This window comes from Corvus cornix, chromosome 3, assembly GCF_000738735.6.
Source record: "Corvus cornix cornix isolate S_Up_H32 chromosome 3, ASM73873v5, whole genome shotgun sequence".
NCBI lineage: Eukaryota > Metazoa > Chordata > Aves > Passeriformes > Corvidae > Corvus > Corvus cornix.
Window position 1 is genome coordinate 18,200,808 of NC_047056.1, and position 288,358 is coordinate 18,489,165.

At 44.1% G+C, this 288,358-nt stretch overlaps 1 protein-coding gene and 1 long non-coding RNA gene across 2 annotated transcripts; both read left to right on the plus strand.

Moving 5' to 3' along the window:
* Nucleotides 1-35,507: 35,507 nt before the first annotated feature.
* Nucleotides 35,508-168,009, plus strand: LOC109143816. Its single transcript, XR_002044192.3, has 8 exons — nucleotides 35,508-35,642; nucleotides 36,041-36,110; nucleotides 39,061-39,165; nucleotides 70,706-70,725; nucleotides 71,892-71,954; nucleotides 143,766-143,884; nucleotides 166,219-166,441; nucleotides 167,929-168,009. It is a non-coding gene; the product is annotated as an uncharacterized LOC109143816 (long non-coding RNA).
* Nucleotides 168,010-236,813: 68,804 nt separating this feature from the next.
* DUSP10 (dual specificity phosphatase 10) lies at nucleotides 236,814-262,326 on the plus strand. The gene is made up of 4 exons (XM_039569588.1): nucleotides 236,814-236,950; nucleotides 238,530-239,375; nucleotides 256,628-257,005; nucleotides 260,091-262,326. The coding sequence occupies exons 2-4, from the start codon at nucleotides 238,574-238,576 to the stop codon at nucleotides 260,354-260,356; spliced, it is 1,446 nt and encodes a 481-aa protein (XP_039425522.1). The 5' UTR covers nucleotides 236,814-236,950; nucleotides 238,530-238,573; the 3' UTR covers nucleotides 260,357-262,326.
* The last annotated feature ends 26,032 nt before the right edge of the window (nucleotides 262,327-288,358 follow it).

A 288,358-nucleotide genomic window follows, 5' to 3' on the forward strand; every position in this document is an offset into this window, starting at 1 on the left:
TTTAACATTTAAAATATTTAACTCAGAATTAATTAATTAAAGCACTTAATATGCAAAGACCAAGCACAATTAGGGATTTCATGTATGACACCTCTGCAGACACTGTGTGTCTCCTAACAGGTTGTCAGGCTTGCCCACATTTGTCCTCCACACATCTGGCTCTCTGTGTCCTGAGGGAAGCTTGGTGCACCTGGGATTATCTCAGTGGAGGTGCAGATCAGCGAGACTGGCACTTGTTAACCTCTGAGAGAAAGGAATTGCAGCACAGCTTCAGTCTTCTTGTGAAATGGGACGTTCTGTGGGTTTTAAATTTTTTGACAGGTTCAGCACGGTTTCTTTTCTTTCTTAAAGAAACTGTAGGAACCTGAAGGTGTCTGAGTTTAATGTAATTCATTTTAGTTGGCAAGGGCTGATGGATTACTTTGTTTTGTGCAAATGCAAGGGTTTTTTTGAGTAAAATATTATCAAAATCAGGGGAACGTTTCTTGGTGATTTTGGGTGGCTTTTGGAGGCAGTCCTTGGGGTATTTTAGGCATGTCATGATCTCAACATTGGGTTGAGGCCTGCCTTATCTTCTGAATGTGAAGCTTTAAGTCCTGCTTGATTGAGATGTGCCTCAGGAAATGTCCAGTGGTTTTGCAGTTTCAACCCAATCAATCCTTGTGAAAATCATCGTTTTTCACGTTAGCTAAGAATGATCCACTTTTCTTTGAAACACTGGATACAAAACATGAGCTAGAATGAGATAAAAAAAATCAGAAGAAATAACTTGCTGTGATATTTCCACTAACAATTACCATGTATAGCAGAGGCTGGGTAAGTAGCTGTGAAGGCTCTTTCCAGGTTTTAGCTTGTGCACTGCTTGCACTCCTACTCCAAAGCAGCACGAGAGATCCTGGTGTGCACCCTTCCTCTTCCCTGAAACTCTGCTTTCCATGGGAAGGAAGTTCAAACATGCAACAGATACAGAGCCATTTCAAAATTAGTTTGGTAGTCTTGATACTCTTCTTTTAGACAAACATCCATTATCACATGCAAAAAAAATCTTGCCTTTTTAAAAGCATTTTTGTGCAGCTTTGAAGAGTGCAAGGGATTGATGTTTCTGTGGAAATTCAGTTCTTTTTGTTCCACAGAAAGGGGACAGAGCACACAAGAGAAATGTAAAGACCAGAATCCACACATCTCTGTTTGCTCTGTTCATGTAATGGGTGTCCATTCGTGGGGTTCATGTTGTGGTGTCCACTGCTCATATTTGAGCATCAGTAGTTTTCTGTGGAGAAGCATCACTATTCCCAAGTCTTATTCCAGAGTAACAGTTCTGTCTCTGCCTCATTGTGCTCCCCTGTTGTGTTTTTTCTTAATGCCAGGAGTCCAAGCAGAAGAGATGTTGTCTTCAAATGCTTTATCATTTGATCTGCCTGAAAAAAGGATTAATTGAATTTTCTTTGCTTCAGGGTTATTTCTCTGATCCAGACCAGATTTGGAGCTATTTATTACAACAACTTCACACACCATATCTAGTGGGACTTAGCTGCCACACTGCACCCAGTGGTGGAGGTGACAAAGCCATCTATTACAGGCAAAAGGGTCTGGAAAGTTTGATAGGAAGCAGATTTTCATCAAATAAAATAAAAAAAATCAGCAAAGTAGTGAAAAAGCAAAGTATATTTTATTGTAGTTTTAGAAAAAGAAAACTCCTGTGTTTAAAATAGAAAGATGCATAGTTTTTGGATCTAAAGGGGAAGAAAAAAGTCAGCAGGAAATAGCTGACCCAGAGCTGTGCATGTGCTGGTCAGTCTGTCACTAAACATGTGTGTTTATGTCTGAGTGTTACATGTATATACCCATGTAAACATGTTTGTGCTGTTGGGCAGAGTATAGAACAGTGTTCTCCCTCTCTGGAGATGACAACCTGAAGGTCTCTGCTCAACTGTTGGTTTCCAAAAAGTGCAGGAATGGAAGGACCATCTCTGAGGTTGTAAATCCTCTCAGATTTGTCTAAAGACGCTTAGCAAATTTGAAGGTTACTTGGGAGAGGGGTTGGCAACAAGTGTGGTTAAATGAACCCCCTTTCCAAAGAAAACCAGGCTAAAAATGTACTGATCACATTTCCCAAGGAAGATTTTAAAATTTTTTGGAAAATAGATGATTCAGGAATGTGTGAGGTAGCGGAACCAGGAGATCCAGTATCCCCATCCTTAGTCCAGTGTGGATTCTGCTACTTAACTCTGTGCCCTCCCTCACAGCCTCCCAAAGGGATGGTAACATGTTTGTTGGTAGCATAAATGCAAAGTCTTATTATCATCAGTGTAAAAACAGACTCAGGATATTTCAAGTGGGCTGCAGTAGAATAAAAACGTAGCAACAGGATGGCTCAAAAGAATCATCAGGAGCCTTGTTTTAAATAAAACTTTTTGGGATGGTTTCTCCCAGGGAGCTGTAAATCTGTAGGTACTGAGTTCCTTCTGCAGCTCAGTGGGCGGAAGGGAAATGGAAATGTGTCCCAGCATGGTCAGCACTGCTGTGGATGGGAAGCTGTTGTCTCAGCCATGGCCTGTTTGCCAGGGTTTGGATGTTTGGCTCCGCTGGCGATGCAGCCACCCAAGCGAGACACAAGTGTGTGGGTCTGCTCTGGGTTTCAATTACTGGGAAAGGCAAAAGAAAAGACCTGTCACAACTATTAGTCACAACTTCCTCAAGTGCTTACATTCTCTTTCCTGTGAAGCACATCCGAGTCCCAGAGGTAGATAGCCCCTGTGCTAATCAAGGAACAAACTGGGTTTTATTCTGAAGCTCTCTTAAGGTAGATGGAGGAAAGATGAGTGTATGATAAATATTACATAAACTCTGAGAAGCCAACTGTTGCTTAAGTGCTGGACATGATAACTGGAGCTGGGTCATTTGTGACTCCTGGAAAAAGCAAATGAGCTGAAAACGTGGTTTTGTTCCCAGCTCTGTTCCTGACTTTGCCATATATTTGCTGCTAGAGACAACAGTTTGTGGATTAGCATTGCACAAGTGTCTGTGTGTTAGTCTCCTGTGCAGTTAGTTCAGAATATCCTGCCCCATTTCCTCAAGTGCCTGGGAAGAGAGCTGCCCTCACCACCCTGGGATGGGCAGCTGGAGAAATGATTGAGACCAGGTGTTTAATCCCCCAGGTAGGGTTGGTGGCCCCTGGACACCAAATGGGAATGGGAATTTACAGCTCCCCTTCTCTGTTTCTAGGGTTAAGCTGGATGGACTTGCAGGCCCTGTCTCCATACAGGCCTGTCAGTGATTCTGCAGATGAGATTTGTTGCTCAGCAGCTCTGCTCTGCTTTCCCAGGAGAACACATTCATCTTCCTGCTTACTGGGCTGGACCAACATGTGCTACAGAACAAACTGAATAGAAAAATGTGATTCTGCTCCCAAGCCTTATCCTAGTAATTGGTAGAAGCCCCTCCTCCCAAAGTTGCTGCTGTGAAGCTTTTTTGAACCACATTTTGGAAAGGTTTTGGAGGCCAGCTTTTGTGTGATGTGCTCCTCTTTGACACTATTTCCAGTAGCCTCCCCTTGAGCATGGAAAATCTCACTGCCTTGAGCTTTAGGCAGTGTTACTGTTTCAGAGTAAGCTTTGACTGACAAAGTATTGTCAGATTTTCGAAGTGGTAACTGAATGTTTCCAAGTCCCTTCTTTGCTTCTGAAGGACCAAACTGTCTGCAGACTCTTGAACATTCTTTCTTCTGAGTAACCTTGGACCCACAGTTCAGCTTTGTGATTGGGTTTGTGTCTCTTTTGCCATTTTTCCTGGTTTTGATTGGTTTGGAAATCCTGAGGGCACAGCCTTCCTGAGAGTACTGTCTGGTTTTTTTGGCTTTCCCAAATGTAACACATCACAGAGTGCTAAAAATGAATGGGGAGGGAATGAATAAAAATGTTTTGAATCTTGAGGATTTAGATTAAGCTTTGTGTAAAGCTGTTGGTTTGAGGTTTGCCTCTGTTAAATTAGCTCACTATATAGTAGGGCACTTCTATCTATCACTGAGGTCCCAGCTAGTCCGTGCAGACTCAGGCAGGTGATACCACATCCTTCAGACACTGGTATCCAGTCTGCTCTCTAATGGCTTTGACAAATCCCCTCAAGCAGATTTGTCAAGCTGACTCCATGATCTGATGTGTCCAAAAGCGTTAAAAGCACCACTGGGAATCTCAGAGTGATTAGATCACATCTGCATGGAGGGATAAATTGTTCTTGAGCGTAATTCACAAATTGGAACATTGGACTGCTGTAATCAAACTTTGAGGGAGCCTCTCCATGGGGCATCAATAGCAGCAGCTGCTCTTCATACATGACAGGTCTCTTTCAAAGCTTATACGTGCCTGATAATCCTTCTCCTAACTAAAATTTAATTGAAGGATGCCTCAACCTGCCATAGGGTAAAGAAGGGAACTTAAGCATCTTAATTCACTTAGGTGACGGATCCATTCAGGCTTCTAGTGTTAGGCTTGTCCTGATCTACTTTGCTATTATGTGAGTGTCCTACCTACAGAGGACCCAGCTCTGGTGACCTTTCTACTGGTGCAACCCTACGCAAAAACTTACTGAAAATTGCACTTACCTTTTGCTTAATTGTGCCTGTTCTTTTGGTGGAAGCAATTCCAGCAGTGGGATAAATCAGGCCAGTGGTGGATTGTTGCTTTTGTGTAAAAAAAAAAAAAAGTAATTAACTTTGCATTTAGTTTTACAGTTAAAGCAGAGTTGCTTCAAGGTTGAAGCCACTAGTGGCCATTAATATGCTCCAGGAGATTATGAATGGGAATTTTCTCTTTCAGACAGTTCTGGAAAATAGAAATGTTCACATCTTCAAGTAAACAAAAAGTGATCCATTCCTATTTATGGTAAATGAATAAGTGCATATGAAGGATAAAGACTAAAAAAAGATGTGCTTTTAAAGACTGTCTCAACTATTGTAGTTTTATAGAACAAGCGAATGAAATTTGTTTGGATTCTTCCCAGAATAAATACACACACTTTTAAAGTCCTCTGGAGAACAGACAAAGAAGCAGCAGTAATGCAGAAGCACTGGTTTAATCTCCAGTCCACCAGGTACTTTTGCACTAGTGTGCAGTGCATGTGGCCACTCTTAAACCATTCTTATGCCTCACATACATGTTTAACATTTGGAGTCCTTGGACATGTCTATGAAACAAGAGCTGAGAGACCCACATTATATTTAGTGCACAAAGTGAGAAGGAAACTCAGAGAAGTATGGGTTTGCTAGTACCCAGCCCCTTAGACATATCCTTGGGCTGAGAGTTCTCTGTAAAAAAAACTTCTTGGTATATATTGTGGGATGTCTGGAAAATAGATAGTAATAAATACATCATTTTATGTGGAAGATGGATCATTCAGTGCCTAAGAACGTGAACTGGAGAATAAATCAACGCAAAGAGACTTTCTGTTCTTTGGTGTTCATTTCTCCTTTCTCTTTCCCCAGTGAATGTTCCTCAGCAGTCCCAGCAAAGGGATGTTTTTACAAATGTCTTGCTGAAATACTCAGATCTTGCTGTGTTTGCTCATGAGAATTGAGACTTGCAGACTAGAACGTGCATCATCGCAGCTCACGTTTAAAGCATCAAGTAGCAAGTCAAGGTAGTATCAAGACTAAGTTGTTGTTTGTAGCAGAACCAGTGGTCACTTCTAAATCACTCTGACATGCTTAGTGAGAAGTAAAGCACAGTGCTGTCTCCTCTGAACTCCAGAATTTACTGTGATAATTGTACAACATGAATCTCAGTTTAAGCTAATCTCCAGTTGCCTCTTCCATTTTCATTTTACGCTTCCTTGCCCTGCAGTGACCCCCTAGTTTATAGACTGCTAGTTCTATAAATCTTTGTCACAAAGGGTCACTGGGCTGAGGAGAAAAGAGAAAAAACTGTGAACAAAAAGAAGTCTAATATGCTTTCTCCACTAGATACTGTGCCAGAGGTAGGTTTGCTTGTTCCAGCCTGATTTTAGGTAGTGCAGATGTCACTGCTAAATGCATAAACTAAATACAGTCTAGTAGGGGTTTGTAATTAATTTGTTTACAAAGGCACTTACAGGAACAATTTGGTTCAGCTAGAGCTGATCAATCAAACTTCAGCTGAAGAAACCCCAGAGAGATCCTTTCTTTCCACCTGACCTGCTGGGAGACAGATTAGAAAATATTGATAATACCAGCAGCTATTGGTTTAATGTCCTTCGTGCATGTTTGGGTGAAACAGGGAGAGACTGCTTTTTCCAGCTAAGTTGTAATGCTGCTTCTTTTACAAATGCACCTTTGCCAAGAGAAAAAATGACTGAAAGCCTAATAAAATCAAAGATTATGTAGATGGAAATGTCAAAGCCCTTGGGCCCTGACCACAGCATTGTTTAGATGAATTGGCAGAGCCTGAAAACCTTTATCTCATACTTCTGACCTAGGGTTATTCCCTTAAATGCCTTCTCCAAGCTCATTTTCCCAGTTCCCACCTTCTAGTGGTGCAACTCACAAAGCTTGTGTTCTCTTGAAGTGTTGCTTGGTAAAGGAGCAGGAATGAGACTGATACTCGCCCTGTGGATCAGTGTGTTGTGGCCCAGCCAGGCTGGAATGATGTGGAGATGTTGTTTCTGGTGCGTGGTACCCAAATACAGCCTCAGAGGTGGGAGCAGTGATTTCAGGAGTGTATGTTCCATATCCACCTCTTCAGTTTTACTTGTGCTGATGGCCACTGCCAGGTGCAAGGAGTCCTGGATTCATGGTATCGGTCCTCACAAGTGGAAGGCAACAACATGTCCTTGAGGAAGCTTCTTCCTTAAGTGCTCCTTGAACTTGGATGTAGCTGTCAGACTTTGGATGATCACCTGGTGTGACAGTGGCTGCCCTGCAGGTCCCCATGGATGTATTCTACATTCTGGGTGCCCGTGACAGGCACGGGCGAAGGCACTTTGTCTTCTTGGCAACATGACAGCTTGAGCTTCACACAGCTCTTCTGGCTGTCCATGAGTTCAGCTGGTCCCTGTGTTAGAGCTGTGGTACATCCAGTTGATGTACTTAGTGGACGATGAGCAATTTACCCAAGTTGCATAGCAGGTCAGAGGACATGGGTGAAGGACATGGGGTTTCTTACTTCTAGGAGCAAACTGTATACCCACGTACACATGGTACACACTGTAAAGCCCAGATCCTGCCTTATACCCTGCTGTTCTGATCTATGCTAGATGCCAGCCTGAGCCTATAACAATCTAAACCAATGATTTTAAATGGCTATTTGAGCTGTATAATTCAGAACTGGACATTCTTTTGAGGTGCTTGCATTTCAAACTACACTGCTTATGCTTAACATCCTTTTGTCTGTCATAGCTGCTGCTGGATGGAAAAATAATTTCGTTTGTGGGATGCTATTTAATGAAAATAATTCTTTATGTCTGAATTTATAAGCTGTGATCAGTGCCAATAGAGAAAGCTGTAGGTGATCCCATCAGCAAAATCTTCATCGAGTGCTCCCCTCTGGTTTTCATTTTCGCCTCAGAAGCAAGGAGAAGAAAGTGAGACCTTTTCAGGTCTCAATCTGCAATTGTCCAATGAAATTATGAGATTTGAATCACACACTGAGGTTGAAATTGTCCTTGTGCAGGAAAAGGCCATCATCTGAAACTGTCATATTTGGCGTCTATAAAACTGCACATTTGATAATTTGTCCAAAAACAAATAAGGGAGATATGTCTCTGTCAGCCAGAATGTCACACCTTGCAGATTTAGAGCAGGATGAAGTGATTTGCCAAGCCCCACACTACTCCATCCATCCAGAGGCCAAGTCAGTCTTTCCCCTGTGCAATCCCACTTGCCTTTCTGTGCCAGGGCCAGGTAGCTGATGATGTTCAGCATCTGGGTCACATACAGTTTGAAGCCCAGTATTTTGCAGGTTGCCATCTGTCTCTGGAAGAAAGACCATGGCACAATGTATGACGACTTTATTTGCCTTTTAATATTTATCTTAGTCAGAACTACTTTCATCAGTAGTTCTGCTGGATAATAGCAGTAGGAAAACATTATGGAAGTGTACCAGGAGACCTGATCTCAGAATTACCAGTTATGCTGCCTTAGAGATAACATCCTTCTGGTAATACAGCCTGTTTATCAAAGCATCTGTAGACAAGAATTTATTTGAAGAAACTGCCTAGGGAAGGTGTTTTTCATTAGCTTGGAGAGAGAGGGAGTGTATCAGGTTGAGAGTGAACCTGGAGCTGTGCATAGGGTTTTTGACAGACACCATATGCAGGGTGAGATATTGACATGTGGAGCACAGGGAGCTCATGAGCAATGTGTGAGGTCACATGAGATTACAAATACATATTGGGGAAATGAGAGAATGTGTCTCAAGCACTGCCAAGCTTTGTGCAACTGCTCAACACTAAAGAAAGTTCCAGCATCTTTTTAACTCATTTACAAACAATCTGCCTGAAAGCTGTGAATTTAACACTGCATGACAGCTCTAAAGAATGGAATCACTTGCTCATGTATAAGTTCATAGCACGTCACTTCTCACCCCCTTAAACCTGTCAGCTGAGTGCATCAATGATTCAAGGAGAAGCACAGAAAAGTCTTCTGGGAACAGCGATCCTTCAAATTGGTATGGCTCCTGCAGTTCTTGTGTCTGGTGCTGCATCTGCCAGCTCCAGTGACGTGGTGAATTTGAGCTGTAGGAAGTGGCAGGGAGCTCAGACTCTCCCCAGTCTTTGGATGAGGCAGCTTGTAACTTGTTTTGAGCAGGAGGGGTTTCCAACTAGTACCTGATTGACTGGGCTCATGTACAGTAAGGAGAGTAATTAATTGCTCCTGCTACATCCCTACGTGCTTGTCTTGCATTCAGCAGCAAGCCTAACATCCCAAACACTCAAAGTTGTGGTGTTGTCCTCCCAGCTTTCTGAGAGAGATATAAACCAAGATATTTAAGGCAGGAATGCATGTGATCTTTTTAGTTTTGATATGCCACAAACCCCTGGTTTTAAAGGTTGTAGGGTATCTTTGACTAGCATTTGTAGGCATTGGAGATCCTATTTTGTTAAAGCTACACTTACTGGCTGAGTTCTGATCTTCTGGCATGTTAGGTAGATGGGGTCTTCCAGCCTGAAATACCTTCTTGCAGACTGTTTGCTCTTTGATTGTACTCTAGCATCAGATTCCCCTCTCTGTTTTCACAGGCACAGTTTCCATTTACTATACATACTCAAATATGTAGTAGCAGGTTTTCACTAGCTTTTTTAGATGTGCTGTCATGTGTAGTGTGTGGCCATTTAACCAGGAATAGCTATGTAAGGAATCTTGCACAGTGGAAAAGGATATTCTCTGTATGCATCGATATATCAGAATCGAATACCTGAAACAGAAGAGAAATGTGTGAAAACAAATACCCAGGAGCTGGTGGAACAGGACCTGAAGATAACGTGTAAGGCCGTTATTTGTTCATCTGACCATGTGCAACAAATACAGTTCTCAATACAATTCTCAGCTGTGTTTTCCCAGGTTTTCTCATCTGGCTGTTGAGCAGTAGCAAGTATGGGACTTGTGTGGCCTCACGGTGTTGGGGTTCCTTCCCCCCTGGCATGGGGTCCGGGGGGAAGGGGACCCTGGGGGGGAGGCACAGTAGGTTTCCCTACTCCCTGGTCAGCCTCGTTCCCCATTGGTTGTTTTGTGTTCCCCTGCCTGGGGAGGACCCTGCTGGTCCCGTGATTGAGCAGCTCCTCGGCAGTCCCCGGCCATGCGGCTGGAAAATGAACATCTCTGAGAAACATCTATCAAGAATCGGTCCTTATATTTTTCCATGGGCCTTGCTGTCTTATGCGTGTTGCAAAAATCCCCACTGCAACAATGGTGGAGAATGCAGGCATAATGATCCCTTGGAGACAGCACCTGTGAAATAACAAATTCTGAAGATCCCCGAAAATTCGTGAGTAAAATACACTCTAGATCTCTCTCTTCTCGCCTCGGTTTGGCTGTTCTCTCTGGATTATGGAGGAATTGTGGGAAATGTGGCTGTCTAAGCCACAGAAAGAAATGTATCTAGAAGTTAAAGGAATCCTGGCACAGCAAAACATGAAACTTGCTCCAGGAGATCTAGAACATTTTTTTTGACTGGCTTTTCAAAAATTTCTTTTATATTTCTCGAGACTTACTTTTTGATATTAATCCTCCTGGAATTGGTAACTTGAATTTTTGGTCCGAGATCTTGGGTGAGATAATAGCTCAATCACAAAAACACTCACTAGTGATAGAACTTCTCCGTGCATCCCCTCTAATCACTGATGCTCTTCAGGAGCATGTGCGTGGTCCCATTACCTCTATGGCAGAAGATGACCGTCATCACATGGCTGAGACTGTGCGGCGGCCATCCCAGGGGCGGGTGACTGCAGCCACAGGGTCTCCTCTACCCGTGCTGGTGGAGGTGCCTGCGCTGGATGCGCCCGGCCCCCTCGGGAGCCTGCGCCTTATCGCGGACCCCATTCCTGTCTTGAGGTCCTCGGCTGCGCGACCGCGAGTGAGGGAGCGATGCCGCAGGCACCGCAGGTGCCGTGGGCCACGTGCAGCAGAGAGGCGGCCCCCACGAGCAGCCAGGAACCGGGGGCCAGCATGGAAACCCACGGCTCAGAGAGCCTTGTAGAGCGAGAAGCGGCGGTTTCCACAGCGACACGAGAAGCCGCGCAACGCTGAGCCAAAATGGTGCTGCTCGGATGGCACGGAGCAGCAGCAACGCAGGGGTCCGACCGAAACGTTGGAGTCAGCGAGGAAGCGGCTGCGCAGCACCAGCAGCCACGACACAGACGCAAGCACGTGATAGGAGAAGTTCTAGCTACGAAAATCACAGCAATTGTGAAATGGTACAATGTCAAAAACAACTATGGATTTATAACGAGATGTGACAGCCAGGAAGATGTATTCATCCATAGAACTGCCATTAAAAGGAGTAACCCTGAAAAATACCTCCAAAGTGTAGGAGATGGAGAAGTTGTAAAATTTGATACTGTCCAAGGAAGAAAAGGCCCACAGGCGGCCCACGTGACAGGGCCTGGGGGTATTCCAGTCAAAGGCAGCTGTTATGCACAAAATTATAAACAATATCCATACCAGCAACCTCCCTACCTGCAGCCTACTTTCCCCTTTTACCCTATACCCAATATGAACTCCTTCCTAAGTTTACCCCATCCCCAGTTTATTCCTAATCCGTTTTTCACCCCATGGCTTCCCTATACAATTCCCTTTCCCTACAACTCCTCTCCGATGCCGAGGGGGGGATGAAAAAGGGGAGGGAAGAAATTAACTATTTTTGTTTAGAGTTCCAGCAGGTATAAATGGAAGAAACCCTCTCCTGCCTCAGTTTCCCCACAAAGCATGCTCAGAGAGTCCTGTCTCCCTTCTGCCAACCTTAAGATGTTCCAGAGGAAAAAAAAATCCGTTTGGACATTTAGAGACTCAGGAGGGTGGCTTGTTTTCTTTTGAAATTGTTCTTGTTATCTTATGTTTATCCAGTTGCTTTCAATGTTAAGTTTTAAATCTCCTTTTGTTAAAATAAAAGGGTGAAGTGTTGGGGTTCCTCCTCCCTGGCATGGGGTCCTGGGAGAGGGGCCCTGGGGGGGAGACACAGGGTTTCCCTGCCCCTGGTCAGCCTCGTTCCCCATTGGTTGTTTTGTGTTCCCCTGCACGGGCAAGGACCCTCGGGTCCCATGATTGCTTCAGTTCCTCAGCAGTCCCCGGCCATGAAAAGAAACATCTCTGAAAAACATCTATCAAGAATCGGTCCTTATATTTTTCCACGGGCCTTGCTGTCTTATGCATGTTGCAAAAATCCCCACTGCAACAGCACAGCTGCCTCTCCTATGAGCTGCGGGATCCAAAGGAAATGTTACGGGCTGTGAAGCTCAGCCTAGAGAGGAGGCATGCACCATTTTGGCAGGAAGAGTTGGACATGGGCTGCAAGGTTAGTGTGAGGGGTAGGAAAAACAGGCACATGCATCTTTTAAAGGCAGATGAATTTAATTTGGGTTGACAATGCCACAACTACTTCCAGAATTTTACTCCCACCTCTGCTTCTTCAGTCCTGCTGACATTCATAAACCTATAAAGCTTGATGCAGATCCCAGTTGCTGGTGTGAATGGGAAGGAGTGACAGGAGTTTGAAGTGGGAAAGTTGTTTTTTGGCAGCAGCTGGTGGTTATGTTGGCTTAAAGTAGTCATGGAACAAGAGCTCATGACTGGGCACTCACATGTTTTAGTTCTAGCCATCCAATTATATGCAGTTTTTTTTCCAGATCTAACACGGATTTTATTAAATTTAATGTCTTGGGTTTTCACTGCTTGTTTTGGAAATACAGGTAATATGCCTTATGTACAGTGTACCTTAAGTTATTTTAAGCACTCTCAAGCTCTTCATGTGTTTTTGTTTGGAGATCAAAGAGGATGAATTCCTGCCTAGAGTGGATTTGATGTGAGGTGACCCTGCCTTGGCAGGGGGGTTGGACTAGATGATCTCCAGAGGGGCCTTCCAACACTAACAATTCTGTGATTCTGTGAGTTACACCACCCACTATGGTGTTGTGATCATCTCCCTGTTGCCCTTAAACAGATCACCAAGCACACCTGGAAGCAGGAGATCTTGAACTCTCCTATGGGTATTTGTTTTCAGCTTTCTGCTACAGCAGCTCAGCCTCTCCTCCATCCTTTTCCTTTCTTCCTCCATCTGTGAGCGTATGTTTTAGGCCATAGTTCTCTCCCTTTACTCCGCAGTAGACAAAACATTTACGTGAGAAATGTCACATGTGGGATATTTGCTACTGTGTGCTCCTGTTCCTGGTACCAGGATACATGTGTTGGTGAAATGACTGACAGAGGGTAGCTGGGGCCATGTGTTGGTGTGATTCTGCTCACATTCACTCTCCACTCAGCTCTCCTGCTCTGAAGTGGGAGGTGTGGGCTTTTCCCATTCCATGGGTGTCCTCTGTCTCGCCTGGTGTCAAAAGCAAGCTGTTTTCCTGAGCTTGTGAGAGCATTAGGGGTTTGGGAGTTGCTTCCCTAGGCTGATGCTGGTGCAGGTGGAAAGCAAAGAAAGGGAGAAGAGGGTGAATAAAGAGGAAAAGGCAGGCCCAGTATGCGCTGTTTTCCCACTGATTTGGATGGGGATGAGCTGTGGAGCAATGTGCCTCAGTTTCCCTGTCTGTGTAGGTGGTGTAATTGCAAGTCTTTGAGGAGTGTAGAGAGAATTAATATTTCCTTTGCTTGGATGAAAAGCACTATGAGCACAAAATGTTTGTTATTGAGAAACTGATTCTATTGATGTTTGTCAACTGTTGATCACAGAATTATTTAGGTTGGAAAAGGCCTCTAAGATCAAGTCCAACCTTTGACCAGTCACCACCTTTTCAAGTAGATCACAGCACTAAGTGCCAGGTCCAGTTGTTTCTTGAGCACCTCCAGGGATGGCAACTCCACCACCACCCTGGGCAACGCATTCAAATGCTTTAAAACTCTTTCAGTGAAGTTCTTCCTGAGATGATGTTCTGCTCCTTTGCTGTCTTGCCCGTTACGGGGGTGAGAAGGCATCAGCCAAAGGGTTCTGTTTGCTTCCTGTGATCCCTGATTCCCTTGCTGTTGGCTAAAAAACATCATTAAGCTTGTTCAGAAGGAGACTCTGTGGATTTGTTTCTGAAAGCTTTACAGAAATCTGTGGACAAATTGTCTGAGCCCAGGGCGTTTCCAGATTGCATATCCTTAATTGTATTAAACACTTCAGAGCCATCTGACAGTTTGTCTCACAGTTCAGCCATCTGGTCTGGAAATTTAGGCAAGCTTTACTTTATGGAAAAAACTCAGAGACACTCACATTGGAGTGTCATTAGATTGCCCCTGGGCTGCTCTTTGATGGAGAAAAGGCTACTATAGTGTCACTGCTGATAGTGTGCTGATTGAGAGAAACAAAGTTTTAGGGGCTCATTAGTTCTGATTAATTAGGCCAAAATACAGCTTTCTTGTCCTTCTTGTCTTTGCAAAATGGCTAGTTACCCTCCAATCCAAACCATAAAAATTGGCATCGTTATTTTAGTTTCTTTGTATTTGTTCTTAAAAATACACAAATTAGTCTGCTTTCAAAACAAATTCTTGTTGTGTTTTACTGGTTTACTTGATTACACAGCACTTGGAAGACTTTGATGCACTTGTAACACTCATGGGAGGTAGGGTGTATGGCTCACCCTCACAGCAGCAACAGGAGGACCCACAGAGAAATAAGGTCATATAGGAGAAGCTGCCTTTTCCTGAGGACTACACCACTTTTGTAGCTGGCAGGGAGAGGCCACTACTGAAAGACAGGAGAGATGTTTAGAGAAATGCTTTCATTTACATGCTGTAGCCACTGCAGACCCAGTTTGTGAGATGATTTTGGCCATTAAACAAAGATTTTCTGTTTAAAATTTTTGGGATCTATTTGTGTGCTTGAATCTGTCAGTAATTAGGCCCAAGAATACACATTATTTCCCAGAAATGCTGTGGATCACAGAAGGCTCTGCAAACCTGTATCTCCAGAGAACCACTTTTAAATTTGCAGGAGAAGCCTAACTCTGATTTGGTTTGAAATAAAATCCTGAACATTCCATGGACTCGAACCTGAATTGTATCTGGAGACATATCTGGAGGCCATCCCATTCCTTCCAGTTCCAGATACAAAGTGAGTGAGTCCAGATGAGAAATTAACTCTACTCAGCTAGAACTTGTGCCCAGCCATCAGATATAAGCAGTCAGCAGTGGCAGATAAGAATGCTTTTCTCCTCTCTGGGTTTGCCAAAGTCTTTCACCTGCATGGGTGAACATCCAGGAGATTGTCTTACAGCTTATGTGGATCATGAGAGACTTCCCAGCTTCCTGCTTCAGCTTTTGTGTGTTCACCGTGCTGTGGGATAAATGTTGAATTGCTTTTTAAATTCCCTTTTGCTCCCCTCTCTGTCCCTCTTCCCCCATTCCCAGCTCTCCCCATTGAGAGCATATAGCATTAGGGAAGAGCAGTTTCTTTGACAGCCAATGTAATCCATCAGACACAGTCTGCTATCAGTGCTCCATGCTTGAGTAAGATTCATTACTTGTATGACACAGCAGAGTTCTTTGCTTATTACCTCTTTAACCCTCTCCTTCTGATTAGGAAAAGCCTCAAAGTGATTGCTCCGTCTGGGATGATCGCAAGGTCAAAACTCAAATTTTGATCAGTTTTGTGTGCCAAGAGAGGCTGACTGCTCCTGGTTTCCAGTGGGTAATTCCAAAGCAATGCTGTGGAAGTGAAATGATGTTAGTCAGTACTAGAGCCGGGATAAACATGACCAGAAGCTGAGACATTTCCCTCTTCATCTTGGGTGACACAGCAAGCAATGCTGACTTGCAGCAGGGTGCAATTTTAAGGTTTTTGGTGGCTGGGTAAAAGACACTGTTGGGTGAGGAGACTGTTCTGCCCAGCTTCATTCCTGGCCCTCTTACAATCTGCTGTTATTTTCTGCTGTGCTTCCGAAGGTGCAGCTTCAGGAAGAGAGTACAACAGTGGCTTGAGGCATCTCTGCTTCTGTTCCTCAGCTCCTGAGCTGCTCAGGGGCCAGTTTAAATTAGAGCAGCCCCCGTGGGTGCTCCTGCAGACGCTGTACCCAGCTGCTCCTGTTTCTGGAGCACAGAATGCCTCAGTCACACCCCTATCCCTGACTTTGCCCCTGTGCCAAGGACAGAGATGGTGGCACTGTACAAATACAGGCTTTGTGACGTGCCGTAGCAGCTGCTATATTGCAGGAACAGTGAAGGCCAAAGTGTGTCTCTGTTCTCTGAAATATTTTTATTATTTCTTTAGGGTGTTGCAAGGGTTGGAGGCTATGAGCTTTGGTGTTACAGAACCCAAATTTTAATATGTTGGGGGCAAGTTTAGCTTGTGTCCCGTAGAGGCAAAAATCAGGGTGGAGGCATTCCAGCTACACTTGAATTCTTGTGAGTTTGTCTAGCCCAGCATGTAACTAAGACCTTGCTGTGTGTCCCAGTGTAGCAATACCAGTGGTGGGAAGCTGGAGGTAGAAGCAATGGATTCATTGCTCAGCTTCCCACCCATTCCTTAAGCAGATGAGCTGGAGAGCAAAGTGGGTTCTTCAAAGGTTTTCAGGAAAGTCAGCCAAAGATTGTGTTTATATGGACCAATTCATTAAAAAAAAATAGCATTTTGATTGGCTAAGAGAACTTGGCATTCACTAGTTTTATGGGGTATTTTGACAGAAAATAGACAAAAAAAAGAAAGAAATCTGAATTGCAGAGAAAGACAAAAAGAGACCATTTTTCATGAAAGAATGGCACATGAAGCATTCCTTCCGAGTCTTAAGATTGCTTCATTATTTGGGTAAATTATTTATAACTAACTGGGATTTCCTTTACTCAAGCCCCTATAGTTGTGTACAATAAAAGGAATTTTCCATTACAGAGGCATATAATGGGGTTTTGAATTTAATATTCATGTGGCGTGATGTGGGTGTCTGAGTAAAACATCCTGCCTGAACATGAAGTATCAGCACTAACCTCATTCAGCAGAACACTGAACCCCTTGCATTTCATAGGCCTGGTCATCTGCTGTGTGTCACAGACATAAGGGGGTGAAAACTGATCTCTTGCAGTCCCACAGCTGAGGGGTGTCATAAAAAGGCTCCTCAAGGTTTTTCTAGATTTCCTGGTGGATTGCAAGAGCAGCCAGCAAGATGAGCTGGTGCTCCAAACAACTTTTGTTTTAGTAGCCTCACTGCTTCAGTGAGGTGTGTATTGTTCATACCCAACAAGATTTCCTCTTCCCAATGAAGATGAAGATATCTGTGCCTCCCTTTGCCCCAGGTAATTAGCACAGACCGTCCCCAGGAGGCTAAAGGTCTCTCCTGCTGCATATTGTTTGTGCCTTCTCCACAGTGAAGCTGCTTTTCCCAGGTGTAAACACTATAACAAAGGTTATGTGCTGCTTGGAACAGTTTTTCCAGCAGGGACTGTGCTACTCTGATTGCCTTTCCATTTTTAAAATTTATTTTATACTTGTGTTGTATAAATACAGAAAGCAGATAGATATATTGCTGGACTAGAAGGCTGGAAACTTCTCATTTTCCAGTTAGACTCACAAACAAATTTATTTCTTATATTATTCTATATATTTTGTCCTGACTATTGAATTTTCTAGTTTTTCCTTAATCTCATGGGGAGATTTTTTTTTAATGTTTATAGTGCATTTTCTCAACTGAAAGTGAAGGGGAGAGAAAACTGATTGCTGATCTAAACATCAAGGATCTAATTGTTTTCTCCCACACAAATGAGTGCGCAAGGGACTAAGAAGGAACTCATTTAGAAATAATTTTCCCCCATCTTTTCTCCAGGATAGCAGTACTATGTCCCTTGTAGCTGAAATGGGGAATTTCCTTCCAAAACTCTCATGCAGATCCCACAGGACTCTAAGCTGGCCTGTGCCCATCCAAAGGGGCACCAAAGAGTGAGATTTGGAGTAGCTGCTGAATTCTTTGCTGTTCTGTTCAGGCCCTGCTGAAGCCAGTGGCAATGCCTTACAAAGGCACAAGGTGAGGTCAGGTAATGATGAGGGGGAAACCAGCCCAGTCTTTCCTTTCACTGTCTGCAGATGAAGTTCTCTGTGAACTCAGGTGAGTTCAGGGAAGGCCATTCCAGTTTCTGACGCACAACTGGAGTCAGTCACACGATTTACTTTGTGCAAGAATGCATGGTCAAGCCTTTCAAGACAAGGTGTGCTATGGGCTTCAGGAATCCCATGGCATCCTTTATAAAGCCAGTAAGTAAACCCAGTTAGAGGAAACCAGCTCCCTCTTTCTTGCAGCAGTACCAACGAGCAGAAATCCCTGTCCTGGGGGCAGCCTGGGTTGTGACCATGCCGTCATAGCACTTCAGAGCTTAGGGCCCCATCTCTACATGTTCCAGCTGCACAGTGGGTTTAAACAGGCACCTTGTGAGCTGTGTCTGTCTGAAAAAAGACTGAGGAGTCTGATAGAGCCCAGTGCTGACAGTTCTTTAACCATGGGGTTGTTTGTAACCTGCTTAGAGCACCAAATGCCTTATTTTGCTTAGCAGGCCTGGAAAATTCATCAGAAAATAGGTTTGTACGCCTCCTTAATGAGATTAATTATATCTGTGCTAACCGTGACAGGTATAATTCAGCTTACTATGGAAGGGCCCAAATAATTTATAAACCAAAAAAAAATGGAAAATGTTGTTCAAGAACAGACTTTGTAAACAGTTCAATCTTGCCAATTCCTATGGTACTAGAAGAATTAGTTTCCTTCTGGTTGTCTAAATAACAAAATCTTTAGGGCCGATTTTCAAGCAGTATAAATCAGCAGAGCTTTTATGCTGACTTGCATCAGTTTATATCCTCCTGCAGCTTGTGCAGCACCATGAGCACTGCCAGCTCCTTACAAACACAGCATGTTTCAGTATCCACCAGGTGTGGCACAAGGCAGGTGCTGTGTATAAAGTCTTGTGTTCTGCACCAGTTCTAGTTGTCACATCCTTCCTGCCTCTTGACAGTTCTTGTCAGCTGGGCACCATTCTGGTGGATATAAAGAATCTCAGTGAACAGAGATGGGTGTCTGCTCCATGCCATGAGATGTGTGGTTGCCTTGGCTTCCTAACTCACTGTTCAGGCCCCTTTCACCCTTAGTCTAGTGTAGGCAGGGGTCAAGGGAGGGACATACCTTTGAGAAGCAAGAGCTTTTTGTGTTGCAGAGTCTGTTCTCCCAGTGTCTTACTATGGATGGTAATGGGCTTACTGATGTGATTTGGTTTAGAAACTATTCATCTATTATGCAAATGAGATGTGAAAATAATGTGCTTGGGGTTTTTGATTTGGTTTGGTTTTTTCTCTTAAAACACAGAGCATCCATTTACCCTAATGCCAAGAGGGAGAGGGAAGTGGTATGAGATGTTCTTGCTGGATGTGTTTTTATCATCCTTGCTGTAGTTGGTTTGCTCTCTGAGGTACTTACTCTTTAATGGAAGCTGTTAAGTGACAGCAGAAGAGATGTTAAGATGCTCTGTTCTAGGCAGCAGTGGAGGGACTTTCAGTCCTAGATCTCAGTGCTGTGGTCATTTAGATGACTACAGGATTTGACAGCCTTGTCTGGAACATCTGCATTCTTCCTGCTTGCTCATTATATGGAGAGAAAGTGAATCCCTGGGAAAATAGTAATGGATGGAAAGAAGACTCCTGAGCCACCTCACTGTTATGGCAAGACCCTGCTAGGCCTTGCACGCTGTGTGGGATGAGCTGGGATCAGAGTTCAGGTGGAAAGCCCTGGGGCTGCCCTGGCAGCCCATGAGCAGTGCCAGGGAGCAGCAGGGGCAGGGAAGGAGCAGCACAAGGCTGGGATGTGCAAGGATCCTGCCCAGCAAGGCCAGGCATCCCTTACTTAGCTACCCACAAAACAAATACAGACAGGCAGTAATAGCAAGGCTACAGGAGAGCTTTTGCTTCCTTACCCAGCTCCTGAAAATAGTGCTGTGTTGGAGTACAAATGCAAAATCTCATGCCAGCTTAGTGTGAAGACTGCACATTCAAAATAGCTAAAGGTCCGGAAGTATGGAATTGGGATTCCAGTTGCAGTTCTGACTCACAGTCCTGTTGCACATTGCAGAGTTCAGTATTTTCCCTTCCTGTGCAAGTGTATAAATGGATGGTACAGTATATGCCTACTTTGGGATTTCTTTGTTCAGTTCCCAGCAGAAGCCAGAAAGTGAATTAGAAGTTAGAAATAATTTTATTAAAATTAGAATGAGTGGTGGTGTTTTTTCTGTGTCTAAACTTTGGCATATTTGGAGTCCAAGTCTGCAGCTGAATTTGGCTGTGATTCAAAATGAGTGAATATGAAACTCTTTTACATTACATTTTTTTACCATTTACTCCTTATCATTAAAAAGAACTCAGATGAAAACAGAATTTGAGTTGCTATTTGGACTCATTTCTGATAAGCTTTCAAAAAAAAAAAAAAAAGACAATTATGACATTGTTCCAGTGAAAAAATTTGGTTTAGTTTTTTTTCTGATTTTTTGCATGTCTTTTTCAATACCAGCAACTGAATTGTTGTTTATCCTTGTCACTGATGTTTTCAGGAGGCTTCAACCTATATTGCCTATTTTGTCCTATCATAATAAGAAGCTTATGTGAAAGTAAAACACAAAAAACATTTATTCTGTGAATTGTATGTATTTGTGCATGTCCATTTTTTGTTGCAGAGACAAGCCTGCTTTTAAACCTCCAAATCAGAATTTCATTTGAGGTCACTTCTCTTATTCTGTGATGGTGAAAGTCCACTATAGCTGCAGCTGTAGAGGCTGGGTTTTATTCTTGGTGGAAGGAGTGAATTTCCTTAAAGGATGCCTTTGCTTCTGTCAAAAACTAATTTTGTTACACACTTGGCAAAGTAATGGAATGTCAGAGCAGATGTCAGAAAACAAAAGGAGAGCAGACATCATCAGATGCTTTAAAGCAATGTAATTTTCCTCTGGCAAAAAAAAGTACTCAACATGTTAGACGGCATGATTTTTTTTTAAACTGTTTACCTGACAGGAGGTGTTACCTTTTTAGATGTCACAATTGCTACTACTCTTTCTGAAGTATTTTTCACTACAGAGAAGTAACACTTAGAAAAACACTTTTGGTCAGAGGGATGTTCTTTGTGAGGTTCTTTAGAGTTTGAACTCTGCTTCCATTTATAGTGAGATAACAATGGAAATTTTGCAAATCTACAGCAGAAGATGACTGACCATTTCTGCAACCTGAGCTGTTCAGAGAAGAGATGTTTGACAGTCTGAGCAATAGTTTAAACTGTTCTGTAGTTTGATAGGGGACTCTGAAGGTACAAGTCTAAATCTCAGCTTTTTGCACCTTTAAATGATCAGGTACTCCTTTGTACACTTCTAGAATAGCCTCCCATAAAATGGGACTACTCTAGCTTCAAAAAACCCACCAAGTTATTTTTCTTACAGAATGATTTAAACCTGAAAACAAGAAAATGGAAGAAACAAACTAGTTACAGAGATTTGCATATGGAGAATAGATTAAAAAAATTTAAATGTTTGTCTATATTAAAAAAAAAGGAAAACATCTTATTCTGTGGAATGCTGTATTGTATAAAAGCATGCGTAATTTGCTCAATCAGTTCTTCATGATGACATTAGATTTGATTGGACATACTTGTAAGGAAAATCCACAAACACCAGAGGTTTATGTCCAAAAAGGAGACAGAGCTCTGAGTCCTGCACCTTTATTCGAATAAAGGCAGAGAGCCCACTGGGGCACAGGCCCGCAGGGTTTTCTCTCTCGAGGTTTTGGAGGGCAGAGCCTCCTTTTATCCTAAGCTCCCGGCCGCATGTTGCCCTCTTCCCTTCCCCATTGGCTGAGGTACAGGGAAGGTACAGCCTTCCTGAACCGCCTACCAGGTATTCCTCCCTTTTACCCCAAAGTTCAGTAGTTCGGGCTTGTGCAGACCCTTGTCTGTTTCAGGAGCCAAGCTGTCTGGGCTCTGCAACAAACCTGCTGCCCAGAGTTAGTAGACATTGAGAACCTTTTCGAAGATGTAACACGCATACCTTCACCCCTCAAATTGTTTGTAAAGATGTTAGCTTTCCTCATACTGTGTCCTCAGCGAAGGAAAAAGTGTCTCTGTGGAAGAGGTGTTAGCTAGTGCAGACAGTCATCCGTGTGGGCTAGACATTCAAAACTTCTCTGTTCCTCAGGATCTGTTTTGAGAGCCAGTGAGGGAAGAAGCTACACAACATGGTAATTTGGAAGGAGTGCAGCATAGGGCAAATAGTTACCAGCAGGTTCACCTAATTCTGATGCCATTGTGTGTACTGTAGAAGTATCTGGCCTTTCAACCTGAATTGGGACTCCTTTGAAAGATCTGTATGAAGGAGGAAAACAGGTTTGGCTTCAAAGAGCAGCAAGAACTTTTATTTTGTTTCAAACACATACATATTTTGCCCATCTCCTACAGAAGAAAAGGGTTGCAATGCCAGGAAGAGTTTATCATGTTAAGTTAGCTTGTTTGGTTTGTCTCAAGGTAAAGATGGGATTTAGGATGTGCCTTTCTGGCTTGGGGCCCATCACAGGAGACGAACAAGGCGTTGGTGGGTGAGAGGAGAGCAGGACCTTGCCCTTTCAGACCCTTGTGCCCACCTGCACATTTGCTTATTGGAGCTCCCTGGGAGCTGCCTGCTGTGTGGATGTGCTGATGGGCTGTATGTGCCTGCTGGGCTCCTGGGATTTCTGCCTGCCTTTGCTGCTCTGGGGCAGCTCACTGACTGTTTGCTAGGAGCACACCACGAAACATTCCTGTCCCTGGTGAATGGCAGCTTTGACTGTAATGGGATTTCTCAGAAGGATAACTGTGACCTTTAGATTGAGTTTGACCAGCTCTACAAGTTCAGAGGCGGCCCGGTGTAGCACTGAGATGTGCTCCAGACAAGTGCTGTTCCCTGTCCTTTTTCAGCCTAGCACTATGTCAGAGCATTGGGGCTTTTGCTGCAATTATGGACCCAATTTATTAAAATTTTAATAAGAGCTGCCGACTGTGGAAGAGCCAGGCAGTGTCTGGAAAACGTCTCACCAAGAGCCATTACAGCTCCCAGTGCATGCATAGGGTATGAGCAAGCACTTAACTGCACTCAGCCAGGCACACTGAGCCTCCAGAGCTGTCCTGCCCTCACTGGAGGAGGTGGATGTTTTGTAACTCACTCCCTGTGCCTGGCCTTGCGCTGGATTTCACAGATCTGACCTAACTGTCCATCTGATGCTGACCCTGAGCTTTTGCATGATTCTTATAGACCAGCTTGCTCTCTACTCCAACATGCATTTCCTTGACTCATCCTTATCCATGGCAAGAAACACCACCACGAGCCCTACCAACACATTGCTGCCTTCTGTATTGTGGTTCTTTCTGGAACAGGGGTGGAAGGATGCCCCACAGGAGTGAGAAGTCACTAGAATTTTTCTAGTGCTTGGAACAATGTACTCTCATTAAAATGTTCTCAGAAGGCAGAACAATTCATGTTGTCAGTACAGCAGCAACCTGGAGACTCTCTCTGCCTTTTCTTAACAAAGTTTTCTCCCCCCTACTACCACCTAGCTGGAATGGGAAATAACATCATTGGTAAGAGCAGTGAAAGGTTGAAATGGCCAAAGTACAACGTTATTATAGGGAAAAGACCCTGTGATTCATTAGAAATGCAAAGGTAATGTTCAGAAGGGGAATGAACAACTCGTGCTAGAAGTGTTGCTGGAAACCTTGTGATAAATCAAACTCTCCAACACTATTTTTTAGCATTAGAAAGTAGGCATTAGTTTATTCACAGCACCATGGTGCATGGGGATAGCTCCACCTAGATGCACACCCACTTAAAAACTTTTTCACTATTTATATACCTTTAGCAAACGAAGAAATCAATGTACATTGGTTACAAAGTACATCATTCTCTTAATTAGTGTTCTATCTTCTCTTGGTTATTGATTTGTCACTTCTCATGCTAATTAATCCACATTTTCCGCCTTTTTGTGATCTTGTTCGCTGATAGAGCTTTTAATACAAGTGCTAAACTGTCTTCTTTAGTCTCTTCTTTATCTCTGTTTTCTGCACCACATCCTTGTGGTCTGTAAATTCTGCATTCCTGGTGTCCAGTTTTCAGCAATACATCTCTCCCCCAGCTTTGTTCATTAAAACATATCAAGGTTGGTTTAGCAAAACTTAAAGTCTCAGTGCTTTTCCCAAACTATTCTAACCACAGCAGTCTGTGAAAAAACCTGCTACGTGCTGGCTAAAGTGGAAGATTACACAGCTTATTATTATGATTAATTAAAACAATTAATTAGAAGAGTTGATTAAAACAATTAATTAGAAAAGTTAATGAGGAAAGTTATATCATTTCCAACAGGAGGATGTTGAGAATGGTGTTTAGGAGTAATGGAATGAGACAAAGGAAACACAAATTTCGGCTGAGCAAGTAGAAAATTTGCATAGCTGTGAGATTCATTACACCAACAGATACTCTCCCAGGATAGGAGGTAGAAGAATGCATCTCTTGAGTAATTGGAAACTGATGGGTGGATAAACCCAGGGAAATGATCCTTCATGTTAGGCTGGGAGATGTTTTGGGCTTTCCCATCTCTCATTTCAAGGGCTGTACGTTTGAATGAAGTGAGTCCCAGGACTCCCTTTCTGAGTGCCAAAAAGTCTTGGCTGCCTTCTGTGGTTCTCACACCCACAGAATACCAGGCTCTTGCTTGTGGTGAAGGTACCTTGGTGGTTGCTTTAACTTTTCTCCAAGTATTTTAAAAACTTTTAGGATAGTTATAAATCATCTGGGTATAGGTGCCTACATGGAATATTTAAAGTAAGTTTAGAAGTTGCTGCAAGCATCCCAGATACTGAAGATGACAAGATTTTCCATGCATACTGAGAAATCTTATCTCATGTGGCTATTTGGGGCATGATTTAGGATTTTGAGCAGTTTTTCTTGTGTGAACTATGACATATCTTACAGGGCAAGAGAGATGGAACATTTTTATTTGCAAATCTGTTGAATAGGAGATGGGTAACAAGGTAGTCTGGTCTCAGTTGCTGTCTCAGATGGTGCCTTATGGTTGTAACCAGGCAGAATATGGTGGATTCTGATGATTTTCAGTGCAGCTGTGTGTGTATGTATCTGCAGAGGAAAAGGTTTTTAGCATGAGTCAGTCTGGGACTAGTGTTTTCAGATCAGAAGCTTTGAGATGTCCCAGGCAGCATACAATGTCTTTAACGTAGATGCTCAGGAAACATAGGAAAAAATTTCAGAAGAAATATGAAAATAGTTTAGGGAGATGGTGACCAAAGTATCTAATAATGTGTACTTGCCTCTGTGAAAAGTCCCCTATATGTTTGTTATTTCTGACTTCTCCTTTTCATGCTGAAGGCTAGAATGGCAAATTTGGGGTCTAGAGCAAATCTTGTTTTTCTGATGATTTCTGATCCAGGATAACAGTTCAGACAATTTGAGAAGCAAGCAAGAATAGAGGGATTTCCAGCAAGCTTGACTTTTATATTTAGCACCCAGACAGAAAATGAGTATGCCCTAAAGTACTGTGTAATGGGTGCAGGGGACATGGCCTGGGTTCCAGAAGTGAAGTGTTATTCCAGTCTGTGAATGCTGTTTGACATTCCCATCTGATGGGCTGGAATGGCACTGAAGACAAATTGGCAGAACAAACAAAAATCCAACAAGTTCATCTTTGTGTTTTGAAACAAAGTGTTCACATACACACTTTGTCTGATGTACTTTGTGCACTTTTTCCTACCTAAATTTGTCATGCATGACTGTAACCTTTCCTGACAAGAGGCAATATTTCCTGCTTGCACTTAGGTACCATTAGCTTGAGCTGTCCATGTCTGGGCAGCTGAGTACAAGTGGAGCTGTTTTAACAGCGTGGCTGCAGAATGGGGAGAGCTGCTATAAACTTGAGCTGTCTGGCTTTGCTGCAGATCCAGCCTGGAGCCGGAACTGCTCAGACATGGCAGTTATATTTCAGTGGAGATATATTATTTATGAATTCCCGGCTGTCACCGTATTTAAAAACATGTGAAATCTGTTGGTGTGCAGAAAATACGTCTGGGAGAGGTCAGCCAAGATAGCAAAGTGTGCGAAAATCATGGCAGACATCCACACAGGGCTGTAAATCAAGCACTTTCCCTGGGTTTCAGACAGATACTTGATTTTTCTGGATTTGTCATATGATGGTCTCTTAATCAAATAGGAATTTGAGGCTCAGTCTTATCAGAACCACATGTGCTGTATTATAGTTGTTGTTGTTGTTTATGTGACTTATCATTATTAGGGGAAGCAGATACTTATGGGGTGGTGAGGCACTGGCACAGGTTGCCCAGAGAAGCTGTGGAGGCCTCATCCCTGGAAGTGTTCAAGGCCAGGTTGGATGGGGCTTTGAGCAACCTGGTCTAGTGGAAGATGTCCCTGCCCATGGCAGTGGATTGGAACTAGATGGTCTATAAGGTCCCTTGTAACTCAAACCATTTTATAATTCTGTGAATTGCTGAGGCAATTTGGATTGCTGTGCACTGCAGGAATCTTGGATCTCTTTAAATGAGTGGAGGTTGAGAGTTCACTCCACTAAACAAACAGGCAAATTTGTCTGAGGCTATTAAATTTAAATCACAGTTTATTACATTTCTTCATGTAATAAACTGATCATGCTGTGAACTTTTTGTATGTGGTCATGTACTCACTGGAGGGTAACAATCACTTGGCCAAATACAGGCTCAGATAAAACCAGTCCCAGAGTTCAGAGGTGTTTAGATGAAGGGGATTGATTTGGCTCACTGTATTAGCAGAGAAACAGTTGTGTAATTGTCTGTAGTTTTGGTGAAGGAATCTGGCTCCCAGCTAAATGTAATATTTTGTATGTGCTTATTTTTAACACACTCTGAGGAGCTCTGATGCAACTTTGAAAGTATTTCAGTAAATATTAGTTTTTAATATGGAACATCTGTGCATGATTATGACAAGGAATGTGACAGACTTTATCTCACTCAGTTCTCTTTCACCCCATGCAAAAATGTTGTCCAAGCTGAACAGTGCAGTTCCCCTTCAGTCTATGTATGCACAGGAGAGAGGAAATGAGGGAGAGCTGGATTCATCCTGTCTGATTTTAGGCAGTACGTGGACATTAGGTGTGTCAGCACAAGGGAAGGGACAGCATGGGACTGAGGATGGTCAAGGGGGCACAGGGCTGTAAATATTCCAGCTTAAAGCTGGAGGATTACTTTAGAACTTCCACAGTAAGTCATCAGACTATCTTATTCCTGCTATCTTCCATATTACCTTTTAATTAGGATTGGTCCTCACAACTTGAGAAACCAGAGGGGCTAACTAGGTACTAGCTCAGCTGAATCCCATTTCATGTGGATAAGACCGTGGGGAAAAGTTCAAGATAAATGTGCTCAAACCCAGCACTATTGATCCAGCACCTTTCAACAGTACTGAACTTCACTGAAAGTTAAATGTGAACACAAACCACCCTTAAATCATTAATGCCTTTAGCTAGTATTTTATCCTCCAAAGTGTTAGCAGCCTGAACTTCAAATTGCCAAGAAATTTAAAGTGGGCCCAATGTGAGCCCACCCCTAAAGTAGGTCTCAGTGTGAAGGCCATATATTACTTTAACAGATCAGGCATTTATTCATGCTTCTTTTTGTTACATTAGGGTTTGTGAGATGGAATTGATTAATTAACTGTCACATTAATGTTTCCACTTAGCCCTTTGCTGGCAACACCTGCCTTTCAACATTTTAAATGTTAACTCTGTAATGACATTGAACAGACAGACAGAAAGGACTGTGTATAAATTAGGCTTTTTGTAAGTTTCTGTTTATGTGGGATGGACTGGAGGTGAGCGTGTTATAACAAGGCAGATTTTTTAAACCTCTTTCTTTCTCTGAACCAAGTCACATAAAATTAAAGCTCTTTAAAAGATGGTATATTGAACATCCCGAGGGAAAATTTCTATCAGTATGACACATGCTAGGCATAAAGTCTGGAACAAATGGTCTCTTAGATGAAGGATATACTGAAGTGAGGGAATAAATAAAAGGAACTGGAAGTTTTGATATGTGATGAACAGTAAGACTTACCTGAATATCTGAAACCTCTTTGGAGTGCTATATGTGAATTGGGATAACAGGGAACATCACTTGCTCAGAGAAAGGTGTAAATAAAGAAGTGGGGTTTCCCCTTTTATCAGCAGTATGTATACTTGCTTTGAAATCCAAAATATGAGTTAGAGTCATGGGTATGGAAAGGGAGGAGAACATGGACAGCTTCATGATGAGGACCTTCTCCAGCTTAGTACACCAGCAAGATGAGATAGCTGAAGATTTGTGGGGCTTTTTGAAAAATGAGGAGAATTGGCTGAAGCACAAGGTTGGTGGTAAAGGAATTTGAGGGGATTGGAACTATCCAGATATCTGTTGAGAAAGGGATGAAGGGAGAGTATGAGCCATCCATATAATGAGGAAGCAATGACACTCTTAAAAGAAGAAGGGAATAATCTCTTCTCTAAATGAGTGGGTTTAATTGGCAACAAGAAGGATTTGGGACAGGTACTGGATAATCAAGAAAATGGAGCAAACTGAGATAGTGCATGAGGAGGCAGTGGGGCCATTGGAATACAATAAAGACCTACTAGCCTTTGTCAGAAAGGACAAAGGTACAGCTGATTCCTCCACGGGGCAGAATATGGATTATATAATTTTTGAGGATGTTTTCCACTGCTTTTTTTTTTTGTAATTCTGTTACTAGTGTAGGAATATGCTATAAAATAAATTCATATTAGCCTGCATCAGCTGTTTTGCAAACAATGCTCTTTCCTTCCTGTACTTTGAGGTCTCTGCATGGTCCTTTCCCCTAGGAAGTGAAGGAAGAAAAAACCAGCGTGTGATAATAATCATAATGCCTGACTATATTCATGACTATATATTCAAGAAGTGAATCCATATCTGAACCTGCATACAGGTATTTTCAACCCATCTGCCATGGAGAAATAAAATGTTGATGCATAAATGTAGATAGCTTCAAGGCTCTCATGCCTCCATGAGATCATTTCATGAGATGTATCTTGAAATCTCTTCGCTATTGCCATGCTCTGAAGAAAACAGAAAGCTTAGTCTCTCTGCAGGATATTAGATAAGAAGATATAAACAGATCTGTAGAAAACCTACTATTCACTGCTTGAGTGGTGAGTAGAGTTAGATGAGAAAATTATTTTGAGTAACATCCTGTTTGTCCACTTTGAGCTAGTTCTTGTACATAACCCTGAGAGCAGTCAGTCTACCCATTTAGAATAAGTTTATTTCATAGGCAGTTTGCCTGGGCAGTGTAGGCTTTTTATGTTTCTTTAATATGTTTATCTTTGACATTTTGGAAGCATTACCCAGCAAGAGACTCCAAATTCAGAAATACTGAGTACGAAACCAAGTAAGCAATTAATTCTTATTGAGTTTAAAAACATGAAAACATTTAGTTAAACTTCACTATTAAAATGTTATGAGTATATGTGGCCAAGGAACATGTCTGAGTGAAAAGTTTATAGCTATCACTTAGTTCAGTGCAAGCTGAGGGAATGTAAAGCCTTGGAGGAACAGCTTTGTAGGTACTTGGTGTTGCAAAATGTTGAAAATATGTATGTGACAAAACTCTCAGTTGATTTAAGCTGGTGATTACCATATGCCCTTTTGGATAACTGAGTGCTGCTCTTTCTCACAACTGTCTAATTTTTTTTTTAAACTCTTGGTTATTTTAATAATATCTCTGTGTGTTTTTAGTAGTGTCACGAGTTGATAGGCCGTAAAACTGCATTTTTATAAAACAAAGGGAGTGGGGAAAACCTCATAAATCTCACCAGAAAGTAATTTCTATCTCTGTGTTGTGGGGAATAGCCTGTTACAGTGCAATAGCATACCCTGCAATCAGTCAGTCATATATACTGATAGAAACCATTTATAAAACAATGATCAAATAGAACAGTCCACATCAATACCAAAGACCAACAAAAATCTCCCTCTGAAAGCATCACACTGGTTATAGGATCAATTCAAACTTCATTTTTCATTTCTCCGCTTCACTTAGTGCTTTTCACTTTCTCTGCTGGTGTGGTTGGGTCTGTGTCTGGATGCTCAGGCATTTTGGAGGTGTTCAGGATGAGACTGGGGTGCAGAGGCTGGTCTGGACTCTCAGTGGCCTTTGTGAAGGCAGCTGTGTGACCAGGGAAAAGGTGACTGGGTTCAGATTCCTAATCTACTGAGCTTTTTTTCTCAGGAATGATGCTGTGGTCAAAGCTGGTAAGTTTTAAGAGTAATTTCAGACTGTTACACATAACATCAGTACACAGTCTGGAGTTCACTGGTGAGTCATAAAAGAAAGAAAAATGTTTCAAACCCTGTTTCTTTCTGGGATAGTGTTTTTTCTTTGAGCAGAACTGCTGTTTCTTGGACACATCTCCATCTTTTCTACAGATTTCTGTTAAGCTTTATTTACAGGATGATGTGAATGGGTTTTTCTGCCACACGCTCTGCCTTTCTGGGCAAGTCCCATAGTTGTCTGCTCTCTTTTTCTTTTATACCCATATGTAGGCAAAAAGTAACATATTTCCATGAATAGTGAGATTTCTGCTTTCACAAACCTTCCTCTGCACTCATCTTCTGTGTAAACTGAAGTTTTGGTCACCCTGTCAGGAATGCAAGGCATCAAGCTGATCCTTATTTATGTGGAGCTTTTAATCTTCCCCTGCAAGCCCTTCAGCGTGTGTCCCACTTTGGGTTTGATCCCTCTGCAGGGCACTGCCCTTTTATCTATCAGCAAGTTTTGTGAGCAGAATTGCTTTTGCTCAGCCTGGGCGTGACCAGACCCTTTGGGAGTAGCAGTGTTAAGAGAATCGTTTGGTTGTTACACTGCAAATTCTGTGACTTTTCAGGAGCAAATCCTTTTATGCCTTTGTTCAGCCTTTCAGTGATGAAAATGCAATAGATACCAGTAAGACTGGGTAAGGACTGCATTACATCTCCAATTTCTTCCCTTGTGTCTATTTGTTTTACTGTCATTTGCCTGCACTCTGTGGAGTGCTAAGCAACCTCAGTTCCTGTAAATTTAACATTTTACAAGATTCTTTTCCCTCCTTCCAGCCTGACCTCGTGATCATTCAGAAGAAGGGAAAATGGCACCAGAATAAAATAGGAAATGCAAAGTACTTGTATTATAATAGGATAGCAAATAGTACTGTTTATTTTAGCAAGGCTAAGAATTGATAGAATTCTTATTATAATCATTTATGTCATTTCTCCTGTTAGATGTTTAGAGTGCTGGAATGCTGTGTTAGTGCTGGGCACTAATGATAACTCTGCTCTGGTTCCTTGGGACTTGGGAAATCATTTGGAGGCCAATTGGTAAGTGGGTATGGTGATGCTACAGTCTGCTAATCCGAAAAGTCACTGCAGGCTCTGCATTTGCAGATCCAAGATGGGAATGTGCATTTTCATTTTTTCCAGAGAGGATGACTAGCAATGCAATTTTCCTCTTTTAACACTCATTACTAATCCAGAATGATTGTCTCATAGGAAAGAGCGTTTCTTTCCACTTCCCCTGCTTCCCTTTCCTTCCTTTACTCCAGCAAATGTTTGTCTTTCAAGCAACTGGACCATATGGACTCCTTAACTGAAGTGGCTCGCAAATGCCTTTAAGGTCATGGGACTTTGCTTGATAGGAGCAAAATGTTGGATGGCAACAGCAAGGTGAGTCAATTATTGAAGGGCAAGTACATGTTTTCATGCCATTCCCTGGCATCTTCAGGCTGTAATAAAGGTAGGAGGAGATGTGCTGCCTTGGACAGTCTTTGAGTCTGGCAGTCTGCACTGTGCTACCATTGTCAGGGCCTGATCCCACAAGTTGTGTTTCCCATTCCTTTTACTTGCTGTTCTCAGGTGACTGAAGTTTGCAGAGATGCTCAGCACCTTGCTGCCTAGGACTCTTAATGAACAGCTGGTTGCTTCTTGTTGGTGAGGAATCCACACTTATAATATAGACCCATGAAGCTGAAAGGGAAAGAAACTTTAAGAACCAATATAATTGAACTGTGGCATCCATTACAGAAAGTCTGGGTATTGGACATAATTTGCTGTGATACTTATAAAACCTGTAAAACTCTAGGGGATTTGAGTTTTGGCAATTACCATGACTTAACTTCTTCCACCATTTCCACACTAAACATCAATGCTTGTTTTGCTCCAGCAGGCAAAATGCTGCTGTATCCCAAATGCTTGTCTGTATCTTTCCAGTGTTCAGATCCATCCAGTCAGAGCTGAAGTACTATGGCATCCTGAAAGTAAGCAAGGAAAAAGGCATATGTGCTTACTTCTATTTCTGTTTCCCTTCATCAGCAAGTGGATTATGAAAGCCTCATCTTTACCAAAGAGACGGTTGTTTGTATGGATAAGAGAGAGGCTGTAGAGGGAGAGGGCAGAGTGAAATATTTGGCAGGAAAAGACACAGATGTGACAAGAGATGAAGGCTTGCAAGATCCATTTGGTTTTTCTAGAACTGTGCCTACTTATTGCTGGAGAGGCTGTCAAGAGGCACTTGCATGTTGTAGCACAGGATTTTGGAGGATCTGCCTTCTGGAAGGTGTGAAACTGGGGATGTTTTCACAGCAGTAACCAGCAGATGTGTTGTGTGACATCAGCTCTGGAGTAAAGGCTGATAAAGTGCCTGTAGAAGCTAGAAATGGACATGACAGCTGGAACTGCTAGGGACTTAGGTTTGATTATTACAGAAATTAAATTCACATGCTGCTTGTATATCACTGAGGATCTGTGTGGATTTTGTTTCCTTGGGAGGTAGTTCAAGAGCCAGGCCTTGTAACTGAGACGTCTGTAAGCAGCACATAAATCCATAGGATTTATCTGGAGAACTGCAGGCTGACTGTCCCTGTAGCCTATATCTTGATCTCTGGTTTTCTTTTTTATTATTTGAGTAACTTCAACCTGTGATTCATTTCATGGAAGAATTCCTCACTTCCTACTGATTTGGGGTATTTTGTCCCAACTCCAGACAAGATGTCAGCAAATGCTGACATTTTTGTTTTCAACCCAAAACGATGATGAAACTGAGAACAGGGCTGTCAGCTGAGGACATTTGTATCCCCAACAGCTGTGGTCAATGAGCCAAGCTTGTGCAAGCACAGTGGTTAATCAGTTGGGGGGAATCTGCACATCTTATTTACCTGAGTCAGCTACCTAAAGGATTTGCTAAGAGCTAAAAGTTTGCCTGAATCATTGGACTGATGGGTGCAGTAAGCATCTGTTCACATCCTGCCGGCTGTAATTAAAGAGACAGGGATGTGCTAGTTAAAAAAAAGAGGAGATGGCAGTGCATGGCTGGACTGAGGGTGATTTTTTTTCCAATGTTGTTAGTGTTGTCTCTTGTTAGTCCTAGTGTCAAGGCCATTAGCTGTGACTGTCCATGATGGATAGAGCCATGTTTGAGGGATTTTTAGCTCTCAGCACTTCTTCGGTTCTTAGTGAACAGAGGACTAATAAAGTGATAGATAATAGTTCTGTCAGCAGTGCAGGAACAGGGCTATCCAATGTGAACCGTGGAGGGTAACAACCATCCCCCAGGAGGGACTGCTCTGAACTGAGAACCATCAGCTTGGGGCACAGGTGAATGAAGTTCAAATTACAGCACTTTGTAGACCTCAGGTGTCTTTAGGTTGATCAGTCTTGTCATGCTGCCTAAGTGCCTTACTTGCAAACTAAGAATGATGGAATATCCCCAGTCTCAAGGAGAGGAGTTCTGTTGTGAGATTTCTGAGCTGCCTGGGTATTGCAGGCCTCTTCTCTGAATGTAGGTTTAATATGCAGTTATCTGGGTGTTAATGAAAGTTTCTGCCACTGATAAACTCAGCAGATGGACTCTTCATCTCTTGGGGGAAAAGCAGTAAATCAGACACATTGTATGTTGTCTTATTTGAAAACTTTAAAAAGACATTTAACTCATAAACTTAAAACTGATGGATAGTTCTGAGTTCCCATGGAAAGCAAATTTCTTTCCTGAAGTATAAATAGCTTGGTGAGTCTTCCAGAGTGTGGTTCCATCTGTTTTTGTCTCCTAACAGGAAACATATTCGTGAAGTCAGATTCTCAGTGTTGGTAAAACACTAAGTTAATAAGAAGATAGTGTTTTTGTAGCTTTGATAGCCTAAGGATATGAGGCAGATAAAGTTTTATTAGGTCCACTGATCCAGCTAGAACAAAATAGATCATGTAGAAGGTCTAAAGCCTTTCTGCGTTTTCCTGACTGTCTTTTGGCCTTATGTAAGCCTTTAAATCTCCCTACTCTGAGCTATTCAGAATTACCATTGTGAGTGTTGAATAAAAGCTTTAACCAGCTTCAAAACTTTTTAAAATCCACTTGGGAATATTCTTATGATACTTTTAATTGCTTCTTTCCTACTGAGATATGAAAAATCATAATGAATCAGGGCTTGTGGTTTTGTGCTGCCTTGCCAATGCTTTGCTGTGGCTGCATGTGGAGCAGGCCTGACAAACACCCAGACACTGTGACAGCCCCAGACTGGGGCCTGATCCAGTTGTTCTCAGTAGAGAAATCCGTCCATGGGCTGCAGTGCCTTTTGGATGAAGGCAATTTGCTTTCTTTTGAACTGACTCCACAGCACGTGTGGGGAGTTAACTGAGACTAGGGGATGACACATGACCTAATCTGGTTACCATGTGGGTCTCTTGAGAGAGGTGGCTCTTATACGGAAATGATCTGCAGATTTCACTTTGTCTCGGCATGGCTATAACCTGTCTGTCTGTGTCTTAGGTGAAGAAATAGCATGAACTGTGAGCACACACAGCTGGCAGATAACCGGGCCTGTGTGTATGTGAGTGTCTGAAACTGAACTTTTGAACTCTGAAGCAGCAGCCTGCTGCTGGCTGGCTGCAGTTGGTATTGCTCAGCTGTAAATTCTGATAGTATGTGGGCTAAAATGTAGCGGCACGTCCCAAACCTCCAATTAACAAGCCAAACCGTACAATTAATAGGCAGGCCCGAGAAAGAACCAAGAATTAGGAGGCTGATCAGATGTTGTGCTTCTGCCTTAGACCATGTCCTGGTTTAGACTGGGAGGAAGACAGGCTTTGGTGCTGGAAAGAAGGGGAAGCCAGAAAGATGGCTTCCCAAAAAGAAGAAGTGGTCCTCAAAAGAAGATTACATGAAAAGACAGTGGTGCAGATTCTGGCTGGAACTCAGATCCTGGACATGAGGGTAGATCCTGGAAATCAGTGAGCTGCATGGAGACAAATGCTTGGGGATGTGCAGGGACCCTGGCCAGTCGAGCCTGAGGCTGGCGGCTGCAAACAGCTGCAGAGCAAGAACTGAAAGAACTTTCTTGCTCAGGCTAGCATTGATCTTCCTTTGAGGAGGGGCAGTCAGGTCTTAGTGAACCTGTAAAGCCTGGAGGAGAGCAAGTGACTGCATGTGAGATAATCGGGCTGGGTAAAAGCTCTTAAGTAAACCCCAGCATCCACTCCTTGTTCTTGTTTACTCTGTTCTGCCAAGGACAGTCTGCTACACTCCATGTGTAGTGGGGAAGAAGTGGTCCCCTCATGGAATGAGGACAGGCACCATTCAGGTTTGGCATTTATTCTTGTCACTGTTATGTTTTTAAGAAATACATGTATGCAGTTAATTTTAATGTCTGGGCAACGTGATTGACAGTGCAAAGGGAACAACCTCTCTTTTTCAAATAGTTACCATTGCAGTTGGGAAAACCTAGCAAATTTGTTGAATTAACTTTCTGGTAGGATGGTTATCAAGGTGTTAATTGGCATAAATGGTGTTCTTTGCAATGAAAAACTCTTTTCTCAGAGTAAGAGGGACAGAACCTTCAAAGTTTTTGGACAGACATTCAGTATGACTCATCTGGGAGGAATTTAAAGTGGGAAGCTGGAGGAGAGAGAAAGCAAGAGACTGTGTTGAGGTAGGTTCTTCAAACTCTTTCAGTTTTTAGGGTAGGACTCAGATTTGCAAAATGCTGAGGATCTTAGAAATGCTAAGATGTACCCTAATGTATGGGGAGGAAAAACCCAACTCTTCCTGTACACAAGCTGTTTTCTTAGCAACCTGGAATTCTTTTACATCATTCCACAACACTTAAATACCATTTATCTGTATCTAAGCATGCCACTAGGGCTGAAGCCAGAGCCCAGCTCAGCTGTATTGGGTCTGATCAGAAGACCAGGATTCATTAAGCTACTTAGGTCAGTGAGAGCACTGAGAGCTAGGGAATAACACTGGCAGTTTACTGCTCCCTTGGCTCAGCTTCAGCCTGGTTTGACCTGTCCTTGCCTCTGTGATACAATGGCATATTTCTTGCAGGTGGCAGCTTTTGCTGGACTCACCTTTTTCAAGCAATTCTTCATCCGTGGCTGTGTATTTTGGACAGTAGGTAAGTATTAAGGGCTGATACTGAATGTTGGAATAAAGCTATCAAACACAGCTTTGAGAGCTGCTAATTAGAGTTCAGATGCAGATGAAAATCCCTCTTGGATCCTGTGCAGGGTTGGATACCGAAGTGTAACTTGCTGCTGGCAACCATCCCTGAGGCTTTGGCCTTTGTTGAAGGTCACAGTGAAATTGGTTTGCTGTTGCAGAAGATTAATATTGCTTAAAAATGGCTTGCAGAACATTCATCGGAAGATTTCAAAATCTTCACAGAAGTGGGCTTGCCACATGTTTTCCCCTCTCCCTTCTCCACTAAAAAGGAGGGTAGAGATGAAGTTCACTGGATTGCCCACATTTCTGCAGTCAGCCAGCAGGAAAACCAGCAAGGTAATCAAAGAGTCTTAGAGTTTAATGGGGTATTTGCTTCACATATAATTTAAGAAATACAAGACATTTTTATAGGTTGTTTTTCAACATCAGCCTTTTGATGGGACTTTCTTCAAATTTCTGCCTTAGACCTCAGTGGTAAAAACTTCACTCCTTGTGCACAAGAAGACATGGTAGAGACACCCTTTTTTGTTTCTTTCTTGTTATCCTGATCTTTGACTTTCTAGATAAAAGGATTAAAGAAGCATTAATCCATCTGGTTTTCAAAGGAATATTTAATTTGATGCCTCTCTCCAAACCAACAGTGAACAATGAAAATGAAAAGAAAAATAGAAAAATCTCTGAAATGGGCAAGCAGTTGGATGAAGAAAGTGCACAAAATGTGGCACTTGAAAGAGAAACATCCAGCTGGAGTTTGTAGGGGGAGTACATCAATGATTAGTTTATTTCTGATCTTGTTTATCGCTTTCATTAGCAACCTTGGCATAAAAAATAGACTGTGCTAATGAAATTTCCTGGTGACATTCCACTGGGAGACAATCAGAGCTCCAGCCCATCTTAGTGGTGTAATCTAAAGCTCACCTGCCCTTTCAGAATACATATTTGTATCTGTGCTTTTAAAAATTTCAGTGGGAAAGAGCCGCTCCTTTGGTACCTCTGTTTTTTCTTTCACTGGACATATTAAAGGTTTAGTTTGGCCCAACTACTTGAAAAATTTATAATTTTTTTAAGGTGTCTGTCAAGTTGGAATTCATTAATTTCTCCTGCCCAAACCCAAATGAATAATGTAACTTGAAGCAAGAGCTTCGAGTGAGGGTTACAGATAATTATTCATTCTCAAGGCTTTGGCTATGAATCATTTCTACTGTGCAGTCTATCTGCTTATGTAGCACCACCAGCTTCATATTTCTTTGTTTCTGATGTAAATGATTTTCAATGATATAAAATGTGAAAGGGAACATGTTTGTCTTGAACACAGGTAGCTATGACCAAAAGACATGAAAGCCTTTAAAACAAGAGTTATAGGGGCATCTAAGTGGCAATTAGAATCCTTTAAAAATTAATTCCGATTTAGTGAAACGTTGCTGGCAGTCATTCATAACAGTAATTGCCCTGTGCACATGAAAAATTTAAATGTGGTAATTTAGTAATGAATCTGAGCTGTCAGAAGGCATTTTATGGGTAATCAGACATTCCTGAAGGCATAGCAGTGACTGAAGAAAATTGAAAAATAACTTTGTGGAGGCAAGATTATCTGAAATAAGTGTTTTTTCTGGAAGCAAACAAAGAACTCTATGATTTTTAGAAGAGTAGTACACTGTAAGTCGATAAGGGCAACCACTGGAAGCAAATAAAGAATCAATTGTGTAGTTACATTGGTTCAGATTAGTCATTTTAAGTAGCAGTCTTTGAGAAGTGGATACTTCTAGATTCCCAGATACTCCCCGTGCAGATGCATTATCCAGCCTCCAGGAAGGGGAAGCAGGAACTCTCCATTACGGCTTGCAAATCACTTTGTCAGTTTTGAAAGAGAAAGCTCAGTTCTCCTTTCATTTTACTTGGATGAAACTGCTGACTGTACTGCGTTTAAATTTTGTTTCCTCTAGAATAACGGAGGGTATAGCTGGCTGTGTGTTGTTGCAGGGCACGTTGGGGACATTTTGGAAGTTTAGTTGGAGCTACTGATGCATAAGGAATGCAAACCTGTGCCTTTGGATGCGGCAGCAGTTCACTCCCACTCCGTGCAGGTGTTAATGGCCTGAAAATCGACAACAGCACCTTTAAATCTCTTACACTTCGTTTCTAAATCGCTCTGGGTAGAAGATCTCGTGGTGTTTGTCTCAGTTGTGTTACTGCCGTTGCTTTTGATCTTGTCCAGATATATCTGGGGGATTTTGAGGTTGTAAGACTGGGAAGAAAACTTTTCCAAAGATCAGACCCATTTAGGATTGCTTCACTGTTTAAATACCCCTCTGCCAGAACTGATTTGCTGACTGATCAAAAAGAGCCACTCTTGTATTCTAATTCACAGAGTGATTGTTTAAAAATGCTGGTCTCGGATGCTATTCCAAGTATTGAAATAAATACCATTAGATGTCAATTTTACTTTATGTTGTTTATGCATCTGGTGTTCCTTTTCCTGATTTCTGCTGTTTACTGAGTTTACTGAATGCTAAAAAGGGTCAGCTCAACTCATATTTCTGGTCAGCTTTAGTTTATGATTTAATGAAAGGAAGTTTTCAGAGAAAACAAGGATTTTGTTTTTTTGCAGAATGGAAAATAAAACATGTTTCTGTTGATGTATGGATTTTTTTAATCACCACCTGTTTGTGCCCTCTTTATTTGGTACATAGGCTAAATATGGGCTTAGATCAACATGACAGTTTCTTTTTAGTGCTGTGAGAATGAACGTAAGATCTTTTGGAGAATATCTACCATAAAAAATCATTAGACATAGTTAGCAAAATAATACCTCTCATGAGAAATGATAAGATGAAGTATATAATTTGGCATAAGTAGCTCACTCCGGTGTTAAAGTTTTTCAATATTGTCTCCTTTTCCCATAGATCATTTAGAAGACTGATCACCGCTTGGAAGGAGCTGTGATATCGAATTTGTGTTCTTACTCTGCACTCTGGAATGGGGCCGTGCTCTCTCATCCTGGCTCTCTGGTAAGTGTCCCCACCCCAGGCAAGAAAATGAGGATGCTGCTGAGACAAAGCACCTTGAAGATAATTCCCTTTCATCTACAGCTGCAGTGTTTGGCCATTCTAAGGTTTGCAGAGCTATAAAACATTTGATAATCCCAAGGGTGGGGGAGAAACTGAAGGACATCTCTTGAGTTTGATGAAGCACTGACGTTAAAGAACAGTGAAACAAAGATTATTTATAGAGGATGCTTGCCAAATCAAAGCCCAAGCTTTAATTACATCTGTATACACTGTAGCCATGTTTAATAAAGACTTAAATGCAGTATTATTTAGCTATTTGACTTGTTAGCATTTTGCCTTTTTTGTGCAAAACCTGGCACATGTTGATGTGATCAGCTATGAGTAAGACGATGGGTTGAGGCTGAAAATTACTCAAGGACATGTTCTCATTTAACACAGCCTTTTAAAATCTTTTGTGGTTCTGTCTGCTTGTGAGACATTCACTGATGGTCACAGACTGTTTTGTGTCCTATGACTGCCATGGTCAGCCAGAAGACTCAGTATCTAAAGGGAGTAGGGAGTGGGCAGAAACTTTTTGGGGTGTATGCAAATTGAGGGGTTGCTCTTGGTGTATTTGTTGCGCTTGGAGTTTGATTTCTGTCCATTTAGGCAGAATGACCAACACCAGCACTTTACTAATCCAGTTGACCCTCATAAGTAGTCTTGTCACTTCAACAGAGACTCCAAAGAAGTCCCTCTGGGCTTGAATTCCTGTTTCTTTTAGATAATCTTTATCTAGGTCAGGTTGAAGTTCTTGCTCAGAGCACTGCACTTCGCTGTCATTGCTGTTGGATTGACACAAACAGATTTTTCAGTTTCTAGCCCTCAAATGCTGCAAAACAGTGGTGCCCCTTAGGATTTCTCTAAGGTCTCGCAGGAGCTTCTGGTCCTGCTTTCAGTCCATGTACAGGAAGTTTAATAGGCAACTTCTTGCTACAGACTTAGGCCTTTAATCTTTTCACTCTGTTCTGCAATGCTATTGAAGCATTGCAGTGCTTCAATAGGTTTCTCTTTGACCTCACGCCTCATCTCCACCCTGTTATTCATTTTGGTCATTCGAAATCCAGTGCCAGTTGGTGCATTGTTGTGCTGAGAATGACTTGTGGCTCCCTGGATGGCAGCACTCACATCTGTGCTTATGGAGCAAACAGCTGGCGCGGGTGTTCAAGTAAGGAGGATGGGATGAGAGCCATCCGTTGTCGCCCTCCCTTGGACACTGGTGGCTAAATAGGGACCAAAGGGAGTCATAGAACCCTCCCCACCAGTGAGTCCAGTCAATGTCTGAAGTTGAATGGTTTGCAAATTCCCTTTCTTTTCTATGTTGGCTAATTGCAGCATGTTCTTTTAGAGCAGAAGGATGCATTTTCTGTCCCATGGCTGTTTGCTCTTCAGTCACTGTCAACAGGAAAATTGGCAGGGTGTTGACAAGGGTGCTGCTTTCCTAAAGCTCACCAAGGTCTGTGCCCTGATTTTTGGCAGCAAATAGTCAATGCACTTTTCAAACTCAGTTAGGAATTACAACTTTGTTCTACAATGTGGACCAAAAAAAATGCTGTTCAAAATTGTAGCTAGTTTGTGTTGTTTTCCTCAGAGAAATGGGTCTGCTCTGGGTTGGGTTTTTTTCCCGCCATTGGCACCTTTGTTTGTGTTGCACAGGGAACTGGGTATGTTGTGAAGCTAAGTCTTCCCTACCAAGCAGCAGCTCTGGCTCAGCTTGAGTGGTTTTTTAAAATCTCAGAAGAGAATCATTAGCTGCTCCACTTGTACATTCAAACACACAAGGTGATATGCTAATTGGGCTTTCATTAGTGCCTGGCTGACGTCACCAACAGAGTAGAAAGGGGCTAAGCAGATGAAGTACTTTTCCACTCTTGAGCTGGTACTGATGCAGCTATGTACTATAGCTTCTTTTTTTTTTTTTTTTTTTAATTTGGAGAGTTCTAATTTTCTGTGTGACTGCATCTGTGCACTGTAGCATTCAAATATTGCCCTGGTGTATTACACTCAGAGCTGAGCTTTTTATGAAAAAGGGACCAGAGGCTGTGAAATTCCTTTTTTGTTCTTTAGTGTTATTACTGTTTTGGGTAGATTCAATTAGGTTAGACAAGTAAAATTTCATGATTTGACTCATCACTGCTGTTCACATATGAGTTCATATCTGCATAGTTAGGCAGTTTGTCTCCTCTGAGAAACACAGATACCGTGGATAATAAACAGCTGCCTGTCATTTATTGAGCAAGTGAGAGGCACAGCCCTGCTTTTCCAGGAGGGTGTCCACCGTGTGAGCTCAACCAGAAAGTGTAGCTGAATTTAAACAGGATCTGTTCTTTTTTTCAGCGCTGCCAATAGAAACCTTTGCAAACTGAGAAGCTTTTACATAGCAAACAGCTTTAGCAATAGAGTGTGTGATGGATCTATATTCGCATTGTGGGGTATGGTGATGCATCAGAAGTCCATCAGAAGGGCTGTGTTATTATTTTCACCTCCAGGGGTGAAATACTTCATCTCTTTGTGCCTCAGCTACCCCATCACCTGTACAATAAGGACAGTATCTCCCTTGATAAAATATTTTGCTATGACAAATCTAAGATGAGCTAAGTCTACATCTTCAGGAATTAAAAAATTGCATTTTGGTCAGGATAACTACTAAATGTAGATTCTGAAGGAGTAGATTTGCTTGATAGGAAACAATTTTTACTCAGCTCTAAATGAAATAAGTTGATGTTATTAAATGTAATTAAATACAGTTGCTATTTGTTAGGGTCCCTCCCCCTGCCATGTGGTCCTGGGAGAGGGGCCCTGGGGGGGGGGGAGACACGGGATTTCCCTGCCCCTGGTCAGCCTCGTTCCCTGTTGGTTGTTTTGTGTTCCCCTGCACGGGCAGAAGGACCCTCGGGTCCTGTGATTGCCTCAGTTCCTCGGCAGAGCCCTGGCCATGCAGCTGGAGAAATAAACATCTCTCTGAAACATCTATCAAGAATCAGTCCATATATATTTCTTTTCCATGGGCCTCATTGTCTGATACACGTGTTGTAGTATCCCCACTGTAACAAATGGTGGATAATGTGAGCAGAACGATCCCCAATCCCTAAGGACAGCGACTGATTTGTGAGTAAACTCTGGATTTCTCTTCTTGTTTTTGTTTTGCTGTTCCATCTCTAAACTATGGAGGAACCATGGAAAGACTCTTGGCTCTCAGAACCGCATATGGACATTTATCTTAAACTTGAAAAGATTCTTGAACAATGATTTGTAAATTTTAGCTTGATTCAAGTTCAAAAGGAACTGAAACACTTCCTGGCATGGTTGTTTAAGAACTTTTTCTATGTTTCTTGGGACTTGATTCTTACCAAAGACTTTTGGAAGACTGTTTGGACACAGTTAATTTCTGAGTCAAAATATATGCCGATGGAAGAATATTTTCGTGAATATTATTTAATTACTGAGACTGTTGAGCAATGTCAGCTGTGTCCTTGCAAAGTTAAAACTGCTTCAGGGACCGTGTGACCCAGACCACGTGGACCAAGTGCTCTCTGAGCAGCAGCGAGGCAGTTCCCGCGGGCGGAGCGGCGCGAGCTGCAGTGTTGGCAGTGGAGCAAGGCGCGGCAGGAGCGGGGCAACCTGGTGGTGGCCGCCCGGCCCCGTGCAGCGCATGGTGGAGCGAGCCCCGTGAGAGGGGCGGCACATGGCTGGCAGCGGTGGCGGTGGAGCGGAGCCGCACCTAGCCAAAACGCATGCTGGAGCGGGGTGTGGGGGGTCGTCGCTCAGGGGCCTGGCCGAGACGTGGGCACGGCCCCAGGCAGCGGCAGTGCAGCTGAGAGCAGAGGCAGCGGTGCAGCCCAGCCCAGCCCGCGTGGCCCGGAATGCAACCCTGGAAAGAGCGCACAGGCACGAACAGCCCCAATGGCCCCAGCAGCCCCAATGGCCCCAGCAGCCCTGGCATTTCCAACATGGGAGCAAGTGAAAGAGAAAGCAAAAACACAGTGAGACAGAAAACAGCAGCCACTGTTTTCCTTCCTGAAAAAGGAAAAGATCACCGTAGCTAAGGTTTTAGGAATAGTAAAATGGTATAATGTTAAACAAAATTATGGTTTTATAACGAGATGTGACAACCAGCAAGACGTATTCGTTCATAGAAGTGCTATTAAAAAGAATAACCCTGAAAAATACATCCCAAGCTTGGGAGATGGAGAGGTCATAGAGTTCAAAATTGTGCAAGGTAGAAAAGGGTTATAAGCAGCAGAGGTCACTGGTTCTGATGGTGTTCCTGTAAAAGGCAGTATATATGCTAAAAATCGTAGTCATGTTAGACAATATCTCCATTATAAGCCCCCCTACAGTCTCCCTTTCCTAATCCCACCTTTCCCTTTTACCCTATATCCTATTACCCCCTCTGTATTCCCAATCCATTTATCCACCCATGGTTTCCCTCACAAAACCATGCTTTTGCCAATTGTTTCCCCAAAAATCCCTTTCCAATGCCGAGTGGGGGATGAAGAGGGGGAAGGAAGAAATTAACTATTGTTGTTCAGAGTTCCAACAGGTAAAAATGGAAGAAACCCTCTCCTGCCTCAGTTTCCCCACAAAGCATGCTCAGAGAGTCCAGTCTCCCTTCTGTCAGCCTTAAGATGTTCCAGAGAATCTGTTTGAACATTTAGAGACTCAGGAGGGTGGCTTGTTTTGTTTTGAAACTGTCCTTGTTATCTTATGTTTATCCAGTTGTTTTCAATGTTAAGTTTTCAATCTCTTTTGTTAAAAATTAACGGGTGAAATTTTGGGGTCTTCCCCCCTGCCATGTGGCCCTGGGAGAGGGGCCCTGAGGGCACAGACACGGGGTTTCCCTGCCCCTGCTCAGCCTCGTTCCCCATTGGTTGGTTTGTGTTCCCCTGCGCGGGCAGAAGGACCCTCGGGTCCCGTGATTGAGCAGTTCCTTGGCAGAGCCCGGCCATGCGGCTGGAAAAGAAACATCTCTGAAACATCTAGCAAGAATCAGTCCATATCTATTTCTTTTCCACAGGCCTCATTGTCTGATACACGTGTTGCAGTATCCCCACTGTAACAGCTATTGAAAGTGGATGGTTGTGAGTTGGAGGAATATTTTTGTCTTGTAATAAATTAACTTGAATGTAATAAAAAGGATAAGGACAGAAGGGAACTCTGATGTTGGAAAATCCATTAGGATTGTTTCTTTTTTAAACCAGAAATCAAGAGTGCAGAACTATTTATTGCTTTAACTTCAGCAAAAAAATGGTGACAGCAGGGATCTTGTTAAACTGGGACACATATTTCAGTGACTAGAAACCTATTGTAATCACAATTACAGAGATATGATCTTAGGCTTTGGTCCATATGTCTGTCTTTAAGAGGGTTATTAATGCTGTTGGTTTGCATCCAGCTTGCAGACAAAGATACTTAACTAAATATTTTCTTTTTGCTCCTGTCGTTATCTGGGGTGCATAGACAAAGTGGCTGGGGCTGTCTTGCTCCTTAGTTCAATTATTAGACCTTTATTGTTTCTCAAGTATAAAAAAATCTGACAACAGAGGATAAAGAATTATTCCAAAGCCTGTCAGTGGGATGAATGAATGAAATCCATCATGAATTTAAACCCAGCCATCTATTATAACCTCCTGTCTTTCACTGGGCCTTTTTCCTATGTAAATTTTATATATTTTTAAAACATGTGGGCAAGGACAAATTCAAGGAGTTGCTGAATTCTTTGTCATGAGCTTCTACTGTAGTTCATTTTCTTCTCATCCATCTCGCTGGGGAAGAGCTAGGTAAGGTCTTTATTGAGGAAACATGCACAGTGGGAGGGCAATTTATAACTCCTTCCACTCTTCCAAGCAGAACCACATCCCTGGGTAATGAGTGCAGGAAGCGAGCCCAGTGATTCCGCCATGGTTGTGCTCAGTACTTACAGCAGACAGTTCTCTTGCAGGTGTTGTCTTTGCTCCATTTCTGCCTAGGAGATGTTCATGAATTGTTTCATGATTGCTGTCACCAGGGTACTAGGGGTCTCAGGAGAGCTGACTGTTCCTCAGGACTGTAGTTTCAATTCTCTGGGACTTGTGAAGGTAAACACAGGTCTGCAGCTGAAATATTACTAGAAGGAGATACACAGGAAGTAACTCCAGCCAGCAGTGATGTGTTTTAATCTTTATAAATGGAGTTTTTCCCAGGAGAAGCAAAAATTGCTGTTAATGAAGATGGTCTTCCTTAATAATCTCTTCTCATAAAAACAGAGAAAAAAACAGCCATTCCCCTGTTAAAGGGGAATGGCTGTTTGTGAGCTAGAAGCAGTTCGTTTCCCCACCAGATGGAGCCAAGAAATTCTCTCCAGGCTGGCCGGGAGGCAGTGAGTACTCCAAGATTTCCTACCCTTGGGTGCTGCAGTGTGGTTAATGCCACACTGGGTGTGTGATGCTCCCTGCGGCTCCCTGCTCAGGGGCGAGGGCGGCCAGGCTGGGCTCTCCCAGGAGCTGCTGCAGGGACACACAGGTTCTGCTGTGCTTTAGACCATCCGTGTTTCCATGTCAGTTTATGCTGGTTTTTTCCTTGTAATGCTGGTATTAGCTGTACAACTTGCTGAGGGGATAGGCATGGGAGGTTCATTTAATACAGCAGAGTAGAGGTGCTGTGTCAAGGATGTTGGTGACACTGAGCTTTGCAGGAAGGCCCTTTGAAACTTTCAAAGGTACCTATGTATCAAAGGAAGTTTATGAGACCTTGGTGGTCCTTTGAGGTGTGCCATGTCTCCTCTGAGGTGACAGCAAACCTCACTGCTTGTCTTGTTGATGGGAGCTAAAGGCCATCCCCCTCCCCCACCAAAGATGAGCATCACCTTTTTCCTTCTCAAATGAATGTGCTACCAATGGTTTATACCCAAGGATTAGTAACTGTGGCAGTCCTTGTGTCCTCTTCTGGCTGAGCGCTCCTGAAAGCTGACAACCAGGTGTGAAGGCACGTAAGGAGGAATTCATTTAAAATAAGATTAAGTAATTGTGGGGAAGGAGGACAAAGGTAATTACACCAAGAAGCCAGGTATTTAACTTCTTTAGCTCATTTCTCCTTTAAAATTTCCTGGCCATTTACCTCGTTTGTCTCAAGAATTTTATTTTTACTTTTGGTCACTGGTTTCATGATTATTGGTTACATCAGATGCTGATTACAGTGAAGCTTTTGAAGCTTTTGGTTCTCACATTTTAAGGGTTAAAATGGATTGGAAAGAAAGGTTGAATTGAAAAAAAAAGTTCTTCTAATTAAAATTACTTGTCAACATATTTTTGACAAATCTGCTTATTAGTGAGAAAATAATGTAAATGGCTTAAACTACAGATAGGAAATATAACAAGGAAGAAAGCAGCTTATGTACTGTTTTATGGGAAATTTCATTGAGTGTATCTGGAATGGAATAACAGGAGGACTTAATTCTCCTATGCTTGAGGTAAATTAAAGCAGTTGAATTAGGTTCTGTCTCCTAAAAATCCTACTTTGGGCTCATGGAGTAGATGGCTTGTTTAGAGATTTTGTTCTAGAAGTAATTTTTTTTTCTTCTCTCAATAAAGATATTTGCCTCTAGCAGGATGACCTGAGCATTTTTATGTGCAATCAGAAAGATGGCTTAATTAGCCATGGCAGAGAGAGTGGGATAAATCACATGGCTGAATGACACCGTGCAGGTGGAGGAGGTGGAGGGTTAGGGAGCCAGTGGGGTTGTTTGCACAGCCACAGTGTGGTGGGAGCTGGGCCAGCAGGAAGTTTCAGGGTAATCAAGAAAGGTCGTGTTGTGTTCTCTAGAGCTGGCTGGCAAATCAGCACAAAGCTTCTGTCTGAACAACAAGCTGATATCAGGGACAACCAGTCAATGTTTTTGAGGTTTTTTTTTCCTCCTTGGATTTCATTTTAAAAAAATTCCTTAGCAATGATCAGGCAGGTGCTACAGCCAGCCTTGGTGAGAATGGGTAACAGCTCAGGTTAAAATAGGGGAATAAGTTGGAGAATTTAGAGCTGAAAGGAGAATAGCTGATTCAGTTAAAATCCATCAAGGGTTACTTGTTAGTGCTGGTGAAGGATGGATGAGGTTCCAGAGAGGGTCAGCATTTGAAACAGCTCTGAAAATGGAAGCAGTGGGGTGGGGGGCAAGCAGACATCTTCAGTTTTTAAAAGAACAGTGGGATGAAAAATTTAAAACAAACCACCTTGAATATGATGAGATGTAAATACAGCCAAATGTGTCAAACCACGACAACAATCTCAATTGCCTTCCACATTAGAATCGCAGGCAGTGTCAATAAGGAAATGGCAACTTGTATCTTCTCTCCAGGAGAGCTTCTTCATACTATTTGGAATGGCCTTCACCTAAGCAAAGTAAAGACACACAAAATGAGAATAGTCTCGTGGGAAAAGGGTCAAAGAGCAGCTATCTGTGAGTTTCTGTGAAATGGGGAGGATGCAGCATGTGGGATTCCTTGGGAGGGTGTGGTGGGTCTGGTGCCTGTCAGTTCATATAGCAGTAATTTGTGCGAGGAACTAGAAAATGTGTACTGCATTTCTAGGCCACGCACAGCTGGAAAGGCTGCAAGCACTTGGATGAAAGGATTATCATTCAAAAGAATCCTGACAATTAGAAGAATTCATTTGAATTAAGTGGGATTCAGTTCAAGGAGAGGCACAGAGTCCTGTGACAAGGTATAAATTATGTGTGAGATGAGCAGATGAATGGAGAGCTAGCTGGGAGTCTCTCAAGGAAGGACATGGGGTTATGGTGAATGACAAACTGAACAGCAGCTGAGGACATCACAGTGGTGCAAGGTAACATAAACAAGACCATAGCCTAAAACCCCCAGAAACAACCTTGCTGCTGTGATTGGCACAGGTACGGCTGCAGCTGGAGCATTTTGTCTCTATCCAGACCCCACATGGAGGTGTGGAGTGAGTGGAGATCTGGAGAACACAGGCTGTGAGGAAATGCTGGAAGAATTAATATGTTTAATCTAGAGATAAGATAGCTGCAGAGCTGTGAGAGTTCATAAAATAAAATGGCTGCCTCAGAGGAGTGTGTGGCACACAGCACAAGAAGTGGTGGGCTTAAACTCTGCTAGAGGAATATTATATTAGCCAGTGGGAAAAGCTGTCTATGGAAAAAGCTTTCTATCAGCAGGGCTGCATAAACTACTGGCAGAAAGGTTTTTAAGGACAAGGTAAATAAATTTCTGAGAAAAAAATTATGGGTACTATTGCTATTGGAATGGGACAGAGAATGAATAAGACTGCCCTTGATGCTTTTCCTGCACTTGTTTTCTTAAGGTGTCTCATGAAAGAGCCACAGGTTGGACACAATAGGCACAAGAAAACATCCAGTTCTTGTGTTTTGTTTTGGTCAAAAAAGCAGTAGCAACCAGAAAAGGGGAAGCTCCTGCTGTCCCTAAGCTGGTGGGAGGCGTTCAGCCCTCCTGTGAAACTTACTATAGTAAAGAGGTGGCAAGAAAAACAAGAGAATGAGATTTTTCTCCTGCTGATAGTTGGCCTATGCAAGCACCAAGCGATTCTGCTAGTCTTTCAGTGCTCTAGTCATGGTTGTTTGGTTTGTTAAAAGAGGATCTTAAATCCAGATGCTGCTTTGCAGGGTCAGCTCCAAAGTTCTGCAGGGCACTGTGCATGGCATGTGACGAAGCCAAAAACAGGTGTCCAACATGTAAGTTGTGATACTTCAAGTCAAAACACACTCCTGTGCTGGATTTCTAGATCTTGGAAAGGTAGGATCTTCTGCTTGAAATCACAGAAAATCCCAAAGAGACCTAAATTTGGTATTATTTTTGAAAATACAAAGTATTCAGTAGTTATGCAGTAGAGATCACCTTGATTGTAATTACATGAATCAAAATTAGACTAATCAAATATTTCCCTATGATCCTTGTAGGTAAGATGCTAACAATCACAAAGCTCTAACAAATGTAAATAGTAATTTAACTGATTATAATGACATATTCCAGTGTGACTATACCTTTTTACAGATGATACATTGTACTTTGTTTCTTTGTTGAGAGAGTTTAATCAGCTCTGAGAGAGCAGTTGAGAGTGCCAGCCCTGTGTGTTGCTGGACTCTACCAGTATCTTGGTATCCTGTGTGCTTTGGAAAGTAATCTGTCTTCCTTTTTTTTTTTTTTTTTTGGACAATGAGGTACAATGGTATATTTAATAATATGGTATATTTAATAATTGGAGTAGTCTGAGAATCTCGGATTAAAAATGCTGTGGAAGCTATGAAAGCCAGTTTTCTTCCTCCCAGTTTGTGGGTAGCATCATGCTGCCTTGCTTTTTCTGTATCCTCTGCCTGAAGGTGGAGAAAAATGATAAGTGGGTGTCTCAGGTAGATGGTCTGGTAAATGGAGAATGATTTCCACCTAAAAGAACTGACTCAAGATGTTTCTTAAACTGGGGCCATCATCTCAGATTAGTCTTTTGTATTTTATAGTGGCTTGCTAGAGAAAAGAACCCTTGTACAGTGCAAGGTAAAGAAAATCATGGTGGACATTTTGTTTTAATCTATTGTATGAGTTTATGAAAAAGCATTACTCCAGTGCTAAAAATACTGTCAAGTAGCCCTTTTATATGTAATCAAATCACTCTTCTTCTTATACTAGTCCCTCTTCCTCTGACACTAGTCCATCCGTCTAAAGAACTACATTGTTTTTGATGATGGTGAGAAAAAGAGTATGGAAGCAGAGGACTGTTTTGCCTTGAAGGATGACTGTAATTACAGAGTGAAGCTGTAAGTTATGAAAATCAGGGAGACAAGGGGAGATTTCATCTTTGGTTCCCACTAGAACAGTTTGTATATTGTTAGTATTTCTCTGGTTATGGAGGATGTACTGTAAGAGAAGATTTTCTTGCAGTATTTCAGGAAATTGGCTTCTGGCATGGTAAGTCAATGGGAATTGTACTACAGACTTTATCAGAGTGCTACTTATGGCCAGGATATGAAAGGCATGGAAGTGATGGGGAAAAGGGCAGGATGGAAATATGAAAAACTCCACCATGTTTTATGGATCCCCAAACTGTCATTTTTAGTTTGCTCTCAGTTAAGCCTGTATGCACCCACAGTTTTCTGTGCTATTTTGAATGTCCATATGACACAAATGGCAGTGTCAGGAAACACAGAGCTGTCTTTATAATACACTATTTGCAAGAACTACTATGTCTCCCTCACAAGGGAGCAGCAGAACTATCTTTCTATAGATTTCTATGGGTCTTTCTTTTTATTTAAACTGTGCTATCAGAGTGAGATAAAAGAGTTGCTAATTGCATGTGTGTTCAAGTGCGGCTTGGAAATGTTAACTAAACTGGACTATTTCAAATGAAATGCAGCAAAGGATTTGAAATTTAAATTGCAGCATGGAAAGACTGTGGTGGGGTCCATTCCAAAAGGAATGGCTTAAATGAGGAAGTGGTTAGAAGCTGGGACTGGAGCTCTGGAGAGCTGGGTTTGGGTCCTGGCTCTGCTGTACTCTGGCTGTATGGCAAATCACTTCCTAACTTGCTCATGGATTTCACCCTTCATTCTCACTTTGTGCTCCTTGGTGTAGGCACCAAGTCCCAGTGCAAGGGTTTTGGTGTGGGGCGCAGTGGGGCCTCTTCTCATCTGAGGCCTCTGAATGCACAGATATTTTGGAGGATAAATAATGACAATAATCAGCGTGTGTGAAATTTATTCAAGAACTCATCCAACTGAGTATTTTGGATTGTCTGGAAGGATGGCATGCAAAATAATTTGAGTTTTGTAAATGAGACTTTTGTTTATCCTGTACTATCCAACTGAGCAGCCAGTAGTTAGTGCTGTCTGAAAGAAAAGGGGCAAAAGTGAACTTGGACTGATTGACAGTAATGGCTGGAGTGTAAATGGTACTGCTCATCCCTGTCTGCCCTCAGCAGCTTCATGCAGTGCAGCTGAAAATGATTCTCTCAGGCTGCTATCCTGAAGTTATCACAAAAACCTGGTTGAAGAAACACTACAGATAGGCACAGTGTTTTCTGCCTTTGCATCTGGTTAGGGAAGGAAGTAGCACAAGCTACTTCGATAGGCTACAGCCAAAAAGTGAGCAGTTGAGAGGGAAAGTTACTGAGGACATCTTCAGCCAAAACCTTGCTGTGTGCTCAGGTACTACAAGCAGGGTCTAGAAAGACAACAAAGTATTTTACATAAAATCTGAAATCACTTAAATGTCATTGCTTCAAAGAGGCCTAAATGGAGACACACGATTACTCCCACTTCAGAACACTGAGAAACTTCGGAGGATAGTGGTAAATATGAGTCCAATTTCAATGCTTTGATATTTCTGTCCCCCAGCCCTATCCAAGATCTTGAATGTGAATGTCCATCAGATGTAGTTATTTTAATGTAAATATTCTGGTTTGACTGCATGGATAATCTCAATCTGCCTTCACACTCTCACTACTCATACTGGATTAAATAATCAGGCCAAGACCAAGCTGTTTCAGCACCAGCAGTTAAAGGTGATGAGGAAGAGACTGCTGTAGTTTTAACTACAGGAGGTAGGAACATGATTATGTTCTCTGCCCAACAAGACACTTTCTCAATTACAAATATCAGGTAGTCTAAGAAAGAAGAGGATTTCTCATTACAAAGCTGATAGTAGCTTAATCTCCATCCATGAATCATCTGTACTGTCACTCAAATAATTGTTGTCTTTTTCAAATATTAGCTAATATTGGTCTTGAAACAGTGCATCTTTATGAATTATTGAATTATTTCTGTGTTAATTTGTAACTCTAGCTAGGTTAGCTTGAACTTGTCATGCAAGATTTTTCAAGGAGAGGCATTGGATAAATCCAATATTATCTAGATATGTGCTTGACCCAATCCAACATGGCTGGGTAATAACTGATAACTTTTTTTTTTTTTTTTTCAGTGTCTTGTGTTTGTTTGGATTCAGTTTTATGACTTGGTATTAACCAGTCAATTTTATGGATAAAGTTAATGAATTTATTTAAATGAGAGTCTGGAGGATTAGCTACTGTAGGGCTTCTCTCTGCTCACTATTCTCATTAAAAAAAAGAAAAAAAATTAAAGAAAAAAGCCCTTGATAAAGTGTGTGCGTGTATTTTTGACAGGCTCAGCCTCTGACACTTTGAAATGTTGATGACCCTGTTGATCCTACATTAGTGAGGAATTATAGTAGCCTACTCTTGGATGGATAATTGAAATTAAAAAAGGGGCTACAGTGATGCTTTTGCATCCTTGGGACATAATGGTTTGCTATTTCACAGAGAGATTAGTGAAGGCACTAATCCAAGCTGCAGCTAAAATGCCCAGAACAGACTGGGGCTTTGTAGGCAATCTGTGGCTTGTGAGGTTTCCTGTCTCCCCAGTTTCTGTTATTGTGGGACCAAACACAATCTGTGTTCACAATCTCTTTCTTTTGGTGCCACTTGGGCCAAAATGTTGTAGTCTTCTAAACATGGATGAATTTACAGCATGCCCATACTTTCATCTTTCAGGTTGATGGGCGAGGTTTGTATGGATTTATAGATTTATCCAAAGCCTAGTGGTATGTTATGAGCTCCTATGTGAAATCTGTCCACAGTTTAAGATTTAAAAAGTTGTGTTGACAGCAGTTGGGTTCTTCTAGGAATTGTACTGCTGAACGGTTTGCTGTTTAAAAATCTGTCCTTGTTTAGGCATCTAGGTAGGAATTTGAGAGTCTGCAGTTGGGCACACAATATGAAAATAAACAGTCAAAATGTAAGAAAATTAAGAAAGGTTAATTATAAAGGAAAAAGAATCAAGCTTGAGGATAAAGAATGCTCAAGACAATAGGTAAAAAAAGGACAGAAATTGCCAAGTAAGCCAGGAGTGACCAGTGCTTTTAAGAAGACTAGATTTTAAATCTACATCTCTTAAAATGGAAGTAGAAATGAAGAGCAATGCTTGCAAGTTTTAACTACATTTTCTGATTTTTTTTTTTTTTTGTGATAAAAGGTGTGTACTATTGATTAAATGGTTTTAATCCCAGTGTTGCTTTGATCTGTTGATAAGATCAGTTTCATTGGTTAATAAGGTTGGGGAAAATCATGATGTAGAGAAATGCAGCAATAGAAAACAGATCTGCAGTAAGATTAAGGGCTTGGCAAGCACTGCTGTTTACTGTACTGATAACCAAAAAGCTTTTTATTCCCAGATTTAAACAAGATCCGTGTTACAGCCACACCTGCCTCAGAAGATTATTTTTGCCACCATGCGAACTAGAAAAACAGTTTTGTAGGAGTGAAAGCTAATGTATTCTTATTATGAACAACTTATGTTTCGTTATTGCATATTTATAGTTTGACCCAATTTGCTATCTTATCAGAACAGCTGAAGGGCTAGTGCAAGGCAAGAGCATGGTTTAATCTGAAACTATGTCTTAAGATATTTTTAACTTTATGAATTGATTGCCAGAAAATCACTGCTGTTCTCTGGAGTGTCAGAAAAGCTCTGTTTGGACATGGCTGTGGCTGACAGAGGTGCTGCTACCGACGGTGCTTTCAGTTGTTCACACAATTTGTACACCCCAGGTGTGCCCTTGACTGCTGCTGAGTGGACAGGTAGCTTAAATGGGAATTGCAAATACCTGGCACATTTGAGATTTTGTTCATGGTGAACTCTGGGAAAATATTTCTTCATTGTCTTCATTTTTCATCATCAGCTTGAGGCACCTCAGTTCTGTGAGCCTCTGAGAGTATGGACCAAGATTTAATGCATGTCCTTCTCTTGTGGTTCTCCAACCTGTGCTCTTCTGTTTTAATTAAATACTTAATCTATAACGTTGAAAAATAATTATATCAAAAGAAAATAGCTGCCCTGGGGGTTCTTTCTGCTGCTGCCAAATGCTTTATAAGCCATCACTAGGAGAGCAGTGCCAGCATGATGTATGGAGCTAATAGATCTGCATGATGAGGTGGAGCTGGAAAAGAGAGGGTTGGGTTTTTAACATTATCTATCTTCCTGCATTCTGGTTTCTAGGTTAATTTCTTTGTGAAGACCTGGCCAGTGTGGTCAGATTTATATGGGACAATTAGGAGAATAAAATATTTCAGTTGGTTGAGTTAATTAGCATGATAGGTTCCTGTGTAATTTTTTCCACAGCTATTGAGATGCCTTAGGATCCTTTAGCTCCATTTTCAGCAGAGATAAAGGAACTTAGTTTTATGGACTTACATCAATGCACATCATTTTAAGCTCATAATAGTTTGACTTCTGAAAATGGTACATACACTCCTAAGCGCTTAAGAAAATGTGACGACAATTCACACTGAAAGTCAACAGGATTTAGAATTTCAAAAGACAAAGTACCTTCTGAAAATTACACATTACTACTTCCTGTATTCAGGAAGCTGTGGCTTACTTGTCAACCTGGTTTTGCTCTAAGAAGATCAGAAGTCACATTAGCCCTCATCCGTTGCCAGGGTTCACACGAGGATGAAATGTGAACATCCAGTCAAAATTTGGTTTTCATTTTCAGTGAAGTCTTATTTTAGTCAAAGTGAGAAGGGCCAGTTTGACCATGCATTTTCTCAGATCCAATTTTTGCAGATCAGTGGGCCTTTGTCCTTCATCAGATATTTCCCAAGAACCACAGCAACTCCTTTATTGTTGTAATCCCATGTAAATCATAATTACTGCTGATCTGCATGAGGGGATCGAGGGTACCCTCAGTAAGTTCACAGATGGCCCCAAGTTGGGTGGTTGTGTTGATCTGCTTGGAGGGCAGGAAGGCTCTGCAGAGGGAGTTGGATTGGTGGGCTGAGGGTAGGGGTATGAGGTTCAACAAGGCCAAGTGCCAGGTCCTGCACTTCGGCCACAACAACCCCGTGCAGAGCTACGGGCTGGGGGCAGAGTGGCCTGGGGGTCCTGGGGACAGTGGCTGAATGTGAGCCAACGTGTGCCCAGGTGGCCAGTGGCATCCTGGCCTGGATCAGCGAGAGTGTGGCCAGCAGGACCAGGGCAGGGATTGTCCCCCTGTGCTCAGCACTGGGGAGGGCACACCTTGAGTGCTGTGTCCAGTTCTGGGTCCCTCACTTCAGAAGGGACACTGAGGTACGGGAGAGAGTCCAGAGAAGGACAATGGAGCTGGGGAAGGGTCTGAAGCACAAGTCCTGTGAGGAGTGGCTGAGGGAGCTGGGGGTGTTTAGCCTGGAGAAGACAAGGCTCAGAGGTGACCTTATCTCTCTCTACAGCTGCCTGAAAGGAGATTGAAGCCAGGTGAGGGTTGTTCTCTTTTCCCAGGCAGCCAGCTACAGGACAAGAGAACACAGCCTCAAGCTGCACCATGGGAGGTTCAGGTTGGACATCAGGAAGAATTTTTTCACAGAAATGGTTGTTGAGCACTGGAACTGGCTGCCCAGGGACGTGATGGAGTCACCATCCTTGGAAGAGTTCAAGAAATGACTGACTGGACATGGCACTTAGTGCCATGGTCTAGTTGTCGTGGTGGTGGTCAGTCAGAGGCTGGACCCCTATGATCTCAGAGGGCTTTTCCAATGCTAAATGATTCTGTAATCATGGCTTTAGGGATGAGCTGCAGACCACTACTCATTACATCATGCAATCCAGTCTCGATTGCTTTGGCTGAGATGTTGTGACTGTTTGCTAAAGACAAACTTGATTTGTGTCTTCATACATCAGAGAGTGCCAAATGGAAGACACAGATTACAGGAGGAGAGTCTTGAGGTGCACAGACATGGAGAAGATCTGAGCAAATGTTACTGATGCTGACTCTATGGTGTGATGAAAACTCATGGACAGAGGGCTTCCAATAAGCAAATAATGTAAAATACTTCTTGTCATTTATAGTGGGATTAATCAGATAAGAGGCTTTTCAAATTGAGGATGCCCTTTTCATGAGCTTTGAACCCAAATCCTGGAGCCTTAACAAATCTTGCTGCAGGCAGGAACAGCTTTGGAGCACAAACACATCTCCACAGTAGGTAAGATTACCTGATTAATTTAAGCTCATAAAACAAAGGTTCCATTACTGTAAAAGCTTGTCATAGTTGGTTTTTGAAGGTCACTTTCTGCTATGGCAACAGAGAAGCCGTGCTTGTGAAATGGGGAGACTACACAGAGGCATAAAAAACTGCTCTGGCATTTGCTGAAGGTACCAGCAGTCCCTTTAGAGAACATGCAGGATGGACCCTTCTTCCCCATCTGATCTGACTGGTTTCTCTCTGGTTATGTTTAGACTTGTTTTTTTTTCTGATGAAGTTGTGCTGTTGCTCAAGTTAAACATGAAATAGCTGGTTAACCTGAAGTAGTTTAAGTATTTCTAAAGCATTTACTATTCCTGGTGAAATACATGGACAATCAAAATCCACAGTGCTTTGTCATGTCATGTTGGGATGGTTTGCATGGAAGGGAGAGAGCTGTCCACCGATGCACCTGGACTACTGCTGGCAGTAGGTGTGGATGGGACTTTCATACAGGGGTTTTCTTCAGGTATTTTGCTCAGATTTTGCCTAAGAGGAATGCAATCCTATCTTGAAAGATATGAAAAAAAGAAGACACCGAATGATCTGATGGTTTCATTGGATCAGATCCCAGACACAACCCATCAAGAGCTGGGACACAGATGCAGAGGAAACAATACTGGGATTCTCTGTTGTTGAATAATTTCTCTTTATGGTGATCATATGGTGATTCATGTCCAGAATAGGTTAAAAACTGAAGGTTATAGCAAAATGATTGGTATACATAATTTTAAAACAGAGTAAATAACACATTTTCCTTTATATTTGCCATCTGATCTGACTGCTCAGTTAAGGCCAGGTCACACTCTTGCATTTGTTAGGAACAATTTCATATGTGAAAGCCCAGAGCTGATCCATAATCTAAAGCCTGTGTTAAAGTTCCCTGCTACAAGCATTATCCCTCTGACAATTTACATCACCTGATGGCTTCACAGTGTAGTGGCTCTATTTACAGTGTGTTACTCTCTATTACATGCTGCCAGCCATCTGTAAAGTGCACTGCAGCTTGTTATCACCTGCTTATGGGCATTAAAAAGACTGATGGACCAGATTCTCCTTTACAGAAAAGCCCCTTTATGTCACTCTGTCCGGTTTAAAGGCACTCTGAGCTGCAATTAATATGATCTATACCTGCTTTATGGTCCATCTGTACTTCTGCATTGTGTAAGGGACCCCAGCATAAATGAAAATGAGGTGACTGGGAATCGGTCATGTTCAGCTGTGAGGTGGACAAAAGATCTCTGTAGAATATTAATAGTAATGCACTGGTCTACTGTGAACACCAGCCCTTAAATTTGTAATCTGTCTTGCCTGCCTTACAGATGAGGAGCCCAGCACACAGAAGGAATAGGTGATGTGCCTGCAGTGTGGAGCAGAACCTGAGTCCTGTCACCAGAACGAAGCAGAAAGATTTAATATCATTGAGGGCCAAGGGGCATGTGCAGAATGAAGGATTTTTTGAGCAGAAAGCAGATTTTTTTTTCCACTGAATTCCCTTCAGAGTGAAGAAGATCTTATCAGAGTGCACTAGGGGACCAGCAGAGGACAGAGCTGTGGAAGGCTGTAGGAGAACCCTCTTGCTGATTCCCTGGCACTGCAGCCCTTGGTGTCCTGGGAATGGGGGACATTCTGCATGGCTGTTTGCTCTGGAAATGTTAGGGTCCTGGAGCCTGACCACCCAAACAGCCAGGAATGTCAGGGATGCCAGAAATTTGCTAACAACCCAGGTTTTTGAATGGAAATTGCCTGTTAGCTATGGCTGCTTTGGCAAAACAGGTCAATTTCTGCAAAATATTCGTTAATTTGCTGAAATCTGATAAAATCAGAAGTTTCTCAAATCATCCTATTGGAGCTGCTCTCAGTACTCACTTCCTGGACTTAATCACCCAAGAGTGCTTCTTCTCTCTGTCTTTCTTGCTTTTGGCTCCTACATGCACTAAGGGGAAATGTTTCAGCAGATAACTGATTTCTTTTTTTTCCTGTCAGATGCTTCTTTATCTCCTTTATTAGGTTGTCTCAGCAAAATTGCCAAATTTTAGCACTCACTGATCATTACTCCATCATATCCCTCAGCTGCAGGGAACCAGGTCCACACTGTACTGAGGCAGGATGGTTGTAAACGAAATGCTTTGACATAGCATTGGCTTGTCTGGAAATTGTCACACACCTTGGTGACTGTGACTCTTGGGGGATGACAGCAGTATAAGTTGTGTAGAATTCCCTGTGATGCTGCTGATGGATCACAGTGTGTCATGTCTGCGGTGCTTCACACAGGAGAGCACAGTCAGGGGACTTGGGAAGAGCAATGTGAACATTTTTGTTGTTTGTTTTCAAGAAGCTGGATGCCAGATCTGAAGCATCCCAGGTCAGAGCCAGCTCACCCTGGCTGGGGAGTGCCTCCATGCCCACGCTGCCTGTGTGCCACAGTGCTGCTCTGCCCTGCCTGGGGTGCCCCTGTAAGGCACTGGGGGTGTGGGCACAGAGAAGGGGAAAGGACAGGGTAAATAAGAGGAACATACAGAATGAAGCCCCACTGCACCTCTTTTTTTTGCTTTCACTTTTGCTAGTGGTTGCAAGTTAAAGCTGCCTATTCACATCACCCCTCTGTCCTCACAATTTTTAACTTAGGCCAGGGCTGGAGAGCAGAGTGTGATCTGGTATTTTTTCTTGTTGCACTTGGAATGTTCTAATTAGTATGTTTATTGTCACTTTATACTCAATACCAAAGAGAGGTAGGAGATTATCTGGAAATGCCTGTTTTGAAGTAATAACATTCTTCTTCTGCAGTCGCCCATGGTGAACTCTATTAAGGGTGGCATAGAATAAAACTTTTCAGGACACTCATTTGGGGATACTTGTATCTCAGCAGCACTGAAAGAGGCAAATCAAATGTTTGCAGTGACTGGGGAAGGCACAAAGAGCAAAATTGAAAATGTCACTATGCCAGTGTATAGATCTGTGATTCACACATGCTTTGATTACCGTGTGCTGTACCCCTCATTTCTAAAGGGTATATTAAAGCTGGAAAAGGTTCAGAGAAGGGCAGCAAGTATGAAAGTGTTACCATAGATATGGAATAGCTTCTGTGCAAGGAGTGACTCAGAAGACTGTGTCTTTTCAGTGTGGAAGAGAGAAGAGATAGGTACATAATGGCTGGGTAACTGGCTGGGTTGCCTGGGTCCTGCTGGTGGTACATGAAGCTTGAATCTGCCAGCCCTGGCTGAAGTATGGACTTGATTTCCTTCCCTCCTTCCCTCCTTCCCTCCTTCCCTCCTTCCCTCCTTCCCTCCTTCCCTCCTTCCCTCCTTCCCTCCTTCCCTCCTTCCCCCTCTGTGCTGAGGTGTCACAGGACACTCTGAAGTACTGCCTAGGTGCTGGAGCAGCTTGAGTCCAGTTCCTGTGTTTGCAGAACTCCTGTAAAAGTGCAAGGCCTCCTGCTGTTACAGCGTGTCCTATGGCTGCTCGGACAGGGAGGTTATGGATATGAATTGCTGGCACGTCTGGAGGCAACACAACCATTTGCTTTTTTCCCCTGCCAGTTCTTTTCCTTTTCTTGTATTAAATTGTGCTGATAAGTCCCTGCAGGCAATTACACCTGTATGTGGCCAGTGTAAACAAAGTGGAAGGTCAGTGAGGTGGAACATAAGGTCAGCTGAGACAGAGGTATTTTTTCTGCATCTTACAGGTATTATTGCCTCTGGTTCACAAGGGAGATTGATTCATGCTGTAATCAGCAGTGAGCTCCTCCTTGCATTCCATTACCAGTCCTTCACAGCAATGATTTTCTTGCTTATTTCTCTTTTTGTTACTACTATCTGCATTTTTTAGCTTATGACTGGGAATGCTGGAATCTTCAGAGGTCCATGACTGCTTTTGCTGCATGACCTGACCCTTAGAAGTGCTGAGACTTAGAAGCTGCTCTTGAGCCCAGTGGGAGGTTTTGTTGCCCATCATTTCTGAAATGATGTTACTTCCCAGAAGCTGTGATGCCTTCTGCCACAGCAGCATGCTCTGTGTATTAAACAGCATTTTTCCTGCAGGGAATGTAGGTAGCAGTTACCCACAAACCTGCATCTCATGGTGTAGCAGACATCATTTATTGCTTCAGTGGTCTGGTTGAAGGGTGCTGCTCTTACATCTACCCAGGCCCATGTTACAAACTTAGGAAATGTCTTGATTTTCCCTCAGTTTGAAGGATACATCTGTATTTTGGAGAAAGTATGGGCAAATGGCTCTGTAAAAATAAACAGCATGGGAAAGGATGCATAATGTGCAGGTAGGGTAAATCCATCTTTTTTACCCCACAGCCTTTGGGATGGTTGTAATTGTCACTGTCAGGATCCATTGCAGGGTTAATGCTCTGCTTAGGTCCTGCTCCATCCTGCTATGGCCAAATAACAAGAGAAGCATCTTAGACAGCAGAGTGTCCAACAAGACTGAAAGGCAGCTGGTCCCAGTGCTGCCCATTTGATCCCTGAGTAACTGCACAGCTTAGGAACACCATACGCCTGCCATCAGGCACAAACAGCAGCCTGCAGTGTCCTGAGTGTCTCTTACTTTGCTTTTGACAGAGCAGCTGTCTTTTCTGCTGTCTGAAGAAAATAGCTTTTGCCCTGATTAATAAACATGCAGTGAAGCCACCTGAACATTTAAGGGGAATATCTTTTTTGCACTTCCCCACCTGCGTCCCTGCTGCTTAACAGCACTGAGCTGCATCCTGTCCTTCTGCTTCGCTGTGCATCTGAAACAGCTCTCCCTGGGTAGCTGCAAACTTCTCTCTTCTCAGCAGATGAATAAAACATCACGGCCTTACGTAAAAAGGCCTGCTGTGCTTTCTTAATCCTCTGCTTATTTATTTACTTATCTGCGACATGCGTCACTAATAGAATTTAAATGTTATATTCAAGACTCATGGTAGGAAGGTTTGGTTTTTTCCCCCTTGGTGACTGGCTCCTGAATACCACAGGGAAATATTACAGCATGTATTTTATTATTCAAGAAGATGCTGACGTAGAAGTTCCCTGATTCATCTTCCACCATTTCTCTGATGCTCAAGAAGTTTCTTGCCTGCAGCCAGTGTGATAAACCTTAGAGAGTTACTGTTACAATGCATGAGATTATACAAATACATTATTATAAACCAGTGATGTTTTTTGGGTAGATAACTTACCTCATGGTCTCTGTCAGAGTGAGTGAGTCTGTGCTCTTAGTCTTTGAAATGCTGAACACTGTTATTCAAAAGGAGAGTGCTTTTATTACCATTTTATTACCATTTTACCTCAGATGTGACGAATGAATCACAGTGGGTTTCTTAGGATGTGCTGGTTCTTGTCAACAAAAGCAAAACATGGTTCATCATGGCAAAGCTAGACTGACCCAAAAGCCTTAGTCTGTATTTAAGAGCAGGATGATTAATCCAGTAGGTAATTGATACATGTTTTAATGAGGGAGTATGGCTAATGTCAGGTGAAATCTCCTCTGGTTCCTGAATGCAGGAAGTATATATGCTATTAATGGTTTGGGCTAGAGTATTTTGATGTTTGGCTGAAGGTTTGTAATTTTTTGGTGGAAATTTTCTCTCTTTTGCTGTCCAAATTTTATCACCAGCTCCACTTGACTCCTCTTTGATTGTGTCTATCATGACAAAATTCAGAGAATGAGCTTCTGATCTTATGGAAATCAATGAAAACATCCTGTTGCCTGCAAGGATACAGATGTTTCACTTGTATGCATCTCTGCATCTTACACCAAGTAATCACATATTTTGTTCAGCTATTTCCTGTAGTTTTCTTGTCCCTGGAGTTTTCCTGTTTCTTTGTCATTCTGCCCATTTGCTCTGTAGGTTTATATATTTTATGGCATATCCTGTGTCTTTTCAGGGACATTCTAGTCCAGTTTTGTCCCAGATAGCATAAAATTTAGGTAGGAGATCCAGTTTCAAAAGCAACCTCAATTAGTAAAGGTCCAGGCTACACATGCTCCAACATGCAGGGAGGAGAAATCTTACTGAGACACATAGAGCTGAAAAAAAGTGATGACACTGTCCAGGTTTGGGTCTGACTCCTCAAGGCCTTCAAAACATAGTTTTTGTTGCTTTTGGTACTGTAAAAAATGTGTGTTTGTGTATGTGAGTGTGTATATATCTATATGGCAAAAGGCAGGTTTTGGCCCTAAATATGTAAAGGTCATTTACCAAAAGGATGGTGTTAACTTCTTTTGGAAATGCAGGCATGAGCCAACACAGGAGGGCCAAAGCAGAGCAGCTGGTGGCTAGGCTGAGGGATCTTGCCTTGCTTCTGAAGTCATTTGGACACAGAGGAAGATTCCCAGATCCCTGTACCAGCATTAGGGCAGAGGCAATTGGAGCACAGCCCTTTTTGCTGGGTGCACGCCTTGCTCTTTGTGTACTTATCAAGTTGTGGGGTTTAATGATGTTAGACTTTGAAAACACTTGGCTTGGCAATGTGTGTTTGTAAGCTGTGGAGATGTTTAAACTGAGGCCAAGCAAAGTGCAACGAGAGGTTTTGTTGGACCAGCTCTGATTTGATAAGGAGAATGAGATGACTAAGCATGTGCTAAGCTTTAATGCTACTCAGTGCATCATCATTTCGGTTGTGTCAATGTTTCCATTATAAATACCTCTTCTCAGGGAACTCAGCTGCACATCTCATTTGGGGCTGGAAAATTCCATTTAGAGAATGCTATTAATTATTTAAAAATACACATTTGCTTTCTAGGTCAAGATTTTCAAAGTAGAAATGTGCAGTACTCGGCAGGAGACAATTCAGAGGCCTGGTTTTCAGGTGGTCACTAATGAGAAAAATAATCCTCCCTTTCTGCCCATCCCATTTTCAGATGCAGCTGCTCTAATTAAGTTTTTGGAGTATTCAAAACTGTGTTCTATTTTTTATCCCTCTCTTACTTCTTGGTGATGACAACCAGAAGCTTGAGAGGGGTGGGTTGATTTACTTGTCATTAAGAAATAAAAGGCCTAAGATCAGAATGTGGCTTGGAGTAATATTTGAACTTCCTGTATAAAATAAATGGAGATCACTCTCTTGTGCCTTGTGCTGCTGTTTGCCACTTCTGCCTGACTGTCCCAAGGCAGTGCTATCTGTTTTATTAGCTTCGTCCACTTGACATGAGTTCTGCCAAAGACCAGGGCCTCCCAAGTCTCATGCAGGGTGGTCAAGGCTTGTGTTGTTCTTCCAGAACTGTGTGCATGTCCATGTGCTCCCTCACAAAGAGGTGACTGCCCACAGACAGCACTGCCAGCGCCGAGGTTTTGTACCTTCTCACCTCTTTGTGTTCCAGACCGAAAGGACAAGCCCAAGAAAGGAGGGGAATTGCATAAGCACTTGCTTCTGGCAGCACAGCAGGTAGCTGGGCACATGGCAGGCATTGCTAAATACCAGTGTCTGGTCAAACCATTACAGCTGGTTAGTTTACCACGCTGTATGTAACTGGAGAATCATTTCACTGGCTGTGGGTGAGCAGGAAACCCCCTGGCAGACAGTGGCACTGTGGGATAAGCTACAAAGAACTCAGTGGAACTGATTTTATGACATGCATCGCATATTTTTCCCAAGCAGCAGAGAGGGGCTGTAATCCCAAACCACCAGAAACAGCCCAGGCAGTGTTTCTTTGTGTGCAGCAGAAGCAGATTAGCAGATGGCATTTTCTGTACTTAATCTACAAAACACATTGAAAATTCAGAAACAGATCTATGTGCCTTTAAAAAGACAATATTGTGCCTGGTAAAGTGTCTGTCTCTTTGCCCAGTGGTGTTTGTTTAAAAGAAGGTGCTAGAAGAAGTCATTAGTCAATATTTTTAGGAACAGCCCTCCACAGCCCCATCCAAAAGTTCAATATACTACAAAAAGTTCTTCTTCAGGGTAGCTGTAAAAGAAATATTTGCAGCTTGACAGATAAGTCTGTAGGATGCTATTTTGCAGTGGGCTTTGAGACCAGAGTAGCAGTGTGCTTGTTTGTATATCCCATACTGTGAACTCGATGCCCAAGCACTGACACACAGCTGTCTCCCTGTTTTTTTATGGTTTTAACAGGCTACTGTAAAACTAGCAGTGAGATTTTATCAATTCTGATAAAAATAACACATGGGGTTTTGCAGTGTGCTTTTCTTGTCTCCAGTGTGCATTCTGGAAATCTGTAGCAGTATCCTTTGAGAATTGTGGTCAGTAGCCTCAGGTGAGGCTGCTAAAAGTAAAAGATGGGTACTGTATGATTTGTTTCTTGGGCAGTAGCTGAATTAGATTGATACCTTTTCCAAATCTAGAGATTTCCTGTAGTTCAAGATAACACCTAACAGAAAATGCAACGTATTGCTCATCATGGGCGATGTGTTGTGTTAAGCGCTGTGCCAGGGAAGTGCAGGATGTCACTCCTTGGAATGGCAAGGGGCTGATAGGCAAGACTTGCCTCAGCTTAAGAGCCAGGAGGAAGCTTGAGTCAAGACAGCTGAGGGAAACCCCATGCACAAGGGAAGAGGAGTAAAGTCAGCTCCAAGGAGGTGGGAAATGCTGCTGTCAATGGGAACAGGTCAGTGTGCTGAGAAGTCCTGGGATCAAAACCACTTTCTTCTGCTCTTGGTGCCTTTGACTCTCAGTCACACAAAATGGTGAAGAACACAATGTAAAATACTGTTGGGGTTTATAATGTTGTTAGTGTGTAGACTAGAATTGTTGCTAGAGTTTATTGTCTCAAATAGCAAAAAAACCCATTTGAAGCAGAATCATGAAGCTAACACTATCTAAACCCTTATGAGCTTGTCTCTCCTAAATTTGAAATAGCATTTCTCATTTTGACTTGCAGTCTATGCAGGGCACTTCTTCAGTTATTCCTGAGAATAATTATCTATATTTAGGAGGCAAGTCTGATTTTCCTCTGAAATAGGAACTGGTTTTGGAATTGGCATGGCGAGTCTCTGACATTTTGCTTCAAGGGCATTCCAGTCTCAGTTTTTCCAGATGTAACCCAATGCACTTAGAGCTGGAGAAAATTTATTTTTATCTTTAGTACCAGAGGTTTAGCTAGTCAATGCAGGTTTCAAATTGCTTTACTCTCACAAATGTTCAGCAGGACTTGATGGCTTGAATTCCCTCATTTTGATTTTGGTGGGTTGTTCTTTAACTCAGCAACATAATGAAAATGGTCAGCTGCTTGATGATTTTTCTTCAGATGACCAGTTTGGGATTAGTCCTATAAGATTAAGAAAGAGTATTCTTATGCTATAAATCATATAAAGAAAAGAAGTCTTTGTGGTGCTAGGCCCATGTGTGCATTGAAAATTGTCAACATACATTATATGTTTTATTGCTTAGATAAATGCTTTATTTAGGACTGAAACATGGTTCTTGTGTTTTGAGAGTGCATTTATTTAAGTGATGCATGTAGAGCTGTAACTCCTGACAGAGACTTTTGCCTAAGCAAGGCATCAGGGGAAGCAATTGCTGGACTGGGCAGTGAGCTGACCATACAAACCAAGATGAAGAACTAAATATGAAGTCTCTTTTATTCTCTTTCTCAGAAAGTGGATGAGAGGTAATACTATGTGACATTGGTGTCTGAAGCAGTGGAGCTGGAACTGAAATTCAACAGAGGCAAATGCAGGGTCCTGTACCTGTGGAGGAACAACCCCATGTGCAGGCTGGGGGCCAACCTGCCGAGAAGCAGCTCTGTGGAGAGGGACCTGGGGGTCCTGGTGGACAACAAAGGCCAGCAGTGCCCATGTGGCCAAGAAAGCCAAAGGTATCCTGATGTGCATTAGGAAGAGCATTGCCAGCAGGTCAAGGGAGGTGATCTTGCCCCTCTGCTCAGCGTGGTGAGACACATCTGGAGTTCTGTGTCCAGTTCTGGGCTCCTCAGGGCAAGAGAGTTGCTGGAACAGGTCTAGTGGGGGGCTATGAAGCTGATTAAGGGAATGGAGCTTCTCCCTTCTGAGGAAAGGCTGAGGGAGCTGGGCCTGTTCAGCCTCAAGAAGAGATGATGCAGAGGGGGCCTTACCAATGTCTGTCAGTATCCGAAGGGAGGGTGCCAAGAGGAAGGATCCAGGCTGTTCTCTTACCAAGCAATAGGACAGGAGGCCACAGGCAGAAATTGATGCACAGGAAGTTTCACTTGAATATAAGGAAGAACATCTTTACTGTGCAGGTGACTGACCATGCCCTGGGACAGGTTGTTCAGAGAGGCTGTGGAGTCTCCCTCACTGAAGATATTCAAAAACCTGAACACAGTCCTGTGCCCTGTGCTCTGGGATGACCCTGCTTGAGCAGGGAGGTTCAGCCAGATGACCCACTGTGGTCCGTTCCACCCTGAGCCCTTCTGTGATTCTGTGTGATTTTTGTGACTGAGCAAACCAAGACCGTGGGCATATAAGGTGGTGTTCCTATGGTTTTGACTTGGCTGCTGAAGCAGATAACTAACTTCTCCAGAGAGCTGGGAGCTCTGGGATTGCCTCTGATGGGCTTGCAATGCTGGAGAGGTTTTAGGAAGAGAAAAAGGCGACCCTAAGGAATTGTCTCCAGAGAGCAAGGTGGTCACTGTACCCCAAGAAAGGCTAAAACAACCCCAAATGCTCAGGTCTTAGCAAACTTCATCTAGGAGACAAGTGGGAATGGTGGAGTCCTGATCTTGTCATTCAAGAATAAAGACAGCACAAAGGGTAGGCAGAAAAATACCCAAACTGTGGGCAGCAGAGTGAGAGGTGTTGGAAACAATCCAGTTTTATTTTAAATGCAAGGAGAATGCCCCAGGGAAAGTAGCACAGAGCACCAGGGTCTCTTCCAGTGCTGTGTGGCCCCAGCAGCACTAATAAACAGTGACCATGGGCTGGCAAGGTGTGACCAAGGACAGTAGCCACCCTACAGGATGGAGAAGTGGCAGTGCTCTACAGACCACTTCGTGCACAGACCCCCATAGGGATCATCCACAGGATTCCAAGGGGGAAAGGCTTTTGGGAAGAGCTAAGAAAATCTCCAGTTTGCAAAGTTTTGCAAATTACTGGATCTATTCAGTGTCTTATTTCCCTTCTGTTTAATGAAGGGAAAGATGCACATTATTTTGGCATGTTCTTGTCACATGTTTTTGATAGATATAATATGAATCTTAAAAGATGACTGTAAAGGGAAGGGAGATTAGAAAAATGAGCTGGGAATTAATTCTGGGTTCTGTTTCTGCTTCTGCCACTGGCTTTCTACATGACCCCAAATGATAATTACATATGTAATTTCCATAAAAATAAGAAGGAGAATCCAGACCCTCATTGCTCAGACTAATGTGGGAGTAATGCTGTCCTTCCACACTATTTAGCTTAGTTATGCCTCAGGGCAGGCAGGGGCCATCTCACAGAATATGTTTGTCAACGCTGCTCTTGTGTGTTTTTACTGTGCTGGATGTGGTCTGGAGGCTGCAGAGCACGCTGCAATAAAAATAAACCTTTATTAATAATAAAAAGGAGTTCTGCTGCAACCAAAGAATTCATTAAAGATTAAGCTGGTATTAGTGGAGAGGGTGTGTCTGTGCTTTATGTGCATTATTCATGGAGACCCTCTCCCCAGAAATACACCATAATTATTCCTAACTTTTCTCAGAGGTTTGTTTTGCTGTCTTATGATAAAATCTCAAGGTCATGAAGGAGACACTTTTAGTGATTCTCGTACAGTTGACATTGTAAAATTTTATTTCTGAGTGAGGTGGTGCTAGTGGAAAGGGTGATAAATTTTAATTTCTATTAAATGCTGGTGCACTGGCTATAACTGTCGAGTAGCACCTGCACAGCACTGTTGACAGGCTTGCTAATGGATTAAAGGGAGCTGATGTCATGGTAGCTACAGAGTGGAGATGCAAGCAGAACGTGTAGTTTTCTTGTCCAGTACGGGAGTGCAGACCAATTGCCAAAAATTCTGAAGAAATGTGAACAGTTCATCAGTCTGATCATGTTTCACACACATTTTTCAACTTCAGGAGTTTAGGGCCAGATCCAGTGAAGAACAAAAGGAGTGTGACAGCTGATGGCTGCATCAGAGGTGCCCAGGCAGTTGTGTAAAGGTAAACCCAGAGGAAACAGTCATGGAAAACAAGAGCAAATAAGATTTCAAGGAAAAGAGTGCAGCTGGAGGTGTGTTGGGAGGTGGGCAGCTCGAGGAAGGTAAAAATGAGCTGCAAGTTGTGAGCTTTGAGACAGGGAGTGAGTGACTTCCATGACCTGTTTCAACACAGCCCAAGTAGTGGGAGCTGCCATGATGCACTTCCAGGACAGAAACTCCAGGGAACTGCAAGTGTAGATGCTGTGTCTTTTTAACAACAAAAAACTGTTTAGGTTTTTTTTGGTGGGTTTGCTTTGGTTTATGCTGTGTGGCTCTCTCACCTTGTACTTTTTTTTTTTCCTCCTTAATTCAGTAATGCATAGAAAGTAATTAAACTCCCTTGCAAAGAAGCACAGGACTTGGAGATGCAGGACTTTGGTTTCACTGGCTGTGATAAATTCTTTTCTGGGTGACCTGGGCCAAGTGATTTTTTGGGGTGTGTGCCCTATCTTGCTTTTGGGGATAACAACATGACTTAGGTTTCTGGAGCAGGTTAAACATTGGTATTTGGGACATATTGTACTAATGATACGTGAGTTCTTTCCCAACAAACTTTAATTCTCTTAGATTTCAACTATCCATTCTTTAATGGCCAAAAGGCTGTCTGAGAAGCATTATGATGCTCATTTGTACCACTTGACAAATCACAGTGTTTGGGTTTTCTGTTAATAAGAGAGAAAAAAATGTATGTCTGTCAGATGATTGTGGTGCTTAGATAATCTCTTCCTTTGCTGTTTTTCAGCGCAGTGTTATAATTAGTCCTTCGCATTTTTCTCATTTAATTCATCCCTCACTGCATGCATCTTATCATGCACCAGAAGCAAGTTGAACCATTAATTAATTTGAGCCATTTCAGAGAGCTGAAGGAACTCATTTAACTGTCTTTTCCCTATGAATTCAGAGACCAAGCAGATAGTACCTGCTTGCTGCCTTCAAGTGAGAGCAGTCTCTGGCAAAATTCTTCACCTCAAGTGAACTTTTAGACATGTAATTTCTTGACTGGCATCTGCCATTTAATACCTAAATTCCCCATCTAGAAATGCAGAAGACTTCACTATGTTATTACCACCGGCCTGGGCCCTAGGGTATATCACCATGTCCCGCAGCCGTAGGGAGGAGGAGAGAAGATCCAGCAGGCAGGAATCGTGCAGCAAGATTGATTTATTTAATTATTTTACAAACTCTTTTATAGACTTTTTTCTTCATAGTCTAATTCGACAAAGGACCAGCAACCCCTTGGGGGTGATTGGCCAAAATCCTAAAACATCCATTGTCAAAATATTTTTCTACTATACCATAAACAAGACTTTCCAAGGTTGCAGGTGGCTTGGTTGTTTACATTCCCTGCTACCTCTTCTGTGTGAGAGAAAAGTCTCTCACGGACTTAGAAAATAGCAAGAAAATCCTTGCTAGCAGCATTTTTGTATCTACACTATGTATCCTGGATTGTGTATGGATTAGCATCTGTGTCTCTGGATTCTACTTATACTCCCTTAACATGTTTTATAATTCACATATGGACATACAGTGTTTTTAAAAAACAACCATCAACCTCCTAAATAGTGTATTTTATTGTAATTTCTTTATTTGGTGCTGAGTACGTCTTACAAGCATTTCTGTGGACATGCAAAGAATACCTGCTGTTCCTTGCAAGATGGGTTTTTAATCCTGCCTGCATTATGGATAAAATCCTTGTTTCAGTCAGGAAAACATCCTGCTGCAGATATTGGCCTCAGCACCAAATACTGGGTTACAAACAATCAATGCAGTATGGGAAACAGAGGTGTAATATGATTTTTCAAAGGTGTGATATGAATCTTCAAACCAAGGCAAAATTGACATTCTGTAATCTGACATGTTAAAGCTGGATCATCAGGAATTAATGAAAACCTAGAAATGAGGAGGGGAAACTTTGAAAGACATTCAGATACATCGCAGAAAATCCAGATACCAATTCTTCTGTCTTCCTTCTCAGATCTGAAGGCACACTCAGCTCACTTGGCCTTCACTCTGGTCTAAAACAAGTGTACTCCTAGCTGGCTATCAGAGCCATGCCAGTGCCAGTGTAACCTCTCCCCTTGTTTTTATACCATCATAAAGAGCTGCAAGGTAAAAGGCACTGGACACTTTCCCCATGTTAGTACTCATTTGGTTTTCCACTTCTATTTTTATCTGTGGCCAGTTTCTCATGGCTGTTATATCCAACTTGACAAGTGCTGACATTCTTCTCCCATTCTTCAGACAATGCTGTGAATGTATTTATGTAACTGTCTCTCCTGCTCTGTGTCTTATTTTATGGTTTGATGGATGGGACAATTTCAAAATTATGGGATCCACAGTAATGCTGCTTTTGTTGCCATTTTTTTCAGGTCTCCCCGACAAATTGCAGGTGAGTGTTTTGTAATCAAAATGCTTTGGAAATTCTGTTGACTGATCACTTTTAAACAATTTGATTATTGCTAAATTCTGTGAGACTCCAGTGAAGTTAAAAGCAATGGAGAGTGTATTGCTATTGGAGTGGCTTTGTGTTCAGCATGACTTGCATCACACTTGACTACTTTTCAAATATGTCATCTAAAAAATACTCTTGCAAATTTCTGATTCCTCCTTCCGTGCTCTGGGAAGTAAATAAAGATGAATCTCATGTGCCTTGTGCTGGTGCTCAGTGCTACCCATGAGCTCGTTGTCTAGAAGAATTTTGGGCCCAAGTGTCAAAATCATCGTATCTGGAGAAATTTACAGGGCCACTGGGAATTTTTACCTGTTCTGATAATTCTCATGGCTTGTAGCAGAACTGTTCACTGAGCCCTGCACTGCAAGGATAAGGTGTCCTGTGTGTTTGGGAGTACAAAAGTGTTTGTCCAGGGAGCTCGCAGCGTGGCAGGCAACATAAAAGCCATAATAAAACCACCCTTCCACCATATTTTGTTCCTCCTCAGTTATTTTTTACTGTCAGAATGAAATGTGGTGTCATAAAGTGGTTCTAACACTGTAAATGAGGTTCAAACACCACACAATGACTTCTCTTGATTCATACATTACACTCTCATTAAAACAATCTGATGCAGCACTTGCATATGCTGGGCAGGTTTGCTAAAGGTGGATATTTACAGTCCCTGCATTACTCCTCCTTTGCTGCTGCAATAAAATAAAATGCAATTACTTTAGCAGTCCTTGTATCCTGAAGAAGCCATTAAATGTTAACTAAAATAGTTTCTTTGCTGTCTTTAATACAGATTTGGAATAGTTTTGCTAAGGGACGAATGTTTTTTTTTCCTCAGAGCTGTGGTTATGTCTAAATAAAAACACTAAATATGATCATCCTTTAATTTGTGTACCAGACTCAGTTTGAAATTGAAAGGATGGAACTTCTTTTGATGGGAAGAAACAGCAAGTGCCTGGTCCTGAAACTGGGTGTTGCTGAACTCTAGGAAAGGGTTGTACATGGACATAGAGTTGAATTTTGCAGCTCAAACCTTCTTTATTCTGTACAGAGCTTCCTAACTAATCTGATGGTCAGCTTCTCAAAAATGTTCATCATTTGCTTTTGTACAGGCCTTCATTTGGAACTGTGAATGTGCAGTAAAGAGCTTGACTGAGTCATTTGGGAAACCAAATGTAAGTCCTTTAATCTTATATTCCAAACTTTGCCTCCCCCTTCTCCTCTGAACTCTTTGTCAGCTGCTCAAATGAAGTTTAAAGTCAGGGAGGGCTTTGTGGATGTGAGTGAAAGGTCTGGATTCTAAAACACCTATGCAGGCTTAGAGCAGAGTTTAATCTCTTCATCAAGAACTCTGAATTTGACTTGCCTTATTTTTCTGGACTTTTTATTAAAAGAGCTGGTGTAATTTTTCCTTCTGTAGCACCCCATATGAGGAGAAACTCAACTCATAAATAAGAAGGGAGAAATGCCAATGTATCAGTGCAAAACAAAACCTGAAGAGCTGTGTCTGTGCTTTGCAAAAGTAGCAGATGCCTTGTGAGTGTGGAGCCCAGTCTTGCACTTCTTTGGCATTCAACACCTGCCACTGTACTCTGGGAATGATTATGCTGCACTTTCAGATGCAGGAAACCTTTCAGGCTGCCTCTGTGATAGTGCCAATCAAGTGATAAATATTCCATGCTGAAAATACTGTAGGTGCTTCTCATTCACCTTGCTTGCAGGAAGCAGATGGGGTAGTTAGCGTGGGTCTGGCACCTCTCTCTCCTTCTCATCAGCACCTTGTAGTTTCCAACAGCTGCCAAAATAGTAAAAAGGTGAAAAGCTTCATCAGAAAGAGTGAAATCGATAGGGTTGAGAGGCTGATACAGGAGTCCTCTCTATGACCATTAAATTAATTGATCAAAGTGGCCATAAAACAACAGTAGGAACAAGCCCTGCTTCTAACTTACTTGTGGCCTGACCCATTGGTGTAAATTCTCTGCTTGCAGCTGCAGCACATGGCTGGGCAGTTGTATTGTTTCCACAGGTGCCGTCAGGCTGTTCTATTACTGCACCAAGCTGCCTGGCAGGGCCTCCAGCTTGATCATGGCAAGGCAAGCTGCAGTGCCTGGAGTCTGCTATTCTGTTACCAGGCAGCTGGAGAAGGGCTTATAAGCTAAAAGCTTACAGTCAGTGAAGGAAACAGCAATTCTGGGCTAAGATCGTTTGCTTCATTCCTATTAACATTGTCATCTTCAATCCTGATGGTTTTTTAAATTCTGCATTGCTTTTTCTCCTATCACTTATTCTGGTATCTTCCTTTAATTAATGATAAAGGACAAACAAACTTCCCACTGGTTGCCTGCTTTCATTGATTGCACTGTACTTGCCAGAACTTGCAGCTGTGCTGCCTTTAGCCTGGGCTGAGAGGGAAACTCCCTGTGCAGAAGGGGACTGTGGGCTCAGGTGAATCCCACCTGTGCCACTACTGCAGAAGGATAGAGCTGGAAATATGTTCAGCATGTGTAGAACCTAATTTAAGGAAGTGTGTTGAAATAGTTTTTGAATATGGTCTGGTTTCTTTTCCTAGAGCATTGCTGAGGAGGTATTATCTGAGACACTTCACTCCTACAGTCACAGTGTGGTTTCAGGAATGGGATTAAATGACCCACTGGGGCCTTCCTTCCCCTTTCTCTTTCTCTTCTTCTCCCCCTTCCCATTTGCTCTCCCCTTCGCCTTTCCCCTCCCCTTCCTCTTCTCCTTCTCGTTCACTTCCCCTCCCTGTACAATTAATCATCAGTTTATTACTATGATGCATAATAACTGTGCTCTGAAAAATGGAAAAAAAAAATCATGTGGAAAATACTAAAATTACTGGGAAGTGCTAAAAAAAAATTTAACAATTGAAACTACAAATCTAACATTGAATTTCTAAGGTTTATTCCTAAGATAAAAATTGTCTTTATAAACTATTTCCAAATGATGAGTTCTTCATCTATCACACTGAGCTGTGAAACCATTTGGGAGGCTTGGAATGTGAAAGGTAGAAAACAGCTCCTTTGGGGCAAAGTAATCCTGTTGTACTGCTGCAGTCCCCCATCATGGATGGAGGAGGAAAGTCATCCCATCACCCACTTTTTCAAATGGTCTAGAATAGATGTGTGAGTAGGTTCAAATTCTTCACAAACATCTGCAAAACTTGAGAAATAATTTGTGTTAAGGTGCTGATAAGTTTTGTCTCTCATCCACCTGACTGACAGCTGATCACAGAAAAATTACAACAACTTTTCACAGTCCAAGACATGGATAGCCATGACAGTGAAAAGATCCATAAAGGAGTTTTGCAATATATTAGTCATGTATTGGAATTACTCTGCAGTCTCATGAGAGGTTTTGCCTGAAGCACAGAGTTCAGTGGGTGATAAACTCCCAGCAATTTAATTGGAGCTGGTTAAAACACACTTGGAGCAAGGCTCAGGATGCTGCTTCTGCTGAGATGTAGTTCTTGCACAAAGCTAAAGTTTGCATCTATTCTCTCTAGTGTATAACTGGAAAGAATTCTAGAAGTTTTTTCCCTTCCTCCCACTCTTTCTGTATCTAAGTTTCTGTGTGCCAGCTAGTGTGGCAGGGACAAGAACATGATGAGAGAAGATCTCAGCATGGTAAGCTTTGCATGTTGAGGTTTGTTTAACAGCTGGGATTGCCTTATATTGTGAGTCATGGACATGAAAAGTGAAAGGAGACTGCCCTTCCAGAACCCTATGGAGTATAAGACTTGGAATATAATATCCTTTCTCTAGTAGTGTCAAAGTGATCCACTGGTCAAAGGAGGGATTTGCTCGGGTACAGTCAGACCCCAGAGTACATAGGCCAGTTCAGAGAATGGATTTTCTCTCTGTTTCCCTCCTGTATTTGCAGCACTGAGTGTTCCCCTTGCTGCCTGCTCAGAACATTTCTAAGCCAGATATTTCTTTTGAACTTCAGTATTTTCTCTCTGGAAGCCACCTGGGGTCAGGATGTTGAAATCGGCTGAACTAAAAAGTGTATACTTTTATAATGTTACATGCCTGAAAAAAAGCCAGTGAAATCCACTGGGCAGATCACACATCCAAGACTGAAACCTGCAGCTTCTTGTTTCTTGTCAGCTTTTCCCAAAGTGTGGTGGTGCAAGAAGTATTTGGAGCATGAACCTAAAACCATGCAACCTAAAACAGCGTGGCTACCGCTTGGACGATGATGGCCATGAACAGTAGAGCTGATCTGATGCACTGCAGGTAGAGGAGCAGGTAAAACACACAGGCAACACTCCTGAGAGTCCTGAATTTCCCTGAATTTGATTTTGAAGTCAGGCTATGGGCACATCTATGAAAAGACTGATAAAAAATGCAAGATATAAAGGACATACTGAAACTTTCTGCAGTGCATCCTACAAATGAGCTTAAAAAGAGACATCCAAGTTGTCTTAAGCAAGAATTCCCAGGGGCCCTGCTCAGTGTAACTCCTGCATGGCCACAGTAATGTGGTGGAGTGCTCTGGATCCCTGTGGCATTCTCACACCTGCATGCTTGTTACTGTCTTCCATAAAAAGGGACAAAAGAGGAGTATTTTGAGGATGCCTTTTAAATGTCTCAGAGGATTTGGTGATAAAGACTTGCTAAACCTCAGAAGGGTGTTATTTCAGCACTGGTCTAAGCTGATCTGAGACCAGAGTGCTCCTAAAAAGGAAGACTTGGTCTTGGTTTTTGTAAAATAACGTTGGGGGTTCCTTGATCTTCCCTGTGTTGGAAGACTCTGCTGGATTCATGTTGTGGGTAGATGTGCTACTGTATTTTGACAGTTGTGCCTTTCCTGGGACCCTTTATTTGGAGATATATTCCACTTGTTTCCCTGACAATCAGGTTTTTAGTGATGTCTAACTGTACAAATGAAAAGAGTGGTGTTGTGGAAACAGAAACAGAGACCTGAAAAGAAGGCCATCCTAATCTTTGCTTAAAATCTAAATACTCTAGTCCCTCTTTTCTGCAGTAGTCTTTGCCTAGTGAAGATTATCCAGCATCAAGAGGATCTCTGCTAGGGCAGGAGAGATCAAAAAAATCCCACAAAATAGCAGAGAACAAATCTATCAATACTCTTCTTAGAGGAGGAGAACAAAATTAGAATGTCCTTTCAAATATAACTAGACTTTCACTTAAACAGAAAAACTTTTCCCACATAAAGAATCTTCAGAGAGTTAGTTAAAATCTGCTGAGATAAAATATATACCACATCTTACTCTCCTCGAAAAGCCTTATTATGTTCATTCCCATTAACTCTCTCCTCAGGGTGTTTCGTATGTCTGCAGAACATATTATGGCCACTTGGTTCTGAATGGTTTTGCAGAACTGTCACTGAATTTAAGTCAGAAAATGTCCAATACTGTGAACAACATTTCAAAAACTATAACAAGACTGTTTCAGTAATATATAAGTCGCAGATAGAAATATCTCACCAACTCCCTGTCAGGCCAGGCAGAGTCAGAGCTTGAAGGAGAAGGTAAGACGTATTTTATTTGATGTATTCTGATAGAGCCCTATCCAAGTGAAGCTCTGCCAACATTTTTGCTTTAATTTTGCATTGCAGAACCCTTCTGAAAGTTGCCTCACTGCTGTTCAGTCATTAATTTCTTTCCAATAGCAGCCCTTTCACCCTCAAACACAGAGTTGGAAAACTGGCACTGACTCTGCTCTGTGCATCGTTTTCATGTTACTTAGCCTTGAAAATCTGTGTGGCAGCTTCCTCACAAGTAAAGACTATTCATATCCCTGAGGAAGGAGAATGGGTGATTCTTCTACCTAGAAAGTTCTAGAGGGTGAGGTAAAGCTTCTTCATGGATACCTGCAGTGGAAGAGTTAAAAGGCTTCATGCTTATTGACGCAGATGGCTTTTATATCTAAGTAGAAATCCTTTCATTTTGAAGTCCGGTTCTCTTGCAAAGCTGAACATTTTATCCATGAATTTCCTTCTGGACAAAGGAATGGTGAGCTCCTGTTTCTCAGGAAAATGAGCTGCTGGATTCATTATCGTCAGCTCTGTACAAAATGGTTTGCCAGACATTTCAAGCATGAGGTAAAGTCCCTCCTGGCCCTGTTCTGCAGCCCTCACAGTGGGGGAAGATGAGCTTTTGAAAACAATTCAATTTTTATTCATTAATGTGTATAAAAATAGGAAATGTGATCCATCCCAAAGCAAACAGCCTGAGTGTACTGTGTTACCCAGCAAGAGTACAGGACAAAAGGGTAGAGATGCAAGACAGCAGAGCCATACAGCTTCAGAGCAAGGGTCACCTGCTCCAGCATCCTCTGCCAACAGCACCCACTGGCAGATGGTTGAAGGACAGGCATATGTAAGATTTTCTGCTGACTTTTTTATTTTTTCACATCCTTTTCCTCTTCAGTACATGTCTCAATTAAGTGTCTGGTCTTTTCTTGGACTCCTCTAAACTATTTGCAACAAAAGCCTTCCTTAGCAAGTCTTTCCACACGCTGACCACCTGGTGCATGAAGAGCCATCTCCTTTACCTTACCTTGAGCCTGGCCCCCTTCTCCTTTCATTTTATGGCCTTAAATTTTTTATTAGCACAGATGGTGGGTAATTGATGCCTGTCTGTCTGATCCTTGCCACTTTTGATTAGTGGATCAGTGTCCTACTTCCACTAAAATGACCCCTTTCCAAACAAAGGGAACACAGGAAAATCCTTCCATGTGTGGAAACCGTTCTGTAGCTGTGGTCATTGTAGTTGCCTTTCTCTGAACTTTTTGGTTGTAAAACAGCCTTTCTCAGATGAGGGGACAAGAACCACAGGCTATATTGAAGATGCAGAAGGGACATAGATTCATACAATCACATAATTAGGTTTTCTGTGTTGTTCATTTGTCCTTGGTAATATGTATTTTATTTTCTTCGATTTTATTTTTGCTATTTCAACTCCTGTTGAGTTGATGTTTTAATGGAACTAGCATTAGGATATGCTAAAATATTGTTCCTGGATGATAATTGTCAGGTTTGAGTCCATCATTTTCCATGTGAAGTTAAGATTGTTTTTCTTCTATGTGCAGTATTACCTAAATAGTCATTCTTTCTCATATTGTCCTATCACCAAATCTTGCATGGCTCCTTAGCAATTCTGCCTAGGCTGCCCTCATTCTTACTGTCTTGAATAATTTTTTTATCAGCAGAAAACTTTTTCACCTTTTGCCATTTATTTATGAATGAATTGAATCTCAGCACAGTTCCCTGAGGAAATCAGCTGATGATCTCTCTCCGCTGTGAATGCTTACCCTTCATTTTTTGTCTTTTAACCAGCTATTTTTCTTTGAAAGGACTTTTCTCTTACTCCATAACCATGCAGCATTTGCATAGCTATGATTAAAAAGAGAAAAATCAGAGTAAATCATCACCAGAAGCAAAATTTCTGCAGATCAAAAAACCTCCAAGCAGAGCCAAGCTGAGCCCAAACAATAAACGCAGTCACACAGCAGTTGTAATCACTGTCCTCCCAACAGAATAATTTAAATTCACACAGCCTGATCTCAAGATGTGATTTGTCATCCAGCACTCCACACAGGGCATCCACTGGGCCATGCAATAAACTGCCAGGCATCTGCAAAGGGGCACAAATGCCTAGTTGCAAAGAAGAGAAGTGTGTGGGGTTTGCTGAGCTGTTTTGGTGGGAGAAGTTTGTATAGTATGGTTTTTTGTTGTATTTTTTTTTGTTGTTTATTTGGTGTTCTTTTATTGTTTGTGTTTGGATTTTTATCTTTAATTTATTTTAATTTATTTTTATTTTTATTGGTTTTGTTTGTTTGTTATGGTTTTTTTGTTTAGGTTTTTTTTTTTTTGTGTGTGTGTTGTTGTTTTTTCATTTCCCAAAACCATTGCTCTGCTTCAGATCTCTCGGTACCATCCTAAAGGAAAACGCTGAAGTCTGATCCTAATTCTGAAACACAAAAATTCTGCTGCCTCCTTTTTATAGCTCAAGGGATATTTCTTAATTGCCTTCCGTCTCTTCCAGCAGCCTGTCCCCTCCCTACATCCTGTCTTCTCTACCTGTTCTAGCAACCATTTTTTCCATACTGATCAGGGAGACTTATTAATCCAGAAGTTTCAGTCATCCACACAGTGTCACCCACAGAGTTTTAATTAATTTAATAAGTTTAGTATTTTAATTTGGCATTGGGTCTGGCTCTAAGCCTCAAAAACTAGTAGGCAGCTAAGATCTAGTGGGGTTTCTATAATGAAGGAGATAAAAACTGGACAGACTTCCAGTTTTCTCGACCATAAAAGCTGTGTTCTACCGTCTAGGAAAAAATGGTTTGTGTTGAACTCCTGCAAAAGTGTTTGAATAGCTGCAAATCCTATAGAAATCATCAAGTAGAAAGATGCTGAAGACAATGTAAAATAAGGATCTATGATAAATATGCTGATGTTGTAATAAAAGAACAAAGCAGAGTGGTGGGGTGAACTGGAGCAGTGGCCACAGTCTGCAGTGGAGGGCTGGGGAGGGTCTGGGGGAGCTTTTTACCCCCATGATGTGGAAGAAGAATGTGATTCCTGTGTATAGACCTTTAGAGTAACTATGCCTAGACCATACATTGCTTGGAGTTTGTTGGTTGCCCAAGTAAGTGTGGAGATCTGAGCCTGACAAGGTGTGTTTTCCAAGCTTAGCAGATAGTAAGCCAAGGCTATTCCCTCCCTGTTTAACTGCTTCCCAGCAAAACTCAGCCTGTCTTGTATTTAGCAGAGCAGGGCTGTGTTCTTGCAGGTCTGTTGCTCAGGAGTTCAGGTGGGTAGAGCAGAAGGTGGACGTGTGCCCTGGTTTTGGTTGGATTAGTAAGATGTGGATGTGGCAGAGCTGGAAGTGGCAACCAGGCTGCCTCACTCATGCCTCACCTACAGTCAGGTGGACACCAAGCTCTCTCCATTCGGGTAAAGCCCTGCAAATCTGCAACCAACTGGAGTTTGCTGGTAGGACAGACTTCTGCCCTGCTCAGTGAGCACCAGGCAGTATTTCTTGTCCAGATGGAGCTACAAATAATAGTTGTGTCAGTCCACTGGCTCTTTCTGGTGTTTATTTTGCTGGGGGAAGCACTGGAGTCTCAAAAGTGTTGACTCTTACAAGAGGAAGTACTGGGCATGCCCGTATGAATAAGTGAGCTGTAATTGTGTGCAAGTGCTTCTACTGGCTTCAAGCATATTTTTGCAGGTGCCCCATCTGGGGAAAAAAATGGCCACGAATGAGACCCTAAATCATGCTAAATATTGCAGACAGCATATCTGTATGAAGTATTTAAAGATTTAAAAAAAATTCCCGGATTCTGAATTTACAAAACACCATTTCCTCCATCTGCACTCTGTGCTCATCATTTTGTTACACAACCACTTCATTCCTTCACTGCTAATAGCTCCCTTTGAATACTGAAATGCCTCATTAGGATCTCTTATCCCAGGAATGAAATTCTTCCTCTGAGTCAGATAGGCAGTCCTTTATTTTTCCCATTGATTTTTCGTTAAATATATCAGTCTGGTTCTAAGTAATCAATAAAGCAGTGTGGAATGACTTCTGATCTTTGAAATTGTGTGGAGTAGATAGACCCTTTTGTTATAATGCCTTTATTTCATGAAATCTTGTGTTTAGTGGAAGCTCTTTGCGCTGGTTTAAGCATATGGCTACGCTGTTTGCTTTCGTCCAAAGACTTCTTCCTTTCTCTACAAGAGGGAATGGCAGTTCCAAACTCCTGGTTCTGACTGCAATATATCTTGGCAGACTCACCTCTAATGAGGGGGGTCACAATTGTGTCAAACAGCTGGATGGGTTGGCAAAGAGCTGGATTTATTTGCTGAATGAGTGTCAGTCAGTGGAGAAGTTAGAAAGAAAGCTCTGCCTCATACTTTGGCATGCTAGAGCTTCTGAGCTGTTAATAGGAGGTAAATAATCCCTGTTATGATGATATTGTCAGCTGTAAATTCATCTCCCTAATTGATCTGTTGAGCAGACTTCATGTTTCTAAATATGGATGTAAGTCACTTCCTTCTGCCTCACTGTTCAACAGTTTAAGTAATTGAATACAGCTGTTTTATTGCTCCCTTAATGAGTGAGTGGAAACCATGGATGGATTTCTCAGTGTATCAGCTCCCGGTTAAGTGCAATGTCTTTTGGGATCTGAAAGTCTGGATTTGGTAATGAAATAGTTATACCTTGTTGGTGAAGCTGCTGACAAAGGTGGGCCAGAAGACTCATTTACTGCTCACGGCTTTAAGGAGAGGTGAAGGGGCTCAGGTTATGGGTACGTCAGAAAACTGTTGCAAGGAAAGCTAAGGCCATCTTCAGTCCAGTGTGTTATAGCAGAGATGAGCAGTTTGCTTCAGTTTTAATTTCTGGATGTGTTTCTGATGTTTTATGATGCTACGTAAGTTACTTAACCATCTATGCTGAAGCTGACAGAGAAGTATTAAGATGGCAAATCATTAACTAGAGTTTCAAGCAGATCTTGTACTATCACTGAAGAAATATGTCAGGGTATCGTAGACCAGTCTTTGCTGTGATGTAACTCAGGGACTACAGCTGCCTGACCTAAGTACCTGTTACCATGCAGTATCTAAGCTTGGGGGAACAATTAGCAGCCTTAGATCTGATGATGGGCAACCTAACAGGGCCATAAGGCTGTGGTCAGGGAACTGGTGCAGCTCCTTGGGGTGGCATTCTCTGTCCTTAATAAAAAGCCCTTCCACGAGAGCATTTTGCTTTTCCAGACCCAGGATTGATATTTCATGTATGAGTCAACAGCTGTTGAGCTGAACTTGAAGCACTCCAGCCTGTGCCAGCAAGCTGGCAGTAACATCATATTCCACAGGCAATGGAAGCAAAACAGCAGCGAGTTGGAGGCCTGGCAAAAGGGGAGAGTTGCTGCTGTGCAGCCCAAAATCAGAGGCCCAAAGTTACCATGTGCAGAAGTGTTTCTGCTGAGAACTCTGTAAGCCCTTACAAGTACATATGGCCTCAGCGTGCTGGACACGTGAAACACCCCATAATTAAAGTCAAGTGGATTCTTATGGCTGTTATCCAGTGCAAAAGAAAACCTTGGAGCCGGCTTCCCAGCTGACATAAAACAAATCTGGATGGGGTTATTGAAAGAAATGTGCATTGGACTCAGGGAATCAAATGCTGTCACTCAAATCCTGTCTTTGTGGGTGGCCATGTGGAAGCCAACCTGCTTGCCGCTTGGAGCTTTGATTAATGACCTCCACTTGCTGGGAATGGGGCAGCAACACTGGAGTCAATTGAGCTACACCAGTTTACACCTGATGGGGGTCAGGAGGGTGGTGATTGGTATATTTACTGCCTGCCTGGCAGGCATGAGAAGGGATATTTGTTGCATTTGCAGACGTGTGGAATATCATTTCTATGAGTGTTCAAGCATGATAACTTCTTCCTGTGTGCCAAAGCATGGAGGGCAGTGCCAAGGAGTGCTGCAGAAGCAGAGCTGGGAAGCTGATGTAATGCTGGTTGGTGAATGGACGGCATGGAGGGAAGAGAGAGAGGAATAGGAGCTACTTTCAAGGCAAGGAGTGAAGACTAACCTAAAGGAGAGGAAATACAGAGCAACAAGTGAAAAGAATGAGGGTAAGGAAACAGATGAGACTGAGATTAGGTCAAGTTGGTTGGGGTTTTGAGCAACCTGTGTTGCTTGTATGGAAGGTGCCCCTGCCCTTGGCAGAAGATTTGTAACTAGAGGATTTTTAAGGTCCCTTCCAACCCAAACCATTCTATGATTCTGTGAGATGAGACTGGTTTGATGCTCTTGACTTTGCTATGTCACTAATCCTGTTACTGCACCTTCCTGCCATAAACATGCCTTGTCTCAACATGTCTGGGGTGGACAGAAAGGGATGGAGTGGCTTCCTGAAACTGTGCATGAATTCTTCTGTGTTAACCTGTTTTTACAGTGAAGTAACTATTGGAGCAAGTCAAGAAAAGGCCTTCAAATCCAGCTGACCTCAGCATGGTTGTTTGGACGTCCTCTGAGGGGACTGCAGAGGAGTGCTGGCATCCACCCATCTCATGCAGAGGGGTTATTTCTAAACTTGTCTGTCAGTCTTATACATGAGAGGTTTTTTTCTTGCAGCCATGTCTAGGGTGCTTCAGAGAGGCCAGAAATGTAAGATGGTCCAGTGAACGAAGTACTTAAAAGTCTTAAGACTCACTAGTCTTAAAAGTTAGTGAGCTGTTTGGCATGGATAGGTAGTGAGCAAACATCTATTTTGCCTTTTTATAACCTTTACAATCTCTAGGCTGTGTTTATGTGACTGTCTTGCATTAGCCTGATGGGTGTTCTACTGTGCAGTGCCTCTTGTATTCCCCAAAACTCAGTATTTTTGGGAAACCTTCCCTGTAACTCTGGCTCTAGCTTGATGTGGCCAAGCAAAATCAGGGAAGCTTATAAAAGGAACCTGACTTCAGCAGAGAATCCCTCTGGAGCCTATGAGCAAGTTTAAGTGTGAAGGTATTTCAGTGTGGTTGCAAATATGCAGAATGGACCTGGTTCATTTTAATTATACTGATAAAAACAGTTGTGCCTTAAAATGCTCTAACACTGAGATTTGATTTGTAGAAACAGGGCTTGCTAAAGCCACCTCCTCCCCTCATGGTGGCCGGCTGAGTTGTGAGGCAATTGCTGTTACCTACACAATGTGTAAATAAACTTGCTGCCCTGACTGTAAACCATGGCTCTTGGAGACTGAGCATTTCTGCAAGCTGTGAAAATGGCTTGGTCAGTTAGGAAATTTTTTGTGGTTTGTTTTCATGAACAGTAGCTGATATAAGGAAATAGTATTGACTTGTAGTTTAGAAAATCTGGATTTGGTAGGAAAGTTTGGAAAGACTGTTCTATCTGCCTGCTTAAGTCTGGGATCACTAAACAAAACAGACTTCCCTCCTTCCAGATAGCATAATGCTGCCCCTTTTAAGCACTGTTGTAGCAGGATGATCCAGCTCCTTCTGAAGGTCTGCAGAACTGGATTTATCGTCCCCTCTCTGCTGCAGCAGCACTTAAAGTCTTTAGGGCTTATGTCAGCTTTGTGTTCATGTTGTGCCCCTTGGATCCCGAGTGAATATTTAGATGGTTAATACTAAAAAAAAGGTTCCTCCAATGAGAAAACGATGAAGTCACCATTGCATAAATAAATAGGTCTCTTCTCTTGTGTTTCATGTTGGCCTTTGGCTTTCACTCATCGCTATGGTGTCTGAGTGCCTGGCAGTAGGACATTAAATTGTGTGGGAGTAACATATCAGGTGATCAGTGGCTTGGCTTCCTCTTCTTCCTCAAACATATGAAAAGGAGCACTTAGAATTCATTATGTAAACACAGCATTGTATGTTTATCTTCAAGAAGCATTTTGGTTTTGCATTTGGCAGAGAAAGTGGTGATGTTTGCAGTTGTGTGGGTCATTCCTTATGAACTCTGGTGTGAAACTTGTCCCTGGTAGAATAAAGCTGACAAAAAACCCCATAGCTACTGACCTAGCTGGCTTTAGCCTTCTGTATATCCCATTAGCTCCCCTAGTTTGGAGGACCTGAGCAGGGAGGCAAAGCCTCCCCCACTCCCCCCCCATCCCCCTTCTTATTATCCCCTGTGGACATATTGAAGGGAAATGCTATTACAAAGCATCTCTAGAAAACTTTCCACACCTTTACTTCTTCCTGCAAGCTTAGCCACGAGAGGGATGGAGCCAACTCATCTTTCACCATGCCCTTGCTCAGAGCTGTGCTTGCCAAGGAAGGACCCCACAGGATTTGACTGTTGTGGAGTAGATGCATTACTAGGAAAAAAGAGACAGGTTTTACGGGAGTGAGGCTGTATCTTAACTACTGCTCAGTCACTTGGGAAGTCTGTAAAAGCTTTCTGAAACTACCAGGCTCCTCCCAAAGCACCACTTGATCTAGTGTATTTTCAGATTCAAAGCTGAGTCTATAAAACTTATCCCTGTACAAAGACCACCCAACACTAACAGGGTGTGCAGAGAAATTTCTGTTTATAGTTTAGTGCAAGGGTCAGATAGCTTTGCTATGGTTCAGGTTATCCACCCAGAGCAAGCATGCTTTTTTCCTAAGCATGGGATACATGAGTCATTTCTATTACCCAGACCTCTAGACATAACATAAAATAGATGGCATGAAATAGCATTAAAGATATTAAAGATGGGAGGAAATAAAGTGTTTTCTCCCTTGCATTCTTCAGCTATAGGGTAATGGATTTCTAATGCAAGCTCAGCTACTAATGCACACATAAGAAGTGAGGGCAAACAGTAGAAACCTCAGACTTTGTGCTGTAAGATACAGAAAACCCAGTCAAGCAAAAAGCAACACAGAAGTGCTTTCTCAATATAAATTTGGTGATTAATTTCCTAGCAGGGAATTAGCTTTTATCTACTTCTAAAAAATGTCAGTAAACTGGATTTATCTTAAGCTGCTTAGAATTTGTGACCCTGCCAGTATCTGGCATATTTCAGGATTTTCTGTCTTTGTTTGAGAATGACCCAAGACCCTAAATCTGTATTCTCCCTTTTTCATATTTAAAAAAATAAATTCCTGCTCATCTTCTGCATTCCCAGCTCAGCTCTGTGCTATCATCCATCTCTGTTCAGATTCTGTGGAATGGCTAGGGGATTATGAACAACAGACCTCACACCCACCTAAACCAGAAAGAAATTAATTTTATCTCCCTTTTTTAAAAGGTGTGAATTCTAAACATTGGATTCCCTCAGAACCAGGATTAAATTATTTGAAGGAGTGCCTCTCCTCATTAGAGACTGCTTGTAAATATACTGTCTCCCTTGAATGCTTGGTAACACTTGCATTTGGATTCCTTTTTTAGGACTTTTTCCACTCAGTAATTAATACTCATCCTTATATAACACTTGTGACTGAAAGCACAATTCAAGGGGATAAAAATGGGCAGTCTGCCCTGTTTAAAGGAGATAAATCTACTGTACTGATGGGCCTGCTCCCTGAAGTTCTTTAGTGCAGAGGAGGTTAAAAGTTATGTGTCAAATATAATACTCTTGGTCTGTTGCACCCAGTGAGCATAGCCAGTCTTTTAACTAGTACAGAATTTAAGGCTAAGTATTTTTAGCAGTTTTTATTGATGCCTTTCTTAAACTTCTCTTTCAGAGGTTTTGTGATCATAAAGAAAGATGGAATGAGTGTCCGTCTCACTAGTGTATCAAAATTCTCATACGATCATGCACGTGCATGCATTTAGGGCCAGTGCATCATTTCCAGTAACTAGAGGTGGCCTGACTTTCATGATTAGTCTGGAAGTCAGAACAACTTCCCATTTGTTGGCTGGGGAAAATGAATATATTCCATTTGAGCTGGATTGAGTCTTGGCACGTGATTTATCATCGCCCAAATATTTTCTTACAGTTTTTGAATCTGGGAGGTCATATCAATAGCATAAATTAAAAGCTTCAAGTAACGTCTCAAATACATGGTTATTATTTTACGTCTACAGGAAATGCAAAAGAAAGAAATGAAAAATAATAGAGATGGAAAACCCAGTTACTTGACTTACTCTCAGCAACACAGAAAGTTTTCTTTTTCTGATTAGATGGATGTAAACCCAGTCCATAATCCAGCTTCTTGAAATACTCAGTAATTTTGTTTCCTTTAGTTTGCTCTCTGAAAATACACACCATTTATGTAGCTCATTATGTATGTAAAAGATACTGGGAAAGAGTTGGGACTGAGTAATCCATGCCAGCCCTCATTTCCCCATCAGGAAATTAGTTGGGGCAGAGCTGGCATTGCAACATGTGGGATGTCTGTATTATCTGAAGTGGAGCACTCTTGGTTGTTCCTGTCTTGAAAAAAACCAGGCTTCTAAAGGGCAACTGCATTTTTTCAGTATTTTCTTCTGGGCATCCCACTATCTTTGTGTGTGTTGGCAGCAAAGACTCTGAATGTCTCTTTTGGAAACCTCTGGCAGAATTCCCTGTTTACCTTGCAGGTGACTGAGCCCAGAACCAGCATGAGCTCTTGGTCTCCTTGGCTGTGTGTGATTGAAGCGTTGTGAGCTGTAAGCCTCTAGAAGGTTAAGGAGGCAACTCTGCTCTTCCCTATAAACTTCTCTGGCCAAGGAGCACAGATGCCAGCACTGCTGCAGCTGGGTGTGATTCCTGAGGGAGGTGCAGTTAGTGGGGGAACACAATATCAGGGCAGCACAAAAGGGAGGACAGGTAGAAAGATGACTGTGACGTACACCTTTTTCTGATGGTACAGGGAATGCTGTTCTGAGTGAGGGAGAAATGAACTGAGCCTGCAGTCTGTGATGGCAAGTGACCGGTCTGTAGCAGCTGCTTTCCAGCCTTGTAGTACCACAAACCATCTCTCAGGAGATCCATACCACGGTGCAGAGTCGAACCTTCCCCTGATATATTTAAAACTGTCGAGGCAATGTGGATTCAGGACTGAATATGGGACAGAGATCAGGGAATCCCAGGTCAGTCCAACTTGTGCCCCTACTTCCCTGTATGTGTTTAGGGTCCCTCCTGTTCTCATTTATCCTCAGGTGACCAGAAGGCTCTGGCCATCAATGCTTTTTCTGACAAACCCATATACTGCTAGGAACAAGAAAGAAACCATTTATTGCACTTATAGTAAAGAGAAACTTGGCCCTGTATATACAAAATATTTCACTATGCCTCAAAATATAATCAGACTTGTGTTTTAAAGGGGCAGACTGGTGGAAGGGGTTTCTCTGCACAGGCTGTCAGCAGTCCCTACCAGGCCAGCACTATCTGCAGTCTCTTCCACTTCCATCCCTTTCCACTGCTTTCCATAACGGATGGTATTGTCAGGAATAGTTTCCTGATGCTGTATAGTACTAAGGAAGAGACTCTAAGGTCTTCTCTATACTTAACCTTGGTGATTTTTAACCCAGCCATTAGTCCTCACAAATGATATTGTTTTCCCCCTTGGCATGAAGAAGGAAGGCCTGTTGAAAACCACAGCATCCGTTGTAAGGGTGGACATATTCATCGCTTAAGCCTGGGGCTCAGCTGTGAACACAAGAAGGACTTCAGAAGCCAAAATATATTTGGTCAAACTTTTTTGTGTAATGGTTTCCTCCAAGAACTCCAAGCTGTCAAACATTTCATTAAAATGCTCTGGGAATGCACAAGAAAGCTCTTGAGTGTAATGTTTGCCTAGGGAGTTTTGTTTGAGTCTTCAGCCTAGATTGTCCTTAAAGCCTATTGTACTGCATGAAAGGTAGCAGAGTACCTCAAGGGAGAGTCACAGGCAATTCAGATTCATGCCAGTGAGTTCCTGTACCTCCTGCCTGGAGCCTTCTAGCAGCCACAAACTGAGCTGGATAATACCCTCATTACTCCATCTCCTCTTCAGCATGCCCACTGCAGCCAGCAGGAACTAGTTGCCCTTGTGTTGGTTATAGTGGCATTTCTGGTACGTGTCCTCAGAAGTGGAGGATGTGTTTTGATGATTTTGTTAAGAAAAGGGATGCACTGATGTAATTCTTACTCTTATTTCAGCTTAGCCAGAGCCTCTCTTACCCATCTTTCCAAGTGCCCGTTATACCAGTAACTCCAGTCTATCTAACAGTCCATCCATCAATATTCCCTCCTCTGTGGCACCCATCTTCTGTGACACTCCAGAAAGATACAGGGACTTGTTCTAGCCTGTGCTCTCACCAGGACAGCAACATTTTATCCTCAGCTTCCCCGTACCTTTTTCAGTGCAGATACCTGCTGCTTTTAGCACTGACAGGAGGGAACAGTCACAAAGCCAGAGCTCAGATGCAAGAGTAGCTCTTGCATCCTCCAGCTTTTAGTCTGGCAGCACAGAGCAATTCACAAAGATGTGGTGGCTCAGCTTTCTGTGACTTTATTAATTTGTTTATTAGTAGCCAGCTGTGGGTAAAGCATTTAGTGTAAATTGATTAAACAACAGGACGCTGTTCCCTGGTTATCTCAGTCACATGACAGGCTGGCTATTTCAAGTGACTTGTTCTTTCCCCTTAACAAGCAGAATAATTCAAATGAATTGCTTCCAGAAACAAGAGGAACTGTAGTGTCCCCAATTATTCATGCCCTTCCACCTGAGCCTTGCTGCAGTGGGCATGCAGTTGTTCTAAACATAGGATATGTTTTCTTTTGGGACCATTTTATCCTTGGCAACTCGTCAATCACCTGGAACTAAAACTCTGTTCCACTTCCCATTATTTCTCTAATCATAATGTCTTTTCTAGAGCCATAATTGTTCTTCATGGGTTATAAAGCCAGCGTAATTTGCTATATTGAAAAACACTGATACTGATTTATGTGCTTTCAGTTATGCAGTGTGCATTTCATTTTAGGTCCACTCTGGGGGTAGAAACCTCTTCAACCTGAGCATGTGCTGTGCACAGGACCTCTGCTTCTTTTCTCTTCTACTGCTATGGAGATAAGTATGTTTGCTTTCAGAAATGTTTCTGAAGCTTTGTTTTTTCTTGACACTCTGCCCTCCACAGTCACTTCATTGCCTTGTGGCATGCTGGGGCTAATTTCATGGCTTGTTCTGTGGTTGTAGAATATCCACTGTTTCCCAGGATATCTGTAAAACAAGCTGACAAACCAGCCTGGTGCTTACCACACCCCACAGTGTCCTTCCCTGCTTTGGCTGGTTTTAGTAGCCTTTGAAACCTGTTAATGTGCACCTCCCTCTCATCAGCCCTATTTGTGCTGTGCCTGCATACCCCGTAACCAACATTAAATGCAATTTTAATTCCACATTTTTATGAAATTACTGCTCTTACTCTTCTTTGCCATTTCATCTAACCCAGTTCCTACCTACCACCTGATCATCCCAGGCACTGTGGCACTGCGGGGTTAAAGGAATCTTGTAATGCATGTCAAGATTTAAAATCCCTGTAAAACAATGGAGAAATGTTGTTTCCTGTCCTTACATGTTACTTACTGCCTAATACAATTTTTTATGGGCATGAGCATTTGCTAAGTTTTAGTCTCTGTGAAATATAACAGGTCTGTTCAGTGTGGCTTTGGAAAACGCGCTCCTGTCCTGCTTCTTTCCTGGCAACTTTCCTCCTTCTCCACAATGTAGTACTTATCTCCCACGGGAAGCAGATAGCAGAAAAACCTTTTTCTTTTTGAAAGCACCATTTCCTTCTCCTTCCAGGTTCTTGAAACATGGCAGTCCGTAAGCCTGGTCCACTTAAGAGCATGTTACTGTTTTTGGGCCAAAATCTGTTGTGTTAAACACAGTAAAGTTCTCTGAGGCAGACTTTTCCCTGTAGTTGTGCTCCTCTAGGTCACAGAAGCTGGATCCAGCCTTTTGAGGAAGCTGGTGACTCCTGCTATAGTGATCTCTGCCTTGTAGGTCTGAGTGCATCCTGAACAGCCCAGAAGTGAATTGGAGGCCATGGACATGAGACCCCTGGAAATCCTCTTTCTGCTTTTTTTCTCTTTTAAAGTATGTCTGGGCTAGGAGATAAACATGTTTCTCAGCTGTCAAGGGCTGCTGCCTCATATTTCTATCTATGAAGACTGTGCTGGTGTCTCATTGAATCTTTGCTAGTGAACGAGGTGCTGTTTGTGTTACCATCTGGGCCTTGGTTTAAGGCACGTGCTAAGCTCTGTGTCTTACCTGTGTGCTTGGGCAGGGGGAAGGTTCATGTGCACACTTTGAAGTTGACGTCTTTCTGTTATTACCAGCTGTCTCCCATTTCTTGCATCAGAATAGGAAGAGGCATGAATTATTTAACTGAAAATGTTTCTGGATCCCTTACTTGTCTGAGATTATTGATGTTACGACCCCTCGGGGAGGGAAAGCTGAATAGTAGCGGCTGATAAATGCAAAGTGTTTCTCTTTCATTCTCCCCTGTTACTTTCTCCCTTTTCCATTCTCTAATAATGCATAGAGACAGTTTTCTGAAGCATTCACTGTTACCTGTGTTGACATCTGGAGGCACTGCCTAAGTTCCTGTACTTCTTGTGCCAGGTACACATTGGGAGTCTAAAGGACTGAACAGGACACACATAGACAGAGACATGGTGGTCCCAGAAAAAAGGGAGCACTGTTACGGTTTTATAAATAAAGCACTGCAATAGTGGGGGCATTTTATAACGGGTTATCCTAGTTAATGCTGCTGTGATCAATCATTTACCTACTTGTCTGATGGCAATTAGGAAAATGTGGGATGTACAGTAAGCTAAGAATTGTGCTTCAGAAGCCATGGAGGTATCAGAGAAGAGAGAGGTTATAAATGAGCTTTTCTCATACAATTTTCCAAAGTCTGTAATACAATTCCTAGTTCTAGCTCCAAACTCCAGAAACATGATGCTCCTGGCAAAAGGTCAGTTTTCTGCTTACAATTAAATGTTCATCTCTAGTAAAGGGGCTGATCTGAGGTTGTGAACTGCAGGATCTCTCATCTGAAATTCTAAGGAGGGAGGGATCAGGCATTCTGCTTGTGGTGCTCTCTTAGCCAGACAAAAGAATCAAAATAATACCAGCTTTTGAACTACTTTTGTTCCTATTCTCCTTGGTTTTGGTTATGTTTCTTTTTAGACTTGAAAGGTTTTTAATTTGGGATGCTGGCAGATATCCTTGGGAAATTTTAGTGGTATCTAAAGTATGCTTGAATCTCTTTCTTATTCCTTTTATTTGTGAGGGCTAGGGATGCTGTCCAGGCTGGAAATATTTTGAAATATTCCAAGTCTGAGATGAAGCAGTTCTGGTGCTTTTATTGAGATTTTTTCTGGGCCAAACCCCTTTAAGATGAAAAAAGGATCCGATAGGAGGGGTTCTGTATTTTTCCTAACATTTCAGTGCTTCTCCTCCAGTACCACACAGCACATAGAAATTAAAATTCTCCTTAAAAATGGAAAATGGAACAAAAATAATGACCTCATGTAGGAATTTCATTACAGCATGGATGAAATATACAGCAAGGGTGAGCAGCATGTTGTGGTGCTGATTCCAAAGGGCTCCTGATTTTTCAAATGTTTTCTCCTGGGTGTTTGTCCTGATTACACAGCTCAGGATTTCAGCTGCAGGTCCAAATTCTGTGCTTCTAACCACCGAACTGCCTGTGTGTAAGGGCTGGAGAACGACTTACAGGCAAGCAAAGGAATCTCTGTGTGGATTTCTTCATTTTATTGCCTGTGCTGAGGAGAAACCAGTGCTCCCCGCACATCCTGTTGGCTGCAAATGCCAATGGGAACCCAGACATCAGCGGCTCCTCATGCTTTGCAACACATTCCCTAAAAGCCTTCCAAAAAATCGTGCAAGAGCAGTGCTGATGGTTTCCTTTCCCCCAAAAAGCCCAGGATTCACCTCCAGAGGGTGCTGCAAACTTGCTGTGGTCACCAGCCTGCGGTGTGCAGGAGGGAGCTGTTCAATGGGCATTTCACTGCGGTTAGGGGACATCAAAATATGTAAGTAATATTTTGACTGTCACTTTGATTGCACAGCACATAGTTTTAGATATAGCTTTTATGCACTTTGAAGTAAAAAAATCCAGGTGGCAGCTGTCTTTTGTTAGCATGAGATTATTGTGCTTATAGCGTGAATGTGAAGCACATCTATAAGCAGTGAAGGAACAGATCCAAGTCAGTCAAGAAAAGAAAAAAACCTTTAATACAACTCTTGGGGCATCTTGCTTCTCTGCTAATTTGCAGCCGAACAGATGCTGTACAAGCAAATATTCATACAATGAAAATATACAGAACCAGAATTCTAAGGAGTGCTTACAACACTGCGATAACCCTTTTTCTAACATTACTGAGAGATACTCCTTCCCTTCCCTAAGTAGTGTCCAGAGAAGGCAGAAGCATACAGAGGGGGAATCGAGGCATGAAGAAGAAGAGAAGAATTTTGAGTGTTGGAGAAGGTGGATGTGTTTATAGCATTAGAAAAGTGCTGTTTCTTAGTGTTGCTTGTAAGGCCATGTTGGAAGCCTGTGGCAGAGATACTAATCTTGCAGAAGGACGAGTTCTGGGATGACACTGATGTCATGAGTTTTCCTGGGTTCTTCTGGCCTGCCCAGGTTAAAGTGGCTGTAGGAGAGCACAGCAGCAGTGAGGCATGAAGTTGACTGCTGCCCTGCTGCTGGCCATGTTCCTCAGCACTTTCTTGTCAAAAATCCTTCTGCCTTCGTGCCCCTTGGTGTTGCTCTCATCCTGTTCAGGATGAACTAGGAGGCTTTGTCAGTACAGCACTGAATTCCTGGCTCTGCACTGGAATTGCCCCACTCTGCATACTCAAGTATGCCCTCCTGGCTGCCAGCTGCCTGTGGCTGTTGGTGACAGAATTGGCAGGAAGGCTTGGCCCTTTCTTGGGGTGTTCCTCCCCCTCCAAGTGAGCAGCTCGCTGGGGTCCCAGGGCCAGAGCTGGCCTGGCATTCTGCATGCTGGCTGTGCTCTGCTGAGGCTGTGTTAGCTGGAGATGGAGCACTGCACTCCTGCAGGCCTATCCCTTCCAGTGTGCAGGTGGTGCTGGGTGCAGCCCCTGCACCTTCTGGACAGACATGGTGAGGCTGAGCTTGTGCAATAGCTCTGAGGAAGTCAATGCCAGGACCTAAAAGCTGCTTTAGCTACAAACAGCTCAACTCTACTAGAGTGGGAATGGGCATTTTGCTCCAGGTTATTTTGGTGTGGGAACAACAAGCAGGGTGCAGAGAGGCTTCCAGCTTGGTCACAGTGCTGTTCTTCCACTGGTTCCAAATCCAAGGCAGGCTTAAGCAGAGCAGCTAAAGCACTAGGAGAGTGCACTGCAGCCAGCCAGGGCAAGTGGTGGAGAAGCAGCCAAGAGGTCATGGATGGCAGGTCACTGGGATGGTCCTGCACAGCTTTTTCATTAGCTGGAATTCAAGTCCTGTGGAAAATGGATGCTTTAGTAGTTGCTTTTGGTCTAATGGCTCGACAAAAAGCAGATACTGAAATTTATCATTAATTTATCACATGTTCCAAATGGTTCATTCTGAAAGTCAAAGCATTTTGTTTCAGCTTGATTTGACCACATCTGCTGGATCAATTGTAGTGCCTTAGGCTTCCCTTCTAATTTGTGGCTGGATTCATCTCCATGGTACACAGGAATGGTTTAGTGGGGATGATATCCCACAGCATCTTCTCAGATTGAATCCAAGCAGAGAATGTAGGGGAAGGAAGAGGTAAGGGAAAAAAGAAAGAAAGAACATGAGACATCACTTTTCTGAGACAATGTGGTGTCTGAGGCAGACAGAGATTAATAAAAAATTGACCTAAAAAGAAGTGTTTTCAAATAGGTCAGCTGAAGTGTTTCAATTGGGTCAACAAGACCTGGAACAAAAGCTTTCATTTTGGTTTTCTGGTTAAAATAATAATAATTAAAAAACCCAACAGCATTTTCATTCAGAAGGCATTTGAAGAAAATACCCAACCTGCCTTATCAGTAGCACAGAAGGAAAGTTTCTTTCTCTGAGCTGGTGGCAAATTTTCATACACAATTCCAGTCTTGTAGATAAGATTCCTCTTTTGCCTTCCTAGTCAATTTGGCCTTCCTCAGTGAAACCAGTGATACGGATTTTGAGGGACACAAATACAGTGAGATCTTGAGATGTTTTTAGCAATCCAGAGTACCCTCCCCTGCCATCTGCACTCCATAGTTGGTTTTTTTTTTCTCCCAGCTGAAAATACACATTTCCCCCCACATCTGCAACAACCTTGCTTTATACATTCTGGTCCAGTTTTGTTGTCTCTAGCCTCGAGATTGTCCTTTGAATTAGGGGTCCCATCTGTTGTTATCCTGAGCAGCACAGAAATAGAAAATCCTGCAGGCAAATGGAGCATTGCTTTGCAGGACCAGACTGAGCTCTACATCCAATTTAATGCTCAGTTTAAATTCTGTTGAATATGCACCTTAGATCTTTGTTTTTCAGGGGCAATGCGCCAAGTAAATGGAAATTTATATTTGACAATTTTCTATTTTCCTTAAGAATGAAGCACCTTAGTAATAAGTAAGCTGGGGAATGGGTGGGGGAGCAGGTTTACTGAGAGGCAGGGATGGCTCTGAGCACATTTGTCAGTGCATCTTTTTCTTCTGGTGTGTGGCATTTTGTACTCTTAGATGCAGAACTGGAATCCCAAGGAGGCTGTGTTTGTGGGCAGAACTGTGTCCAGCCAGGCACTGAGCTATCCTGTCTTATAAAACCCATCTGCAAATGTTTGGCCTCTGGCCAATTTCAAAGCTCCTTTGAATAAATGTTTGTGTATGAAGTATTGTGTAAACAGTTCCTGAGCACAGTAAATAGGAATGGCATAGCTTGGTGCCCATTTGATGGCAAATTCCATGAGGACAAGTCACTTGTAAAGCAATAATACATCCATTAGATGAGACATGTGACTTGGGGGTTAGGCAGAAGTTCCTTAATATTCACAACCTAAATCTAGATCTGAATTTTATAGCCTCCCCATCCTTGGTAACAGCAGAAGAGTGGCTTGCTGTGGCTGCTGACCACATCTTTGGATTTTTTACTGCACTCTAATGGGATGTTCACACCATCACTGTGCAGTGGAGTCCACTGCTAAATGCATGTGTGCTGGGAAAGACAGCTGGCCAGACTGGGATTCTGAAGGACAATGCTTTAGAAGAAATGTTTTTATCTTCCCTTTTGTCTGGCCAAGCTTGTCTCCAGTTAAGAACGCCTACTTCTTCCACATATCCAGGTACCAAAACCTTCAGGAAATCCTTTATCCCATAGAACAGCAGTACCACCACTGAGTAGGACAACATCCTGATTTTCAAACTGAGTAATACTGACAAAAGGTGGGTCTGGACAGTAAAGTCTGAGTATAATTCTTGATCCAAGTCCTCCACAGCAGCAGCTGTTCAAACCCTGGGCTTAGGTGTATGCTGTTGTAAGAGACATGAGCTGCGAAGTTCAGGTCAGGAATTTCAATGAGTTACAGGGATTGTCCACACAAATAGTGGTTATTGTATCTACTGCTGAATTCAAATCGAGTCATTCTTGAGGAAAAGGGAAAGCAACAGACAGCTTATCACTCGCTGCTTCTTTTGAATTGGAATGAAACGTACCAAACTTCAAAAATAAAGCTGTGAAAACCAGCTACATTTTATGTAGGCTTTGCACCCTTTAAAAATTCACAGGAAAGCAAAGGGCAGAGATTTTATCACTGGAATCTGAATCAGACTGATTTTCTGGATTTGGCCTTGGCTCAGATCTGAGTGTAATTTTAGATGCAAAGTCCCCAAAGTCTGCAAATCTGAATCTCTGTCACCCTTGGATGCTATCAGTGTGGGGTAAACAGTATTATTCCAATAGTATGAAAAAGGTGAAATAAACTTACTTTGCTATTTTCTTTACTATTCATTCTGAGCTCGGGTTTCATAAAATGCTGGTAACTCTGTGAGGAACGTGGTGTACAAATAGTAACAGTGACCATTTGTTGTGTTTTCCTCCTGGGTTCCCAGTCTCCCTCATTAGGCTGTAAACAATGGGGAATGTGAGGAAAACCTGGTCACTTAGATCCTGTTCCATCTTGTGGCATGGAATGCCGACCTCAGTATTTCCAAGTGTGTGTGCAGGTTGCAGCAGGAGGAAGGATGATAGAGAAAAATGTGCATTTTTGGCATACTTGATGTACAAGTGCATCCGTGCAAGCCTGATCTCCTCTGGTTGCTAAATTTTGATTCTTTTTCACTGCAGCTCAGACATAGACACTGTAGCTGAAAAGCTTTCATGATTTTATGACTGAGAAAAGAGGTTTGTAGGTATGTGGACCAAGGAAGAAAGAACCAGTTCTCATTTTTTGGGGAGTGTAAAAAGTCCCTCTGCAACGGAGAGAGAGAACTTTCATTCATTTTTGGGTACAGCATAATCTAGTGTGGCTCTTGTCCTCCTCCACTGCACAAGGCATGAGTGGAGCCCGCAGGAAGGATGGCAGAGCAGTTGGGTGGCACCGCCACTTCTTTGCAATTCTGCATCCCAAAGCACGGACCCAGCTCTCTTGGCGTGGCAGTGCTGTGAAGGTCAGAGCACGCTGCATTGGGAAGAGGCATCCTCCCTCCTGCACTGGCTGATAGAAATCCCAGGGAGGATTCTAAGAGTTTATTTGAAAAGAGATGAAAGCAAGCAAATTAATCAGACAGCAAGAAGAAAATGATGTTCTATAAGACTTCAGCGGTCTGAATCATGAGCCAGACCGGCAGCCAGAGGCAGTGGCAGGCTTGCCAGCGTGAAGACCCGAGCTGAATGTGGAGCAGGACACTCGTGTCACTGAACAAGTCACTGCAGCAGTGACTCCTGTTCAGTTCTCGTGTTTGCAGTCAGGAGTGGGAGGGAGGCAACACAGACATGCTGCACTTGATGTTCTGCAAATGCATCCTCAGCAGTTACCATCCATCTAAAAAAGAAGAAGAAACACACAAAAAAGCGCCCTTTTCTTATTAACAGGGTTTCTCCTCACTAAACCAATAAATTTATGATTGGTTTATTATTATTATTGATATAATTATGATAGAAAGAAGCTGAAAATCTGCCAGTTTGGTGCTGCTCGGTGCCTCAGGTTTTAGTGCTGTGCTTAGAGAGTGTGCTCACCCTAAAGGAGCTGCTCTGCTCTGTGTCAGGGCCACCAGCATGTCCCTGGCAGTGTCAGTACTATCTGGCTGGCAAAACCTTTACTCTTGAAATGTAATGTTCAGGCTGGCTTTCCCCTCTGCTTAATTTTTCTGCTGGTAATTTATGAGGGACAGTAGGTGCAGCCAAGAGTGGGTAAATCGATCTGTTCACGTGGGAGGGAATATCATAATATTCTGCCTTTTCTGAGAGAAACAAACAAATCTCTCATCTTGAAGTACTGCTGCTGAGAGGAGACTGTGCTGGAGCCTCCATGGCTTAGAAGTGGGTAAATGGGAATAATATGTAGGAGTTATGTGAAAGAAGGCTTAGAAATATGAGTAGGTATTAATATGTCTGTTTTGGCTAAATCAAACATGTTTGACAGCTCCTTCTATCAGCCTGGGAGAAACAAAAAAAAAAAGTAAGAATGTGCATTTATATTTTGTAGTGAATTTGCTTGGACTCCATTTATTCCAAGTTTACTTTCTGTTAGTAGCCTCTTTGACAGAAAGTCTCCTGGAAAGATGCATTTGTGCTTAATGTAGCAGTTGACCCAGGAGAAATGAATTTTAAACTTGCAGTCCTGTGATCTTGCTGTAGAAGCATAATGCCAAGAGTCACACACAAGTCTTTAAACATCACAAAAACCCCCATCCCATATGACCTGGAGTTATCATTCCTAAGTGCAGTAAATAATTCTTTCCCAAGGGTCTGTGTTTTTTTCTAACACAAACAGTTTCCAATAACAAATGCCTTTGATAACATTTCTAACTGTTTGTTACCAGGAAAAATGCAAGCAGAGGGGGGAGATTTACTGATTGAATGAGATGTTTCACATTTTTTACCCACTCCAGCTGCAGGCCTCAGTCCAGAGGCTGAGATCAGTTGGCAGTGAGGGCTGGATGGGGAGATTCTTGCTGATCCCTTACCTGGTGTCACTGATGGCTGTGGGATCTGAGGTGGGAGCCATGGCTCTGTAGGGCCACAGGGTCTCAGCTTGTCCCTGAAGTACCTTGTTATTCTCCTTTGCAGAGACAAAGGACTTTGCTCCACACAGGACCCTGCCTGCTGCCAGTTGTCCCCACCACTGTTTTTTCTAGTGGGGGGTTGGCCATGCCCTTGAAGGACCAGCAAGTTGCAGTTCAAGGGTTCAGAAGCAGCCACTGGGCAGACAGCTGCTTCCCTTAAAAGGTTACCAGCTTGTATTGCTCATGAACACACCACCCTTCTGAGCACACCCTGAGAGAACATCCTCCCCCAAGCCTTTATAGGAGATCATTCTTCTCTACCCATCTATTAATAAGCAGGTGATGTCAGCCTGTCACTCCTTTCTTCCTCTAGGCAAAATCTAACCACAATGAGCAAATAATAGATGAGATTTGGAGAGGGGATGCTGATGGTGTTGGAATGCTGGGTGACCCCAGGAACAGGCACTGTCACTGAGTCAGAAGATGACATCAATGCTCCTGCTCCGCTGACAGGTTTGCTATCTGCAAAAAAAATGGGCTTAGGCCTGTGCTCCTATTGTGTTCCAGTTAATGCTGGCATTCAGTGGGGAGCAGGGCCGCTGCTCGTTAATCTGATCGAACGGTGTTCGACGGGAGGGATCACAGCAGTGGAAATTCTAAAGGGGTGATGCCATGCACTGGCCTGCAAATGAAAGTGGGCTCAGGCCACAGCGGGGAGTCACCCCCTCACTTCTCTGCTGGTCTGCCTGCATGTCCCACTTGGGGCAGGGCAGGAGCGCCCATGCTGTGGGTGTCCCCTCTGGAGCAGAAGCAGCTTCTTGGCTGGCTGGGAGTGAAAGGTCACACTGGGGTTTGCCTTCCCTGTCTTCCTGCCGCTGTTTCTCTCCAGCTTTCCCTTTCCCTCAGCCTTCAAGAGAACTGTTCAAAGCATCAGGAGCAGGTGGAACAAAGTGGTCCAAGGAGAACAAGGGGATACTTGTGTGTCTTCCATGCAGTGGCTCATCTGTGAATTTGCAGGGTAGAGAGCGCAGTCCTGTTGGGAATACTTTTCAGTGTATATGTGAGATCGGAAGGATGGCTGACACATGAGGACCTCTCTTCTGCGTTCCTCTGTGGCAGGCTGTGCCACCTCCAGCATAGCCCTCTCCTCCAGTCCCCCCATACCCAGGGGTAGTAGACAAGCTGAGCTTGTCTCCAGAGGGTGTGTGGAATTCAGTGGTGGCCCTGTCCATGCTGCTGTGCACCTTGGGACGGAGCATAACCTCACCAGGGACAGGATGACAAACTGCAAAGTACTCTGGCTGCAAGAGTTTGCTACAAAAAGGTTTCTAGTGAGTGTTCTGGTGAAAACAGGCTCTGGGTTAGATAGTCCCTATCTGTCCAAGCCTCCGTCCTCAGGTGAGTATGAAACAGAGATAAGTATGAGGCTAATTGCTTTTGCTATGCAAGGTAGGAGAAGGGTAGAAAGTTAAGAACTGGGGATTACTGGACTATTAAGATTTCCCTGGGTTATTCATTCTTCCACTACTAATCAATATGTTGCTTTATAATTGCATGAGCCAAAGACAAAGTTTTACTCTGCCTCATAAAACAATCTCCCATAAATCCCAGGCTGGGATAGCTGGAATCTGCTATATTAAGCTTAATAGCTAGCATAAGTCAGAATGCCCCTGAGGAGGATGCCAATTTTTTAGAAGGCTAAGCAGGTATTACAATGCCCTTCTCCTTTGCCCCCTCTTTCTTTGGCTGTTGCAGAAGTTGTTTCAGTGTCACCCTTTATTCCACATCATGCATTGCAGTAGTGCAACACTGCTCTGTTTAGATTCACAGCAGGTCCATGGGGGACCACTTGAATCCCAAAGAAGTCTGAAGGCCATCCCTTGAAAACACATGCACCACTACTCAGTTTTATATAACCCTCTTTTACACATAGGCTAAAGCTAGTCCTACCACTCTTTTAAAAGGAGTGCTCTCTCCCTAGGAAAAAAAAATTAATGCAGCCTCTTCCAGACAATTAGTTCCAGGCCACATAGCAGGAGTGAATGATGTGAAATAATATTTCAGTAGCAGCCCTGAGTAGAAGGGTTGCATAACCAGACACTGTCCTGTGTCAAATCTCAATGGATGTTACTAGGAAGACAGGGCAATTTTACTCCCAGCCAATGTAGGTAGTGTGGGTTTGGGGTTGGTTACTCATGCAGTCCATTTCATTTTGGCATCACTGCTTATTGTAGGTGGCTGCACGTGCACCTGTACACCAATACTTACCTTGTTTGTCATGATAAGGTGATGACTAGAACAGCTTACTTCAGGTGAGGACACATGAATTTAGCTGACTCTGTCACTGCATTTGAACACAGATAAACCATTAATTGTGATGCATCTTGTTCTTCTGCATTTAATTTAGCATTTGTGACACCAATCTTTATAAATCTCTTGGTCTGCTCTGCTAACTTTTGTGGTGGGAGGTCAAGCCAAACACTGTTGTTACAGACAGGAGGGTTTCTATTACAGGGTCTTGGGAGTTCAAGGGAAAAGAGTAAGTTTCAGTTACATGACTGAGTCTGATAATTGTGATCAAGCTGTGGCAGCCTCCAGTTTAGGAGCATAATCTGCAGAAAGATTCTCCTTGCCAGGTTTCCAACAGGCTTTGTTTGGTATCGTGACTGTGAACACCAAAATGAGCAAACCAGCAACTTTATGTTCTGATTTCTCTGTTTCTAGGAGGTTTTAGAAGAATCTGGGGGAGGGTCAAAATTCATATCTTCACCCACATGTTAGTTTCTTCTCCCTTTGCTGCTCAGTGGTAGCTGAAGTGATGCTGTTCAGCCAACTGCAGCGAGTCGATCCAGATCTGTATCCAAAATCCGTATTTGGAGCTCTGAAAGCCAACGGTGTGTGACTTGTACTTAGGTTTAGTGGGCCCACCAGTAATTAACATAAGATGCTAAATGGCTAAGCCAAGTGGGACCGAGACACTGAGCATAAACAGCATTGCCTCATTCTTCATCTTTTATTGAAGTGCCCAGAATGTCTTGCCAGGTGCCTGGCTTATTATAAACAAAATGGCCCTGCTCTGTGGAGCTTTGAGAACGCCTGGGAAAGGATAGGAAGAAATATATATGTGTTTTTAAATACAGCTCAGCTAGGTTCCCTGAGGAAGTCTGGCAAAGTGAGGTTTCCCGGGAGGTTTGAAAATGGGAAGTGTCCCTGCACTGAGGTTGAGTTCAGAGGTGAGATTCGAGCAAGGCTTGGCCTCATGAAACAATTCATAGGATCTCTTGGTGAAGAGACCAACAAATACTGCTGTGAAAACTTTTGGGGTTTGAGAACAAAGATTTACAAAGAATCCAGTATTCTTTTTGAGCTGTAGCCTCAAAATCAGTGTCTGTGATGCTGAGGGGTTCTAACCATCCATTTTTCTAGGCAAATCCTTTCCTGCTTGCTTGTGTGATGCCTTTTCTGTTGTAGAGGTTAATGCATGTCTTATAGATGAAGATACTGCTTCCATAGGTGGGCTGAAAAAATTACCACTTCGGACAATTTGTGAAAGGAACAGATATGGGAAAGTGAGTCCTGCTTTTTATCTTGTGCGTATGGAGTTGAACAAAAATGACTTCTTCAATCAGCAGTACATTAGCTTTCACCCCCTCCTCTAGCTGACATCCTCCATCACTGAGCTGCTTTCCTCTTTGATCTGCTTTTTTTGTTTCCAAACAGCTTATTCTTTCATCAAGAAAGATTGGCTTCTCCTGTGGGCAGAACATCAGTAAACACACGAGAGAAAAATGGAAGAGATAATAATATGAATTTATCTTCTGAATAAGTTCCTGTTCCAGAAAACTGAGCAACATCTCTTTCTCCCTAATGACATTTCTCTAATAACCATTTCATAGTAACAAGGCTAGGAACAAAGGAATTTTAATAGCTTTCGGGTGTTGCACTATTCAGTCACTCTTCAAGGTGGAAGGATTTAGATGATGAGGATCCCAGCTAGTCCTAGCATTTCTAGCAGGAGCAGTAATAGTTAAATGACATATTTTAATATCTTTTTGCCCTGCATTTTGCTATGGTATGATCAGTTTTTCTGTTAGGAACTGGTACAAAGCAGAATGAAGTCTGTGGCACTTTTTCAAATAACCATAAAAAGCTTTCTTCCAGGCCTTTAAGTCAAGGTCAGTATTGGAGTTATTCCCTTCATCTATTCTCAAGAGAGGCAGAGTAATAAAAGGACGTTGCATCCTTTTCCCAGACAGGAGAGCTAAGAAAGCTGCAGCCCTGTTTGACAGTGGTCAGTTAGATCAGCTCTGCTCTGGGAGTACAACTCCTTCCATGGGTCTGCACCGTCTCTCCTGACCGATAGTGCAGTGGCTGAATCCTGAGAAGTCTTTATGAAGCTGCAGACTCCTCCGAGTCATAAATGAGATCCAATTTTAATTAAAACATTGACATTATAAAATATACATGGCACAATAACTCATAATATTTAGAAACTCTAGTAGGAATTACATAACAATTTGTTATGCAATATTTAAAAGCTGTGATGTTTCAGCTGATTTGCTGCCATTGTTGCTGAAGAGTTCTTTCTCCAGAGCTTTCCTGGACCACATCCTACTTATGGCTATTTTCATATCAAAGCTGTGCAGATATCTCACTGTGGATCTTATCTTTTTTGTCATCAATGGGTGTATTGTGAACACCTCTCTTATATTGTGGGCTCCCTTGCTTCATCACACAGGTGCTTGTGAAGTTGGTTATCCTGTGGATGTGAGCCAAGATTTAATATCTGGCTCAAAATTCATTACTCCTGCTTACAGACAGTATCCTTCCTTCCTTATAGCTTTTACTTATTACTTTTCTTAATAAATGTATTATAGTGGAAGGGATTATCATGACAGCTGGGGATAAAAATGTCCTTGATGTATAACCATTATAATTTCTCCTTATCATGTGGCAAAAATATGACTGGTTAATATATGTTTCATGCTGTGCAAGGGACATGCCAATATTCCACAGAAATGTTCTGACTGGAGATGGCTGAGGTTGATTGCCTCTTAATCCCCTGCTGTATTCCTTCCTTCACCATCATGTGTGATGGGAGTTGTGAAAACCTGGGAAGCAGCCCACCTTTCTTGCCTGTTGTCTCATTTGGTAACTGCAGAGACTGGGATGGGGAGTTTTACTTGTAATATGCCCTGGCAGGGGGTAAGGCTTAACAGGCTTTTTTCAGTCTCCAAAAATTATGATCATCTGATTATTCCCATGTTTCCTCTGTCTATTAAAGGATGACACTTCTGTGTACAACTCCAGCGAATCCAAGTATTACTTTGCAGGGAACACTATGTTAATGTCTTTCTGCCTGAGCCCCAAATACTGTGTTTTCATTATTTAGGCTCCTACTGACTACGGGGAAGATCAGTAGCTGGTGGCTGGTGGCTGTTGGTGTTATCACTTGGTGCCAGGTGATACAGTAGTAGTTGATAGAGTAGGCACATAGTTTATGCATGAAAGTAACAGTTCCTCCATGTTCAATTTTTCATCCTTGTCCCTGAAATTAGAAGCCGATTTTTGACTACACCACAGGGTACAATACACTCCCTGTTCACTGCAGCAAAAGCTGATGAGTAACTGTGGAGTTGGAAGAGAAGAAAGCAGTGGCTTACAGTAATGAACCACTGGAGGGAGAAGCAGAGGTGGGTACATGGGCAGGAAAGAGTGCCAGATACAGGAATTATGTGTGTTATCACTGAGTTTTCCTCTTTGCCACTGCTGATTAAATCCCCCAGCTGGACATCAAGAGGGTGAGAAGCTGTGCTCCTTTCATTTCATACTAAGGTCTTGAGACTGTAGTACTCTTCCTAGGAAATCTATGTTTTATTTCTCTTGCTGCACAGCTGTGGAGGTCTAATGTCAGAGGCAATCATTGACCAGCCAGGTTTCAAAAGTCCCACTATCATTCATTGCAGTATGTTGAATAACTTCCTTTGGGAAATAAGACTTATTTAAGGTGTCTAACACTTATCCCTCAGAACTGCTGGTTCCTTTGGAAATTTTGGCTTTAGTGATGCTTTCTCTGGGGAAATGGGACTCTGTGGTCTCGCTCAGAGCAGTTTGTCTGCATCTGACACTACAGCCATCTACAGCCGAATAAAGAAGGCACAAACAGGAAAAAGCAGAGAAAGCTGTTTTTCTGAAACTGTAACAGACTTTTGTTATCAGTCTGTGATCAGTGCTGTGGTAATTGGTGACAGTGGCTGAGGAAATGCAGGTTATTACAGGAGGTGAATGTCCCTATCTGTCATCTTGAGTCCAACTTTCTTATCTTCAAATCAGACCGTGGGGTCATTTAAAACAACACAATATTATTGCATTGATGGAACAGGCAGTCTGCTAAGTTCTTGTGTACCAGATGGTAAATGCAGCTTGAGTTGGCAAATTGTTGCTCTTCTTCCTGCCGTGCAAAGGCTTTTTATCTAAAAGCATAATAAAAACAGAGGAGAAAACTGAGGAGAAATTTCTTTAATCAAGCGTGAGAGGTTTCAAAGAAAATAATAACAAGAAAAAAAAGCAGACAATGGTACAAGAACAGATTCTGCTCCACTGCTTTCTGATTTATTCTTCTTGCATGAGAGCTCTGAAGGACAAAGCCTGCTGATTTTACTCTACAGAGATCCCTAATGACCTCAATAGGAATTTATTTAGAAAATAAGGTACCACTGAGCAAAAGGCTGTCCAGCTTTACCATAAAAGTGACTTATTTTACAAACTTTTCTGAAGTTAAGCAGTTTTCCTAGAATAATGGGGAGGGATGAGAGTTTTAAAAAAAGGAGGATTAATAAACAAAAGCTGATGATAGGACCAGTCATGTTGATGACTGGTCAATAAATGTGAGACCCTTAAAATTTTGGAGTTGCCTCCAGATACAAATTTTGTCATTCAGACTAGGCAAGTCCTTGGCAATACACTTTAGAAGTGAGTCCTGTCCTGGTGGGGGTTTCATAAGAGGGGAAGATAAATCTTTCCATCTCTAATTTCAAAAATCTAGGAATCCTCCTGAGGCCTTACAAAGAAAATAAAGAAATTACAGTGCCTCTCCAGAGCATATAATGTGCCTTGAAATGCAATCATAAAACCCTCTGCAAATCGAAATCCCAAAGGCAATCAACATACTTTGGTGGAAATCTTAGGAGACACAAGTTGCCTGGTCTTCACTATGCAAACAAATAAATGCCACTTGTCCTGTAATTTTCGTCATGGGATATAGATGTGTTTGGGTTTACAGGCTCTCAGAGTTGAGGGCTCCAATTTCTATGAGTCCAGCATTTCTTTTCAGTGGTATCACTCATGGCTGCCTTCTGTAATGCATTTAGACATTGTGGGGAGTGCTTTATTCTGTGAACAATACCAGGGTAGACTCTGACTTGGTCATGTTCAGATCTAAATGCAGAATCTAATTTATTTGATTTGCTTCTTTTTTTTCCAGTCAGAAGTCTTCCCAACATATTTCTTCCTGCATGAGTAGGAATGTAAGTAAATGAAGTAGTTCACAGTAATTTGGACACAAAAGATTCTGTGAGGGAAGGTGAGGACATCCATGGAACTGCCCTCTGCCTCTTGTTTTCCATAGCACATCCCATACCCTGCTCCCAGCCCCGTGGATTTGTGCCCGAGACCACAGCAGTTGTCATGCACAGTGGGTCAGGTCAGAAGCCCTCCTACCTCCACATCTGTTCTCTGGCAGTGGTGCAAAAGCAGATGCCTCAGGAAGAGTAAAAGAAAAGGGCAAGCATCTGATGATGCTTCTTCTACTCTCTAATGATTTGCAGGTCAGGAATTTCCTGAGCCAGAAAACGTATCAGTGACTTTGGAAAATGGGCCATGTGCCCCAGACAAGTGGTTTGTGATGTGATTGTCCCATTCATTGAGCTGGCACCAATTGGAGCATTTTGAGCAATGTAGATTCTTGCCTCAAACTAGAGTGCTTATTTGAGTCCTGATTATTTATCGTTGTTGTGAGTTTTCCTGTTTGTGGCCGTCTCATTTAATGGTGAGTGCTGCAGATGGCGTATAAATTGAGACATATTTTAAACTAAGTATGAAGCTGGTTGTGTAACCTCAGCTGCCTTGGGATTTGTATTGGGGAGAAAAAAAGGGAAAGACTTTCCCTGCAAGTACTCAGCAGACAATCACTGCTCAGTGAATGAAGGCATGGATGTCATTTTACATCAGCTATACTTGCTTACATTCCTTGTGGCTGGAGGCAGAATTTAAGAAGCCATTGGATACAGCTGATAGAAGGAGGTAATAAAACAGCATAGAAGGAACAAAGAAATGCAAACTTAAACAGACAACAGCCTCATGCTAAAATGAGCTCTTCCTAAGTCTGTGTTTTCAGGGAAAAGTAATTACCCTCCTGTATTGTATTTTCTGCTGCAAAGACAGGAAGACAAAAAAAAAAAAAGAAAAAAGATAGCTGTGTAGTGATAGTTTAAAACACAAAAATCAAAAGGAAGTTTACGCTCTGAGATTCTCAGGATGTGATTTACCACAGTGTTTTCCCTGCTGTCTAGCATCTTTGACAGCAGAGGGGACTTTGCTTGGTAGAGAAAACATTTTTTAAGAGCTGCTATGCAGCTCCTGACCTCCTTTGTACAGACTCCCAGTTTGCTGCTCTGAGTACGGGTTTCTTGCTGGTGCTTAGTGGCAGGATTTGTGTTAAAGTCTTTTTACCATCCACAAAATGAGTGGAGGATTTCCATCATTCTTATAATGACAACTTGATTTCATGTCATGCCCTCATCCCATTGTGGCTGCATTGCTTGGTGTGGGGCAGTGAAAACAAAACCACTGGTCTGGTGGAGAGTGGTGCTGCCCTCAGTGACCCAGCAGCTCTTGCAATTGCATTTCAGTTGCCTGGTTTTCCATCAGCTCTTGAACAGGATCATGTTTTAACCCTGGAGCTGGCTTCGGCCTAAGCTACACACCAGAGGGCTGGGAGGAAGGCAGTCCTTGGAGCTGCTGCACTGTTGTTAGAGTTCAGATGTGTTCTCAGCTGGGAGTGCTCTTCTAAATTTTGTCAAGAAGGTGGGCTGTGGTTCTGGGCAAACTCCCCATGAACTGTCATGCGTTTTCTCCTGTCTGTGCATGATGAATTCTTTTGACCCTTGATTTCTATAACAAAACCCCAGAATAACGTGTACTTTCAAAAAATCCTCACAGGCTTTCAATAAAAATATTTGCCACTTGCAGCAAGACAGTGAGGGTTGTTTAGCACTGTGTGTTTAGTGTCATCTGAGGATCTGCAGGGTAGCACCTGGCCTCTAGCTGTCTCTCCAGAGGGGTGAACCCCTCTCATGGATCTTGGGCTGTATTTGCTAGATCTGTGAGGAAGTCTCAGATGCTCTGGAACAGGCCAATGACACTGAGTTGAGTCAGGCAAGTGAAAATAGCCCTGGGTATGTCCACTTGTGTGAGATGGGACATGAATGTGGTGGAAAGTGGGCAGATCTGGGAGCAGTGAGTGTGGCATGGGCACCAACACCCAGCAGGGAGGGCACAAAATCCCCTCTGCCCAGTTCTGTGGCCCAGTCACACTAAGCCTGCCAGACCCCTGGCAGAGGGCAGCCAGCAGGCCACACCTAAATATGACACCAGGGAAAGTTTTATTCCTTTAAATATGAACTGAACTGAAGAAGAAGTGTAAAGTCATTATAGCTTAGATCACACTCATTCTTGAATATCCTCTGGCAGCCTTTTGCTGTTTTGGCAGCACAAAGCTGCTGCAGCTAAGCACAAGCAGCTGTATGGGTTACAAATCCTTTTATGTTTCGGGAAGAAGCAGAGTGCTGGTGAAGCAGCTTCAGTCAGTGCTGTCTATTGATTTTCACCAACACAAAGTGGGTGTAAAACACCTCCTGATCGATCCTGTTCTTTCTTGCTGTGCAGAGGGGTAACACCCCAGGGAGGTTGGGGGTTTAATGGAGCTGCTTTTATGAAGCTCCCAACAAATGGAGTAAGTTGGCTCTCACCAGGCCTTTAGGCTGACCCCACTTTCTCTCTCACAAGACATGTGCTGTGGAGGATGGTGGCCCCCATACCTAAGGTGGTCTCTGACTGAGAAGACACTTTGTGAAAGCATTTCTGACTGCATGATAAAACCCAGCTCCCTAAAACCCAACCACCAAATGCTGCCTGAGCAGAAAGAGGCATTACAGCATGGGCTGGTTTGTTTGTATGTAGAGAGCACAATGTTGGAGGCAGCTGATTTCTCATCCCAGGAACCAATTTAGCATCCCCTTCCCCACATCGTTGAAGACAATAAATTACACTTTAATGAAAAACTTGTACGTTATTTCTACTACAGTAGCCAGAAAATTTCATCAGTTCTGTTTTTCAGCATCTCCCTTGGATCCTCTTTATCAGCTATATTGTTTCGTATTAAATGAGTTATTTGGTTTACTGGGTGAGGCATTTATGCTTAGCACGAAAATGAGCAATACACAGCTACCCTCCTGAATATTATTTCCCTGTCAACAGAGCAGACAACCTAAGCTGCAGATTTAACTAAAGGAAAGAAACAAAGATGATGTGAGGAAGTATCCTGTCTGGAAGGTGTAATTTCCTGAATATTCTGCTCATTCTTCACTCATCAGCTTTCAGTCAGCCAAACATGCATTTGAAGTCCCTATGGAAAGGCATGCCAGACAGAGGGATGGGGAAAGGGGGAGAGAATTTTTATCACCCTCAGCTGAGCTGAGACCACAGCCTAACTGTGACACAAGTCTCTGCTGCAATAAGATTATTTATGGACAGGACCGTATCTTCCTCAGGAGATCTTACAATACCTTGAATATCCTGTAGCATGCTGATCAAAGGATGCTTCAGATCATGGAACTGAGGGCCTACCTGGAAGTCACTAGAGGAAGTTGGACAAAAGAAGCACTTGAATGCCATATTTCTGCTGATACCTTGTTGGGGCTACCTAAACACAGAGGCTGGAGGAAATTGAGAGGATAAAAGTGGGTGTATATTGAAGGGCCTTCAAGAAGGTACACTTTGGGCAGACAGAGCCCTAGGGCTACACCCAAAATGGACGACTGGTCACCAGTTTTCTGTACTTTTATAAGTTTGGTCCATTTGCATGTCAGGGTTAATCTTCCAATTACAGTTTCAGGTAACGATGTCATTACCCCAAGTTTGTTCCCCCCCTTTAGAGGGATGTTTACATATTTCAGGGCCTGGGACAACAAGGTGTCCTTGAGTCTCAGGCCTAGAGAGGATTTGTTATGTCTAACCAGAATGGGAGAACAGTAGCTAGCAGGCTATGGAATTTTAGAGTTACACACTAAAGCAGTACAGGATCTGAAAAATATAAAAGCCAAAATCCTAAGGTATCACTTGCAACTCAAGTGAATTGTCTAGACTTTGTGCTATTCTTTGCTCAAGTGAGTATGGAGAAAATTACACTTTGGACCAGAAGCCATTGTCATCAAAGCTGGTCTGTACACTCATGTAGAAAGTTTATATAACAATAAACACTGCAGTGAAAAACAGCGAAGGCAGAATGTCCTCGGCAGTCTTTTGTGGAAGTGATGGCTTCTGCAAACTCTTGACAATCTGAGGAGAAACAGATGTTTTGATTCTCCACCAGGAGGCTGTGAAATGAAATTTTGATTTAGGTCTGGCTGTCATTTGTCTGTGTTCACCTTAGCTGTTGTTGTATATCATATGATAGTGACGCTCTTGGGGCTTCCAGAACACCAGAGCCCATTTCATAGGAGGCTCTGAAATGATTCAATTACAGTTGATGGGAAACTTAAACTATTAGGAATGTTGAAATGTTTAGTTTGGATCCAAAACTGTAGAAATCTTTGTCCATCATGCTGGATTCATGCACATTCCAGGTCCTGATATTATTTTCTGTATTTCCTATTATTGACATTCATGTTTAATACAATCATAAAGTTTCAAAGCTTTAATAAATTGAGATGAAAACAAATAGAAATAAGAGCTGTTCACTGCCTGTCTTGGATTGCTGGCTGGTAGAAAGTGCCACAGGACACAGTAAATCACCTGTATTATGACTGTACCAAGTGGTCACAAAGGTAAGGCATGGCCCTGCTGTTCACAGCTGGACAATGTAATCTTGTCAGTGTGAACAATTCAGGTTATTCCTGGAGAGTGTATTGGCTTTGCAGCATTAATTGGAACCAAGTTAGGCAAAAATGCACATTTTTGTCATACTGCTTTTCTTACTGCTGGTCTGATTTTTGCTTTCAACTTGAGTCACCCACGTTGATTTACATGATGCTCTATCACTGAGATTTTTTTCATAGCGGAGTCCAGGAAACTTTCATATTTATGTTGCAAGAGAAAGAGCAGAGAGATCTGACTGAGGCCTGTAAGGTGAAAAGCAGAAATATGAAGTCATAGGGCTTTGGGTGTTTGCCTTTCCTTTGACATGAATTTCTATTATATGTTATTGTATAGGTTTTAGCAGAGACAGTCTTAGTAAGCAGTGCCTCCCAGGATGTGTGTGGACAGCCCTGAGCTGTGCTGTGAGCCCTGGGATGGATGGATGGACGGATGGATGGATGGGAGAGCCCATGGTAGCAGTGCCTTGCACTCACAGCCTGTTAGTGCCCCACTGGGCAATGTGTGAGTGAGAGGGACTTCAGAGATGCATTGACTTATGTCCTGTGCTTTAAAAATCAGTTTGAATCCACTTAGAGATTCTGGGCCACAATTACCCTCTTCTTCCTGACTGCTTATATGGCACACCTGCTTTTTATATTAAATTGCAAACTCTTGAGGGAGGCAAGTTCTTTTTTTAGCTTGGTGTATGGTGCCTAGTACTGCTGGGGTTGTTTCATGGGGATTTTGTCTGCTACTGCAATCTAATGATTAAATAACAATGAAAGGAATCTCTGGGGCTAATTCTCTGCTGAAGAAATCTGGATTTTCACTTGGAGTTTTACTACTTCATGCCTAAACCCGGGCTTGGCCCAGCTCGGGTAATACCACTTCATGTTGAGAAAACTGCAGTGCAGCAAGCTAAGGGGTATTGATCACTCCAGGAAATTTGAAGAAAAGCATCAAAATTAGAAAAAACATAACTAATTTCCCCTCCCCTCTCCCCTCCCCCCCCAGCAATGAATGCAAGATGCTGAGTAAACAGTATAGAAGAGCTCTGGAAACATAATTTCAAAAGCGTGGTGTCAAGGTCTGTCCATATTATTATCTGATGCAAACAGCTCTGGGTCTCAGGACAGCATCTAGAGAAGATACCTGATTTTTTTCCTGCCTGACATGCTAAGCAGACAGTGGTTGGGTTTGTCTGTCTTTTACAGCTGTGAGGCAGAAAGGTGGGTGTCACCCGGTTTCACAGCTGCAGTGCTGAACACTGCTCCCTGATGTGAGCACATGACTTGTCCTGTTCCTCCGGAGCTGGAACATCTTGTGAAGTGCAGGGTTCTTGGCCTTCTTTGCCTGTGAGACAATGCTTTGCAGCCTTTATTGCTACAACCACATTTTTGTCTCCTTGTTCAGAAGCAAGTCATACTTCATTTCAATTAGTTCCTTGTGTAAATCCATTGTTTGGTTATTTTTAAATGGGAGATAATACCCACTATTTGGCTAAATGTTGTCTTTTTCCCCTGCTGCTTTTTTTTTCTCCCTCTCTTGTGGGTTCAGAAAAGTGGGAAGACGTGAACGCAGCTCAACTCCAATTTCTTGTTCTAAATGGGCACAGTCCTAAGCATGTGTTTGTGTGCTGCTCTCCCAGTTGTCTCAGTAAGAACACACCACCTACCAGATGTCTGCAGGACTGCACTGCACTGCTGAAGTCCCCAGCGTTAGCCATGGAGAAAGGTGGCAGCTTCCTACTAGTTTGATATCTGTTTTTAATGATAGCTGAACAACAGCCCGATAAGAGGAGAGGGATAGTGAGGAAACCCTCCTAAGGATGTTATTTAGGAAATGCCAGACCTGCACCACTCACATTTTAGATATGTATGCTATTTCTGAAGCAGGTACCACACAACCTGGAGAACAGAAGGGCCACTTCGTTATAAAGGCTGCATTTTTTAATATATGCCACAGGAAAACTGACCTGAAATGGAGACAAAAGTTCATTCATTATTGTAACCACCCTCAGGAAGAGTGGCTTTGCTTTTCTCCGAGAAGATGATATTCCCCCAGTGAGCAAGAGTTGGGGCTCAGTTACGTGTAACTCCTCAAACCCCATGGCAGGCTTTGGACTGGATCTAATTTATGGGTCACTCTCTCTTTAGCAACCACATGGAGGAAGATGTCAGACATTGCCCAGTTTCACAGTTAATGTGTTGAACTTGTTTCCAAAGTAAATATTGGACAGCTTCTAGCTCCTGGTATTTTTCCATCTCTCTCCCTAGTTCTCCCTCGATCTCTACAATAGTAAATCAGCTGTGGGGGGAGCTGTGAACTCCTTCACTTCAACATGCTGTGCTCTGGACCGTTCACCTGGAGTCCTGGGGCTTGCATGAGATCAGGTGCCTTGTGTGGATGAAGTCACCTCTAGTCCTAAATGCTTGCAGCACATATCCACATAGACCGTGTTGTGTAAAACCCTCGTCAAGTTGCTTGGGATACATGATGCTAGGAAGTGACTAATGGAATCTGGGGATTGTTTTCCAAGCTCTGCTGCATTGTGAGTTTGAAGAGTCAGTTTTTTCCTTCCACCTATTTCTTCTCTGAGTATTTCAGTGGCATCAGTAACACATCTGTGGTGCCTGCAATAGTTGTAATAATTCTAGGTGTGGTGTTTGCAGAGTGGTTCTATTGATTTCCTCACTTCCCTATCTCAACACTTTTGAGGGAGGATTGATGAAACATTTTTCCAGAATTTTGACATAAAAGGTCCAGCTGAGATGGGGTCTGCAGATAGCCACGACTTTTGGTGTCCTGAAGTAGTGGTCCACATTTCCTGTGTTGGTCTCTGAAGGCTTGGCTCTCTTTTAAAACATTGTCAGCTTCAGTGGAGGTAAAACAGAACAATGTAATGGAGGATTTCACACTGGGTATTTTATGTCTTTCTTTCTCTGTGATACAAATTGTACTAGAGGTGAAGTGTGGAGCAGACACCTCAGATAATGTGTAGTGTTGGGGTTAAGAAAGAAATTTATGTGAGCAGCAGCACACACCCCTTGCCTTCACTTGTCCTGCTGGGAAAAGGAAAGCAAGGCACTCCATTAAATGAAATAAGATGACAATGCCAACAAAGCCTTACTTCTCAGCACTCAAGAAAAAACACATCAGAAACAGTTGGTTTGAATGAATAATGTGATCCAAATTCTGTGATTTTATTAAATGGTTAAGTGACTTTGTGCTTTGTTCTGCTTCACTGAAATGAAACAATACATTTTCATTCCAGTCTTTTGTCTTCTGATGGTATATTTTTTAATACTCTGAGTTGAGATAAATTTCCTTTGATTCCACAGAACAGATGATAAGAGAGAGAGCAAAAAAATTCCTAAGTCTTGTAGTAAAAATACCAGGTGAATTAAACAAGAAATCAGGGTTAAATCAGCCTAAATCAAATTACCTCTTGTTCTGAATTTACCTCTTAGTAATGAATCAGAGGACTTGGCTCCTGTTTCTCATGAACACTTATTTGTGTTTTCCAGCCCTAATAAGTTACTTTGTACTTGGTAGTGCTGCAGTTTCATCAGAGGTTTGCAGGTGAGCTCATCTCCTTGTGAGGCAGGTACACAATGTCTTCAGTTTAGTGATGATTAAGCCAAGGCACAGCACTGCTGAAGGACACACAGAGGGTGAGCCAGGGCAAAGCCACGAAGCAAACACAGGACTCTGTGCCTTGTCCAACGTGTGACAGCCTGACAAGCAAGCGAGGTAATTTCCGTGGGGTCCCGAGTATGGCTTGTACAGCAGGTCGGTAGGGTGGTGTCATTTTAAAAAGATTTAGCGGTAGATTTGGGTATAGTATGAGCACATTGTTGGATTTTAACCCATTTCTTGATTCCAGCTAGGTTTGAGCTTCAAAAGCAGCATCCAGAGGGACAGGATGTCTTTTTATTTGCCTTAAAAAGAGCAGCCAGCATGACATCATCCCCTTCAATTAGGCAGGCAATGATCTCTGCAGTGGAGGGGGAGGGAACACACTGCCCCCAAATCTGTTGCTCTAGAGCTGGCTGAGTGGATGTGAATAATAGAAGTGATCAAAAGGGAAAGATCTTCAGTAGGGAACAGATAGTGGGGTTGCAGAGGGGAAGAGTCTTGCTTTGGCTTCACAGGAAAGAAAGAAGGGAAAGCTGCAGGAGCCATGAGAAACCAAAGTGTGAAATACTCGCAGGGAACAAATGGTGGGTAGCTTTAACAACCATTTTAGCAGGGTCAGAGAAGAATAAAAGGACTTATTGAGTCCACTTGCTGAGACAGAATTCACAGAGTGCTCATTTGGCTGGCAGAATGGAAAATGGCAGCAATCCTGGGAGTTAAAGAACAACCCTTGGGCTGCAGACACATGGGTATGTGCCAATGAAGAATACAGTGAATTAGGGACAGCAGAACAGAAGCAGCTCTACTTTGCTGTCATGTTTTGCCTTCTCCTTTATTCTGTCTGTTCTAGTTGCTTTTGGAAACATCTAAAACTCACAATAAGAATGTGGTAGTTCCCTCCTCATTTCCAAGGCACACTTTTGAGGGACCTGCCATTCGTCTGTTGCATGAAATCATCTTGAAGGGTGGTAATAAGATACAGAGGGAGATTGAGGCCCATCCATACAGGACTAGTTATTTCCAAAGCTACTGAAATCCCTTCCAAGCAAGAAGCTGTTTCAGTTCAAAGCAAGTTATCCAACATTTGCTCATTCTTGCTGCTGTTTATTCATGAAGCAACTGCCATCATGATTTTTATTTAGGGTAGGAAATACCCTGGTAGCATAGGGCCTGTACAAGAATAGTGCCCTGTCTTAGTGTCTGCTGTGTGTTTTCACTCCTGGCTGTAAATTTTGCAGGAGACATAGATTTGAGACCCTTAAGTGAGCACCAGATTATCATGGCCTTCTTTCAGGGGCTCAGAGAACATCGCCAGAAATCAATACAGCTTTCCACAAAGTTCCTCATTGTAGATGGTTGTAGCACAGTCAGGAACTGACCCTGCTTCCAGCAATGTGGAAGGTACCTCAACAAGGGCAGATGTTTTAATCTTGCTGAACTTCAGCTCCCATGTCTTTAAAAAGTGAAGCTACCCCAGATCTAAATTACTTGAAGCCTCTGTTTTGGGCTCATTGGAACTCCATTCAGAAGGAGCTCCTGGCATATTGGGGAAACTGCCCAAAGTCTTCCAGGCAGGAAGAGAAGAGGGCTGAAGAATAATGGGGTTAATATGCATTTAAAGGCCCATATGGATCCATGTTACAGCACAGGCTAAAGATCCCCAGTTACTTTAGCCAGGTACCTGAAATATCTCAAGTTATCAAGGCTGTGTTTTGCTGTAGTACCTGAGACAGGTAATGGAGGCACTGAGAAAGTTGCTGTAGACAAATAATCATCTTCCAGAATTCAGAGAAGGCATAGCTTGACAGTCATTAGTCTCACCTGCTGGCACATCTGTGTGATACTGAATTACTGCATGTGGTGAGTGTGAGCTGTGTTCAGGCCAGTTCTCAACACCCTCCCAAATGCAGGTGCAACAGATAAGTGTATCCAGCATTTCCAGCCAGGCCCTAGGACTTTATTGCTAGGCTCCTCTCACTTCACTTGCCCTCTAAAAGAGGACCTGTTTCACTGAGTCAGGTGGTTTGGCTTTTTTTTGTTATAGGCAACTGTAACAAAAGGGCTACATCATTCTCAACTCAGAATATAGACTCCTTGTAGTGCTGTAGGACATTATAGCAAAGTCAGTGAGGGTTTCTGTTACTAACAATGATAACAACCAAAGTTTATGTCTGGCTTTAATTAAAGAGCATGCTAAGGTCAGTATGGGGGGCATAATCAAAGGCTCCATGGGATCTGGCATATCGTACTGAAATTTTTTAGCATCTGCTAACCTTAATTGATTTGCACACAGGACAACAGATTGGCTGGGATGTTCTGAGGTGCCATGTTGTCAAGCCCTGCCAGTTTTCTGGACATTGCACTAGGAATGTTTCTTCTTGTTTGCACATCTTTTGTCATGAAAGACCAAGCTGTGTAGAAACAAACCAGCCAAGTTCAAGCTGTGATCTCTTCTGCCAGGCTAGTGACCAGCAGTACTATTAATTATGTCGATTCTGGATAGGGATAAAAGGGCTAAACAAATGAACTTAAAAAAAAGGCGTGAGGAGGGTGTAATTGTACAGGAGGGAGTAATTGTACAACCATGTCTTTCGTGCAGAGTCATTCAGCTCCCTGTCATTAGTTCTGTGTTAGTAGACGTGGTTTTGTTTCCATGTAAAACATCTGGTAACTGAACTGAGGCAAGATATTTTAAATTAAGTGTTTTAACAGCTTTTCCCCCCAAGAAGCAGAGTTTCATGGCAAACACAATTTACCCAGGCCTGGCAAATTTTGTTCTCCATATCGCCTTGGAACGATTGCCTCAATTCCCTTCTCTTTTTAGCAATAATCTTGCCCTCTAAGTGTCCTTAGCTGCCTGTTACATGAGAGCATGTAACACCCAAATGTGCTGCTGAGGAACTCAGTGGTGTTTTATGGCCACCATATTTCCTATAAGAAGTCCTGCTGGTGACAGGAGAGGCTTTAACAGCACTTTTGCTGAATGGATTTTTTTTCAAAGTGATGAAGGGGTCTTTCAAAGATTACAAACTTCACTTACAATGTTGGGAGCTGTCAAGGAAAGCCAAAGAGCTCTCTTTGCTCTAGGAATATCATCAGAAGTCTTGCAGGTTTTTGGTTAGATGAAGACATTCTGTAGCATTTCAACACTATCAGCCCCTGCCAAGTTCAGAAGAAAATCACCAGAGCCAAACGCATCGGTGGATGTAGCACCATGTAAGATTCAGATGTTTCAGGTTAGATTCTATGTTAGGCTTACAGCAAAGGGTTCCAAAACTCAGGCTGAGTTACAGTTCTCCATTACTTTATCCATCCATCAAATTGAAAGGATTTTATAAAAGCTAATTACTGCCACCCAAATTACAAATGAAGAAGTAGAGGCATTAAGAAACCTGCTGAGGGTAACAAAACTGGGAAGAGCTGGAAACAGGGTCTGCAACCCAGGAGCTGGGTGTTACTCAATATCCTGGGGCCACATCACCTCCCAGCAGCTCAGAGGTGAAATCATAGCTTCTCTGATGCTGTGAAAATTTGACAGCTGACTTCAGTGAAGCAGAAGTACAACCCCATAGGATTATTCTGCCTTTATTAAAATTTCCAAACTTTTTGCGACAGTCAGTCTGTGTGGACTCTTTAAATGTCCCAGAGGCTTTGGTCTTTCCTCTGTCCCAGGGCATATTTTCTTCAGAAGAAAGCCCAGGCTGAGTGGAGTGGTGCAGTCCACCTCTGCTGTGGTGTGGCCTGCAGGCTGTACCTGCTCCACAAACTAGACAGGAGCTCATTAACTCCACTATGTACATTGCATAAAAGCCCTTTACTAAATAATCTTACATAAATGTGTATATTTTTAAATACATTAATTGCTTCATTTGTCCTCTTGTATTTTTTCTAAAGATGAAACAAAAAGAAGTGGGACTGATATTAAGGAAGGTTTTCATTGCTTTATTGTGTTGATCAATGAGTATTAACAGTAGATATGAATGCCAAGAAAACAAATACACAACCATAACTGGGGATGCAAAAAAGCTTCTATTAACCAGAGCTCTAAAGATCAGAGCAGCCTGTATTTCTTGGACCATGTTCTGCTCACTTTATTCCTTGAGGATTATAAAGAATTGAAGATCTGGAAGTAACTATCTGCTCATTTGTTTATTCAGTGCAGGAATATGTTTACGTTAGGCACCCAAAAGCAACTTGTTCTATTAAAAGGGAATGGGTCACAGCAGGACACTTAGAAATGGATTTCTTCAGTAGCAGATTGCAAACACCCATTATTTCCAGTTCTTCTGTAAATTAATGAGGTTTTTACTCTCTGTGTTTATCACTTAAAAGAAATAAAACACAAGCGAAAGGAGTCTTAAGTATGTGAAAACATCACAGAGGCGAACGAATAAATTTTCATTAAATTTAAGTGTTAAGTTCCTTAAGTATCTCAGCAGGAAGTACTGTTAGATAAAGTGATAGTGCCAAGTGAGCACAGAAACTAAACAAGCTGTCTCCTGTACTTAAAGAGCATCGAGAGAGCAAGTTGGTCAAACAAGACAAAAGTAATGCTTTGTACTTCCATGGCACAAAGGGAGGAATGATCTTTCCATGATTGTATGGAGCTGGAAGCCACCACCCTCATTCATCCTGAATCACAATTTAGTCTTAAATCAATGCTTTTCAGCTCAGGGAACTGTTTGTGGAGTTACATGTCCAGAACTTCATGGGGGAGTGGGAGAAGGTTCTCAGCAGGCCCATCCCTGAAGGACATTGGAAATCAGGCTTTTGTGACTGGTTCAGCTGAACACAGCCACGAGCCTGTGGAAAGGAAACAGGGACTGGGATTAAGCTTAAATTCTTCGATGTGCAAACTTGCCAGGGTTTTACTCATGCTGCTTTTTATTTCTTCCAAGTTAAAGCCAGCACATGGATGGTTTGCATGAGATGACTGGTGGGCAGTACTGAGTAAAGTCATGATAAATTGATTGCAGGTCAGAGTTTGAAAGTTGGGGGATTGGGAATGGCAACGGAGCAGGATCTGGATTTTGCTGTCTCTCCTTGAGACTGTTTTCCCTTTAAAGGTCATTTTGGCAAATGTATAGAATGCACTATTAGAGGTTTTTGATCCGGCAGAATTGAAAATGAGTATGCCAATCCGGAAGGCAATTGACAGACTTTCAAGAGGATGTGTAAATCAAGCAGTTGTTTTTTAAGCAGGGCTCTACTCTGGTATTACCCACACTGGTCAAAAAATTCTCTGAGAGGGTGCCAGTCTCTCTTAAATTCTCTGCATAAAAGGATTGATAGAAGCAGAAACAATAAGAGAAGGCCATTAGGAAAGTTTCACATTTGAATCCTGTTTTAACTGCTGCTAGAAGGTTGTGTCAGGTCTGATTTCCATATTCAACACTGGCTTGCTTAAACAGAGTGAAGTTTTCAGTTCCTCAAGTATAATACATGTTCATTTGCTCTCAAATTCTTATTTGCTCTTTGCAAAAGATGTGGAATTCTTACATGAATAACAGATAAGTGAGACCATATGTGGTATAATAGGTTGTATTCCTATTATGTTGCTCTTGGCACCTCTCATATCCTCTGAGTAAGTATAAAACTGTGTCTCTTTCTTCCCCCTCCTCTTAAGAGCAGCTCTGCATTTGCCACTGAGCCAACAAAAAAAATCCAGTTATGATCCTATCCTCAGGAGTGTGCATGTACCTCTTAAAAAGTGATTAATTTTAACATGGCTCACTAGGGTGTTCAGGGAGAGGGAGATGTCACGGCCCTTTTGCTTGTTGGAAAGTCTAGGCATAAAATGCATTTGGGAAAGAAATGAGTGCATAAAGCCAAATCTGTTTATATTTTTAACAACCTGCAATTTGAAGGAGCGTTAAGCTAGTGGGGTGGTTTTGGAGATCTTCATCTGAAATGATGCTGAGGGTTCCAGTGTAACTGGTGAGAAATCAGTACATTTAAGAACAAATTAACAGTAATGCAAATAATAAAGACAAATTCACATGGGATCAGAGGCATGAAAATGATGCACTGCATTGTGGGCAAAACTTAAAGAAACTTGTGTGTCACCAGAACTGGGAGTGGACTTGGAGGGCAACGACTGAGAAATAATGTGGGATGATTTTGTCTTCCTCAATGAATCAAACATTGGTATCTTCTAATGGAACTGGAAACAACCAAAACAACCAAGATCTAGAATGTAGGGTGCTATTTTAAGGACTAATCCACAACCACTGAAAAATTTGGTGGTCCTCAGAAGACCTTACTAAAAAATTATGTTTGTTCTCCACTGATTTTTTTTTACTTGGAAGGGGGAGGTGATGCAGGATAGGAAGGAGTGGGTGTGGGGGAGGAAATCTGGTTTCCATTGGAAAGATTTTTAAATGGAAATTTCCAACCACTTCTTTAGTTAACGAGGAAATAGAACATTTTGTTGAAAACATTTCATTGGGAAACAATTTCCGTTTTTCATCAAAAAGCTTTCCAGCCCAACTTTTCCAAGCAGCTCTAGTTGTCTCACAGAGAGGCTGCTTGGCAGCTGATGGCACACATGGGAAAGAGCACAACTCTCCTGGCCTCGAGAGCATCCTGGAACGGGGGAGTTTGGCAGAATGCAGGGCGGGAGGGGATTAGGTGCTTCTGGGAGCAGTTCGGATTACACTCATCAGACGGCAGTGGTGCTTGCACACAGTGACCCTCTCTGTGCTCTGTCAAAGGGTTGCACGACTTACTGTACATGGCAGAGGGATCGTTTCATGCACCAGTGAAGTGCAGTCTGTTGTGGGTTGGAAAATAGCAATGGCTGGACCTCAAAAAAGGCTTAGATTCAGTTCGGGATACCATAGAAAAGTCAACATTTGCTAACAGTTACCAGCTGATTGGTATCTGAGACACCACATTTTCCATTTATACTCAGAGCAGGAAGTAACTGTGGTCTTTTCATATACCACAGCGTGGTACTTTTTCTGGCAAATGTTCACTTTTTAATGATGACCATTGTATTTTCCATTGTTTGTGCTAAATCTCTGTTTACAGCTTAATGCAGTTGCAATGTTCTGTGTTGATCATTTATCCATATGGAAAAACATGTAACATACACTTCTTCAAACACTTAGGAAAACACTCACATTGATCATATAACAGAGGGACTAAAGAAAAATCACCCTTCATAGTCTTCCTGCATCCTTGGCTATACATATTCCATCTTCTAGGCTTGCTGATACATATTTCTTTCTAAATTATCCTCGTGGTTCTGATGAGATCAAACCAGGTCAAGATAAAACCAGCTGATAGCTGTTCCCCTCCTTGCAGGTCAGCTCACTCCTCGTAGAGAGAAGAGCCTGTCTGTTCTGTCAAGTGTTTTTGAGGTCTGCTGCATCCACAGCTGAAGCCCTGACTGCAGCCAGCAGAGCTGAGATTCAGGCATCGCAGCAGAGCAGTGCTGCAGGCCACCTCTGCCAGCTGAGTATTGCACCAGCGCTGCAGAAGTGCCCTCACAGGGCACAGCTCTGCCCTTTTGATCTCTTACATGGGGTTTATGTCAAAGCCTTGTGTACAGCGACAAGCCAGGGCCACTTATTTGACCTCAGGCGTCTGGTTTTTGACACAATTTGTAAGCACTTTTAGAAGCACAATGAATAGGATCAGGGAGGATTTAGCTATAGCTATTTCATTTTTGCTTGCTACAATTGCTGTGATCCATCAGCTCAGCTGGGGCAAAGGACCTCTGTGACAACTCACAGGTGTCTCTGTTCCTCTGTTATTCCGGTATTTAAAGAGTGGCTACAAAGAATATGGAGACTCCCTTTTTACAAGGGGTCACATGGAAAAGATGAGGGGTAATAGGTACAAGTTACTCCTGGGGAGATTCCATTTAGACACAAGAGGAAAATTTTTCACAGTGAGAACAATCACCCTTTATAACAATCTCCCCAGGGAAGTGGTGGATTCCCCAAAGTCAGACACTTGTTCAGCTGGACAGGGTGCTGGGTCATCTTGTCTAGACTGTGCTTTTGCCAGGAAAGGTTGCACCAGATGATCACTGAGGTCCCCTTCCAATCTGGTAGTCTGTGATTCTGTGATATGGTTCAACAGAACATAACTGTGCTGCCTGTCCTGTAAATGAATTAAGGGCAGATTTTACCAGTCCTCTGGCAAGGAAGGAAGGAGAGCTTTTTCCACACCAAGGGATGGAGGGGTCTCAAAGCTGAGGCTGTGTTCTCTCTGTGGGACTGCTCCATTGATATGGTTTTTAGGAGAGAATAGTTCACAGAGAAGCTCAAACTCTCCCTGCTTGGAGGGACAGCCTTTCTCCTGTGGGAGCAAACACAAGCAGAGATTGCTCCTTAGCACAGACACAGGGAGGGCTTTAAACCAGTGGAGAAGCATTCCCAGGAAAACCACCAGTAGGGCAGTCTATTTTGGGCTGCCCTGGGATGCATGGGTCAGTCACTTTATGTGCAAGATGAGTTGGTGTGGCAGGAGGTAACCTTGGCTTAACAGGGAACCCTTCACTCAATTTAGTGAACAAAACAGAGCTAGGGAGAGTTGGAAAAGGGGACAGGACATGGAGCAGAAATCTAGAAGCATATAGAAGCCTCTCCTGGGATTGCAGGGATGCAAACAGGCAGGCCCAGCCTAGTCTGGAGTTAGAATTGGTGAAGGGTATGAGTGGCAACAAGGGCATTTCTACAGCTACACTGGCAGCAGGAGAAGGGCTGTTGCTAACTGGTGATACTGTGAGGAAGAACACTGAAAAGACGAAGGGATTCAGTACTTGTCCCGTCTCAGCCTTTCTGGCAAAGTGTACTTTCAGGCCTTCCAGGTCTCTGCATCACAGCTCCAGCACAGTCCCCAGTGCTTCCGAGATGAAGAGGAGCTCCATTTGAGCTGCTCATGGGCTCAGTGTATCTCAGCACCCAATGGTGGCCAGTCCTGACAAAGGGGACAAGCAGTGCACAGATTGTGTTGGGTGACAGCCTTGTCTGGTGAAAGGGAAACTCCTTCTATCCTCCCAAAAAGCAGGGCGAGTTTGTCCCATGCTTCAGAGAGTAACAGATTTATCTCTGGCTGATGGTTGGATGATCACAGTCCAGCAGCTGTCGCTCACTAGGCAGGTTTACAAGAACTACTCTCCCTTCTAGGCAAATACAGAAGGCCCAGATTCCACCTGGCTTGGTATTTTGCAGTCGCAGGGAAATCAGCAGGAAGCTTGTATGGATCACACGAGAGGCAGGCAGGACTCTGCCCTGGGGCTCTTGCAAATGCAGGGTCGGTCTTCTGAAATTACAGAAGTTGCATCTATTTCATGGTATTTGAAGGATCTGACCTGTTATATTTATTTTGCAGATGGCTTCTTTGACCTGCTGCTGTTTCTATTTTTTTAATGAGGTTCTCAAGAAACATTTATCTATTAAATCAGGTCATTAAAAAAATTACATTTCCTTCTTGAAGTCCGTAGTGGTTTTTCTGTGTAAGAAAAGTGGGACATACAACTATCATTTCCCATGTGCATGATCACAGAACAGTATCAGCAGAGACCAGGGTCATTTTTATAAAATGAGCATTGCTCCCCACCATCCTCAAGTTGATAAATAAACCATGGGCTCCCATAACCAGAAAACAGACCAAAGTCTCACCAAACCAAATATTTTAAACAGAAAGAAAAACCTGACTGAATTTTCAGGTTTCTTTCTTTTTTCTTCTTCAGCTTTCAGGGTTTTTTCCAGTTTTCCCAAATTATCCATTATTTGTCTGACTCTAATTTTATTTGGAGCCCAAATTTAGGTCATGTGGAGTGCTTGTCTGCGGGAGCTCAGAAGAATGGCATCAGCTTTTCCAGTAGATGACTCTGGGAGATCTTGGAAAGACCCTAAGGCCTTGCAGCACATTTGTGAGCTGACTGCCTCCAGGAGCAGCACTGGCTGCCGAGGGACTATGAGGGAAAGCCTCATGCCCATGTTGTAAATGTTTTTATGTTTTTAACAGCTAGGATAGCAAGGCTGCGGACAGACTGCTTTTTGGGGGTGTTCTAAGAGATCATGTTTGAGAGAAATAGTTACACAAGTCAAAAGTGTAACAGGGGATACTTTACCAGCCTAACCAGTTACGTTCCACTTCTCCAGACTGATTCTAGGCCCTGAGCTGTTTACCCTTGTAGACTTTATAATTTTTCCTGCCTGCAACACCAATGCACTGAGGGCTGATCCTACCAAGCACTGAATACGTTCAAATTCCATCATGCTGCCTTTGCTAGGGGTGATGAGTCTTCAGTACCCTTCTGGCTCCGGCTCTAACATGTTCTGAAACGAGAATGCTGGATCTAAATGAGTTTTAAATGAACTTAGGGCATCAGTGTGGCTTGAAGACCCACCCTGTGGGACTGCTGAGGATGAGGGTGGCATTGGGTTGGGCTGTAGTGGTGAAAGTCCTATTACTCTGTTTTTCTGAGAGCTGTGCTTTGCAAAAAGTCTGGGGATGAAATTCTGAGTCTTTACTTTCATAGACTCAAGAGTCAATGGATTTATCCCAAATGTTGTGAGCCTGTGTCTTGAAGGCAGCTTTCAGAGCAATCTAACAAATCTAAGCTCAAAATTTCCTGACACCCTCATGTTTAAAAGTGAGAAACCAATTCTTGCATTGCCAGAGTGATTGGCTTTTGCACACCTTGAGGAGGGCCTTACCTGATGCCTAGAACACACTTTATATGCCACTGCAGGCCTCTCGTTCCCACCAAGAGGATGTTGTGATGTGAATGCTGACGATGCTCAGCAGGCTGAATTGCCAATACCCCGTGGCGAATCTTCTGTTTGTACTGCTGAAAGCACAGGAACAGATGTCCTGGACCTTCCTGGCTCTGCTGCTCCAGTGCTTGCAGCAAACTTCACAGGTGGCAGCATCTTAGCATCACCCACCAAGTGTCTGAGATCCCTGCTGGTGGCTGTTTGTTCTGTTGGGCCAAGACCAACAAGTGCAGACACTGAAGCAGTACAAAGCGACCTGAAAAAGGAGGCACATCCCACAATCCTGCTTAGCTTGAGGTTGCTCCTCCATGCGACTCTGTCTTGCAAGGGGAGAGGCAGTGCCTCTGTGCTTTAGCACTTTCACATTTCCCCTTGCTGTGTTTTCAAGAGACAAATCAATAGAGGAGTTGCCGAGCTGTGAGGAGGCTGCAGAATTCTACAGCCATGAGCACAGTAAATAGGAGTGGCAGAAGCATGGGTGAATTGTGCAGGTTATGCCAGACAAGCAGTGATAAAACTTTAATAGTCCCATTCCATATTTTGTGCATGTCCCATCTTTGCCTGACTTTATTGGGTTTGAGGTTTTAAGTTTTTATTGAAAATAATTTGTTGCCATGGAAACAACTGTATCCATTAAACTGGGTGGAGCTTAATGACACCCTCTGAGGCTAAGATCTGTTCATCATTTAATTTTAATGATGCACTGTAACATTTGCTGCAGCTTTGTCATTTTATTGTGGTTCCATCCATCCCTTCCATGCCCCTTTTGTTTTTCCCACCTACCCATTGTCTCCGGAGGGATGGATGTAGAGAGCTTGTTTGAGCAGGGGCTCTCTTCACTTATAGTGTCTTGTAAATAGTCTCAAATATGCTGCTGAATTAATCCCAAACAGTATCAATTTGGATGTAAGCAAGCTTCATTTGGTGAGAGAGAGGCACAAAAAAGTAAAATGGTGTCTGCGTAGTTATGCAGTTGAGCAGTAGTAGAGAGGGATTTATACTGAGACAGATACAAATAATTAGATCCTATAGCTAGGTGTCTATAGATATATATACTCAGCCTCCCTCACCACCCCTCAGCTCTCAGAATGCTGCGGTTTCCAGGTTTTCTTGTTGTGGAGAAGAACAATTTACCTTATGGTTACTTCTGTTTCTTTTTGGTATAAAAACACTTCTGGTACTAATTCTAGAGGATCCACTAAAAGATAAACTGAGAGTGAACTCAAGGTTAAATTGCAGTTTTTAAGACAGCTGCCATGTGATTTGGACCTGAATTTCTTAGTACAACGGCAGCCAGGCTGAATGTGGATTTTGGAAGGACAGATCTATTCCTTTTGGGTATTATACTGGAGTCAATTCCTTGTTTGCCAAAGATAAGTCTGAAATGATTGCAAACATCAAGTCTCACTCTTTAAACATTCTATACTTAGAAACAGAGGGCTGGGGAATAGGGATTACTTTAAAAGGGGGTGAGCTGTCATTGACCATAGAAAGGCAATATGTATTTATCAAATGTCTATACTCCAGGGGGATAAAATTATACAGAAATAATTTTTTCTAATTTTCAAAGGTGGTCATTTGGGAGGTGGAACATAATGCTGGTTAAATAACATTCAGCAGAACAAATCTGTGGCTCCTCAAATGATTTTATGACAGGTGAATAGTTGCATTGAAGCCAAGAGTAATTTTAGCTGTGTATAAAGAAAAGCATGTAGGTATTTTTAATCAGTTTGTCAACTTTGATTTCAAGTGGAGATTCATTAGGTTTAAGGCATCTTCCTTGTGATTTCCTAATGACGTATTACAACTTAAAGGAATAATTTAGAGGCATGTAATGTGACTAAGTGATTTGGGATCAGTTTATACTTTTGCTGTTGTTATCACATGTCTCACCATGCATCCAGGGACCACTTCTCCATCCTCACACAGACACAAGCTCAATGAGCATCAGGCCAAGTGTCTGGCATTTGTGAAGCATCTTGTGTTCCAGCATGTGCTTTTCCCCGGGCAGCATTCATTGCTGGTGGTGTGGCTGGGATGGCAGGGGCAGCCAGGTGGGCCAGTGCAGCCTGCCCTCATGAAAGAGAGGTGGCAAGTAGAAAAATTATTGGTTAATGCACCAACATCAACCTCAAGGTGAAGAGCTGTGGAATGTTTTCCGGCCCACACAGTGCTGTGTGTCATTCAGACCCTGCTCTCTTGCCAAGTTGATCAATCCATGTGCAGTTTGTAAATGGTTTGAAATTGTGAACGATATGTTTCTGAATAACCATGAATATTTTCATGAGTATATCTTTAAAATTTTCCACAGATGGCTCAGTGGTTAGTCTGTGATTTATCAAATATTTGAATCTTTTCCTACGGAGTGAATCAGAACATTGCTGTGAAAAAAATTTCCTAACTTTCTAGTGTTTTTACATTGATCCTTTCAATGGATGGAGTCAATTTTGTTATCACATGGAACAAAAAAATTCCAAGGCTGGTGACACAAATGTTTATTCTTGTGACTTGTTACCTTCAGGTAACTGGGATTTATATCCTTGGACATTTGCTGGATCTAACGTTATGCATTCATCAAAAATACCTGGAGAGGAATGGGCAATGCCCAGAGTGGTTGCCTGGGGCAGAGCAGCTCATGGGGGAACTCAGTGGCAGGCCCGGGGCGGGGTGCCCCGCACTCTCTGGGGAGCAAGCATGGACACCCTCGGTTATCCCTTGCCAGGAAGTGTTTGGAGGCTCTGGATAAGGCACCAGTGCCCCAGTGACAAGTGCCAAAGGCAGCTCCTCTCACCAGCCCGTTTGCAGACATTTCATCAGTGCTGTAGCCCTGACATGCTGACGTACCAGACAAGTTGAATGCCTGCATTTCAGCGCTCTCTTATCTGTCACCTCTCCCTGGGAGAGCTTTTCCTGTCGTTTCCAGCCCTGCCCTCCTGGTGGGACATGGCTGCCAAGTAGAGGTGTGGTAGGGAAGACCTGGGGTGTTCATTTTGCTCTGGTTTTCTGGGGTGGGGGCAAGGTCATGCTTCTGTGCCTAAAGGCCCAAGCAGAGCTATCCCAATGCTGCTGCCCTTCAGCCTCTCCTGCTACTGCCACCCCAGACACTTGGAGTGGGGCAGAACTGTGCATTAATGAGGGAAATTGTGGCATTGGGAATCCCTCTGTCACCCTCCATGCTTCTTTTCTCAGTCAGGCTGGGAAGGTGGGGACCAAGCTCTGAAAAAGAGATGTTCCCTTCTGTGCAGGAGCTTGTGAGGTGAGGAGCAGGCACCAGGCTGTGGACCACCTCGAGGTGCCCAGCAGGACCTGTGGCCTTCCTGGGGTATGTTTTCCATCTGGAAAAGGGTACCACTCATTTTATTGTTTTAAAGGCTGTTTTCACTGACTTGCTATTTTAAGCAGCCCTATTTGCAGTCCCTTGTTTAAAAATGTGGATTGGGCACTGTCAGTGCTCCTGGTGTGAGCAGACAGCAATCCCCAGCCATCAGTTGGCTTTGCTGGGGTGTCGCAGTCAATGGGTAACCTGTGAGCTGCAGGCTGAGGGATGGGAGGAACCAAAGGAATTTCTTCTTTATTTATTTAAAAATAAAAAAAGGGAGAGAAAAAACTGAATAACCGTGGTTCTCAAGTCTCATTTAAACATGAGCTGCTTATCCAAAGCATTGTTGCCTGTAAACAGATCTTGGGTCTCCTCTTTTAATGATATCCTACTTGTCAGGGTGACAACTAAGCTGTCTGCTGCAAGGGAAAGAAAGAAAGAAAAGAAAAGACCTCAACTTCTCGAAACCACTCAAGTTTTTCCTTTATGAAATACATTGATAAATATAGTTCAGCTAGCACCCTGCTGGTGTTATCATGTCTGAGAGCTATGGCAAGCTTTCAAACAAAGCCAGCAAAACCTATACTTAGAAGCAGCCCTCAGATTTTCATGCAAAGCACAGAAAAGAAATGGGAGGGATAACAAAAGGGGGAGGATGGTGGCTTGCCTATGTGTGTCTGCCAACCCAGCAGCTGTGTCAGACTTTGCTGTGAAAACCCTTCGAATAGTGATTTCCAGGAATGCAGCTGTGTCTGTGCCTCCCTGTGCATCACCACGGGTGCATGCCCTCATGTGTCTGACCTTTTCACAAGTGTGTTGACATGTTCAGAAATAAACTTTGCGATGTAAAGATAACATATTGGGTTGGGAATAAACAAATCAGCCCTAAGAGAACAGGTCCTTTAAAAGCCATGGGGAGCTCTTGCCGGGGTCTGGATGCATGCTCAGGTCTGGCAGCTGCTGCTGGCATCCTGCTTCTCTTGTGTCTGCGAGACCTTTCTGGTGCTTATCCCTGCAGCCCTGAAGCACCCTGTGTGTGTTCATCAGCTTATCCTCACCTCACCTCTGGTGTGTGCATGGGGGGAAAGTGAGAGAGGGAGAAATGAATACCCCTTCCACTCCTCTCACCTCAGAGAGGCTGCTGCTGCAGCTGGGAGACCCCTGTCTCCTGAGCCCTGGCAGGGGGTTTCACCCCAGGACCACCTTCCTCACTAGGTCTTGTCAACCTGTGTGGTTTTTAAAGCCTCAGGTGCTCCCAATTTCTTCTTCTCTGTCCCTTGTCAAAAGTAGCCCTTTTCTGAAAGGGTGGCCCTTTTCACAGGCACTCTACTTCTTTTCTTCAGGCTGGTGTTGTGAGGAGAGATAAGCATCTTTATCAGTTCACTATAGCTCCAGGGCAAATAAAAATCTCTCACTGTAAAATGGAGCTTGTTATTTCCTTGGGCTGCCTGGGTGAAGGCCTTGTTGGGTACCTTGTGCTCTCTGCAGGTGCCTTGGAGACAGTCCTTGCCTGCTGGGGAAGGACTCCAGGCATGAGCACACTGTCCTCCTTCACATCGCCATGGACCACATGTCAGCAGTGGCTGGTGGCGCGTCTGGGCTCACCTGGACAGCACAATCCCCTCGTGTATCTTCTGGACTTTGCCCCGGTTTCATCAGGCAGGGAGGGGAGGTTGCTGGGGGATTAGAGTGCTGGAGAGGTGCTCAGAGGTTAAATTCCTGCTTTGCCACTGACTTCTGGTGCTACTTTGGCCAAACATACAAAACATGGCCTTGCAGCCCTTTTAATCACACAAGTAGTTTTTAATCATTGTAACATCTTAAGATGTAAATGGAAGTGGCTCTATTCAGTGTTTCCAAAGATCAGCAGCTTTTGTTTTGCTCAAGAGAGGTACACCTAGGTCCCTCAGGAGGGTTGTTTGGTCGGGGGGGTGTGGGTGCATGCTTCTGTTGGTCTTTTTACAATTAAAACCCTTGCTGACTTTGCTTGCCTGTGGTGAAACAGTTTGACTAAGACTACTTCTGTAAAATGAAAAAACTGTATGGTCATGCCTTGACCATTTTGGGCAACTACAGAAATGGGTAATTCCTGTCATGGACATACGTATCTATTTAGTCATTTACTGAAAAACTTTCATTTTTTCTATCGGGCAAATGGGAAGCCACTGCTCTGAGCCAGCAGTTCCGTGGATTTCTCCATGGGACAGCAACTTCTTTTTATTTCACTTTTAACTCATTGAAGAAAGAGTTCATCAAGCAAACCCCTAAATGAAACACTTAAGCAATATTTAACTAAGTTTTTTCTCCTAATTTTCTTATTATTTTTCTTGCTTTTGGAGTGGATGTAATCTGATCCTGACAGCTATTTTTTGAGAGAGATTATCAGTGCTCTTTAATCAAGAGCAAGAAAACAGAAAAGTGCCAAAGAAACACATGAAGATGAGGAGAAACTGGACAGAGCTATAAATGCTGTCCCACTTTAGGAATTGCCATTGAATGCAAAGCAGCTGATGAACATTTTCTAATATAAGCTCCACTATTATAGCTTTGTAGGGGATTTATTCAGAACACTGACTCTTTCAGTAATCTTCTGACCCAGCTCACCAAAGGCTAAGCTGGGAATGCCACACTTGGCTCACTGCTTTCTTTAACATTTTCTCCTGTCTTAGCTAACTGTTGTTCTTTCTGTCACTCATTGATCACTGAGTCAGAGAATGATTCAAGTGTTATTTGAACAACAATGTTTGAGGATTGTTTATCAGTGACTCCATGTCTGTGAGAGGCACATTTTGCAATATGTACTTCACATTTTTTCCCACTGATGATCTGGAGACCTGGTGGTGTTACAGGTCTGCTGGCTCACCTCACCTCTATGTGACTCATTCCCTATGGATCCCACTCTCACCTGAACTCTCCCAGCAAACTGCACTAGCAGAGGGTTAATGTTGCTGGGCCTGGGAGTAATGTGTTTAAAGGTAGACCAAACATGATCCCTGCCTTCAGAAGCCATAGTTGAGGTGGGTCCCACCTCCTTGCAGAGAGGAGGAGTGCAGGATGGGGTGGAACAGCAGTGGAGAAGGCAGGCAATGGCAAAGGATGAGGCAGAGTCTTTTTGGTTGTCCTCATTCTGTTGTGAAATGTCCCAGTGAAACATCAGCCTTGGAGGAGCAGCTCACAGTTGCTTTTCTCCTCTGCCTGAGCTTTTGCCAGCTTCTGGTTTAGCTGAGCCAGGGCCCCAAGGTGTTGACTGCTCTTTCAGGAGGGTGAAGGGCTGTGTTCACCTTTTCAGGGAAGGGCATGGCCAGAGGTATTTTCTGTGTGCTGTCACTAGAAAGCCACACCATCAATCAGGCTTTGCTTTGCAGGGTCTACAAAAGAAGAGTCTGGTGTGTACAGCTCTGTCACTCCCCTGTGCAGGGGTTGGGTCGTGCCAGTCCATGTAACCGAATAGTTACCTCATGGGGAAGCAGTATCAGTGTCATATTGCACAGGAGAATGATCTGACCTTTCTTGTTTATATGGTAAGCATGGCCAGGAGGCTTCTTTGTCAGCCTGGTAGTCCCAGCTGCCAGCTCTTAGTGTGTCTTGTGAGCTCCAAAGCTCTTGCCAGGGCTTTGAAGTTAACAAAGAGTTATTTGGAGTTACAGGGTTTTATTTCATAGAGAACCCCTGTGCATGGCTCAACTGAAAATGTTCTCCTGAGTCAGAACTCACACATTCAGCAGTGCTGGAGTGGTGGTGGGCTGGAGCAGCACACAGTGAGAGCAAGTCAGTTTGTCTCTTTCCAAAACCCAAACATCATGAAGATAAGGTTGTCTTGATAGTTAAGGACAGACTTTAAGATTTTGCTGCTGGAAAAATCAGCAGCTCAGAAGCTCAGAAGTTTGCATTTTAGTAGAACATGCTGGTAAAGACAGCCTTTGTGAGGGACCAATCCTCTGATTCAGATGAGACTGTAGGGCCTTCTTGGGTTTAACATTGGCAAAACATTTGAGTGATATCTACTGTTCTCTGAAGAGAGGCTCAGTTTCCCACACTGACCCAACATCTGATCCCCATGGCTCACTATAGGAGGTAACTAAAAGAGAGGTCCTTAAGAAGGATGTGCTCAGTCTCTCTCTACTTGGTTCGCAAATATGGGTGCCTACACAGTAGATCTTTCTAGTTCCTTGGATGCTAACATGATATTTTTTGTATAAAATATCTAAGAAAAAAACTCATCTTGATTAATGTTGTGCAAGCAAACGTGTTTATGAGACAGAACAACATAATTCATCTATCAGAGCAGATTTTTTTTCTTACAGAGACATTTCAAAGCCTTTAATTGGTTAAGGTGCCTGTGTGCTGGCTGTTAGATGCCTGCACACTGTAAGAGACTCTTCCCTAAACTGATAAAAGTAGCAAAGAGAAGGAAGAATCCCCATTGTACAGGATAAAAATGAGGTAATTCACTCCAAGTCACAGATGGGGGCCTGTGGTAAAGCTGGGTACAAAACTCTAATTCTCTCCAAGTCTCAGGCTCTTCCTTGCAAATTCTCCCTTGCTTTATTGTGCTTTATCTCATCTATAACAATAAAATCATGCTGACTGTGTGCTAAGGGAGCCCTTTCATGCTCTTGGTGCTGCTGGCCAAATGAGATGTGAAGGTATCTGAACAATAATTGCAACTGATTAATTATGGCAGCAGCATACCTGACATCACATCTGTTGCTCTGATGCTGTGCTCAGCCTCAGTCAGGGGCAGACCGTGCTGGTGTAAAACTCCTCCTGGGATCCGTGGCTCACTGGGACTGCCTGAATGTGCATGTGTGCTTCTCCCGTGGCAGAGCAAAAGGCAGGAGTCTCTGCAAGAACCAAACCCATGATCTCATGAGCTGTTCTAGGTCAGGCTGGCTCTAAACCTGAGCAAATCCCTTTCTCTGGAGGATGTCCTGCCATGGGGGCTGAGGCAGGACTGGGCTGTTGAAAAGATGGGAGGAAGAGGTGTGGCATTTTTTGTGTGAGCACAGGCCATTGAAGCCACATGGCCAGGGGGACAGCAGATAAACAACCTTTCAATGGCACAGCCATTGTGTCCTTTCTGTCTCCTCAACACTTGGCTGCTCAAAATAGTCCTGTGTCTTACCCAGGACCCTACAGGAAATGCTTCTCCATCTCATATCAATATTTTGGATTATAATTCTCATTTCACTCTGGGGTTAACCTGGGACTTTTGTGTTCTATTCCACATAAGACAAGCATGAGGCCATCCATAAGAATCCCATCAAACATTGGAGCTGGCAGCTGTGGGAGGTGGAGAAGACAAAGGCTGCAGTCTATGGCCTCAGGAGCCCAAACCCATCATCTGACCTAAATTTCTCAGGACCAGGTATGTGTTAATTTGCCAGGCTTTGGGCTGACTGCAGAAGAAACCATCCTTGGTTTTAGCCATTCTGTTTTATATGTCAAAACGCTACTCAGTCTGATCCTGGATGGTATTCTCTATTGTCAGTAAGTTTTCTTACAAAGGCCTTTACTTAACAAAAATCTTACAGAACTTTGTAAGGGAGGAGTATTAACACTGAATTACTGCTGAAACAAAGTTTAATTAACAAGTGTGAGAAGTGAGTCAGGCTCTCTTTATGAAATCTTTCTTGATACAATTAGATAAAGAGAAGGTAGGTAGCACTCAGCTTTCAAGATTTCCTTATCTTTGGTAGCTCTCAGGGTCTTCCTCCCAGGCTTGGACTTCTGGCACAAAACTCAGCAATTTTAATTGATAGATGCAGACAGTACTGCCAGAAACAGAAAAGTGTGGGTTGATGTAAAGCTACTATCAACACTCATGGGGAGTGACTGGGACACTCACTTCTGCCTTTGCAAGCCTTCCCTAAGGAGTGCCAGCAGACTCTATGTATTCTCTCTGGCCAGCACCAGGTGTTGCTGAAAAACTGTTACACCCAGCAGCTGAAGTCAGCAAAGAGGGCAGGTGAGGGGGCTGGAGAGTGTCAAACCCACTCTAAAGGGTAAGGGAAAATTTTGGGAAGATGCTCACATTTAAGGTTAAGCTTTCAAAGTTTGGCCTCAGCTAAAGGACTTTGTGGAAACAGTCCTTTTTTAAAAAGAGCTGCACGTCCATTGAAAGCAGTGACTGATGATTTTGAAGAGTATCTGGAGCCCTAATCTTTCATTCAGACCACACTTTCTGTCTAGCTAAGGAAAATAAATCGCATGCTCTTATTTATCTTTCCTCCTCAAACACCCAGAGATTTGAAAGCAGCAAATGTAGAAGCAGCAGAAGGAAATATTTTCTTCCACAAAAGACATGATTCCCTTGTGAAACACAGGAATTCAGCAGGGCTCAGGGAAGGAAGGGAATTTTATGGTTGGGCCTTAGAGGAATTACGCAGCCCAGCTGTAAAGGAAAGTCATGAATTTGATGTCTGTGTTTCTGAGTGCATTTGAACATCACATGTTGGGGAACATGCTGGGGAACAAGATTCTTTGTGTATATTTTAGATGTTTTATTTATTCTTTTGGTTGTAACAATTGGGTATAAATATAACATCACTTATGAAGAACAGAGACCAAAGAGAAACTTGTGCAGCAGGCATGTGCTCCTGTTGTTTTCTCTTTGGACAGAGGAAGCAGAGCTGTGAGATTGCAAGAGAGGGGTCATACTTCTACATGCTCTTGTCTGAGTATGTGAGTGTGACTAAATTTCTGTTCATGTACCCCACAGATAGAGTTTAAGTGCCCTTAAATCTCTATGTCGTATTAAATGCAATACCAGATCAAGGCTGCTGAAAATGATCTTCACTGTGTCAGAACTGAACGTTTCATAATCTCTGGGTGAAATGCCACTTTTTCATACTCCAAAACTATATTCTGGGAGGGGATAATGTCTACTATATGCCTCTAATTGTACTACTTTTATTTTCCCTAGAGACAGTGAATGTCTTTTGTAAGGGCTAGTGGTTTTCTTTCTGTGGTATACCTTTCATCTTTAGGATCCTCTGCTAGCTCACTGTCATGGCTCATTATTCCAATTAATCACTGATGACAGTAATAGTCACAAAAAAGTTAATTCTGTGTATCCCACCGAGGCTGAGCCAACACTCTCATTCTGTTTCTGAGTGACTCCAGTGGAGTTGGCATGTCAGATTATTGCTTCGCTACCCACGTTGGTGGAGTGTAAGTGTAGTAGTACGGCTGTCAAAAAGAAGTTGCTCAGTGATTCCATGTGAAAAGGCTTGAGTCAGTTCTCAGAAATGTTTAATCTGTCAGTCAGATGTGGAGATGATGTAAGCTTCCTCACCTGATCACCCACAGCATCTCAACCTCAACCAGGTGGGACTGATTTAAGTAGAAGCTGTATACTTTATTGCATCTTCATTTTAATCTCTTGGTTGGGCCTCCTTGAGGGCTGGCTTGGATCTTTGCATTGATTTCAGCAGGTCCTTGTGTCATGCCTTAAGTAATTCACAAACATACATACATACATATATAAATATATATATATATAAATATAAAAAAAAAATATATATATATATATAAAAGATCTGTATTTTTTTCTATCAGGTTCCTGACCACACTCATGAGCCTGACACTTGCAGACAAGCCCACATTTCTTATGTGAAAAGGCTGAAAATGATTATATCTAATTCACCCATTTGTCTTTACATGAATGCAGCCTCTCTGAAGTACCTGCACTATCTCTGGAGTTACAGTGTGTCTGCCTGGTAGAAAATCAGCCTACAAAACTCAGCACAAGAGAATATGCAAAGGATTTTCCACCCCAGAACCTGAGGAAATTTCCCTTCTCTTCTCAAAGGCTGTGTTCAATACAGATCTTGTCTCAGGATCTCATCTGGTATAGTAGACTGTCTAATATTCAATTTGTTTACTTCTTTTTTGGTGCCAAGTCAGAATCCAGCACTTAATGAGCTCGTTAGCTGCCTCCCTGTGTTAGAGGCGACTATAGAAAAAATGTCAAATGGGTTACACAGACGTAACTGAGAGCAGAACAAGGCTCTGTATTTTTTAGAAAAGTCCCTGAGTTAACTTTGGAGATGTCATTCCCACAAGTCTGAGGAGTTTCCTATCTCTCACTGCATTTGCCATGGTGGCAAGTGGCCAGGAAAGCAGAAAACATTCAGTTTAACAAAATGACACATTTTGCACTGGCTGGAACAGGTTTTCCTGGATAGGAGGTGTTTCCGCTTCTAAGCAACTCACAGGGAAGCTCAAGCAGGAGAAAAAATTGTCCTATTCCATTCTGAGTTTCCAAGGACCCCCACAGTAAAGCATTCCCCTGCAAAATGCATGAGGGATCACCAAAAATTGCACTTATGTCTCCTTGTGGTAAGTGCTTGATGTCTTCAGTTTGATGCTTGCCTCTGCCACAGTTGTCCTTCCATGGTCACTCCTCTTAGGTGGACATGCTTAATGAAGGTGGAGGGTGGGACAAATGGTTTGACTCTTGGTGCTGATAAGCGCTGTATTTGGCGCTGATAACAGCTGTGCTTGGTGCAGTAGGGGATGAGTTGCTAAATTTCTAAGCTCTCTGTATCAGGGATGCTTAGAGATCTCTTTGTAGCTGGATTGGAAATTAAGATGTAGGTATCTTAAATCTAGAGAGACGCTCAAACAAAATTCAGGGGGCCCCATTCCAGGTGAAGGTGTCAGCCTACCCCCTTTTTATAATTCCCTGCTTTTCTAGGTGAATGGCCACGCGTAGCCCAGGGTGGTTTTCAGTGGTTATCGCCGAATTCAAATGTGGCAATGCTGCCTTTTTCTGACATAGTTAATTGTTTGCCCTTTCTTATTGCCCTCATAACCATTTGTAAGGACTTTCTGCCTTCTTTCCTTGCAACATCAAGGTGAACTTAGTGCATCTCTGGCAGCTGCAAACGTGGCAACAGAAACGAACGTTTAAAACCGGTGCATTGTGCATTTGTAGGCCCTCTGTGGCTTGTTCCCTGTACTGTCAAATTAATTGATGATTTATCATTGCTACTTCAGTTTAATACAAGTACAGGTTTTGACCTGTGTGACCTTAATGTCTTTGCAAACATTAACAAAGCACAGTTGCCTGCTCTCAGATGAAATAAAAAATATTTATGGATGCAAGGTGCATGTTTGTTCAGCTTTTAAGTAGGGAGGTTCAAAAAGTACCACCACTAGAGATTTTTCTGTTCCCTCTGATTTAAACTGAATTGTTCTCAGATACTCTAGTAATAAGTAACAGCATAAATTCTGAAGTCAGACAGATAATTACTCTTTCAGACAAAGAAGCTTTGGGCTTTTATTTATGTCTATAGACTTATCTCTTCATGCTGAGACTTTCAGGGTGTGTAAAAGGCATCCAGTCCACTGATATCTCCATAGGGTGGTACACAATTGCTTCCAGGCAGTGCATGTACCATAGATAGATGTCTACAGAGCTGGTTCAGCTTTGGTTTGTGTAGGGTTGGGGATCAATCTTGCTCTGGTCTGTTCCACCAGGACCCTGTATGCCCTACAGGTTGCTTCACCCATCTGAGCAATACATTGCTGGTTGTTCAGATTATCCTGTCTCCTGATATGGTACTAACCACCTGAAATATATAAGTATTGAAGGACACTGTAGTGATGGAAACTTGGGCTCATAGCAAGGGTGAGCATGTTTCAAAGTGGAGTGCACTCCGCAATGCGCGAGTCCCTTCAGTGCTCCGTGTGCTTTGTCCTTGGGACCATCAGCAGCACTTGCCTCGGTGTGGTGTCACTGTTGGAGAGCCTCCTTATGCTTGAGCTCAGCTTCCTAGAAAGTAACTGTTCAGGAAGGACAGGCTCACTAGGGCTGAAAGTGAGAAAATGAGAACTTTGAATTGATACGCAGCAGAAAAGTGTTAAAATTGACACCTAATGCACAGAACTGGTTTCAGAATTGGAACCCAGTTCAAACTCGTACATTTCCCCCACCCTTCCCTTGTAGTCCTAATGCCTAAGCTTGTTTGGGTTTGTTTTGATTTTTGATCATTTATATTTTTTATCTGATGGGTAGGGAAGACCATGCAAATATAGTAACTTCCCCCCCAATCCTTATTTTTCTCCTCTTTAAAATAAAATTTTTTGAAGTTTCTAGGGGGGGAAATTGTAGTGATATAAACTGTGAGGGGGGAAATGAGAAAATGGATAAAGGAGAAAATCTTAGGTAGGTATTATGCCTGAAAATGTGCTGCACTGTGAAGCTTCCTTATGATTGTCCCAGACAGCCAAAAGCAAGGGTAGCACATGCAGGTTCATTTAGTCAGCTGTGTTGTAATTTGGAATTTCTTTAGAAGGAAACTCTCAGCACTCTGGGAAAGCCTCAAAGCAACTTGCATTAAAGAAGGTTTCAATAATTAGAAGATCATTTGATGTTTGTAAGCAAGGCTTTGTGACATAGGGTGTGAAAATTCATTAGAGCTTTCAATGATTAAGTAGTTTTTTTTATGTCTCAAGAATGACATTTCTTTCCCATCAGTATGAATGCAGGGAATATGAATACAGGGAAGAAAATATTTTTCTGGCTGAACATCACACACGTGTTTTAGCCAAAGGGTTTCTTTCTGAGAGATTTTGAGGGACTCATAACTGGCTTTTGTCCTTAGTGCCTTTACTTATGTGGGTGTAAACATGGTGTTACTGCATAAAAGGGAACGTGAATGTTGCCATATATCTGCTAATCCCATTACTGTCTGTGAGAATGAGGTTTTCCATTTTTTCTGAAGAGAAGAGTAAACATACTTATTTAATTTTCATGTGAAAGCTAAGTATTCATCAAAATATTTTATTTTTGATGCTTCTATATTCTTCCAAGAAATTACACAAAAGGCCATCACAAAAGGGAAAAGGAAAATTTTACATTTGGCCTGTCCTGGTAATCTGTAGACGGATACTTTTTTCAAAATGAAATGGTAATTGAAGCTGACACATTTCACTTCCAATGAAATAACATTTCCTGATACTGCACTGGAAGGCTCTAACCAGTACTAATTGGGAGGCTCATTTTGCATGCATGGGCAGGACACTGGCTTCACTGGATGAAATCACTGACCTGTGTTCTACTAGGAGTCAGACTTGATCAGTGATCCTTCCTGCTTTTAAAGTCTATTGAAAAGATGTCTTTCTTTTGAATCAGTGGTAATTTTTTAAAGAATTGAGGCTTTTCAAAGAGTTTTCAGTCTTCACACAGAAATGAACATTTTATAGCTGCTTTTTGCTGTCTGTCCATGCTGGGAATCACCAGTCTCTGGGAGGCAGGTTGAGGAGGCTTCTTGAAATGAGATAGAAGCCAAAGAGGTGAAGATGTTAAAAAGCATGATAGGTGTGGTAGTCATGCATGCCTCTGGAAAGAGCAGGGGCAGGGAGTAAGAGCAAGCTGCCCTGACGGGCACTCGATCTCTGTAATCTCTGCAGAATCTGGCCAAGTGTTAGAGCCGCTAGGCAAAATTACTCTTGCATCCTACAGTGACCATCTGAAGGCTTCTGGTGATAATTGCAGTGGAAAAGATTATCTTTTTCCTTTAAGATCCTGCATAAAAGTAGCTTATGTTTGTGAGGTGGTGACAGAAAGGGTTTCAAGTGCTGTTTCTCTGCAGTGACTTGTCATTTGCAGAGCACAGTGTGGGCTCTGGTTGGGATTTTATCATGGGTGCTAAAATTGCTGCAGGGCTGTGTAAGGAAGGGAGTTCACTGCTGAGGACTTAAGTGGGGAGGAGCTCTGTGCTCCTCAGCTATTCTCACAGTAATTCATATATGGAGGAAGAAAGCATTTTTCACAATTTCACAAAAATATGACTAAACGGACCAAACTCCAGATCCATGAAGATTCAGAGAACCAAGCTCCCACCAAAATTGGATGGGCTGGTCAGGCATCTATAATACCGTGAGGAGGTCAGCAACAAGCAATATGCCTAGAGGTAGTCTGTGATGGAGCAGAACACTGATCTAACATACCCTCATCCTTAATTTAGTGGCTCATCACTGGCCACTATGGAAATTGCCTCTCCCAAATGATTCCTGGACTTTAACACTGCTTGAACAATTATCTGCTTAAAAGTCTGGATCAGGTTGAACACATGTATTAATGAGACTCATCCTCTGATCTGTTCCTGAGGAAGCAGGAACTTTCCAGTTCTCTCGATTGGTTGATTGGTTGCCTGACAGGGTCACCATGCTAAACTGGGAATAGTGTGTGAGCAGAAAAGTAGGGTAGATAATTCCAACAATCCATGTTTCCATTTTATCGAGAAATTTGGCCTTCACACTTCTTTTGGCATCTAGTACCACTTCTTCTTTTCATGCTTTAACTTGAGGCTAGATTCTCAGCACAATCCAGCTGAAGGGAAACAGCTGTTGGCTGAAGTCCTCTGGAAAGCACTCCCTTGAGCTCAGATCTGACCATTCTTGGCATGAGCTCCTGCAGACAACAGGTGACTCATTTTGCTCTGGAAAGCTCAGCCATATCCTCTGCTGTCTCGTCAAATACTATAGGCAATTCATAGAGCAATTCCAGCTTTGCCTCCTCTCCTGCTAATTGAAGAGAAGCTCCGTGCTTACCCTTTGCAACAGAGCCAAACCAATCCGGAATTCACATTGGATCCAGATTATCCCTTTACTCCTTGGTTTAAAGTAACATGCAAACAGCAAATGAACAAGAGATTCTCCCTGCCAGGAGATTCAGTGTGTGAGCGATGGCCACCTTAAAGGGGTACTGATGGCTACTGTAAATGAACTAATACATTAAAATATCTTCACGGAACAAGACTCCTCTTGGGTGATTGTTGTAATGCTCAACAGATTTACAGTCCAGGAACACGAAGGAATTTCAGAAACCCAACTGAAACACTAAGGAATTAGTGAAGCAGGCATGAGGTGGGGTGTTTTTGTATCCCCAGTTGACCTACCTCCCACACTAGCAATGTCTGATACTGGAGGCAAACAGGACAAGCTTTTATGTATCCTGATTTATAACAGTGTTTTCCAAAGTGGCTTACTGAAATTGTAAACAATGTGTTCACACAATAAGAGGGAGGAAATGCCAATATATTAAAATCAATGGACCAAATTGTATTCTATCCTGAGAGTACTTTTGGCCAGGGGATGGAAGTGACCTGCGTTTGGCTGAACAGGAATTGATTCTTCTCCCTTGCTATTTATGCCAGCACAAATTTGCAGCACATTTGACGTCAGTGCACAGAGAACGGGCACGAGTACAAGGGCAATTGGGCCCCTGAGGTTCCTGTTTGATCACCACTTGAGGCAAGGGGAAGCTGCACCTACAAGGTGCTTCACCTCCTAAAACAGGCCTTCTGCAGAAACTCTGTGTGGAGTCCCAGGCTCCCACGACAGCACAGTCCTGAAAGGAGGGAGGAGAGAGCAAGGAAACTTGGCTCAGGCCCATTTTGAATAAAAGCCACCATTGCAGATGAGTTGAATTTACCCCCCAAAAGTTCCTCTTTTCACTACATTTTTCAGTTGGAAGAGTCAGATGGAGGATTTGCATTGGCTTTCTGCCTTGGCCGTGTGAATTCTCAGGGGTGGGGAAAATGTTAGTAAGCTAGTAAATATCCAAGAACTGGAAGAAAATAGGTTGAGTTGCCAAAGTCTTTTTAATCTCTTCTGAAAAATATTTCCTCTAGGAACACTTTTCCATTTGGAACAGGTGCCTAAAATTTTTTTTAAGACCCTGCAGGGGTGACATGTCTTTTGCTGCCTCTGCAAAACTTTCTTACATCTGGCTGATTACCTGCATCCCCAAATCCCCACAAGTAGCACATCTTGTGACTCTGCTGCTACAGTCACTGAGCCCATGCTCCATGCCAGCCATGCTCTGGCCACTCCTGCTCCTGGATGCTGCCTGGTGTGCTGTCACCCTTCAGAGCACTTGAAGGTGTAGGTTTGAAGTCAAAGTTCAAACCCATCTGCCAGAGAGAAGGGAAATGTGAATGAAAACCAGCCCAGGAGTTGTATGCCTCTGCTGTTTCCCATAGCTGTGTGGACATCACTGCTGTTGTTGCTGAGGAAAGCTGAAGGACACCCTTTTCTGTGTCCCTGGCACTGAGCTGATGTGCAAGGTCCCAGCTTGTGGAACAGACTCTGGTTGATCTCATGGCAGGCTTTGCAGACACTTTGCACTGAGACTGGGAGCTGGAGGGGTGTGCAGCTGCTCTGAGAGGCAAGAGAAGAGTTCTGGCCTGTAGCACAGGCTTCTGGTGGTGTTCTCTGCTGCTTTCTTGAGCATGGAATTGGATTTAGATTCAGGGTGGTAAAGGAGTTGTTGCACAGCTCTGGCCTGGGCAGGTGGTAGGATGATGATGATGATGATGATGATGGTTGCCTGGGCAGCTGTGCCTCTCCAGTGATTGTGCTGGGTTCCTGTTGTGGAGAGGCTCTGTTCCGTTTGGGTCCTGCTTGTGTCTCCCAGTGGGATTCTGTAACCCAGGAGAGCAGCAAAGCCTGTGCTATACAGTGGGCACAAGACCTGGGCTCTACCAGCTGTGTCACCTCAATCAGTGCTGGAGTGGAGAGCAAACGAGCTGATTGCCCAGTACTGTGAAATTGAGCCCTGCTGCTGAGGATGGGCTCCTCTCCCAGCTGTGTCTCTGATCCTGCTTGCCCTCTAAGGCAGGCTGGTATATGTACACAAGCCATGAGCTTATTTCTGCATGGGTTTCTGTGCAGCAGCACACACTTTCCAGAATGACTCAACATTTCTCAGCATACAGGTCTAATGGTGGCCACCCAGCCTTGTGACCTGTGTAACTCTTGTCTGGTGTGAGCTGGTGAAATAGTGGAATTTCTCCTGCTTCACCAAGGGGTAGTTTGAACTCAACCCTGAGGGTTTTACAGGGGCCATCAGAGCTCCAGCAGCCCTCCAAAGGACAAGAAGCCCTTCAGTGCTGGAGTGCAAATGCCGGGGGGATTGCAGTGTGGGTGTGCCACCTCAGTAGCAAAGCGAGGTGGGGTCTGCCTCTGCCCACCAAGCCCTTTCTGGGTATACGACCTTCCACTCAAGGCAAGTCTCAGCACACGTGAAATATTCACCTTGTTTGTTCAACTGTGTCTGTTTCTGAAGACCAAAATCAAGACATCTTTTCCCATCTTGGGAAAGAGATGCTCCCAATCTGGATGTTGTGAAATGCTGCTTGAAAAATTCATCAAATTGAGAACTCAGCTGCGTGGATCCTCAGCTGTCTGTCTCAGTGATACTTTCACAGGCAGCAGAGTTACAGCACTGACTCTACTGATTCACCAGACAAATCTTAATTCCTGGTTCCTTTCCCTTAAGACTTCCTTTTTCCCTTCCTCTTTTTAGCTTGAGGTAATTAAAAATAAAAAATTCTGGGTTCTGCTTTGTCACAGTCCTCCGGGAAACTTGTAGTGGGAACGTATAAGTTTCATTGGTACCTTTAGAGTAGGGCCCTTGCAAGTGGCTGGCCTCTGGTGCGTGGTGACAATGCAAGTAAATAACAACACTCAGATGGAAAATTCCACAGATGAACTGAAATGTTTTCTGAAATTCCTTTCAAAGTGAGACAACAACTGTACCTCAGCGGAGAGCCTGCAGTGAGGGGATCCATCGTGCTTAAGGGAGAGCAAAGGGAACATCTGTGAGTGCTTAATTCAAATGCTGAGGATCCAGAAAACTTGGTAAGTGAGATTGTATTTCATATGATCTGGAAGTGTACCAAAGAGTAATGAAACTACGGAGGAAGCAAAAGATATGCTCTGTGTGGATACTTATCCTTTATGGCACCTGAATTTCCTGGGTAGCTCAGCTCATCATGAAATGTGAGCATCAGAAATGAGCTACACTCACATATGAATTCTGGCTTATGCTGTCATTGCCAAGTGTTATGTGGATGCTGAGGATGAGAAAAACCTACTTCCCATACACGGAAATATTCGCTATGATAGAAATGCATTTGTGTTTTTCAAACATGATTAGCAATCCACCAGAGCTTTTTTCATTTTTGTGTCCATCTGGGGATAGCCACCTACATCCTTGTATTTTCATTATGTGAGGAAATAATAGTTTTCATATGTTGAGAGAATGAAAATGACCTCATAGGCCTTTTCTGACACATGTGGCAGATCATACCTTCTCCCTTGGTGACAGAGTGAGTCATTCTGGAGTAAACTTCACATTTTGTAATGGAATGAGCAGGGAATAGTTTTTTGAAACAGTCTGAAAATGAGCTCAAATTAAAAAAAAAAAAAAAAAGAATTCAGCTGTTTTTATCATGGCTTGTTTCTGTTCCATGGCTGTTCCAGCAAATTCAGCTGGCAGCTCCTGGCCCCGCTCCCTGGCTGGTGCTTTACATCAGCCCTGCTCCTGCTGGAGTCTTGTGATTAAGCCCAGCCCTTAAGTCTGCATTCACCCCATGAAACTTCCCCTAAAAATTGCAGCCAAACAATGGGGGAACTGAACCAATCATGTGTGAACTGTGCCACAAACCTTCAGAAGTGCTTAAACACCCCAGACTTATGGATTCAGTTTGCTTATTTTACTGCCTTTTTTTTTTTTAATAGCTATGTTAAAAAAAGAAAAATCACAAAAATAGTGGTGAGACAAAACCAGTCATAAAAGTCATTGGCACTGATTTCAGCACTTGTGTCCATAGTCTCAGATTTTACACAAATGGGACAGGTATTTGCAGGAAGATCCTTGTGGTCATGTTTTCAAGCTCCTACTTGAAGCACGTGGACATAGTTAAATGTTCCAAAACACCTCCAATCCCTCACATCTTCACAGTGATGTTTGTAAAGGGTTTGGAGCCTGCTCTGCCTGCTTTTCAGAAAGCTCTAGAAAATAAATTTAGGTGCCTAAGTCTCAACTTCTCTTTATTTCCTGGACTTGCTTGGGTTGTAGAATCCTCTGGAAATCCTTAGCCACTAAGATGTCCAGTACACAGACTCCCAGTCTATCTGCCTGCTCTCTACTGGCACACATGACATGAAGGTCATCAAATAAAAAAAGAAAATACAGAGACTTTCACGAAGCTTTGCATATTGCAAGGCAAAACGTTTTGATCAATGGAGTCTAATGCCTCTTAACATGGGGCAGACTAGGTGCTATTATCTGTTTTGCTTTTGCTGGTTGATCTTGAGCAAATTACTTCCATGTAACTGGGCCACCTCTTTCATTTCCTCCTCCTGTAAAAGAGGGATGCCGAGTGTTCTTTGTAGTGAGGCACTCAGACATCATAGGAGTCAAAGTTCTAAGGAAGTTTCTGGAGAAGAAAGGATGAAGAGCAGATTCAGTAATGCTCAGATATGTGCATTTTATAAGTGTTTTGGGTGTTTTGTTTAGAAAAAACTTTTGTAAGTATTCAAGGAAAGAAAATCCCTCTAGAGTTTCAAAATAAAACACTTGGATTTTTTTGTTGGAAATGTCTTGGTTGGCAATATTCTTCAGTGCAACTCAAATATTAAAAATACTTTTAAATGTCTGGAATGAAAACTTGTTTAATCTTAAGTATGGTTCTCTTAAACTTCTTCAACATCTTTTAAAACACAGCCAGACTTCTTCTACTTGGAGCTGAAATCCCATTTTGTCAAATCTTTCATAAACTAAGAAAACTGCTATTGCTGTGGCTCTGTGCATAAACTCACTGGAAATACACGCTTGCTGTACAGAAACAGTATGAAGTTCACTGTAGAAATTAGCCACTTTGACTTATGTGGTCAACCCTGTATAAAATGTGTATAAAACTGAAATCAGACACTCCCCTCTGCATTCCTCATAAGATTGATCTATGCAGTTTACAGTTTAAGAGCTCAGGTGAACCTGAGAGAGTGGCTGAAATTGCTTCTCATTTCAAAGATGATGCTTTATTGTCAAAGATTAATGGCTGGGAATCTCTCATCACCTCTGTTTGTGGAGCTTTTGTATCTCTCTCCAGGACTGAGCCCTGGACGCAATTGTTTTGGTGAGCCCTGAAATTCCCAAGCTGCTTTTCTTTTCTGCAGAGTGATGCTGTCATGATTTATGAAAAAAGTCAGCTCTTGGAGTTTGTTTTGCTTGGCTTGCAGACAAAGGACTCCAACCCCATTTTTGAGTAGAGAAAGGTTAGGTGGGAGGCTTTATGCTGTGCTTTTTGAGTGGAAAACTTTGCAGCTAAATTGAGAATAATATTTTTCTGTCTAAACTGACCTTTATACTGATACATCCTCTGTCATTTTGGGCCCTTTTAAACTGTGTCTAACTTCTGCAGGTTTACAGTTCTCCTTTATCACTTGCAAGGGAGACAAAAGTCCTAAGGACCTGTTCAGAGATAGACACTTCTGTTCCTCTTTAAAATAAAATGGGACTGTGCTTTGGCCTGGCTTCCAGCACCACCTGTTCTGCTGCCATGTCTCCATGCTGTCCTTTCAGCATGGTCTCATCTGGGCATGCTGCATCCACCTGTTCTGGGTTTCCTGAGGGCACTCGGCAAATTTCTCCTCCTTGGCACCTCTGCCATATTTTGCTTGGCCCATTCCTTGGCTTTGGCAGAACTGGGACATTCAGCTGCTTGTCTGAGGGGAGGGAGTTGTGGGAAAAGTGAATTTGTGATGCCTGAAAGGGAAGATGCTTTGTGTAGTTTTGAGGAATGGACATTTTGAAAATAATGTAGTTCATAAAAAATAATGGAATTAGCAGTAACATAGTGGAAGGAATTCAAAAGAAAACTGCTAATAAGGCCTGAAGCAGATTTTTTTTTTTTTAATTCTCTTTCTCCCCAGTCTGACCTCTTGGTAATGGCACAAGTAACAAGTATTTCTCACCATACAGTGGCAAAGTGGCTCTAACTGTTCTGCCTTATAAACCCCACACATACCATGGGGGGATATCCCTCACTCTGTAACAAGGTAATCTTACCAGTAGGGTGGGTTTTTTTGCTTGTTTGTTTTTCAGTGATGATACTATTCAAAGACAAACTGATAGTTTGAGGCTTGCAATTTCTTTCAGCACTGGAATTGATGCAGAAGCTTGGTATCACTTTTGCTTTTTTTTCACATTAAGAAGGGTAATTAATTAGAAAAAAACTTTCCACAAAATAGTCCATCACAGAAAGTGGTGCTGGAAAAACTAAGTGGATGTCTACCATCTCCCATCAGGGCTGCAGGCTCTCAGCCCACCAGTTTCCCAGGCCAGAGACACCCATCTCCAGAGCTTTTGGCTGTGGAGCAGCAGGTCACAGATGACTTCAGGATTATGATTTATCCTATCTTGGAAATTTCAAAATGCTGGGCTTTTCTGTTTAGTGGCTATTTTAAACCAAAGTGAAAACAAATTTCAAGAACACATGAAACACGTGGAAAATGCTGGGTGGAGATCATGCCATCTCCAAGGTTAGTTTCTGCCTGTGTGACCCTGGGTCATAATTATAAATACTGCATGTCCTGTCCCCCCACTCCGAGTGGTGTGCTTCCAGCAGCAAATGGGAGGTGGATGAGGTGGATGTGGCATGAGGAATGCTGGGAATGCCCGAAGGTTCCAGGCTTTCTGGGGGTATTTTGGAATACACTGTAAGGAAAAAGATGATTGCTGATGTCACATCATCCATCTTGCTGTTGGGGAAGCAGCCTTTGGAGTGAACTATCTTCTGGAAAATGCCCAGGAATTGTCTTTGAGCAGTCCCTCCAAAGCCAGCTGTCAGTTGAATGATGTGGAGGAAGAGTGTCTGCTTCTCCAGCTTTATTCAGCAGTACCACAATACCCTCCTAACTGAGAGTGCACAGCCCCAGGCAGTGTGTTTCACCACTGCCCTGAGCCAGAGCTGTTCCACAGCTGAGCTGACAGTAGTGAGTCCCTTTGGAGCACTGGTGCATTGGGGAAGTGAATCCCCCACTCTCTGGTGTGTTGGTTTGGTTCACAGAGCAGCTCTCTGTGTGCAAACAAGAGTCTTACGGGAGGAAACCCCAGTGGAAGCTCTGCTCTGCACCTCCTGGCATGAACTTCCCCAGTCTCTGAAATCCAAGCCTTTGAAAGCAATTTGTAAGCGTTAGCGTTTCGTGGTAAATCACATCCTATTATTTCGAGTTTAGAATCCACTGTGCTTTGTTACTCACACCAAAAGCACTTCCAGTGATGTTTTAAGAATGAGCAGAGGGAAGGGATGATGGCAGTCATGAGGGCTTAGCTGTAGAAAGTGTTTCCCGTTTTATCTGGTAGAAGTGGTTGGGGAATCCCAAGAAGCAAAAGGCATTCGCGCCCCACCGCGGATTAATGTCACGGGATTCAAGTGACCCTTTTCCTTTAGATTTGTTTGTAGATCCCGCTATCCATAATAGTAACTGTGCCTGCAGTTATATAACAGCTTTATAAACTCCATAAAGCACCACTGAAATAATTAATGTGTGGACCACTACCAGGCAATAATGCTTAATCAATTTGTCCATGTTTGGAAGCTTCCAAACAGTCTTTTCATTCTTATTTTCCCAGAACAACTCACTTTTATGAAACCTGCTTTAGAGCCTCTGAATTTTAGGCCAGAATCAGAAAGAAATATATGAAGAACATCTGTCATCTGGATTGCATCTCAGCAGGCAGTTTGTCTCTGTAAGCTTAATCTGACCTGGGCTGCTCCAGCAGGCTAAAATGTTTTTCATAAAAGGATGTTAATCAACCTATCTCCATTTCTAGATTAGAAGATGACTTATCCCATCCTTCTCCAGTGTATAGCTTAATTCTTTATCTGTTATAGCTGAACAGCTCTTATTTACATCAGCATAAATTGAGAATGATTCACATTAAGCTAATGTAGTTTCAATTACATGACAGTGGTTCAAAACAGGGAGGCTGAGATGTATTGGGGATTCACATAATGTTTTGAAATCACTTTAAGTTTGATTTCTTAAGGTTAGCAATATCCATCTCCTTTAGTAAAAGAGATAGTCCACCTTTTGGAGTAAATTTGTGTCTCCCTTTTCAACATGATTCTCTTGGCTATTGATCAAAACAGTTGAATGGTTCGTGTAAACACTTCAATGGGGCCAAATCTTTTCCCAGGGAATTTTTTCCTAACTGGTTCCTTTGGAATGGTGCATGTCTTCTGTGGATCACCAGTCTGAGCACTAATGTGTAGAAACATTTCCATACCTTCTGCTATTATATATGAGAAATTGTTTTTCTTGTTCTGGCCGTGTGAAAAAGTACACAACACTCTTGGTTTGTAGTGCTGTTCCTGAGTCCTGTCCCACTGCAGAGTTTGGCTTGCCTGCCTGTGCCTTGTCCATTTTTCTCCTCATACCTTCTAAGGAGTGCAGTATTTGGGGGGTGCATGCTTGGGTCCAGAAGACACTTGTGTGTGTATCTTTCCCAAACTTCCCTTTTCCTTCTCCTTGACTCCTGGTGGACCTGTGATCAGCTGAAGTAAAAACAACCAGCTGAATGGCTGCAAAATTCCCCAACTGCCAGTGATGACCCTCTTGTACCAGCCCCATTCCTGCTGCAGGGTATCTGTTCCCCCCCAGCGGGATGAGGAGGCCAGGAGGGATGTGCAGAGCTGCACCCCATTAGCCAAGATGATGTGGAAAGCCTCTGGAGAATTTTCATGGCATGACTGGACAAAAAGCTCTGGGTGGCCTGCTCTAGTGCTGGTGGTAGTGTTGTTTCAGTGGTTGGGCTGGGCTAGAGTCCACCAAAATTCCCCTCCAACTGATGTTTCTATGAATTTATGACATTTGTTTTGTTGGAAAACCAAACAGACATTTAACTGAAGTTGCAAATAAATAAATAAAAAGTACAGAAGAGCTACAGTGCAAAGTAAAAGTAAAACAGAGCCATGCAGGAAAAAAGTGAGACGAGGGAATGTCCAGATGTTTTGCAATAAATTCTAATGATAGATTTAAGCAAAAAAGAAAATGACCAAAGACAGGCCTTTGAGCATCTTAAGGGAAGTAAGTTATTTATTGAAGTTATTGTTGAAGTTAATGGGACTCTACAGCAAGAAGATTGCAGGAGCATCTGTCAAAAGCTGCAGTGACAGATGTGGTAACAAAACAATAGCCAGAGAGGTGAAGGAGAAACAGAAACGTGTTACAGCTGGAGCAGATGGAGGAAGAAATGGGTAAAACACAATGAGATGTTGCAAAGCTTATTTTTTTATAGCTGTTCTTCAAAGGTGATGTCTCACCTTCAAAGACCCATATCTTTGAAGACAAATCCTTTTGGCCAAGGAGTCCTTGACACATTCCTGTACAAGTGACATACAGGGAGATGGCCATTGCTGTGCCCCTGCATGTACTCTGCAGACCAGCTCCAGGGAGGTGCCATCCTGGTCTGCATCGGAGAGCAGTGACCTGAAGGGCAGGCTGCAGCATCTAACACCCTGTGGGGCAATGCCTGTGGTCACTGGTTGTCTTCCAAGGACAGAAAGCACTTTCCTGAGCGCTATAGCCAGGAAGTATGGAGCAAATGTTTCGGGTAGGGGAGGGAGCAACAGTTTCGGGTAGGGGAGGGAGAGAGAGCGTGGCTCTTCCTCTTCCACTTGAGGGTAGAGGGTGGAGTAATTCAGGATGCATTCTTGGTGTTATTTTGGACACTGAGAAAGCCGGATTTCTCTTCTCTTCCTCTTCTATTTATTTACTCATTTTTGGTTGCCACATAGGAACCTCGGGGAGGGCAGGCTTCTTGCAGCCCAACCCTGGGAGCTGTTGAGTGAAAATTATGTAAATCCTGAGAACATTGTCTGTGTGACAGAAGCTGTTCAACAATGATCTTCCTCTGGTATGACAAGGATTCATTAAATGTAACTGCTTGTGGTCCAAGAAGGGCAAAACAACAGGTGGAGGCGCTTCAAAAAGCAGCTGGAATGTGGCAGCCGATGTCACCCGAGCCTCATTTGCTCCAATAATGAGAGGCACAGTGATACAAAACCAACATGGCATTTACAGTTATGGCATGATAAATGTTCTCCTGTGCTTAACAGCAGATCACATAGTTTTTATTCCTGTACATGTAGATTAAAATAATTTGATATGAGCCCTTGCTTTGGCTTGTCCCAGTAATGGCCAGGAAGTCTTTGTAATTTGGTCAAGTGCACAAGTGAAGCGGCTGTCGGACAAAGCCCCTGGGGTAGCTGTCATTTGCTCAGCTGCCCACTGTGATGAAGTGATTTGGTGTAGCTATGGACACAGCATGGCAGAACAGGAGCTCTGTGTGCCACAGGGAGCATGGAAGTTTGTGGTTTCTTTCAGCGGTGAGACAATCTCCTCCTGGCCAGCTGGCAAGCGTAGGAAACCAGATGATGTTTGTGTCCTACAACAGCCATGGGCAGGTGCATCGCTTCCAGGAGATGGCCTTGATTATTCCATTGGAAGAACAGCAAAATGAAAGTTATCCAAAAGCCTGGTGTCCAGGAGAGGGGACCAATACCTGAGTAGCTGTTCTGTAATGTGACCTCCAAAGCAAATGCTTGGACCTGGCAGTATGTGCCATCTGTGGCCAAAGGGACCAGCAGCTTTCCTGAGATTATTTTGATGAGGAGTTGTCTTGGGGTGACTTCATGATGTGCATCCTCTATCGCTGCTCTGTGCCCAGAAATTAATTTTGTGCCTTTCTGTGCCTTTAAACTGAGCCTGAGAGGGGGGAGAGGAAAAAACCAAGTGAACTTTTGTGTTTGAGTTTGAGTTTGTGTCTAGCGAATTGTTCTGTGAAGAAACACTTGGAAAAGTAAATGATTTCAAAGGTGACACAGACTTTGGAAGGAAAAAACATTTGGCCTTCAAGGAGGAGCAAGAAATAACCCAGGGATGCTGATTATACCATTGTGACTTAAAATAAGTCAGTTTAATTCAGTGTCTGGCTGAGTCTTAAACCAGGCATACATTACATACTGACTGGTGAAAATTACCTCTTCTGGTGAAGGTACAAGGGGACACGCTGTTTCAGAGCCCCAAAATATTGGCATTTGCTTTTGTTCTGCTTGAACTTAAAATGGCAAGTGCCTTTGCAGTGGAGAAGAACAGTACAACAGAAATAACCCCCCCCCAGCACTGCCTGAGGAGTGCTGTAACAGCTGGCTGGAGAAGTAAGGCTTTCAGTCTCCTGTAGTTAAAAAAGCACTGTTTAAAAATAATTAATTCCCATGTCTGGAGCTAAAGTATCTGATTTGTCCGATTAATACACAAACTCTTCCAGTGCCAGTGGGTCCATTTACCCCAATATTTATTGCATCTAAGCTTTCAGGACACTGATCATAACCACAAATGGAATACAAGGGCAATAAGTCTGTGGTGTACTCAGAGCTGGGGAAAAAGCAAGCAAGCACGAAATATCTGTGGTTTGACACAGCAAAGGACAGTCTTTGCTTGGGGATATTCCAGTTGAGCATATTGATTTCTGAAACAATTAACACATGGTTCCTCATGATCCATTTACTCTTTCTACCAATATATGTTCAGGCAATGATAGTCCAAAATCAGGACTGCTCTGGCTTTTACTGTGGTGAAGATTTTAGAGGGAATAAAAATTATCATACCAATTTCAGACAGCATAGATAAATTATTAAGCACCCTATAAAAAGTGAATTTATCACTTTTAGAGTGAGAGGTGGAATGAAAGGAAAATGTGTTGCGCTAAAGTGTAAAGGCGAGTTATGTCCAGTGAGCACAACTGGTATATGAAGCTAATTGTTCCACTGTTTTGAACAGACCCGAGTGAGAATATCAATTAGAAGAATTTTATCTTTGAAACGTAAAATTGTCTTCAGCATGGCCCAGGCTTGGAATCCCAAGAAAACAGGCCAATGAAAGATATAAAGTACAAGTTTGGGGCGACATATAGTTGTGACTATGGAATCAATCCTCTATAATAGTATTGAAAAATGCATTTTATGTAAGTTAACAGTAATATTGTGTTTCATTGACCAGGCCTTATTGAAAATTCACTAAAGTAAATTGCGTTCTTTGTGTTAGTGGGCCATCCTAAATGTTTTGTGTAGAATTATTTGAAGTTTATATGGCGAGAAGAACAAAGAAAAGAAATGTTGAGGTGTTAGTTCTGTTAAAGAGTGTCTATATTTTCAGGTTTCTCTAGCATACTGTGGTGCAAATAAAATTGCAGATGTGATTTAGACAGAAAAGGAGATCTGACATCTCGGTATGTCTCTGTACCCAGAAAACAGCTTGTACAACCAATAGGTTGCACTCTTTGAAACTGTATTTATAGTCACTTTTTCCTGTGGCATGGGAGAAAGCAGACTGTGAAGGTACAAGGTCATCCTCCTCCTGTTTCTTGTGTACATTGGCAGTCATCTTCCAGCACAGAGTTTTGAAGATTCAGCTGGGTCATGCCCTCCAAGCAAACTCAAAGGATTCAGGCTCCTTTCCATCCTCAGCTTTGTTTTTCACTTAGGCAGTCGTTATTCCAATGGAGGAAGATAAACAGGAGCAAATCCCCTTATTTTCCATGGCGTTTTTCCTTTCACCAGCTATAGGCTGTGAGTAACTGAGTATATGAACCAAGAAAAGGAAGGGAGAGGGGTTAGGGAAGGAGGAGAAATAGCACAATGACTCACCCTGTCCACTATCTGTCTGAAGATTTATATATTCCCTTCTTAAATATAGAAATGATTTCATTCAATTATTAACTCTCACAATCTAAACACTGGGTACGAAGGGGGCTCCTGGATGCTGATTCATAGTGATGGTTCTCTAAAGGAAAACTGGAGCAATCATGTATAATCTCTGCAATAAATCTTGACTAAAGCAGAAGATATGTATTTAGAAATGCTTTTATTCAGTTCCTGTCACTTCTGTGCCCGTTAAGCTGTCAGAAACACTAATGACAACCGATGGGTGCTCTTCCACAGAGATTGTCTTTTGGGCTCCAGATCCTACTCAAGTGATGGGTTCTAAAGGATAACAAGACTTTCCTTTAACCTGTGGAAGCTTTGTAACATCCACATAATCCAATGGGGGTTTAATATTACATGTTTGGAGGCTCACACTGTGCCAACTGCTCCTGGTAGGTCATTTACTCACACAGACTACTTATGGTTTCAAGTGGTGTCTCACTCACTTGGGCAAAGGGGCAATAACCCATCTTTAAAACAGATAGAGGCACAACCCAAAGGTATTGAACACCAGGTTTTTGTGTGGAACTGTGGGATTAGCTCATCTTAGTGAGCTGATAAGCAGAAGCACGTACTTGTTGGATGGTTGCAGGGAAGCCACACTGGCAGAAGTTTCATTAGAGGTGTTGAAAATGCCACTGTGTCAGCAAGGTGATGTAACGAAATCAGCGAGACTTTGCTTTTCGTGGTTTCTGCTTCTCCACCATGAGAAGTTTTGATAAGAACAGTTTGAGGGCTGCATTGGAAGATTGAGGATGGGAAAAGGTACCAGGAAAGACACTGTCAGGTTCTGAGTAAATTAATGCATCTGAGTGGCCCTAAATTGCCATGGGAAGAGTTTTGAAACTCCTGGAAATTTCCCTATTAATTTTAGGCTCTGAAAGCTAGGTGGGAGTCAATGGTGGAAAATATTTTATTTCTATTGCAGAAAACAGATGATTGTCCATCTTGTAACTGTGATGGTGAAGGCAGATACTCATTTAGTGCTCTCCTTCCAGACTGATCAAGCTCTTGGTTGAAGGGATCCTTAGATACTGAAATCAGAAATCAAACAATGCATCCTTCGTTCAGAGGCGTTGAGGAAAAATATGGTTGCACTTTGAACAGTGTGTGTTACTGTGTTCCCTTTACTTTTTGCAGGCCAATGATCTGTGTTTTATCTTGGTTTTTAGGAATTATAAGCATTTGTTTCTTCTTGCTTGCAAAGCTTCACTGACACGTGCAACTTTTTCATTTTGTAGTGAACCTGTTTCATATTTCCAGGATCAACTTTCTCATTGATTTTCCGGAGGTAAAATGCCATGAAGAAGGAGAGGCACTAATAGCTCTGGTTCCCCTTAAACAAGAGCTTTGTGAGCTTCTACCATGCCACATTAATCCAGCCCCCTTTATCCATAATCTGCTTTAATTGCTTCGCTCCTTTTCCTGGCTGCTTACCTGCCTCATATTCACTGACGTTTCTTTGGCATCAGGGACTGTGATTGAAAGTGGGAAAGCTGCTTGGCCATCAGACCCTATCAATCCAATTCCTTCCTGGGACGAGATGAGAGCTTAAAACCTGGAAGATGAAGTGGTGCAGCAGTTGTGGTCAACCTGCCGCTGACTCCTGGGTGATGGGGCTGCAAAGCAGAGACTTTGCTCTCTCCCTCTAAAGCTGTTCTCTTTAAACGGGGTGAATCCTCCCTGGGAGACAAGGGAGAAGAAAGACAGTGAATGGGAATAGGTACAGGCAGAAGGGCAGAGGTCTCAGATGAATGCCCAGAACAAGCTGCAGCACACAAGGGTGCAGTCAGCCAAAGGGCTGAGCCAGGAGTGGAGGGAGTGGAGGCAAGGACACCATGCTCCAGAAGGAAGCCTTTAAATCTTTTGTTCCTCAAACTCAGGCAAAAAAAGTGAAAGAATGTTGGAGTTTATTTACCTTCTTAGTTATTTCGAGGGCAAGCCTAAATTCACTCTTGTCTGCAAAGGTAGCAGAATCTTTTTCTCAAAAGCCATTCTGAGTGAGTGAAAGAGAGAAGGGAGTGTGTTGGCATTCATACTAATACTTACTGAGATGCAGAGTTGTGTAGTGAGGCAAATCTGCATTGATTAGATTGCCCAGCAGTGCAAAGCATGTGAGCATTCCCTCACCTAACCAGTAGCATTGACTTACCAGGTATGTCTTGGACAGCAACTATAGAAAACCACTGTCATTTGCGCTGCAACTGCCTGTTATAAAAGAGCATTCTTAGGCAGGGAGATGAAGCCAAAAGTAATCTGATCTTTTTGAGCATCTATTTTGGACAATTATTGCTGATTAAATTTATTAATAACCACTCAGGAGCATATAACTTGCACTTCGGATTTACCTTCTGTGGGAAGGTAAGTCTGTATCTGAACTTGGAACAGAAAAACAAGAAATACATAAATTTGGGTACCATTTGTTTCTTAAGATTCACAAAGAGTTTGCAACAAACCATGGCAATGCCGGTGCTATTTTTTTTAGCAAGGGAGGCTAAACAGTTTCAACTTGGAAGTTTCACAGCCAGCAGTTGATTTTTAGAACATATTGTGGTTGTACACAAGGAGGAGCTGAAGACAGGAAAAGTACTGACCCTGAAAAGGGTAACAGTGAACTGTGAATGATCAGTGTAGTCTGATTCATCTACAGCATTTATGTCTATCTATAGAAAGATCTAAGGACATCAAGTGCTACACTCACCCAATAATGCCAATTATTTGTTGACTAGATTTGTCATCATCATTACTAGGGATACATTAGAAAAGCAATGTCCCAGATGAGATCAGGGTTTCCTTATCAAGATGAAACGCATACCATTGGCCTGCCCAAGGTAAAATGGAACAGATTAACATATGTTTTGCAAAGTGCAATCATATTTTTCTACAGTCTTGGTAAAAATGCACTGTAAGTTCTTGCCTGCTGAGACAGGTTTGGATCAGCTCTAGCTATATGTACATACTGGTCACAATCAGATATGTGTGCATGTCCTTTGCAGAGAAATGAGAAATTGGATATCCCGTACTCCAGACTGGCTTCTCTGACTGCTTAGGCAAGGTGAATATGGGGACTCTGATTACCTCATCCTCTTTGGAAAAAAGCTGACCCACAGAAAAATCACAGGGTTGTGCTGTTTGGAGCCCAGCCTCAGGCAGTCCTGCTTCTGCCATCTGGAACTGGCACCAGGGCTTCCAGCCTTGCCTCAGCCCCCAGAGCCTGGGTGGTACCCAGAGCTGCTCCCTGCACTCCTCTTCACCTTGCTGTAGCATCTGGGGCCAAAAAGGGGTTTCAACAATATTTTGAGGGTGGGTAGGGCCCGAGATATATGTTCCCATCTGTATTAGTTCTTTTCTGTGAGGTGATGAGGCACTGCCATGGGTTGCCCAGAGAAGCTGTGGATGCCCCATCCCTGGAAGTGTTCAAGGCCAGGTTGGATGGCGCTCTGAGGCACCTGATCTAGTGTAAGGCGTCCTTGCACCTGGCAAGGGTTGGAACTGGATGATCTTTAAGATCCCTTCCAACTCAAGCCATTCTATGATTCTGTGATATGATCCTATGATTCTACATAGAGCAACATTTTAAAATGAATTTGTGGAAAATGTTCACAGGTAAACTGATGAACTAAGGGCCCAAATTACCCTTCCCCTGCACAGTTGCAATTTCCAGTGCATGGAGGGGAGGATGTTAAGGACTTGAAGGCTGGTTTTATAAGAGGGGCAGGGCATTTCCAACCTGCCCTGGTTGAGCTCACACCTGGAGCTGTGCCCCTCCCGATCACTTTTCTTCTGCTTGATGCAGAAGTGTTGCCCTGAGGAAGGCAATGCATTTGTGTGGCACACTAAGGAAAGTGAAACTTGCTCCCTGTAGGCAATCCTTTGCTGTAAAGGCCGGGAGAACTTCTCTTAAATGTTTTTCCTATAAATGGTATACAGTCAGTTTCCACAGCAAAGGCATTGCTCACCTGGCAGAGCCATCCCTGATGTTACTGAGCATGAAGTTATTTTCTGTATGCATGTACTTGCTTAGCAGGTCCCCTTATTTATTATCTGCTTGGGTAAGCTAATCAACTCACAAGGACACCACTGCGAGAGCAGCATCGTCATCGAGTAGGTCATGTGTCCTTGGTCTTGCAACCAAATTCAAGTTAACAAGGAGCTCGGGCTGAACTGTATATTCTGGCCCCTATGTGTGACTGGCTTAGCTGCCTGATAACCAAGCTGCTGCTTTCTGTGTGCTGCACATCTGCTCAAGGTGGTTGGGGCTGCAGACAGGACAGACAGATTTTCCAGGTCTGTTACAGCACTGACTGCCAGCCTAGGTGTCCCTGTGGAATCCTGCTCTTGTGCTTTCTTTTTATTAACCTCACAGTCTATGTGATCTTCTGAAGTAAAGACTGGGTCACTTGTTTGCTTGCTTGCTTTTTCTGTGGACAAGCAATACCTTTCTTCTCCCCCAAATCTGAGAACAAGCTGCTTCTCCTGGTCCCCCAAAACTTGAACTCCCTCCTTTCAAACCAGAGGGAGAATGAACTGCCTCAGCATTTAGAAATAGTTTGAATGGGGATTTCATTTTGCCCCATTTAAGACATGGAAGAGTCCCTGAATCAGGATTGGAATGAGGCCTGTTTCTCCAGTGTGACTGAAGTTTAGGTCCAGAGTTTTGCCCCAGGATCTGGTCTGTCCCTCTAGGGTGACATCAGCCTGGTAAGTGCAGGCGTGCTTTTTTTGTCCTGCAAAGGAAACAGGAATACCTTTGTATTGTAGGGCAAAGGACAGTGTGACGTTGCTCAGATGCCACTGATTTGCAGAGAAATCACACATTTGGTGCAGGGGAGCTGGTGTAACTTGTCCGTCTCACACACATGAACCCAGGTGGCTGAGATGAAGCCTATGAAGATGTAGACAGTAAAAGGTTTGTTAAAGTATCACATGGCAAGTGTGTATTATGTGTTTGGCTGTTCTGCTGGTGAGGGAGCCAGCAGATGAAGTCCTGAGGGATCAGTTACTGTGTGTGTAACCCTTCTGCCAAGGCATGACTGGCAGCAACAGCAGCCCCAGTCAAGTTTCACCCCGTTTGAAGACCCTGAGCTCAGTGGTCTGTTTTTCCTGGCAGAAACAATTGCCTGAAGAAGCAGAATTTTGTCAAGGCGAGGGAAACAGGAGAGTGTCCAAATAAATCACACCTTGTTCCTTTTTCCTAAAGAATGTCTAAATTAAAAAACTTGAAACAAAGTTTCCTTAAAAATCTAAAGAAAGATTTTCCTAAAAGCCTGGAACAAGGCCCCCCTCATTCTCCTTCCCCTGTCTCCTCCAGGTTTTCTATTACTGCTGTACCCTTAATCTGGAGGTATCTGGGAGACTTATTCCCCGCTATGTAGCACCTGGAGCCGTAGTTTAGTGTTGGGCTTGGCAGTGCTGGGTTAACAGTGATTCCAGGGTCTTAAAGATGCTCTCCAATCTAAATAATTCTATAGTGAGACAGCCTTTGCCCTGTGGAGAAAGAAATTGCAAACTTTCTGTAGCAGGAGGCAGATGCAGAGGCCCCTAAGCAGAAAGATGCACAGAACGGTACCAGAAACAAACCCAAAGACCTTGACTTCCAGGAAGAAGGCTTTGCTAGGTTTTGGTCCTTGCCTTCCAGGAAGAAGACTTTGCTAGGTTTTGGTCTGGGGTGTGCTTGAAGGAGAGAGAGAAGAGTAAGAACAGACACATCAGGAAAAGTAGCAGAAACAGCTATGAAACACTGATGCCAAGAAACAGAGAAACCCCCTAAAAGTAGCTTTTGGCAACAGATTCCCTCTGGTGCACAGGGAAGTAGGGCACTGCATATTGTCCCCAACTTCTTCAAAGGTTTTACTCCTTTCAGTTTCTCTTCATCCGTGGGGTGACTTGAGTGTTTGCATACAGCTGGTTAATGTGTTCTGATGTTCAAAACAGTCCCAGAGGGACTGAAGCGAGTAGGGAATGAGATTTTGGGAATCAGAGGGAGGCTGTTGGGGCTCAGCTGAGCTAAGCTAATTCTGAAGGGAAAGGATAGTTGGGTATTGAGGGGAGAAAGGCACAGGGGCTGGGAAGAAACAGGAAGATGGAAGACTGTGAGTAGAGGGCATGGGTCTGGCTTCTGGGGGCTTGTCCCATCCCAGGAACAAGCACAACTGGCTCTACCAGCTCCACTGGTGGGGCAGGCTCGGCTTCAGCAGCAGGTGTGGAGTCAGGCCCTGGTTTCTCTTCTATCTGGGGCACTGCTCGTTTGGGGGTTTTAGAGACAAACAGTTCTTTAATCCATACATTCTGTTGCTGTACTTTTTCATCCTTCAGAGGTTAGGAGAAACATAGTCTGGGAAGAGAGCACACATAAAATCAGCCCTGTGCGTGACCGTGCTGCGCGAGCTGCCCGCATCAGGTACTCACTCGGTGATACCTCCTGCCTGCATGAGATAAAGTTTGGTGGGAGTGCTGTGGCTGGGTCAGGGATGTAACCCTGCAGGCATTTAACATCCTGGAAGCTTGATTAATGCTGAAGGGAACACTGAGGTGCTTTAGCTCACTGCCGTTTTCACTTCTCATGCATCAAATGTGTGGAAGCATGCCGTGAATGCACAAAGAGGAATATTTAATAGCGATGATGTAATATCGAGGCGCTGGCTCGGTGGCTCTCTGGCATTATTCAACACATCTTTCTCAGCAGAATGATGGTAGTGAAATGAGATTTCATTAAAAGAGAGCAGCTCAGTGTATCGTTAAACATTCAGAGCAACATCTCCGTTTCCTTTCTAATGCTGTGGTGCTGAAAACACATCCCATCTCAAAAGCGAATGTTTAACTACAAATGTAATTTGTGAGAAAATAATTCTTTTTTCTTCTTTTTTTTTTGCCTTTGAAATCTGCTGAAAGCATGCATATTAGTAGAGCAGCCTTTCTTTCAGGGTTTTAATTTTCTTTTTCTTTCAAGGGAGCTGCATAAGAAAGTTGTTCGAGTGATTTCTCCCCAGCTATTCTGTTGAGTGATTCTTAATTACCCTCAGCGTTTGAAAGGTGAATGGTACTCTTACATAATCAACATTAATAATTCAGCTTAGTCCAAGAAAGCTTATTGCAGCTAGTTCTTTGATGCCAGAAAACCTCTACTAAAGCATTCTTTCTCAATTTTAATTCATAAGCTCCTAATAAAGCCAGTCCAGCTAAAGTATTTTAACCTGACTCCTACACTTAAAAATGCAGCTGAAATTATTTCAGAGGGCTGTGGCAAATAGGTATTGTAAATTTTAGTAGAAATGTAGTTTTTCACTCTGTTTCTGAATCTCAGGATTGTTGTCCTTGGAAGAACAGAAATAATATGTATGGAAACACACTTTTCCTTCCTCTCTTTCTGTGTGCCTTTCTTCTTTCCTAGCTGTCCTCTCTGGTGGAAATGCTGCCCTATGATGTGATCGGCATAAACAGAGATGAACAGGGAGGGTGCTCCTTATACCAGGAGCATGAAAGGTCATGCAGGATTTCTAGAGTAACTTCCCATCACACTGAACCATCACAACCCACTATTACAGAGTCAGCACAGTTACTGAGAGATAATGCACTTGTATTCTTTTATTAAGGTAATGATGGAAGGAACGCACTGACTGTCTGGTCCTATCAAAATTGCAATGTAAAGAAACTCCAGGGGAACAGAAATATTCTTCTAGCCTCCACCATTCTATGATAGACAAGACTCTCCACAGGAATAAGTTTTATCAGGTCTGATGGTGCCATGCCATCAGAAGTGTTGATGTCAGCATGGCCCATGAAACCTCGTATGAACAGGGAACCTCTGGAAACACTTATTTCTTTGACACTACTGTGCTTTTTAAGAGCAGCTACTGGAGGGGGATGAATGGATTGCTGTCAATGATCTGCCCAAGTTTTCATGTGTTAATTTACTTCCTTCTACACTAGCTCATTTCAGAGGGGTGAAGGTGCATATTTGTCTTCTGGTGATGCAGTGGGAAGAAGTTGGAGGTACAAAAGGAGGTTGGCAAGCTGGAGTCTTTAAAGGCTCAGCTGCCCATTTCCTGCAGGGACCATAAGCCATGGATACCTGTTGAGATTCTCACTGGCTAGAGAAAGAAAAATAGCTCCCTTTTTCCATTCAATCCTTTATAATTATTACTGAGATTTTCAAAAGTTGGGAGAGTCAAGGGAGATATTTGCTGTTTGAGCACCTGCAAAAATAGTCACTCCAGCATATACAACAACAACAAAAACATTGGGAACATTTCTGAAAGGAAAACATAAGAGTTGCCTCTGCCTGAAATGCCTAATCCTGCAAATGTGTTTTGTGGGAGTACCGTCATTCCTTAGAAGTATCATAAAGCTCAGCTGTTGGAAGCATTTTTTCCTTACCTGTGGAAGACGATAGTCCTGGTGAACATTTCTTCATCCTTTCCATTTCAGGACTCTAAATAACATATTGACCCATGGTGGTTGAGAGAACTCATTTCTATAGGCAGAAACACCCTTTTTGCATTCCTGAGTTTTTCCAGCTTTCAGACTGGCATAGTATTTGCAAAACCTGTAGATACATTGGAAAGATCACTGGCTTGTAAAGTGCTGTGATACATCAGGCTGTGAGATGCTGCAGAAGAAGAAAATACTTTGATTTTTCTTTTTCACTCCTGTAATATGCCCATAGGTGTTCTTGCTTCAGTGTTATCTTGATTCTGGGAGTCTGTCACTGCTTAAAAAAAGATAGTGTTTTTTCAGACTTGATCATTTACCTGCCTTCAAAAATTTGTGATTTCATGTCTTGGGTTTGAAAAACATTTGGCTGGCATTGAGGAAATGTTAGTTTTGTCCCAGTAAGGGGAAATAATCCATGAAAATGATCATTGTAGATAATGCAGAGCAGAAGTAGCATGCAGAATGCTAGTGAGGACAGCAGACAGTTGGCACTTGAGTTTCCAGCTGAAGTAGACCCACATGGCTTGGCACAGACCAGGTGCTTCTAGAATCCATGGTGGCTCAACCTCCACAGCCCAGTTAACACCACGTGTTCAGAGTTCCCGTCTCCTCCCTGCGCTGTGTTCTCTACTGCTGTGTTTAACTCTGCCAGGTTTTGAAGTGGATCGTTTGCCAGCTGAGCCATTTACTTCAGCCACCTGGAAATGGCTGTTTGTGCTGTCCTCAGTGAGGTGGAAACCACCTGAGAGAAGGCTGGAGTTCACTGGTGGCTCCACTGCTCTCCCTGCCCCAGGAGGGAGTTTCTGACATAGCCAGGGTGGATGGTCTTGTACAGCTTTCCATCGTGGATGACCAAAGTACTTTTTTTTCTTTTTACTGCAACATTTGTTATGAAGTTTTTGAGAGTTCATTAGCTGTGTTGTAGCAGTCTAGGTATTAAATATTACAGTGATTTTTTGGCTTTTAAAAGAGTCTAGAAAAATGTTTATTATAGGCTATTTAATGGTGTTCATTTCATGTTCATCTATTCAGCATTATGCTTCATTAGCTGTGGGCTTGTTGGATGACGACATGTAATCAATCAATCATGTACCATTTGTGGTTATTCTGCTCATAAAGCCAGATTTATTTGTTTTGGTTTCCAGACTGGAATGCATTTTTCTTGTGCTTTTGCAGTGCTGAGCCATAGATAAGACCAGTTGTTAGTCTCTGAGAGATCTGTCTGCTCAGGAAACTGTGCGAAGCAAACAAACTGCCTCCTTAATTAGAAGGCTGAATTATTGGCTGCTCCTGGTTTGAATGAGTACATGTCATCTTTCTCTCAAATTAATACATTATTACTCACATGAGAAGTCTGATTATTTTCGGTGGGAATTCCTAGTTAGTGCTGTGTGGGAAGACCCAGCAGAAAACCCTGTGGCTGTTACTGGTTATCTTTGCAAAGTAGTCTTCATGGAGGCCCCGTGGTCTTCAGGAAAGGATGAAGTGCCATTTGGAGCTCTGGCAATGGTACTGGGGAAGCCTTGGGAGCCCCACATCCACTGTACATTTGGAGGGATAGCGCTGTAAGCCCTTTTTAAAAGATGAAACATTAGTCATTCCTTATGGCTACATCTTGTGAATAATTTATAAATGTTATGGGTGTTGGGAAAAAAATGAGCAGCATAGATTTCCAGAGAAAAGAGGGAGGAATGGTAAGGTCACATAGAGAAAAGATGTAAGTTAGGAAAATTGCCATTACCCCAAGAAATCCCTCCGACCAGTAAAATACAAAAGTTTTTTACCCACTCCTTCCCACTGTAAATTTATTTCTCTGAGCACACAACATTTTTGAGGGTTGGAAAATCTGAGTCTGGATCAGGGAGGAAGCAGTTGGAGTTCCCTGCAACAGGCAAAACCAAAGGTAATTGTTAGCTCTGCATGAGCATGAGCTAATCCAGAGCCCGTGCTTCATTCCAGTTCTTACTGGCCAAGAGCAGCTGTGAATAGACAGAAAATGATACAGTGCTGCAGCCAGGGCTCTGGCTACATGGGCAGTTCATCATCAGCTCAGAGAGAGCTGCTCTTCTTCTTCTGCCGTGGAGCTGCATTCTTAGCACTGCTCTTTGCAATCTTGTGACTTTCTCTTTGTGCTGAATAACAGTTAATTATTTTGTGAAATCCATGTGGAGATGCGTAGAGTCCTCACTGCTCTAGAGTCATATGATGTTGAGCAAAAAGCCAACAATTTTGCTGCTGGAAAATGTGAAATACAGCATTATTATCTGAAGCGAATAGCCCCACCTGTTTTCTATTTGTGTGCATGTACACATGACCTCTTTTGACTTTGAAGTGTAGTTGAAAAGAGAAATCCATTTGCTATTATTTGAATTTCAGTCATGCCTATATAGAAAGAGGAGTCCCTTTGGGATAAACCTGGTAGCAGTCACTACCTCAAAAGTAAAATTGAAGTAATGGTCGAGTTGAGTGGGGACAACTGGGGAGACAGAGTTGCTCAAGGTCGTAGGAAAGAGGTAAGATAAGCAAGGTGTCCTGAGTTATGCCGGGTAGGAGAGCTGCTAGGCCATCTGCCTCTTGAAGGCATGGTTCACCTCTTCTGCAGCCAATCCATGGGATCTCTTAGACTGAAGATCAGCTTCTGCTCCAAATCAGGTGGCAGGGACTCGAGCCGGGGTCTCACACATATCAGGGCAGCGTTCGGTGCAGCAGTCTTGGGACACACTGGGTAGTATCCAGTTTGGCCATGCTTCAGCCCTGTGGTGCATTCATACCACGCTGGTCAGCATGACATGGGAATATTTCAAATATGTGAGGAGAAAGGGGAACAACACATGGGGTCATGACGCGGGAGGTTGCTTTCCACTTCGATTCAGCATCCCTGGTTTCTTTCATTTTAACTCTGGTATGGTATTTACACCTCTGGGTGGGTGGAAATGGCAGCTTCATGTCTTAATCAGCAGCTTAAGCCTGCTGGTTTTGAAAAGGTGTTGGTGTGCACAGTGATAGACAGGTGTAGAGTCATCCTAACAGTCATCCATTGGCTGTCTGGAGAAGAGAAATGCTCCATTTTACCCATAGTTGTGTTAGTTTACAGAGAAACTCTGTGGTTCAAAGAGTAACCATTGCTCCATCTGAACAAAAAACTGGCAAATGTCTCCAGCAGCAGCATGGGCATGGTGAGGAGACTAGAAGATAGAAGATTTAGGATGTAAAGATACCTGTGTATCACACAGATACACACTGACCCACCATTTCCCCCAATATTTGACCAACTCCATTGATGGGAGATGACCACAAGTGAACGGGACAAAGTTTTTGACTCTCCCCGTGCATGTTTTGCTCAGCTCCACTGGAAAAGCTTCTAAGAGCTATTTGCTCCTAATCATTCTCAAGCAACGAATGAATGGGAAAGAATCTTACTAGAATGATTTAGTGTTCGTCACGCATAATAAATGAATGGAGTTATTCACTGGCAGTCACACATCTCTGGCTAATCCTCTTGAAGGTCACTCGTACCAGTCACCAGCCTCTCGTCACAGCTACTGCAGTAGAGAGCAATGTATTGAGGATTGGGAGCTGTTTAAAAACGTGGGATCATGTCTGTCCACCAGTTTGGGTTTGTTCTTCACCCTGATTCCTACACCTCACATCATCAAGGACTAGCAAAGGGAAGACCAGAAACAGATGAAAATGCAGTAACACTGTTTGAATTATTAAATCCTCCCAGCCTAAAAGGAAAGAGCTGTCAGTGTTAATCGTTCTCTAGGGAAGTCAAAGCAGAACAGTTTGTTCTGGGATGTCCTCTCATGCCCAGATATTACACTAACCAGTTTGCAGGGCATCTGCAACAGCTTCCTCTTGGTGCAAAACCATCTGACTGGAGGAGAACTGGATTGCAACATATTATTAGCATTTTTATTATGTGCTACTTCAAGTTCTTCAAAAAATCCCCTGATTTAAATTTTGCTTTGTAATTTCCTTCCTCAGTTCCTGAGTCAGACAACACCAGAGGATAACAGCAATGTGACCTCACCAACAAGAAACATCAAGGAAATGAGGCTATTGTAACGATCTGGAAGGTGTACGTGGGCACTACTCACTCCCTGGGACTAAAAGAGACCTTAATTGTGTTACCACCCACCTCTCACAGCTACAGCACTCTTCTGGTGACTGTTCCCTGCCTGAGTGGGTCGGAGCACCACAGGAAGTGGTAATGTAAATGGATCATTTGCAGTGTACTAAAATTATACTTTGTGTTTCAGCCTAAGGGAACCCCAACTGTATTACCCGCCCAAGGGCATATTGTCTGCCAAGGTGTGGCTGAGATCTGCAGGCACAAGGCTGAGAGCTGTGGATAGTGACACAAGTAACACGTTGTCCCAGTTTGACAAGGATTTTCCCTGCCAAGGGGTCTGTGAGTTGTTTGATGTAGACAGGTACAGAACTGCTAGAAAAGGCCATATTTCTTTATTTCTTTCCCATTTCCCATAGGTGTGAGGTGATCAGAGCACCTGAAAGGCAGAAAGTGATTAGAGACAAACATTTTCCCTTCCTTCCTTCCTTCCTTCCTTCCTTCCTTCCTTCCTTCCTTCCTTCCTTCCTTCCTTCCTTCCTTCCTTCCTTCCTTCCTTCCTTCCTTCCTTCCTTCCTTCCTTCCTTCCTTCCTTCCTCCTTCCTTCCTTCCTTCCTTCCTTCCTTCCTTCCTTCCTTCCTTCCTTCCTTCCTTCCTTCCTCCCTTCCTTCCTTCCTCCCTTCCTTCCTCCCTCCCTCCCTTCCTCCCTCCCTCCCTTCCTCCCTCCCTCCCTTCCTCCCTCCCTCCCTCCCTCCCTCCCTTCCTCCCTTCCTTCCTCCCTTCCTTCCTTCCTTCCTTCCTTCCTTCCTTCCTTCCTTCCTTCCTTCCTTCCTTCCTCCCTCCCTCTCTTTCTCCCTCTCCTCCCATCCCCTCTTCCCTTTCTTTTCCTTTCCTCTTTCCTTTCCCCTGAATTTTCAAATTTTCCTGAACTTTCCTTTCTCTTCTTTCTGCCTCCCTGAAGTGAATAACTTTAGATCATCATTCATTTTTGGTTCACTGCTCCTGGGTGTTGTCTTTGGTGTCCCTGCAAAGCCAGTCTTGAGGGACTGGCTTCCTGCCGTGGTCAGGGCTTGGTCTTTTGCCTTCTCCCAACAGCTGGGCCAGGTATCAATCCCATTATTCTAAAAAGATGCAGACCTTAATTAAAGATACTGAATATTCCTGTATGACAGCAGGCCACTGTTTAGATACATGGACAAGGAGAACTGAGTAAATGGTGCCTATTTACAGCACAGAGGGCCTTAGTCTTCACTGACAGTACTCCTGTTGTCTGTGGAGCCACAAGCCTGCTCAAAGGGGTGAACCTGAGGCCCTGGAACCCCATGAATCACTGTGCTTATCCAGTTCTTTTCACTTTGGATTCACTCTGGAGCAAATCCAGATGAGTGCAAACTGCTGTTATCTATTCCAGGAGCCTTGATACACTTACATTCTGTGCTTCAGAGAGTAAATACAGGCGTGTTGGCTCATGTATCTTAGTAAGGATTGAGTGTGTCTGCCTTGAGAGGAATGAAAAATGTACAGGCAAGAAATATCATTCTTGCAGAGGCTATGCTTAATCCACTAAATTACTCCCTTCTGTGGGTTAAAGTCAGCTCCCATGTATCTCCTCTCCTTTTTCCCAGCTATCTTGTGGAGATTTCAAGCATGGGCCACACCATGGGGGTTCCTGATTTGCCTGCCTCCTGTCTTGTCTCTGGGAGTGTCTTTGTGTCATGAGTGCCATACTGGTGAGTCCAAAATGCAGGAAAATTTCAAAGGGCCCATGTTGCTGCTCTGCAAGATTTATTTTTGGCAGGCTGTTAATAAATAAAAGGACAGTGAAAATACAGGTCACAGAATACAGCATTATCCACTCCTGTTCTTCTCTGCTGGGCTCAGTGGAGTGATGCTAATCTGGCCTCTTTCTCCTTCCTCTTCAGCCTTCCATCTCAAAACCAGTTTTGCTCACATTCAGGTTGTAGGGACGTGGGAGTTCAATTTGCTCAGTTGGCAGCTCTGAAACCTGACAAGCCCTTCAGAACTAGAACCAAAACCCTCTCCTCTGTTTCCTCCCACAGATTCCTGTTTTCAGCTGTGGGGAACAACCCCCTGTGCATTTTAATTTTTTTTCTCACAAAAAAGACACCTTCCCTGCCCTGAAAGTCCTAATGATATTAAAAGCAGGCAAGGAGCTCAATGCCACGAGTCCCACTGCACACCCAGACCTTGACTGTGATGTCAGCCAAGCTGATCCCTGAAGCTGTGTTCCAGAGGCTTAGCTTGTTGTTATCAGGGTCCGGCAGGCAAACGGCACCCTGAACTTGGCTGCTGCTCAGCTCCATCTCTAAAATCCTCTTTCTCACCTACCTCCAAGTTAAAACAATTCCAGCTCTATCATAGTTAGGAGTGCAAGTGGAGGAGATGAGAAGTTTGGAAGTAGGCTAGGCTATTTCTTCTTACAATGCTTAATTGCCCTCTGGAAGCGCCCTCATTGTGCTAAGTCACATCACTGTTGTTCAGCTTTCCCATGGCACCTGGCTGATCCTTCTGCTTCAGTGGCACTGTCCTTCCTTCCTCCCTCCTTGCCACACCATGCCATTGCAACTTCATTTGCCATCAGATATTCTGGCTGTTGCCTCTCCCTCCTGAAATCCCTTATCCCATGGTATTTTGTTATATGGTACAGTGAGAGAGGAGACAAGCTGAAGGAAGAAGTGAATTTTGCCAGCATTGTACCAGACTTTGGTAGGAAGGGGTGATGGCAGAAGCCCAGGTGGAAGGAAAACGTGGGACCAGGGGACAGAGAGAAGGGAAAGGAGAAAGTAATTGTAACCTGCCACAGAAGTGACAGATAGCAAAATCAAGTAGGGGCAGGCTTACAGTGCAGCCAGTTATTCTGCCAGTAAAAATATGAGAGCAACTAATAGAATCTTTTGCCCCAGGGTTTATTTCTCCTTATTTATATCACCATTACCGAGAGAGACACGACATTGCTGAACAATTGCTTGCTTCATTTCAGGAGCATGGAATGGTGAGTTGCTCTGAGGAGGAGGAAGAATCCTGAAGATGTTTATGAAAAATTGGTTTTTTCAGCCTGAGTGAAGGAAAAATGTGATTGAAAGAGTCTTAAGTGGACACAACAACTAATTCAAGATAATGATGTTGAAAGAAGCACTGTTTTTCCAAGTGATTTTCGTAATGAAGGAGGCGAATCCGTGCCCAGCCCTGGAATCTCTTACTTAGAAACCTTCTAAATAATCTATTATTGATAATAATCTTGGTTTTGCTTATTTTAATGAGGCATCCCCAGTGAATGGTTTGGTTTGGGTTTACTTCCTTCTTTGCTTTCATGGCAGAGTGGTCTAGATTTTCCATATATTGAATTTTCCATAGGAAAATTATTATTTGCTTATGCTTATTAAAGAAATTCCTCTGCTAATTTCAGGGCAGCAACTGAGAGCCTCTGATTTCTATTTTGAACAGGGAGGAGTCAAGAATATTTCAGATATTCCTCAGCCTCCAGGCAGGATAAAACATCAGATTAACAATGTACTGGGGTTGTTAATGGAGAAGCTGGAGAGTGCAGACAAGCCCTGCACTCATTTCTAACACTGTTTGGACATTCATTAAAACACTTTGTTCAAAAATGAATTCCTCTAGGATGTTGTAGCTGGTGTCATCCTTCCTAAAGACTGGATCTGTTGACCACATGAGGCAATGGGGCAGCTGGACCACCCGTGACTCTGTGTCGTTTTCGATCATTTTGTTATTTACTAGAGGGTAAATTTTACCATACTAGTGTGTAGGAAGTTCATTCTTCTCCAGACAATTTTACAACTGTGTCTTTATAGAAATGATGCCAACTTTAAAGTAATTTGTTCAGATTTGAAGCAATGCCGTAAAAGAGGAAGTTTTATCAGCTCTACTGCAGTGGCTGATAAACCCCTCTAAGTCAGTACAAAACCAGTTTTAAGTTAGTATGAGCTGTGTAAGAAAAGTAAGAGCCATATTGAATTTCCAGAAACCAAGTTCTCTTGGATGTCTTCTGTGCTTTGGAGGGCATGCCTGTCTGCCCCAAGTGCATGTCCAGTTTGGGGCTTTTCTTAGGAATCCAGGATGAAACTTGATTTTTGCAAATGCTGAGCCTCAGAAGCTCTCATGAACTCCTGGTGGACTTGCAGTCCAGGCAGAACATGTTGAGAAATGAGGTTCTCTTTTTCCCACACTTTCCAAAGTTATGACATCTGGTTTTAACGCTCAAGCATTTAAGTAATTTTCACTGAAGAATGCAAGAGACCACCCAGAATATCCACCAGCCCAGTGGTTAGGAAACTCATCTGGCTCTTCTGGTGTGACTCCTTTTCTCTGTTTCTGGTTTTGAGGAGAAATTCATCCTGAAGCTGGAAGCTGGAAGAATATAATCAAATCTTACTGTGACAAACAACATCCAAACACTGTAATGAAGAAGGGGCATGGGAAGTTTTAATGATGGCAATGAAATCAGAAGTTTCTTTTCTGGAAGGATTTCTCAAGTCTTCCCAACAGTAGTTGAAACATTGTAACTCTGCTGCAAGAGCCAGTATGTAAAAGTTCTTGCAGCTATACTATAGATCAGTAAATCTGCTGCCCAGTGTTAGTGACCTGGCTTCTGGAAAGAGTTGATTCTACAGATCAAGACACCTCAAGGTCGCCAGATTGGTGTGATGAATTAGTGCAAAGAGGGACGGTTATTCTCCGTGGTCTGAGACATGGCAATTGGGCCAAGATTCACAGAATCACAGAATTAACTAGGTTGGAAAAGACCTTTGAGTTCATTATGTCCAACCTATGACCAAACACCACCATGTTAACCAGCCCATGGCACTGAGTGCCACATCCAGGCTTTCCTTAAACACCTCCAGGGACGGTGACTCCACCAGCTCCCTGGGCAGCCCACTCCAATGCCCATCACTCTTTCTGTGAAGAACTTCTTCCCAATGTCCAGCCTAAACCTTCCCTGGTGCAGCTTAAGATGTGTCCTCATGTTCTGTCTCTGGTTGCCAGGGAGAAGGACCAACCCCTCTCTGTGCACAGGAGGCTCCTTGATAGAAGAACAGGCAGAGGAATTAATGTTGTTATGATGAAGTGCAGCTTTACAATCTGCAGTCCCCTAGGGTGGGAGAAACCAAATGGCATGGAACACTATCAGGATCTATAAGGAGCAGTCATGTGTTGTGTTGGAGATGATCTGGACTGGTCCCTGCACTGTTCTTCTCTTTCTCCAGCTCGCCTTCCTGTAAATCACTCCTGCGCACATTCACACCTACCCAACCTATATGGAAATAATTAAAGCTTTGGAGAGGAAGTGTTTCCCGTGATAAATTGGTACTTGAGCACTGTGGAAAATTGACAACAAATTGCTTCTGACAGGATTAGGGATCCCTGGTGAGGGATTGTGTGGAATCTTGAGAGACACCTGCTCCCCCTGTAGCGCTCCCCCCACATCCCTGCCTCTCGCAGCCCTGCAGCTCAGCCAGGCTGCCCCACCGCCTGCTTCCTCCTTTGGAGCAGCATGAAAGCAGCTTAGCAAAACAGAATAAATGTGTGAGGCTGGAAGGGCTCGCTGAGCACCAGCCAGTGTCAGAGCAGGGTCATTGCTGGCTGTGCCAGTGCAGGTCGAGCTGCTGGCCAGTGCTGTTGGACAGGAACATTGCTTTTGCAGTCTGAGTAAAAGAATGCCATTGAGTTTTGCTTCCTCCACCTATAGCAGTGAGAGACCTCCCTTTTTTCTTTTTAATTTCTAGGTCAGAGCGTTGGGAACCTGAAGGAAATTGTACATGAGAACCAGTAAGATTCTGTGGGGAAAGCAGCTAATTTCATCACAGTACCAGCCTCCACATCCAGCTTTATGTGCTTGTGTTCAGCCTTCTCTAACTGGCAGTGCTGGATTTTGATTTTTAAGCCTTTTTTCCCCTTCTCTCCTCAAGCACTGAGCTCTTCTAGAACAGAATCCCACTGTTTGTGTTGGATGCATCTCCTTTATGAAGTGAGACAGGCTGTAGCAAAATTTATTAGAACGCACCATAGAGGGGGTTATTCCCTTGGTAGATCTGAGTTCATATAACCAAGCCAAGAGCTGGAAGGCAGTGGCACTATCTACAGCTTAATAGCAGCCACCTGAACCCAGGAATCACTAGCCACATGGGGCTGGCAGGGAAATAAAGGCTCATTGCCCATCCCTGTCACAGCTGTGGCAAGCCAAGGTGTTTTAGGCCAGCAGAGCTGGATAACACTGGGTTGCTCAGCCCTGACTATTTGTAGCATCTCAGTGTTGGAGCTTGTAACCAAGGGCAGTGAGTAGTCTGATCTGACTGAAAGTTACTGCTGGCAGCAAGTAAGACTTCTTTTGATGTTATGGGCTTGTTATGATCTTGACATTTTCAAACCTGCTGGTGCATCCATGCTCTTTTGTCCCAGCAGAAAAAATGGTGAAAGGCCTCTGTTGGGCAGTGTGATGTGGAAACAGTTACTGTGTGTGATGGCTTTGTGATGCAAGGCCCTATTACCAACCATTTTCTCCTTTCATTATGGTTTCTAAAGCCTTAAGGTTGGTTGCTGTTATGTTTAACTGGATATGTGGCTAATGTCTTAGAAAGCTCAGGGACAAAATTACATCTGTAGAGGCTTCACCTGCTGAGCCTCTATTTCAGATGTTTAGTGTAAACTGCTGGGACATGTGCAGCCAAATCTGGAGCTTTGTTTCCTTTCAACGGTGGCAAACTAATGTATTTGAGTGTGTTATGTGTGAACTGTGGGCATTTACTTCTGCTGAGCAGATTTTGCTTGTTTTCCTTGCTCTGTAATGCTTCTCTCTTGTTTTATTAGTGAACCAAAGTCACCTTGAGTGTAGTGTAAGCAACCCAGTCTGTGTAGGATTGGGGTTGACAAATCTGCCAGGTTTTCCTGGGGTTAGTAATTGCTTGGTTTTAAAGTTTGTTAGAGAGAGATGCTACTAATAATTTTAAAAAGCTGTCTGTACCAACCAGAGGCTTTTGCTGCCACCTGTGAGAGCTGAGGGCCCCTGATGGCACTGGAGGCTGCCCTGAGGGTCCTAAGTTTGTAGTTCCTCTGTGATCCAACCCTTATTTAAATAATAATAATTTTAAATTAAAAAAAATAATCTCCTGAAAGCTATCAGTACAGTGGACTAAATCTGGTGTTTGGGTCTTGTGGCTTTGTTCTCAGGAGTCTGTCTGGGCATGGATGCCAAATGTAGTGTTTCCTTGACTGTATCCTGTCACTGGTAGATTTTTCTGGGGTTTGATGAAGGTTGATCTTGCTCTGCCTTTGGCTCAGTGAAGGCTGAATATTCCTTTTGCCCTTCCTTTCCCCCAACATAACTTTTATTTTTTTAAAGGAAGCTGCTGGGGCTTGTATTTCTGGGAACATTTCACTTGATTATAAATATTTGATGGGTTCAAGACAAACTGCTGGCAAACATGAAATCTGAGTCAGTGAAAACATGGAAGAATTGAAAATATGGGAAGTAACAAAACCTAAAAATTATATTGAGGTGCTATTGGGTACTGGTGGGAGGTGATATCTGAGGGTCATTTGTACTTTTGCATTGCAGAAGTCCCAGCAGAAATACACTGGCCTCTGTAGTGAGGAGCTGGACCTGCTGGTGTTGGCCCCTGCGATGAGTGTGTGACAAGGAGGAAGATTCTGCAGATAAAGCTTAAGGTTTGGATGAATTTTTGTTAGAATGCTTTGGAGGGCTTGTTGAGTCCTGGATACTCTAAGTCCTCACTGAGCAGTGGGCACAGACATGCAATGGATCTGTGTGCAGTTTAACCAAAAAAATCCCAAACAAACTTTTAACATTTCAGATGAGGGTTAGAGAGGATGCCTTCTTGTGGTGAGTCCAGGAACCCAGCCCTGACAAAGGGATCAGAGGTGGAGGGCAGTTCTGAGGACAGTGGTGGATGGTGACTGGGGGGAAAGTGGTGAGGGAAAGGTAGAATAGGGACCAGTACCTGGAAGCCAAATTCAGCAAACAGAGTGGACATTGGGCACAGAGAGATAAGAAAGCAGCTGGCCACTGGGATAAGCTGCTGTGGAAATTGTGGACATTTTATCTTGCTCTCAAATCACAAGTACCTGCCTAGCCAGAGGATGAATTTTAGCTTCATCTGTCTTTGGAGATCAAAATCAGTGTATCTGACGGTGAAGTCTGAGAATTTGTTATAGGCTTGAGATAAATGCCACGAGCTGATAGCACAGCTGGACTATGACAGGCAGTTATTCCATGATAACATGTCTCCTCCACTCTGCCATTTCTGTGGGGTGGCTGCAGTTACTCCAGTCTGGTTCATGGTAGCAGGGTGTTCATGGGCCACAGTGTGGGATGTCTTCCACAGCAGAAGGCACTGCCATGATTTTAAATCTGACAGTTTTTGCAAGATAAAACCTTTTGTACTGACACCAAATGAAGCTTTAGCTAGTCAATAGAGTCTGCCAGAAGTCTGTATTTATGAATTACAAGCTTGTAGCCTTATGATCAAATTTTCAATTAGAACAACGCAGATTTTTGAGAGTGTTTTGCATCTGAAAGTCCTTATGTCTGGAGGAGAAAGATGTAGGCCAGAAAGGCACAAGCACTCAGGTCAATTCATCATGTAGTTCTTGCTTCTCTTCCCAAAAGAGAAGTGGGAAAATTGAAAACATGTTAACATTTGCAAAGGGTTTCTGGTTTTGTTATTTTTTGCTTTGAAATTACATGTTCACTGCAAGTTAAAAGAATCAACTTGTCTCCAGTAAAACTTTCCTTTTGGTGTTTTGTAAACCTTCAATTTCATCTGGAGGTTAGGATTTCTGTTTTAATAGCTGTATCTGAGAAAAGGTTTAAACTATTGTTTGGGGGGAGTGTATCTGGATCTTGAAGATGGAGAAATCAGATTTGGGAACTGTTTTATATCCAGTTGTCATTTTAATTGCTGGCAGATTCTAAAAAAAAAAAATCTTAAGGCTTTTTTTTCTTTTCCAAAAATAAAACTATTTCTTGGGAAAGGAGCTGATAAGAAGGATATTTGTCTTGGCATAGACTACTTTTCATTCCGAAGTGCTGAAAATTTACTTTTCAAGACTTTGTTGCATTTTTGCAAAACTGGAATGAAATCTGGTCAAAGTGCTGGTATGTTGTGCTCTCAGATGAGTTTACTTTAATTGTAACATCTTTTTTTCCCCTGGTTTAATCAGAAGAGAGATGATAAAGAGCACCTTGTAGTAGAGCAAAGTCTGTCACCCTACACGGTCTGGAAAAAACATAAAGAAGGCAATTAAGGTCTGTTGGTCGTGGCTTTTTAAGAATAGTTTGGCAGGAAAGCTTACTTACATAGAGAATGGGGTTTGTGGTGTTGGATTCAAATGGCTTTGGTGCCACCTGTGATGATTCAGTCTCAGTAGGCTGCTCTTAGAGTAGTAGAGGTTGGGTGATGCCATTTAGTGATGCCCCTTGGTCACGGCAGCAGCAGAGGTGATCAAGTATGTATGAAACCCTGGGTGGATTTGAACAGGGAGCATCCCACGGGCTTTGGGAATGCTGGCTGCCCTTCAGGCAGGACTGAGAAAAGGCAGGGCTTGTAGGTGAACAGTAGTCCTGGAGAAGAGGGTCTGTGTGCATCAACCTCTGGTTCCAGATAAAACATCCTCCTCCTGTTGTTGAAGTTCCCTTGCTCAGTGTGGGCTTCATCAGCAAGGAATCTGTCCACCACAAACCTCCTGCAATCCCCATTTCAGGTGGTGGCAGGTGGCAAAATAAAAGACAGTGCCAGTGGAGACCATGACTAGAAACAGCCATGCTGGCAAACCATGGCTGGCAGGAGGGAGTTTGCCCTTGGTCAAGGGGAATCAAATTAGGTTGTAAAATATTGAATCAAATAAACTGAGTGTACAGAGTCTTTTCCCAAAATGATCTGTCCTGTGCTGTACAGTGTTGTTACCCTCTGGACCTTGCTCCCATCTGCCTGCTGAGGAGCTGCCCTCCATGGGGACCTGGCATCAGTGCTGTTGAGTGATTAACCTGGAAGTCTGTCAGCTGTCCATCGGCCCTCCATAGGTCATTAGCTGCCCAGAAATCCCTGGCCTCAGGTTGTCCTTCCTGGTGTGGTGAAGAACAGCTGTAAACACAGCCTGACCTTAAATCAAAATGAGATGCTTCACAGTTTAAAATAAGGGCAAAGGGCTGGGTGATGGATCCATCCTCTAGTACCGAGTTCGTGCCAGGGCTCTCTGTCCTTTGTGTTTCAGTCAGTGCCTCAGTGTGTTGTGCAATGAGGCACTAATGCTAGAAATTACAAGAGGGTGGTTGCTCTGCTGGGTGGAAAAATGTGTTTTTAAAAGAAGGGTGACAGCAGCCAGTGACAAACCACAGCAGGCAGAGTATTTAGCAACCTGGGCTCCCTGCTGTGTGAAGGGGTGAAGAGGAGGGAGAGATCATTCATAAAAGAGCAATAAGGTCTTGCTTGCTGGTAAGTCATTTCTGTCACGTTGTTTCACACAGAGCATGCTAGAGAGCAAAGCAAAACCACAGTGGAAACAACAGATGAGTGTGGGGGGACTGTGCAGACCAGGTCCTTACTATTCCCTCTTCCTCTCCCCAGTTAGCTGTGTCTCTGAGGAATGTGCACACCTACTAAAACAATGCAATTGATAACTTCATTTTTGTAGTTTAATTGTATTAAGTGCCAGTGATATATACAAAGTGTTTTCTGTTATTCCATTTATTTGAGCAGGGTTCAAAGTTTTTTCTGCATCAAGGCCATAGTTATCAACTGTATTTAAGATCACAGCATAAAGCTGGAAGTAAACTTTTTCAGTCTCATTGCTGTACTGGTGTTTTCTCTTGCCTGAGAGGTTTATCTCCTAAGTCACAGTCTTTGTCTCATATTCTGAAAGCTATCCATTTGTAGTTACACTCATCCCTACCCTGGGCTTTTGATAAAATGGGTGCCCCAGGTGTCAAGTGGCTTGGAGGTGACAAAAACACCAGGCTAACTGAAGCAGCTTTGTCAGTGGCCATAGAATTTTGAGACTCAAATCCATAATTGTCATTGCTCTGGAATGCTCTGCGCAGTGAGAGGGATCAGAGGTGTCCCTTTCAGGATGTGCATTATGACTTTTGTCTTGAACCACCTGGTGAATGGTGCTCTGGGGATGAGTCAGAGTGAGTTCCCCATGTGGGTTCCCTGTGTGGGTCCCTCTGTGGCGTGGGGTGAATGAAGCAGGATATTATGGGGCAAAAAGCCCCTGCAACACCCACCAAAGGCTCTTGAAAATACTTCAAAGAGCAAGCTAGGAAGTGGCAAGTTGCTTAGCAAAAAGTTGAAAGTGTAGTAGGATGCTTCTGTGAGTAAAAAGCTGAAGTTGTAAAGGAAGAGGCTTGTGTTGAACACAGTTCTGCCCTTTGCACATTTACTGGTTGGTTAAAGTCCCTCCACAACACTCATGGAAAACTTTGGAGAGGCAACAGCCAGCCCTGATCATGGTGTCCCTCTGCAGTATGAATGTATTTGTGGTTGAGGCGTCTTTTGTGTTATCCTGTTTCTCAGTTTTCATGCCATCTTTTTTTCTGCTTCTAGTCCTTTGTGTTTTGGGTTTTTTCCTGTGCTTACACTTCCCTTAGTCCTTCTCTGAGTTCACGTCCCTTGAAGTGGAGATTTGTCCTTGAATATTGCTTGACCTGCTTTGCCAAGGTGTTTATCTTCTGCAATGCAGATACCAAATTTCAGTTTAATGTTTCCCCAGGCAGTTTGTTGGCTGAGGCAACGCGTGGGGAGGTTCCTTGAGTAAGTGTGTTTGTCTTCCTTGACCCCTCCAGAAATTTGGAGAGGAAGTTGAGGGGTGCAGCAAATCGGACCAGGAGGTGTGTGGAAAGGGGAGAAACAAGTAACTTTGCACTAGCAACAGGCACTGTGACTTCCTGCTGCTTTGTGAGGCTTGATGTGAATTCAAGTGGATATCTAGTACTGGTGAACAGAAAGCCAAAAATTACTTTTTTTTTTTAAAAAAAAAAAGATTTTTTTTCTCTCAGGCTGCAAAATTTCATGATGGCTTAGAAGAAATTGCAATACTTGCATCCACTGGTGACTTTGAACTGGAAGGGGAGCCTTGTATTTCCTGGGGTGTGGTTGTGAAAGCATTTTGTAGCCACGCAGTCAACTCCTTGCAGGAGCTTTTAGTTATATGCCAAAGACAGAGCGCCCTGCTCCATAATGTTGTTTCTCCTCATGGAGAAAGGTTGCAGGGAAATGATAGTAAATGATGTGGTGTGCCTGCAAATCATTGATTTGAGGGGCAGTTGTTCCCATTCCAGTCACTATTCCATCTCTCAGCCCTTCATGTTGCATAATTCCTATTTCATTTACTGCTGCTTATGATAGGGGATCTCAGCCCAGCAGTCAAGGATGGTGCCAAGAGTACCTAATCAAATCTGGTCATGCAGATCCCTGTCTGCGGACTGGGCAGAGCACAGCATTCCAGGGCTGCAGCGAAACTGGACTCACTGTCCTCTTCCTGGCTTCAATAGCAGCTGGAAGAAATGGATGCCCAGGTGCATTGCCTCTACTGGTATGCCACCCCTCTCCCCCTGCCCCCTTCTTAGAGGATAGTGGTGGCCCAAGTACAGCATCTCTGCTGTGGGGCTGTTTTTCCCAATTCTCCCCACAATTCGTGAAGTGAGAGGCTGCCAAGACCTGATGTCTGGGCAGCCTGCTGCAGGTGAGGTTCCTTGGAGGATCCTAGTGACCAAAGAAAGAAAGAAAAGGCGTGGATGCTCTTTGCTTTGGGAGTTTTGCATGGCTTTGTGACTGTCCCTTCCCAGTGCACAGGATGCCAGCAGGAGCTAAAGCTTGGTTGACCTGTATCTCGTTGCTCAAACTGCTGGAGAAGGAGCTGAGCCACTGCCATGCCATGCGTGTCTGAATTATGTTCTTTTATTGGCCTCCTATACTGTCAGAATGGATACATCTTTTAGCTGGTCATTTTCCATTTCTCTTTGGAGTGTGTTGGGGAGAGGGTCTCTGTGTGTGTCTGAGCCACTGAAGTACAGCAGTGACAAGCTAAAGAGAGCAGAAGCCTACAAAAAGCCCCGATCTCTCACTGCACTCTTCACTCATCAGGAGAAAACCAGACACTTTGGGCTCTGTGGCTTTTGTGAGTTCTCTTCACAGCTCTAGACTGCAGTCTTGGAGGTTGGGTTCTCCCCCAAATCTGACCACGAGGGAGCTGATCTGTAGGAAGTGCTGGGTGCTGTGAGCAGAGCAACGCATGCAGCAGGCGGGAGATGAGAAGGGATGCGCCCGGCTCTGGGCCGTGCTTGTGACGCACACTTCGCCTAACCACAGCTGCTTTGTTCTCAAGGCCCCTGCTGCAAATTTAACCCGCTCTGTTCACAGCTTCTTCTGCTGATGTGTCCTTCTGAATGCTGTTGCCTGTGCTCTGCCCCAGCCTCAGCTGCTTTGCAGCCTCCTGCCTCTCTGCAAATGCTGGCAAGAGAAGGGCACCGGGGCAGAGTTAGGAGATGCAGAGTTGTGTGTGACAAGAATGTGTGTGTTGGCTGTCCTAAGTGTTTTCCTGAGGCAGGTGCCAAACAGAGGATAAATCCTTGTTGGCTGGTGCCACTCCCTGGGAATAGCAGAGCTTTGGTCTGTCTTGGTAAGCTGGTGAGTGGCAGTGAATTGGAAAGGGGCATCTCTTGTAAAAGTATGATACCCTAGCAGCGAGTCATCATATGCACTCGCTCCTTCTGCTCCAGAGTATTTGCCTGGCTGCAGAAATTTTGCCCCTCTCCTGCCACCCATCATCATCTCCCCAGATCTTGTCAAGCCTCTGCAATGAGGGCTTCTTGAGAAAACTCTTTTTTTCAGCCTTTCCCACCCTTCCAGCATCAAAGCTCCACAGCACTGCAAGCAGTCACTGGGAGCACCTGGGAGTGACAAACTGCTGCTGTGTGAGGCTGGCCAGGAAGGGAATGATGCCCTTTGGGGAGGAGAAATAATAAAGGTTTTGAAAGAAAAGGCTGAGGTGGGAAATTTTGTCAGGGCTTGGGAGTAGACACCAAATCTACCTTTAACATAGGGATCCACTTACCTTCAAAATTATTCTGGCTTGCACTGGTTTGTTTTACATGAATGGAGGATGCTTTGACTTCACGAATGAATTTTTCCTCCTACAGAAGTAGCAGAACCTCTGTGACCTTGGGTTGTGTGCTTACAACTGAACTTAGAGCAGGGTTTTTGCTTGTGTTTGAGGATCGTGGCTCCAGGGTGCCAGGCAGGGCAGGATAAACACCATCAGCAAAATGCTATAGGAAAAAACAGCTGTCTTAGGTGGCAGCTGCTGGGGAGCTACCTACAGGCTACGTGTGAAGGAGAAGCAGCCAATCCATCAGGCTCATTTTGTAGCACAGCTTACAGCAGATGTTGGAGCTGTGATGTGCAATATGGTATCTCACCTCCAACACAAACCACACCTGGTGCCTGGAGCAAGGCGGGGAAGGTGTAGTTGCCAGACTTTCTATTCATAGAAAGTATGGTAATCCCATATATGATGACGCTTAAAAATACTTCTACACAAAAAAAATGCTTTTTGACCTTGTGCCTGCAGGTGCAGTTTTAGGCTTCAAGGCATATTTTAGTCTAAAGATATGTACTTCTAGAGAAGGAACTTGGCACACATTTTAGAGGCATAAACATAAGAGCTATCAGATAAAGTACATGATCCTGTGCTGTCTGCCTCGGCATTTGTATCTCCTTCATCTGTTTCACGCTGCCAAATTAATTTGTTGTCTTTTGCTGTCAGTGGAGATAAACCAGTGCTAATTTAGTCCACAATATTGTTTTTGTTCAGTCCTGTGCTATGGAGCCAAATACTCTGCTGAGATAAGTCAGCACCCACCTTTGTTGCTGGGCTGGAAAGCAATGGAATAAACCAGCTACTGCCATGCTGGGAATTGTGGTTGTCCTGCACCCATGCCATGTTTGGCCTGTGAAAGTAGAAAGGGAGGCAGGAAATTAGCAGCTGCTGGACTTGTTGGTTGTTCTGCTGACAAGAGTGTTGTATGACTTCATGTAGGCATTTTCTGCAGCCCAGTGTGAGAACCTGAAGGCCCTTTTTTGGTTTAACACTGAGGCTTGGGATTACATAGAACTGAAGAAGCAGCACAGCAAAGTGTGACCTTGTGACTGGGCTCCTGCACAGCCTTAAAGATAAATAAGGTGTTTTTAGAAAGAACCCAACAAAAAATTAAAAAAAAAAAAACCAAATCAAAAAAAACCCAAATCATGCTCTTGTGCACGGTCACAAAGAAGACATATGCAAGGCACAGGTTTGCTTAATTGCCAAATCCAATTGGAAATAGTAACCTTTTAGTGGGAAATTCCTTTGCTATGGAAAAAGATTTCAGTCCAAACTTTTTTCTTCAGCTGAGCATGTATTGTGAAGGAAGACCCTTAAGAGATGGGCAATGATTTCTATCCCACTAGGGAGATGGAGAGGCTGGAGCACAGAGGAGAGGGAGCTGGCTTTCTCCATGGTCACACAGCAGCCAAGGCTGCAGTTGGAAAGCAGATCCAGACCTCTTGATTCTGTTTTATTGCCCTTTCTGTTTTGATATTTTCTGTCACTTCCTGATAATTAACATCCAGTCCTGCCATTTCAACAGAGCTAATGTTTTAAAAGCTGCAATAAAAAGTAGATGGGGAAGGTGTTAAAGGTGCCAAGTGGAGTTTCCTATGTTCTCCTTTCAGATACAGTTCATAGTTCACGGAACTGGGATGAGGGTCCTGCCAGTGGAGTTTCCCCTGGTATGGGAATATGTGTATAGTATAGTGTGTGTGTGTGTATATATATATATATATATATATATATACTTACCCTGCTGCCACCCCAGGGATGGGGACCAAAATATGTCTGGGTGGCATTTTTTGTGTCACCAGGTATACATAAAAAGAAAAATAGTTAAATAAAAACAAGGGGGAAAATCCAACACAACAACCCAAGGACAAAAAATAACCCAACCCAAACAAACTGAGGGTCGTGGAAAGCAATTTCAGGTCAGCCAGATGACTTTGTTTCTGTTTTTTGTTCAGGAGTTGAACCACTTGCAAATATAAATTTTAAGAAAAGAAAAAAAAAAAAGGAAAGAAGAGAAATGTCTCATGGGGATGGAGATAAATGAAATCAAATGCTGAACTTGAAGACAAGTGAGTGTGAGAGGTGGGGGGATTGGTGAGAGCAATGACATTTCAGGTCAAGAGTCATGGAAGTTGGGGCCTTTCCTAAAGATGTTGCTGTTGGTTTTGGTTTTGTTTTCTGGATCCTCCACCAAACTGAAAAATGTCTTGTTTTGCATGATTGTAACAGTCTTGGTTTGGAGGTGATTTGTACAAGTAAGTGTTTGTCAGAGGAAAATGAGAAGCTGTGACATTCCTGACTTACACTAGGACTTCACCTGACCTCCAGCATGGAAGATGATGGATGTTTCGTCCTGTAGTTTTTTGGAGATGAATTTTCCACCACCTGTCTCTGATATCTGAAGTTTCTGATGTGATAGAAGAACATGACTTTCCCAGGCTCTTAGTTAAATGTTCAGGCTGGGCAAGTGTCGATGCTGATGAGCAGCTAATTTTTGTGTGTGTGTGTATATATATACAAAACATATTATATTGAAGTACAACTATTATTAATTTGTAGTTAATTTCATTAATTCAGTAATTAAGTCTATATTTTTAAAACATAAAAAATTCCCCTCCCAGGCATGGGAAACTACTGATTTTGCCTTTGGTTCATTTTGAATGTATTTCAGAGTTCAGGAGTTACTGCGGTGGTTACTCCTCAGATCAACAGACAGATAAATGGATCTTGCCCTCTTTGCTCTTGAATTTTTGAAACTGATTTGCAAAATTCCACTTTCTAATCTGCCCTCCTTAATCCGAGTTCATCACTCTGTTTCAGACTGGTTCCTGATTCTTTGAATGATCAAGTAGGCTTCCTCTCTTTTTTTTCCCCTGCTAAGAATACAAACTCTTCAACAAAGCTGCAATTAATTTTTTCCAGTCATCATGTCTTTTTCTTTATCAAGGCTTCAGGTGAAATGTGGGTGTTCAGATGTGAAGAAGGAGATTTTTTTGTGATTTTACCCTATTGGTTTGGTGGCAGTTGGGTTGAAAAAAAAGGTATCCAAAAGGGGAAAACTCAACAGTGACATAATGCTAGCAAGTCTTTCAATTAGATGAGGTGGTTTTTTTGCTTTTTAAAAATCAGAAATATGAACTTCTGGAGGCTTTTATTGCTGAGGATGATGAAAATTAGCCCTCTGGGAAGTGATTCCTCCTCAGTGTAGCTTTTTAATTTGCCTGTCTGAGCCCTTTAATAATGTTACTGCATCCTAATTGGAAGTCACTTGAAGGCAGACTAGGTTTTGATTGTGATTGATTTAATAGATCTTCACTGTAGCTGGTCTTGAGAAGCCTATCTTGCCTTGGTATGAAGCTATTAATATGCTCTGCTGAATGTTGCTGGTCCTTGAGGGAGTGGAGGTACAGTCCTCATGATTTAATTTGGCCCCGTTGTGTCTTGTGGTGGTTTATTCTGAAGTGGGGTGGTGTCCTGGAGGAGAGGGCAAAGGTTTGTTCTGTGGGAAATCCTTGTGGGGCCAAGAACAATGCCAGCAGCCACTGCTCTGTGACCTGGGATCTGGGGGCCTCTAAGCTGCAGCCTTCTGTTGCCCCATCTGTCACTAGGGCAGGATTTGCTTATCTGGGGTGAACCTAGTGGCTGTCATGCTGACATGTAGTGCAGTCAGGACCCTCTGAAGGTACCTTTCTAGAGGTGCTTAGCTGCTATTTGCCCTCCTCCAGGCCGTTTTGGACTTCTTAGTGCATCTGTAGATTTCCCTTGGACACTTTCCACTAACAGTGATGCAGTTGGCTTTAAGGCAATAAAGAAAGGGTCAGAATTTGGCCTACTCTCTATGTATAGAAAGAAAGTAGGAGTTATTGAGCTTCCCTTTCTCCCTACTAGTGCACAGAATATTCCTGCTCGCTGGCTCAGTTAAGCTGCAGCCTAACACTGAACTGCATTAATTTTAGTTTATATTGAGAGTCTGAACACTGGTCAGAGCCACAGTGTGATCTCTGATGGGCTCACCTTTTCAAGCTTAAGACCAAGACATCTTTTCAGAATCCCCATTACTGATTCAACAGCAAAGGATATTAAAATGCCAATCAGTTTCTTTAAATTATGCCTGTAGCAACCTGGGACAGCTACTGATTTAGTTCTGAGAATGCTGACACTTTGACAGGTTAGAAGGAAGCCTGGGCTGGCAGGATGTCTGACCTGCAGAAGCACCAAGGTGAGGGCAGGCTTGCTGGAATAAATGGGGCCCTACACACTGTAGCTCATTGCTCCTGGCCCAAACCAGGGGTGGCTGCTACCTCAGCCAGCACAGTCTAATGGCAAAGACTTGTTGCCTTTTGCACCATATGAGGACAGGGATGACCCAAGTCCCCCTTTGCTTGGGGTGACAAAATGTGGCTGACCTCAGGGGATGCTACCCACATGCTGTGGAGCAGCTCTGACCCTGGGTGAGAGACCCAGAGACCTGCACTTTCCCTCGTGTGACATGGGACACGCTGTTTCGGTGATGTAAAATGCTGCCTGACCCCATAAGTGTGTTGTTCATCAGCCAGCTCCCTTAGCAGCTTGCTCATTCTGTTCCATTTTCCAAGCAAGGGAGTTTGGTTTCTCATGACGTCAGAGAGCAACCAAGTTGTGTGAGGATCCTGCTGCTTACCTATAGATTAAGGAGCACATCCTGCTCCTGGGGAGTCTTAACCACTCACTTCAGCGGATGTGAGATTCATCTCTGTGTCTGAGCTCTGACGCGCTTTGTGCTGGCAGATGCAGAGAGATTTCCCTTGCACACATCATGAATTTACACTGCTTTGCTACACATCACTTGTAGTCATTCCTCTCCCAGCTGTCACAGGGCTCTCGTGCTGTGCCAGCGGTACCAGCTCCTTGGCATACTTCTCCAGTGTCCCTTTGGAGAGGCTCGCATCTGGCTGCCCCGCTTTTCGCGCTGGCTCTTTTGTAATGGCACTAAATGAAAAATGCAGAGCGCTGAGTCACGGGATAATGGTAACAAAATTGTTATTTGTGCTGGACTAATTGATCCTGTGTTGCCTGTAGCATGATGACTGACCTCCTGCTTGAAGGTCTGTCAAAGGCAGTAAGTGTTGTGCGTGCTGACATGGCCTCCTTGCCCCAAAGCAGTGAGCTCATTGCTCCTGCAATATCCCACTAATGTCTGTGTGCCCAAGGTGGTCATGACCAGCTGGCTTGGGAGCTGAGGCTGCTCCCTGGGGCTTGCTGCTGTGGCACCTCCTCAGACCCTGGGGCCCTGGCCACCTCTGCCACATCTGTGCTTGCCCTCCTCTGTCTCTGTCCCGGGAGTCATCTCTGTTGCCCTGGAGATGCGTTTCAGGGTGAATCACAGGACTTTGTGCTCATCCTTCTGGCTGGATGCAGGGTGGAAAGATGCTGTAAGTTCACCAGCAGCATTATGGTTTGTTTTCTGTGAAGACAGTGACTGGCTTCAGATGCTCACCAGCAGCTTGGTGCAGATGCAGTGTCTCAAAACACTGATCTCTGTGTCCTTGGGGGTGGTGTCACCTCTAGTTCAGCTTGTTCCCTGGTACTAGATAGTCCGATGACTCATGATGGAGAGCTGATTTTGCAGCTAGAAAGGACTGGGATACTCAGCCATGGACCATCCTATACTTGCATAGCATTGCTCCAGCTGCTTGCTTGGAGCCACAGTGACTCGGTCAGTGTGTCTGATGGTGCAGGAGAGCAGCAGCCCCATCGCCACTGTGTGGCCCCACAGATGTGTTAGCTGTCCACGGAGAACCCTGGAATGTGAGAGTGTGGGGATGTAGAGGGTAAGGGCAGGGGATCAGGGAAGGTTGAGATGTGAGCAGTCAAGCAGCGGGTGGGGATTGGAGGAGGTCAGGACAAGGCTGATGATGTGCACCCCTACTGACAAAAGCTCAGCCTCAGAAAAGGTGCAGGGGGCTGGAGCTGGCAGACCTTTTCCAGCCACAGGAAATGCAGGTCAGGTGAAGTGATTAGACCTGGTGAAAGAGTGGGGTGTTGGAAAAACTAATGCCTCTAAGGACAAGAGTTAGCTAAAGGTGCTGCTGTGATGTGTGGCACAAGGGCCAGGCTCTGCCTCACCCTGCATGGCCCTGGTGCACCAGCCCGGGCACAGGTATCCCGAGCCTGCAGCTGGGTGGGGCAGGCAGCCAGGTGGACACTGTGGCTGCTCCAGCATTGTCACAGCAGGTGGGACATGGAGAGCTCTTGGGGACATGTTGCAGCAGGGCTGGGTGTGAAGCAGCAGCGTGTGCTGCTGATCCGGAGGCTGCTTCTCCATTTCTGTGGGTCTCTGTTGGGCTTGTTTAGCTGACTTACTTGGAAGGCTTCCTTCAGGACTGGGATGTGGCCTGGTGAAAGAGATTGCTGAGGTCAATCACCATAGCCAGGAGCAGGCAGTGACAGCTCAGTCACATTCTTTGGATTAAGGTGCCAGGGAACACTTGCTGGGTTTGCTGTCTCCATCTGTGCTATTAAACCTGGCTAGTGTTTGAAGGTCAAGCAAAAAAGTAAACATGGAAGTGCCCCATGTAGGTATCATACAGAGGGAATAACATTAGAAAGAAGCTTCTGCAAATGGCCAGAGTGCCAAAATGTTCATGTGAACCTGCAGAGGTTTAAGATGGCCTGAAATGAAGAGCTTGTTCCTCTCACACTTGAAACAACTCTCTAAATGTAATGGGAGTGCCTGTATACAGTACGTTTGTCAGCAACAAGACCAAAATCTCCACCTTCTAGTTAAAAAAGGCATCAATATCTTTCTGCTTTTGCAAGCTTTAACTTTCTTTACCAGAGACATGCTGTGTCACCACCATCACATTCTTTGCAAGCACCTGAGCTTCAGGAACATCTCTTCCCAGGAGCCTTTGAGGATGTAAAATCCCTGAAGGTCTTTAGTTTTTATTCTTTATTTCTTCTCTTTGGTTCTGTGGGAGTTTTTTTGTGTACAGGCTTACTTTGCAGTTATGGGCTGTGACTTTCAGTGTGGCTGTGCCCTGGATTGCCCAGTGCTGGGGGGAGGTTTTCTACATGAATTGCTCTGTATAAATAAACCCATGACAACAATGATGAAAAATGCAGGCTTTTGCTGTAAAAGTGCATCAGCTGCTACTTATTCTTAAAGAATCCTTCCACCAAATCATCACAAATCACAGAAAAGAGGAAGGAATGATGTAGTCTGACAATAGTATTTTTTTTAGACAGACAAAAAGATGTTGTGTAGAGAAAAGCAGTAACTCTACAGGATTCTAAAAGTCTGTTGAGCAATTGCCCCCTGGAAAGAATAGCTTTACGGCATATGCACAGAAGTTTTAACTCTTGGCTGCCCTTTAAACTAAGATAGTATATTTGGTATCACTCTGGCTTCTTTTGCCTTTTTCTAGGATGCTGAAGAACTGCTTTTATTCTCCCGTGATGTACATTGGCACAGGCTGCTTCATTGCACCAAGATTCCCTAGAGCCAGAGGGGAAAACTGAGGATGGGAGGGTGTTAGGCTGAGGCTAGAAATAAAGGTTGTGTTGGTAGCTTGGGGTGTTAGGTCTGGAGCAGGCTCCTGGTGTGAAGTAAAATACCCAGCATGCAAAGAGAGTGTCCATGACTGCAGGCTGGGAAAGGGCCTCAGCCAGGCTCCCCTTGTCCAGAGGTCTGGCACCTAGGAAGCAGCTAGGTAAGGGTCTGGTGTTATCTGTGGCTGTCTGTGCACGTAGCACATGGTTGTCTTCCACTGCTGAGGGCTGAGAGAGCACTTTAAGGGTACTTGGTAAGAAGTGTTTATGCCTTGCCTGGGTCCAGCATCCTTCATCAGCCCTGTCTCAGCACCTGGAGGATGCTACCACACTGCACAGCTCCTCTGTTCAAGTGCTGCAAGATTTACTGGCTCTCCAGCTGCTGCTAATAACGATGCATTTGTCATGTGCTGTCTAATTAGCACAGAGCATGAATCACAATGAAGTGAGGTACATGTCAGTTGCTTATACCAACAATGTGGCCACGAACATAAAATAGCTCAGTGTTCCAGCCGCTCAATGCCACAGTCGCTGTTACTTCAGCCTATGGCTGAATAAACACAGGGAGAGCAAGGCTGCCTGTTCCCTGCAGGCACAAAGAGCAATGGATTACCTGACCTTGGAGGGATGGATTTCTTTTTTCCCCCTCTAGACTTGACACCTGCCTGACATTTGATACCTGTTACCACAGGAGGACAAACAAAAAGCTCATTGCCTGTCTTGCAGAAGGAAAGCCAAGGGCAAAGCCTGCCGTCATCTTCCTTGATGTGTGTTGGCAGTGCTTGACGCCGGCTGGATTAGCTTGTTTAATTTGCTCCCTGTGTGGCTTTCAAAGTGATAACCGCATGAAAATGACTGGGGTTTGGTTAATACCAAAGGGCTCCTTGTTCTGACATGTTGATTTGGGATACAGCTGCTCTGAGGGGTGCACATCCAGCCCCTGTTAGCTGTCCGGCTTGCTGCTGGTCAAAGATGTGGTCAGAGATGGTCCCTGCCTGATGCTCTTCAGGCAAAGATGAGCAAACATTGTATCCCTGTACTTCAGAGATGATGGGATGAGCCAAGTGCCCTGATGTCATGTGGCAGATCTGTGGCAGCTGTCTCCTGAATCCCAGATGGATCTGTGGTTATTTTCTGTCCAGGCACCTGACATGCCAAGTGATGTGGATGTCTTGTGGCTTGACTTTGACTTGTCACTGTGCACAGAGCCTTGCAGCCTTCCTTCTCCCTGCTCACAGCACCCAGGTCAGGCCTCCTGCCTGTGCCTCCTCCCTTTCCAAAGTGCCAGGTCGGCTATGAGAGAAAAACTCCTTGGCTCAAGAGCTGAGGAGCCAAGTGCCTGGTGATCTTTGTGCTGGGCTGTGTCAATTCAATACTAAAATAAAATAAACTTCTCCCCAAAATGTTCAGGTGAGAGTTGTGTTGATGAGCTTTGCAGTGCTGATGACTGGTGTGTTAGCTGGTGCCTGTAGATTTGCCTGCACCTGAAAAACCTTGGGTTTTGCACAGAGGCTGAATTTGTGTAAGAAGAAAGAGTAACAAGGCTGCTGCCAACCTGTGTGTTTCAAATGGCTTTAGGAAATGTTGCCTTTTAAAATGACAGATAAATACTGTGGGTAAACTGGCAGTATTTCAAAAAGGCATCTGTCTGAGGGAAAGACCTAAATGTTTTTCGAAGTATTTAGCTGTGCTACCTTCTCTTATAATTAGTGCACTGTAGTACTTAAGACATGATACTAAATTGGTGGAGGCTAAATACTGTCTTTTCAAGGAGTCAGTGGTGAGGCTGCTGGCTTGAGTACTGTGCTCAGTTTTGGGCCCCTCACTGCAGGAAAGACATTGAGGTGCTGGAGAGAGTCCAGAGAAGAGCAATGGAGCTGGTGAAGGTGGAGCTGGAGCACAAGTTCTATGAGGAGCAGCTGAGGGAGTTGGGGGTTTTTAGCCTGGAGAAAAGGAAGCTCAGGGGGACTTTATTGCTCTCTACAGCTGCCTGAAAGGAGCTTGTAGCCAGGTGGGGGATGGTTTCTTCTGCCAGGTAATGAGCAATAGGACAGGAGGAAACAGTCTCAAGCTGTGCCAGGAGAGGTTTAGATTGGATATTGAGAAAATTTTTCTCATGGAAAGTTGAGTCACCATCCTTGGAGGTTTTTAAAAGACATGCAGATGTGCCACTTGGGGGCATGGTTTAGTGGTGGCTTGGTAGTGCTGGGTTAATGGTTGAACTTGATGATCTTAGAGGTCTTTTCCAACCTGAATGATTCTACGATTCTCTTTCAAATCCTGCCCTCTGTCTTAGCTCTGGTACTGCAGCTACTTATCTCAGTATAATTAATCCCTGATTTAGCTTTGTGCTTCATGGTTGGAGACTTCTGAGATGTGTCACCACTTGGGGAAGAAGTAAGGAGTGACTTCACTGGATGCCCACTGTGGTACTCCGCATGTGCTACCTTCTCTGTTAGGCTGGTACGTACAAAGCAGATCAGTGCTTGCTTCCTGTCTCTCAGGAAAAGGGTGGTGTGCTGAAGTTATTTTTCTCATCATTTAGCTTCACTGAAGACATAAGCTTATGCTGGTGTAAATTTGCTTGCACAAAGAATATCAGAGAGCCTTTGTTAACTGTTTGCCCACTGCAGCTTTTCCCTCTGAGGGGGCAGCTCTTGGATATTGCTCATCCCAGCCTTGGATCAGGTTCCTGCAGTGCTACTGTGTCCTGGACAGGACAGAGGTAGATCCCTTGCCCAGGGTCCTCCAAATCAGAAGCACCTGTAGCCATGGGGCTTTGCTTATGGGCCACCCAGGGAGGCTGTGCTGCCCATCCTCTGGTGGGGCTGCATGGACAAAGTCATAGGTTGTCTTCCTTGTTTTGGGACTTGATGTCCTGCCAGCTGCATTTGGGGAGCTCAGCAGGTAGTGCTGGGATGGGATGTTTGACCTTTTTGCTGTGGTGCTGATGGGATGCCTGATGCTTTGAGGCAATGTTCTCTGCACCTTGTGATGGTGCTGGTAAACGCTGAACCCAGCCTGAATAGTCCAAATACCGTAGCACACTGCAGAGCACTTGAGAAATGACATCACATGCAAAACAGTGGCCAAACTGGGAAGTTACACTTTGTTTTTGGCAGGCAGAGGACAATGAGACAAAGCACAGAAACGAGCTGTTAAAGAATTTTCTAAGAAAGACTGGCTTGAGTAACCAGCTTTGCCAGGGAGGATCCTTTTATATGTTCCTACTTGGAATATTAAATAATCTGACTTTAGGATGAAATTGCTTGCTTCTCTGCATCATGTTCTGTTCTGGTCCTTTTAAAGCCGTCAGGAGTGGGAGAAGGAAAAAGCTTCATCATAAGTTCTTTATTTAGGCTGTCTGGTCTCCTCCGCAGGGGTGGGCTGGCACTGTCCTGACTGCTGGTCTGTGCCCATGTAATGACTTGCTGAAGGATGTCAGGCTCTGTTCATAGCTCCCTTGGGGCTGCTAAATCCCCCCTGAGGACTGCACAAATGGACAGAATTACCAGTGAGTAGGTGGCCTACAGCCTCCTCTTGCTTCTAATTCTCTAGTCAGTGCTCAGCAGTGAGCCAGAGGAAGATGCAACCTGTCCCTCTCTTCTGAGAGGAAGAGGTTTTTTATCATTTATGCTGCATTTTTTGTGTTTTGTCTCTCGTGTGGAAGAAGTTTGGATATATTCTTTCAGAAAGCTTTCTTTCTAAGCCTCAATCAGGCACAAAGCAAAGTTTCTGGAGAGAGGTAATAGATGGGAGGTTTGGAGGGGATGTGCACTTTGGATTGACAAAATTTCCTGGACCCTGATGCTGGCTGGCTGGATGGATAATCATGTTTGGTGGTGGCACATTTCTTTCTTGGAAGTTGTGATTTTCATGTGCTTTCTTTTCCAACATACTTCCAGTTATCATTATTCAGAGGTAGCACATGCAAAAACTCCATAATGGATTTTGTTTAACAATACCATATGGCTAAATGCTCTTATTTTGTCTCTGCCATAACCTATTGCCCTCCAGTTCTTTCATAACTAGGTTTTTTTTCTACTGTGTAAGAGATTTGAAGCAGGGGCCTACTATTTTTTGCTGGTGATAGAGGAACCTTATGAATTGTCATATCTGGTATAAATTAAACCATGCTCATGCAAAACATGGCTAAACCCAGTCATGCAGGGGAAGATGGGGTGAAAACCCCCCACTTTTCTAGTAGAGAACTTGCAGTCCCCATAAGTAAACTCCAGTGAAAAGGAAACTGTGAGGTGTGTGAAAAGCCATGAGTGGGCTGGGGCACAAACCACTCTGTTGTAATCCTAGTGCGTTACTAGAACTGATTGCCAGATCAAACCTGCTCAAGAACAGGCCTGTTTAAAAAAATTAATACAAAGAGAAGAAAGATGTCTATTGTACATGAAGGCTGTCAGCATCCAGCTGCACCACAGCTCTTAGTTGCTGTAAAACCTCCCAAAATCTACCCAAAGAGACCATATATCATCTTCCAGTACCTAGAGAAAGCTGGAGGGGGACTTTTTACAAGGGCAGATAGGAATAGGACAAGGGGGAATGGCTTTAAACTGAAAGACAGTGGGTTTAGATTAGGTATTGGGAAGAAATTCTTGACTGTAAGGGTGGTGAGGCACTGGCACAGGTTGCCCAAAGTAGCTGTGGATGCCCCATCCCTGGAAGTGTTCAAGGCGAGGTTGGATGGGGCTTTGAGCAGCCTGGTCTAGTGGGAGGTGTCCCTAGACTTGCACACCTTTCTTGGAACCCTTGGAACTAGACAGTCTTTAGGGTCCTTTTCAACCAAAACCATTCTGTGATTCTGTGTTTATGCTGGGGATTGTACCTGGGATCTGTTGCTATTAAAAATGTAACAACCCCAAACAACACTGGAAAAATATCAAAACTAAAAAAAAAAACCTTTTTTTTCTTAATCAAAATTGTATTCCTTCCTTTCATTGTTGTCTTTTGTGTGGCCAGGCCAAGAACTACTCCATAACTCATGCCTGCCCTGTTGGAAACAGCAAAGGGAATATGTGATGTCTGCCAAAGGCACTGAGAGAAGGCATGGAAGGGTGGTGTTGTGATAAGGGACGTGGTGACCTCTGATCTCTTACATTGGTGCCAGTTTGTCATGCAGCATTAAAAGCTAGTGAAGGAGTCCTGGACTGGCCAGAAAGCCTCCCATGGCGTTAAAGTGCCTGTGGATGGATTAAAGGAAGAGTCTGACAGGGACACATGTTACTGTGGGGAAAAGTTATGAGCCAAAATTAGTGCTACAGTTAGGCATCCTACGAGAGTTTCACAAATTCAAATGACCATCTTCCCACTCTGCAGGCTCTCTTCAGCTCGTGATCACAGGCGTGGTAGGTGAGAGATGCTGTATTTATAGCATGAAAGTCAATTACTTGGGGATGTGTCTCACAAATGGCACATCTGCTAAAAGATTTGTGTTCTTAAGCTGAAAATATAAATACTTTAATAAAAGGGACGTAAAATGAAGTGCATAGATGTTGACAAGGTTGTGTACCCACTCTGTCTGAGTGTAACTTATGTTTTCACTAATTTGCTGGGGCTTTGCATCAGTCTTGAGCTTGAAGACTGCCGAAGTCACTGATGTGTTACCCATACTTCTCTCCCAGACTTGCTCTTCAAGCCTGCTCTTTCATCTCAAAGGGAAAATGAAGCAGATATTCAGAGGCTGAAGAAGGTGCTTCCACATTGATGAGGTTGTAGCTGCAGCAGGCAGCTTCAAAGGGAGGCTTTGGGCCACTCACCCAGAATGTGACGCCAACCCTGTCCAGCCAGGCAGGAGAGGAATCGTGGAGCCACCACTCTGCTTCTGGGCTGATAAGCTCAGGGAAGTGGTTGGTGTCCTTGTAAAATGTCTGGGATCCCTGTACAGGCAGCACTGTTGGGACTGGTGGTGGACTTGGCTGCCGAGACCTTGAGGCTCCTTTTGGCACAGCATTTCCTTCACCCTGCTGTAGCCAGCCCTGTGGCCCCTTTCACCTGTGGTTGTCATGGCCATGATCCCAGCAGAGCTGCCAGGATGGCTCACTCTGGGGCATGGCTGGCAGGGCATGGTGGTGAGGAAAACCCACAGCCCTCCTCCTCCTCCTCCTCCTCCTCCTTCAGAGCTCATCTCCTATATGTCACTCTGTCACTTTCCCAGCAGCATTGCCTTTTCTAAAAGTAGTATAAATCTGTTTATAGTCTGCATTAAAAAAAAAAAAAAAAAAAGGCAGTGGAAAATACCGTGAACTCAGGGTCTGTAATCTTACACTTTTTTGGGGGGATTGTGAGACTATCTGTGAAAGCACCCATCCTACATTGAGTCAAACACTGCCCTCTCCTCCTGGGCAGTTCATTAGTGGGTAACAGGTTTAACTGGGAGGTGTTTCCTGGGGGCTGATGTGCCTCTGAAGTAAATTCCTCTCATAAGGTCTTCTCAGGCAACTCTTCTCCCAAAACAAATGAACAAATTAAAAAGCTTCCATCCTTTCTGCTCATATTACAGGGAAGAAAGGGGAAAGGATAGATCCGCAGCAGATTTTGGGGATTCTGGAGCCATTTGATAGGGCAGCACCCATGCTTCCTTAACTGTTGCTCCCATGCTAGCCTTATGCAAGCATGACTGCTCTTGAAGACAGAAGATCACATATTTATGGCAGTGCCATCATATTTAAAAATAATGGTGTAAAATTTTGTATTGAACTTGAGAGCTCAGGCTTATTCTCTTTTTATATAGCTTTTTGCTTTTTATGACTTCATGGCTCATATAGCAAATTTAGTTTGACTCCCTAGTAAATATAAGTAGGCCTGTAGGAATTGTACTATTTGATTGTGTAGAGATATTTTTGAAAATAATGTGCTTTGGCCTTATGTGGTTCCTGCTGACATCAACAGCAGAAGCCCTCTCTGGATTTCAGCAGTGGAGGGGAAGGGATACTTTTGCCTTTGCAAATCCAGTCTTTAAAACATCGACGGAGAGTAAATATCCACAAATATTCTTAAACTAATGCTTTGCCCGTGTTTGTGCCATGACCACTTCTGTAGCTCACTTGCAAAAACTTGCAGCAAAGTGCTCTTCTCCTCCAGCTTTAAGTGTTGTAGGTCTCTCTTCCTTTCTTTTCTCCTCCACCTTAACCCATACCTTGTTCTTTAAGTTACACACAGGTCTTTTTTCACCACGCAGCTGCCATACTGGTTGAGTGACTTTTTGTTTTTCATATTTGCTCCAATGATTTCACGGAGGGGTTGAGTAGCTGACACCTCACACGTGGCACTGCTTTGCCAGGTATTGCTCAATAAATGCAAATGTGGATCAGAGGTCGAAGTGAAGCAAGGTTCTTGTGGTTTAAATCAATAGAACTTGGGAGGTATGTGGCATGTGTCATAATTCGTCAGGGTCCTTTATTTCTCCTTCATGAATTTCTGAGCAATAATGCTAGAAATACATTTAGGGATTTCCTCTCTCTTCTCAAGTTAAGCAAATACCACTTTAGACAGACACAACACTGCAGATCTGGGCCAGAGGTTTTAAAAGGGAGTGGGTGTAGATTTGGATATTTCTGCATTAAGACTAAGGTATTTTTTTGTTTTATCCTGCAAAAATATCTGTGCTGGCCATCTAGCCCAGCATTTGGTTTCTGACAGCAACAATAGGAGAGGCTGCTTAGGGAGAACAAGAGTTTGACTGCTGCTCACATTCCCAGCCCTTGTACCCTCCCAAGGGTCACAGCTGCTGAGTTAGAGCTTGTTGAGCCTATTAATCCCTTTAGGACCCAATATCCTTGGCTCTGTGAAGTGAGTCTTGGGTACCTGAACACTACAGACATCATTTTGCACAGTCATGTGTTGAGTGGCTGGTTTTAAGCTCTCTGATGTAGAAGGCAGAGCCACATTTTCACATTCAAAGCTCACATCTTATGTGAAGTGTAGCTGCACAGCAAGTGCTTTTGGTGTTAACAGTCCACTTCTTTCTCGCACAGTGAGTTGCTGACAAGTCCTCCTGCTGGTCTTTCAAGGGAAATGGAAGAGATTAAAGTTTAAGTATTTAAAAAGCCCCACAGTCTTGGAATATATGAGAGGTGGCAGTGTTATTGCAGAGCATGGATTCAGCTGACGTGAAGGAGTGATGAGCTAATGCTCTTACTTTCTGGTCTGGGAGGTGACAAGGAGTGAGACAAGTGTTATTTGAAAACGCTTGTGAAGAGGGAACTGGCATAGCTCCTGTTTCATTGCTCCTGCTGTTTCGCATCTCCTGGGTGATGAATGAAACTGCTTACAAATATTTGTCTCCCTTCTGCCACATCCCCACCTTCTGCACGTGCTTGTGACGTTCTTCCCTCCTCTAACAAAGAAGGTCCATAAACCATCCCAGGCGGTAGCTCTGGGAGCAACACTGCTTAACATACTGGTTGAAGTACTTAGGGGAGCAGAGGGCTGCAGTTTGGCATCCAGGACAAAGTTTTATATGACAAACAACATGTATCTTGAAGAAGCATTTGCTCAGGATTTGAGTCCTGGCTGCTCCTCATGGTCCCTGGACTTGAGCACTGATTCGCTATTCCCAGGTCGGCAGAGTTGAGGTGTGTGACTCAAGTTTAAAGCAGAATTAAAACTTACATGCATCTAGGGCTTTGTTAAAGACTCTTTGGAGCTCAAAGAGGAGGTTAAGGTATGTGCACAAATGCAGCTGTTCTACATATTTTTCTTGTCAGATCAAAAGGGATTAGAAATGGTAGTGTGTCCTTCTTGTCATTCTTAGATGTTTGTTTCTTTAATCTTCTTGATTCAGGCCTGATTGGAAGGACCTTTTTAGGGTCCTTTTGCCTTTGGCTGATTTTGGATTCCCTTTGTAATGCTCTCTCAGTGCAATGGGAACTGGAGTGTCCATGAGATCCATGAATCTGCTGGTGGCCCCACTGTGCACTTGTACATAAATGTGTAGTGAAAGGCCACCAGAAGCTCCAAAAGCCAATATTTGAAACAGATAACCCTGGAAATTCTGCTATCCTTCGCTGAGAGTGAGCAGTGATACCAGAATACGTAGGTCTGTGACAACTACAGCTAAGCCACAGCTTTATCCTGAGCCTCAGTTTCATTTGGAGAAGGACTGTGTTGCAAACTGGCAGCCTTACTGCTTGTGACAACTAACTCCATGGGGTCTGTTTGGGTTCTCACATCCTGAACGATCACCATCTAGTGATTCCTGCTCATGTTAGTCTGTCTAAGTGGAGTAGAGGAGGGCTTCTCATCAGTACTCCTTAGCAAATTAAGTTTTCTGCTCCAGGTTGATCAAGTGGTAAAAGGGAGGAAATATGCTAATAGGGAAAGGGAGAGGAAAAAGAGTTCCACAATACTGCCTAAAAACAAATTACAAAATCAGTTTTTCTGCCCCACAGGATACACTTTTGCTGGAAGCAATGATGAGGGATTAGTGATTCTGGCCTGGTCTGATCCTTCTGTCATCCCCTAGGTGATACAGTTTTGTGTGTCAAAACACATGCCTGATTAGCATCTTTCTCCAAGCTTGGAGATTTTGGAATGACTCTGATTAGGATTTTATTTGAAAATAAGAAGTTAGCTGCTGTTTTCTTCCCTGAATCTCGAGATATTGGTAGGGTTGATGCTAAGCATCACTGAACAATAGACTGATCTATAGTGTAAGTATTATCGTACTGGCTACACTGAAATACAATACAGAACTCACTGATACCACTTTCAGGAATCTTAATGAGCACGCACAACCAGAAGGGTAAACAGAAACAGTGTAGGATTTCTCACTCTGGAAACAAGCATCATCACTTGCTGATGGTCCACAGGGCTGGCTGAGCTTCTTGAGCTGGCTCAGCTCCTTGTTGCCAGCTGCTAAAGTACATTCAAAACAGATTAAAAAGATGTTGGAGATATTCCTTATGTTACTTTCCATATAAACAATGGCTTTTCCAGTTTGCTGGGGAGAAGCTGCAGATGACACAAAGATGGGTAGAGGGACAAGTGATGGAGCTCTGGAGAAAAGTGATCCTTTTTCACAGAGGACCAGGACTTCAAAATTTGTTGTAGATTCTTACAGCTGGAACACTGAGTTGAAATGAAATTCACAACTTTTTACATTTCCCATGCAGGAAGGCAGGGGTGAAAACTCCTCGAAGACCTGAGGTTCCCATTTCCACAATATTGTGCCTGGTTTTTATTACAGCTTTGTGGAAATCAAGCTGTTTTCCCAAAACGTTTCAGTTATGGAAACCCCGTATTCCAGTTCAACACTCTTTTCCTGACTAGTACTGGTGAGTTATGCTGAAGATTTTTCAGCTACACCAAGCAGTGTGAATTACCTTCTTAGTGTGCCCCGATGAAACAAAGGATGTTTTTGCAACCATTTGCAAAGTCATGAACACAGAGAAATGCAGACAAACCTTACAGAATGACTAATAATATTGTGGAAAGTAGCGACCCTTAAAAGGATTTAAGGGGTAAGTGAACACAAGCTCCAATCTGATAATGTGGCAGAAAGTCAAATGAGGCTCTTGAGCAAACAGACAGGGAAATTAAAGAGTGGACAGTGGTGATTTATGATCATAGAATGGTTTGAGATAGAAAGGACCTCAAGGATCACCTAGTTCCAACCCCCTGCCATTGGCAGGGGTATCTTTCACTAGATGGGGTTGCTCAGAGCCCCTTCTGACCTGTCCTTGAACACTTCCAGGGATGTAGCATCCACAGCTTCTCTGGGCAACCTGTGCCAGTGCCTCACACCTTCACAGTGAAGTTTCTTCCTAATATCTCACCTGAACCTGCTCTCTTTCAATTTAAAGCCATTCCCCGTTGTCCTATCACTCCCTGCCCTTGTAAGTCCCTCTCCAGCTTTCTTGTAGGCACCTTTGGGCACTGGAAGGTGCTCTAAGGTTTCCCTGAAGCATTCTCTGCTCCAGGCCGAGCAACCCCAACTCTTAGCCTGTGTGCACAGGAGAGGTGCTCCAGACCTCTGAGCCTCTTTGTCACCCTTCTCTGGACTCATTCCCATAGCTTTACAACTTTCTTATGCTTTGTCTCATCAGGCCCCATGGACTAGTGTTCCTTCCTCCATCCATCCTAAGGTCCCTTGAGCCTGATCTTCTCCTCCAGTGGATGGCTCTTTGTTCTTGCAGTCCCCATCTTTGCTTTCTGTCATTTGGCTGGTGTGGCTGGAGCACTTGCTGGTGAAGGCTGAGGCAAAAAAGTTGTTACCTCAGCCCTCTCCATGTCCTGGATAACCAGGTTGTCTTTTTTCTTTTGGAGTTGGCTTTCTTTTATCACAGATGTACCTACAGAAGTTTTGCTTGTTGCCTTTGACATTCCTGGCCAGGTTTGATTCTATCAGGGCTTTAGCTTTCCTAACCTAATTGCTTGGACAATTTCTCTGTATTCCTCCCAAGCTTCCTGTCCTTGCTTCCACCCTCTCTGAAGGCTTCCTTTTCACATTTGAATTTGTCCAGGAGCTCCTTGTTCATCTACCCTCCCACCAGTTTTCTCTGACTTTTGCTCTTTTGGGCTCCTCCTGAGCTTGGAGGAAGCGATCCTTGAATATCAACCTACTTTCCATCCAACCTGTCCTCCAGCCTGGGGTTTATCCCATGGTATTCTACCAAGAGGGTCCTTGGTGAGGCCAAAATCTGCTCTCCTGAAGTCCAGGGTCCCGCTTGCTGTGCACCATTATTGCTGCCCTAAGGATCTTGAACTCCACAATTTCATGGACACTGCAGCCAAAACTGCCTTTAAGCTTCACATTCTCCACCAGTCCCTCCTTGCTGGTAAGAACAAGGTCCAGCATCCAACCTCTCCTTGTTGGCTCCTCTACCTCTTGGAAAAGGAAGTTGTCATCTTTGCTTTCCAGGAACCTTCTGGTTGCTTATGCCCTGTGTTTTTGTCCCTCCAACAGATGTCAGGATCGTTCAGATCTCCCATGAGGATCAGAACCTGTGAACACGAGACAGCTCCTATCTGTCTACAGAGGGCCTCATCCCTGTGGTCTTCTTGGTTGGGTGGTTGTAGCAGACCCTCACCTGTCCCTGTCCTTCCTCTAATCCTGACCCACAGGCTCTCGGTAGGCTCCTCATTTATCCCTGTGTGTGCACAACAGTGAAATTGGCTGTCTGGTTCTATTGATCTCATTTAAAGAAAAAGTGGGAAAAGATGGTCAGAAAAATGCCTCTTGAATGATTCCTGTGTGTGGAGAAAAAGTTGTCCAGAGTGTGATGAACTCATCACACTTGTCAAAATATAAGATCAGGAGGTGCCTTGGTTATGATGTAGTAGCCAAATAAATGTGGAATATAGCAGGTATTGAATCTAAACAGATACTGATTTTAGTGGGAAAAAGCCTATAATACAAACCATTGAATGAGGGCAGAGCTCAACCAAAAGTTGAGAAAATGTTTTTACTGACCTGTGTTGATCAGTCACTGGGAAAGATGCTAATGGCAGCAGTGGATCCTCATCTCTGGGTGTCCTTGTAACAAGACAGGCTCTCTTTTAGGAAACAAATACATAGAAATTGTTCACGTGGATTAGTGGATTCAGCAGAAGAATAAATATCTGAGGCAGCAGCGACAGTTTATAAGCTGTTTTAAATGATCAGTGGTTTCATTAGTCTTCAGATCTGACAATGAGGAGCTAGGACTGTGAACAGTAGAGGACCAAGGCACCATTCTAGCTTGTCATGACATTACTTGTCATTACAACATCCGATGGCCAGCACACTGGAAAATAGAGCAATAGAAAGATATATTAAATATTTGCCTAAGACCAAAGATCAGGGATCAGTCCCCTGACTTTGGAGTCCTGTTTCCTTTGAAGGCTGGTAGAAGATGGGACCCAAGCTCTCATGTGGGAATGGGGTGCTGGCACCTGAGAGGTTGCAGGGCTGTCCCTGTGATCCAGAGCCTGATGTTGCCTGGTGCTGAGCAGTTTCATGTCAGTGTCACAGCAGGAAGTGCCATTTGCAGAGCACTGGGATCATACCTTGATTTTGTGTAGCCTCAGTGCACACCAGACATGCTTTTGCTGGTGAGCCTCCACAGTCTGATCACCTGCTTCCACCCCTGCTGGTTAAACAGCAGGTAGAAAAGCAGTCAAGGATAGACAGCAGTGGGTGATGGAGATCTACCCACCGTGACCTTGAGACTTGCAGATGAGCTACTGCAAAGAGTCAGGGAAAGTGCTTCTGCCTCTTGGGGAAAGGGCAGAGATGGCATTGTTCTATGCCTCTTGATAACTTGCCAGTGAGTTTTATTAACATCAGTCTCACAGTGAGGTCAATCAATCAATCAATTTCCATATTTGCAGCATATTTGCCAGAAATGCCTTAAAGCACTTTCCAAAATTACAGATGTCCCTGTGAAATCTTTACATAAACAAGAGGGCTTGTGAGGGGGGAATCAATGCAATTTTTATGTATGTATTGATATTTCATACTATACATTATCTAAATGGGTAGACAGATTTTATGTAATATATGTGACCTTATAAAAAGCATGCAGCTGTGATGCAGCCTTCTACTTGCCCTTTCTTTTCCACCTGCTGAAAGGTCATTGTGTAGTTGCTGAACTGCACAAATCACACTTCCTCCTGGCTGGAGAAAGCAGCGGAGCTCTTACCTCTCAAATGTCCTAATAATGATGCAGTAATACCACTATTAAGTCTTAAAAAATGCTCGTCAAATGGACAGACTGAGGCCTCAGATAATATGCCAAAGAAACCTCTATATTCAAATTATCTGTAGAGTGGTACCATAGTGGGTCTTTAACCAAGGCAACAGTATTTAGGGAAATAAGCCAACTGGGACTTGAAATAATTCAGATTTGTAAAAAATGGTGGACTCTCATACAGGAGTGAAACAAGCAACTAAAAGAGCACTGGATTTGGGCACAGGATGATCCTGTTTCTTGTGAGGTCTCAGTAATATTTATCATTGTGCATATCCAGATTTCTGAAAGAGGAAGGAGATGATAACTGAGCCATATATAATAGTAACAGAGAGTTGCACAGTAAATTCTATGCTCAGTCAAGCATGGCTTAGTTTCTGTCTGAGTTTCATTTTCAGCAATTGCTAGACAGTCAAGATTGAACTCCAGACAACCAGAGGTAGGGCCTGGATTGCATCAAGAATTATGTGTTAGTCATGAGAATTACGGGGTGATCTATTATTAGAGCAACAGAAAATAGCCCTGTGAAGTAAAGGAGAGGCAGAGAAGCAGAGAAACAAGACCTGAGAGGGTCTCACTGTGTCAAAATTAAAGGAAAATAGAAAATTTTCCCTTGTGGCAAACATATTTTTAGGGACATGGCTTACTGGTGTACTTGGCAGTGTTAGGTTTATAGTTGGACTTGGTGATCTCAAAGGTCTTTTCCAGCCTAACTGATTCCATGATTTTATTCTGCAAAATGCCTCACAAATAGGAAGGCTCTGCTATATTCAGATATCTCTGGATTTCCTGCCTCCTCCTCTGGGTGGATGGCCCTGACCTTCCCCCTCTCCAGGTAGGTGAGCATGGATTTCTTCCCTACCCTTAGAGGCATCAACTCCCTTTGTTTGAGAGTACCTCCATAGCCTGCTGTTGCACCTGGCCTGGTGCCCTACTGATTTGGGGTCAGACCTTTACTTCTGGACTCGACTTTCCAGTTTGACCTCAGAACTGCCTTGTCACTTTGGACTGACTTGGTGGTCTGGACTTTCTGCAGATCCTGGTTACAACTCCTGAGTAGTTGCTCTCAGGGCTGGAGTGCCAGACATGTTTTCCTGTTGGCCTCAGAGGATGCATGGCTCACTGTGTGTGCAGGACCCTCCAGCACCATGCCATGGACAACAGGAACAATACATCAGGACGTGCTGGACTCACTCTCAAATCACCAGCTCTGCCAGAACTTGTGCTCTCACAGCTCAGCACAGGCTGCCCCCAGAGCTCCTTCCCAATCTATCTGTACCTCTTCGAAACTCCTCCCACTTCTAAAGTGAAACGTTTTGTTGGGATCTAGTTCAGGCCTGCAGCTCCACTGTTAAGTTCATTTTCATTGGAGGCCAGATAGAAAACCTTACCTTTGAGTTAAGCAGTCTGAGTGTGTAATAACACATTTGTGCTGCCAGGTATGACATTCCAAAACTGAAGGTTGACCTGGCACTATGAACTTCTCCAGTGTACCTTTGTAATGGGAAAGAGTGCACTCAGTTGGGGAGTTGCATGTTTGTGGTTTTTGGGGTGTTGTTCTTTTGTTTTTCTTAAGTAGAAACAACTGCAAAAATGTCGTCCTTTCTTACTTGTGGAGACTTGTAAATAGATTTTTGACACCTTTTACCTTGGAGTGGGCCAGGAGTTGGCAGTCTGATATGGGTGCTGTTGTAATGGGTATCTGCTATGGACCTCCTGATTAGGAAGAAGTAATAGATAAGGCCTTCAGACAAATGAAAGCAGCCTCATGTTCACAGGCCCGCATCCTCATGGGGGACCCACACAATAGCTGGTGGAAGGATAATACAGCAGGGCACAAGCAATCTAGGAAGCTTCTGTCCTGATGACAACCTTTCCAGCACAAGTAGTCAAGGACCCAACAGGGAAAGGTGATTTCCTGGACCTGCTGCAGACAAGGAAGAACTGGACTGGGATATAAGTCAAAGTCAGCCGTGGCTGCAGAACTATGAGATGGTGGAGTTCAGGACTCTGAGAGAAGGGAGCAGGGCAACAAGAAGCCCTGGATTTCTGGATAGCAGACTTCCACCTAAGAGACCTGCTTAGAAGAATCCCATAGGACATGGCCTGGAGAGACAAGGGGTTCAGAAGAGCTGGGCCATATTCAAGGATCACCTCCTCCAAGCTCAAGAAAGGACCATCCTGAAAAGTAGGAAAATGAGCAAAGGGCAGCAGATGTTGTCTTTGCTTCAGACTTGATCAGTAAATTAGCCTTTGGGAATCCCAGGCCCCTGAGGCTAGAAGAAAAGTCTGGAACAAGGAGGACTTGCCCTCAGTGAAGGAGGCTCCGGCTAGGGAGCACTGAACCACACTGGACATGCACCCCTGAGACCTGAGGGAGCTGGCTGATGTCATTGCAAGGCCATTGATTATCTTTGACTATGTCAAATGGTCATTCTGACTGGGAGAGGTTCCTGAAGACTCTTTGGAGCTTCTGTATCAAGAAAGGCAGGAAGGACATCTGAGGGACTGCAGGCTGATCATCCTCACCTTGATGCCTGGGAAGGTGAAGGAGAAAGGCATTTCCTAACACATGAAGGGACAAGAAGGTCATTTGGAGCTGTCAGCATGGATTGATTTATAAAGATGAAATCACCCTTGAGCAACCACTTTGCCTTCTACAAGGTATCACTACATTGGTGGACAAGGGGAAAGCAGTAAATGCTTGGGTTTCTTTTTTAACTGTGAGGGTACTTAAACACTGGGACAGGTTGCCCAGAAAGTTTATGGAGTCTCCATCCCTCAAGATATTCCAAACCTAACTGGACACAGTCTTAGGTAACCTGCTGTATCTGGCCCTGTTTGAGCTGGGGCCTTGGACTAGATGATCTCAAGAGGTCTCTTTTAGCTTTACCAATTCTGTGTGAATTTTTTCACCCTATGTAGATTTTGTAGCTGAAAAATATCTCAATCCGTATTGTGGCAGTCAGCAGCAACAATGAATTAAATAAAATAGGTTATTTTCTAAAGCTATGATACAAATTGCATTGAAGTAATTAAAAAAATCCCATTGATTTCAAAGGGCTTTGGCTTAGTTCCAATACTCCTTATTTAAATAACTATCTAAATGGCCTGATTTTCACAAATATAGGGAATGCAGCTGCTCCAGAGGGCTTCACTTGGCTTTGATCAGACTCTAATTAGTTGTACTTGTTTAAAATGTTTTTAAAAAGTTTGAAAATTTGGGGTTTTTTTTTTTCTCCTCACAGTCAACAAATTCAGTAATTCCTGTAGGGGTATAGCTTAAACTTTCCCCAGAGCTCAACCTTTTATATAAAATAACTTCATACAAAATATTGCTACAAAATACAACCATGAGTATGAAAAATCAGCAGCATGGTAGAGAGACTGTTCTGTAATCATAGAAACAGGCCAAGTATTCTGGTGTATCAGGCTTGCAAGGGCAAAATTCTGGGGCAAAGAGTGTTGGAGGGGGTCATCCAACAATGTGTTCAGTGTCAGCTATCAAGAGATGGGAATGACTGGAGATTGGGAAAGAAGCATTGGATCCCTGTTTCTTACAAGTGACAGCTGTGTGGGAGACTAATTCCAGTGACGGATGGTTTTGCCTTCTACTTAGTCAGGAGGTGCAGGATGTGTGAATGATGGTGTTTCTGAAAAAGATTGGTAATATAATATTCTAGACTGACTAGAGAGCTGAGATTTGTTATTGAAAAACTCAGATGGGAATGCTGAAACTGTTTTCTGAACACCGGGAAGTTGAGGTGCCAGAGGGAAAGTGATAGCAGTGACATTCTGCTGCAATGTTCATCAGCTACTGTCATGCTTTATTAAAACCAATGAATTAAATACCCTTAACAATTACACCAGTTATTAACAGCTTAGGAATGTGAAAATCTCATCCTTAAAGGTCACCTGGCCAGTGTTTCCTGTTCTGCTACCAAAATGGGTGTAATTTCTGTATAAATTACTTTATCTTTTCTACATCTGAAATTATTTATCAGTTAAGTGATTATAATAAAAACCAGGCCTTTAGCTCACAGGGATATATTGTTATGAGCCATACTGTAGTTCCTAGTAAGAGGTCAACATTTTTCTTACATAACTACAAGATGTTATTACTTGGAGGTTTTTTTAATACGTTATAGACCTGTATTCTATTTCAAATTATTACCACACCTTAAGGTTGATACAGCCAGAGCCTCTTGTGCGGTGTTGATTCCTTCTTTGGAAGCAGGGGTAAGCATGGTTCCATCAATATTTCCTCCCTATCTGCTGCAAAAAGAATAAAAAAAGCTCTGATTGATGCATATGACTATGGGGAAAGACAAAGGAGGAATAATCCAGCCTGGTTAAGTGCAAACTAGAAATATCAAACCAGACAGCTAGCTAAGCAGACAGGCAGATAAAAAAGTTATGGATGACCACAGAAATACACTGAGAATTACACTTAGCTTAGCTGAGGAAAGACACTAAAGAAGTAATGTCCCTCTTGAAGATACCTGAATGTCTAGGCATGAGATAAAGGACAGAAAATGCATCTGCCCACTGCCAACCTTTTTTATTCTCCTCGTGAAAATTCAGGGTGTAAAGATAACCTTAAAATAGATACTTGTGGGTTTCTGCTGTAATAACAAGAAGTGGAAGTAATAGCAAATGCCAGAAGGGGAAAAGGTTTGTTCTTTAAATGGTCAAAGCAGACTGTGGTGTGACTGGAAGGGATCAGCCAGAAGGGTGGTGAGCAACAGTGAGTGCTTCCTTTTCCCCAGCCACCCCTGTCACTACAGAGCCATGCTGTTATCCCACAGCAGATAACTCATCTGAAACCCACCCTGAATCCATGTGCAGCAGTACATTGAAAATCCACGTGGTTTGTTGGTATAGCTTGAGAAATAACTTCTGAGCCTTCTCAAGAGAAAGCATATTATTCTGTGAAACAATTTGTTCTCGTTGAATTAAAAAAAAAAAAATTCCAGCATTCATCATTTTTACCATTGTAAACTCCAATGAAGCTATACATGTTTCAAATTTACATGAATGTCAAAGAGGGAAAGATACATTTTTGGCTCACAGACTTTAAACTTGTTAAGAAGGCACAGATGCAATGACTGATAAAACCGAAGCCTACGCTTTCTTGCTTTGCTGTGGAAGAGAGGAAGTGGTTTTTCATCTAAAATGTGATACCACAAAGAACTAACTTTTTCCATGCCTGAATTGTACAGTGTTCTTTGTAGCTAGAGTCTTGGCACCTATGAAAATATGACTAATAAAAAGACTGCAGTTGAAGAGATATGTGCAAGATCCAGCTACTAAAATGAAGTAACCTTCATCTCAGTGTGGGCATTCCTCATAAGAGTGCTTCTAGGTTTCTTAAGATGGAGAAGATGGAGTGCTGTTCTGCCTCTCTACCTGGTTTAGCTGCTGCTGAGGGGCAGCTGCAGGATATGACTACATAAGGCAGCTGTCAATACCTTCAGCTGCCATGAACACCTGAATCCATGGGGTACCTGTCTGCTGCCGTAAATTTCCGTACTTCCATTGTACCCACTCACCCCAATGGAACAGTTGGTTCTACGTGCTGGCCTCTCTTTTCAGGAGCACCTGGGATGTTTTATGGGATAAAGCTCTTGGATTTAAGGAGAAAGAGGATGCTGTGCCAGAAGTTTTTGCTATGATCCTGTACCTGAAGATAGTAGCTTATAGAGGAAAGTTTTCCAGAGAGGATGGGCTCTCAGACATGGCCTTCTTTCTGCCCTTTGGCTTTGGGAAGGGGTGGGGGTGTGTGTGATTTAGGGAGGGAACCACAGAGCTTAGGGTTGGGGGCTCTCTCTTAATTCCCAGAACCAGCAGGATTCACCTTGATTGCTTATAGCAATCCCCACCTGCTGTGTGCTCTTGCTTCTGATCCTCCTTGAGTGATACCTTCTTGCCACATGCTGTGATGGTCTGGAGAAGCTGAGCTTCTGCTCTGGCACAACCACTCAGAGGGCCTTGGCTGAAGAGGGGAGCAGAAATGCTCTGCAGGTGCCCCATGAGCCTGTCTGGAGCATCCTGCAGCTGCCTTTGGCCTCTGTGATTGGTTTTCTTTCACACAGAAACTAGGCTGTTGAGAGGGGAAAGGAGAGAAAATCGTACGTACCTGGGCCGATTCTAGCATGGAGGTGGGTGATATAGCAAAGCCTTGCAGTTTAGATGAGGCCAAAGGGTAGGTGATATTGAAGTCTTTTATTTAGTTACTGAAAACCTATTAGGTCTAATTTTAATTGTAGTAAGGCCTCATTCCACCAATTTGAAGGGATAAAAAGGTGCCTTTTAATGGCAGAAATTAGTTTCAATTTTAAAGCACTACTTGAATTTATGCTCCAGTGTTGAAGAGTGAAGAAGAATTATACTGGCTTCTTGTTATCTCTGCTTGATCTATTCAGACCATCTATGTTCATGTTATCATAACTGGGCAATGGCTGGAGAGCATTAGTGGATGCAGCATAACTATGGAGCTCACTTGAGGTTTCCAGAAGGTACCAGGGCTAGGATTTTGTCTCAGAACATAATTTAATTATCTTCTAATTGATGTTTTGAAAGAGAAAGTTTTGAAGATGCAAATGGAAACTTTCTAGAAGCAAAAATTCCCTGAAACCCCACACACCGTTTCTCAGGTTACCTATGTGGTTGCTTGTTCTTACACCAGCCTGCTGAAACAAGGCATGGTAAGAGCTCCCTCCCAGTTTCCCTTCACTACCCCAGCCCTTACAGGGGTCTGGTGATGGTTGGTATTTCAAAGTGCTTTAAGATCCTTGAAGAAAGGTGCCATAGAAATGATAGAACTCCGTGTATATTTATACAGAGATCTTATTCCCAAGCCCCAGCTGCCCATCTAGAATGTAACAAAAAGTGATTTTCCCTCTGTGCTACTGGGCAGGGCTGGGAGAGCAGATAGAGTCAAATTGCCACAGCTGTCTGTATGATTCAAAGAGCAATAAACCTCTTTACAAACAGCACAAAACCCCACCCCACCTCCTCCAGGTGCAGGGTTTGTGTGTGTAGGTGACTTGCTATGCTAGAGCCAGGTGGGAATGAAGGACTGCTGGCAGCTGGGTTGCAGCAGCCAGGTGTGTGATCTGTTCCTTAGTGATGTGCTGCAGTCTGCTTTGGCTTTGTCTCAGTGCTGGGGTGACCCCCACCTGGTGTGGTGGCATCTCTGGGTGTCACTAGCTGACACTGTAGCTGGCCTGCCAGATATTCAGGGGGTTCTTCCAGATGGGCAAAAATCCACATGGAGGTGCCACATACCCAAGATGTACCATGCTAGCTGGAAACAACCCACAGGAATGACCACTCTGGCCACAGAGTGAGCGTGTGCATCAGACCTTCGTGTGCCGGAGAATGATCCTGAGGTGATGGGGAAAGGCAAAACAGTGGGGGACAGCTTAATTGTATGGGTGCCTTTATTAGCCCTTCATCCCCATAATCAAGAGACCCAAGGGTATCTGCTGGTATTTGGCTTTGAGGAAGTTGGGGTAGTGGGATGCATAAACTGAGGACTAGGTTTCTTTCCACCAAACAGCCGTGGAAAATGCGTGCTCCAAGGGCATAAAGGCTGTAAAATACAGTGATTTACATGCAGGAGGTTTCACATATCTCTGTCTCCCAGATTTCAGCTGACTATGTAATAGATAAGAGTGTAGGAAAGAGTCATCAGGCCTGGATTATCTTCAGGAAAGCATGAGCACAGATTTCGGAGATGGACTACACCCTGCACTATGGTTAACCACATCAACGAGCAAAAAGTCCCCTTGCTTATACTAACAGCAAGATCATGCTTAGCATCCTACTTGATAAAAGCATGTTTTGCTAAGCCTGTTTTCTGTTTCAGTTTTTTACAAAGGATGTCGGGCCTTGCATACACAGCTAAAGAAGTCCTGTACTGCTGCTGCTGTAGTCCTTGGCCCTTTCAAACCAGGGTAAAAAGCACAGTATGAACCCAAGTATCCTGGCGGGGGGGGGGCAGCTGCTGGGTCATGGTTTCTTCAAAGTGGGTGGCTCTGGGTGCTCTGATAATTTTTCTGTTTGCTGATTTTTGTGCCCTTTAACTTAAACATAATAGTCATTATAACATCTGGCATGTGTAATGTGCTGTACATAGAATGCAGGAATCATTTGGTTTTCTGCACTGGCAAGCAGCCTTCCCTTAGGATGGAGGGACTGTTATTTAACAGCCCATAGAAATACATATGGAAGCTGGAAAGGAAGTAAATATGAAACAGGAAGAAAAGCTTTTTCAAGAACTGAAGATGGAGGACTATTATTTAACACTCAGGGATGCTCTCTATCCCTCATGATGCTCCCGTGGGGTCTTCTGAATCTGGGCTAGCCTTTCTCTTCACTTAACAAAGGCTGGATGGGTTCTGATGCAGTGAGTCCCCGAGAGAGTTGACAAAGGCTTCCCAGGAGCGTCAAGGGGGAGATCGCAAAGCGGCGTTTTTAGTCTTGGCACCTGATTTCATTCAAGCTGGCACCACACCTGTACAAGGGAAAGAAAATCAGCCAGGCAGCTAAACTTGTACTTCCTTCTGATAGAGCAATACATTTTGTTAGAAACAATCAGTCACTTATAATCCTTATACAACAGCTGCAGTTTCTCCTCTCAGCCTCACACACTGTGCCATTATAAATAGATTGTCATATTCCTTGCAGCACTAAATTGCTTTCTACATTCCCAGTCCCTGGGAGAACTGATTGACTTGGGAAACCTGCCATTTTGGTAGCCCTCCAGAAAAAGCGATTACTTATTTTTGCATCTGTTGCCAAACTCCTATAAGTATGTTACCATTAAAAAGTCGGTATTTAACCACAATTACCATAAGGGGGTATTTGATATGACAGTTGTTTCCTGCTGTGTTATGTTTCTCTGTACACAAAAAGTAAATGGGTGGTTTTAATTAGAGGAGGGGGCCTGCCTAGCTATATCTACACTGCTTTGAACACACAATACATTCTTGCTTCTTTAACCAATGCAGATTAAGGATTTAGAAGTGCGTCCCACAAAAAAACCCAAACAAAAATACACCTGTTGTAGGGAGCACACAAGCAAATAAATGTGAAGTGCTTAAGGGCGGTGCTTTAAGTGGAGTGGTCGTGTGGCTGTGGGATGCCAGAAGAATAACAATATTCCCAGCACTTGCCTGTCCTGTGGCCCAGTGCAGAAATGTAAGCACGGCAGTGTGCTGGGCACTCTGGAATCAGGGATGTGTCTCTGTGTTTAGCAAGATCTATTGCCATAATGACCTGATCCTACTTTGGTGAGTCAGTGAAAACCTCCCCACTGAAGTGAGTATGATACCATAACCCTTTAAAAACCTTCCAAGACAAGACAAGGTGTCTCATGCTTAGCTCTGCAAAATAGGACATTTTGTGCTGCGTGGTTCTTAATAAGGCAATGTCTGTTGCATTTTAATAGCATTCTCTTAGGCATTGGCCCAGATTGGAGCTCCTTCAGTGGCTGTTTATACACTTAAAGTTGAGTGCTTATTGATTAAAACCCAAACACAGCCTCAGAAGCAGGGACCAGTCCAGCCTGACTAGGCTCCAGACTGATGCCCTCTCCATGCTTGTTTTCTCCCTCTTCCTGTCTAGTCCCATGAGCAGTGGATTTTTTACTGTGTGGTGACAGAGCTCCAGAGGTGCAGAGCTGTTCTTGTCTCTGTTTTGTTCTTCACCAACTCTCTTTCTAATCTGACTGCATTTGGCAATTAAATGTCCCATGATAAGGTATGAGGTGGGCTGAGGAAAGAGCTGAATCTCCCCTTCTAGGCCAGCTGCTATAAAAATACAATTCGTACTCAAAGGCTTGGGGAGGAGGTGACATCCCCAAAGTGTCATTTTAAGAGTTGATGAGGATAGGAGAGGGCCCGCTGGACTCATCTTTCAAGAGACATGGAAGATGGAGGAGATATCTAGTTTACAGCTGAGGCTTAGGGTGGATATTAGCAGGTTCCTCTAGGGCAGCTGTCATCATGCAGAGACTTTCTGGTGAACCTGATGAGCTCATGATCCGACAGGGATCTCATGAATGTATGCTCCTCCAGGGATTGGTGGCAGGTACAGACTCTCGTTTGGGTCATGGCTTTACACTTAGATGCTTCTCGTCTTCTGAAATGCTTTAATAAAGTGAAACCTAAGCCCAGAGACCTCAAAGTGCTTTTTTGCAATAGGTAAATGTAGCAATTTCATGATTTTGGATGAGGGCAGGATTTCTAAAGACAGCCATATGTCTACAATCATCTGCTGTCTGTTCTTCTGTGAGGGGTCCTGTTTGACACGTATTTTAATATTGGATTATAGACAACTGACTATTTCTTGATTGATGGTAGAGAAACATGGGGCAGAAATAATTTGCAATAGATACTCACAAAAAGGTACAGATATACAAAATTCTATTGCTTTGAATTGAGTAAGAATTTGAAGTTACTTACTAGGCTGCCTGAATACCATTTTACATCTGGTCTGTGGAGTGTTCTAGCAAGCTCAGCCTATTTAGACTGAGCAGATACTTATTGCATGCTAATCAGAATACCTACTGATTTAGCACATCTAATGTTTTTCATCTAGCTAATAGGAATCTCTTCAGTTGTTCTTTTCCTCCATAAATCCTTCTAATGTCCAGTGATCTTTTTTAATATGCAAGTCCTTTCTCCTGAATGTGAAGAGCAAGATTAAATAGGATGCTTACAGTATCACTTATAAAGAAGTAGCTCTGTACTACTGAAAGCAGCTGGCTAGTAAATACTGTAAAATCAGCATCCTTTTGTACTTTCAACTAGAGCATCAGTGAGCTTCATGCCTTGCTGCACCATCAAATCCAGGTCTGGGATAATATAAATGCAAAGATCCTAGAGTTTTTTTCCTAAAGCAAGGAAAAGAAGAGATCACAAACCATTATGGATCTACTGTACTTTCTCTGTACTACCTTATTGCTGAGCTGCAGTGCCTTATCAGCACTTCCTTCTGTCATTCCCTGTTGCCAGACCTCTACAAAATGCCTGCAAAGCCTTCAACGTGAAGTAGGAAAGATGATGCCTGTCTCCAAGTTATGAAGGTTGTTTACAATCCAAATATTTGAAGATGTTGCTAGTTATACGGTAACCAGAACCCGTGTAACTCAATGCTTTAATTAAAGGTTTCTGTTGACTGAAGCACAGATGATAGCTGATTTAAAAGCTGTTGCTGCAGCTAGGTTTTATCTACCTCTAAAGCTGACACCAGAAAACATGTAATTCAAAGCAAATTAAAAAAAAAAAAGTTGCTGGCTGGTTGCTGTGCAAATGTAGTCAGCTACGAGTAGTCTGGCAAAACAGGAAGAATATCTCTGATGGGGAAAACTGCACCCTCTGAGAAAGCCTCCAGTTTGCATTTTCTTCTATTTTGTGACTCTCTGGTTTTAATCTCTCGCAGGACCCTCTGCCCGCAGAAAATACCATGTGAACAACTTTCTATGGGCTCTTCACAGCTTCTTACCTCTTCTGTGGTTTGGCCAACATTGTTGCTATTGGTGTTGGAATTGGAAACTCAATTATTTGTGTAGTAGCAGGTAGTGAAGGACTCTGCTTGGCAGTGCAAAGGCATGAGCTCAAATCTTACCAGCTTCCTCGTTCCTCATAAATGTGAGCAGAAATCTTCCCCGAGGGAGATTTTAAGAAGGCATCAGCTGCTCTGGAGATGTATCCAAACCTCTGGACCTTTTTAGGTTTGCCCATCACTTCTTACAATTGGGAAAGAAATGCATGACTCTTTGAGGAAGGTATTTTAAGCTTATTTTCTTTAATCTTCTGGGTTCTGTGGTTGTGACTCCCCTGAGGTGATAAAGATATTTTTAAATGAATTCTCACTGCTTGAATAACAAGAAAATAACATCTTGGTTTTCAACTTCTGTATTGTCAGGGTTCATAACTTTGGACACTCCTGAAGTGAAGCTGAAGTTGTTGGGCCATTTCAAGAGTCCTTTTGTATTTACACTAACAACAAACCTTCTCCCTCAAAGAACATTTGCCATACTTCAAATGTTTATTGTTCAGCTGGGCCAGTGAACAGCTGTATTGAGCAAAGCCTCATGTGACACCCATTGCATTCCTGGGTGATTATAGAGTACTGCCAGTGACTGTCTAATGTGTACGTTGTGGTAGAATCCGCACGGCCCAGAGCACAGCGAAGGGGGGAAAAAAACCCCTTGCAATCTGAGTGTGAAATTGTTACACAAGGATGTGAAAAGCAAGGAAGAGGTCATTGTACCCCTGGTGAAATGCCTTTTGTGCCTCCTTGTGCTGAATTTTTGCCTGTTTTTTGACAGGAGAGCGCTCAGCTCAGCCTGTGTGTTCGTGTGCCTCGGCACGGAGCCTTTGGAGCCGTTTTCCCCAGAGATGGCTCAGAGCTTTTCTCCAAACCACATTTGCATTGGAAAATGGAGTCTGTCAAAATATAACATGTTGTGGGCTTACACCAGCATTCAGGGTGTAGCAGGAGGGGATACATGGCTGCTTTGGGCATCTTCACTTCGTTCTGAGTGGTGCCAGACTGGATTGATGTGACGAGGAAGGCATGTTGTTTCAACCAGCAATTGCTTTTCACTTGGTCAATTTAAGTTGAAGGGAATGTTAGCATTAAAACCTAACAAAGGCAACAGCACTTCATATTGTAGAAGTGAGGTATTTCTGCACTTTGGAATTGATTTATTTTAAAATAATTTCTAGCTAACAGAAAAACTTAAAAATTGGACTTTTTAGGTTTATCATTACAGAGTTGGAAATGCTGGAGTTGAATGTGTCTCTGAGACTACATAATTTCTTGCTCTGACCTGTGCCAGATACCAGTGTCTGAAAAGTTAAATTTCCAGACCAAAAAGCTTAGGAGAATTTTATTCACTAATTCACTTATAAGCCTTTTAAAAATTTTTGCTGTGAGTAACACAGTTACTCAGCTTTCCTAATAGGAGAAAGTTTTTAAATCATCTGTGGTGCTTAGATTGCTGCCCTGCCATGAGCTACTGTCTTGCTAATGTCATCCAACAGGCACAAAGGAAGAATGAGCTACTGCAACTTGTTAATAAAAATAGTTTTAGTGCTTGGGATTGTTTCAAACGTGTTCTGCTTGGATGGATTTTTGTGCTCAGAACAATGTTTTTCCTCACCCCCAAATCATCTAAAACAAAAGAAAGGGCCATGTAGCTGTTGATTGTCTTTTAGCAGTCCCCAAGTAAAGAAGGAAATTATATTCAGGCAGGCCTTTTAAATTGATTTGGAAGTCTCATCTGGACTTGCCTTGCATGAGAGCCCTCTACTTCACTAGCCCTCTGCTGTGTGCAAGCTGGCTCGACTCCTCAGCTTGGCAAATAATAATCTCAGACGTGGGTTAAACTGACAAGCGGCTGCTTAAAAAAAGCCTTTTTTAAATGGCTCTAAGAGAATTTCCAGCAAGTCCGCAAAAATGTTTCAGGAACATTGGATCTGAAATTAGCTCCTGCTGATTAACTTCCATGCAGCAGGCTATTGCGGGGCCACCTCGATTCTTCCTGTTAATAAGGCTTATTTAAGGGGCAGAATAATGATAGTCTTGCAGAACACCCGCTCTTGCAGGATTTTCGCTACAGTTTTGATGACTCAGAATTATCAGATGTGATTCTTTTGAATTACACGTGGCCAGTAACTGTTAACACTTTTGCAGGGTATTAAAAATTTGAGACTGTTTCATGGTAGCATTTTTGTTAGGAAATAGGAAATGAGGCTTTGCAGGCTGTGCAGAAATTTAGTGCAGGTTTTGGTTTCCTTTTTTTCTATGCTATTTTCTACAAAATTAAATACTTCTTAAAAGGATGTTTTAGTTCATATAACAGTAGAAAAGATTTTCATTTGGAGGGAATAATTTCTCCAAACCCTCGATTAGGCTGTGCCCAATGAACTTAAAGAATTGATTTTGTTCAAGAGCGAGTACCCCAAGTCAGATTCTTTGGGACTCGCTTTCGTGAGATGGAGAAACAGGGAATGGAGCTGCTAACCATGGTACAGCCCACATCCCTGAACCCAAGAGGAATTAAAAACCCACTTTTTGTGTACAGCTCTTGGTCTCTGTCCGCTGCTACCTTGCAAAGAAACTTCTCTGAACTTTTACATGCTACCCTGATTTAAGTGGAGGTCTGTTCAATGCCTCTCCCTCTTTTTCCCCCTTTTTCATCTGAAGTGCTGACTTTTGAGGACATTTTCTCTGAGATAGTGGGGAACAAGATACAATTTTTCCCTTGAATTCCTTCTCAATCCTGTTCCTATCCAGCCTCTATTAGCCCAGCAGGATCAAAGGGATGGCCATTTGTGTTTCCCAGTTGGGCAGGATGCAGCCCGGAACAGCAGGGAGGTGATCGCCTGTGTAACTGGTGTTTCTGATGCAGAGCAGGGAGACAAGAGATGGAAAGGGCTGTGAGCTGAAAATTAAACTATGAGCCCACTGTTTAGAAGAAAGATTTCAAGCCTTTTGCTGACTCAGATGGTTTAGATATAAACGATCCATCAGACCTTTGAGTGAGGAAAATGCTGTTATTTGGAGAAAATGCTCCATTGCAATGGAGCCATGAGACTCTCAGCCCTGGGGAAGGGAGCAGGGATGTGGATCTGTGGATCCATTGGGGTGCCCTGACACATCCTCCCCAAGGCTGCTTCAGGAGAGGCACAGCTGCAGTGGAGTCTCCACTCTGCACTGGACCTTGCCTCATGGATAGTGCAGCCTGCACTTTTTTTCTGTCCGTAATACTTGGGGGGAAGCGTGGTGCACTGATGGGAAGCACCTAAAAATGAGCAGGCTAAATCTATTTGGACCTGCAATGTATTTCAACTTTGACCTTTGATATCTCTGGCTGCCACTGTCTAGCGTCCTCTTTTATCAGAGACTTCCAGTCTCATGTCAATTTTAAGACGTGGGCTGAGGGCCTTGAGGAAATATTCGCTGGAGATTAGGAGGAGACTTTAATGAGTGCAGCGCAGCAGAAGCACTCGCACAACAGTGGTTTTTGAAAAACCTTTCTCAGGGCAGTTGCAGCAAATCTGGAGCACGCCCTGATTTTGTTCACTTGAGATGCCAGCTGCAAGGCATGTTGTTCCATGTGAATTTTCCTTTGCGTTTAGCCTGCTAAAAATGTCCGCTCTGCGGCTGCTGGGGGCTTGGAATGAATTTGGGAACGCGTCCAAAAAATAGTGGGTGGGTGTGTTGCGTGGGTGAAGGGTAGTGGATGGAAATCCTCGTCAGATGAGGGGATGCAAAGAAACAACGATGCCAGTGCACACCCTGGCCAGAGCCAGGACAGAGGGAGGGAGGGAGGGAACATTTGTTTCCACAGGGTGCCTCAAGATGCTGACCCAGATTTGTGATGCTGCGGTGGTGCGGCTTTCGCAGCACTGACTGCGCTGGCAGCAACTCAGCAGGAAATGGCTGGTGCAGCATGAACGTTCCATCACATCCCTTCCAGGGTGCTGAACCCACTACCTGGAAGTCTCTGAAACTTGATGGCTGGATTGGGAATTGCTTCCCTCTTCTTCCCCCCTTCCCCTCTGTAATTACTAAAACTGTAGAAAAGCCGAGTGGTGGGATCTGGTTGCAAAATCAGCTGCATCTTTGAGGCAAGCCCTTCCGTGAGCAGGTGATTGCACCAGGTAACCCCTAGAGATGGTGGGCCCCCTCTTCATGCATGAGGTGACATTTTTTTAACCCTTTCTGCAGGGAGGTGTCAGCTCCCCTCGCTGCTGAGGTCCAACACATCGGTGCTGTGTGATGCCAGCCCCGTGTCTGCCCTCAGACATGCTCATCGTGCCTGCCAGTATTGGTTTCATTGAAGGGAAGCCCTCAGTTTATTGTGCCAAGCTCTTTATATTTTTTTTGTGCCAAGATCTCCTTGGCACAGGAGAGAGGGGTACTTGTCAGGCACTGCAGCTATCCCTGAGGTTTTCTGGTAGTTTTTAAAGCTGCTACAGTCCGTGAATGACCATAGCACTCACTTGGTGGCCACAGCTTTCAGGTCACCCAGGAGGGACTCAGTCACTCCAGGCCATGGAGTTCTGCTGGGCTGCTCCTTCCAGCCTGCCCAGTGGGATGAGGGAACAATCCTGCCAGCACTGTGCTGGATAAGGCCATTCTCCATAGTGGAACACTTAGTGTGGTCCCTGTTGTCAGGATATGTTCCCTTTGCCTGGTTTGGGCTGCAGCAGGGCTGGGAGCATGGGGAAGAGCTGGGTCCAATCTGTGTGATTCTCCTATTTGCTGTCTCTTCAGGTGAACTTTCCCCTACCCCTGGTAGGGGAAATGCCAATTGAGGCATGTCTAATTCTTCCCTGTCTTTCTCAGCCTGGACTTCTTTCCTTATCGGAGCAGCCAAAAATAACCTCTGCCTCCTGTCCAACTGTTGTTCATGCAAGATTGGCCTCCCAGCACCCGCATAGGAGAGTAAAGTGCTCAGCTGGGGTTTAGTCCATTGGCAAAAAAGGACAGTAGTGCAGTGAGCAGGGGATTTCCAGAGGCAAGGTTTGTCTGCAGCTACTGGGAATTTTCCAAGAAGGATATCCAAAGTGGAAGCCTTGAGTAGTCCTCACTGCATCTGTTTGGGTAGGACGCATTTCATGGCTTATATATCACAAGACACTGCAGGAAAATATTAGTGTTTCGGATTCAGTGGGTTTTTCTTTCTTCTCTTCTGCCATAGCTTTCTTCCTTTAATTGCCCTCTTATTTTGATTTGCTTCCTTGTGGTTACTAGCTAAGAGGGAGACTGAAGTACTGGTGTGGAAATGCCTGTGTGGAAACAGACCTTGATATGGGTAGATAGACAGGGGCCAGATCTTCAGCAGACGGTAGATGGGTGCAGGAGGGTCTGATGGACTCAGAGGTTGTTCCCCTACACAGGTGAACTTTCATGGAGGTGACTGTTCAGGCCAGGGCGGCTCAGGCACAGGGTGTCTCATGACCATGAGCACATCGGGGAGATGTGTGGGAGTAGCAGAGGTTTTACTGCAGCTGCGGCTCTGAGTAGAAGGGGGATGATGTGGCAAGAGCCTGCGTGATGCAAGTGCCGCACGTCTCTTGCATGTTTGCTGCATGAGGTATGAGAACGCACGGGGAAAATCCTTGAGCTTTGTAGGCAATTTTGTTCATATCATATGTTATTTTAGAAGGCTGTTCAGCCATCATCCTCCATCTCTCAGTCATTCAGCAGGGCACTGCTTCTCCTGGCACACCAGCATGGAGGAGAATGGTAACAGGCCACACCTTAGGGCTAACAAAAGTCACTTGAAAGTCAGGATTAGAGCCAGGCTTTTGACATAGCTATCTCCCAGCATGACACTTAGGAAAATTTTCCTTCTGCCTTGCTCTTGCATGATGTTCAGCTCTTCCATTCAGCTGGAGACCAGTGGTAAATCTGCAGCATCTTCAGTAGGGCCAGGATGTTGCTTTCACTGCCAGACCTGGAATAGAGATTCTTGAATGCTGGGCACCACTTATGCACCATTGAATAACCCTTGTAATGATTTCCCAGGGCTTTTCTTCTCAGAATTCACATAACCTGAGCATATATTAACTTTGCATGTGAGCTGGAGGCAATGGCTCTGTCATCAGCTTCAGCAGGCAAGCCTGGATAGACCAGTGCTGCTGTTATGCCCATCACTGCTGGCTGCAGATCTGCTCCATCCGTGGCAGTGGAAATAGCTGGGAGGGAAAACTCTTCCCTGGGGTCAAAGTATCATGACACTGAAGCAATATCAGAGTTCATCACTTGCTTCTCTGAGGCAGCAAAATGTTAAACATTCGGTCCACCAGAATGGCTCGAGGGATGTGCTTATATGGAGTGAAGCCTTCAGATTGTTACTAATGGGTCTGGTAGCAATTGCAAAATACCTGCCCTTCTTCGGGATTATTAAAGGGATTTCTCGATAGCTTCCAGTGTCCCTTTGTAAATAAGGGCATGAGCCTCAAGTGGCCTAAAAAGGCAAAACTCCCTTGGTGTCATTGCAGCCATTCTGTCCAACATGATGGGGGACATTGGCCTCATTGTTACTGTTGGCCTTTGTTAGTCATTTTTTCTGATTTCCACTCAGAATTACTCACACCAGTTTTTCAAATGGGATATTTGTGGTGACTAAGCAGGGTTGGATGAGTCTAGCACAGTTCATGGTATCTTATGCTAACATAAAATGTCATTTTTAATATACTGATTTATGAAAAGTATGAATACTGAGGGAGGATGGGTATTATATATGAGTATACTGTATACGGGATCTCTCCTTGTAGTATCAACTTTCAGGCAGTTGGTGGTGCTTCCTATTTTGTATGCAACCATATAGAATTGGATTTAATGCTCTATGGGGTGTCTCGGTTTGAGACAAGTTTAGGAGGAAATGTCCTGTAATGAACGTCCCCTTGTAAGAAGGCAGGTTTCAGCACTATCTCCCCCACCAATATGAAAGGAATTTCTTGGATGAAAGTGAAAAAATCTATTTATTTAGCAAGCAGAGTGCTGGCAGGGCACAGAAAAAATGAGTAATGTCAGATGATAAACCTCCTCTCTGGGGAGAAAGCTGGTGGATTCAGAGCTCCCTCTGTAGCTGGCTCGGCCCCTCCCGAGGCCTGAGGCCGGGATGCGGTGTCCCCACAACCTCCCTGCCTGTCCACGGGGTCCGATGATGTGGTTCTCGGATCACAGCTAGGCCCAACAGCTCCAGAAGAAGCCACAGGAGCCACCAGAGGAAGAAGTTGGCTAAAACCAAGCAGGTGCTCCCTTGGCTCTGCAGCGGTGGGAGTGCGGGGGAGTGTGTGTGAGTCCTTGGACACAAACCACGCTGAAGGATTCTCCGGTTTCCCCCCCACTCTTTCCTCGGACCCCGCTTAAAGCTGGGGGACCCATGTCTGGGCAATCAGCAGATGATAGGGGAATACAGTATTATCATAAAATTACCCCAAGACGTGGGGCTATGTAAAATGATGTACTAAGGGAACTAGGAGGTAAAAAGGCATTTAAATGTAGTATTTTGCTCCCAGTGTCTGTTCAGAAAGGAGCAGTCTGAGACATTTGCTAACACTTGCCCACAGCTGTCCCAAGAAATACTGTCCCTGGTCTTCCTACTGTGTGATGGGTGTGCAGTACTGGCTGGTGACTGTGGTCCTCTGACACTGGAATATCAGCTTTACGCCCTTGTGGGAACAGCTTTCTGGTATCCATTTGCCTCTGCAGGCCTGCAAACCTGGGAAAAAGTCTGTCAGCAAAGAAAAAACCTAGGAACCCTTTGTTTTTCTGCCAAAAAAAGAGGTATCTTCAGAGGAAAACAAAAACAAACTGGCTGGTTTAGTCAAGTAGATCTGAGATGAAAAGTCAAGAGCCCCATATCCTGCCTGTGAATTTATATTTATGCATAGCATGTGCTCAGGGGGTTATGGAGCTGCAGTATTGTACCAGCAGGAGCCTTGTTCTTGAAATCTCTCAAATCTCAGGGAGGAATGCAGTGTCCATAGGGAATGATTGTGTTTTATGGCACATCCACCCGACTGCTGATAAACTGTGGCACCACAAAACCCTTGGGTACATGTTATACCCTCCACTGGAGGTGGCATTTCAGCAACACCTCTCTTCTTGCACCCAGCAAGGGTTATGGATAATTATCTTGGAAAAGAAAATCTCTCTGCAAGGTGGTGGTGACCTGGCAGGGTGTGAGCTGCATGCAGGTTGGAGGGTAGTCACTGAAAGTATTCACCACCTTCCTGGTGTAATTACCACCCCTGTGACAATTCTGATTTCTAAATGGTTAAAGCTTATGAGTCACCTTCTGTTTCCCTTTTCCATAGCTTGATAATGAATGTTTTCCCCTTAAAGTCTAGCCGTGACTGATCAACTCTAGTCATCACTGCTGTGAATGATTGCAAATTGTGCAATATTGTCCCTTGATGAAGATTTGTCCCTTGATGAAAAGGGGTGACCTCATCATTTAGGGCCCAGGGTGAATCTTCTCCCAGCCACTTTTCTTCATTAGCAGGGGTTAAAGTCACAGAGGAGGAGGAAGGCTCCTGTAATGGGAAAGATCAAACTTGAAGATTAGGGAATGGCTCACTGAAACTGCCTGAGATTGTCACAGCCCTTTTCACTCAGTAACTAGCACGTGAATCGGGGAAGTTAGCTCACCAAATTTTTATGTGCTTCTTGCAGTGTGGGAGTATCCAGAAAGATTAAGAGGCAGTGAATGTGTGGTGGAGTAATAACACTCTGTTTTACACAAGGAATAATTAACACATGGAAATTCCTTTCAGAGAGAGGCTTGAGGTCAAGAGGCAGGAGAGAGGGATTAAGAAAGTGAACGAAGCACTTAGAAGGCTAATGAGACTGCTCCTAGCAGCTCTGTTAGAAGGAACCAGAAGCACTGAGGAGTCTCGCCTTCAGGAGCAGTTGCCAAGGCTTGGATCTTGTGGCTGTTCCTTGGTTGTCCACTGAGGGGTCCATTCAACCTTTTGCTGGATCTCTTTGCTGTCAGAGGCTCATAACGGAGTAGTCGTTCACTGGGGTTGTCCATAACACAAATTTGTTTGTGTAGCATGGAGGGAACCAGCCAAAAGCATTTTGTGTGTGTGTGTAAATGTGCCTATGCAGACAATGTAAATTGGAACTATTTAATAGTCAGAGTTCTTCAGACCTCACCAAGTTTTATGGCTGAAAAGTCTGAAGCCATGACATTGTCAAGGAGAAATTTTGCATTTATCCCCTTTTTGCTTGCAGTCTCCATTTTATATACTGACCTCAGCAGCTGTAGCAATGAAGACAGCAGTATCAAGGAAAAAAATCAAAACAAAGCCTCCTGGCTGCTTACACATGCATGTTCCCAAATCCTACACTGTGCTAGGTTTGAGTTTTGCAAAATCTTTTCTTTATAATGGGCTGAACAAGCAATTACATTAAAACAACCTCCTTTTCCTTTCCTCTTCCTCCTTTTCCCCACTCCCCACCCAAATGTGCACTGAGATCCTCACACCAAGGTTTGCTGTTTAAACTAAGATTTCCAAGCTCTTCCTGATATCTGTGTTTCTTTGGAATATCTTAGTGAAACGTACATGTCCTAATCCTCTGAGCAGCGGCTCGAGGTCCCTGGTGTTCCCCAGCAGGCCAGGCTGCAGGACATTGAGCCAGCCAGGATGACAGAATGCTTGGAAGCCCCCATCACTCTCCTGAGCCCAAGCTGAAGTTTTATTTACACAGTTTGCCAGAAAAACGTTAGTCATGAATGAAATATCCATAAGATCACTGTCCTCCTAAGCTTTTATTTCATCTATTTTGAAAGGATGTATAATCCTGTAATACAATGCAGTCTTTTAAGACATGTTGTGGATGAGAGATGACTTGTATTTGCAGTGACAAATGGAACAGATGAAGAGACCTGTTGTTTATGGCCCATGGTGGCAGTTACATACATCCTTTGCCCAATGAAGCAATTCCTTATTTGTGTATTGAGCACTAATTGTTTGTGTTTGCTCCATGTTTAACACAGAGGACATTGCTCACTCCCCTGGCATCTACAATGGGTGCTAATCATGAGCAGTGTAGTCAGACTATCACAGTGAGTAGTACACAAAGGGGTCCTGATTTTGTTTAACCTCGAGGTGGGAACATCACTATTACCTTCATCAGGAGCAGACTTTATTCCTGCCGGGTGCCCTGTGCTATCCCAGGCCCTCCTGGGAATGAAGGTGTGATTCAAGAGTTGGGAGGGGACCAGCCAGAGAACAGGACAAACCTGGGATTCCTGGGAACTGCAGGACCCCTCTTCTCTTCTGGTCTCAATGCCCTGATGAGAGAGCAGTGGAAGGATGAGGGTAAAGGAGAAGCAGTGCTCTGGCTGTGCTTGGGATTAAAAATGTGTTTGCTGGCAGGGAAAGCTTTGGTGATTCATTATCAGAGCCTCCATGGGTCTCAAACAATTTTACTGCACATTTCTCAATCGCTGTTCTGCTTGTCCTGCAGATAACTAGGCAACAGGCAAAGACTTTAGAGAAAAAAAAAAGTCAGAAGTCAGAAGCCACATCAGAGCAGCAGCTGGCAGAGCTGCTGCAGATAAGGCTTGAGACGATTTCCATTACTCTGTTGCTCGAGTGCTTACGGTTCAACCATTAAAATGAGTTCAGAACTAAAAACTGACATTGAGTTGCTCATCTCTAAAATTGAACACAGAAAGAAGGAACGTTTTTTATAACAAAGATCTCTCATTCTTGGCAAAATTAGTAGTAAATAGACTTGCCCCTTCTGTTAGCTGCAGGCACAGACCTTCACGGAAAATTATCCAGGTGTGGACTCAGGGCTTTGTCCTCAAAACGTGCAGGCAGCTGTATGGCTGAGTGTGTAATGCACCCCAGAGCTTCTCCATGTATGCCAGTGAGAGCAGCACACAAGCACACACTGGTGGACTCAGCTGTGCATGCTGGTGCTTCTGGACACTCAGCTGGGCTGGGTTGTGACATTTGCTGGCCCCTGTCTGGCCATAATGCCAGAAAGAATATTTTTTATTTGAAGGTGATGCAAACCCTGTTTTAATCCTTTACATTTTTATTTTTGGAACCTGTTTAGGTGATGAGCTGTGCCCTTAAAAGGGTAATGAAGGTCCAGTTTCCATGCCTTTCTGTCCTCCCAACAGTCCCAGAGCAGTCTTGCTACTGCTGGGAGTTGTGTTGTGAGGCTTCCCATGTGGTAAGGGAAGTACATCTTTGGTATAGAAGGGGAAAAGTCCCTTTGGATCGTTTATTTCTGAAGAGGTCATTCTACACTGTAGGAAGTAAAGGAATAGAGAAGATAAATCTTGAACATGTGTTGCGTCTCTACAGACACACAAGGATCTGGTAGCTGCTGTTGTCAATGCATGTGTCTGCTGCAACACCTCTGGAAATACCTCTTGGAACAATTGTTTTTCCTTAGTGATTTTCTGTGGTGTTTCTGAAACACCAGATGTGCCTGATCACTGCATATGGGGTGGATTTTCGCCGGCCAAGCAGTGAGGCAAAATGGGAATGGGATGTGGAGGGGCCACCAGGATGTTCAGGCTGAGAAAGTCGGGGCCGTTCAGTCTGGAGGAGAGAAGGTTGCATGAAGACCTCCTAGCAGCCTTCCAGTATCTGAAGGGGGGCTGTAGGGAAGCCACAGAGGGACTCTTTGTCAGGAAGTGTAGTGATTGGACAAGTGAGAATGGCTTCAAACTGAGAGAGGGTAGGTTTAGATGAGATATTAGGAAGAAATTCTTTACCATGCGGGTAGTGAGGCACTGGCACAGGCTGCCCAGAGAACCTGTGGATGTCCCGTCCCTGGAAGTGTTCAAGGCCAGGTTGGATGGGGCTCTGAGCAACCTGGTCTAGTGGAAGGTGTCCCTGCCCATGGCAGTGGATTGGAACTTGATATCTTTAACGTCCCTTCCAACCCAAACCATTCTATGATACCTTACACTAGATGCAGGGTGTAATCCCCTCTGTGAGGGTGGGTGTGGTGACTGCACATCAGGGAACATTAATCTCATAATGGCCACAGGCTCAGCACACCAGGCTGGGTCTGTTGTCCCACCTGAAGACCATAATCTACTCCCAGCTCCCACAGGGCCTGTGTGACCATGACTTAATTAACACTCATCAAGAAAGAATCTTTCACTTCATAATATCATCACTTTTTATTTTTACACTCCTTTGATTAAAACCTTGAGTAATTACACACACTGTTGACTTTGGCATCTCCTCTTAGATCTCCAGGGGTAAGCAGTGGACAGGGTGGGGGGTGGGTGACTCAGAGCTCTGGAGTGATGTGGGGGTGGTGTCTAATTTAGGCAGAGACAGTTGGGTGCCTCATCTGGGTGGTTTGGCTGCCTCATCTGGATGGCATGGCTGCCTAGAAAGGAAGAGGACTAAAATCCTGAATGAAAGTCCTGTGACAGGATTCGGAGCAGACCCATATGATATCTGGAATGACAGTGTTCACTATGGTATCATTGCATCTGATTGAGGGGGAAAAAAAATCTATGCTTTCTTGCTGGCCAGATAGGATAAGTCTGGAAATTAGGAAAACTAATCAGACTAATAGTAAATGTACACCCTCAGCTAGGAAAAATCCTTTTTATTTTCGAGGAAGTCTGCTTAATTTGCCTGATGCAGCATGAATGATTAGCACAGCCCAGAAATATTTGCACAGTGCTCTGTCCTGGTGTACAGGTGACTGTTTTACTTGCTTTTGCTATCAGAACCTTTCCCTTCTGCTAGGTTACAGCTACTTACACTGGCCTCCACAGCATTTTAAGGCTGAGTGACCATCTCATAAATAACATACAAAGTCCTCTAAGTTTTCTGTATCTTTATTATTATATCTCTATAATTAATGGCCTTATTTTTGAGAAGAAGGAGGGGAAGCAGTGTTCTTTGAGAATGTTTATAAAGGCAGAATTGATCAGTGTTTTAGGAGGAAGAGCAGAATTTGTAACACAAGGGTGCAAAACACCAGCCGTTGTTTATGCCATCAGAGCCCGTCTTAGCGTGTTGTTGTTGATTCACATAGAACTGGAATTCTTATGGGTGTCCTGGCATGCTCTTAACGGTTTGGTCTTGGGGCTGCCCTGGATTCTTCTTTCTGGGATTGCTTCTCACCCGTTTATGTCCTAAACAGTCTGGGATTAAGTCACCTGGGATTAAGTCACCTCAGTTATCTGAGCTTCCAATGATCGCTCACTTTGGACAGGATCTTATCTCTCAGATGGTCACTTGGGAGCCTGTAGGGCCACTTTTGGAGTATGGCACCCTCTGACTGGATTGCAGAGTGCCAGGTCCTCTTTTCCTTGTCTCAGGCAGGCAGCACAGAAGACTGGTCAATGTGCTGACAATGCTCTCAGGATGGACAAGATCCATTGCTATGACTCCACACAAAACTGCCTTTCAGTGATGAGGAAGGAGGCAATCCTGGGGGTCAGTGTGGTTGCTGTCATGGGGGTGGCATGGGCACCGCTGCCTCAGCCATGGAGGACTGGCACCACCACTGTTTTCATCTGTAGTGACTCATTCCAGGCAGATCTCAAAGGATGAGCCATGAGTTAGAGATCACCTGCAAAAGGCCACCGTGGTGAAGTGATGGAGCAGTAGGGTATCGCAGAATGATGATGCTCAGGGTAGTGACAGCCTGTTCCACTGCTGCCTGAATATGGCATGCACTGGTTGAGGTGCTGCTTTGAGACAGAGAAGGGGCTGTGATTAAAGCTTGCCCATCTAGCTCCTGACATCTGCTGTTTGCTGCTGAGCATAGAAATAAGGGCTGAGCTGACCAATCCCACCAGGAGACCCTGGTACACCAGCAGAGCTGTGTAACCCAAATCTGGGGCACGAACATCTCACTACGAGATGTCTTTCCAACACCCTGCACCTGCTGCAGGGAAAAGTGCCTCTGGGATCTGGAGCCAGGGCTACCGGTGCCTGCAGGGATTTTACAGCCAACTCAGGAGCAGCCATGTGGCTGCCTAGTGAGAATAGGATACTTTTAAAGACTGAAGGAGCTCATTAGAGGTCAGGAGAACTACAAGAAGCCTGGGCTAAGAAAAAGGACTGATCAGGTGGTGACTGCATGCCAAATTGCTTTCTGTAAGTAACAGGGGGAAAAATGATTATTGGTCCAACCAATGCATTAATCTCTCAAGGAGGTATCTAAGTACATGGTAGGTGTGGTGCTAATCCTCAGTGGGCTGGGGAAGCAAGCCCATAGTGTGTAATCTCCACTGCTGACATCTCTTGTGTGAGTCCCTGCACCATGGTTTCACAATCCATCAGCTGCAGGATCGTCAGCGTGGGAAAACAGAAGTCATGAGAAATGCCTGGGACATTAGTATTAAACCTAAAGAAACTTGGGTTTATATTTAGTACCTTGCTATATAAGAAAAGGGCACTGCGATTTCCTGTTAGGAACAGTCAGCCCAACCCAAACTGGGTAATCTCCCTGCTAAGTGAGAAAAAGCATTTTGCACAAGATCTGTATTTATGGCCAAGTACTGCTTGCTGTACTCTCAGAAGGGGACACAAGGAAGCCAGCTTCGTCTTCTGCCTCGATTACATCATGTTATTTTCCTTCTACCCAGAGGGGTAAAAGTCCCCTAGGAAGTCCCTCAATTTCATGAGTAAACCAAGCAGGCTTTGCCATAAAATGTTTAACAATTGCAAGCATTGATTATACTGTCCCACTGCTGTCACTAATTTATGTGTTAGGAGTGTATCCGCCTGCTTAAAGTTTGCTTGCAAGCACGAATCACAGAGACAGACTTATCTGGCAAGAGCCAAATTGATCTGTAGTCTTCTCTTACCCTCTTCAACCATCAGTGTCCTTCCCTCATCTCCTGGTGGCTTTGGTACATATGGACCCCACAAAGGAAGAGGGGCACCTATACCATGGTGAGAGAACATGCTGTTCCCTTGGGACAACAACATTTTTAGAGGCCAGAGCACCACACTAAGATAAAAGTGGTGGTGACCTAGCAAGGAAAGAACTTTGCAGCAGCAACATGTGAGCCGGTGTCCCTCATTGCATCACCTCACCTGCAGGGATTAGCAGGGGTTTGGCCTCCTGTACCCACTCTGGCAAGTCTTGGCAGCCCCCTTGGCATCATGGTTGTTGGGCCAGAATTAAGGGGGATCCCAGGCATGTTGTGGGACTCAGCTGGCAGCTGTAAGAGCAGAAGGAAGTGAGGAATGGCTTTCTGGTTGGAGGGAGGCTCTTTGGAGGCAGGAGATGGTTTTGATTAAAATCTCACCCCTTTCAAAGGGAAAATTTCTTTAATGAAAGCTGTGTAAACTCAAGTGGGCCTCACTAGCCTTTGGTACAACTGACTGGCGAGGGAAGCACCCTCTGCAGTTAAACTGGTTTGTCATATCAGCGTGAGGAAAATGGTGAGCGTAATTATTGCTCACTGCCTCAGGGAAGTGGAGCAGGAGGGAGAAAATCTCGTCCTGTGACCCAGAGCACTTTGCTCATTCACTAGTGAGTTGAAATTCTGGAGCCCATTAACATGAACTCCACTTTCCCTGTTGCCTGGCTTTGGCTGCATGGGGATGACCGCTGGTCCCGTGACTGTAGTGGGAGAAGTGGGATTTGTGAGACAGGCAGAAGGTGCTGAGAACTCTCTGCTGTACCTGCTTGCCCCATGCTGGTGATAAAGCAAGCTGCGGCTTGCACTGAGGTAGTCATAAGTAGAACAAGGTCAACTGCCTATTTCAGTCAACATGACAGAAATAGCGTTGATCTCAATAAGATCCCAGCTCTTTCTTCCTGTTAGCTCCTCAGTTCCAATTTTAGGATTGCTGTAATCAAGCTGAGGAAGAAGCCATTTATCCCATGGAGGGGAAGTTGCTTGAGGCCCAGGCTGGAAGAGAAGAGTTGCTTGAAAATATACTTTAAGAAATGTTTCTCTAACCCATGGGGAGGGCCTGTATGGTTCAGGAGTTGTTCCCATCAGTGTAGCCATGTAGTCAGAAGAGGACTTGTTCTCCTTCCCTTCTGGCAGCAGCTGCACTGAAGGAGGGAGGTAGTTGGGCTGAGCCATCTAGTTGGCCAAGAACAAGTTTCCAGGTTTGCAAGTCTGCACATTTGTTAAACTGTTAAAATTTTGGCTTTGCATAGAGCCTCCCCTGCCTGCTGCCAAGGAATATTGATGCTCTTTTCACTGAAGGTGAGATGCTGACAGCTCTGTCTAATACAGACAGAAACGGGGTGAGGTGGAAAGTGGCACTGAATGCTAATCTAAATGCAGCAACTCACAGTACAAAGCATCCACCACAAACAAATGAGTGAGGATGTTCTCTTAGGACAAACATTTGGAGTGGTTTCATGGGAGTTCAATTAGTCTCCTCCAAGACACCTGCAAATGCCAAAGTGCAGTGCTGCTGACGACTGACTGAAGTGCTGTTCCTTGAAGCCTGCTTGTGTGGTCCTCCACCCCCTCATCTCCCCCTGGCTGGTGGGAGGGCTGGGAGCCCAGTGCCCTTCCACCTGGTTATTCGGGTGAGTGAGCCATGCCATTCATGCCCCGAGAGAAGCTGTGGAGGCTCAGGTGGTCTTTGAGCAAAGGAGAGGAGCTGATGATTTCCCTGCATGGGTGGTTGCCCGTGGGGCTCTTCTGCTCTGTGCCCCTTTGCTGTTTTTGGCACAGAGCCTGGTGCAAGGAGAGGCAGAGGAAGGGGGATCTGTGCCTCTTCTGCTGGTTCCTGTCTCAGTGGGCCAGCACAGGGCAGGCAGCAAGGCAGGAGCAGCAGCAGAGGTGATGCAGGCACAAAACACTGGGTTAAAAAGTTGTCTGTAAATCAGGGCAGCTAATGCCAGTTATCTGGGCTGTGACATGACCCCCGAAAGTCAGGTCACGTATGTCAGTAAGTGAGGCTGGTAAGAGCTCAGCTCTGCTATTGACACAAATCTGCTGTCTAGAAGGGCTTCATTTGCATTGCAATTTTTCACACCCTTGACCTTCAGAGCCTGGCTAGTGTTTGCAGGCAAGCAGGACAAAAACTGTAGTCCAGGTGGAAGGTCTGATGTGAAAGGTTGCTCTGGAGGATGAGAACCAGGATCTGCCCTTCCCAAAGGAGGGCTGTACAGGGCTGTTGCTCAAGCAGCTACAGTGGCAGTTGAAACCAACATCTCTGATGATGTGTTCTGGTGCACTTCCAAGTGCAGATAAGTCATAAAGGTCATATTCCTGTCCTGCTTCCCCTTTTGTTTCTGGGGGTAGAGGCAGAAATATGCAAGACAGAGTATTCTCACTGTTGTGGCTCAGGAGAGAGGAGCCACATTGGTCCATGAAAGAAAAAACAGGAGGGAGAGCACACCAAAGGTAAGAGTTGTCACTTTTAGCCGGCAGGGAGCCATCCTCCCTGGCATGAGAAGCAAAGGCTTTGTCACCTGGCTTTGCAGAGGGGCAGGAAAGCTTAGGCCTGCCCAGGACCACACCTACAGCATCTCTCAACTGGAGTCCTGAAAGGACCCCCAGAAGTGCCCTGTCCCAGTGTGTCAGGCACAGCATGCCCTCCTCTGCCCCATGCACGTCTGCCTGCAGCTGCCAGGCTGCCAGGCCTGGACAATCGGATATTTGCCTCTGGGAAGGAGACCTTGTGCACGGAAGGCAGTGTTTGCTCTCACAGCATCGATCGGGTGGGTTGGGTGTGACAGGGAGTGGAATTTGGCCCAGCTGGCCATCAATAGCTCTGCAGCACTCTCAGCTCACAGCGATTGTCAGGGCAGTGACTGTCCATGCACTTATTTTCCAACAGAGCCAATCTGAATAATTCACCTTCTCTGATCTCTTTCTGAAGCCAGGAGGGACTAGCCTTTATGACCCCAAACTGCTGAACAGAGTTGTGGGAATGACTCCAACTGGACTTTTTCCAGCCCTCTTGCTCTGCTCCTCATCACCAGTGTCTTCCCCTTTGGCTCTTCTAAGGAGAGATAGAGTGAGGAATCTCACCCAAGCTCTAAGAAAAGGAAGTAAGACCATGTCCGGCCTGGAGGCAATTTATAAATAAAGACATTCAGAAAGCAGTTCCTTTTTTCTTTTCATACTCTTTTACTCCTTTCCTCTCAGGCCCTCATGTCCCCTCCTTGGCAGCACAGATATCCTGCTGACATGCTCCTGGCATTGCTTCATGCTGGTGGTGTGGGGGCTGCAGGAACACACCTGAAGACTTCTTGTGACCAGAGTCTCTTCTGCTCTCTATGGTACAAATACCCTGGGGAGACCAGTAACTGCCTGTTCACCCAAACAGATGCAGCTTAAATGGGAAAATCATAATGATAAAAGGACTGTTAAAAAAATAATAATTTCTGTCTGTCCTGCTGAGATTCCTGGCCAGGCTGCAGCCAGAGATGATTAGAGAAGCTTAAATAAAAATGAGCAATTTGGACCCAGGCAGGTTTGAAAAACTAGCTGGCTTTACTGAAGCAAACTCCTATTTAATCATTCCTCTGTTGCTTTAAAGGTGGCATATACAGCCAGGTAAGTGGAAATATGTTTGTTTTGAAGCCATGGGTAAATGTCATACAGAGGAATTAAAATGTCAATCCGTAGCTGCATTTGTTTAATGAAATTGTATAAACAAGTCTGTGAGCACATATCATCTCACTCCAGCATCTTAAAGGTGTTGAACCACTTCCCACTCCTCCCAATGTGCAGCCATCCCCACACTCTGCTGGCAGAAGGGTCACAGGGATGCTGATGGGGGTGCTGGAGGCAGACTCCCCCAGGTTGGCCTGTCCCCTGCTTCATCAAACTAATCCATCCCATCTGCAGCAGCTCAAGGTGTTTGCAGGGTGGTCTCTTGAGCTGTCATCTGCCACCAAGCAGGAGGAAGGCAGGGATGTCTGCAAGGGCTGTGGGGCGAGTATCTGACCACAGTCCCACAGCAGTGACCCAGAGTTGAACTGGAGCAGGCATGGTCAGGAGATGTGGGCTGATTTCACCTGTCTGATTGCCTACATTGTTGCTTTGTTTAAAGGATGCTGCTCACCACTATGACCTCCTTGCCCTAATTGTCCTGTGGTGTGCCCCAGGGAAGGGACACCTGTCATCACCTGTGCCTTACCAAACCCACACAGGCTGGTAACTGTGCAGCAAAAGCATCCATGTGGAGTTACAGTGCCAGAACTGTTGCGTTTCAGTTTCTCACTTAGGTCATTTTATAGCATCTTCCCCACTGGGGATAAGCCATAAAAAGCAAGCAGGAGTACAAGGATGCATCTTTGTTTACTACTGGCTCTCATTTTCCTTATAAATTCATTTTATGCACAGTTTTAAACCCACCCACTTGCTTAGAAGAGGAACTGTTTGTCTAAAACAGGTTGTTTCCTCTCGTACCAGACGATCACTAAAGAGGGAAGCTTGTATTTTACTAAGGTGCCTTTAAAACAGGCTTCCAAAAGAAAGGAAAAAGGGGATATCCTTTACTTGCAAAAGGCTAAGAGAAACTAAATCCAGTGGTTTCTCAGCTTTGCCTGCGTAGTGAGCCGATATTTCTAACAAGGCCAAACAAAGGCGCCATGTGATGTATTAACACCTAACAAGAATCAAAGAGTGCTTAAAAAACCAAATGGGCAAACTTAATTAGTGAAGACACAGAAGTTCAGTCTGGCCCCCAAGGACATTTTCTTTTAGCCAGTTCATGTGTAGCGCAAGCTACAGGTTTGCAGTTGAAATACTCTGCTGGGTAGCACCTTTGTTTTCCCCAGGTTTCTCAATTTTCTTCTCCACCGTGTAAGCTGTGTCACTTTAGAGAAGTCACTCAGCCTCTTGCTTCCTGTTTCTGCTGGTAAAACTGGGAACTTGCATTGCTCTGTTCAAATGACAGTCTCAGGGGGGACAGGCATCTGTCCTTTGTTATCTTTACACACTGCCTGTTACTGTGAACTCCTGGCTTTGGTTGTTACTGTGCTCCTAAAATCAGAATAATGCTACCATAGAGAGCAGCCAACGTTGGAGTGCCCCATTCTGCAGTCCTATGTACAACAGGTGAAATCCTTTCCTCATGCATGACTCCAGAGATTTGAATGTTCAGGGGACAGGACAGCAGACCTTCTTCTCTGCTTAGGTGCAGGGCAGGTGCTGTACATGGCTGTGTTGAGGAAGGTAATTATGTTTTGGGTGTTTTTCTAATCCTAAACAAGATAAAATGTCCCTGATTGTAGAGTGGAAGAATGGTTGATGTGGAAGAAATCTTTCAATAAGAAGGAACTATTTAGTTTGAGAGCACTTAAGGGGTGTCTGTGTTGTTGGCGAGAATTTTTATGGCTTCTTTTTCACATCTGTTAAATATTCAGCATGTGTTTTTTGTGAGGTTGAACGGGTTTGATTGGATTTTACGCAATTAGTATACTGTGAGAGTTTGTGAGAATTTGCTTCAATTCTGAGATGATTTCTCTTTGTCTGCTTGTGGTTTTCTTCAAATGTCTGAGCAAGTGCACCATGGTGGCAAAAGCATTTGAGGAAAATAAATGTCAAAATCCCATGTGCTGCTACTGCTGGAAGTGGGAATTTAACTAAGATCTGCCAGCTCTCTAGTAAGAATTCTTGTGTGCTTTTCAGAAAATAGGAGTTTAGTTTTTAGGGAATAGATAAGTCTTGTCTGTTTTGGGTGTTGAATTACAGAGAGCAAAAGCATTTAGAAAGCTGTTCATTGAATATGCTCAGAAAAAAAAAATCACAGCAGGCTGTGGTTTCTGAGAGCAGGAAAAAGGCCAATCTTATGTCATAGGCTAATAAAATGTATTACGCATGAAGTCAGTAAAAGTTGTGTCGGAAATCCTCTGAAACTGGGGTGGAATAGCAACTTACAGTTGACATTCTTAGAAAAATAAAAAGTTATATAAAATATGAGACAAGATAACATTTGGCCTCTCTTTGTGTTGTAAGAAAACTTGGCAAAGGCTGAGTATCCTTCAGAAGGGAGCACTGCATGCTGTGAGTAAGCTCTGCACAGCTCTCCTGTGAGGAGAACTCCTCCATAAGCAAGTCACAAAACACTTCCGTGGTGCACATCATTAGTACCGTACTGACAGTCAGAAAGTTTGGTCAGAAAGTAAAAGGTTGCTAAATCAATGACTGCAAGTGCTTTCTAGCAAATATTTGCCTTAGGGGATGTCTAGCTTTGGGACATGCACAAACAGGAGCACACTTTCCAGCTCCCCTCATTGGAAGGACCATTTCAGAAAGTGAGTTGAACACAAGCCCATGGGGAGCCCCTTCCCCAAGCCCAAGCGTGGCCTGAAAGGATGTTTTGAGGGAAGCACAAGCTACTCCTCCTCTGCAGTGAGCCCAGTGCCAACCTCACCAAGCCAGGGACAAGGAGGAAGAGAGCGCATGGAACTGCTACAGTGGTGTCTCACAGTGGCACCTCTGGGGAACTGACCAGTGTTTGTGGAGTCCGAGAGCAGTGCATTTCTCCATCAAGCTGTTTGCTCTCTCGCTGGGGAGGGCAGCTGTTCATGCAGCAAGTGCACAGCACTGTGTTAAAGCCTGGGTTGCATTTATGCTGGGTAGCATAGGGATTTATATTTTATAAGCCTCCAGACTGTGGTCTTTGCTCGGTGAAGCCATTCTGGGACTTAATTGCTCAAAGTCTTTCCCCACCTTTGGTCTCAGTGGGAGCAGATCACTGGAGGAGAAGCTGTTACAAGTGAGAGCCTTCCCCCACTTCCCCTTCCTTCCTGGCATGCAGGGGAACTGGTGCCCAGGTGTGATATCACAACACTGGAAACCAAAAGCCTGAGTTTGTGCTGGATGAGTTGCTGTCTTACAAGGAACATTAAGGGGAAAGCAACTGATTGTTTAAAGAATGGCTGTGAGGAAAAGGATTTCACTTGCTGTTTACCTTAGAACTATTAATCAAAAAAATCAAGTATTCAGTGCTTCTAAAATCTTGCTCTCTGTTTTCATGAGAGTTTTTTTACTCTGAGTAGCTGAATGATAATATTACTGCATTTTAAACGATTTTTTTTTTTTTTGCAGTAGACCCAGTTGGATCGGTAGTTACAGCTTGAAAATCCCAGTTGAAAAATTAATTATCCGCATACATCCCAGAACCAAGATCTTTGGGGGCTAATTTAGATTCAGTGTTATCATGCTGACATCTTCTTACCAACTCTAACTTCAGCTTTCCTCCTGTAGCTCAAAGGGTTTGCATTCCCAGTTGTAGGTGAAATGCTTCGGCACTGCCATGGTCAGGAAGGACATGGGAGGATGCTTCGTTCTGGAGGTGCCACTTTCCCTGTTTCTGACTTGCTGGATTGATATGTGATGGACTGGTACACGATGAGATGTGGTTGCTAAACCAGGAAATGTGAAAACAGATTGCACAGTGGGGAAGGAAGGGGTGCAGAAATCCCGTGCTGCTGCCAGGTACCCTCCTAGTGTGTGATGAGCTGATCCATGTGGCTTGAAAATCAATTCTCACCTTGTAGTGCTCAGGTAGCGAGGGTGAGAGTTCATTATTTTGCCCATGTCAGCCTCTGACAGAAAGGATGAAAGGGATTCATGCTTGTTCTTGTAACAGATCCCTAAAATGTTGTCCTCCAGCCTTTGCTGCTTTTCTTTTTACTTTGGGAGAGTCCAGTCTAACCTGAACATTCAGGATCTTTAATGGACAATGTGTCAGAAGCTGGATTTGATCTGAGTTTCCATAATGTGGAGAAACTAGATGCATCTTTAACCTGGGAGTCAGGCAGGCAGGGACCTCCAGCCCTGGCTGTGTCTGGGCAGTGTGGGGCACATCTCCTGCCCTCCCGGTGATTTACTGCTTTTGTGTGGGGAAGTTACTGGTATTCTACTTCCAAGTGTTTAGTGTGGGCTTGTTCGTATCTGCTCCAACTTCACCCTTCCTCCTCTAACTGAAATGGTTTGCGTTCCGGGTTGTAGGTGAAACTCTCCAGTGCTCCCAGGAGAGGTCAGGGAGGATGTGGTAGGATGTATCATGCTGGAGGTGCCACTTTCCTTCCCTGTCTCTGCCTTGCTGGATTGATACGTGATGGACTGACCCACGATGAGATGTGATGGCCGGGTTTTCTCCTCCCAAGTACCTCATGCGGGCTTGTTTGTGACAGGGGAGGACTGCTTGGAAAAGCACCTAAACAGCATCCTCTCGGTTTGGCGCCGCTCGCGCGCTGCCGAGCCGCTTGCGGCGGGGCCGGGGCGGACGGGCAGCACTGCCCGCTGCCCCCGCGCTCCGGGAGCGGGGCTGATGCGCTCCCTGGTCCCCGTAGCTGGTGTCGCTGCCCCGTTGCCGTGGGCCGGTCGGTGGCTTTTCCCGGCGCAGGGCCGGCCGCGGGACGCTCCCGGTGCCGCTCCCGGTGCCGCTCCCGGTGCCGCTCCCGGTGCCGCTCCCCGTCCTGCGGGGGGCGCTGCCGCGGGGCCGCCTCCGCCCGTCCGCGGGGAGCAGCCGCTGCCCCGGGGCGCGGGGCTGGCGCCGCGCCCTCCCCATTGGCTGCCGGTGACGTCACCGCCCCGCCCCCGTCCGGCCCCCGCGCGCCGATTGGCCGGCGCTGCCGCCCGTCGGCGCGGGCCCCGCCCCCGCCGGGCCGTACATTTACGCGGTAGCAAAAGAGAAAGTAACGAGGATGGTGCGGGCGGCGCGCGGGGCGCGGGGCGGGCGGCGCGCGGGGCAGCGGGCGCGACACGCACCGGCACCAGCGGCACCTCCCGCGGCGGCCGCCGCCACCTGCGCGCACCGGGCCGGAGTGCGACGCGCCGGTGAGTGCGGGGGAGCGGAGCCGAGCCGAGCCGTGCGGGGCACAGCGCGGAGCGGGGGCCCGCGGCTGCGGGAGTCCGCGCAGGGGCTGCCGCGGCGGTGAGCGCCGGCCCGGTCCGCCGCGCGATTGGCGGCGGCCCCGGCTCCCTGCGTTCGGTGGCAAAACTTCAGCTTCCCGCTTCTCGTGGGCTCTTTCGTTGTTTCCACTCTCTGGGGGAACTGGGTTGTCTCCCTCGTTTATTTAAAATTTTTAACTGCGTCAGGCGAAGACGCTCAGGTCGCCCTTATCCTAGTTTTTATCCTAAAGTAGGGCGAAGGAAGGGTTGGGAAAAGAGCGGGCTGGGAAAGCCTCCCGAGCGAGCCGCCGCTGGCCCCGCTCTGCCCGGCCGCGGCACCTCCGCCGTGCCCCGGGCGGGTCGCGCCACCGTTCCGCGCTCCGGAGGTGCCCGCGGGTTCGCTCCGTAAAGCGGTGGCTGCTGGGGATGGCAGTGCCCCCCGGCCACCCCCTATTCGGGATGGGCATCTCCGTGCCGCTTCCCAGCCGGCCCGGTGCAGAGCCGGCTGGGGCGGCAAACGGGAGCTGCGAGCGCTCGCCCCGCTCCGGGGGCTTGGTGGAGTTGGTGAAGTTGGTGCTGGGATGGGTCTTTCAGAGAGAGCTGCGGCTGCTCCCAAAGTAGCTGGTGAAGGGGACGCATTGTCAGGGCTGGCTTTGGGTGTTTTGCTTTTGTCGTCTTCCTCGTCTGCCGAGTAGAAATAGGGGGTTCTAATTCTGCGTGCTGCGTCTCAGCAAATGGAAAGGCAAAGGTTGGGCAGGCAGTGACCTTGGCTAGGGGGGGAGGGGACCACTCTTTGTAGAAGCTGTGAAATGTGGTGGGGAGCGGGGAACTTGTCTCACGGACTGCTGGAGAACAACAGCCTTCCCCAGCCTGGAGCTAGGGGCTTAACTGGGGCTGGATTCACCTCTAACAGGGGGAGGGAAGTGTAAGGTGCACACTTATAAGAATATCTGGTACCTATTTTTTCCGTTTTCTTCTGGGTATTTTTTGTTTAGCCTTACGTGTTTAAGTTTGTAACTGTCTCAGAAAATTTATTCACAGGCTAATTTTATTCCAGCATGCTGGAAAAGTTGCATATCACCCCTGACACATTCAGCTATTCAGCTCTTACGCGTTCCTCCCTGTAGTAAAGTCAGCCCAGTAGTTGCTTCCTTTTCGGTGAGCAACGGGTGAGGGAACGTGCCTCTGTCATTGTCAGTGGTGAGCCTTGCAGCCTGGGGTTTCGGAATAGCTCAGCACCATCTGCATGTAGCTAAATGCCTCCTCCTGGGTGCCACTGCACAGTCCAGGCTGCTTGTGTGGATTCTGTGTGCCATGGGCGCACACGCAGATAGCTCAGGTATTCTCTGCAGGATTGGAAAGGCTTTTTAGCAACTACTGTGAGCTGGTGACTGTCAGAAGGGGTTGTTAGGTTGGGGATAATGGGTGTTGGCAAAATAAGTTGTTGGATCTGTAGGTTTATGTGATTCCATGATCTGTTTTCATCACCTTTTTCCTTCTTTCCCTTCTGCTTTTTCTTTTTCAGGGTGATCTTGAGTTCTTCTTAACTTGCTAGTGCTCAGCCTCCTCATGCCTCCATCTCCTTTAGACGACAGGGTAGTAGTGGCACTTTCGAGGCCAGTGAGACCTCAGGATCTCAACCTGTGTTTAGACTCTAGCTTCCTTGAATCTGCCGCTTCTGCTGGTGAGAGCCACTCCAGTCTGCTTGGCGCAGCTGTCGTGTCCCTAAAGACTGCTAATCTCACGTATATGCCCTCATCCAACGGCTCTGCACGCTCCCTGAGTTGTGGATGCAGCAGTGCCAGTTGCTGCACTGTGGCAACGTACGACAAGGACACTCAGGCCCAAACTCAAGCGAGCACCAGCAGCACCCACGCCGGAGCCTCCCCCGCCTGCCCCGCCAACCAAATGGTCAACAGCAATGAGAACGCCGGCAGCCTGAGCCCGCTGGGCGGAGTGGGGAGCCCTGTCTCAGGCAGCGCCAAGCAACTCGCCAGCATCAAAATCATCTACCCCAATGATCTGGCCAAGAAGATGACCAAATGCAGCAAGAGCCACCAACAGAACCAAGGGCCTGTCATCATTGACTGCAGGCCTTTCATGGAGTATAATAAGAGCCACATTCAAGGGGCTGTCCACATTAACTGTTCTGACAAGATCAGCCGGAGAAGGCTCCAGCAGGGCAAGATCACGGTCTTGGACTTGATCTCCTGCCGGGAAGGCAAGGACTCCTTCAAGAGAATCTTTTCCAAAGAAATCATAGTTTATGATGAGAATACCAATGAGCCAAGCAGAGTAATGCCTTCCCAGCCACTCCACATAGTGCTGGAGTCACTCAAGCGAGAAGGCAAGGAGCCCCTAGTCCTAAAAGGTAATCCTCCTCATGTCCCACACATAGTATGTTGGTTTGCTTTGCAGCGTGTGCTCTCTGCTGTCAGCTTCACTGATGGTTGGACCTTGAAAACATCTGTTTATCTCTATGGAGGCCTGTGTGCCTCAGGTCACCAATGGCAAAGCAAATGCCTTCCATGGACAAATCATGGGGCTGGTAGCAGGGAGATGCTTGCTTTCCTCTGAATGTTGTCCTTGAGTAGCAGGAGGGGTGGGAAGTGGAAGGAGGAGGAAACATGCTTCCTGGTGTCCGTCTGTGCAGACAAAGAATTTCCCCCAGTGCTTATTCTGAGTATTTATAGCCCAAGGAGCAGAGGTCCAGGAGGGGATACTTCTCTTTTAGCTTGTCAGACTGACCTTTACTTAGCAGCCTTATTTTAGTCCATGTAAAACTGGACTCATAGGTGCTGGAGATGAACAGTAGGAGAGTAGAAGGAGGGGGGAGGAAAGATGAGGGAGGTCACTTGGTCTGAGGCATTGTGTCATGGACCAGTCAGCAAAACTTGAGGAGCAAGCCTTGTTCTGGTAATATGGGGTCAGAATAATGGACAGAGGGAGATTATTTGTTTAAAAAGTGATCTGAAAGTGTTGCGTTTATGTGTATGTGTGCTTATGTATGTATATGGCTTTCCTGCAAAGGCTCCTGTTTTAATATGGAATTTGGTTTATCCCTTAGTGCTTTGGTAGAGATGAGCCCCACCAATTAAGGCATCATCCAAGGACACTTCCCTTTCTTCACTTTATTCTCGAGATCCTATTTATAACAATGCTGCCCTCTAGATTAAATTTCCTTTCCCCTGGGTGTTTATGCCATTCGGAGGCATGGTTGGCAGAGACTGGCTGTGGCACTGGGAAGCTATGGAAGGATTTGCTGCTTAGCTCATACTCTATGTGTTTAATTCACTTAATTTTTCTGTGCAGCTGGCTACGTCCAACCTGCACAGTGTGGCAGGAGAATGGAGTGGGCTGGTACTTTTATCCCTTTTCCTCAGCTGACTTCCATAGCTTTGTAGGACCTAAAGATCCTGTGAGATACTTCGGTGTGTGTCTCCTGTGGAAGCTTAAAATTGCTGAACTGTCTCCTTGCTCCTGGCAAGAGTATGGTCATGCTGGGCTTGTTTTGATACTTGCTACAGGATCCCATTATGCTTTTATTGAGTCTCTGGAGTCATGGTGATGCCCTTCATCTGTGGACGAGGGAGATGAGGCACTTGGGCAGAGTGAGGTTGCCACTGGAGTCCTGCATTTCTGGTGGTAATCCTTCTGTACAGCCTCTGCAGCTGGATATGTGGTTGTAGTCTGCAAGCCTTCCTATCCTTAGAGAAGTGGTGTGCTGAAGGTGTTCTCTGTGTTTGTCTGAAAACGCTGCATCTTCTCTGAACCTCACACTGGTACTTTTTCAGTACCTGGAGTAAGACTGTGGCTGAGATGAAGCTGCAGAGCAGTAATTGGGCAGCGCTGAGCTCTTGGGCCCCGTGGGCAGGTTGTGGCAGCCCCTTCTCCCACCTTCCAGCTCTGTGTGCTGCACTGAGTTTAACCAAGTGCTTGTGGGAGTCCTTGGGCCATTTTTGGTTTTCAGACACTGAGAAATGTTACCTCAAAGCCCTGCTTAGCGGAAATCCCCTCCCCAAAGTGGCCTGTCAACAGATCTGGAAGTGTGCCAGAAGACAGCCTGAATCCTTTGCTTTTTGGATATAGTGATGAGCTGGGCTGGAGCAGACCTCACCTCGGGGAGCCTGTAGTGAGGAGCTCCCCCCATCACCGTAAGTCTCCTCCCGTTCTTTGAAGTGGGGCTCCAGCTGGGGTCAGATGGAGTTGAGCATGGGATAAAGCAGCATTTAGGAAGGCTGTGGCTAAGTTTCCGAGCTGGGGGAGTGGCGCTGGAAGCACTCGTTATTTAGTTTCACTTGACAGATAGCGTTTTTTCCATCGTGCTTCAGGCGCATCCCCATCGCTGGGTGCAGGCACTAGAACGAAACTGGGGGTGGCCGGGGAGCCCTCTTTGCCTGCGTTCGTTCCTTTGAGTGATTTCTCTTGCTCTCCGCTGCCCGGCCCTAATTTATTGCCGGCCCATCTGATCCCCGGTGTTGTGTTTGCAAACACTGGTTGCTAGCCTGGCTGTCCAAGTTCCCGTCCCCCTGATCCGGTGCCACCTTCTCCATGTTTGGTGCTGCCTGCCAGCCCGCGGCCCCGCTGCCGATGTCGTGGCCCCGCTGTCACGTCGGGGGCTCAGTCCCATCGCCGAAGCCGGGGCTTGAGTTACAGCTCTGGCTGACAGCGCCTGGCCCCGCATGCGTGCGGGTTCGAGGTGCCCCCGGCTTTTTAAGCAGCACAGAAAGCCGGTGCTGTTTTCCAAGACAGGGCTGTGATCTATAGATAAATGTATGTATGGTGCACCTTATTAGGCGTGGGTTAAAAAGAGGTGGTCTGGTTTATTTTTAATGTAGCAGGCCAGTGTATAAGCTAGCACTGTGACAAGAGAGGTTTTCGTGTATGCTGTGGTGTGGAGGATTTTAAGACCTCTGTTCCACCCTTTCTATCCATTTCTATCCATCCTTCTTGCTGCTTCCTTTAATGTTTTTTGGTCATAAACATAACATATGCATAATTTTGATTTAAGCTCTTGAAAGGAAAGATTTGTTTATTTCTTTTGCCACAAGACACAGCAACACTTGAGACAGGCATAAATCCTCTATTTTTACAAAAAATAAACCCATAAGAATCCTGTATTTCACAGTCCTGCTACATGGGCTGTAGCAGCCTGAGCTGTCAGGGCTGAAGCTGCTGCTCAGTCTGTTTATAAACAGAATAGAAAGAAGTCATGTTTCCCCCAACACCCCTAGACCATGGTATTCCATGTTTGCTGAAACCTAGAGGATGATTTTTTTCTCTTTTTGTGGATGCTTTTTTTTAAAATGTATTTTTTTTTTTCTTAGCATTTGAAGGGAGAGGGGAAAAAACAGTGATATGAGCCCAGTGTCCCTTCTGCTTGAGGCCAATGTCAAAGCTAAATTTGGGGAGGGAGAGAGAGTGGTGCTGTGACCCTGGGCTGGGTCAGCAGCCCTGGCCCTCCTTGGTAAGGTTGTACCCCTTTCCCTCCTGCAAACCCAACAGTGAGGCATCTCTGCCTTCCCTGAGCACCTCTGCTCGTAGCAAAGTGTCCTGGAGTCTTGGGAGCTTGTGTGTTTGAGTTTGCTACTGGGACCTAAAAATGGAAAGTGGGAAATTCATTTGCATTCAGATGAAAACTGTTCTTTTACCCTGACTGAAACATTTAGGCTTGGAGTTCAGCATTTTTTTCACAAGTTAAATTAAATGTACAAAGGAAACAAAAATGAAAAATTGAAGCATCTGTGCCAGCACATCTTGACAGCTTTTAACACAAGAGGAGTTGCCTTTGTCTCCCTGACCAGGGTCTAGTGGTACTGTCTCCATCCTGCCATTCTTCCACTTCCTTCAAGAGCCAGCAGCAGGAGCCTTGTGAACCTGCTCAGTTCTTGTGTTTAGTTTGTAAAGGCTTCTGTGTTTGACTTCAAGGAAGCAATGGAATTCAAAAGCAGAGGTGCAAAATATGATTTGGCTTTTTTGTTTTTTTGGTTTTTTTTTTTAATTCCCACTATGTGGTGTAAACTCATGGCTGGATTTCGGCAGAGGAGATGGGGAGGAACTGGCTGGCTCCTCCACAAAAACTGGTTCCTTCTCTGTTCTTGTTCACAGTCTGAGGAGCTTATTTATGCACTGGCTTTCAGTGTTCTCTTTGCTCATCTAACAGGGAAATAAACGAAGTGATTTGCTCTCGTTATAGTGGGGAGTGTAAGATCTGCCAACAAACCACTTCATGCTTTCTGCCATGGTCTAAGAATAGTTTCAGATCTCTTACCACACTAGAGTCACATATCAGCAAAGTTGAAACAACTACAGAGGGACTGAGATGCTTACAAAAGGAATAATTACTTGCTTTATGTGCTCCTATATTCATATAAATACTGTGATCAGCTGCCTTTGAAATACCTGACCTGGTCATAATCCGTACAAATACATTAATTATTACTGTCATTAATTATGTAATTTAACAGTGTCGGTGTTGCTTTAAACCCTAATTGGATTACAGTGCACAAGTGTATTTGAAAGTAAAACTTGATTTAATGGTCAACAAGTCCAGCTGACCAACAAAACATGTGCCTGGCACTTACTTCCACCAGAGATCTCCACTGAATAAGTATTAGGTCATGGCTGTAATAGGGAAGTGTGTAGTTTTAAAAACCCTGGACGTTTCACATGTGTTACTTAACATTTAAAAATAAAATGTGTTCCCTCTGTGCTGCAGAGGAGAGCTGGCCCCATCAGTCACTGGGGGAGAAGTTTCTGCTGGCTCTGTCAGGGCTGAGATTTCACCATCAGTGTTCAGACTCTGATTGCTGGTGCTTAAAGTATCTTTCTACTGGAATAAATAAATAATCTTCTTGGCCGTCACACTTGAAAATTGGTTGTATGTGTCTGTAGCTTTTGCACGTAGATGAATTGGGACAATGGTGTGGCTGGAGACCATGGTCTTTACCATGTTTTGAGGGCATACTTCTGCAGAGGAGAGGTACCTCCAAACTTTGCCTGTTCAACAGTAGTGGTAAATGTGGCATTTTCTCCCAGATTATGGCATCTGAGAGTTTGCTGTCCTGGCTTGAATGGTGCCTACCACATTTTAACTGTCCTTGCGGGGAAGAGAGCAATGACACTGCCTCGGAAAGGGAGGAACAGGAAGGAGATTTTTTTTTTTCCCCCCCTATTTTTGGCTCCCCAGTTTCTCATACCCTTGGAGTTAAGAGGCAAACTTACATTAAGTAAACCTCTCTGAGGCTTGTAAAGAAAAATCTGGGTATTCTGTAAACTGGGGTAACATTCCCTGTGATTTTCCTGGTAGGTAGATGTTGGGTTATAATTAGCTGAATGCCTCATGTGCTGCCCTTACCCTTGCCCTGCCAGAGGTGAGAAATTTTGCTAGTGAAATCTTTCTAGGACAGTGTGCTGGTCTGTCTTCTAGATTTTTATTCTTGAGGTGAGCACCTTTCCACCTTTTGGAGAGGCTCAGGGTGGAAGGGTAGCTGTGTTTGAGGTTTGAGTGGTGTCTACATCTTAACTAATAGAGATGGACTATTTTTAAAACTTTTATTTTAGACCTATGCATGGGTGGTTTGCCTTCCAAAGTTTTTACTACACTCATGAGCACAGAAGTTTTTAGTGAGATTGCCTTGGCTTTATGATGCGTTTGAAGTGGGGACTCATCCCTTATCTTTAGGCTGTAACTCTGTACTCTGTGAAAAGCCCCATTATTTATGCAAGCAACTAAGCAACTCAAAAGTGAAGAAATGCCATAAACATGAGCAGCATGCACACATCTCAACGTTTCCCTGTTTTGCAATTTCGGCAGCCAGGAGGGAAATGCCTCTCAAATATTCAGCATCAGCTTGCAGGGCTATAGAAGTCATGCTGTTTAAAGAAATAGATTGTGGTAATCTGAAGATAACCTAATGCATTGTTCCTCTGTGTGTGAGATAAGATTATGTGTGGTGCTTTGGCCTTGTTGGGAAGTCCCTGGTGGGTCTGGGAGAGTGCTGGCTACAGAAATCGCAAGGCTGACCTGAATTATTGTGAGTGCTTGTTTTTCTGAAGCTTTGATTCGAAGTTCTCACCTGAATCCGTCTTTAGCAGTTTTTTAAACACCTCTGTACTGTAAAAGTTAATTTGCGGTTATCACAAAGGTGTTTGGTAAGCTGGGGCTTAAAGAAGAGCAGTGTATATATCATGGATGTCACCTTTCCCTGCCTCACCTAAAAGTTAAAGCTGGCGAAGAGTCACGTTGAGAGAGGATGGGATCAAGGTGCTGTGTTGGGCACTGCGTTTGCTTCAACTCCCTCTGGCAGGCCTTTCGCCTGCTCTTGATCCATTGAATGTTGAGAGTGGTGAGAAAGCTGAAATGTTCACCAGTACCCTTGGGTTTGGCCACCAGTCCTGGCTGTGCCCGTCAGGATGCCCTGTGAGGAGGCAGAATGGGGACTGCAGTGGGCAGGAGGCACGGAGGGATTCAGGGGACCTGTTTCTGCAGCTGGAAAGTCCAGGGGTGCTCGTGCTCTCTGCACAGTGTGTTGGTCAATGCTCTGTGGTTCACTAGTGAAGCTTGGAGCTTTTGTTGTTTTGTTTTGACACCTTGTGACTTTTTAGTACTGGAAACTCTCTGCTTCAATTAATATCTGTGGTGGAGGCAGCCTCACATCCGGGAGTACTCTGAAGGTTGTTTTTGGTTGTTTTTGCTGCTTTGAAAGATGTTGATTCCTCAGGTGCTTGTGTCCTAGCAGGAGGTGGTCTCTGACCTAGTTCTGGAACTGTACAGCAGCATTTTGAGGTTGGAAGTAAAGGGGGAGAGATGGGAGAAGCAAGTCAGTCCACCATGTGGTGCAAAAAGAGAGTAACTGGACTAGAGGGATAACTGGGCCTAGATAGCAGGGTGGTCTCATGGCCAGGGGAGCTCTGACTAAGCCTGCATGACAGACTTTCCACGAGGCTTTAGAGAAGCTATTTTCATCTGATTGAGCTTTTTTTTGCTGTCCTTTGCACCGTTTGTAACATTGAGTTTATCTCTCTTGTTGCCACTGGTGTTGTGTAGTTGACCCAGGCTCATCCACAGTCACAGTGGTGCCCTGGGGCAACCCAGGTGCCTGCTGCAGAAAGTGGGAGATGGACTCAGGAACACCCTCATTCCTTGACAGTGCATTTTTGCTAAATTGTAGACTCTGATTTGCCTCCAGGTGTTTCTTGTGCTTTAAAAAAGTCGAGGTTCACCTTTGTGTGTTTCTTTGCTTGGGTGAGGGGATTGCCTTCTTTTTGAAGGACAGCTCTTTTCCCAGTAAAAAGAATGAGATCCAGAAGGGGCACAAGCTTCTGATCTCCTGGAACATGGTTTCAGTGAGCCTGAGCCAGGAGAGTGTGTGCAGAGAGACCCAAACTGGTGAGTCTGCAGGGAGCAACTGGGACCTTGTTGGTCTAGGTGCCACCTAGCCCCTCTGACCTGAAAGAATGAGCTGCTGATTGCTGCTGCCTGGGGCAGTGCCACCCTTGTCTAGCTCAACTACACGAACAGCTCCTTCAGTGGGAGCTCCTGCGCTGGGCTGTCCCCACTGGAGGGTCTGGGGATAGTGGGGTCGGGAGGGAACTGTAAATCTGTCATCACCTGCTGCTGGAGGGACAGGAATGCTCCTACTGGGTGGGAGGGCTTGGGAGCCACTGCTCCTGCCAGGGTTAAGTGGTGCTTCATGTGTATGCAACACCCTGCTTCCAAGATCAGGGCTTTGAAGGAGTAAGTTGGAAAAAATAAATTACGAGAATAATAATAGAGATGTGAACACATTGGCTCTAACTCTTTTACTATGCCTTAGCTTTAAAAAGTCTACAGCATGCCTGGATTAATTCCCACTTGATTCACTGCAACAGAGAAGAGCTGCTTCTAATTAAAGGTAATAAAAAGAAGAACAAATGTTACTCCTTGTCCACACATGAATTATCATATATTTTTTTTTTTTTACAATGGCTTGAAGAGACTTGGAAAATAGAGGATAACTTGCAAGCTTCTGTCATATCAGTCGAATTTGTTCATTATGCCAAAGTGTGATATTAAGCCTTATGTAAGCAGTTGAACACTAATGTTTTAAAGCAAAAGCTGCTGTTGGAGCAGTTGACCAGCACTGGGTTGGTGATGGGCTCTTAATTTTTCTTGGTCTCTGTTAAGGTAATGGGAATCTGTCTGCCCAGTTGATGAGAGCTAAGAATAAGACTTCTGCTGCTGCTTAGAATTTGCTGGCATATTTTAGGTACAAAACCACTCTGATTGTTTAAAATGAAATTAATCTTAAATTCATAGGTGTTAGTCCAGCAAGGCAGAGCAACATCTCTGTTGAGGGATAACACAGTTCTTATGTTTCCTGGGCAAGATTAGTGTTAACTCACCTGTGGAGACAAGGAGTTATTTTAATTGGACACAAGGGTTGATTTTCATCTGGCTGGAGGTATTCCTTGTTTCATTGCTGTTTAGCTCTGGATTCTGTAAGTGTGGCTTTTTCTTCTCCCCCTCTCCCCGCTTCCTTCTTGCCTTGACTCTGGAAAATATGGATGCAATCTGGGTCAACTTTCTCTTTCCCCATGGGGTTTTTGGGGGCTAGCCTTGGTTCCTTGACCATTAGGACTGGGATTTATGTGCCATCAGAGCTTGCCCTGAAGCTTGTGTCAAAGTGGGGACTGGCATGCACTATGCTAGTTCCAGTAGTTTGCTGCTTTTATTATGGACTGTGTGGCACTGGGCTATGTCAAGACAACACCCTTTATTTTCTCCATTTTTCTTTCATGTGCTTTGGAATACCGTGCTGGAAAATGTAAAATCAGAGCCAGATAGTATTATTTCTAGCTAGGAGGGTAGAAATTTTTCAGTCTAAAAAGTGTTTAAATTCATCAGGAATAGATGGTACTTCCAAATGGTGGTGTGGTATATCAGCACCCTGTTTTCCTTTCATATTAATGTGCATGGTGCTGGTGTTCCTGATGTAGAGGAACAGTGGTTTGGACTGGAAAAGAGTCTGTGTTATCCTCAGGAGAAACAAAGCAGCCTGCTCTGTTGTTAGAAAGAAGCTGTCCTGGAGAGGTTGCCCTTAAAAGGGGAAAGAGAATAAATGGATGGCTGAAGCATGAAAATGTCAGTGTTCTCTAAAACACGCAGATTAAACAGAAAGGTCCACTCCTACGCATCCAGGATTACGGATGTCTGAGACAGTGCTGGGATCCTTCTCCCTCCTCAGACATGCTGAGCCACAGCTCCCTGCATCCTGCTCATGTGCTGGCTCTTTCCAGGCCACTTGCTTGAGATGCATATGGTGATGGCCAGGGAGGGAACTGGTAATAGTTTAAAAAACAAATGAAACTTGGTGTTCTGGGCAAATCTGCTCAGCTCTACCTCTGTCTGGGAAAACAGACCCATAGCTCTTTGTCAATATAAAACCATTTGTGGTATTTTATTGCATTAAAATAGTTTCTGTTCCCTCCCCCCTCACTTCCCCTGCCTCCGTTGTACATAGCTTTAGCATTTCTTGATGACCTTTTTGTTAATATGATTTCCAGTGGGAGCATTTCACAGTAGAAGTATGTATTCCTTCAGGGTTTACGCTGACATTTCCAGTGATTATTTAATTGGACTTCATGTTAGCCTGCATCCCCACGGGAACACATACTTGTGCCATGAGAAGTTGTAATGTGACTAATTTTGAGTTTCTGCTATAAACGCTTGCTCTCCAGGGAGGGTAAGTCCAATCCCCCTCGGTGGCTGCAGAGTCGTCACCATGATGTGTTTGGGTTTTGGGGTTTCTTGCCTTGTTCCTATTTACATTCTTGTGTTGTTTAGTCCTTGTACCGAAATTCAGAGCAGGCCTTCTCCTTCCTCTTTCACCTTCCTGACCGCTCCCCAAGGATAACGCAGTGCTTTGAAGGATGCTGGCTTATTTTCCTGTGAATACTTGAGTTTTTATTTTGAAGTAATCAGACTCAGCACTCTCATAGCATAGGGTAGATTTCCGGTTACAAGCTGGAACCACTGTCTTGAATGCTGATGAGTAGTCCAAAGGTTAGTAGCATCTCTTGGAAAAGCTGGCAGGTAAAGGGATGATATGGATGTGATGTGTGGGTTTGCATGGGTGTCCAGGGTCTGAGAAAAAAAACCCTAAATTTAAGACAAAAAGGTATAAAGAAAAAAAAAATTAAACTGAAATCCAAGAAAGGTTTTTTTAGTGACAGGTCAAGAAAAAAAATGATTTCTTTCTAATTGGAATGAATTTGGATGATCTAGTAGTCATGAGAAGAGGAAAAGTGAAGGGGTGAGAGCTGGAAAAAAGCAAGTCATGTGTTGAGGTGTGAGAGGCTCCTGGGAGTGATGGTGTGGTTGAGAATGGGTGGTGGTGGGATGGGAGGAGCTGAGAGTGGAGCTGGGCAGAGCCAGCAGCTCTGGCACAGCCTGGCATGGGAAGAGGCTTTGGATGACCTCTCTCCTGCCTCCCTGGGATGTGTCCCTAGGACAGCCAGCTTTGCTGTGCCTGGTGTCAGAGGAAAAATATAAAAGTAGATGAGGCTGAGGAACTCAAAAGCCAGTGGGGAGAGGATGTGCTGCGGCAAGGGGTGTGAACCATAGTGAGATAAAATTAGAAATAACAAGCAAACGTGTGCGCACGTCCCTCGATGCTGAGGGGAAACCTTTCCTCTTCATCCGGCGTCATGCTCTTGACTTCTAAAGGGACCTCAAAGCCATTGTGTCAAGGATGTGCTTGTGACTCCTTTAAGCCAGAATTCGTGTACAAACTGACCTCTCGGGATAGTTCCCACATGGAAAAAACCTGACCTTGCAAGTTCTTCGGAATGCAAAGTTTTGCCTTTATTTTGAAGTGCCGTTGGCAGCTCAGTTCAAGGGAGAGACTAGATTAGATTGAGTGTATCGAGGTGGAAGCTGTTCTTTGTGTGTGCTGTTTACTTTTACTTTTTTATGTTTGTTCAAAGCTTAATCTTCTGCAGCACGGCTGGTGCTGAATGCTGTGTGAGTGAAAGGCAAAGCCCCATGGCGGGGTTTCCTTGGAACATCCCACAGACAGGTGAGAAGTTCACTAATGTCACCTGGCTGAGTGTGGTCCAACAGGTCCCCACCCCCCTGGATAGAAGGGAGTTGCCCTTCCTGCTGTGTGGGCAAACACAGTATTTCCAGCCATGTCAAGGTTTCTGCAGCAGTGAGGGCAGCCTTGAGCACTGCTCTGGTGTAGCTGTGGTGAGGAGAAGGACATCTGCTTGGAGAGTAGGAACACTCCTACAATGATCTGCTTGGATTAGCTCCATTGGTCTAGCAGAAGTGTGGGAAGCAGAGCCCTGCTTGGACAAGGAGAGTGTGTGTCTTGTCAGGAGATCTGAGCATCCCTTCTTTCAGTGCTTCAGGATGAACAGAGCATAATCCCCAGGACGTACCAGGAACCATCTTTGCCGTGGCTAAAGTCTTGCCAGCAGCATTTGTGAGCAAGTGTGGTGGCTGCATCTTCTACTGCAAGGTGGCCTTGGCTCCTGTGCCCTATGGGTGCAACCCCAGTGCCTCCATGCCCTCCCTGACAGTGCCCTTGGAGCTCAGCAGACCTACACCTGCAGCTGTAGCCATGTTGGTGGTATGAAGGGATGGTCTAGGTGGTTGTCCATACCCTGGGAGTGGATTTGGCCTATAATGGCAGAATTTTGCTTCAACCTGTACAGCAGCATCTTCCTTGGTAGAAGGCCCATGGTACAGGAGCAGCCCAAACAGTGGCATTGCAGTGCTGGTGGCTCAGCACCACTGTGCCACCCTGCAGCAGGACCTCCAGACACTGGTGGCAGCGTGGTGGGGGGTGGCCATGGGACCTGGGCCCTTCTCCCCAGGAGGCTCAGGAAGGGGGAGAGCACTGGGTGTGCATCTGGACAATACCTAGCTTCTATTTTTACATGCTGGAGTCACGTTTGCTTAACCTTGAGGCATCCTGTGCTTTTGAATCAACTTGACACAAAGTCATCTGTTCATTAATAACACAGGAGCAGTTTAATTGTTGTCTTAGTGGAAAAATACATGAGACTGTCATCAGCTGTTGCTTCTGGCAGTGCTTTTCTGCAGTAATGTAAATAAATGAGGTCACAGGTTTAAGGGAACAGGCTGTACTTGCACAAATTCAAAGCGTTGTCTTAAACAGATACGCACCAATTGTTTGAGGGTCTCCGTCCTGTGCCCCAAATGCTCTCGGTGACATTTCAGCCCTAAACTCACTCAAACACAGCCTCAGGGTTTGCTGTGGTGGTACTGACAGGGCACATGCTGACTGGGTGTTTTAAAGCTTGGCTTCATTCCTGAGGGAGTAACGCTTCTGGTGGCCAGAACTGTGGTATCGCCAAATTCTCTGCTGCGCACCCCACAGGAGCCCAGCAACACGAGAGGAGGGGAAGTTACAGATCAAACATCTCTTCTGCTGATAGCTCCCAGTGTCCTGGGATTTCTGCTCTTGTTGTGCTTGTATGTGTTGCTTTTCATTTTTTTTCTTTCTTTTTTTTTTTTTTTCCTGAGATGGCTGTGTGGTATTGTAATCGAGGATGAGCAGATCCAGAAATCTGCCTGGACAGCTTTGAAAGCTGTATAAAAGGTCTGGTTGTCTCCCTGAGACCACGTGCTCTGTCTAAATGTGGCTCCCACATCTGCAGTCTGTCATGTATAAAAGTATGTTCCTGTTTGCAGTGGGAGCGGGAACACCCAGTACCTGCCACACTCAGAACAAAGTATATCCACACCGATGAGGTAATGCAAAGGTGTTGCTTTGTGGTGGGGATATTTCACTGTACCTGCCTCTCTCTAAGCTCTCCCACTGGAGAAGGAACAAGGTCATTTTCTCCCTTAACTGTGGGGTAAGAGCCTGTTTCCAGATAGGAAACACATTGCAAATATGCCAAAGCATATTGTAAACCTACATCCTAGTTTGCATATAGTCACAGAGCCAGAGAGCAGCAGTGGTGGCTGAAGGAGATGCCAAAGGAGAGACAGAGGAGGGCAGGTGTTACTGTACTCCTTGTACTTTTAAATTTGCAACATTCTTGAACAAACAACAGAAACCCCAAACTAAAAAGCTGCAATGGAACAACCAACCAACCTCCCCCAAACAAAATAAGCAAACAAATCCCCAACCAGCCAACCCACTTTCATAAATTTGTGCGGGGTAAGGTTTGTTCTTCTTGATTTCTTTGAGGATGATGCTATTGCAAGGTCACAGTTCTTCATAAAAAGCTGGCTGCCTCATTCCTGCTGTATCTTTTGTGTCTGTTTTGCATCATATTTTCCCTCCTCTGTTGGCAAATGACAGACACTGTGTTAAGCATGACTTTTATGCCAGCACCATGCTGCTTGTCTTTTTTTATTTGTTCGGAGCTGCTTTGGCTGCTGTCCAGCTGCTCACCTGGTCTTGCAGTCCTGATGTGAGCCCAGGGCTCCTGGGTGGCTTTGGAGCTGGGAAACCTGTGTGCAGCTGCTGCCCGGGAGCTGCCTGGTGGGGGAGTCTGAGGAGCATTAAGTGAGATGTTTATGGGCAGATGGCTGCAGAGAACTTGAATGAATGAGAGGGAATAGCTGGAGCACGTACGGTGCTGACTTGAAACTTCCCAAAAGTTTTGAGGTCTCAGACACTCCAAAGTCTGGTGTCACTCACTAACTGTTCTGGCAGGGCAGGATGTTGGAAAATGTCATGCAGTTACAACTGCAAAAATGGTTCTGCAACCTGGGTCTTGCATCAGTAGTGAGCAAGAGCCCTTGGTGTTCTGTTGTATTCTGCTAAATACCAGGCAAGGCCATCTGCCAGCAAAGGTTCTGCTTCATGGATTGATTTCCTCATGGAAGAAATACCTCGGGTTCCTCAGAGTGCTGAGGGTCTTTGTATGTCCATCTCTGTTTTGGTTTGGGTAGGTTCAGCCCTCTGAACGCCTGCCCAGCAGCCATTCTGGAACAGAGTAAAAGCACTTGGGATGTTCTCTGTGCCCATGCACAGGCTGCATGGCACTGGCTGGGTGTACTTCCCCACACTTTCCCCAAGCTTTGGTTATTGCAGCTCTGTGGAGTGTTTAAAGCCAGGAGAGATGGTGCAGGGAGGACATTCTGTTGAAGTGGACGCAAGTGGTTCATCTGCCTGCTGGCATTTTGGTTTGTCACTGAAGGTGGCCACACTCCTGAGTCCAGGCTCCATGGCTGTGGTTTTAACAGCACAGCCATGCGTTCCCATGGGCTTTCTTGGTGGATCGATGATATTGCCTCTCTACTTGGGTTGCCTCTGTCTGATGAAGGCTTTTCCCATATTGCAAATGGCATCTGAAAATCTGCTTTTAAAATGCAGCTTCTGTGCTAGTGAGAGGCTTCTGCTAAGTTGTGCCTCTTGGTCACGGGTGCTGTTACTGCCCTCTGTAATGCTCCTTCATTCCTCAGGTTTGGAAAGGTTTGGGCAGGGTCAGCCACAAAACAGCTTTTATTACAACCCTGAGTGGAATCTCTGCATCCATGCCTCAAGCTTCTTTGTGATCTGGAGTTGTGGTCAGTAGCAGTGATAGGTCTTGCACCTTACTGAGTTTAATGAATCAACTCTTAGACCAGGCCTGCAGGAGCTTTGTGTTGGCCTCCCCTCTGGGTACAGCCTCTTCTCTCCCACCTCTTCTACCCTTCCTGCATGAAGACTTTAAATGCTGAAATAGCAGCTGCTTGACAAGGGAATACAAATACATTTGATTACCTTGTACGTTGTATTTACCTTCAGTAGGAGAGTCCATCCCTCTCTTTCTGACTGATCATTATTAACTTTGCTTGGACCTGTTTTGGGAGATAGTCTCAAACGTTAGAAAAGCCTAAGCATTATGCTTGCATGAGCTCCACTTAAATTACCCTAGAGCCTCATAAATCAGGTTGTGCAAGGATCGTGTGTGGTGAGAATGGAACAGCACTCAGGAGGTGTCTGGGTCCTGTTTTGGGACCTGCATGACTCATATGACAGTACAGATCCAAGCTAAGCTCCTGCTGTTGGCTTAGGGCTCAGCTTTCCCTCCATGACTGCATCTTGCTGCATCCTTTCTGGGTACCAGTGTTCTTGTCCAGTCCTCCCTTGCTGACATCTCTGAGCCAGTTCAGGTTAGTAATCCTCTCACCAGTAACATGTTCTTCCAGGAGCATTTGCTCTGAGAGTTGCTTTAAATATTGCTTGAACTGATTTTTTAACTCTCCTCCCACATGTGGAGGTGAACAAGGAGAATGGGGGATGTGAACTGACATTAGGAATGGTGACACTGGCAAATGTCTGTAAAAAAATTGTGGCTGAAGGTATTATATGTTTGGCTACTCCACTTGTTTGGGCATCATCAACATGGTGTGTTTGGGGTTTCTTCCCATCCTGTGCCCTGATGCTCTGCTGTGTCTTACAAAGCAGCTGGTGAAGCAGGATGGTTTCTGCCACACCATCAGTGTGTCCCCACCTGAGTGATGAACCAATGGGATCCTACCTCCACCTGGGGCTGCTTGTTCCCAGAAGTCTGCAGCACAGGTGGACAATGAGTGTTGGCTCTGGGGTCACTAAAACAACTTTTTCAGGGGTTTTCTTGGGAATCCCAGCATGCTCTGGTTATTGTTTAAACAGCAATATTTGAGCTGAATGGGTTGCTTGCCCATTCAGTAAGATGGGAATATGGTTTAGGGTTTAGCCTTTAGCCTAGGCTATAGGCTGGGGTTGTTGGTTTAGATGAGACCTCAAACATCTTCAGCTTGGGGACCTTCATCTTGTTTGTTTTCTTGGGTGGACTGAGAAAACTTTTCAGACCCGTTGAGGCCCGGTGGTGCAGCTGAGCTCAGATTTTTGCCCTTGCTCTTCTTTCTATCCTGATTCCCTGTTGTAACAACTTTGACAATAGAGATCTTTAAGGCAAAACTGTTTGCTCTGTGTCCCGTAAACAGCAGAAATAGCTGAAGACACGCACACTTTTGAGGCAGGGGAAATATTCTGCACTTTGTAGGCATTTCAAGGATTTCTGGGAAATTACGTTACTAGCAGTGTGTGAAGGACACGAGTTTGGATGTGGAAAAGGGCACTTGCATTAGAGGGGCTCAGATGATTGTAACCTAGTCTGGGTGCCTCATGCTCATGGAATATAGCACAGGACACCGAAATGGCCCTGGGTGGGTCCCACCCCATGGGCAGGCACGTCATGGACACTCGAATTGGACATTTGAATTGCAGCACTCAGCAGGAGGCACTGAAACCCTTGCTGTGTCTGATCCAGGGCCTGAGTGGCAGCATGTTCTGCTTCACTTTAAAACTGTCACTAGATCACTGTGAAAGAGCATGGAAAAGACAAACAGCCTCTCATTTATTTTTTTATTTTTCTCTTTAAATAACATTATTGGGATGGCGACACTCCGCATTTATTTTGGCTAGTGTGGCACTTTCTAGTAACTTCAGAGTAGCTCTCCCCTCTCCTGGGTTTTTTTTGGCTTGCAGTTAACAAAGTGCAATTGAGCCTGAGCACTTGGCTCGTCTTGATGCCGAGCATGACTTCAAGTATCCTGGTACAACAGCAACGTGCATGAGGTGGGGGAGAATGCATCCCTGCATTTCTCCTCTTTCTGCCTTTCTCTTTCGGAGGAGCCACCTGTTAGCATTACATCAGCGGCTCCCAGGAACGCCACCGCCTCCTACCAAAGGCTTCGCACAAAGTAGTAGTTCGTGTATTGTTTGCACTCAAAGAGCTGATGTCATGCCAGCTGATGTCATTGTGTGCTCTGTGTGATCGCCATGGAAACGGGGCAGGTGGGGAGCCTGCCGCTGATGTCAGTGCAGAATGAGGTGTAGAAAGAAGGTCCACTTTGCTTGCTCCGGCTCTGCGAAGCCACTCTCCTCAAAAAAAAAAATTGAGGGGGAAGGGAAATGGTGCTTGAAAAAGCTGGCAATAGAGCAGGCAAGGCACGAGCTGAAAAAGTGACTTTTCCCTCCCCCCTCAGATCCATTTCCCCGTCCATATTAATGTCCTAAAAATAACTCTTGCCATATATTTTCAGGTGGCCGGGGCAGCAAAAGGAGAGCTGTTTGCCACATGTTAGGCAAGCACCTCAGTCACTGTGAAGTTACAAGGAGTGGTTTTCTTTTGTTTGGGAGCACAAACGGGTACGAGCTGTTCCCTGGAGCGATGCCGGGGTGAGCTGCTCCTATCCTCCTCAGGCTGCTGGGTGGGGAATGCTCAAGCTGGGCTGCTAAAGGGCAGGTAAAGCTAAGACTGTCCCAGCTGGCTCGCTGCTCTGCTTTAGTGTGCTGATAGCCCCTTGGCCCCTGCCTTTAGTGATGTTTTCCTTCTTGGAAAAACACCTTCCTTGTGGCACAGGATGGTAGGTGAGGCAGCCAAGCAGGCTGATGTTGCACAGAGGCTGTTTGTCTGTGAGCCCATTCCTTGGCACCGTCCGCCACACACGGGGAGGACAATGCCTGCTGCTGATTCATGCCACCCTTGCTGTTGACAGCCCAGTGACACTGCTACAGTGGTGGTGGGAACAGTAGAGCCAGCTCCAGCCCTTGTGGCCCCACTGTGTGCTCTGAAGAAACCTCGGGGTATCTAACCAAACCATCTGCTTGGTCTCTCTTCCAGGAGGACTCAGCGGTTTCAAGCAGAACCACGAAAACCTCTGCGACAACTCCCTCCAGCTGCAGGAGTGCCCCGAGGGGGGAGGAGGGGGCGGCGCCTCCGCTGTGCCCCCCGTGCTACCTCAGTCCATCCCCACCACGCCAGACATCGAGAACGCTGAGCTCACCCCCATCCTGCCCTTCCTCTTCCTCGGAAACGAGCACGATGCTCAGGACTTGGAGAAAATGCAGAGGATGAACATCGGCTATGTCATCAACGTGACCACCCACCTGCCCCTGTACCATTACGAGAAAGGCATGTTCAACTACAAGCGGCTCCCGGCCACTGACAGCAACAAGCAGAATCTCAGGCAGTATTTTGAAGAGGCTTTTGAGTTCATTGGTAATTACCCTTGCCTGGAAATGCTCCAGTTTGGTTTTTTTTATTGTTATTATTTTTACCAGTTATAACCATTTAGAGTGGACTTTATGATTTGCCAACAACTCCGAAGGCTGGTTAAGGCCATGTTTCCTTTTGTTTGGGTTGTCAGAAATGCTGAGCACCTCATATTTCTGTCCTTTCTCATCTCTGGCAAACCCGGTTAAGTAGCCCAAGGTTACAGTTTTTATCCAGTGATAGTAACGCCTACCTCCAGGTTTCTAAATTCAGGAAACCCCACAAAACTGAGACTTTCGCCATCCCCTCTTTTTGATTCCTTTGCATTCCTAGTTTCCACACAGTGGCTTCCAGCCAGTTTCTCATAGTGACTATTCTTAATGGTGTCTCAGTCTTTGCTAATTTAATGAGAAAACTGCCAAACTTTCACACTTGGCTTGTTTCACCATTAGATTTATAGCTTTGGAGTGTACGTGTGGTTGAGTGGATAGTGATGAAAACTTGCATTAATAAGCCTCTAAACCCTTTAGGCTGTGTGAGAGAGTTCACCACAGACATGCGGCTTGTTGTGGAGATTGCTGAAGAAGTGACCCAGCAGCGTTGTTCTGGACCTCATTACGATCAACACAGCACTGCCCTCAGCCAAGTTTAGGGCCACACTCAGCTAGGCTAAAGCCAAATGGCCACCTTAAGCTGGGCTGGTCAGAGAGGACTTCAGCATGTGGTACTGAAAGCTTTTGAGGACCTTCCCTTGCCCCTTTGTTGATAAAAACCCTTGTCTTTGTGTACACTGCTTTTGTGGCATAGTAAAGGTGCTTCCCCAGCACAAGTATGTGTCCTGAGATGTTTTCGGAAATAGGCTGGGGGGATTGCTGACATAATATTCTCTTTTCTTGTGTTGAGGCTGAGCTAGTCCTGTTACCAGTACTTCAGGCTCAGTGGAGGAGTGCCAGACAAAGGAAGAAGTGTGCTTGTGTGCTGCACCGCAGTGCAGGTCCTTGACTGACCCCGTACTGGAGTGGGTGCAGAGCCATGTTCCTCCCTGCCCTCCTTTGTGCTGGCTCTGCACTCAGGTGCACTCGGGCTCGGCAAGGACTTGGCCCCAGCTGTGGGTCTGGGTGCCAGGGCAGGAGGGCCAGGCTCAGCATGTTGTTAGGAGCCCATCTGCCCCTGCTGCGTGCCGGGCAGGGCTGGCAGCTCTGGAGCAGACGGCTCCTCAGCCTCGCCTGGCTGTGTCTGGCAGGGGGTCGTGGTGTGTTGATGCCTGTGCTCTGTAGCCACACTGCTTTGGTGGAGTGAGTAGAGAAATCACTGCTAATGCTGCAGTTCAGCTGGAGGGCAGGATTAAACCTTGAGTTTTACCACTGGGAGCCCTTGGGCTTGTCTTCTACAGTGTGAAGGATCAAAGGATCTCTACTTAAACTGAAATTTTCCCGTGTGTTGCTAACCCAGCCCCAGCTCTACCAGTAGTGCTGTCAGCTCCCCAAGCTGCCCTTTGCTGTGTGCCTGGGAAGGTGAACATCCTTGTTTAGGTGAAGGGCAGGGCAGAGGGAACCTTGCTTTGATCCTCTGGGGAAAAAAGCTGCGTCAAGAAATCCATTAAAACCTTAGACTTTGAGTTCAACAAGATGGGGAGGTGCAATAGGCTAAGCTTAGGTAAAGAGACTGGGAAGCTCCACAGAGGTCCTTCTGAGGTAGAAGAGAGAGATCTCTGTTCCCCTCATCCTCGTGAACTGCAGGATTAGAGTTCTCAAAACCACTGAAAGATAGTGTTTGGCTTGTGACCTTACCACGAGCAGAGAAAGCAGCTCTGCTCTGGAAAGGTTTAGAAAGAGTTTCAAAACCCATTTTACTTTCCTTAATAATTACAGCTTGAGGGTCTGTCTTTGTTTTTAATAAACAAATATTTCTCCATTGAGAGTTTTTCTCCATATCAAATTTAACCAGCTGGGGAGGTAACCAGTCAAAGCTTTCCCTTCCTCAGGGTAAACTTTAAATTGCATTTGAGAAGATTTGGAAATGTTTAAACAGCAGATTGTTGGCCTGTGTTTCTTTAAATATGTCTTCAAAAAACCACAACCAATCCTAGGTTTAGCTAAGACTAAAGCCATAGGAAGTGAAATCATCAGAAACGCTCTGGGAATGTGTGTCAAAATGCGTTAGAGAGTTTCAGCTTTCTGAAATACTAACTGGCAAAAATGTCTAGAGGGAAGTTGGCTTCATTTATGCTTTCACAGTACAGGTTGAACATGTAGGGTGGGTTGAATTGTACTTGTGGTAGGGTTGGATTTGTGCCAAAACCTGCAAACTAAATTCACACTCCTGTGGATTGAAACAAAAGAAGTCATTTGAAGTGTCACTTCCTAAAAGTTCTGTCTCCTGGTTTAAAAGCAAGCTGTGGCAGATGAGGATGGTATGGTAGTGACTCTCCTCTCTCATGTCCTGTTAGCATGTGGTTAGAAGGACTCTGTCCCCCCTAAATGTTGCCCAGGGTACCTCCCTCTAAGTGATGGATCTCGGTGGAGAAGGGTGTGTGTGTGTATCCAGCTCCTGCTTTTGCAGAGGCACCACAGCAGAGAGCTCCACTGAAGGTCATTTCAAGAGTAGTTTTGTAAAGCTTCAGAGAACAGGGTTTTGAAACAGATGTATTGTTTTGAATTGAATCTGAAAATACCTGGTTTTTAAAAGAGTGGTGCCCTGCTTTGGAAGACAGGGAGGTTGAGATGCTGACATGATGCGGTGGCATTGCAACTGAGGTGGAAATGGAGCCCGAGATTCCTCATCATGGGCCTTGCCCTCCTCACAAAATGCTCCCTGGCAGTGCAGCAGCATCTCTCAATGCATGATTCCTCTAATAAAGAGATGAGAGTGGACGTGAGGATTTTCAGTGTCAGACTGGACTGGGGATTTCACATTCAGTAGCTCAGAAACCTCAGGGGAAGATGGGCTGGAGGGGAAGGGGAAGAGACGCCGCTGTGCTTGTAATCAAATCAAGGGACTTTTCACATTAAGTTACTCTTAATTGCACTGAGCTTGTTCTAATTTACAAACTAGCAAAAGTCTTACTTTCTTCTGTCTATCTCGTTTGCAGAGGAAGCTCATCAGTGTGGAAAAGGTCTCCTCATCCACTGCCAGGCCGGTGTCTCCCGATCTGCCACCATCGTTATCGCGTACTTAATGAAGCACACACGCATGACCATGACAGATGCCTATAAATTTGTCAAAGGCAAACGACCAATCATTTCCCCCAACCTTAACTTTATGGGGCAGTTACTGGAGTTCGAAGAAGACCTGAACAATGGAGTCACCCCGCGAATCCTCACACCAAAGCTGATCGGTGTCGAGACTGTCGTGTGACGGCCAAGCTGTGAGGGGGCGGAACCTGTTCTTCACCTGATTTGGGGCAGTGATGGGTGGGTTGTGGGGTTTTCTTTTTAGCTTTCAAAGGGGAGTTTTGTGGCAAACTTTTTGTGAATAAAAACCTTTTTTTGTAAGGAAAGGTTTTTAAAAGATCCGAGAACTTTGCTGCGTTTGGGATGCTGTTGTGATTTCCTTCTCAGACGCTGGCAGAGCAGGGAGGCTTCAGAGCAAAAGGAGTACTTTTTAGAATAAAAACAAGAAGAAGAAGAAGAAACGTTGGGCTTTTTTTCTTTTAATTTTCATTTTTCCCTCCTCTCCGGCTACTTGTAGAGTTTATGGCTAAGTAGTCTGTGCAGGTTCATAGACTGAAGAAACCTAAGTTGAAGACGAAACACAAATAGCCAAAACAAAGCAGAAAAAAAACCTCCCTGAAACAGAAGGGCCTTCGTTTTGCAAAGGCTTTGCTAAAGATAACCTGGCAAAATGCTCACTGATGCAAAGGAAATCAGAGCAGCTTAAAAGTCTGCAAGGCACTTTTCGCACTCCTGACTCAAACTAAAGAAGAAAACAAAGTTTATTTGGCGTGTTTCATGTTCCAGTTCTATTTTTCTATTTTGGGGTGTAAGGTTTTAACAGTAAGGGACTTCGATCATTCTATGCCATATGCCTTCACTGGCTTCTTGTGCAATAATAATTTGGGGTTTGTTTTGAGTGTTCAAACCAATTAAGAGTTGGCTGCCCACTAATAATAAGATAATAATTTTTAAAGTCTAATAGTGCAACAGCAGCCAGCTTGGTTCAGAAAGGATAAATGAGAGCAATTATTTCGTTCCTTTATATGATTTTGATCCTGGTTACAGTGCCGTAAACCTTGTTACATATGTATATCAGAATGTACAAAAATCTAGAACGAGCAAAGTTTATTTAAAAATATTTTTCGCACAAAATATTGGTGTGTTTCAGTTGTCTATGTAGAAGAAATTTGATTATAAAACAAAAAATCTTTTGGAAAGTGTGTGTCCTTTTATTTCTTTAGCCATTTTCCATTTTCTTTCTATGGGTTGGGGTTTTTGTTTTGTTCCCTTTGGTTTGTTTTTTTGTGGCATTGTAGCTCTGCCATGGACAAAATTGATCTCTCTTGTTTGGCATCTCCCCTTTAGTGTTGCGTTCCTGTCCTCTGCTGGTGGAACATGTTTTCTTTACTTTCTGCTGTACTCTTGCATCTCTCTGTAACCAGATTTTTCTCTCTGGTTCGATTGAATTAGCACTATTGGTGAGGGCTCTTTGGAACAGACCTGTTATTTCTACAGCTCAGTAGCCATTTGGAAATATAAGAAATAAACAGTCTCCACTGATTCCCTTCCATATTCCTGTAGTTAACTTACCTTCTATGTTACAAAAATGTCCAGTTTTTAGAAATACGTTGGTCATGTGTGCTTTTCCCTGGTCTTTCTATAGCCCCCTTGTTCAGCACTTCCACAGTTCCTGGGAATCATCCTCCTGGGATTTTCCCTTCCCTCTTGCCCCTCCTTTTCCAGCTGTGTCAGTGTTGTGTGGTGTGTATTGTAGGGCTGATGTTTCTGCCTGACAGTGTCCCTTGGGCAGCTGACTTTTGCTTTCCTTGTTTGTATTCCCTTTTTTTTTAATTATATGGTATAATCTGATCTGTGCTGGACTGTTACCACCTCTAAAGTTTATTTGTACGAGCCTAAAATGAGTTAGAAAACATTTCTCATATGATTCTGTTGTGCAAACCGATCTGTCCCAGGAAGTCTGACAGCAGTGAAGACTTTTCCTAGACGAAAACCTACATGGACTGAACCAAGTGTAAAACAGGACCTGTTGGAAAACTTAATGTATAATCACATTAGACATGTATATTTTTGTGGACATTTTACTTAAAATGTTGTTACTATACAGATATTTTCTTGAAACTTATCCCTTTATTAAATTATTTTTCTACTGGAGTTGATTTTTTAAAATTTATTTTCTTTTCTATGATTATTATTGGCCCTTTCATTGAAAACACCCTTGGCAGTGAGTGTTGCCCAGGCAGCAAAACCTCTTGGACTGTGACTGCTCCTGGAGCTAAGGAGAGAGTGGCTGGACAGAGAAGGTGCCATTTGCTGGTTGGGAGCCTTTGTGCTTTGGGAAAGAAGGAGTTCTCTTAGCAAAGCTGCTCTGCTTCCCTCCCTCCCAGCTTTTCTTGTGTGTGGGCCCAGCCTCTTCCAGCTGTTCTCCTTGAGCTGCAGGTGCCCCTTGTTTGGTAGGAGGGAGGAGATTAGAAAACCCTTCTTGCCAGAGGGCCAAAAGCAGCAGCAGCAGGGCTGAGGGCTGGCTGAAAAGTTGGTCCTTGCAGCCTGTTTGTGGCCAGAAACACTGTGTGATAGTGCTGATGCTCTGCTGGGGAAATGGGTTATTCACCAAAGGGAGCATGCAAGCTGCATACCTGGAGCCCAGCGTGAAGGGAAGGAGGACTTGATTCAAATTTGGTCTTCCATGTTACTGCTTTTCTTGTTCCTGTCGAACATCTTGAGAGGGAGGAAGGTTGTGCTGCGCCAACACAACTCAGCATCCTCTCTGGTTCAGCCTTGGCTGCCACAGGCTGAGTACATTAGGATGAAGTTTGCAGCCATGTGAGTACTGGTGTTTAATTCTTACTTGAGCCAATGAGTCGCTCCTGCAGCCTTGAGTGAGTTACTGACAGCAGAGGATCTGATGTGTTTGCCTCAGTCAGGCTCAGCAATTTGGCTGCTGCTGCTCCGTGCATGGATGTGGAGCTGGAGTTTCTGCTGCAGGAACCCTGTCAGCCTGTGCTTGTCACTGAGGAGCAATGCTTGATTTTATTCTCCTGTGTGATGGTCTTGGAAATGATGGGGCAGAGCAGTTCAAGGCTGTGAGTGAGTGGAGTTTGCTGTGTGTTTGTTGATGGTGGAGATGAGATGACCAAACCCCTCCTTTGTGCACACCATTCCTTGGAGACACCCCCCAGGAGGGGACCTCTGGAGGGTTATATCTCACTGAAGGCAATGCTGGGAAAGCTTGGGAATTGCTTCACCAGGGAGCAGGTTGGAGGGAAATGCTGGTTTTATTAAGGCAGAATTTACTGAAGCTAGTAAATGATCACTTAGCATCTTTATGCTAGGGGCAGGAGAGATTCAGTGAGGGTTTGAGGAATCCTGCCTGTGTGCACTTTTTGCATCCTTTTCTGCTGCCCAGTATGATGCACAGTATGTGCCTGCATGGCAGTAGAAAGCCCCTGCCTGAGCACTCCATCCTCCTAGCCAGGAAAAAAAAAAAAAAAAAAAAAAGATCTGCCCTCATTTCTGGGAGGGAGCAAGGCTGAAGGGATGGGGGCCAGAATTGTGATGGGTTTAAAAAGGTGGTGTTATTCCTGTGGCACAGGAACACCAGAAAGGTTCTTTATGACTTTAAGGACAGAATTGAGGCTTGATCACCCATCTCCTGCTCTTACTGCTGGCTGTAAAAACCCCCTCAGCCACTCCAAGATGAGGCATGGTTAAAAAAAAATGGGAAAATCACTCAGTAGCCTTTTATTCACACATGGGTGGCAGTGAGATCAGGACCTGCTTTTCCCTGCTTGGCGTCAGCATTGTGCTCTTGCGTGAGGTGTGTGAAAATAGGCACAGTCCTGTAAAATTGATTGCCTCATAATTCATTTTCCATTTCTCCCCTGAGTTCTTGTTTCTGAGAATATCACCCAGGTCCTGTGAGTGGGTCCCTGAGAGCCACCTTGCAAAGCAAGGTAGGCAGCATGTTGGGAGCAAGTGCTGCTTCTGGTTGGGAATTTGCTTTCTCTTTACAAATGGTGACACAGCAGTGTGTGAGACCTGCTCTAAAGTTCTATTCAAGCTAAAACTGTTTGATTCATCCATCTTGCAAGCTATTCTGACTTTAGGGTTGGACTTCCAGAGCCAAGAGATTGTTTAACTTTCCATGCTAAGCAGCTCATACACTTTTTTCTTCTTGGTCACACTGGGGATAACTGAATCCCCCTTCTTGTTTTGGCAGATGATTTTCTGAGGCTTCCTATGGCTTTATCTTTCACAGATGTGGCAGCATCCTTTGGGAAAAGACAGATGGAAGGTCCCTCCCCTACCTTCTTGACAGATACAGACTCAGAGTGTTTTGAGCCGAAGCAGTCGTGTGGGAAGTGCAGTGGTGCCTTCTGGTCACAAGATCTGCCAAGGACTCCTTGCAGGGAGGTGTGTTCAAAAGCACAGGCAGGAGCTGACGAGACTGATCCACAAGGGGTGTGGGAAAAGGCAGATGGGGGGAGTGTTTTGGCCTCCAGTCCTGTTTAGCCATGATGAAGTTGGCTCCCGGCATGTGTACTACCAGCAGCAGGAAGGCCTCTGGGAACTGAAGATGCTGATTCAGTAGGGAGAACAAAAAAGCCTCTGGGAACTGAAGATGCTGATTCAGTAGGGAGGACAAAAATAAAGCCTGCTATCTCTTGGCTGAGCGAAGGAGGGAATCAAAGAGAGATAATAAGTAGCTGAGGGCTGGCTCATTAGCAGGTATCTGCTTTCCTGTGGCCTCTTTGTCTGCCATTCCTGTAGGTACCACAGAGGAGTTACTGATGAGCAGGTTCCAAGTGGTTTGAGGCAGCCTGAGATCAGGAGCTGGTAATCAGAGCCATTTGTTTTCCCAGTGAGCGTACAGCTGCTGGAAACAAAGTTCAGGTCCTGCTGTGTTCCCAGGAGTGATCCTGGGTGCTGCCAGCCCCTGTCATCCTCCCACTGCTGGGTGCAGTATTAATCTCTCTGCTTAGTCCAGTGCTCGTTTTGCTGAGGGTTCCTTTCCTCTGCTGTCTCCCCTCCTTCAGTTAGGCTCTTGTCCCAGTGGAGCATGAGCTGGAAGAGCAGGCTCCTTTCTTGTCATGCTTTAGCTGTCTTCTGCATCTTTTCCAGTCTTGTCATTCCTCTGACTGGAGGAAAGCAACTTAAAGTCAGTAATTTTTAAGGCATATTGCAGCAGGATGAATGTTTCCAATGACCCTGATGGGCTCCTGGTTAGATTTGGTTGTTATCAGGCAGCAAATCTTCTTGGGAGCCCAGAGCCCAAGATGTCCTGCAGCAATTCCAGCTTGCAACTGGTTCCTTGCTAGAAACAAAGGGCACTGTTGGGGTGGCAAAATTGCGTATTTCAATCACCTGCTGAGCATCTCTAGTTGGTGCTACCCGGGTGGGGAAGCCTGTCATGTGAGCTGTGAGCTGGAGAGAGGAAAAGTAGCAGAACTTACCAAGGAGCAGCCACAAATCCTACTGCTCACTCAGTGACTGAACTGCCCTGCACTTGGCATCTTTATGGAGTCAGTATCCTGCAATATGTAGAGATGCATTCCCTGGCCTTGGAAGATATCTGAGGTCCTGTTGAATTTGGCTGGATCCAGTCTGGCTTAAACCCTGCCCCGTGAGATGCCCATCTGTTCAGTGTCTTCCTGGGCTGTGCCCAGGAATTTGTCAGACTGAGCAGAGAGCCTGTGAGCTCCTGCTTCAGGGCTGGGTTCATTTCAGTGGCAAGGAAAAATGACCTAAAGGTTTATTCCTGAGGACAAGGATGGCTGTATCTTGGAGGGGAAGAGTTCAGCACAGTACAGAAACTCTTGAAAAAACCTTCATTTGAATCAGAGAGTAAAATTAAAAATGTAACAAACTATTTCTGTTAGATAAATCGCTAAACCAGAGGTTAAATATAATTTGACTCGTATGCCTTGTCTTCACACTTTTGTACCTTAGTTTCTTTGATTGTCTATATATAAGAAGTGACATTGGAGAGCATGGGTTTATCCTGAAGATTTATTTGTCATGGAGAGATGAAGGAGCTGTCTGGCACTTGCGAGTTTCATATCAAGTTGCGCTTCTGGCAGACGGCAGTGGAGCATTGAAAGAAGATCGCATTGTAGAGCAGCACAGTAAGTTGCTATAAGGATGGGCAGAGGTTTGTCTGGGATGCAGGGACTCTGGATAGAGGGGCTGCTGGGTTGTAGGATCTTTCTCTGGTCCATGACACATGCAGGTACAAAATGTCTAGTCAGAGGATTGGCAGCAGCTTCAATGAGGGCACGTTCAGGTTGGTTGTTAAAATCCAGTGGGGTGATGGAAGAGGAGGCTGGTGTGAAAAACTGAGATACTGGCAGCTGGCTGGGGAGCTGTTTGTGTTTTCAGAGGTCTGAACAAGGTCTGGCAGTTCTGAACCAAGCTTTGGCCTGCTAGCATTCATTTGGAAGCTCTTTTCAAGGGATCTAGCTTTGATGCAGTGTTGTGCATCTGCCTCTATGCTTTGCTCTGTCTTGTAACCCTTCAACACCTGGGACTGAACTTTTGCAGTTACTGACAGCAGCTGGTAGGGACTGGTTTCCAGTGTGAGGCAAGCAGGTGCCGAGGGGCACACTGATGGTTTATGCCTCTTCTCCAAATCCTCCTCAGTTTTCAGCTGTGCTCCCTGAGTGGTGAGGGCTGTGGTGACCATCGGGCCAGGGTGTGGAGTCCAGCTGTTGCTGGATAGCAATCTAGGGTGAAACCCCACTGTGCTGGGGTCTGTGACAGCATCTGGGAGGGAAACTCTGGTGCCCTGGGTGAGCTGTTCCTTCCAGCTGACTTGGCTGAACTCTCATGTGTGTAGCAACAGTAACAATCTTAGAAAGTTTGAGGAGTCCAGTTCCTACTCTGAATTTTGAAGTATGAGGATTTGATGGACAGTCACAAATATGTAACCTTTGTCAGGGAATCTAGGAAGATAAGAAGTTTACAGCTCTGTGGGATGTGTATGAAAACAGTATGTTGTATTTAAGAGAGGATTCGGTTTATTTGGAAGTCCTCTCTGCCTCGAAGTATCACCCACACTTGTAAATAACAACATGGAAGCAGGAGGCAAGACATGGTCCCTTAGACAGGTGTTGTCTCTCCCATTCTGCAGCTGGGGTGGATGAGAGTGATGTCCATGGTCACAGGCCAGAGTGGGAAACAGAGCCCAGGAGCTGGAATTCCTCTTCCTTGACTAATGTCACAACGCCATTTCTTAAACCTTCATTTGGTTGCTGATAAATGTGGTGATCAGCTACAGCTTCAGACACTGAGGGCCTTCTCCTTACAGCTGGAGCAAATTAGGTGCTCATTGTGTCCAGCTGTCCTGTGAGCACTGAAAATGCCAGAGCGATTTTAGCTGCCACAAAGTGACACAGAAGGCTTGTTAGTGCCATCACCCAAACCCCTTTCTCTGCTGTACAAGCATTAGCAAGTGGTCCTCCACACCTTAGCTCCAGGGGCAGAGCAACGTGTACATATGGCTGTTCCCCCCCTATATTTAACAAAGCCGTGATTACATGCCAATATAGAAGGGGCTGATAAGCTGTTTGAGTGCTCAGCAGAGAAATGTCACCAAAATAGTTGTAGTGTTGTTTCTAATTGCAACGGATGAGCAGCCTGGCTCATTAATCCTCCCTATCAGCAGCACATAGCCTGTCTGCACCAGAATAGCCCTGATCTCAGCAAACCTGCATCCAGCCCTGGCCTTCTGTTTTCGACGTATTTGGAAAAGACCAGCTTCCAGCACAGCCCCGAAGGGACTTCCACTTGGCTGGGTTGACCATCCACGGCAGAGACGACCCAGGGTGTGAGGGGTTCTGCGGTGTTTCGGGAGGCTGCCAGGGTGCACACACATGTCTGTGTAACCCTGACCTTAGGCCGAGCAAGAGTGCTGCTTTGGCAGGTGCTGTAGTGCAGGCACTCAGAGAATCATGGAATTGTTAAGGTTGGATAAGTCCTCTAAGACCAAGTCTGACCATCGACCACCACTGGCAAGGGATGAACCATTGCACCGGCATCTCCCATGGCTGAGAGGGTGGTGGGGCTGCTGCCTGTGCAGCAAAAGCACCCGTGTGGTGGGAGCTGCTCTCCCTCACCCCACTGAACAGAGCTGGCATGGCTTTACACTGTCACAGCCTCTGCTTTAGAGCCAGGGGATGCAATTCAGAGAGAACTCTTGGGCAAAGGGCCCATGCTATTGTGTTTCTCCCTTCTCTTTTCCCCCTTTTCTGTTGGACACCTGCACAAAGCTCTCTCAGGGGCTTTAATGAGTGCTGTTGACAAGCCAGGTTTGTGTTTTCTTGCTGTCCTCAGTGACTTCAGTCTAAGCAGTTCTTGCAGAAATTTTCTCCAGAGAGATGTGTGAGCTCCTCTTGAAAACTGCACCTGAGTCTTTAGCAGCACTCAGTTCTGTTGCAATCATCCTGAAATCCTTGTGGTAGGAGCCTGGAGTCAGGAACTACACAGAGCAGAAAGGGAAATCTGGGGTGTGACAGTGGCTCAGGAAACATTACTGCATCAGGATGCAGAGCTCTGCCCACCTGGCGTGGCAGGAGGGAGGAAGGTCATGCAGAGCAGGGCAAGCACAGGTGTGATGGCACCACTGCTTTGGCTGCTAAATGGGGATTTAGTCTTCTGCAGCCGTGTAGTGTGCAGGTCACCAAGTGTTATGCAGGCAGGAGGTTTGCTCTGGGGACAGGCTAATTATGCCTGTTGAAGGCTAGGAGCTTTTTCCTCATCCTTTTTCTTCATTTTAACTATGCATGTTGTGTTGGTTGTGAAGGCTGCAGAGTGGGCAGCATCCTACAGCACACTGCTGAGGTGGGAATGGGTCAGCTGAGTGCTGGCAGCTGCCTGGGGCCACTTGGTCAGTGCCAGCCCATCTCGAGGTGGGCACCTGCAGAGCTGAGCCCTTCTCCACTCACCACCTTGCAAAGAGCATCTTGCAAGCTGTCCAGCCCAGGGTATGCTCAACCTCATGCCCTCCCAGCTGAATTCCTGGGGTGGCTGGGCTGGATGTGGCTGGAAAAACCATTGGGGAATTGAGTAAATAAACTCTTGCTACCTTTGTCCCCCTTTTGCTGGGATGACCACACATTGAACATGATGAAGCAGAGGAACCACGGCTCAGTGCAATCTGTCAGAGTAAAGGTCATGTATGGGGAAACTGGGCAAACGGATTTCTGGATCATCCTAACATCCCAAGGAAGTTTAGTATTTTTGCTTCTTCAGCCTCTCCTATTCTACGTTTCTGTCTGCCAGGTGCCTCCAGTAGCATTCCAGGCACGTGGTGTACACCCACAGAATAAAGATGGTTTGCCTACTGAAATTCTCCTTTGTGTTTCAGCTGGAAACAGTGTTTCTCTTTGCTTCCTTTTTCACCCCTAGGGTGAAAAAAAAAATCAGGCTTTTAATGATTGAAGGGTGAAAAAGATATAACCACCTTGCTGAAAAGTAAGGGAGATGTTGAGAAGCAAAGGATGGCATGTACAGGGAAAATTGGGCACAGAAGTGAGAGTCCCCCCTCACATGGATTTGAGGGACAATGACAGGTCTCTGCCAAGTGCTAGGGATTTGGGAACACCACGTTTGGCAGTTCATAGCAGGACCTCTTGACAGGGGATAGAAATAGGTCCTGGGAGCTGGGCTGGAGAAAACCCCACTCCTTTTGCTTCACCCATTTGTTTATGATGTTGGCCTGATTCAGAGAGATGGAAAGAGTGACCAGATAGACAGGGAGGTTCTGCGTGGCCAAAAGTCCACCTTAGTCCCTGCTCTGGGCTCTGGGGACAGCTGGGCTGAGATCAGACACCTGCAGAAGGAGGTGGAGTCATTGTGTGCCCATCCAAGGGTCTGAGAACCTGTCAGATCCCCAGCTTCCCAGGATGGGCGTGGGGCCAGCTGCCTGAAAGCTGGTTGGGTCCAATTGGCATCCTAATGCTGGGAGACAAGGCTGGATGCCCAGATATCGGCAGCTTTTCCCACCTGAGGTCCTTCTTGTCTTCCCTGCAGCCCTTTTGCCATAAAGGTTAAATTCTGTTTCCTCACGGAGGGTGCTTGGGCACTTTGTCATCACCCTACTGGCTCTGTCTCACTGTGGCTTCCTTGCACTTATCATGAGAAGGCTCAGCTTTCAGCTCCTTGTAATTTGTCTGAACCTGAGCTATTTGAGGCTAAAATTTTCCATGCTGGGTAGGTGCCAAGGCTGAGCACCCCTTTATGAACATCTGAAGCTCATTTAATCTATTTCCATTGTATTTGTAGGTAATTCTCTTTTAACTTTAACTGGTGAGAATGCTTGGAATAAGATGTTCTGATTTTATTCATGAGGAAGATTAAAATAATTTAAATTTCATTAGGAAAACTATTAATTTCATTAACAGCAAGACATTGCATAGAATGCATAATTCTCCTAAGGCTTTTGTTTAGAAAACAATTGAAAAGAAACCTTTTGATAAGGTCAGAGTTTGTCACTTTGACCTTTTTGGTGATGAAGCCGCTCAATTGCTCGCCCCAAAAAAGGGCTTCATCTTCTGAATGCTCATCAAAAATGAAATGAAGTTGCTGGTTGAAAGAAGTGCTTTGACTTTCCTCAAAACATTGTGGTCATCTGTGAAGGAACCATCTCTTAAATGGCTTGATGTAGGTAGTTTTTGAAAAGATTGTGTTTCTTCTGAAAAGGAATGTCAATATTTCCTGGTGGATAATAATCCCAAATAGTAAATGTGAGAGAGAGGGGAGCTTTGTCTGCCTGACTTGGTTGTTTCACAGTCTTTGAAGCCCCCTGAGGGTGTGGAGGTGCCTCGACAGGGGCTTATGTGGGTGGCCAGCAGGAGCACTGGGGCACCGCCCCTGCCTCCACTGCCCACATCACGAGTGCTGACATCCTGAAATGTGGCTGCTGCTCTTCCAGCAGAATCCAAGGTGTCACTTGTAGTTGGAACCCAATAGAAGTGTCCAGCCTGGCCATGGTGGGAGGGAAAACACAACAAGGGGCTCCTGTGTTGGGTTTGTATTGTCTTCAGGCAATTCGTCCCACAGCACGGGCTCTGCAGTCATACTACTGCTAGACCAGACTTCATGGGGCTGTGGGTGGGAAAGGAAAAGGGGAAAATCCTGTGTCAGTGCTGGACAGCACTTGCAAGGCTGCTGTGCCCTGCCTGGAGGATGTTGGCAATGTATTTTTTCTACCATGTCTATCTGGTGGCAAAGGGGAGTACAAATAGACACAAATCTCTGAATTGGGTCTTAATGTGTAGGCGAAACTCTCTTTATGGAAAATAATGATGTATTTTCATGCTCATGAGAGATCTTAAAAATAATATTGACTTACAGAGGCTCCCCAGAGTTTCAGGATTTCCCAAACTACTACTTCAGTCTCTTTATTCTGCCAGCCTGTGAGGGAAGTGAAGCTTCCCTTTTAGATGACGGTTTCTAACAACAAACTCTATGCAGGTATTGCTCTTCTTCCTTCCTAATGCTTGTCTGATCCCCTCTGGGGGAGCACTTAGACTGGAAGCACTCAGCTGTCTTTGCTGGGAAAATCCTTCACTTCATACCCTGAAAGTGCAAGAGAAGGGCTTATGGGAGTTTTGTGTTTGTAGTCTTGACAAGTGAACTGCTCATTTGCTGTTGAGCTGAGACATGTTTGGAGCTGGACATTCCGTGTTGGATATCCCTGTGAGGGTCCAGCCCAGCTGAGGGGCCTGGACACTGTCCACTCCAAGCCAATATCAAGAGCAAAGCACGGAGCCAGTGGTGCTGCTGTGGTTGTAGCAATGCTGTGCTCACACTCTGAGGGATGTGAGCTCCTGACACACGTTCTGAGCTGGGGCTGCCCTCCAGCCAGGGTAGTAGTTACAGCTGGGGCTGGTCTCCTTGACCTGGGAATCTCAACTTGCACCTATGTCAGGGAAGGGTTTCTTGTTTCTGCTCCTCTTTCTGGGCAGAAAGGCATTTATGTGCTGAAGTGTGGCCTTAATTCTCACGCTCAGCATTCCCTCTGTAGGATGAGGGAAGGGAATTAGATCTCAGGGCTCAGTTCTGCTTGCAGAAAATGTGGATGGAAGAAGATAGTTTGGAAGTCCTTCAGGAGAAGCTGTGGCCTAAGGAGCAAATCATGGAACCACAGAATGGTTTGTGTTGGAAGGGATGTTAAAGATCATCTATTTCCACTCCTGCCTTGGTGCACTTCTCTGGATTCACCCTGAAAACACTTGGTGTGCTGCATGTGGTGTCAGGGTGGGAATGCTTGTTGTTAGAGCAGGGACATTCAGAGATGCAGCAAAGGGGTTTAACTATTCCCTAGGGATGGTTGGTGCTGAATTAAAGGAGGCTTGGTGTTTAACATAGTCAAGAAGGGAAGAAAGCAACACGTGGAAGTTGGTTTCTCTGTGATAAAGGAGAACAAGCAGTAAAAGCTGGTAGAAAGACCCACAATACACTGTGAGAAAATCAGCCCAAAATGCACTGGAAAGAACAAAATGGCAAAATTGTTCATAATTATGGTAAGACCATTACCCTGTGGAGAAGCTGCCATCTAAGGTTGAGTTAGAAGCAAGCAAATTATGCCTCAAAGGGCTTTTAATATTTTAGTAATTCAGACATATATCTTATTTAGTTGGTAATTTACCTCTTACTTCTTATAAAAGCATCAGAACCTTTTTTGCAGGACAGGTATCAGGGACATTGGTTACATTTCACACAGATAACTCCATTGATGAGGTAAAAGGTATTATTTTAAACAACTTTTCAGCAACTTTTCTTTATTAAAATGAAAATTTCAGAATTTTGTGTCTTGTATGCACAGTTTCAGTTCTGCATGGACAATACCAGGGTTGACTCCTCTGAATTATTTTGTAGAGGTTTGTAGCATTTTTTGAAAGTTGCTAGCAAAATTTTTACAGACCTGTGATCACAGCATTTAAACAATCTATTTTACTCAAAAGCATTCTTGCAATTAGCAGTTTGAGCAAATTTTTAGGGATAAACCCACTTTGAAATGTCATATTTTCCTTTTTACTGCCTTGGGGCTGAAGTCCCCAAAGTTTCTGAACTTCTGCAAAGTGAAACCCTCTCAAATGGCTGATCTCAAAGTCCTGTGGATGCTGCCTGAAGCAAGGACCTGGAAATTTTGATTCTCTTTTCACACACCTGGTTCCTCTTGCTCCTCTCCCCAGGTTCTCTGTTCTTTAAATGGAAACTCTGAGATAAGAATCTTTCCCTTTTCCCTTTTCCCTTTTCCCTTTTCCCTTTTCCCTTTTCCCTTTTCCCTTTTCCCTTTTCCCCCTTCCCCTTCCCTCCATATTATGTTTTAACCACTTGACTATCCTGTTCCAGGCAGGATGCAGTATTTCTCAGAAAAGGTGGTCCTTTTTTTCTTCCTTATCAGCCCCACTTTAACCCAGAAAATAAATCAGTGAAAGTTCAGATTCCAATCTAGTTATCAAAATCACAGTGTTGGAGTTATTACAAAATATATCTGCCTCTCTGTACCCATGCTTTCAAAATTATTCACTAACGTTGGCAGTTCGAGCCAAAATCTGTGTGTCTGTTTGAAAATGGATACTTATAAATCCAAGTTTTAAGCCTTACCATGTTTAGCACCAGCTTTTTATCACTTGCTTTTAGCCCCTGACTCCATGGATGGTGGTGACCCTCAGTCATGCCCACAATTTGACCCACCTCAATCCACTGACAGTGTATTTTTCCCACTACTGGAAGTTCATCCTGTTTATTTTGCACTTGCTCGGCTTTCTTCCTTCATCATCTTCTCCTTACCTGATCCTGAGGTTGGATGCCACAGAAATAATCCTCCACAAACACTTAGCCAGCCTGTTTTCTGTCCTCCTAATCACAGACTAGCTGGATGATTGACTAATTTTATTTCAAGCTTATTCAGTAAGCCTTTAAAGGATTTCTTTTCGAATGCAAATAAGGGGATAATTATTCAATGTAATTATTTTATTAACATACTTTGCAGCATTTTTTACCTTAACTGTTTTGAGGTTTTCTTATACTTACTGCACTACAGTCCTGATGGCAATGCTGGGTTTTGAAATTCCAAAGAATAACTTAAATTAACTTCTAATCAGAAAGAAGTAAACCTTATGCCTGACTTCTAAGCTACTCTGACCTGACAAATTCAGTTTCTGAAGCACCTTGTTCCTATGCTCTCCTCCCTCCCTAATGGACGTCATGGTCTTTAAGTTTCTCCCTGAGAAACTGATTTGGTGTTGAGTTGGGGTGTTAACTCTGGATCTCCTGCTGACCATGTGGCCCAGCAGAAGGGTGGCAGGGTAAGTCCATCTCTATTATCAGGTCACTTCTTAGATCCAGTCCAGCTAGGTAGTTTCCCAAAACTGAGAGATACCTGTGGCATATGAGAAATATGCCAGCAGTGAATGGATTTCAGCACCACTAAAGCGCAGCTGGAGGCTGGAACTTGCAGTCCTCTACTCAAATACGCTTTTTTCTTTTTTTAATGTGTAAGAAATTTAATGATTGGCAGCTCAGTCTTCACAGTTTCAATTTAAAGGCACTGCTGTTCCTGGTCTGTATGCATGGGCAGGGAAACTGAGCTACTGCCAGCCTGAAGGAAGTTCTTTAGCAGCAACACTCTTGCAGTGATCACTTGCAGTCTGAGTATTCCATAAAAATAACAAACAAATCTGCTGCCAGAATCTACAGAAGCCTTTTCATAAATCCTGAAGCAAACTGGGGCCATAGTAATTGCTGCCAGGCAGGACTGAATAGTGCTTCTCAGTGGCATAAAATTTGGGGTGAGAAAAGCTGAATTAAATACCTCAAAAGAAGCAAATTGAAGACATTTAAAGAGTAAGTAGCCTTCTGGATAATAAGCAGAACCACGATACTCTCTCCTTATCTGTCCCTTGTTGATAACAAAGCGGGGACTTGGTTATGGGAACATAGGTTATGGCTGAGATTGCTCAAGAAATAACATTTTCTAACTGATCGGAAAGAGAGGAAGTGGGCAGTTGTGAATGGAAATTCCCATCAGAGGAAACGATGGGTTGATAGAATTGTTATGCAGAGCTTACAAAGTGACTCGGAAACAGCCTTGAGTCTGGGACATCTGTACCTTGCCCGAAAATGTCTGCACCAGATACTGTGATAAATGTTCTAGTTCATCCTAACGTAATGTTGGGTCTTCCCAAGAGATCCTGACATTCCCAATGCTTTGCCTCGCAAAGGGGGGTGCTCAGTGAGGATGAGATGCTGTTTTATGCACATATGAAGTGTCAATGCTGAGTTACCAAAGTCTGTGTCACCATGTCCTCAGCCTGTTGTTCCCTGCCAGGTTTGAGGACATTCCTGACTTGAACCTCGGTGACACCAGAACGGTGAGATGTGGCTCCTGTGCTGTCTCTGCTCTCGGCAAGCTGTGTTCCCCAGGCCTACAGACCAGGAGCCCCAAAGGCAGCAGGAATCCAGCCTTTCATTAGAAATGTGGTATGAACTTGGTGTAAAGATGAAATTAAATGGGAATTAAAATGCTTAAAACACTGGATGTGACGTCAAACTAAATAGTCATCGAGTGGTGTGAAATACAGTCTCATCATAAACCCATGTCTTATCTAATTAGATGTAATAGGATCAGAATATAACAATATCAGTAAATTACAATAATTGCAGGAAAGTGTGAATCATAGCACAGCTAAAGCTCATGAAACTTGGTGTCAGTTTTCATGCATTCATTGCTGGAAGTGGCTAAAGCAGCAGCTGTGGTGAAACACTCCTGACAGAGAGGGATGGGCGACTTTCATGAGGCTGGGTTTGGGGTTTTGGTTGTACACCAGTTCCCTGTTTCCAGAAAACAGGGAGCTGGCTTCCTTGGGAGGGTCTCCAAACTGACTTTTTCTTTTCCAAAGCATGGGTTTCTGGCTGTGGCTAGGCAGAGCTGGGAGCATCCGTCATCTCCCTTCAGGTTCTCGTGATCCCGAGTCCCCGTCTTCCCCTGCTTGGTGGAGACCAAACAGGTAAATATGCAGGGTGAAGCACCCCTGAGCTTATACCAGGTTTTCCTGGAGGGTTACAACAGGGTATGACCAGAGAGTGAGGAGTACTCACCTTCTTCTTCCCCTTTCCTTGGGGGGAGGAGATCCTGCTCTTCATGGCAGCGGAGCTGTGCTGTTTCCAGCTGGAATGCCGAGAGTGCCTCTGGCTCCACATGTGCCAGTATCCATGGTGAAAGTGCTCCTGTGAACAAGATGTGTCAGGGCTGATGGTACAGGCATTTCCCACCCCTGGGTGGGTGAGGCAGATGCTGGCTGGAGGGAGCTCCGTGTGGAAGTCACTAAAGCAAAATTTGGGTGATGGCTGCTCCCTGCTGAAGAGGCAGGGAGACCTTCTGACCAAACACCAAGTAATGGGGCAGAAAGGTCAGGATATTATCTTTTCATTTCAGCAATTGGTAGCAAAGTTTCCAAGGGTGAGAACACTTTAGAAACTTTTTGGTGAATATTTCTGTTTTGGCTTGCTTGGTGGATGCATTTGTTCAGTTCCTTCTTGCTGTCTGAGCTCCTAAAGGCTTGTAGGGCCTGACTAAGGAGGAACGAGACAGATTTGTGGATGCTGGGACTTTTTCCTAACATGGTGGTGTGATTGTGGAGCAATAACTTTGGAAAGAGTGGATGTCAGCATTTGGCCTTGACAGTTATGTGCCTGTGTGTGAAAAAAGCAGCATTCTTAGGGAAAGAGGAGTGAGAGAACCAGGAGTTGTTAAGGAGAACCACAAAGCCAGCAACCAGAGTGATGAGACCATTATGTCTGAGGGTAATATGGCTCCTGGGAAAGGTTTCAGCAACTGATTAATTTTCTGCTTATGCAGAGATGGCTTTTGGGTCCTGCCAGTGGTCGATAGAACACATCCATTGCTTCGTGAAGCCGAAGTTTTCCAAGTCTCTGAGTGAGGCTCTGTGGGTCTGATGTGTGTTGGGTCATGTGGGGCTCAGTCCATGTGTGTTCCTGCTGATCAAGACATCCTGCATTTCATGCACTCAGGCTGGCTTATGTCCTCAAAGACACTCTGAAGCTGTTTGCTCTTATTCAGAAGGACGCTCTCACAGCGGGTAAAGAGGCAGCTCTGAGAATCAGTGATTGAATTACTCAATGCCTCTGAAGTATTTGTGGGTAGAGGGAAGGATGGAAAAGCGGAGGAGATAATGACTGTGCTCTCTTGGCAAGAGCAGGGAAGGCACAAGGATGCAGAGGAAGACTGACTTGTCTCTAGGATACATTAAGACACTACATTCTGGTCTGTAAAATGTTTGAGCTTCAACAACACAGAAATTAGAGGGATGACATCCCTAATAGTAGCCACTGGCATACTTTCATTTCATTATGACCATTAAAACATGGCATGTCATGAAAAGCTGTGCCTCTCCATCTGCCTGTGCACACGTCCAGTTAGACACAGCATTTATTGATGAGCAAAGGCAATAAATGCCTGCAGGGGGATGTGTGTGGCTTCCTGGGTATTAGTAAATACTCTGCTGTTGTCTTGCAGAAAATTAATGAGATCCGAGCAGTGGGAAATCAGGGCTGTGTTTTGGCTGGCAAGCAGCAGTGTGTCGATTTTCCTCTCCTCCCCCCACCCTCTGCAAATTATGAGGTGCCTGGATTAGTGACATAAGAATGAGTAAGGGTTTTTCTGAGTTTGCTTACATAAAATCTAGTCCAAGTACATTTACTGAGGGGATACAGTTTTTCCTAGCATTAAATTACAGCCTGCTCTGGCAGTGATTCCCAAGCCTTTCCAGTAGGCAAAGCTCCCTTTCCCACCTACCAAGAAGGGCACGCTCGGCCCCATCTACCCCCAGGCTCTTAATGAGTCCCAGGGGAGAAATGTATGTATTTTATGGATGATTAATAAATTCTGTGGAGACGCAATCCTAATATTGCTCCAGGCTGTTCTTATGAAAGTGCTGCTGCAAATAAATACAGATGCCTCTCATATTTTTTGTCTTCATGAAAAAACTGTTCATCTGTGAGGTGTGAACAGGCCCCATCACCACCACCCAGCAAGAAAGGGACATAGCCCTGCTCTCCAGGCTTTGTTAGTCCGCTAGCTGCGTCTGAACAGCCTCTTTTAAAATAGTTCAAGATTTTGACCTCCTTAGGTCCAAACAGAGAGTGTTATCTCAGAGGCCATCTGCATAAAGGATCCTCATGTGTTTCATGCCAGTGAAGCTGTCAGCCAGGTCTCTGAGCCATCTGAGACCCCCTCTGGGGCAAGGCCACAGACCAAAACTCTAAAGGAAGGTTTTCCTGTGACACAGAGGAAAGCTATTTCTTGTGGTCCTCTAGATGAATAGGAAATAGCTAAGGAAAGGGACTGGACTGTAGGATTAAACATAGCAGCACTGTAGAGAAATAGATTTCTGGGGACAGGGGGACAGTAGCAGTAGCTTGGCCATGTGCTGTATGTCCTATAACATGGAAAAATGCACTGCTGTTTTGGGATCTGGGTATCAAATGCTAAAAAACGCCATGGTGAGCGGTGAACAGCATGGCAGTGCCCCGTGTCCCCCAGCAGAACCTGGGCAGCAGGAGAAAATAACAGGAGGGCATAGGGTACTCCCTCCATCCCCCAGTAAGGGAGATTATAAAAAGGGTACATTTGTATCTGTGCACCAAATAAGAAAAGAGAGGCATTAATTAAAGCAGAAGGTTAATTTCATTAGGACATGAAAACCCCCTCACTCATCCTGGCCTCGAGCGCAGCTTGCAGTGATGAGGGAGCCGCTCTCCTCCCAGGCCTGGAAGATGGGGAAGGACAGGAGCTGTGGTGCTGCAGGGGGAGGACATAGGTAATACCAAGCACTTGAGCCTAACTGAACCTGCCAGGGGCTGTCACACCGATGTGCAGGGGCACATCCGAGGGAACATTTATCTGGCAGCTTTGGATTCGACTTGCGGAGGCGCCTCTGAACTCCAAGTTCAGGTAGTTCAGCGCACGGCATTTCCCACTCGTCTCACAGAGGAGCTGGAGGATGTGTGTGTCCCTGGCACCAGAGCATTCCCTGCCTGTTTACAAACTGTGTGCTCTGGGATTTTGTGTACACTACTGCTTGGCAGCTTACATAAACAGGCTTGCTGCTGATGCACAAGCTGCAGTGGGCTCCAGCTCTCCCAACTGCGACTGCTCTGCTCACAGAAATAGAAGGCGGTGTTTAAGTCCTTCTGACTTTGAACACTGCACTGTGAGCCAATCTTTTATATTAAAAACAACACTTCCTTACAGAGTCTCTTTTGGAGTGTATCTCCGCTTTCCTTTCTTCTTTTGTACTTCATATAAAGACTGATTAATTAATCAGGCTTTTCTCTGCATAAGTGATGAGGATCTCTGCAAGCAATCTGATACTGATATCTTCATACTGTCCATTGAAATATAGGGAAAGCAAACTACATGCAAATCACCATCAGTGCTGCAGGACAGTGCTGTAGGTTTTGAGCAGGGGAAATAGTGCATAAAATATTAGATAAGGGCTTTATTTGAATGAATCTGATTTTTTAAAGACCTGAATAATTATGTGTTTGCTTCACCTAACACAAACAGATCAAGTTTTGCTCCTCTTCAACCTGTGTGCTGTGTAAGGCCAACACAAAGTGTTAAATTTGACCAAACCAATATGGAAGTTTTTAACTGTGAAACTGAATTATTCCTTTTTATTTTGCAAGGACTGTGCACCATTTCATTTTTATTTATGACTTGGGGAGGTTCCCTTTTTCTTGGTTCATTTTGCTTGGTTGTGGTGTTTTTAACCTCCGTATCAATTGGAATTTGTGTCGGAAGCTTTTGGAGCTCATTCCTGCAGGAAGCTCTGCCTAGGAAGATAAAGAGGAAAGATTGTTTGATATATCAGTAATAAACTAGATCCTCTTATCAGTGTGACTTATCTAATAAGAGACCAGTGTGGTGTCAGGAAGCCTGTGCTATATTCTCATTTCTGTACTGATGTAGTAGCCAGCCTTGCTAATCATTTTGTTTCCTCCTGCCTCTTCTTTCTCACTTGTAAATTGAGGCTGATGATGCTTTCCTGCCTTCATAACGTGCTTTAAAACCCACAGAAGGAGATTGCTATGGATGATCAAAGGGGAGCCTGATTGCACTGTTCAGTACATCAAAAATGGGGTTTATTGCATGAGTTCTACTACTGGAAAGCTTGAATTTACATTTACACTGGTGTGAGTCTGACTGAAAGCTCACTGACGTCAATGCAGGGCTTTACATTGGTTTCAAAGGACATTAAATGAAGCTTTATATAAAAATGCATGCTTCATCCTTTTTGCTGACTGCTGTATTTTCCATTTGTAAAATGGGACTTAATTCTCTTGAACTATCAGAGGATATACAGTGCATATTTTGCAGCAAGAACAGGGAGAAGGACTCCACAAAAATTTGGAACAGAGTTCTGTTTGTGGTGATCTTAGAAAGTAATAGCTCTTTCTCATCTCTGAAAATAGCAGAAGCACAACTATAAAATGGGGATTGGAATCCTGATCTTCTCCCTCTTCAGACTACAGAAATGTCTGCTGGGTCTATCCAGGCAAATCCCTCCCAGTGACTGAATGGCAGGCATTCAACCTGCTAAAAGGAGAAACAACATATGTGGGCACAGAAAATAGATAGAGGCACCTCATCAAGAAAAACCAACATAATGTGTGCTCTTGAATTAGTAGTGCAAGAAGAGATCAGTGATTACTTATCCCCTGTCTCTTCCCCTTTGTTTGCAGTGTCCAAGGAGTCTTTTGTGCAGTAGGCCAAGTGTGTACATGAAACCTCTGCCCTTGACATTCACACAGTCCATACCTGACCCATGGTAGCAGTGAGTCATGTACATATCAGTGAACACACCTCTCTTAAACTGGCAGCCTTTGAAGACCCTGCTCTCCCTTCCACACATGCAAATAAAGCAGCTAGAGTCTTCTTTTCTAGCTTATTCCTCCTGCCAGCCAAGCCTTGATTTTTCAGATCTCCAATTATCCCTTTAGAGGCAAGTAATAATCCTCACAATTTTTATTGTTTTTACTGATTACAATTAGATGGTAGCTTTTTCTGCAGCTATTTTCTCCTATTTTCTGCAGCAACCCAAGGACAAATGCTCAGCTGAGTTATTTCAGCAGAGAATTAGATCCAAAGAAGGGTAGACTGCGGCTGGGACTTGGTCTGCCAGGGACAGAGGTATGGACAAATTTGCCATGAACAAATCCATAACTGTGAAACAACACTGCCTTGTCAACATCCTTGTGGCACTTTTGGGGATAGATGCTCACCTACTTGGTTTCTTTTAGTGTGTTCTCTGGTTCTTGACTCTAACCTGAATCTGGGCTCTGCCTGGCTGGAGTTGCTAAATGAGCCTCATTTCCCTTTCCATTTACCTTTCTCAGAGTCAGCCCACCTGCAGTAGTCTGGTGGTGAGCCCTTTTCCTCCTGAAAGGTAGTTTATCCAGCCGTTCCTTAGAATGACCACACTTATGGACAGTTGCAATTATGGATAAGGTTTGATAAATATCTGCAGCATATTCTCAAGCTCTAAAACCAAATCGCTCTTTGCATCATCACGCTGAGGAATGTCACAGGTTAGAGACAGGTTAATATACAGCCTGGCTTTTAGGTGTATGTCTTCTACTTCCAAGAAACTACTCTTTCAGAAATCAGCATAACAGATGTACAAACATATATCCATATGGAGCTATTGTGAGGTCATGGGATAGCTCAGAAGCCTTAAAATGAATGAAAAGTATCTATTTGGGGCAACAATACCAATTTCCATTTTAAGACTTTAGGTTTACAAACAGAATTGTTTGGAGAATATGTAGAGATGTAAGTAATTACCAGCTCTGGTGTTTCAAAAGTCAGAAAAATTCCCCAGATTTAACTATAACACAAAGTCCACTTCAAAGCTGATCTAGAGCATAGCTTTCAGATGATGTTTTTTTCCTTGATTGAAGATCCATCACAAGGTATGGGATATGTAATCCTAATGATCAGTCATTCCACTCTTGCTATGTGTTTTATTTCTAAGATCAATTGGCCTCAATTCATCTTTCATCAGTTGATTCCCACTATATTTTTGTTTGCTGAATCTAAGAGCCATTAGTTATGGCAGTTGTGGAAACTGGTGATTAAACTGTGAAGAAAACATTTGTACTTTTTTTTCCTGTAAGTGCTCCAGACTGAGTTTTGTACATCCCTCCATCTTTAACTGTTTTCATTATCCACCGAACCTGTCTCAGTTTCCTGACTGCTTTCTAGGCATGTGGATACCAGAATGCAGCACAGCAGTAACTGCAACAGAGCCAAATGAAAGGTTGTTTGGCTTCTTGATATTCCCATTTTCATGCTTTGATGATGCTGATCACAGGAAGTCACAGTGGATTGATAATTGCCATCAACATAAGCCTTTTTTAGTAGCTGCTGGTTCCCTGTGAGTGTGGCCTGGGTGCCTCCCTCAGGGGTACAGAGCCACTCAGCCACCTTTCCCAGAGCAGGAGATTGTTCTTGGCTAACCAGCAATTCAGGCCAACAATTGTCACTGCCTGTTCTTCTTCCTTACTGATCCTCAGATCTCTCTGTCATTTGTAACCCTGGATTGAGAGTGATTTTGTTTGTACTGCAGCTGACAAAAAGTGGTAAATAACACTGGGTGAGGACCTTTTGTTCAGAATCCCACAGAAACCCACCTGTGTTTGGAAGTGATCCTTTACTGCCTGCTGGAGATCTGTCTGCCCAGGTTCAGAGCCACTTGGTGAGTGCCACATGGGTCACTGTTGCTGTCATTCTTTGGTCCAGGAGGAAAGTTATAGCAGAAGAGTAAAAGCTGTGACCTCTGTTCTAGTCCCACACAGCCATCCTCTTGTCTTGGTCAAAATTGTGCCTTTCTGATACAATATACGTGTTCTTGCCCTCTCCTGGAGCTTCAAAAGTTCAAAGATTCAGCTTCAGTGATCTAAACAACTCTTTGGACAGCTATTTTTAAAACTTGAATCCACATTAGCTTTCATTAACCTTCGCCTGTTATTTTTATAACACAGGGTATTTCATCACCGTATGATACCAGATTTCATCACCATATGATATGAGACGGTGCTCTCTTACCTATTTCTGTAGCAGAGAAATATCTATCAACTACTACTGTATTTTCTTAATTTTACAGGTAGCTCCTTTCTTAGCATACTCAGAAAAACTCGATTTCCTTTATTTAGTGTTAATTTCTTTTTTTTTAATCATCTGTTATTTCAGATTTAAATTTGTGCTATTAGCTAACAACTTCTGCACTTGTGTTACAGCTTGGGGTTTTGATGTTGTTTCAAGGGTACAGTTGCTCACTTCTCCTCTTGAACCCAAGGGGTTTTAGATTTTTTTTTTTAATGGGGAGTCTTCATTACTGGGTTACTTAGTAAAATACTATTAAATAATGATAGCTCATAATTTTATGTGTCTTTTTTTCCTGTCACTGTCAAATATTTTTAGCTGTGTGAAATGGCAGGAAGTAGATTTAGATCAGCAGTTTGGGCTGTCCATTTGTGATGTGCAAAATGAAGAGTCAAAGCACTTGCGTGTACCAAAGTGTCACCGCTTGGCTTCTGGTTTGATTTTCTTTCTCCTTGCTGTGTGCTAGATTGAGCCAAGATACAGCCTCTTTGAGTCAGGAAATGGTTGAAACTGTTGCTGATAATGTAAAAAATATGGGTGTATTTTAGTTGTGGCAGTTTGACACCTCTGAGACAGGATCCTGGTGCTGAAATGATGGTCACGATGCTGAAGGAGAAAGCTGTGTTAGAGAGGGAGGCTTCAAGAGCTGATCTTCTCTGATCACTTGCATGATTTTGGAGGTCTGTAGGAGATAATGACACATTAATCTGCCCTGTATTTTTTTCAGAGCATTGACTCATGCATTTGTATTTGTTGGTGGGATGTCAATGACAACACAGGGCTGTATTTGACAGAAAAAGCTACTTCTTCCAATTAAAACCTCTCTGTATACACAGTTGTAGCCAAGAACAGATTTTACTGGTCTCCCCGTGCTGTCTCAATTTTTTTCCCATCTTTCTTTATTCCTTGCTTTCTCTCTAATAACCTGTTTCTGTCTTGTGGTATTTACATGCTGCTCCCAATAGCATCTATAATTTATGAGCCTTACTTTCAGTGCACTGGAAGATCAAAACAATGTCCAAAGAGCATGACGCAGTAGTCTCAGCTTTGATATTACTTTATTTTTAGTTGTTCTCCCTACACAGAGCAGCATGACATTTTCTGTCAGCTCCTGCTACAAATTTTCTAGACTGCATTGCCTGAGGCCCAAATGATTATAAATTTGTATTTTTGAGGTGGACTGTTTTAGATTTCACTGAGATGTTAGCAGCAATCACTCCTGAAACAGCTGGGGGTTTTTACCACTAAATATTTTAGCTGCAGATTAAGGCAACAATTTTGCTTCAGCCTTTTTGCATCTTATTCAAGGCTTGGGAGATGAGGTTGCCTTAAAAGCGACAGGGCAAAATAGTAATGGAAGAAATATTTTCTTCTTTCTTTCTTTCTGGTACTTGTTCCAGTTAGCACCACACTAGCTCTCATTGCACATCTCTTATCAGAACTCAAGGGCTTTCCAGGGAGAAGAGAAATATCACCAGTGAGGAAAGCAAGTCACAACTTTATACAGCAGATGAGTGGCAGAACTGGAAACAGGGCCAGATTTTCTAACTCCAGGGTGTAAAACACTGCTTGATTTAGCAGGATAAAATGTATTTTTCTAACATAACGTGTTCAATGGTTTCAGTATCTTCAGCTCCTCATTATGCTCTCCAGAGCTACAGGGAGGGAAGGGTCCACTGGGGAATGTGCCTGGTTGCTGCCAATGTTACCAGCTGTGGGGAAAGCTGGGGTGCAAAACTCTACCTGCCCCACCCTAACTTTTCCAAAATCTGCTTTGTGTGGTATTTCTGCAGTCCCCAGTCCCAGTTTGAATTGTATGTGCAGGAACTGAGTGAGAAGCTCAGGCTGCTGAAGGACAGCATTTATCACAGGACACTGCAGGTGCTATTTCCATGGGAAGGGCTGAGCCTTGTTTGTGTATTTCTATTCTTACATTCTGTATGAAACCTAATCTGAAGCACTTTAGTAACAGCTGGAACTGCCAGAAGATTTCTTTGAAAACTTTCATGAGGTCAGGTGTTTTTTATAGATAAAACACCTTATGACTCCATTGGAAATGAGAAGTCCTAATGATTATGCCGTGGACTCTGGATTCCCAGGGGGAAGTATTTTTAGGCCTGCCATTAGCACTGCAAGCTCTAGCCTTTCAGCTCTCCAGCAGGCATTTAAGCTTTTCTGGAGGCCAGTTGCATGTTGGCTCCACAAGCCCAGTGAGGTTCTTGGCTTGGTGCGCCCAGCTCTCGGGCTGGTTGGCCAAGCATCCCCACTGCACGGCTCCTCCAGGCACCCTCACTGCATCCAATGCCAAGCTCTGCTCCATCTCCTCTAACACAGCCTGCTAGACACTGCCCAGGTTGGCTGGCAACTCAAAATGCTCAATAAAAATGTCATGGCCTTCAGTAAGCAAGGGCAGGTGGGTTGGAGTGGACAAGGGAAGAGAAGGCTCAGGGGAGACCTTAGAGCACCTTCCAGTACCTGAAAGGGTCTGCAGGAGAGCTGGAGAGGGACCTTCTACAAGGAAAAGTAGAGCTAGGACAAGGAGGAATGGCTGTAAACTGAAAGAGAATACGTTTGGATTGGATATTAGGAAGAAATTCTGCACTATGAGGGTGTTGAGGCACTGGAACAAGTTGTCCAGCGAAGCTGTGGATGTCCCATCCCTGGAAGTGTTCAAGGCCAGATTGGGCTTTGAGCAGCCTGGTCTGGTGGAAGGTATCCCTGCCCATGGCAGTGGGTTGGAACTGGATGATCTTTATGGTCTGTTTCAATCCAGACCACTTTGGGATTCTATGATTCCGTGTGTGGCAGAGGTTTTGGGAAGCTGAAAGCAGTAGATCCATTGAGAGGGAAAACACTTCAGGGACTTCCAGGAGAGAGAAGGAAAGGAGAGAGAAAGAGTGAGGATTGTGTATTTTCTCCTGAATTTGCAGTAGAAAGAGAAATAGGATAGGGTAGTGCTGGGAGGATCCAGAGAATGTTAAAAGGATTAAGTGTGAGCAAGGAACGTTATGGAGAGGAAGGGACTTTATACTGAAAGAGGGCTAAAAGGCTAAAAAAACTCCAACAAACCAACCAAAAACCCCCAGAAAAGCTGGGTTTTGGGAAGGGAGCTGTGAAAAGGAAAAGAAGCACAATGTTTCTGCTAGCCTGGAGATGAGAGATTTGTTTCTTAACCTCTTTAATATTTGACTACATGTGACACCAAGAATTCTTTTTATTTTACGATGCCATCCTATGTAGGGCACTTCCTGCTAAAGGAGGGACTTTCACTCAAGAATTTGGGGTAGTAAAGAAAAGGGATGAGGATCCATGTGCAGGATAGAAGACCTATGAGTCCATAAAATGCAATACAAATATTTAGGGGGTATGAAGGTCCTGCAATGGGTTGTTTGTGAGCCACTAAGGCCTGTAATTTTAGAGAAGCTCAAGTACCCTTATCCTCCATTTCCAGTGCTGGTATCCATGGCTTATGGGAAATCTCTGTGCAGCCCAGCTATCTATAGTTCCTACGTAATATGTAAAATTTAAATGCCTAAGGAAGACTTTCTTAGAAACCAGAGTATACTTGCCATGTTATTTAGACAACCAGTGTTTCAGGGTAAGAATATAGAGATATGGACTACAGCCAGGAGGATAAATATATATGGCCACAGCACGATGTGACTGAATCCCATCTGAGAGTTCCCAGTGCTGTGTCAGTATAAATCTGCTTCCCTCAGTCAGAGTTGGCTTCAAGGGATGCATCCCATGAAGGGAAAATGCTACTGCAAACTCTTGGAGCTAGGAAGGTGTTAAAACCTCAGCCAAAATATGAGGCTGTATTACATAAGGTTTGGAAAAGTCCAGATTGCCTCTCCTTGGCTAATCTGTCATAGCCATCTGCTGGCTTGCTGCTGTCTCACAGCATACACAAGATGGTTTAAGTTAGTTTAGTGGGGTTTTGGTTGTGGTTGGGTTTTTTTTTTAACTAGTTCAGTCACTGTGTACTGTTTCAGGTGAAAACAGGCCTAAGGAAAATTAGTGTGCCACAGTGCACTGTGTTGGAGCCCACAGACAGCATGCTGGGAGCTGCTCATCAGGCATAAAATAATCCCTATTTTGGCAGATTATAACCTCTGAAGTGTGACAATATTGGTATTTTTAAAAAAAAATTTTTAAAATCTGGTGGATGCAATTGTTGCCCAGTCTCTAATGACTCCTCATGTGAAAACAAACCAGTGGATGAGAGTAGGTGGCTTCCTGTCCAACACACCCCACGAGGCACAGAGGATGTCTTGGCTCTCCCAGCCCAGCCATCACACAGTGGGTGACAAATGTACTTCTCCCAGGAATGTCTGAAGTGGGGTACTGAGCTGTGGCTCAGAGCAGTGATTCAGGGAACATGCACCCTGAGTGCAAGGCATGGGTTTTTATGGTGTAAACGTGGTTAAAACTATGGGGAAATCACTTTTTTCCCTCCCTTTTTAAATTAAATTACTTATGAGGAGGCATCAGAACAATTTGCACAGGCAGAAGAGATGAGGATTAGATTGAGCAAATAGATCAAACGCCTTCATTTTCTGTCCCAAGTGCTCTTGGGTCTTTCTCTTGCACAGCTTTCTGTGGATGAGCAGCACAGGCTTTGGCATTGGGTACAGGTGTGCTGTGGATGTAACGTTCCCTGAAAGTGCACCATTTTACACAGAGTAACTTTCCCCCATCCTCACACCTTCCATTTGGTTTGCATGTGTTCTACCACGCTTCCTTGGCTGGATGTGCCTGTTGCTGTCTTGCTTTCTCTGCCGGCACTCAAAGGGAAGCTGCTGCTGCCCACTCTGCAGAGCCAGTTATTTCCAGCCATCAAACCAGCTGCAGCCAGAAACTTCATAAATGTCATTAATTTGGAGTCCTGCTCTGCAGCTACAAGTCACTCCATCTATGTAGGTCCTGCACCTATTTATAACCTAGCAATCTGTCTCTGGGGGCTTTGTGCAGTTCTTTGCTCCGTGC

Bases quoted from the DNA above. Each gene is read 5' to 3' on its own strand.
- DUSP10 (XM_039569588.1), top strand. From the start codon at position 238,574: ATGCCTCCATCTCCTTTAGACGACAGGGTAGTAGTGGCACTTTCGAGG. The intron at 239,376-256,627 runs GTAATCCTCCTC...TCTCTCTTCCAG, and splicing joins GGAGCCCCTAGTCCTAAAAG to GAGGACTCAGCGGTTTCAAG. The intron at 257,006-260,090 runs GTAATTACCCTT...TCTCGTTTGCAG, and splicing joins AGAGGCTTTTGAGTTCATTG to AGGAAGCTCATCAGTGTGGA.